The sequence below is a fragment of the Athene noctua genome, chromosome 2 (genome assembly GCF_965140245.1).
Source record: "Athene noctua chromosome 2, bAthNoc1.hap1.1, whole genome shotgun sequence".
Lineage (NCBI taxonomy): Eukaryota > Metazoa > Chordata > Aves > Strigiformes > Strigidae > Athene > Athene noctua.
Window position 1 is genome coordinate 25,566,531 of NC_134038.1, and position 265,940 is coordinate 25,832,470.

Consider the following 265,940-nt stretch of genomic DNA (forward strand, 5'->3'; position numbering starts at 1 on the left):
ATTAGTGACAGAAATGGAAACCAACTTTTATAAAAGTATTTGGAAAAAATATCTGAAGTCGAGTATTTTAAATACAGTTTTAGTCTCACCTTAAAGTACAAAGAAGAGCAGTTTTATACAATTAAATTCTGTTGTAATTTCCTTTAGCAAAGAGATGCAGTTAATACCCTGTATCAAATCTAGAGCTGGGGTTGGCAGGTGAAAAAGAGTAATTGATGTATTGGGGAGTTTGAAGACTGAGTTATCAGTAAACTGTCTTCTCAAGCCACTAGCATTAATTCAAATTTTAACTTTAATTTATATCCTTAGAAGTCTTCAGTGTCATTATTTGTATCCACTAAGAAAACTGAGAGGATAGTAGGTGAATTTGTAATAAAACTGAACACAGAGAGAAATCCTCTGACATTTCACTAACTTGTAAGTGCTTTATGAGGAATGACTCCTAATTATTTGTACTAAAGGCTCAGTAAGCACCAGGAATAGAAGAAGAATATGTGAGATTCATGTAGATTTCTTTTCAGGATAACAAAGAAGGGTGGGACCTATTTCTGGTTGCTGAATTTTCTCTGAGTTGACTCCAGTAGGGCTTATTTCCTGCAGCTATAAGAAAATGACTTTGGATTAAGAATAAATTAGACACTTTATTAAACTTACTCTGCAGTTTTATTATCTTAACTCTTATTCTTGAAAAAAAAACCCCAACACTTCAAATTTGGAATATATTCCCTGTTTCCAGGCTCATGGTATTACTATGCATGTTGGTTTCTGTATTAACCATTTTTACTTTTTCCCCTCAATGTTATTTTCTAGAAGTCTCTGTGCAGAAATTCAGAGGGAAACTTCTACAGTTTCACATGCAGAGGGTTCACTTTTTTAAACAACAGAAAATACTCCACAACTTCAAGATTTCATCTGTTTTGAAGTCAAAAACCCCATCGAATTCTGGTGTCTTTTCCGTTCCACACTGTGAATCAGCCACAGTGAAGACGGACCGCAATGGTATTCAGATTTCAGGCAATCTGGAGTATTATTCAGCTGCAAGGTTAATTCACATACAGAGCATAAATTAGAAGATGCCCAAACCTCAGCTGTTTTCAGGTTATGACCGAAGATAAAAGACACCTCATTAGAACAGTGTTCCACACCTCTGGTCACATCCAGGCTAAGAAACAGACTTTTTTTTTTTAATTTTTGACAAATTAAATCTGCACAGAAGGCATACCTTTAGGGTGTGCCAAGACCACCCAGCAAGACAGTTACCGAAGCAGAATTAGAACTTGGGAGTTCCTGGTTTATTGTCTTAAGTTAAAACCACTAGACTGAGCTTATTCTAAGGGGAAAAAAAAGGTGACCAAAAAGTAAACTTTTAGAGCATGGTAGTAAATTTAGAGCTTGTTAGAATGGTGGAAATCAATGGCAACTGAAGGATTTTTGTAAGAATCGGGATAACTTTGGGAAAAAGAAAGAGTCTAATGTAACTGCTTGCTCTGCTACAGTGCAGAACACCCAATGCCATCTGCTCACACTTGCAAATGTTTTTAAATAAATTCCTACTGGCTTGACCAATGCTTATCTGAAGCTGAGATCTTGGTTTCTTAATATTTTAAGCCAGCGTAAATCAAAGGAACTCCTGGAGCTCTTCCTACAGTTATTTTAAACTGGGCTGATGAGGTTTTTTCCATAGATGAATCTAAAAGTGATGTTAAAAAAACAGGTATTAATTTCACTTTGTTAGTTTACAACAATGAAGTAACAGAGATCTTTCAAAGTTTTAGCTGGTCAGCAAAATGTTTCTGCAAATAGTGCAAAACTTATACTTCTGTTTTAAAGGATCATCTACTATTGTGTGAATAAACACTGTGTAATAAACAACGTTGCTACATTTGTGACTTCTCTGAAGTTTACCCAGATCCTGATGTCTCACATAATCTTACACCTCAAACTGATTTAGAAGTACTGTAGCAGCAACTCTAAGACTAACTGCTGCAGAAACACAAAGCAGTAATGTTTTCCCCATCCATCACTTCACAGATGAGGGAGAGGGATAAAATTTTCATTGACACCTAATAGAGCACACACTGCAAATGTTTACTCAGTTCTTCTGCTTTGAAGATATTGTCAAGCTCTCTGCTGACAGCCATTACTGTTCCTGCCTGTTTAGACACAGCTCTGAAATGCAGAGATAGGGAACATGAAAAGTCTTAGACTTCGGTGATTTTGGAGTGTGATGACAATGTTATATATTACAAATCCATTGCAAATCCAAGTCTAAAAGACATACAATTGCTGCAGCTGAACTATAATTCAGGTTATTGGGGAGGAAAAAAGAGCCTGTGACCCTGAGTTCTTCCTGAACATCTAGCATTTGGAGTGCAAAAAAAAAGTATACACCTCCACTCAGTCACCAAGCATGAAAACTCTCCTCTCATTCTACTTCTACAGGACCATGGATGAATGTGTTGATTTAGGCCCTGCCGGGACTGGAGACCACATTGCCGTTGTCCCTCCCCCACAAGTAGGGCACAAACCCCGGGTTAAAATAAGAAGAAATTTAATACAACAGCGTAATAAGCAATCTGAACAACAACAGTAGCAATGATAACAACAATAAACAGTAATAACAGCAAACAAGACAAAAGATATACAGAGAAATACCGCAATGGTTACAGACAGCTCGCTCACAATGCTCCCGCCACCAAAGCCACAAAGGAAAAACTTCCCGCGCTGCTGCTGGACCTGACATCAGCATGGTATGAATAACCTGGCTGGAGATCCCTTCCCCCTCTCTGCTGGGGAAACTTAACCCTATCCTAGCTGAACCAGGACAATGAAAAAGACCTCTGCACCCAGATGAGCAGAAAGATCCTCCATGGCAATCCTACATTAATTGTATAGAAAGAGGTCAACCAAACACATGGACTCTCATCAGTGATCTTCAGTTCTCTTTTCTCTAGACGAAGCCTGGAGTGATCACTCTTTTTCACAGGACCACAGGGCAACCATCCAGGCTGAGGTGAACTGCTGACCTACCAAAGGCTGGTTTATTACTTGTTTCTCATACAAAGACGTGGTGTCAAGAATAGCTGTTCTTGCAGAACATTCCCAACAAATGCTTCTGGTCGTCACTCCATAAATTCAAACTTACATAGTTCTGGGAATATAGCATACTCAGTGTGTTATCAAGCATGTAGGGGATGGAGAACCCCCTACCTGGAGAGCCTCCTGTGGAGCAGTCTCTGCTGATACCATCAAGCACTGTTGGGATTTTGCTCAACAGAAAAGGATATGCACATTTTGTCTAAATTCTCATTTGAGTTCAAGCGAAAGCACGATGTGGAACACCTGAAACAAGATTTTGCTCGGTCGGAAGTAAAAGTCTACCCTTTCTTCTATCAAGTCTGCTGCCTTCTAACAACTTGGAAATTAATCCTCTCTTCATACTTAAAATTTTTTCCTGTTGACAAATGGATTCATACTTTGTAGTTTAGATAGGTTGTTGTTTAATGCATGTGGTACTTACACAGAGTTTACTGAATAATTTCATTTATTATCTTTTCATACGTCTGGAGACACTACTGTTCATGAGATGAATGAAAAGAGGTTTCAACAACTGCACATGCCAAAACCTAATTTCAGCTATTTAACAAGGTTAAGGTCTTTGTGCACTAAAAAAACCCAAAACAAACCACCTTAATTGTTTTATGAAGATCTAACAAGACCAAATTTTTAAGTAATTTCTTCTGCTGCTCATACTTATCTTTCCAATAAGCTTGCCATAGAGCCAGAAGGGACTCCTGCTTGGAGGGACAGCGATACTAAAGCTAGGCTGAATTCCCAGTAGTGCTGTATCCTGTTTACCATTGCAAAAAAGGCATATAGGGACTCACAACAACTAGCATGCATTTGCTTCCTGACGTTTCATGTTACAGGTTCAAGCTACCTTATAAAGGCTTAAAATACCTACTACACAGAGCTCAACATTGGGAATCACTGCGGAAGAGAAGCATGCATTTTCTTGTACGTATTTGTTCTGCTGATTAAGGATACCAATTAAACTCAGACACCAGAGTGAAAAGAGTAGGCGCATTTTACTAGTGATAACCAAATAATGTAACAGTGTAATACAGAAAACATGCAGTAAGAAAAAAACAGAATAGTGCACTTAAAGCAGCAAAGAGGAAAAAACAGGGTAATGCCTTAAATCATTACTACAGGAGAGAGAGAATAGTGATTAAGAAAAATACATCACCACTTGCATATATTATCATCACCCAGCCCCGCAGTGGCTGGGCAGCCCCGGTTACAGCGAGGGTTTGCAGAGCCTGTCCCGGCAAGGGGGAAATCCTACACGGTGCGTCCACCCATAGGTGAGGCTGCCAAAGTCGCTGTGAGCGGGTTCAGCCTTATATACCAGAGATAAACAAGCCAGAATAGCTGGCACCTTTGTTTTGAGCGGAAAATATCTGGTTTCATTCTCCTTTGGATTCCACGCAAAGCCTGGTCAGGGCTCAGGGGGGGAAACCAAGGGAGTTGCTAACAAGGCCAGATACTTGGGTTCTCAGCCCTGCACAAGGCCAAACACGGGAAGTTGGATACATTCTCTCCTCACTCCTGATTATATTTTGTCTAAGCTGCATCTTTCACTAGTGAGTTTACATACTTTGTTAATGATTACACACTAAGCAGCTTTGGCTTGGGGCCTGTTGTTCAGGCTTCAGTACTTCAATGCTTTAGCACTTTTTACATCAGCATAAGTGCGTTGTTATAACAGTACAATATCTACTAGCACAACGGTTTTCAGTTATAAAATGTACAGGATTCATCTATAGGTCAATTGTGGCTTGGGCCGGTTGTCCAAGCCTTAGCACTTCAATATTATAGCTTTCTCTGCTTCTGCAATGAGCAATTTGGAGGGGTAAAGTTGTCAACATTTTATTTTCATTCAGAAACTATGCAGTGATTTATGCCTGTTAAACTTTCCATGGTTAAATCTCTCATGACTCACTTTCTAGGAATTCCTTTCACTAAACTCATCTTACTGATGAGCTAAAGCTTGATAATAGCCACAGAAAGAACAGCACAGCAGTTTTATTTAAAAGTGTGGATATTTTTCTATCTGCTTTTGAACAATCGTTAGCCTCTACATTCTGTATAATATTATAATCTGTGATACCTTTCTGCCCTAGTGGTAGAAATTTAAAGTGAAATAAAAAATGATGACTTGAAGTGTGAAAGAACTGGGAAAGTTGCTTTTAAGTATTGGCAATGATATGAATTCTCTGCAGTTGTATAACTGACATAATATCCCTAGAAAAAGGAAAATATATAGACAGTTTAGGTTAAATAACGAATAATCACATTCACAAAGGTGAAGCCAAAGTATTCCAGAGATTATAACACAAGTCACAAAGAACCTCAGTGAAATCACAGTTTTGAAGACTTTCCCAAAGATTCAGTCCACGCACAGGATGTCAATTTTATCAAGATGCATGCAGCACCATTATCTCAATTCCCACTAAGACTAAAGAATATAGATGACACTCTGTAAATCCAGATATTTTTTTTGTCAAATTCTGCTTATAGGGTACATGCTTTGATAAAAAACAGCAATGAAGTAATCTTCAGGATAAGAAAGCTTTTCTGTATTATGCATAGAGAGGGAATGTGTTTAGGTATGTATTAATATGTTTTAAGATTCATATGAATGGTGTAAGCCTACTTGTTTTCCTTCCAGAAATCACTAACTTGGTTAAGTGAGGGAAAACACAACAATTATTTTCTTATTTCTCTGTCTTGAATTTGCAGTCCAGAGTGTTACATATATTCAGTGAAAGACTTTTGCACAAAATTTTACATTTCAGCTTTAAAATTACCTCAGTAGTATAAAAAGAAAGCAACTCATTTATGGGCAGAACAGCTTGGCTGATGTAAGAACTTCTGTATCCCAAACTTAATGTTAGGGCTGACCGGCTGCATGGCTTTTGGAAAACCGTTTGACCAATTCTCTTTTCCCATACTGCCTCACAGTACGGCCACTGATTTTGTGAAAAAGACTCACCATGTTTGTGACAGTCCAAAGCTGTGAAATGATATATATAGACGTTGTTGTGTGTGACCATTTAACATACATAATTGTCCCACATCATTCCTGGATGCAGAGTACCATTAGTTTAAAATGGACATGCCTAATGTCCAAATTCTATTTTGAAATAGCAGTATCTGGAGAAGGAATATTTATTTTTGTTTGTCAGGACAAATAGTAAATGCAAATAGTATGCAAATGCAAGCAATGCAAGTAATGCAAATGCACACAGTAATTACTAAAAGACACATTTTACAGATGAATTCTTACGCAGCTAAAAGGCTGCTTCTTACTGTTCTCCTCCAACTGAACCTCACCTTACTATGAACTGACATTTTACATGCATCATGTATTTTAATGCAGTGTTGTTAAATCAGGCTACACCAAACATGAGCACCAACCACCACTACCAACATTTAACAGTGAAACTGAAGTAGGTTTAGGTAGTGTTCCCCAAATCACCCAGCAAAACAGAGTAAAACATTGGTACTTGAAGTCACAGTCACTGCCTCAGTGTTACCTTGTTCTAATTTTTGTGGTCCCTCCCCCAAAGCTTCCCTCTTTGGTTTCCATAAACCTGATTTTCACATAGTTACACAAACTGGTGATGAAAACTCACTGTATTGATCGCAAAGCTCTGTCTGTCAGTAACATAGACCAGCGATAATGGCAAGTGGTGTCTCTGATGAAGCTCTCACCCTTGTGCTTATGTGTTGCTCCTCAGAGTCATCTCAATTGCATCTTGCAATTCCTGAGCCCCAAGGCACAAGATACACAGATTTTTTCAGTTGGTTAGTCATTCCTAATATCCATATCACAGCACACATGCTGAGAAAGACAGAGTGAAAGACTGAAAAAAACTCAGAAAATAGAAACTTAACATAAACTTCACTGTCCTGAAGTGAAATCAAACTGCAAGCTAAACACAGAACTGGATATAAAGTTGTCATCAAGGTCGTTCCTCCAACGGCAAAGAGAATTACTAAGAAGAGAGGCACTTTTAGGCCTTAATTAGGTGCTAGCACAATGTATTTATCAAACAGTTGTATCTACAAATCACAGCTCCGTAGCTGGCCAAACCTCTGTGCAAAAGGGCTGGAGTTTCCAGAAGTAATGACCATGAAAGAATAAGGTGTGCATATGTACAGTGCTTCCATGCATTTGCTGTAGACAGAAGATTACAAAAGGTGAAAATTAAAACATTTCTGTAAGTGTGGTGCAGAGATAAAAGAGACCAGTGCACAAAATACTATCCCATTCTATTATAAGTGATCAGGCTCTCCTATCATGTAGAAGAAAAGAATGAAAAAAAACATGCTTCTCTTCCAGAAAGTCTTAAATTTTCCCATTCAAGAGCTGCAATGCATGTATCATTAATTTCTATGCAGAAAACATTGTTCACTTCAACCAGCAATTAGTGGTAACATTTCTATCCTGTGCAGTGATGAGAATTTTATGCTAATCATTACATAGCAGTAAATTAATCATTTGGGCACATTTAGATGGTATGTATATTTCATGAGACAGATATAGATATCAAGATCAGTTTGATATTTACTCATGGTAAATGAAAGTGTCTCAAATCATTATGGGGGAAGCATGCTAACTAAATACACAGCCATCAGTGTTTGCAGTGCAGCAGCAGCAGAAGCACCACTTCATCTCTTGTTCCAGGGAATAGCTCTCTTTCTTTGTTTTCAATTATTTTAAGGGAGGTAAAAAACCTTGTGAGATCACATAGAACTGAATCATTCAAAGAGACAGTGAAACTCCAATAATGCCTTGACACATGAAGGACAAAAGCACCAACTCAGTTTCCTATCCTGCAATTCTTCTTCTATTACTGGCAAAATTACCTACATTACATTATGCAGTATTGAAAAGAGACTTTTCATCAGCATTTGTGCTATAGTCTAGTCGGGTAAATGAATAATGTATTCAACTCATCCCTCTGTAACTATGTCTGAAAGCTTTGAGTTGTAGCAGAAAGGAAGGCTACCCAGGGGCCTTCCTTCTCAGTAGATGCAAGAGATTTGTAATACCTTGAGGAAAATGTTTATTTGAAATTTAAATTTTTGACATATATTTAAATACTACCAGTGGGTTTTTTTAACTCTCAGCTCACAGATCTTTGCAGGTGAAAAGCAATCCAGTCCAAAGCTGACAGTGTTTTATTTTATTGGAGGGAAATGTACACATGGTCCCTCTATCTTAGAGTGTTGTCAAAATACTTAGGAAAAGCACAAATTTATGGCAGCTGACCCTGACAATAATAGTAATATAAATAATATCCTCATCTACAACTTTCTCAACTAAAGTTGAGAAAGATTCTCAAAGATCAAAGGTGGCATGCCAATGGGAAGCAAAGTTATGTTGGCTTACCTGGATCGCTTCAGAAGAGCCCTTGAAATATGTTTAATTGCCACCAACTGAAACATCATAATTGCTACATTGGCAGCAATAAAGACAAGCTATTGCATAGAAGGTACAATATCCCACTGGGAAAGGAAATACATTTATTAAAATCTCTTTGTTGATGGAAATTTCTGAGAGCAGTAATCTGAACAGACAGGTTATCAGGACAGCACTGTGAACAGCTGAACTTTTAGGTTTGAGAACTACTACAGATCAGACAAATAAGAATGGGTGAATCAAAAAGACAATGTCTTATTTGAATGAGGTATGTTTTTACATGTAAAAAAAATATTTGTTTTTCAACTTGAGAACTAAAATATTTTAATTTCACTATTTCTATAAAAATAAGATGGCAATTCTGATTTTTGAACATATTTTTCAAAATCCACTCTGCAATGCTTCTCTCTAGAGTTAAAGTTGACATTATAAAGGTTAACTTTTCATCAGGGGTCTTACGGTCTTAATTTTGACAGCCTATTTTATGTAGCCTAGGAGCCAACAAACACATCTTGTGATGCATTGTGGTGCCATGTGCATACTGCAGCATTCTTCTCTGCAGAAAGTATTCTTGTCTCCAGAGATTCTCCATTTGACTTAAGGCAATGGAGAAAAACACAAATAAACCCCATGTCCAAGTGAACACAGGTTAAGATTTGTAACAATAAATGTAACTTCATGAAAAACCTTTCCGAGTCTCTGATGTACAAAGTGGCATACCTTGCAGAGAAGATGATGTGGAATGCAGTTCAGGAAAGTCAGTAATATTCTGTGAAGGCTGGGTTTAGAGACAGCTGAGGATCTGTCAGTGGTGAGTACCACTAGCTATGCTCTTGTCAAGCAAATCAGAAAAAAGAAGCATAGGCATCATGCCTTGAAAGCAGAGTAAAGTTTTGCTAATTTTATTTCAATACGCTTCTTTAAAAAGAAAGAGCAGAGTATATCCAGGTGGCTTTTATGTTCCTAAAATGATTTGGAGGGAAAAATGAAATATTTAATAAATTTGATGTAAAACCTATTATCATGGTAAACATAACATGGTTATTAATTCTATAAAAATGAATGGCTCATCACTCAGCTATTGCTCCACTATGGACCTGATTAACAGCACCAGGGACTGCCTGCCATTTGGTTTAATACTCTGTGTTGTTCCTTATGTTAGTTGCTTGGTGTTGATTACATTGCAGCAGTTATTCAAATCAGTAAGATTGCTTGTTGTAAAACTTAAAATCACAAACAAGGATCATGTCACAAAGAAATGAGCAGAAATCATCTACCTTAAAATATTTCCCAACATCAGTTATCTACAGATACCTCTGAAACTCATCTGAATATTCATAACATTCAAGCAGGAAGAAAAAACAACACCAATGCTCAACAAAGTATACAAGAATCAAATTCCTAGATTAATCCCTCCATCAAAGTGCGTATGTACCAGCATCCTCTCACCCATCTTCTATCAGGGGAGAGAATTCCCACAAGAGAGGGGCAGCCGGGAATGGCTTCAGCAGCCTGAATCAAAATCTGCTCTTACACTTCATTTGGATATCAGCTGGCAGGTAGTGATGGTCACAAATCACAGCTGTGATGTTGTTTCTGAAACATCATGGCATTTCAGAGAAAAACTGCCATATGAAATTCTCTGTATGTCACTTAGGCGAGTCTTTAATCAGAAATAAAAGGACACGCACAGCTTTCCACAGAGAGGTGCCCAAAGAAACACAGGACATATGGGAGTCCTGTGGTTGACTTTTGGTCCTCTATGTCCTGGTTTATGTGAGTCTCACATGAAGCAACCCTTAATAAAATTTAACAGCAGGAGCTGAATGAACTGTTAAAAGCCCTATTACTTTAGCATTTTGACTATTATTTGACCATTTTACCACATATTACCATTAAAACAGCCAAGACTAATTTGTCCTATAACCTGAAAACTGTATAGAAACTACAGTATTACCTTAAGAGGGTAAAAAGAAAGGGCTGTTTTATTAATAGTACATCATTCTAACACGCAGAGTGAAAGACAGAAAACAAGCCCATAAAAGTGTACACTAACTCAATATATTAGTTATTCTGATGCAGCAAATTTATTTAGTATAGTTTTCCTGCTGCACAGGATCACTTTGCATACAAATGGTTATTATATCATAGTCAAAGAGGTATCATACCTTCATCAGAAATTTAAAAGGCACTTAAAGGAAGAAATTTTAAGTGAGAATCACAAATGGAAGGTATCAAAACAACAAAAAGGAACAGGAACATGTAGAAGAGCATGTGCTTTGAGGAAAACAGTCACAATAATGCACAAAATCAGGGTGAAAAACAGAATTTCCCACAGCTGTAGACCACATGCATTAGTGGACTCACAATCTTTACTGAAGAACAGAAATCTTCTTTCTTGCTGTTTTATTACCTTGGCAACATCTCCTCCATGTCAGCAATTACATAGGAGACAACAGTCCAAACAGCAGCACAGAGATTCATCTGGTTTGGATCCTGAACTGTCATCGTGTCCCCTTGAGAATGATGAAACCAGAAGTATTTACTGATGTCATCACGCAAGCTGGCACCTACAGAGAAAAATGGGCAATATTCCATTTTAAGAATACAAATATTTAGAGAGCCATATAAACTTGAATCCTTTCCTGGGCTGTTTATGATTAAATCCACATGCAACTGTATAAAGTTCCACATAATAACTGTACAGAGCTGTGGCATGTGCAGTTTGTAGGTTTTAAGTTAATTGATTTGAGTGAGCATGAGGCAGCAAAAATTCACACCGGGGAAAATCTGACCTTCCCCTGGGAGACTCATTTCCTCAGCAACAGTATATATCCATTTTCCTCTAAGACTACCAGAGACCAAGCGGGAAAACCCCTACAGTAACCCCACACACAGCCGTGCTTCTTCCATTCTTCATCCCATGGCTCCAATGATGAGTTACGACTGAGTTATGGAATCTCTCCTTGCTGTTATTTGTCTTGGGGAACGCTTTGGAATTTGCGTCTGTTTTTGAGCCTCTGTTCATCACAAGGATGTGCTGTTTCAGAGCTGTTTTCCAGATAACCTGGGGTAACCCAGCTAGCCCTGGACTACATTACCCTTGCAGTCAGGAGTCCTCATCAGCTGGGGCAGAAGCAAGTTAGGTGAAACCACAGTTCTTCCCATTCAGGATCAACTGACTCCCTCTGGGGGCACACGGGCAGGGAAAGGACAACTCTTCCCTCAGTCAGGTGGGCTCAGGGAGCACAAATAATGTCACTGAGACATCAGTCAAGGGCCCAAGGCAGACCAAAACCAAGAAGAGCAGGAGAAGCTGCCACCCCACTGGGCTCTGCAGCAGAGACACCAGCAGGGATTTTCACCCTGGCCATTCTCTGCCTGATCCAGTCCCACTGAACCACTCTGACTCCCTGTCCACTTGCAATATCTTCTCTCCTAACTCATTACCTCTGCCTCTTCTCTGGTTTTATCAGCCTCCATCTGCTTTGTTTTAATCTCAAACCCCCTTCCATCATTAGCAGAATTCCACTCCAAATTTTGAAAATAAGTAAATGGGATATTTTCCCCCACCACACTGACCCACTGCTTGCAGTTCCTTTGTGTTGATTCCCATGGCCTGCCCACTGGTCAAGTTTAGGAGGTGCACAGCCCCCAGGGTAGGATCCACCTAACACAACAGGACCCCTTCTTGCTTGGTCATCAGACCTAGAGAACAAGTACTGATGTGAATTCACAAGTAAGAGCTAAGGGCCCCAGGTGGAAACACAGACTAAGGCTACTCATACCATACCAACTAAGACAGAAAAAAACAGGATTGTTTGATTATAAAGATGATGTAAATAAATTATTCATATATTTATTTACACGCAGTGGAAATCAGTCTCAAGTCTCAGATGATGAGGGCTTTGATAAACTCCTGTGTGCTCATAAGACTTACTGTTATGATTTTTCTTGGTTTCCCTGAGATGCCTGAAGCCTTTGAAGAGAATGAAAGCAAAATTTCTCACAGCATAACTGTACATTTGTATAATACATATCTTTTGATCACTCATATAGTCATTCAGGACAGAGTCCAGCTCTCACTGTGGTTAAGAGGCATGTTTCTATTGCTGTAATGGGGACTGACTTGAACTGCTTGTTTCACTGCTATTTTAAAGCGAAGGAATAGAAAGGTAATGCATTTTATAATTACATCCAAGATCCCTTCATAAGAGAGATGATATGCAAAAAGACCAAATGCTGTAGCATATGGTTATATGGTATTGTGATTGATTTTATTTTAAGAGGCTCTTCTTGCTCTTAAGAGACCTGTTTGCTTCTGACTGGAAGAAATGCAATCCCACAGAAGTCACTGTGCTGTTACAGGTTGGTGAATTATGTTCCAATAATTTCAGCGTTGAATTTATGTCAACTCATATTCACTTTCAAAATTTGATTCTAAATTCTTTTAAATATATACAAGCACAAAAGGGTTGAACAATGATAAATTCTTCAACTGATGGACTTCTGCACTACAGACACATTAAAAGTTAATCCACTGAGGTAAAACCATTACAATTTTTGAGTACTTTTGTAAGACAAAAACCAATTTTGGTTGCCTGGAAATTGTCATAGACATTTAACTATTCATTGTAACTATGGATTTACAAAGTAGCATATTATCTCCATGAATGCAATTATAAAAACACCCTTTGCTTTGTAATGTTTAACTCCCTGAAATGCTGAAACAGAATTTTTTCTCTAAGTTGATTTTAAAAATCAGAAAATCACAGAATCATCTAGGTTGGAAAAGACCTTGAAGACCACCTAGTCCAACCATTAACCTAACACTGACAGTTCCCAACTACACCATATCCCTCAACACTATGTCGACCTGACTCTTAAACACCTCCAGGGGTGGGGACTCCACCACCTCCCTGGGCAGCCCATTCCAACGCCTAACAACCCCTTCTGGAAAGAAATGCTTCCTAATATCCAGTCTAAACCTTCCCTGGCACAACTTGAGGTCATTCCCTCTTGTCCTATCACTTGTTACTTGGTCAGAGAGACTCATCCCCAGCTCTCTGCACCCTCCTTTCAGGTAGCTGTAGAGGGTGATGAGGTCTCCCCTCAGCCTCCTCCAGACTAAACACCCCCCAGTTCCCTCAGCCGCTCCCCGTACGACCTGTGCTCCAGAGCCTTCAAATGATCTGACTTTGGCATCAAGCAAGAATGTCTGTGTGTAGAGAGAATATTGAGGGGTTCCTAAACTAGCTGTGCTGTCACTTTCATGTCTTGGCTTGTGACACTTGTCAGTGACCTGTAAGCATCTTGTGAGACTAACTAAAAGACCCTAAGAAAGAAGTTTTATCCTATGTAATTAGAAACAAAAGTGAAAATCCATTTTCTCGGCTTTGAGCACAAGAACAGTTTACAGCTGAGGGCCTCACGCAAGCCTCTAAACATGAAACATCCTGGGGCACAGATATGACTGCAAACAATTTTCATGTCTCCTGCTCCAAACCTGAGACTCCTCCATGTTGATGTTAGTTGCCTGGAGATATTTATGGCTTCCAGAGGTTGTCAGGCTGCAGCAAGACACTGAATAGTGTCCTTTCACCAGTAAATGCCCCCAGAACTGAGTTCAACCCCTGCAGATGACAGCAAAGAGGGAAGCTCTGTGGGGCTCTGAGGACTGTGGTCATGTTGGGTTACCTAAATAAGGTCCATGGGATACTACGGACCCTTTTCTAAAAAACTAACAGAAGCAGCAATGGTGTGAGCACAAGCAGACATCCTACAGAAGACAGGGGCAGGGAGAGAAGAATTCTGCATAATGCTTCAAACAGTGAGGTTTCAAAGCATATCATCTGGCTGACTGTACTGTATCCTCGACAGCCACTGAATTATTAACACTTATCAAACAAAATCGGCCTGAAAGCCCAACATGCCACTTCCAGAAGCTTGAAAGAAACTGGAAAAATTCACCTAGATTCAAGTTTTAAAACTCCAGTTGCTAACCATTTTGTTCTTTCACCTAAAATTGATCTAAGGGGTTTTTTGTTGTTATGATGTAACATTTCCCTCAGGAACAACAGCCAGTGACAAATGGAGGCTTATTTTTGCCAGCTACATAAGCTAGCAGTGAAATAAAACACGTGAGTAGCCATGTCTCATAGACCTATAAATTACTGACCCACCTCCATGTTAGCCACCTAGAAAGGGCATAGTACACAGCCTTACAAGAGTCTGAAAGGTCTAATTGATTACTTAAAAATCCACAGATGGTGTTAGGTAGACATGTATCACATTTATTTTTGATTTCCAGGTGGAACCAGTACTCAAACAGAAAAATGATGGGCTGGGTGCTTCACTGTCATGTTTTATGCACTTTGCTGCTTTCCTGTGTTTGCAGAGCAAGAACACCCATAAAGAAAAAAGGGATGTTTGCCAAACAACCCTCTTTAACTGTACTTTTTCAGTCTGTTCATGTTTACAGTGATGCAAATCACATGAGGAACACTGCTGGCCAATAAGGAAATCAGTGAGAAACTGCTTCTAGCTGGATGCAGTAGGTGTTGTGGCATGAAAGTGTGGAATGTTAAAAACCGCTGCCAAAAGTGCTGTAGTTATTATTTGAATGTATCAAAAATACTGGAAATTAAAAACTGAAAATAATTAATAATTTACAGCTGCAGTAAGATAATATACAGATTATTCATAGTTCCGTTACAAAGTGGCAGGAAACCCTCTTCAGTACAGTGGTGCAGTTCAAAACCTAACGGCAGCTATGTGATCCCGCAGGTGCCTGCTGGGACACATTGACATAGGTCTGAAGGAGGGACCAGAGAAGATATATCCCACGTTTGGAGCAGCTGCTGGGGCCAAGCAGTCCACTATTCAGTAGCACGATGTGTGTGTTTTGGGAACTTAAAGCAGGGTTCTCCTTGTCACAGTGAGGCACCACCTTACTTGCCCTTTGTGGGAAATAGTTGCATAAGTAGGGTCAGAGGCAAACACTCAGTAATGTCTCTAACTTCTAAGGCTGGGCTTTCTGGTTTCTTTGTTGTGGAGGTTGTGGGTTTTTATTTTGTTTTATTTTTCTGCTTTTGACTCCTTCTGAGCTTGTTTCCTTATACTTGACCTATTAGTGAGTCTGCACGCTGAGCCGGCTTCAGATGAAACCGATTTTGTCCTCAGGTTATAGAGAAGGGCAGCACTTGCCAAACAGATCAACTTACTCCATAAACGTAATAATTTTTAAAACATGCACAAACAGCATATGCTCTTGTGTGACCAAATGCCCATTAAAAACCCAAATTGCACTGGGGGCTTTGGGGTGATACTGGTGTCATTTGAGCTGACAAAATCATTAATCACAGGGGTGTCCTTAGCACAGCAGGCAGGTGTCCTGTGATCAAATCCAGCTCCTAGGAAACATATTGATCCTAGGTACTGCAGGTCTGCTACACACAGTTCAACCAGTCTCTCAGACATAAATATCCCTTCTCCCTTCCCCAGGTGCTGCATGTTCTTTTAAGACTTGCCATCATACAAGCTCTGCCACCAAGAGCAGCCATGAATCGATTCACTGTTGTGAAGTTGTGAGAAAAACAAGGCAACAGTACAAAACTGCACAAAAGCAGTCCATTGCTTTTTGTTTTACTAATGTGAATTACCAGAAGCAACAACCAAACATAACAACTGTTATCTGTCAACCTTTTGCTGCTACTGTTGCTGCCACTCTCTCCATTTGCCCTGTTTGTGATTTGCCCGAGGTACTGTCATGAACATGTCAACAGGACCTTGTTTCCTAGCCCCAAATGGTGGCTACCTCATGGAGCAGGAGTAAGATACGCCACCTCCTGTGCCACCACACCGGGGGCACCATCTCCAGAAATGGCATCCTTTGTCTACCCATCTGGAGCTCCTTACTGGAGTCCAGCACAGGGCCAGTTAGATAATTAAGGGACTGGACCATCCTTCATATGAAGAAAGGCTGAGAGAGTTGGGGCTGTTCAGCCTGGAGATGAGATCTTTATAAATACTAGATTGGAGGGAACGAAGAAGATGGAGTTGGGCTCTTATTTGTAGTGCCCACTGACAGGATGAGAAACGATCACCACAAATCAAAACATAGGAAATCACAACTGAACACCAAAACACACTGTTTTACTGAGAGGGTTGTCAACTGTGACAGGTTGCCCAGAGAGGCCGTGAAGTCTCCATTCTTGGACATAATTCAAAACCTGACTGGACATGGTCCTGGGCAACCTGCTGCAGCTGACCCTGCTTGAGCAGGGGGATTGGACTAGATGAGCTCAAGAGATGCCTGCCAACCTCAACTACTCTGTGGGACTCTCTAACCCATGGTGCCATTTCCTTGGCTCATTCAGACAACTATTATAACTGACACACTACAAACAAATGCAATTCAAGCTCATTCATGTATTGAACTAATTTCATGAGTCTCCAGCTATTTCATACACAGTATGATGCACTGCATAAGGCAGGTAAAAGCAGCTGCTTTGGTAATTGATACTGACAACGTCTTTTCAGTAATCAGCTGTGTCAGAGTTTCTTGATGAAAATACACTTACACGTTGAGGAATTCTGAGAAACACCCCATCCCTTCTAGCTTCTGATCTCAGCATGGAATGCACAATGTGAATATTAATTAGGTGATCACCAGAATATTTACCTGCCTTACAACATGTCCATATTAAACACCAATTCTTTGCACATTAATAAACTGTCTGCCACATTTTTTTCTTGCCAACTTAAGAAGATGCAATGCTGCTATTGAGGTAAAAGGATAAATGGACCACAAAATAAATGATGAGCGTGTCAATGATGACCACTGCTTCTTGTCAATCAGCATCAGGCACTACTGTCTTCATATGCACTGCTGTGATCAGTCATCATTAGAATTAAACTCTATTGCTAGATATTTAAGTCTTAAAATCATTGTCATTAGTGCAAACAATGACTGAAAAATAGTTATTGATTATCAGAATGCTTACAGAGGCAGTTTCCATAAAACACACATATGTTCATAGATATGGGGAAGACATATAGCAACCCCAGAACATTTTTTCAGTGTATAATAATTTGCATTACTTTCTTCCCTACATTTTCTTTCTTTTCTTTTTTATATCTCATATAGCATTTAATTACCAAAGGAAGCCAAATGTGAGTCTTGAAATCAGTACACGTTTGCTGTACAGCCCGATCAATGTCTTGGCAGCTGTTTTTCCCTTCAAGTAGACTTCACAACTATTGTATGAAACTTTCAAATATGATGGGAAATTCCTCACTGTTTGTATAACCTCTCTTGGGTGTGCTGGGTCTTCAGTATTACAGTTAGATCTTTGGGCTACTGACCTCTACATGTACATTGCCATATATAGTGAAGTTAATATGCTAATGAATTACAACAATGTGTAACGTTTTCAGGCTTTATTTTACAATAGTCCCTAGAGGAGCCAACAGAACTGCCACTCCACTATTTTACACAGTATATATACCTCTCCAGATAGAAAACACTCCAGCTCCAAAGAACACACACTCTAAACAGACAAGAAGGACTGCAGGATAACAGAGGCATGCAGAGATGAAATGGGACGTTTATTTTCTCGCAGCAGCTCAGAAAGGAATAGATGCCAGACAACTGAGCCTAGGCCTGTGTCCTGTTGAGCAAGCTGTACTACCTCTTAACAGTGAAGTTGGAAATGCCTTAACAAAGGATATATTGCTCAATGCTTCCAAAAGTTTACAAAGCTAGAAGAAAGGCTTTGCAAGCTAACGTGTTGCATCTTCCAAGTACCTATGTGTTCGAGCTTCATCTCCCTGTCAAGACAAATCTCCATACTATCAAAGGTACTGCGTGTAGTAAGATATCAAAACAAACATGATCTGATCTGAAACCTCATTTTTATTTCTGCAGTGATTTTCCTGGCTACAAAAGACAGATTCCTTTTCCCCCCCCCCCCCCCCCATGTATTATAGATTTCTTTTCTTTCCTGCTTTTTCCTTAAGAAACAAGAAAAACGCATTAACTTCATCATCAAGTTTATTCCAATCTCAGACCTTTTTAATGCCAATGACACTATTCAGGAATGTACTAAAAAACTACAATGCCTTGGAAATAAAGTATGTCCTGATGAAATATATATGACATTTTCCTTTACATCAAGGACTTAAAAATAGTAAAAAAAGAGTCAAAGGAACACATCATAATATTCTATGCAGTTAAAACATGCTAAGTACCAGGAAATCATAAATACTGAAGATAAGAGCATTCTCCTCCTCACACCAGAGTGCTAACTCAGCTTTGAGCTCCTACAAACCCTATGAAATGGGGATGTGGAGGTACACAAATGTCCACACAGTAACAGAATCAACAGCCTCTCACTTCTCATAGCTGGAGCATTTGCGGCCCAGACATTTTGAAAGGTCGAAAATGCAGGGAAGAGGTGGGGAGACACATGATTTTTCCTTCAAATTATATCTTAAGTGGTCAGGAAGTAAAACTCCTGCAACACTAGTTCTGTTTGGGATGGGTTGGCTGGAAGGCTCCCCTGTGCCACAGCATCCCTGTTGCTGCAAACACCGTGGAGTGCTTGGCTACTTCTGCTAGGTGTTGCATAGATGTTTTGTGAGCTGCCCTCACTTAATCACAATCTTCAGAACTATTACTGTAATGAAAACTCAATTATTGCAGACATGTATTGCACGTATTTTGGTGCACGTATTAACCTCTTCTTTCATGGGATAACCTGTAGTTGATAGCTGGCTTTAATGCCAATTATTTCATTATCCATTTTTCAAGTAAGCAGAGGCAATGGAGAATGCTAATGCTGTTTAGTGGGGCGCTGACAGCATTAGTTCTTCTGTCATTTAGTCTCAAATGATGAAATTACAGGCTAAATTGCTTGAATTTCATGGCTACAGACACTGGAATAGTTTCCAGTATACAGCTTATAAATAACATCAGAAGCCCTGCTGTTTCACCTCCTGAGTCATTCTCTCAAAAGTCTTTAAAATTCATGATTCAAACAAGAAGGCAGAGGGAAAGCTTTTAGCTGGTTGTTTCAGTGGCTAATTAAATGAGACTACAGTGTAAGGGAGACAATATGAAGTGTGCATTATTTCTTGTTTTACTTAATGCATCTCAGAATTAATCCTCTGGATACACTAAACAAACTAAATAACAGCTCGGGATTATCACAGTTACTTTTGCAACGCATTAACCTCTCACTCATTGTGGCAGAGGACCAGTGACAGCTGGGGAATCAGTCTAAACTCACTTGAAATCCTGTGAAATGAGGTCTCAGGGAAGGAAGCAGTTCTATTCCATAGAGCACAGGTTGACTAGACTCTAAAATAATATCCTAAACAGCCCTTGACTGAAAAAAAAACAAAACCAAAACAAACAGATGAAGCTTCAACAGTAAAAGGCTCTGGAAGCTTTGCCTCCACTCATCCACTTTATGTCTTATATCAGCAAGGCTCTTTTTCTAAACAAAGAAAATAAAAGGGTGAGTCTTCCTAGCTGGCGCTGCACAAACATGACCCCATGCTTGCAGGTTGGCTACCTGGGATGTAGGCCCACTAATCCCATTTTTGAACCTATTTACACCTCTGCTCTCCACAGCTTCCTGCGGCAATGCACCGTGTGCTTGAGCATTTTATGTGGGCACACTATGGTTCTCACTTTGTGAACTGTAGTAGAAGCACCCTGACTTCCTTTGTTTACCTTCTTCATACCATCAATGGCTTAATACACTTTTATCACATCCCAACTCAGCAGTTTTTTCCCAAGCTGAAGAGTCCTCCTTGTACAGAAACTATGAAATATCTCTGAGGATGCAGGCTGCTGGTGACTCTTCTCCCTTTTCTAATGGTGTTTCAGCATTCCTGAGATGAGAAGCCCAATACTGTCTGCAAACACCGGCATGTGAGTGGACTCGTGATGTGACTGTGGCATACTACAACACATTACCTATGAATGTTTTCTGTTACTTCTCTCTTCCTTCCTCAATTGCACAAAACACGGTATTTTTTATCATCCCTGGGCAATTTCAGTTGTCAAAAAAGTTGACAATTTCAGACAATTATCCAGACAATAATTTCAAGATCAGTCTTCTTGAAAATAACTCACATATATCCTGTTGCCATGTATACATAGCACATATAGTGCATTACTCTGCATTTATTGACACAAAAATGTTGGCGGCTGTTGTATTGCTTAGGTATTTTCTACCGTAAGATTACTGTGACATTTTCACAGTCAGCATCAGTTTTGATATGAAATATTTGAAGTAGTCATCAGCAAACTTTGCCATTTTGCTATTCTTGCTATTCGCTCCCTTTGCAGCTAACCTGGAGTTTTGTGAACATCCAAAGTGCCAACAAAAAGGTAGCTGGGCAGCCTAATAAAGCCTTTCTCCATTATGAAGGCTGACAATTTATTTCTACCTTCTTTTAATCAGGTATTACTCTGCAAGAGGAAAATACCTCTTATCTCACAGTAGCTTATTTCTCTAAAGGTCTTTGATCCAGGAGCTTTTGAAGACTCAACTGTACTTTGCTGACCAGATCCAGCTACAAAATGGTTATAAACTCCCCTGAAAAGCCCTGCTAGATTGGCGAGGCATGACTTCCTCCTTCAAAAGCTACACGTACTCTTCCATTACTTTTGTATTTTCTGCCTTTGCAGCCTTTCTTTTGGCTCCATGAGCACCCTGGTTCAGTGATTCACAGATCCCTATTCAGGGGATTTCCTACTTAGGGCATTTCAATTTAGAAGGGTTATATACCTGTATTAGATATCTGTATATGTATCTCTATATTCTGTATATTTTAATATAGTTTATTTCATTTGTGCTTTCTTTAAAATGAGGTATATCACTACATGTATTATGTAGAGACTGCTTAACAAAGTTGATAGTTTTAAAATTAGTTGTTGGATTTATAAATCCTTTACATTTTGCATTCTCTTTTAAACACTGTGTAAGAGGGATGAAAGTCATTGCAAAATCGGCAATTTCTCTAATTTAGAATTCTTTTTCATGTGTTTGTTTATGCCTCAGCTCAGCAAAGCAGTTAAAGTCTGAGTATGTGATTTATTTTAATGCCCTTAAGCTTTAAATGTCACACATCAAGTGAAGACTGGGACCCACGTAAACCATCTTTCCCAACCAAATGCATTTCTGTATTCTCTATACTCTCTGTATAACTGCAACATGTAGCTGATGTTATAAACTTGCTTAGAAACCAAAAATATTGAAGTCCTTTCTTCACTGTCCTCTGCTTGCCAAAGAGCTTTCTGATAATGCCCAGGGGTAGACCCTTGCTCCACTCTGTGCCAACAGCTTCCAAAACACCCCAGAAATTTGGTGGACACAGGCACCCTCTGGATCATTTGAAGGTCAGATGTGGAGAGCAGGAACCGTGAAAATGACCCATGTATCAGGGTTCTGAGTAGCATTTCTTTCTGCAGTAACCGTTTGCATTCATTTACATTTTCAATCTGTTCAAGAAGTTTCATTGTATTTTACAATTAACAGAGCTATTTCCTAAGTCAAACTTGCAATCCAATTTAATGCGAGCCTTTAGGACTGTTTTGCCAGAGGATGCTGGAGATTGAGAGGAAACATGGAAGCTTCCATTCAAGTTCCCTTCAGGCTCTAACCTCCCCACCTCGATACGATCACAACTGGATGTTCAATCACAAAGTTCCTGTAGGCCCTCCCCAACAAGTAGAAAACTCCTAGAAATGCCAATATTCATAGGACCCAACTAAGCAGAGCTCTCTTCTGCCCAGATGGTGAACAAAACCTGTTAATGACCATTCTGGTGCTTAATTTGTTATGAAAAAAACAAATGGTCACTCTAAGTAAAACACAGTCTAACAAACTACAAGTCTGTTTATTTTATATCACATAAACAGCAACTCCATTTATACAACCACACCAACAGGATGAACAATGGTTTTTACTGTCTCTTTACTGTCATACCCTATTGAGACTATAAAACTCTTCAAGGTCATGGTAGATTTTAGATGTAGGACCATTAGACAAGGCTGGAAGAATACTATGGCTACGACAATTAAATATCTTTCACAATATCTGTGATTACTTTGATTAATGCATACTTGAATTTTAAACCAATGTAAGTTATTTCCTAAAAAATGGTAGATGCTCCAGACACTGGTGATGAAATACTTCTTTCATTTGATCTACAAACCAGTGTATATTTAGCTAGTTCATTATTAATAGAAAAAGAGAGGTACTTGAAAAAAAGTTCAGATCTGATCTTATTGGAAGGTTCAGGGCTGTTCAGATCTAGGAGCTTTGAGTCATTTCTGAAACAAGGCTGAATTAATTCTCCCCATTCTGGTCTACAGATCATGTTGTCCCACAGGCTGTGAACACAAAGGAGCAGTAAGGAAAATAAGCAATCCTAATGATTCAATCTTCTTAAGCAATAAATTCATATTTTTGTCACAAAGCTGCAAAGAAACAACATAATCTTTTAACAAAAAATAATTAAGGTACAGTGAGGACAGCTGCTGCAACACTGTTGTCTGCAATCTCAGAATTTTACTCTGTTTTAATGTTTCATGAAATTACATGGGGCCCCATGTAGGAAAAAAAAAAAAAAGGGGGGGAGAAATGAAAAGATTTCTGCCCTTTATGGGAGGGGAAGAACAGAAATTCCTCATGCCTGTTATGACTCTGCAGTGTATCACTAACTGTATGTGAGGTCTGGCTAATCCACACAGCAGAACTAATCCTAGAAGAAGACAGAGTTAATAAAGTAATGTCCCTAACTAGCATGATTCTTCCAACCTGTAAATTTGAGTTGTTGTGATAGCCATTTTGCCACAGTGCAAACACAGTGACTTGTAAAAATGCAAATATATTAAAAGTGAAACAGAAGTCATGCAAGCTTAGAAAGAACACTAAGAGAAGCTGACAATTTTTTTGAAAGGTTAACCTGCTTGCTTTCAGTGACAGAGCCTCAGTCCTAACAGTAAGTGCAAATAGCATTTGTCTTAAAGATAGGCTTATGGCTTCTCTGTATTAACATGCACAGAACATGCTTATATCTTATAAATTTGAGGGGGGGTTGTTTTAATTCAAATTAAACCTATATGGGTGAAGGTCCCATTTAAAACATGGAAGGCAAAGACTGTTTGGGTGAAACTTTACAGAAGCAGAAGGCAGCAGTGTGTCCAGCTATCCTGAATGCCAAGGGGTGAGCATAGCTTTCAAAATCCTCCTTCAGATGCCACATGTCGATCTCCATTGCAATTGTATCTTTACACAAATCAAGCATCAAAACATACTTTTCACCATTTGGGAATAAAATGTCCAAGGCCCCATTTTAAATTACATGCTTATGTTGCTCAGCGCAGCTTTTACAGATAATTTCATGAGCAGCTCCAAATGGCATAAAGTTTTAAGTATGATTCAACAAATGCAGGTAACTTGATAACAGTGACCAGACTCTATGCAATACAAAGTAAACAAACCTCTATTAATTTAAAACACTCCCTATCATCCTTCTGATATATTGTGCCCATGCTAAAACTTAGAGCAGTGTTTACAGATGTATAAATTGAAGCCATTTTGATTTGGATTTAGTCAAAGAAATCAAGCACAAGCACCCTCTTGTAAAGCTGTTTATGATGCTACATTCAAACATCATCTAATGTAAAGGCGAAAAAGAGCCCGTGATGATGATTGTTAGAATTTAATACATTAGTTCAAAGAAATCTTAATCTCTGCATTGTTATGATTGCCTTTTATGGGACAAAGACATGCTCCCCAAATGCAAGTCTTCATAACCAGAATCCCATCTGACAGTCACTCAAAGCATTAAACCCAGATTAGATGGATTTAGATCTCTATCCTCATCAACCTGCCTTCCTTTTGATTACCGTACTAATATAGACTTCTCAAATCAATTAAAATGTTTCCTATACTGTGTTCCTCATCAAGAGAATTCTGAGAATACAGAGAAACCTTACAGTCTATCAAAAAGTTCAAAATACTCAGGTTTCATTGGAAAAGAGTAGATATGACCATTGGTTCCTTTCAAATGCATAAATTGAAGAGTTTTTTTTATACAACAAACACATACATACATATACATACACATACATATGCATATACATATACATACACATATACCAATCCACACACAATTAAAAATCTTTCAGGAGCCAAATGGCACTTGCTAAATAGAACAGCATTCTATAAACTCAAAGAACTGCAATGACTACTCAATCAACCTGGAATTAAAGGTCTTACCTAAAAATAACATCTGAAAGAAAAATTTTTACACTCTGGCCAATATTTATTTTACTTTTACAACCTCACATTATTTTTACAACCTCCCTTTAAAACTGACAGGCATTTGTTAGTAAAAAAAGAAAAAGAGGATGATTTTTCTCTCTTTAAGGTACAAAATCATCTTACATGATTATTGGTTGAATAGTTTCCATTTCCCACTCGTACAAGGGCTGACACAGAAGAAGAAAAACTGGTAGGTCTCATTAGTCCTGGGGAGCCCAATCTTAGCCTTAGCTAGTATCAGATTCCTCAGAAGAGGTGAAAAAAAAGCACCACCTTTTCAGAAATGCAGCCATTGAAATCAGAATGCACTGAGTGAAGGAGAGAAAACTTTCCCATCACATATTCTTTTCAGGGTCAAAAAACCGACAAGTGAGATTTTAAATAAGTAACTCATTCCAAGTAAGTACAGTCAAATTGTTCCCAGGCTGACAGACTGCCATCATGTCCTGCCACTGCCAGCAGGGTCCACAGCTGTGACTCCAAAGGTGGCTCTGGCTTTGGAAAAACACAGTGTAGCAGAGAAAGCAATAATAATTACTTCGGTAATTAGATTCTGTCTTGTGCTGTGTATCGAGAGCCCAAGGCTTATCTGGAATTAGACAAGGCACCTAGAGTGCCTTTACAGCTATCTATTTTAGTGAACGAAGCAGTCAAATATCCTCTTCTTGAAACAGTAGAAGAGCAATCACACTTTTTCCTGTCTCAATGAATTTAAAATGCACTGCAAATCAAAAAGAAAAAGAGAATGACTGGAGAAAAGCAACAAAAGGCATGGAATAACACTACCCATGACAAGGACATATATTCAATATTGCCTGATTTTTTGCTGCAGAAAGGATGCTCTACACCTAAAACAGGGAGGTAGATGTTTCTGCCCAGGTAAGCCACAAGGAGGGCTGAGAGAGGGGCCCAAGCCACGACTCCCACAGCTTGGAGAGGTGAAGCCGAGATATGGCTGGCTGGGGATGACTGACACAAAACATGGGCAAAGCAGCGATCCTGCCCATTTCCACCAAGGCAGGCGAATTGGCTCGGCAGGCAGGAACTCTCGTGCTTTTAAATTATTACAGGAATGTTGCTTAGCACTCTCTGAGCTCAGGCCCCAGGGACCACGTGCAGTCCCTTCCCTCTTGCTCTCTAATTAGAAACTTGAAGTCATTACTTGGGCCAAGGCATAGTGAAATGAAATTGTCACTAGGTTGAGTATCCTGAATGAAAAAGTTTTTAAAGATACAAAAACAATTTTCTCAGAAACACTGCACCATGTCTCAAAATTATTTTACTATTAATAGATTTCCTGGCAGCTACTTGTCTGACTGAAAGAGAGGAGCTGCATGGAAAAGAAGAAAGCAAATGACATTTTTAACTGAGTGATGATCCCTTCTTTTGCCCAAGCATCCTGAAATAAAAGACATAAATGCAGAGCACTTGGAGGCTTCAACAGCACCCAATGCATGTGCTTTTAATCATGACTGCACATGAACACCTGCCCTAAAATCTAGCCAGCAGGTTTTGGTGGACAAGAAAATACCCATAGTAATTAGGAACCAAAGAAAGAAAGAGTCAGGCAGACTAATTAACTTTCCTCAATGCTTCCCATTTAGCACATCTTAGGGATTTAAAATTAAAGACATATATAATTTGGGATATTTTCAAGATTAAGGTATCTAAAACTTGTTGATTAGTTTTAGCTGCACAATGAAATCTGTTTCTTAGCTAGAAGTTTTAGGGCTAAAATTATTCAGGCCAAGAAAACAAGCTGCTGCAGTGGAGTGTCGAAGCCCTGACATGTTCAGCCTGTGGTTCTCACACTCCAGCGTGGCAAGAGAGCAAAAGCTGCCCGGTCAGACCCAATCTCCTTTGTGCTGCTCGTGGTTATGAGCTCAAGAGTAATGGTGGTTGGAGAGCTAGTAACAATTTTCAAGTCTGGTAGTGGCACTTCTGTGCCAACAGCTTAGGAACCTCCCTAGTCCTTTTTCATGCGGAAAAAAAGCGCCCCAAGAATTAATCTAGACTTTGCCAAAACCAGAGATTTTAGCTATTAGTGGCCACCTATTTCTGCAGCTTTCTGCGTTACAGGCTGTGAACAGACACAACAAAACAAGAATGCACTATGGCTTGCGTGAACCTGGTATAGACTGTGTGAATGCATACTGCAGTCTACAAGACTACAGCTGCCTGTTTCTCCAGGGGCTGCTATTAATGCAAGGGCCTGGGTCAGTCTGTGAGATGCACCAGTTAAAGCCTGAGTGCAAGAAAAACGCCTTCAGCAGTATTTTTCTAAAGTCTTCTTTTGGTGACATCTGTAGCATGTACATGGGGCCTTAATTCTTCTCCGAAATATAAATGGAAGGACACTTAACAACTTTTTTTAAATTTCAAACCCATTCAGCTTATTTCAGTGTCTCTGTAATTTGCAAGTGAAGGGCTGCTGCTGCAACATCTCATCTGCTTGCAGATTCAGTTAGCATTTTTAAAGCACAGAACAGAATTAATACGAAAGGAGTTAGTAACCATCAATGGTATCATTAATATTTTCTGCTTATCTCTGGCCTAAGTCTGGAAACCAACTAAAAGATACTTTCATTTGAGAGTAGCTAGCCTGGAAAGCTGAAAGCCTAAGACTCCACACAGCTCTACCCCAGCCACTTTACCTACCCTCTCTTTCTCTTCCCATCTGTGTTACACTGCCTTTCAGCTTGGGCCAAATGCTGCAGTGGGAAGCTGCAGGCACCTGGCTGCAGGACGAGGTCCTTGGGTTTATATTATACAGAGACAAAGGCTCAAAGGAAAGATTGCATCATAATTTACATCTAACACTTTAAATAACACACAGAACATTCCTGCATCTAAAAGCCCACTGACTGTAAAGAGTACTATGAGTCTGATTACCCAGATTATTTTGCACTATTTAGACTATATGCAGATTAGTGCTACCTAGAACATAAGAACAGCTGAACTGGGAAAAAAACAAAGGTTCAGCAAGCCTGCTATCCCTTCTCTGGTAGCAGCCAATGTTGTGAGAAAGAATGGGAGAAACAGGGTCTGTTCCTTCAGTATACCTATCCAGCCATCAGCAGATTAAGGACTTTCTGAATAGGAACTTGCATTCATATCACAGTGTTGGCCCTTTGTCCCATGCAGTAGTCCCTCCTTTTTAAATTTTAAATTTATGTTTGATCCTGGTCTCCAAAACATCTTGAGGTGATGATTTCCTCCACACAATTATCCATCGTCCAGAGAAGCGTGTCTTTTTGTCTTAAGTCTGCTCTCTGGTCAGTGTAGATGCTCTGATCCTCTGGTTATATTATAAAAGGGGAATTGTTATTCTCCATAATATAATACAGCACTATCTATAATGTAATATTATAGAGAATAACTATTCATCCTTTCTGTGCAGTTCGTAAGTGCCTCACATACTTTTAATTTTTCTTTTCAGAGATGATGATAGCTTTGTTGGTGGCTTCTACCTTAAGTCATGACAGGACAATCTGATAAAACCTAGCCTGGTTTGTGTCTGCATCAAATTCCAGAGAGGTTGTACAGTATAAAGATTGGTTTGCTTTGATTAAACTAATAATTTGTAACCCATATTATCATGCTGCAGTAATACATAATGCGAAGAACTGAAATTTCATGGAATGCTTAAGACAGGCAGACAATGAAAGGCAGAGCTGGGAAAAGTTGGACTTTTCATCTTGTAGCAAATGACACAATTCTGCTTTTCTCTTTTCCCAATTCAAATGAAAATAAAAGGCAACCCAAACTTTTTTCACAAAGTGAAATAAAACAGCAAAACCAAATACTCCAATCAGGCACATTTTCTTGACAATACATATGTAAAACAAAACCAATAAAAAATTAGTTTCTATCATTGCTCTAAATTTTAACTAAATGCTTATTCTTAATGGAACCACTATTCTGTTATTTTCTATTGTAATTTTACCAAAATAGATATTTTTTATATAAATCAACATTTCTCATTATCTTGCTTTCCTTAAAGGCTTAAAGAGCTAATTTACCTAAAGAAACTACTTCTGCAATGCATTCTAACTATGAAGAAATCCCAGAAGGTACACCTATGATCAATGCTTTTAATGACAGGTACAAAAGCACTGTGATCTCCAGATGCTACCAGAATATAATATGGTCTAGCACCTCAGTCTTTGTCCTCAGTATACATAATGGCTCCCTTTGAAATAATTTTCTGATCCTGTAAAACAAGTTCAAAGTTATGTTAATCGCTATGGACACTGGAAGAGACAAATAAAATTATTTATATTATAAAGTTGATCCAAACTGGATGGACAGTGTACTCAGGGAGCGAAAACTGGAAGGATGAACAGCGTGGGGCACCACAGGCATCTGAGGCTGTTTGGTATTTTAATTATAGACCAAAACAATGAAGTAGAGTCTTCCTACGCTAAGACATGACACTAACCAGGGGCTGAAAGCAGGATGAGATTTTGTTATCTTCACTACATGATACTTGAAAAAAAACCCAGGATAATGATCAGTAGAGGCAAGTATAAACTACTACACCAAGAAAGGAAAAAATGAACTTCACATAAAAAACTGCTGCAGGCAGGCAGAAATAACCATGTCTCTATGTTCATAATGGGAAGAAAAGAGAGCACACTTAAATTGCAGCAGGAAAGACTTAGATACTAGAAAAATCTCCTTAAGCACTAAAAATAGTACTAGGACAGACTGGGCTGGTCTATGTTTCCATTATGGTAAATCTTCAAGAACAGCATAAGAAATGACACAAGAATTGGTGAGACCACGTTGGAATGGAGGATGTTTTTAGGCTCTCTAGAGACCTTCTTGCCAGCTCTGTGGTACTTTGAAATTTCATCTGTTTGTACACATTTCTTCAATAGCTCCTTAACAGACTACAGATATTCTTTCTCTGGTGCTTGACTCGATCCATGGCTGCAGCCAAGTTTGGCCTTCGAGGCAGAGAGAAATTCAGGATCATTATTGCAAGTGAACCTTGCAAGCAGCGTTAAACTAGACATTAAACTTCTGGAGTAGCCTTTCTGCATTTTATGAACAGTCTAGAAATAAGAGCTTTACATCAGAAAAATGTCCAGCTTCTAAATATTTCACATGAACTGCAATGTATGCATGTGTGTAAAATAGAGCTAAAAGTCATTCCTCTAGAAGTTTCCCATTTAGGGAGTACATGGCATAAAAATTTTTGAAAATCACTTCCGTGGCTTCACCTGTGCTAAGTTTGGTTTTAATTTCTTTGCATCCGTCTCCTCAGAGATGAGCAACCAAGTACTGACATTTCTCAGCCTGCTCCCAGCACCTTCCACTGTGCTTTGGTTGTTGCTGTGGTTTGGATCTGGGGAGGGGGGGAAGCAGGCAGGCAATCCAGATAACCCTTGTTTAGGTAAAACCACTTTACTTCAGGATTCTTCACAATAACCTCTGTCCTCATATGATTTTAGTTTTTCTGTCTTGTAGCTCTAATTTACTTTTGTAAGTTGCTTCCAGTAGCTTCCAGCTGGTGAGGTGTTTGTACATTACACATCCCCGAGGGAATTCGGGATAGCTGGCTGTAAAATGCCAGTACTCCAAACCCTCATGTCTCTGCTTGTAGGGATGAAGAATCTACCCTTTGAGAAACCAAGCTGCTCAACTTCTTTCCCCTCCACAATGCCATATTAATGGTTTTGAACTGCTTCCAATTTTAAAATCCATAAACATTTTCTAACACGTGGATGATCCCAACTGACAAGCCCACTGACAACAAACTTGCTCTCTTAGTAGCAGATGAAGTTGTACATTTTTAGGAGTAATCAGGAGTCTGAAGAAAAGAGTCTGAAAATCCCTTCTTTCAGATATTTCTTTACTTTGGCTTTCTTTAAAACCAGCAGCAACACCTACAAACATTCTGCTGTCCCAGAAGGTCATTGCTTGGGTTTAATATAGCTAATAGAACTAAAATGTTTTAAAATCCAGTTTAGCCAGCTAAGCAACAGGAAAAGTGCCCATTTTCTTTGGTGGATTTCCAAGCCCTATACAGTGATTGAGATAGTGCTCTGTCATGCTCACTGCAAACAGTCGAGAGCCATGGACAGACTGTCCCTGATGGATAATAATTCTCAATTAGGTTTTCTGGCTCTTTGGATGGAGAATTTGAATAAATTGCTGCTCATGTTGAGGTGTATGCTTTATTCTTGTAGATAGATTTGTTTACATGTCCCTAAAATACATTTGTAGGAAGCTCTTTCCACATACGATGCTATTTTCTTTATATGCATCCACAATACTTGATTAGGTAAAGCTCTTGTGCTAAATAAATGCAAGTTCTGATGATTCCAGCAAAATACAGACCAGCTTAATAAGGAAGGTATTGAAGAATCCTTCCTCTTTATTGCACCTTACAGACAAAAAGTAGCTCCTCAGCACCCCTCGGGTAACTGCTATCATTAGGGAAACTGGGGAAGCATAAATTGTTCAGTGATGATGGCAGCTTATGTCAGAGCTGGAACAGAAGAACCTTCTCTCTTGCATGCCCATGATCCTTTCTTGAGGATTTGTCACTACAAAATACAAATGTATATTCAGTTTCTTTCACATTTAGGTGTTCTTCTGTGGTCTATTTCATGGCTGAAGTGACTCGAATTATTGCTTGAAGACAAATACAATGCCACTAGAAAGAGAGATATCTGGGAAAAAAATTGGTGCTCAATAAATTCTGCTTTTCAGAAATTCAGTAACACTGTAGACCAAATCTGCAGAATCAGTTTTGAAGACGAACGGATGGGTTCCCATTCTGAAGTTTATAAATGTTAACAATGTCCTGGAGAAACTGCCACTGAAATAATTCTGAACTTGCTCCTTTGAGGAAGATGTCTCTATAAATTATTTCAGAGCTTTGTATTTGCTCAGATAGGTCTACTATCAAAAGCATTCTTCAGAAGCCTCAGACATTTACACCTAAAATGTCACCTGCAAATGAAAGCATGATGTGTTTGCTGCTTAAGGAAGGGACGAGTTTCCTGAGTAATACGTGTCACTAAAAAGCTTTCTGATCCTTGCTTCAAACCTCCAATGTGCCCTGCACAGTCAGTCAAGGTGTTTCTACAGCCTGCTTTCCATGTAAAACTTTTAGACTGCTTGGGAAAAAATGCCGTGCAAGTGCTGTATTATTTGCTATATTAGCTATAATGAGTAATGAAAGAATAGAAAGAAAGCAATCACTGTGGTTTAAAGAAATTTCTAGGTCTCTGCCTGGCCGCAGAGTTGGGGAGAAGAGGCAACAAGTACTACTCATGGTATAGGAAGATGAAATTAGGGATTGTTTAAGTAAATGAGGAGAAAACAAATTAACGGTTTAATGAATAGGCTGCTGCATGAGGTAGCTGGCCAATGCCACTGAGAGGTTGCTTTCTATCATCTCAGAAAAGTTGTGGCCATCAGGGGAAGAATCCAATGACTGAAAAAAGGCAAATGTTATGCCCGTTGTAAAATGAAAAGCAGAAGGGTCCAGATACTGTAAGACAGACAAACTAACCTCAGTCCCCAAGAAAATTATGGACTGGAGGGGGTGGAATAAAAATGGGTGGAAAAATGACTGGACCACTGGGCTCAAAAGGTAGCTGTCAACAGTTTGAGGTCTAACTGGCGGCTTGTTATGCATGGTGTAACCCTCAGGGTCATTGACAGGACAGTACCCTTTGCATCTTCAGCAATGACCCAGATGACAGGGATGGCTTGTGTCTTCATTAGATTTGTGGAAGAAGCAGTTGTGTATGCTGCAAGGCAGAGCTGCTGTTCAGAGAGCTCAAAAAGCAGATGTGGCTTGACAAGGACTTCAGAAAATTCAGCAAAGACAAAACGAAAGTGCTGTACTGGAACGGGACAATCCACTGCAACAGTATGGGCTGGAGGTTCACTAGCAGGGTATCAGCTCTGCAGAACAGGACCTGCATGCCCTGCTGGACAAGAGGCATCAGTGAGACCTTGTGGCAGCGAAGGTCATGTGTGGGCTACATTAGCAACAGGGTAGCCAGCAGGTCCAAGGAAGTGATTTTTTCTAAAGATTGCATCTTCTTTGGGGCCTTCAGTACGAGAAAGATGTGAACAAAGTGGACAGAGTGGACTCACACTTGTTAGCACCCTTGCTGGATTATCATCTTGTTCTCATCACTCTTTATCATTTCAATAGCAATTACATCAGCTGTGTTTTGTTGTAATTTTAAACTTGATTCCAAACCACCAATGGAAATTCTGACTAGCTGAGGATGTAACAAGCCCTGAAGAATCCTATTAGAAACACTCACCATATGACTTCATATAGGAAACTACTTGGAGAGCTGCAAGCCAGATCTTAATCCATTTAACCTGTGTCCCTCCCATCAAGAGCAGCTTATGCATGGTCTTCCTGGAATGCTACCGAACGGTTTATTTTTTATTCAGTTTTCAGTACTGATGCCATTACAGTTTGTTTTCCAGGAACAAAATCCACAAATCCACAGATATTTCTGCTGTTGCTCCTAACAGCCAAATATTCTGGATCGTTACACATTTTATAAGAAATCTCCCAACATTTCCACACTACAAATGTGTCTTATTCTTCATACAGTCAATTTCCAAAAAGGTTTTTTAAAAAAAGCAGAGAAAATCACATTTAGCTTTCACAATTTTCCCTTGGCAAACACTTTCCACCTCCAACTTCCTTACAGAACAGAAATTAAAACCTTTTTTTTTTTTCCATTTACTTCATTATTTGCATGAGCTTCGTGAAGTTGAGGACAGTTCTAGGTATAACGTTTAACTAACTTGTACTTCCAACTGCATATTTAAGATGTTAACACTGTGTGTTAATGTAGGACACTTGTTTTTTTAGGATCAACAAATGGCAAATGCTTCCATATGAAAAGAATATTCCCACCCACAGAAACAGAATTCAGCTTTCCTACGCAGCAAACAACAGAGAATTAATACGACTCAGAGGCACAGTCAGAATAAAAGCAACCACACCCCAAATTCAAATAAGATTCTGAGTTAGGTATTTTCAGTGCTTCTTTTCTGAGACAGAGCATTGTCTCCTACTAACAAGGTGAGTGGCAGGAGGAAATTTATTGATGATTTTTGAGACATTTAGGAATTTTGTGTGTGTACAGAAGGAACCTATTTAATAACAGAGTCTTTTACATCTATCCACCTCATGTAATGTTTTGAAGAGTAAGCATCTAAAAGTAAGGAAAAAATTCAACCTTACTGATATTCACAGAAGGAACAGTGATAGAATACCTTTAAGAGAAAGAAGTCCACTAGACAAAAAGTGCAAGAACCACCAGAAATTACATGATTTTATTTGAAATACCTTAATTTAAGTTTTAATTACTAGGTTAATGAGCGTATTTAGTATTTAGTGTTGAATGCACTGGAAGAATTTTACTTCTAGGATTCTAAAAGACTGTGTTTCAAACTAATTTATTGTAATATTCATATAAGATTAAAGCTGCTTTGCCTCAATTTTTTGGAGGATAAATTTAAGTACTATGTAATATCAGTTTCTTAACCCCTGTGCTGTAATTCTTAGCTTGTGATGACCAAGAAATTTTTGCCAAATAAACTGCATCACAGATACTGAAGAAAAGACAATAACTAGAAACAATGTTCAGTAATGTAAGATAGAGTTCTGCAAATATTTTTGGTTTCTCAGTGCAAATTTCCTCTGGGATTGTCGTTATTTTTTTAATTGTTTAGGATTATCTAAACATTGTACAAATCAAAAGACGAGAGTTTTTCATATTCTAAAAGCTATTCTGTTTGGAATAGGTGAGGGTTAAATGGGGAAGGAGGAATTTCATTATGGAAAATGTTTGTAAGATTTACTGGCAGATTCACAGATTTTTTAAGGCCAGCAAGACCCATTACCATCGAATCATATCTTCTGAATAACACATGGCAAGGAACCTCAGCTTCTATTTGTATCTACCGCATCAAGCTCATTCCTCCTGCCTGAATTACCCTTTACTTTTTGAAGGACACCCAAGTCTTGTTTTACACATTCAAAATGATGGTGAATTCACCAAATCTGCTAGGTGCTTCTATAGCTCACTAACCTTATTGGAAGGAGGTGTTTCGCCTAAGGGAGAAGGGTGCTGTAATTAGACAAATCACTTCCCAGCCTAATATGCGCACTGTAGTTGAGTCATCACTTAACATAGTTTTGCATAAATGGAGAAAGATTTTAATGTCTCCCATTTCTCGCTGTAAAGTATGATTTCTAGACTGTCAAGTCTTCCTGAAGGTCTTTTGTGATCTTGCTCTCACTAAAATGTCATTAATAGAGTGAAGTAAAACCACTTAGTACTGCCTGCTAGTAATCGCAGCATTTGCTGTTGATTGTGTCAACCTTTTTCCTGCTTAGTATTTCTATCAATGTCTAACAAATTACTATTAAAACACATTACTGAGCAGTAAGAGTTCATAGTTAAGGTAGACTTTAGCAAGTTCATTCAGAAGTAGTCCTCATTTTTGTCAAAATAAGTGTGAATGAGCAGTTTTCAAGTATTTGCTACAACCATGAATTGGTTTTCCCCAAAGATGACACATTATTTTTGACTTGACATGACTGCCTGTGCCCTCACATCAGAAATGTACGTGCTCTAATGAGAAATATATTACAGATGCCCTCTTAAAACTACCAGTAAAATTTGCATTCAGGCACTGTGCCTAATTACCCAACTCCATCCCTCTCTCCAACAGTACTATCCCAGCTAAATAGCTTCATGGTCTGCGTCTAGTCTATATGAAACAAAAAAACCTGCAATTCTGATGCTTCTTTGTTAATTATCAGAAGTAGCCCAACACTCTAATATGCCAAAACAAGACTCTAGCCCAAGCAGAACCAAGGTGGAAAGAATTGTATGTTCAAGCTTGTCTGGTAGTCAAATAGCATAACTAATAAGAAAACGTAACATAATTTCCAGACGAGTCCTTTCATTAAATGATTAGTCTCAAAGACTATTAAAAGCAGAAAAGGTCATATGAAAGGCTAAGATAACTGAGATATTAGGTTAAACTGTAAGCCTTTTAAGGTGTCCACCTTCATAAAAAGTTGCAGCATATTAAATTTATTTAATTACTCTAGAGTAATTTCTAATTTCAAAAGCCTATTTTTATGGAACAATGATAAATTAGAACATAGATGAATTATTTTACAGATTAATACACACAGTTCTTTCTGCAATCAAGATTTTAAATGGTTCTAATAGCTATAGCACTTGTAGGTTCTTTAAGTGCCAAGCAATTATAACTGTTCACTTAGCATACTGGTTTAATTTAATACCTCCCAAGTTGCAGAAATTTGACTTCTGCAGTGGAATGCACTCATTCATCATATTTCTTTTCAGAATGATATTTTAAAGGAAAGGAATGACCTGGGAAAAGCAATACAATATTGCTAACTATCACACAACCATGCCAGGATATGTCAGACTTATTGAGGTCAAGACTCAGGCAAGACATAGGTGTACACCATAAGCCCCTTACCCCTCATTTCCACCACAAAATAAATCAGGCCCATAGTGGCTCACGCTGGTGGTGTGCTTCAACACATGTCCAGATCAGTGGGAACTCAACAAGTATAAAAATGTGGCACCTGTGGAGTAACTAGAATTGTCTAAGTACTTATAATACTATACATGAAGCTAGTTCTGCAAGTAGCATTCAGGAGTTTTGTCCAACTTTTTGCCCCATGAGTGAGCAGGAGACATTTCACTTGTATTCATCATTTGGTCAAATAACTGGAGCTTTCCATGTGATACCTTACACTAAACATCTCAGATCATGATTCACACAAATGCTATGTATTAATGTGAGGAAGTTAAGTTTAATGTCTATTTTTAAGGAAACCTTTTTCTCTTTCTCTCATCTTGTAGGAAGGTCTTTGTCAAGTGCAACATTCCTTACCTGTGCACAATCTAACCAAAGGCTTTTCAGCATTGGTCCATGAAGTCCTAGATTATGTGAATCTTATTTTTCCTCTTTTTTCTTTACAGTTTTTATTCTTTTGGCAATAAAAAGAAACTGGATCCAAGAGTATGCCCAAGTCTGTGGACAGTATAAAACAGGTAGGCTGAAGGCAATGCATCATGCATCACAGTGGATTATCACTTCCAAACAGTGATATAGCCAAGAGTGAACAGAGGTTACCCATTTATACTTTGGGAAATAGGGAGTTTACCAAATTCTTCATGCCCAGCTGGCAACCTCAAGTCAGGGAGTTATCCCACAGCATCACTTTCTCAAACATGCCCCTGGCTGCCACTGGGCAGAGAAACAGGCTTGGCACAAGCATGCTAGCAGGCTCGCACTGGAGTTTGGTGCTACAAGGGATGATGGGCACAGGGGGATGAGGAGAGAGTATGCTCTGGAAAAGGGGTGGAACTGAAGGATTTGACCTCTTATGTAAAAAGAAAGGAAACTCTGTATGTCAAAGTCTGGTGTCTAAGGCCAAAATATATCTTATTGTAGATGAAGGTAATAAAGAAGCATTATGAAAATATAAAAATGAGAGAAATGATATATGATAGTATTTGTTTGCCACCTCCAAGAAAATGACTAATAGATTGGGTTAACAATGAATTTTTGATTTCTGAAGAAACATTAAAGTTAGATGAACTACTGGTTTATTAGTTTCTAGAAGAATAATTCCTCCTCTTGTGTAATGTAACAAAAAAGCAAGACATCATCACTGTTGAGACAGAAAGACACAGCCAATCATCAAGGTTCAGAGTGACATTGTAAAAAGGAGTTTTGCCTTTAGGTTACTGGTTGAATTTTAAATAGAAAAGTTGCCACATGCATTTGGGAAGTTGTTTGATGTCCTGGGTCAGCTCGACCACAAAACCAGCTCAGTTTCTAACAGACAAATATTCCCATCGTAAGCACTGCAGCAACAGATAACCTCTCCAAGGCAGAAAGGAGCAGCCTTGAACCAGCTCTCCTGGAAATACTGTGTCACAACAGCCTTTCCTCTGCAAAAATAAGAGAGCACCTGTTTTCCTCTCCCCTAACACCTAAACCTGAATTAATGTTCACTGGATATTGTAATATAAACATAATCACTTCATTCCCTCTTCTCGGTTTCTGAAGGTTTGTAGGGAAGGCTGACTCAGCTTCCTGGTGCTATTACCTTAGGAACTGGTATAAATCTTGTTCGAAGAATACTTGTGATCATCAGATACCTTGCTTTGTCAGGAAAAATACCTGAGCACTGGTTTAGCAGGGCTTGCTTAATGTTTTTTAACGCTTGCAGACACTGAAGAAGACTGTTGTGAAAAAGCATTCAAAGAAACCAAACAAATAAACCCAAACAACCATCTCCTCATCTATATTTTCAAATTCTGGCCAAACTTGAATAGGACTTATGTTGGAAAGGAACAGCTTTATGTGCCACAGTTTAGATGTATCTCTAACTAAAAACAAATATGTAATTGAACCCTTAAAAAGAAGGCTGACAAAGATAATTGCATAATTAATAAAGGAGCAGTCTTAGGACCAATGGTCACCTCAAACTGTAAAACCACAGCATAAAAAACGACACCACAAAAACACCATTTCATTTGATTTATGTTTCATGAAAAAGCAAAACAAATGTTATCCAAATACTTTCAGTAGCTGAAAACTATCACTAGAAAAACATAGCTACAGACATTCCTCATTGCTGGTCTGAACTGTTCTCAAAATAATCCAATGTAAAGGCCACTGATGGAAATATTTCTAATACTCTGCAGTCACAAAGCATTAAATTGCTGTGTTTGGTGCAGATCACCTTGCTTGTGCTTTAGAGGTATTAGTTAAGCTTCAGTCTATGGTTTGCAAAGCACTCTGAACTCTCCTGCCCTATCTCATCCTAAAATCTCAGAATAGTCACTGCTGATTTCTTGCAAATATGTTTACATAACATTACAAATAACTTTTCATTGCATGCCCATTAAAAATAAACCTGCTGGAAATAGAAGAGAGTAAGGAGCCAGAGTCACTTTGCCTGTCTCAGGAGCAGCTATGAACAGCTCTGAAAAATATACATACCGTTGCCCTCTGGATCTTTCAGACCAAAAGGAGCAGGAGGAGCAGAATTTTAATAGCATCTATAAAGGTGAATCCCAGAATATATTTAGCATTGAAAAATATAAAAATTCTAGAGAAATTATGTCAGAAACAATTCTTATTGTTCAAGAAGCACACCATATTTTCTCTCGCTGTTGCAGAAACAAAGTCACCAAGTGTATTTTCAAGAAAATATTTAAATAAAATTGATGAAGTGTCAACACTTGACTGCTTGTTTAAATTGGATGGAATTATAAAAGCTGTTACAGTGTGTTCAATTTGTTCCAATGTTATTATATACCATAAGGGCTCATTCGAGCAGTGAGAATACTGCAGACAAGGCGTGAAGATTACAAGATGTCTTAGACTTCTCCCTAGTACAGTATGAAATACAATCTAAAGCAGCCAAAATTCTTCTAGTGGAGCTAATTCTATCCCACTAGGGCTCAATGGAGAAAAAAAGAATCACTGTTCTGTTATGCTGCAAGAACACTTTGTTATTTGCTTAATGGGAAGTTAAATGAATCAAAGCTTCAGACAGCAAAAAAAATCCACCATCAATTAATGTGTCAAATTGTTAATAAGAAAGCAAATCAGATTTAAAAACTGAGGTCTCGGTTCTGATGTTTTTATATTTTCCAAAGGTTGAGCTTATCATTTATGATATAGTTTATGCTTTCTGAGGACTACGGATGACTATAGGAGAGGGCTCCTGTTTCTGCCCTGCTCCTGTTGAGTGTACTTTACACATGTATCCCAGGTGACTAATCAAGAGGATCATGACAAGCTGTAGCTGTTTATGCTCCAGGTGCACCTCAGCTGATGAAAAGTGGTGTACAAGAGCTCAGTACGTACTGCCATCACAAGCACCACATACATTATCAACGGAAAACAAGGCATTCGAATGTTAAATTTTAATCTCTTCATCCATTATCTGTCACACTCAGATGGGATGCACAATGGAAGTCCCCAAGGACCATATATAATGCTCCCAACATCTTACCTAGGAAATAATTCTGATACACTTGCATTTTCTAAACACAGCCTGAGTGGTGAGTTCTCATATTCCAGTCACAACACAAAGTTGGTCTGAAATTCTGAACCAGACATCTTTGCATGGGCACTTTCAGACTATGGAGGACGATGCATGGCTACAGCTTCTCAGCAGCACTTACGATCTTTCAACTCACCTCAGCACATGCTCCTAACACATCATGGAAGATGCACCCGCAAAGCCTGGGAACCCCTGTGCACACTAATGTCACAGCTGTATGACACTACACTCAACAGCTTGCACCTCACCAGGAAAGCAGCACACCAGCTGAAGATGAATCCCTACCTGTTCACAATATCCATTCATCCATACTTCTTGCCCAGCATAGATATTTTGCTTTGAGAATTAGACATCCATACATTTTTTGAGGCAGTTATCTTTATGGTATCTGTATGCCCCAGGTGAGTGAGAAGGGTTCTGACCATAAACAAGAAGCATATATTCAATGACACACTGTGTCTTCCACAAGACTGGGTAGAAACCAAGGCAGTTAGTCAATAAAATATTAATAGATTCTAAGCACATAGTAGCTACTAGTAAAACTAGCATGAGAAATGCACCAGCCTACTTCAGTCATAAAACACCAGAGAAAAAGAACCTTAAAATTTTAAAACTGATCATAATTTTTTAAATATCAGTGTTATGAAACTTTTCTTTCTACTATTATTCAAGGATGAAAACTACCATGTAAATTCACTAAGGCTTTACCCAGGCTGACCTCTAACTGGGAGTCTTGTGCTCTGCAAATGCCCTTGTTAGTGTGGAGTGTCCTGCATGGGGGGGCTGCCAGTGGTGGATCTCTCTCACAGTTTGCAAACCTCTTTGCCAACGAGTTGCTCCTCACTGGGAGCCAGATACAATACTCCAAACAAACTCCTAAACCACTTCAAACTTTGCAGAATTTTACCCCTTAGCACACCTTAATGCCCCATAACCTTTTAAATGTCACGTCTCAAAAACATTGTTTCTTCAGCATATAAAACAGAGAGAAAAAGCCCTATTACTTCAAAATCAAAATAATAATAATAAAAAATTTATTTGTTCTGCATTGGAAAATTCCCCTCTGCCTTAGTTTACTATTTATAAACCACCAGTGTGGGATTAATTATTATAAATCCTTAAAGCTGAAAAGAAGATTTTAGGCATGTTGTGCTATGTATAATCTAGACTATTATTAAACTGCAGCTCAAATGCACTTTATGTCCTATTTCTATTGGTCACCTTTTAAGATTTCTGCATTTTATCTATGCTAAGTTTTACTCCTTGAGAGAAAGTATTTCTTACTATTTTCAAAACAATAGACCACCCATCCAACATGTCACTGCACGGGAAGAGTGGTGTCACCTGTAAAGCACACTCACCAGGGACCCCGTCTCTCATCCAGTAATTGATGTCTGTTCCATCTGCGTCATTGTAAACAGCCGTAACGTTGATGGGCTGCAGCAGAGTCATGATCTCTTTCATGATGTCCCGAGCTTTAGCATTGCCAGTAAAACCCAGTCCAGATGGCTTGAAGGTGCCCTCATCAGACTCCATGACAATATCGAAGTTGTTGATATTTTCCTAAACATGTAAGGAATGAAGATATTGTTTTGATTGCTATTTTAACTGGCACCATATACTAGACTCTAGATGTCAGTGAGCATACCATAACAAATTTGTTTAAGAAGCTTTTTCTGACTGTATATATATAAGCATAAATGAAGGGACCTAGTCTTTCTGTATGAAAATGTTGAAAAGGTTTAAGTTCAGTTCTGAGGCATCAGTTTTCTGTAGGAGCCACAGCATGACTGGCGGCTGTCCCCAAATAATTACTGTAAGACTTCTGAAGGGCCACCTAGAAAGATAAGCCATTACCACCAGTTTTCACTTGCAGCTCTCACTTTCCTATCAGACCTGAAATTCAGAAATTCTCTTGCAGTCGGGAGGGTATACAGTCTGGTTAGCTTTAAAAGTAGATGTATTCAAAGCATCCCGCTTAGACTGTGAAGGACATCTCATTTAAAAAAAACAGCTGTTACCTCTTTAGAAATACATTATTTTCAATATACCATGTAGTCAACTCTGACTTTGGTCGGAGGACTGAAATGCCAATGTTCTTCCTGACCTGAAGGAATAATGTCTATTTTAAGGGAAGTTCGTGCTTCCATGGTAAGTCCTTACAGGAAACACGAAATTTTAAGATTTTGTGTACAAATGGCATAATAACATTTGCTTTTAGTGTGCACTTGCAAGATTCTTTTCAGCTAATTAAAAAAAAAAAAAATTAACATCCAGAGCCATTTATTCGCTTTCCATATACTCAGAATGCTCAGTCACAAAAGTTTAATTGGAATACTTCACTAACTTTTCATAAAGGAAGGTCTCACTCTTTTTGAGAGGCATGTAACATTTTTTTTTGCAAAATAAAACAGTTTATGGCCAGGTCAGGCAAGAAAAAAATATACTTCAGACTATCTTGAATGTGACTAAGAGAACTAACTGCAGGTTTTTCTCCTATGCCCAGATCTCATTCCAGAATTTTAGGGCTGTCATGGGTTATTACAAGAAAATCTTTACAAGAGATACGTGATAGTGGTAACAGATCCATGTCATTCACGGCTCACATAAGCCTACAATTCAGTAAAGACTTCTTTCACATATTTCTGGATATAAAACTACAGGTGGCTGTGAATGTGATATTCACATAAGTTTTCAGAAGTTCTTTATAGAATTTGCCAAGAACTGTGTTTTACACTCTACCAAAACTTTTCTTTTTTGAGTGAAACAAGTTCTAACGCAGCAGAGGTACGCACTTCTAACTTAGAAATATATCCAGCAGTATAAAAATTTAATACAAAAATCTCTGCATATGATGAAGTGACTGTAAATATTATAATGCTTTAAAATAACCAATCTACCTATCCACCCAATCCAACTACTGGAAATCAAGGTGGAAATAACCAATGTTGTCACCAATTGGCAGTTGCTATTTTTATACAATGAAAAAAACTACAGGTTATAAAAAATTAAATGTATAAACCATTAAATGTGGCAGCTAGGCCTGCTATGAAATGCAGTATTACAGGTCAGGAGCCTCAACATGAAACTGTGATTCGTGGACCCTCTAAATATAGTGGGAGAGAAGCAGGCCAGGAAAAGCACACTGCACAGTAAAAGGGACCAATGATCCTCCAAAGTCATTACAGGTACAACAGAAAGAAAGTCTGAAAACGTAAATCTTCTTTATATCACAAGCCCAAGGAGCAAGACTTAAGGAAGACAATACATATTTTGGTGTGCTAGTGAAATGCCAATGAAAGCTAACTTAATTATAGTCAGCCCTGAATAAATACAATGATAGAAATAATTCAGAAATGGCCTCTTTGGCTGAGTCTTTGAAGCAGGAATTCTGCTCATTTTTAGAGAAGCTGCAATGAGTAGAAGCAAGTGGAAGGGTATGAGTAAGGCAAGTGGAAAGGACTATTCAGAACAGCAAGGTGAGAAGAGCAAGTGCAGGAACAGCTCAGATGCTGAGACGAAATCTCACCTACCGCTCCAATAAACAGAATTACTAAGTTCCAAAACTTCATAAACTGCTAGTATCGCAGCATTATTGCAGTCTTCAGTTGTGTTTTCTCTTATAAATGTTTGCATGTGTTTTTAATATGAAACTGAGAAAACAAACCACCCACAATACATTACACCATATTCTTGCTCTGTAAGAAAGCTGTTCAGTCTTGAGAATGTGCTGGAGTGGCACGAAAACAAGATGCCCTGGGGAGACAAACTAGACTCATTGGGGGACAAAAAAAGAAACAGGTCACAACTACTTGAAGTACCATGTGTCCTTGAGAAAGCTTTTCCCCTATTTTGTCCACTAGAAGATAGGATTAATTATAGAATTATTCACTGTTGAGTTTGAAAGTTGCAATCTTAAGAAAAAAGGGGTTAGGTTGGTTTCACCATACCCATTTTTGTACACGTATACTGGCATTTCTACTTACATGCTGGAAAACATGCTATAGGGAAGATACTCCCTTGTCCTTTGCCCTTTATGGTGCAGCAGTAACTGCCACTTAGCAAAGTGGAGTGAGACTGTACATTTCTCCCTGGACTAATTCAAGGGAACAGAAGAACAAATCAGTAAGATTTTTTAAAATAACTGCTCAGCTGTTTCCTTCATTTTTCCTCACAGTGAATGTATCATTTAAATAAGCATTTTAAGCTTTGGGAAAGTAATTCCATTTGCTGAATCTTGATACTGTGCCACTTCTCTTAGCTCATACCAGAAAATTAAATCTTGGTGTAACCTGCTGCCTAATTCTCTGAGCATCAAAATAGAATTTTATCCTTGACCTTCCTATGTTTTGGTCATAGAAGAGGTCACCTCTCTTTATCTTACCATGTTTAGCTCTTTGACTGAATTTTTAAAGAAAACATTACAATAAATACTGCATGGGAAAATTGGCTTTCTATAGCTTACTGTTTTCACTGAATATGCAAATAGGCACAAACCTTGCCAATACTTCTCCTATTTTTAATTCCTTTAATTCCTTTTGTTTGCTTTATAAATGATCTATTTTAACACTGTTAAGCAAAACTAAAAATATAAGGTGATTCTCATCTCTAAGGTAAACACTTGAGAACATAAATTACAGTCAGATCTTTTCAATTAAGAAAACAAACTCTTGTCATATGCATGACTGATACTTCCATTGGTGGGAACCTCCCATCTAGCATAGACACTGGCAATCCCAAGCAGGTATACCCTACAAGTAGTTACTCATTCAGTCAAAATCCCAGTTGTTAATTCTTACCAAATGTTAAACTAGACTCCAACATCTCATGACTAATCTACTGAGTCAATGACTGCAACTGCACTGACTCCTCTTATCCAACTAAAGCAGTGAGATGCCTGAAAGGATAATGGAGGGAACAGTTGTCCTAAAAGCCTTCAATAATTTGGAGCTATTTAAAATAGAATGTTATTAGCTGTCCATTTACTGGTTTGCTTTTTCATTCAATTGAGAAAAATCACCACTTTACAGAGAAAATACTAAAGTCAGTAATGGCAAAGCACTGTCCTTGACTAATGGTTGCTTTGTTACAGTAATAAGGGACATCAGTTAACCAGACAGTGCATTTTCAGCTTTCTGTTATTGATTTACACTTAACTTTATGAAACAGCAACACTTGTATTCCTCTTTTCCCAATATTTGACTTAGAGTAGTTGGGCTTCCAGTATAGCATGGCAACAAATGTGTTGCAGAACTTACAGTGAAATGATGGTCATCTCACTTGCAGTACTAAAAGTGTGTTTAACTCAACATCCAGGTTTGTTAGGCTGGCCACTAAGATTACAACAAAGACAAAAGAAAACACTGGAAACACCTAAGTGTATGTGACAGCTGGAAAACAAATAAAGATTAAAATAAATAATATGCTATAAGTATTTAATAATACGCAAACATGGTGTAATATAATTTTGAGTTACTGTTTAGAATCAAGATTATTTAATGAAGCTAAACAGCATAAATGGAAACTAGAGAAAAAATAGCAGAACAGCTGTTAGGAAGCAGAGGTGTGCCAGCATCAAGGCATAATAGCCACCAGCCACAAGCGTGATCATACCACTCACACTCTTTTTGAAGGAAGACAGGGAAAATCAGGTACACTGTGAGTTAATTATTTTTTTTTAAATTACCCCATCATTATATGGGGGAAAGATGCTGTAAAGCTGAAAATTAGGAACAATTGACAAAGTATAAATAAGGTTCATACTTTTTTTAAAAGATGAAATATTTTTCTGCCACATTTTGTGTGTAAGCAGACTGTAAAAAAGTCCACAGATTTTATGGCTTGTTCTCTATCAGGGTTACAGAGTTCTGACCTCTGAGAAGTCAATGATAAAAGTCCCAGTAACTTCAACAGCCCTTGGAGCAGGATTTGGTCATGTAGTTAGTAGCATTTCACTCCGTAAAAACATACTACTAGCATGTCTTGCCTTGTATAATAACACTGCTGTTTTCTCTGCAACCACATGCCAGCACTCACAGACATGACCATTCAGTATTGTAAATTTTCTGGGATAACAGACAAGAAAAAACAGACAGCTCTGAAGACAGCAGCATGATAAGTATGCATCAGATTACCTGAAGCCTTGTCTTGGGAGGCTTCTTCTTTGACAAAGAACATATCTGAGAAACACTCTTCCTGGAAAATGTTCCATAACTTAAGCCCTTCTACTGCTCAAATACAAGGGTATCAAAATACTGTCTATGACTCTGAACAACTGCCCCACCACCGTCCTTTTTTGAAAGGCTTTAGGTTTTCATTTGAAAATGGGCAACACTGCCAAAATTAAAAACCATGGTTTACATCTTTCAACAAAAGATGATTTGTAGTCTTTCAGTAAGCAAATGAGTACCGTTGTAACCTGCAGTAAAAGATAGATGAAAATAAATTGGCAAAACCTTAAAAATTGTCACAGCCAGTATTGCCCAGTTTTATGCAGAGAACTTTTAAGTTCTCATCTGGGTAAGAGATGAAATGTTAAATGAAGTCAATGAGGAGAAAGTTCATATTGGTGAGTCAACAAGAGGCGACAGGTTTTTGTGTCCTGCACAGCTGTGGGGAGTTTGGATAAAATGAGCCCAGCTTTCTTACAGCAGAACATCCCATAGCACCAAGGATCAGGTACATCTGCTTGGGGTATGAAAGCAGAGCAGCTAACCTCAGAAGATGTCTCCACCTGTTCATATGTTTCAGATGGCAGCTCTGTAACTCGCATGAGGGAAAGGGAGGAAAGATGCAAAGACAAAGGCTCTCCTAACACTAGATGTGTATGAAATTTGCCTGCATGGAACAAAGCCTAGGCAGCCAGCAGACATGCTGTCATGACTGGTTCTGGGTCTTCCCTGCTTCAGGCAAAGTAAGAAATCAACCCATTTTCATGTTTTAGCAAAATCTGACTTTCTCTGCAGCTTTCATTAGAAATAGGACACTTTAATAATAAGAATTATTAATTCCTACTGACCTAGAGCCAGTGTAAAATAGAATTGTGTAATTATGCTAGCTTTACTGTGCTTAATACAATCCAGGGTGCTACTGGTTGTTAAATGATTCTGGAGAATAGAGTGCAATTACTTTCTTTTTGTAGTTTTGTAACTGAACATTTCATTCTTTATGCATTTGCTTCATTTATCAATGAAAGGGATCAACAAGACAGCAGCGGTCAAATCAAATCAACAGCAATAATTTCACAGAACATTTGATTACAGAGAATATTTTCTGACAACACTCAATATGTAAATGGCCCACATATTTTTATGGGATAAAAGAATCCACATTGAAGTCCTTGATGTGTTTGGTTCAAACCAGACATCAATCCATGTCTCATGTTTCATCGGAGTACTTGGTACCTTGGGAAATAAACAGGTTGTTGAAATACACGAGTTTTCTGAAAACTCTGGTTTTGAGAAGCCAGTATTTTCTGGGAAAGAATCATTTCATCTGAAAGCCAGAAAAAACTTTTTGGGTATTTGCTTCTTGGAGAAAGTAGCTCATTAGCAAATCACAGTAGAAACCTCATGTGAGCATCAACAGAATACTTAAATTAGCAACAATGGGATACCTGCATTTCATAAAGTCCTGTTTTCATGCAGACCCAGTTTGGGCAAAATACCAAATCTTCTTGGTAATAAACACAAAAAAGAAACTATAGTAAATACTGGTGATTTATATTTTTCATGAAGTTAAACTTTTACTAGAAAGTTAAAATAGTGTACAGCATTTGCACCAGAAATTTAGATAAGTACTGTAAATGTCATTAAGATAGGAATAAAATAATGAAAAAATATTTTAAGAATGCTTTCTCCAATGCGGTTTGAATTAAAATCATAACATATTAATGCCTCCAATGACCACAACAGAATTACTAAAGTAAATTTGAATGTGATCTAGGATCCCTTAGTCTTCTAATTACAGAATGTATTTGCTTTCCCAGAAGATCGTATGCAATGCTTCTATTCCAAAGTAAATATTATCAGCCATTCATAGTCCCTTAATTCAGCTCAGTAAATAACTGTAACCTTATCTTCATGGTACACAGATCTTTCACAGAAACTAGTCCAAAGCAACAAAAAGGAGGCCAGACACTTTACTACATATACTTCTTTCTCCCCTCATGAAGACAGCATAAGAGTAAACATATAAAAAAATGTAAAAAAAACCCTGCAGGAGAGCATTCAGGTACTGTTGTTAAAGGCTGTATGAGAATCTGTACTGAACAGCTGCAACACGAGTTCCTCTAGAATTACTAAACCATATCCCTTCTGCTTCTTCGTTCAATGTGGAAAATTAAGCAGTAGTTGCAACATTTCACATTTTTTAATTTATTAACTGTACTGTCTGTACATAAGAGCCTTACTCAGCAACGGGGTCACACAACACTAAGCACTGAGCAAAGACTTCAGACGTAGTGTCGAACCCCAAGATCTAGAGCCTGATCTACCCTTAGATTATTTAATTTCATTACCCTTCATCAAGATAAGGAGTCTTTACTGTAAAGGAAAATCAAGCCTTTTTCCAGTCTGGGATTAAATCTAATTATTGGCTAACAGTTGAAAGCAGTGAGCACCTCAGCAGGTAGCTCCCTTGGGAGCAAAGGGGCTGTTGACCCCCTTGGGGGGTTTCTACCCCATGGTCAAAACTAAGCTCTGCGATGTACTAGTGGGTAGCAGGTACCCCTGCACTAATGGAGGCACTGAAACTGCTGGACAATACTTGGCTTTCCACTCTTGGAAATGTCTTAGAAAAATTATACAAAAAGGAAACAACAGATGAGGACCATGAGATGCTCTCCAGAAAAATATTTGATAAAATGAAAGCACAGTTGCAGGAGTAATCTATGTGTCTGAGCTTATTCTGACTGCAGCTGGGCAAATACCCTTTTCCTAAGCATCTGTTTACTGAATGCTATCAGAAACAGAAGACAGTGCTAGACTGAGCTTTTGGTCAACCCAGTATAGCAGCTCTTACATTCTTATAAAGCTCTAAACAGCCAATACATCCTATTGCTAGAGTTAATAATCAGAAACAATAATACTGGGTTCTATAGAAATACTTGAGTGATAAAATAATGCTATTATGCAGGGATATGAGTTAATTATTGCCACCATAGTAAAACCACTATGCTGCTTCTATCTCAATTGTATCTGCAGTAACTTATCCACTTTCTAGCAGTGGCAACCTACAGTGACAGATGAGGAAGAAAGACCTGAAATTAAACTGAAAGAAATAATAAAAAAGCTACAAAAGTAAGAGTATTTGTACTTGTCCAGTACTATACTGTCCTCTTTTCTTCTCCCTTGCCACACTTCCGCTGACATGAGGAGGTAATTTACAATGTGAAGGAAATCCATGTCTGTCTGTGCTGAATTACTGCATTCATATTTCTACTTGTTTGTAGCGAACTAAAGTCATAATAAGCCCAACTATGTAGATGAGTCATACAGGCCATCTTTCATTTAACAAGGCGTCTTTAAATACCACTCTTAGTTAACTTGTACTCATTACCATCAGCAAGCAGTGTTTGTGCCATACTATCCTAATTGCAAGAAATTTGTGCAAGTAAATCATTAAAAGGTTAAGTTATTTTTCATGCTAAATATAATGTACAGTGTTCATCTGCTTTATTTTGTTATTGTGAGTAATGCAATGTCCTATAGCCATATCAATTTATAATTATGCCAGATCACATGGCAGGGGGGAAACAAGAACAACAAACAACAGACTGATGTAATTTCTGCTTAAATTCTCCATGTACATTACAAACTCTTGTTAAGTTTGACTGTGCTTTCTTCACAGAGCACAACACCCAGATGGAATCACATCAGCAGAGCAAAAACTGTGACACATCTTTGTATCAATCTTTTTAAAAGCAAAGTAACCAAATACCTTTCAAATAACACCCAGCCTGCTTTATATTTCCCTATTTGATCCTTAAGCCTGATTCATGATATTACTTCTGAATGTAAATCCTAGAGACAACAGTGAAATACACACATTTTGGCAAAAGATGAGAAAATGTCATATGTTGCTGACAACACCACCATAGGATGGAGTTTATTGTCCAGCTTTGAAATCTACAGAGGTGATGATACATTTCTCATAAGCGGTGTGCACCAAGCACAGAGCATCCCTCCAGCTCTTCTAAAATGCACTTCTGTACAATGAGAAGCCTCTCTTTCCTGTGCTACGTATTCCAGAACATTTCATTCTAGTTTAATCCTGCCAGACACCATAGTACCAGTGGTAAATCCAGAGACCTTAATACATACTAAACTGCAGCCTGCCACCTCCCTGAATCTGAGAAAGCAAGCTCTTAGGCACCTCTTCCAAATGAGAAAGCTCAGCTATCCCTATAATTTGGAGATATAAGGAGGAACCACATTATACATGGGTAGTTAAATACACTTCTTAAGTAATGTTAAACGAGTTAGTGGGAAATAACTGATGGTTCATCAATTAGCCAGAAATCCATAACCACTGTAATGTTATCTCTGGCAACTCTATTGCATATGCAAATTGATTTAATTTTGTTCATCACAATGCATTTGATTCAAAGTGAAATTTCTATTTATTTGTTCTGATAGGTTGCTTACCATTAAAAACATACTCTGAGGAATGGCTTGCAAATCTGCTTTCATACTATTGTACAGCAGGTTAATATATCCTGTCTCTGCCTTGGATATATTAACCATTGCTGAGAGTAATACTACTAAATTAGGGAAAAGAATAAAAGATAATTACATTAGCTTAGTTACACAGATACAGCATAACTTTCCACGAAAAAAAACCCCCACACATATTCCAAAGACTTATCTCCAAAATAGTTTTATGCAACTGCCCTTTATGTCATGATGTACTTTGAAAAGGCAGTTGTTGGCAGGAGAGACAGATGTGACAATACATAATATTTTTATCCTGATAACCAGTCATACAGTTTGTATGTTGCTTGCATCATCTTCAATAAACCATTTAAAATGTTCTAGATCCCATAAAAACAATTTTAGATTACACACTATTAAGATAAGACGGCAAAGAGTTTTCTTTGTATTATTTTCTCTTTTACATTCTAAGATATTGTGGGAAAATGCAACAAAGTAGAAACATATAAGGCAAACAAAATTTATTTATATTGCCAACATATGTAGACCATTTGTCATTCCTTCTCAGGAAGTTAGCTATATTTGAAAGTTATAGTAGATATCATCATGAAATATGTTTCAGAAGAGTTTTGTGACAGATCTTAGGTCAAGCACATATACGTGTGGTTGCATCACTTTCTCTTAAATGTAAAATGACATTTACATTTATGATCAAAATCAGAAAATATACTTTCAGGCAGAACTGGAATCACTATTTTCAGTTAAATATTAAGCTGAACATTTTGACAAAAAATAATATGCAAGTCACAAGACCAGGGAGAAATGTGCTGTCAAGCAAATAATCTGAAGACATTGTTCACCTTGTGCAACTGGTAGTATTGCTCAGCACCTATTCCTCCTTGCTCTTCTGCTGTCCATAGCACCAAGCGCAGAGTCCTTTTTGGGCGAAGTCCTAAAACATAATTTTAAAACATTATTTTTAGTACTAAATATCCATATATTTGATCATTTTTTGTATTGGTCTCCACCCTCCAATGGATGAAAAGCCCGAGTTTCCATTCAGTAATCTCCATCTTCACCAAACACAACCTATTTCAAGTGTGGATTTTGTTGCTGAGACTACTTTTTACTTGTCTGGGGGGAAGGATTGGCATTCAGGGAGAGAGCCAAAGTGAGGAAGGAGTGAACTGTTGTGGTGCTGCTACCAGTTGCAGTAGCACAGAGAAGCACATTTTGGGGGCATACTGCAGGTGTGTGAAAACCATAACATAACTACTTTGATAGATTTCTGAGACATATGCTGCTGTCATTGTGGTGGTCTGCAGTAACTAATGTGCATCCACTTTCAGCAGATCCAAATCAAATTTTCATGAGAATTACCACTGCTTTGTCATGGTTAATTTATTACAATTAATTGAAAATGAGCTGCTGGATTTTTATGAGAAATGTTTACCCATTTCAGGAACTGAGGGGCTCTGCAATATTATTTTGCTTCTTATCAGAGAAATGAAAAGCAACAATCTGTACTTTGGAATCTGAAATCGGCTGCTGAATGTATGCACAGCTTTTTAAAACAAGGCAAACACAAGGCCATTTTCTGTTTTGCTATGGTAGCTCAGTAAGAAAGATAAGTGCTCAGATAAATTTTGAAACAATTTCTTCCATGGCAGAACTGAACAGATAGAAGTTGTTGCCCTTTATTTAATTGATTGATTCTTTTCATAAATTAATACATCTGAGACATCAAATCTGAGAGCATGGAAGAGCAAACATCAAGAATATAGGGTGCAGTGTAATGCTAATTATGTTCAAGCAAAAGTGAAGTCCCCAAAACAAACAAAAACCCCTCCAAAAACAGTGAGGAGACTATTACAAGTGATAAAGCTTAAATTGCCACACATACTTCTGTGCTGAGGAGAAATAATATCAGTATCACTGTCAAATTTTATTTCATTTCCTAGCTGAAATGAAGTTTACAAACAGACCTGGCCATCATTATTTTTTTTCTTTTGACACAATAAAAATCAACTGAAGATTTCTTTCTTGAAACAATGTGCTAGCAGTCCTCATAGCTGAAGGCAGAGTATACAAGGAATACTCAAAATCTGAAGAAAACACCATGGATTATCCAATATTTCATAATGAAGGAAGTGCAAACAAGTAGTTTAAAGGTGTATTTTTTAAATGTTGATCTGCTGACTGTAAACAGACAGGTTATCAAACCCCATTATTTTAAAAACAGCCTACCCCATACACATCCCAGTAAATTCCCTGCTCTTCTCCAAAATCATAACAGTACAGGATTAGCCTCCTTTGTTTTTCAGATAAGCCAGATGGCCAATGAGTTAAAATTAAGATAATAAAACAGCTGAAGTTAGAAAGATTTTAGACCCTAAATAACCACAAATGTGTCAGTGGCTTGGTTAGAAGAGGTGGCTCTAAAGAAGAAAAGGCACTGGGTATAAAGCATAGAGCAGCTGGTCCTGTAGCAAGGTTCCAATTGGCACTACAAAAGTAGAAGAAAGAGGTGTGTTTGTCGTATCATAAAATACGAAGTCCTGAAGCCCAGTCTACAGCCCACTGCACCAAGGCTGTGAAAGCAGCTTTGGTACGAAATGCTTGAGACGAGGGAGCAACATCTTTAGCCTCCTCTCAGGCAAAAATCAAGATGCTTTAGTCTGCCACTGTTGCCCTAATGGGGACTCGGGTCCAGTGATCAGGGACATCATGTTCAGATCAGATGGGCTGTAACCCCAGTGGATCTCTCCTGCTATGCAGGACCTTGAGAAGGTCTCAGCTCACTTGTGGGAAAGAAGTTTGAGATTCTTATGGCCCCCTCCTAGGCCGTCATTGCATCTGTCCATTAAAGCTGAGGAAATAAAAAAGCCCTGTTGAGCTTCAGTCTTTCCAGTCCCGGAGGTGGCATATCAACTCTTCTAATCTCACAGATTCCTGTCAGCAGACTCATTTGCGTGTTGTACTGAAATTAAATGGGTTACTTAAAAAAAACTAAAAAAAAATATATATATAAACTATGGATACGTTTTAAATACAAAACAAAGTCTACCGAGGAAAATTTAATTTCCTCATTATCTTAATCTTAAAATGATAAGTATTTATCTACCTCTTATTAAAACCACAGCTATTCTGATCAAAGAACATAAATCTAATATTCACAAACAAAATCACTAAGAATATTCTCAATGCACATTTTTATTAAAAAGTATGAAGTACTGTATTTAAGTTACTTTTTTTTTTAATGAAGTTTAACTATTTTGGCTTGCTTCTTAAAAACTACTGGTTCCTAAGCATGGCATCATCTCAACAAAATCAGAAGGCTTGCAGATCACAGCACAAATATGTATTGAAAAGGCATGATAAAATAGTACTTGGACTAGAAAACTAAGTTCTGTGATGGATTTACTGTGTGGAGGGTAGGTAGCAAATTTTAAAATTAAGGTAAATTGTTTCACAAATAAAATTGTGCCCCTTCCCTTTTTATCTATATAAATGATGTATTACATAGTCAAAAAAAAAAAAAAAAAAAAAAAAGAGCATGTCAGAAGAAAAGCAAATTGTAAAGTTACCCAGACCATTTAAATAGATCATTTTGGCAAATTGCAGCAGGTTGTAATGGCATTCATTGATGCATCAGTGGAGGGATTCCCTACCATGGCCTCCCAGGGTCACTGGGATCTAAGATTATACAACTCAAAGTTGCAGAGCTCAGCACCTACCCAAACCACTGAAATCCCCGTTCCCATCCTACTGCTGCATCTCAACAAAGAGAATAGCAGGGGTTAACGGGAGGATGAAATTGAAAAGGTGATAGCTGGTACTCAAATAAATTGTTCTTTCTAAGCTCACATAACTAAAACCAAAATCAAAACAACTATAGGTCCTCTTCCAGTTACAGATTAATTTGCAAATCTCCAGTATTTTAGAAAAATGAAGTAGCTTTTTTTTCCCCCCTACTTTACCATTAACTGGGAAACATAGTCATAGTTTACCACAAAGGTGCGTTTTACTGACCAACCTCTACATTCTTATAATTTATCCCAAGCATAAAAAATACTACAGGGCACGTGGGGTCCTAAATTAAAGGATGAAATAAAAACATCGATATGATCAATCTGTGACTAAGGAAACACAGGCAGTAAGTACACCAGGACACTTGCTGTATTATACTCCCTCTGTGTTGGAGTGGCTGCTAGCCCTTTCATTGTCCTTGGGTATCACAAACACTTCAGTCATACTAAGATGCAGCTCTTACTGCCTCTATTTTCTGTTTCTTTTAAATAATCATAGAGTGCTCACGCTTGCGGATGTCAGCAGCAAACCTAGATTAGCCAAAACACCAAATGCTTGAGAAAAAAAGATTTGTAACTAAGCTTTATTAATCTACCAGTTTGACTTCAACCTCAACTACAATGATGTATTCAGCCAAAAGCTTTTGTTTCATAACAAATGTAAAAGATAACTGACAACAAATAACAAGGTGTTATACACATGCACATATATGTACATATACACATTTTGAATTTTACATTATTTTAAAATCTAAAATAGTATTTTCTACTCTTAAGTATCTTAGAGCTTTCCCAGCTTCACCCTCCCAAGAGTCTGCATAAATGGCCCAGCAAAGCCTTGAACCAAGCACCAAAGTAGAACAAATTGCACTACTAGATCACTTACTCTCTTAATACTGCCTAAGCCACTAATGTATTTGCTTCAGGAGCTACTAGGGAGAGGTATATACAGATGTATCATCCTCAAGTCTTGTCCACTGCTGCATTTAACATCATGAGCGATGCATTTTTCTGCATTATTACCTTGTGGCCTAGAATTTCTTTAAAAGGATATTCATACAAGAAGTAGTAAGATACACAATGATGCTGCTGACAAGCATTACATTTCTAATACATTCCCTACCTTTTTCAGGTTTGCAGTTGATTAGACATAGGGAATTTACTGTGTGACATTAGCTGGCATATTTCTATCATGCAAGCACTTCTCATAAAATGCCTGAAATTTCTAAAACCTCTGCCACAGCATAAAATAAAAATAAAACCAATACTCCACATTTTGTTAAAGAAGACAACTCATCATCAAACACAGTGGTACAATCTGCTTCCATTTCAAGTATCAGCATAGATTTCTGTAAAGAAGAATGAAATGGTATATTTAACAAGATCTCTGTTCAGCTCCTGATGTAATATCAGTAATGTGGAACACATCTCTTCCTTCAGCTACAAGAGTGGCATTCCACTTGTGGTTCATACCAGCTGAAATTACTCAAGCAAGACAATGACCTCACCAAGCTCAAACTCTGTGCTTTTAACAACAGTAGATTATTGTCCATGTACCATCCACTGCTTTTTGGAGGTGAACATTTTAGATGGACACCATTAATCTTCTCCCAGGCATACTACAAGCACTGATGCTCTTACTTGATACTCCATGCCACAAATTTGTCTTGGAAATTATTCCATGAATAATTTGTGGAGGGCTCTGATTCACACCTAATACATCAGTGGTTCGTTCTGTGATTCTGTTCATGTGATGGCATTCTGGTTTTAAAGGATTTCTTTGACGACAGGCTGAAGATATTCAGTTTCAAGTTGGAACACACACAGCATCAACAAACTTAAACATGACTACTATTCTTTTTAATGAGGCACTTACACTTTTCTTTATGACTAGCTTGTCCTCATCCTTTTTAATTTATTGCAGTATCAACTGGGTTTGCCTAAAAACAGTGTCTTCGGAAACTATCTCAGTCTTGTGAGTTTCCTCCATGCTATGCCTCCAGCTTTCCCCATCCTCTCCTGACAAGTCGTCTTTGTTGCACAGTTTTCATGGCAATTTTCCGTCTCTTGTGACATTACTAGCAGTCTTCCACAAAAAAACCCAGGCAATTTCTGGTGCATATTTTAGGGTCAAATTAGCTGTATCAGTAGTCATTCTTAATTGCTCTGTTTTGCATACAAAACACTAGCAGTCCCTTTATACATCATTAAAATCTCTCCAAACTAGCAATGCTCTGTTAATTTTTTTCAATCTGGCCAAATATTCAGAGGGGTTTTTTTCATTTTGTTTTAGATTCGATCTGCTAAAGTGGAAACTATTTCGTGTATTAACAGATCGAGAAACAGGAGATTTTCTGAAATTTCCATAATCTCAGCAAATGTTTTAGTTGCTGGTTTAATTAAAATGCTGGGCTTCACGGCAAGTTACATATTTTAGGTCTCATTGCATTCTCATTAAACTGCCCATTTCTTATATCACTGATATTTTTAGTTATAGTATTTCCTATTCCAGTCTAGACCTCAAATGAACTATCAACTAAGGTCACTTTCAACAAGCCACAATAACTTTTTAAGCCCTTTTTTCTTTTTGTGTAATAGACTGTATGCAGTTTTGGTGTTGTAGTCTTCTTTTCCATAGTATTTCCAGAGTCAATCCACACTTACTCTGCAGTTCTGGGCTCTGCTAAGAGTCCCAATAAGCTAAGGTCCCAGTAAAGTGAAGATGCATAAATTTATAGCATTTGCTACCCAATTATATTGCTTTTCTGACAGGATTTTGATAGCTTTTGAAATAGAAGACAAGAAGATCTCAATATTCTCAATATTTTAGAGACCGTTATGTAATTTATGTATTCTGTGGCATGAGCAAGCACTGGTTTAGAGAAAAAGCTCTTACCCTAGCAACCTGTTTCTCTGTCTCATTTCGAAGAATATACACATAGCAATAAATTGCAATTTATAGGAGGACAGTAATAATGCCGTTAATCAAGGATGTCTAGACTTTTTCCTCTAAAGACCAAGAAAAAGTCTCCATTCTAAACCAGCAGGATTTGGGCTTTCATTCTGTTATTAGAAATACAGTTCTCTATGATTCAGACAGCTAATCTCACTATTTGTGCAAAAAAGTATCCATGTAGTTAGATGTTTATTTAAGAAGAAATGTTTTTAATTTGAGTGAAAAATAATGATTTAGCAGAGAAAATCTAGGGCAATTAAAGGTATGAAACTTCAGATAGTAAGGCAAAACAAACCTCAGAAAAACCTTTTACTATTACTTAAACTCTGACTATGATATATTTCTAATTCTCTAGTGAAGTTCAAATTAGACATGGGAAACGGTTTTTTGCTTGGGAAACTATCCTTGTTTTCTTCTTAAAAGAGTCTAATGCAATGCAATCTGCTTGATTTTTCTGTTGACAGGGGGTCTGTTTGCAGCACTGAGGACGAAGTGCTTGCACAGGACAGCACTGAGAAGTGAGTAAACCTCTTGAGTCTTGATGGTCTGGAGTAAAAAGAAATGAGACCTCCTGGAGAATAGACATGGCATCACAGGGAGAAGACAGAAAACAGGCAAGTCAGGGGCTGGAGAGTGGGAAATGGAAAGCGGAGGCAGGAGCGAAGCTGGACACTGCAGCTTAATCTTGCCTGAGGCTGACAGCATGCTCAGAGCCATGTTTTGGGGTTAAGAGGTCAGCACTCCGCCACAACCACAAAGCAGGAACAGCTCTTTGAACAGGCCCCTGCAAAGAGGGCGCAGGGAAATGGCAAGGTCTGAGGTGAGTGGGGCTAGGGAGGGACAGAGCCTTGCAGAGTTCCAGCGACAGGTCAGCGGCATCAGTGGCAGTGCAGCAAGACAATGAGACTAATCCAAGCAATTTTTTTTCCTGTTTTTAGGGAGGCTGATGAGTTTACACCAGAATAGGAAGGGCAGATTTATAGAAGAGTGGAGGTGGGAAACGTAAGAGGTTTTAGGTAGATTTATTTTAAGAAAGTGATGGAATATCCAAGAGGAAATGTCAAGGGTATACAACACTGGAGGGGAAATCAGTGAATGATTTGCAAATCTAGTTACTAAAAATAACACAACTAAGCCTTTTGACTGGGGAAATGGGGGGAGACGAGGGAAGTCAAGCCCAGAGCCCAGTGTGATGGGTTGCAATCGAGCCAGGAAGCAATGCTGTCAGAGCAAGAGTTTCTCTGGGGGCCACCTCCTCGCCACCCATCAGCACAGCTCAGGGAGAGCTCTTGACAAGAAGTGCTGACAAACGTGCTCTTCTGCACCTAGGGTTTTAAACAACGAGCTGGTTACTGTAGTGTCATGAAGTCAATACAGTCATGTCTTCAGAAAAAAGAAAAGGAAACCCACTACTTGACTGTGTAAACCAGCAAAGCACAGAGTCAGCAGAAGACTCCTTCACCCCCTGCCCTGCTCTGGTCCTGTTGCCATGTTCTCCAAGTCCCGCAAAATGAAGAGGACACAGTCCACCATTAGAACGCACCTTATTCCTCTTTGTGAACACCTCCTTCCTTAAAGGTGTTCAGAGATCTCATCGATCTGTGGAGGAGAAAAGGTAATGCAGGGCCCTACATCAACCATGGTTTGATCTTACTGAGTGGTGACTCTGCCTTCTGTCTCTGCTGCTCTACTCTTTGGATCAGAAAAACCCCAGACCTGTTAGACTGTTCTCAGAGATGATGAGTCAGAAAAAGCACCAGCCACACTTGTCTCCCCATATTGAATATATATATCTATCTTAAAAAACCTCACAGTACAAAGATGCCCCTGACCTCATCTGGGAATGATTTCAGCATTTCACCATGTCAGTCGCATTACAGATTTGAAAAAAAAATCACAATGGCCTCTGTTGCCAGGTTTTTAAGACTTTTATAGATAAACAACATTTTATCTTTAATTTCCTGGGTAAATTAAAGCTTGCAGAGAAGTAACAGTCCACAGGACAAAGGGCAACTTTTTATGGAGGGCTGTATGCCTAAATTTACCGCCAGATTAACAACTTCGTATGTCTGCAGTCACCCTTCTGCTATTCCAACCCAGTAAGGAAATTGAAGATTTAAGTATTTGCCAAATATGCATTCAACCAAATGTTGAAATGAAGGAATAAATGCGTTTGTAGTGTAACAGCATACACAGATATTTCATATCAAGAAGAGTTACTAGATTTAAAAAAGTTGAAGGTCAGAATAAAATATGCAACTTTGGGGAAGTGGAAAGAATGTAAGAACAAGGAGTTAATATCAGGCATATTTAATTTTTTTTAAAAAGCCACCTATAGTAAAAGCAGTCATTTAGACATGTTTCACTACATATCTCCTAGACAGCAAACAACTGCACCACCACAGCTATAGGAAATTCAGAAAAATGTTTAACAAAATTTTTGGCAAGTAGGTTAAAATTGCAGCTATATGACTTCAATCTAGTAGAAAAGGAATGATTCACGTGACTTTTTTTTTTTTTTTTTTAATAAAACATATCTTTAGTCCTCATATATTAGCCAGTGAATTTGGACTTGAGAAATGTAACTTCATACAAAGACTACAGTGAACTGCATAAAAATCTGTCTTACAGTTTTCCAGTCACATTAGTCACGGGTATAATTCAGATGAGAGTTACAACTTCAATTTTAAATAAGTTTTAAGGGGGAAAAAATCTCTAATCAACTCCTTATGAGTTACACAAAATGTAATTCAGGTAGTACCTTAAAATTTTTATGCACATTGTTTTTAAAACATTTCTGTAGTTTTCTGGGCCTTTCTCCTATGAAACAGAACTTTGGTTGTGCCAGATCCATGTCTACATCTATAGGAAAGTTGACTAATGAAATTCCATTTCTCCATAACGCTGGCAAAGAGAGTCAGAGGGGAAACTACACACAGCACCTATCACCATACATTTCTCCCTTTCTTGTGTGCATATAGATCATCGTCTAGGAATGCAGGAAAGCCATGTAAAAGGTGTGATGGCTGAGATTAGACTTTGTCAAAAATCACCCTTCCTTCATCAGGCTGCTCTAGCAGTAATGGCATCAGGCATCCTGCCCTGGGTGTGAAAGAGGAAAATATGCCCTGTCCATCTATATTTGACTCCTGGTATTGGCTGGCTCTGGCAGCTCCCCATAGCAAATATTTTTTTACATGAAAGAACCAGGATTCCTAGAAGCACTTGGAGGCACAGTCTGAGCAGGAGACCTCCTAGTCTAATGTGGCACACAAACATGACTGAACATGAGTGCAGTTCACAAGACAACAGCAAATGCAGGAAAACATTTACTCTGTAGCATGATCCATCACTATAGTGGTCTTTGGAGTACAGCCTTTCCTGAAGTCTATATCGACTACATCAACACAGGCAGGAGTTCAGATAGCAATAACAGGCAATGCCTTCCACTGCTGCAGTTCAAGCAATTGAAGGGAAAGAGGATAGGTTTGTGATTTGGCAAATTCATAGCTCAGCCACTGGACTTCCTCCAAAGATGGGCCCTGTAAATACACAGGCTTGGCAGTAACTGGTGGACACATAGGCTTGGCAGGGCACCAAGAGTTGACTAGCAGTGGAGCAAGCGAGACCCAAAACAGCCAAGGAAAGGTAGAAAGCACATTTCTGAACAAGGAGAGAGAGCTTGTAGGTAAATGTTGCTGAAAGAAACCTGGGATGTGAACAAAGGACCTGTTGACGATTTGATTCCTCCTGTGCTAACAGAGATGAGACTCTGAAAATAAACTAGACTGTAGTGACAAGTAGCAGACTCCATCAGCTTCTCTCCTCAACAGGAAAAAAATTGGCTCCAGCTGTTTTAATTAACAAGAGACATAATCATTATCATGTCCGAATTTTTCAGAAGAAAGCAGTGACATTCATACATCAAAATTGACTGCATCTCTAAGTCCAGTGGGCTCTCTGCTGCAGTTAGGAGGCTTAGTATATTATGCTTGGAAAGTTGACACTGCCACATGACCACCTTCTAAAGACCTTTATTCTTGTTGTTACTCAGTTCCCTCAAGCTCCCTTTAAGGATAAACGCCCCACATTTCTCATGCTGGAATGTGATGTGGCTTTGGCAGGGTGGTCCCCAGGGGGGGAGCAGGGCAGAGTGCCTGTGGCCTCCCTTGGCTGGGAAATGACCCTCAGCCAAGTGATGCATGAACACAGCTGAATTAGGAGCAAAGAGACAGCACTGGCTAAAGCTCTGAAATCATCAGAAACATACTACCTGCTTCTTGCTCAAATACATCATACATAAGTATTAGTCCCGAGCAAGACCAGCATGGCAGCAGCCACAGGCTTGAAATGGTGGGAGATGAACACAAGTACCTCCTTCACAGAAACTGGCAACCAACATCCAGAGCAGGACTGTGTCTCACAAGCTGTCTGTAAAGACCACTAAAGGCAAAATATGGCACCAAAATAAATTTGGGATAACTTTATGGTGATTTTTTATGACTAGCTGCTTAACCAGTCTTTCGCCTCACCTGGAAAAGCAATTTCTTTTGTAAACCTCATGTGACACAGGGACAAGACAAACTGTGTTTCAAATGACACCAGAGGATTAACCAGACTAATGTGAAAATATTGAGGCAAAAGGCCTTGGCCATCTCCAGAGATGCCCTTTTTTGCACACAAAGAAGCATAAAATTTGAGAATTATAAATGCAACCTGGAAACAAGTTGGGTTTGAGGTTTCTAGACTGTAATTAGCAACACAGCTGTTGTTCTGCAAAACTAGAAAACCCCAATTTGCTCAAGTGCTGTCTCTCCTACAGCTTCCAAATGCCCTCACACCACATCACAGCTCATGCAATCCACCCTGAAGATTCCCTCAGCTTAAAGACGAGAACCCTTTAGCCCTTCCTCCCTAAAACACCCCCAGTGCATTCCCATCATCTCTAAATTACCCTGGACAACACTCTCACTACTACCGTAGCAATATTTGCTACTTATCACACAGAGTTTGCAGACAGATTAAAAAGAAAGAGTCTCTGGTGCTTACACCAGAACTACACATGTTGATTAACCAGGTGTTCGTCATCATAGGGAAAGGATAAAAGCAGAATTTCTTCCTGCCTCTCCCTCACCTGGCACAGAAATGCACTTGCCCATCAATCACACATTTGGAAAAAATATATAGGAACTTCATATTCTAAATATTTCTATGCCTCTATCAAATTTAGTTAAAATTGATCAAAAGGTTAAAAACTACAGAGAGCTGGGGAAGGCGGCAGCTGCCAGACACAGCTGCAGGCAAACTGCACAGGCTTACTGCCTCAGATACTCTGCCTGCAGTTATGAAGGGTAATTTCTTAAGCATCAGAAATCCTCAGCTAATCCAACAGCCCCAGCTCCACTGAAGGAAAGGGAGTTTACCAGTCCAGACACTCTCACAAACTGCCTCCTATCTTTATTCCTAGAAAAAGGAATAAAGAGCAATAACTAGCTGCAAGTTTTGTGGAAACACTTCTAGTTTTTTGGTTTTTAAACACGTAAGACATGAAGCAGCTCGCCACAGATCTTAACTATCAGTGGTGTATATAAGCTTCAAGAGTTCCACAAGCTTCCAAGAGTTCCAGAAAGAAAAATACTGTTTTTCTTTCCTTTGTGCTCCATTAAACTTCAGTATTAACTGGGAGAAAAGACCCTTTTGGAAAACATTAGTCAATATGACCACGAGAGTTGGTGAATTTTTCTGAGATTAGCTCCCAGCAAAGCAAGCAGCCATGAGAGTATAGTTGATATGAAGAACTTGATATGGGTGCACGAAGGAAAACACTTCTGCTTACTCTGGTCAGGAGATGTCTACAACCAGGGCTGGTACCAACAGATGCACAGCCAGTGCTGACATTTAACTGTATGTTGCTGAAAGGGACATTTCAAGAGTGAAGCTGCAGACACACAGAAGAGAAGAGATAGAGTTCAGTTTTCTGCACAGGGTGGCTGTGGAAAAGCCACCTGGAGTAAGATTCACCTTGCTGAAATGTAACCATCTAGAAACTGGCATTTGCTCTGAATTTGCTGCCTGTGCTTCCTCCCTGGAGAATAGGGAACAGCACCTCCAGCAGGTACCCCCGTCCTGTCACTCCGTCATGGAAGATGGAGAGAGAGACATTACAGCTGTTAGAAGAAAAGTATTCAGATAAACTTGAAACTTTCCACTTTTTAGCTCTTCTGCTTTCCAGGTCTAACTGAATAGTTATAGCTCTAAACAGTATACAAAAACTACAGTAGTTCACAATCTGGCCCTGTGTTTTTAAGGTACTACTCTTTTGAAATGTAGACATGGGATTTTACATGAATTATATCTTTTTATTCCACTCTCTGGTAATATATTACAAAATTATTTCAGTTACGACTGTTTTTCATGTAGTTTACTTTCTCTCAAAACAAACAACATTCTTGTGAAGTCAAAAAGTGAAATGGAAAAAAAAAAATCCTACCAAAAGTTTGAAGTTTTGAAGACTGTGTAAAACTACTTCAGATTGTGCTACTGTTACATGTGTCCTATTACAGTGTCTGAAGATCTACAAAAACACTAGAAAGAAAAAAATATGTCAATATGGTACAGAAACTGCAAGCTCAGTTAAAAAATAAAACCTAACACTGAAGATTTAGGAAATACAAAGTCTAACAGATTAAGTAACTGATTTAGTTAGAAATAAAAGCAAAAAATGTTAAAATATTTTTACTTGAGGCAAGAAAACAAAGTGCACTGCTTAAAATATAACCATCTTAAACTATAATTTTAATGATTTTTCAATGAATTTCATGTATTTGGTCCTAAGCCAACAGCTATTAAATGGTTTGGGGAGGTTATGTTAAAAGTACAGAATGGTATTTAAACTATAATCATGTCTTCAAGTACTATATGGAATTATCAAAATCCTAATCAACAGGCATAATTTGTGTCCACCAGCCACAGCTACAGTGATATCATGACGAAGTGCTATTAGATCATCACTGAAAAAACCTGCTTAAACAGAGTAGTAATATCTTGCTTTATGGAACCAATGGACCGTGGCAGTATTTCTCACTACACGATACAAGCTTTATATTCTAGAATTCATATTTCAGAATGCTTGCTTCAGCTTTAAGATCATATTACCATAGCTGTAAGATCAGTTACACTGTGATAAATGCAGACACAGTTGTTATGGCTTTAAGGCTTTTTATGCATCATGGCTTTAAGACTCCCAGTACACAGTAAGAAAATTCTACATGTGCATAGGGACAAGTTGGTTGAGTTGGCTTAACCCCATATGAAATGTATTTGGTGGACTAGTCTGAGACTAAATTTATCAAGGTCCAAAAGGACATTAAATCAAGTCTCCACAGTTCAAAATATAATGCTCACTCAAAACACAATCTATGGAACTGATTTTAGATAAAACTTATTAATTCATTTCCCCCACAATCTGCACATCTGCTATTTTGTTGTCCTTTTTTTGTCAAATTTTATGTGCATCATAAGATATAAAATCTGCATTAGCCAATCTGCTACTGAAGACAGTTAAAGAAAGGCCCTATGCCCCATAGTCATTTACAGGTTAGGTGTGATGACCCAGAAGTCCTCTCCTAGCTTTACACTCCTGCAGAACACTGATATAACCAAAAGAGCTGAACACAACAGCTGGCCAGAACAGAGGGCATCAGCAAAGGCTCTGGCATTTCCCAGCTGAGAAAACAGCATTTCACCACAGATCGTACAGCAAACACACAGGCTACTACCAGAGGAAATCAAATATTTGAACAAGCAGAGTGATGTATTTCAGTCATGCGTGAAGGGAAACCCAGTGAGTAAGAATTATACAATGCCACCATGAACCTGCCCTTAAGAGACACAAAACAGTTTATTCTGAATGGAATAGAGTCAGCAAACACAGAAGTACAAATTATGTTTTTTCCTGAAGGTGGAGGGAGCATAGACAATTTTCCAAGAATCATAAAAGAAAAGATTAAAAAACACTAAAAGAAGGAGTAGGCCTGGATTCTTCTGTGGAAGAACCCTCTTTAGTTTACTTTTAAAAGACCAAAAATTAAAACAGATGCACTCTGGTTTTGGTCATAGACTGATATTCCAATCATTCTGAGGCTGGCAAAACAAGACATAAGAGGTTCAAATAATGCAAAATAAAGGTAGGAATTCACAGGGATGTCTGATGTTCACCACTGCAGTATGAGAGTGGCTAATCACATAACAGAGCTTGTCTACAAAGAGGTCTTCCACTGAGGCTGTTCAAGTGCACAAATCTTTCTGATCAGAAGCAGGGAAAGTTGGTTTATTATTTAAATTCTGACAGAGCTAAGAGCAGGAGCAGCAGCTGATTTTAGTTTTCAATGAATATGTGGTGCATTTCTCTTGACCACAGGTTACAGTTCTGGATAAAGGGAATAATGAGAAAAAATAGATTCCATCTGATGAAGGGGGAAAAGCATCCCTGAATGTCAACTTGACAATCTCAGAAGTCTGTTTTGAACTAGTTTTGAGGGGTATAGTGATAAAAATCCATATGGAAGTAAAACCAGCAAAAAACCTACAGATCAAGCAGTAAGACTGGAATTTGAAGTTTGGAGGCCAGAAATCAAACTAGGCCATGGCAGACTAGGAACAGGATACCAGACAAAACTTTGAAAGGATGGGTTTCTGGAGAACACAGGCAGATGACTGTGCAACCACAGCTCCCTCTTGCACATACACCAGCCCTACCTCACCTTAACTTGTGGACCATCTCTCCCACAAAACATACCCTATGTAGGCATATGCAGACCATGACATTCTACAGTAACACACTGTCTGCAGCCCACTTCTACCCTTGAGTTGAAGAAATTGGCCTTTCAGGTCCCACACAGGAGGGCTATACAAACCAGGAGGCAGTAGGCTGAGCAAGTCCACACTGGTATTTTATCCACAGCACTACTGAAACAGATATATCCAGGCTAGAAGCTGCCTCTTCCTCTTTCTCTGCTTCTTTATCTATAGTTATCATTGATGGCATGGGGATTTAGTTCAATTCATAGTTCTGCTGGGCCGAAAGACTGGAAGAGGGAGACCAGCAAGTCCAGGGTTAACAGCATGTGTGCTAGAATATCAACTTCAGAAGAGTCCAGCTGATCTACAGACTGAATTCCAGAAGCCAGTCATCCTGCTGATTACTAAGAATGATTCAAAGAAGTGATCCCTGGAAACAGACATTGCCCTGCATCCCACAAACCTATTGTAGCAGGATACTACAGTGTGCAAAGCCTCAGTGTCAAATGTGGCTTGATGAGACATATGAGCCCACAACATTCAACAGGTCACCATGGTTAAGCCAAATTTCACAAAAGTGTATCCTTGTAGTGGTAAGACTCAGGTGTGTTCTTCCTCTGACCTGGATTATCTTTGCAAAGGAAATGAGCTGTCACAGTCCAAAGCAGAGCCCAAGCACACAGCAACATAAAAGCAGATTAATCTGGAAATCAGCCCCGGAGTGCAAAGCTGAAAACGCACCAGTTTGATGGTATAGATGTATTTATCAATATTTGGTGGAACAAGTCCAGGCAGGATGTAAATGTATTTAGGAAGAACATTCAAGGAAAAAACAAAACCACTGAAATATATAAATTTGAAATATGAACTTCTGTTAAGTTTTGCTGAATATCTTTACATGTAGATGAAGGGGAAAGACCAGAGGCAGGATCATTGACCGGATCTGGTCCTAGGTACATGTTCTTGAGAGAGACTTAGATGAAATTGTCTTGGGAAATTATAAAGAGCAAGGTAAGGGGTTGGGAATTAAATTAACTGAGTAGCCGCTGTAAAAGCAACATGTAGAACAATGAAAATTTTAGGAATGTGTTGAATGACAATAAGGCAGAGAACAGTATCAGATGGTTATCTGTGACTTCACAAAGCTTCATCTTCATTAATAGGGAGAAACGTATTAAGACAAAATGAAAAGGAGCGACTACCTTCTAAGGTACCTAGATCTTACACTGAACTTTCATTCTATGACAACAGTAACAATGCAGGCTCAAAGCACTTTCTAGATCAATGACTGTTGTGTTGCTCTTGGATAACCCCTGTGATGAAAGAGGGAGTTTAATAGACAAATTTTCAAAATATTTATACTAAGTATGAATAGTTGCCCTCAGAGGAATGGATAAAATAGAAAATCCAGTTTAGACAGCATAGACAACATGTCTTAGAAAGGTAATGCATTCAAAATATTTTAAAATTGAACATTTACCCAGATCCTTAATGAGTGATAATGCTTCCCATGATATAAATGCTCCACCACCATCATCCATAGCTCCTTGACCAACATCCCAGCTGTCCAGATGTCCACTGACCAATACAATCTGGAAAAGCAATTATGAGAAAACATATCTTCATGAAAACACTGAATCAGAAAAGTTAGTTTAGCTTTTAAGCATTTTAATGATTCTGTCATAAATTTGAAGTTTTAGTTTAGAAGGGGAGGAAGGAAACATTTCAAATAAAACTAAAACATTGTTCTTTAGTCACTGAATATAAATCTGAGATGACCAAATAATCCTAGTGCTTTAAACCACTGCCTAAATCAAACTAGATATGCTGTGAGAAATGTTTAAATGTAAAGTTCTGTCTTATACATTAACAAAGTGTATACCTTACAGAGATAGAGGACTACTATATTGCAGAATGGCGAAAATTCTTTCATATTCCAGCTCTCTAAGCCCTTAGGCATGAAATTCGACTAACCCTATTTTTGAGTGCATAAGGAAGAAATATGAATTTACACTGAGGTGTTCCCAGACAGATGTTGTTGATTTATTATGTATCTATGGTACCTTTCACAGAGGACTTCTAATTTATTACTGGATCCCCTATGTGCTACAACAATGACAAGGTATTTTATAGTTCCATTAGTCATAAAGATATTTTAAATTAAAAATGACATGGTAGCAAGTCCCAGATGGGTTGTCTGCAAAGAAAGTTTTGTGGCTGCAGTATAGTAGTATATGTATCTCCAGAAACACACACTTTCAGATCTGAACTCTTCAAATGTCAACAAGCAGCATCAGACCAATACCAGGAGTGAGACAGTTCCCTAACTGGACTTGAAGCTTGAAAGGCTGATGGATCTGTGATTGTAATGGAGAGGTCAAGGAGGGACATGAACTCTGGGACAAGCAGGCAGTGTGGCAAAATGATGCAACAGAACAAAAACAAGAGCAGTGAACCACTGCAGTGCCCCAAGAATCTCTGAAGAACTGGTACCAGTAAAGAGTGCCCTTGGGATAGGGTGTAAGTGGAAGAAGACAACATATGACAGCTCAGCACTGAGGAAAAAACAAAGAAACACTGCAAGCATGTGCCTGTGTCCTGCCCAGAACTGGCCATACATGAAGGGATGCTTCCCACTCTCTGGTCAGCTAATGTCAAACAAATCCCAGAGTTGGAGGATCTAGAAAAAGGTGAAAAATACTCAGCCCTCCAGATACCTGCTTCTCCCTAACGGTTAAGATTCTCCTGGCATATCATCTCAGCTTTCATTTATCACAGGATAACTACTCTAGCACTGAAAATGAGAACATAATGATCTTTTCCTATTATCACCCCTAGAGGATGAAAGCCTATGCTGTCAAGTGTGCAGCTAAGATTGGGAGAACTAACTTGGGGCCCAGGCACGAAGACCTCTATTTTCCCCTTCACATAAGAGAAATCTTAGTACATTTTCACTGGTTATTAAAAATAATGGACAAACAGATCACGGCAAGCTAAAAAATCATCAAGTGCTTATCAAACAACCATGCTTTTTCATTCAACCAAATACAAACTCAGGCAACACAACTAAAAGGTCCCTTTGTATTAAACAAGGCCCTGATAAATTATTAGTCATATCCATTGAATTGCCATGTGTCCAACCAGAATGCACCAAAACCCTTTAAAATTAAAAAATACGCTATGAGATGTTTATAAATATGTGTATTATAAAACACAGAAGTGGCATGCCTTAGAAGCTGGAAAAGCTTGGGGTTAAAATCTGAAGAGCAGCTTTCCTTCTCAGATGTTTCTATTCTCTTTTCTGCTTATCCAGTTTTAACATGCGCTAGCTTTCCAGCACAGACTGATTTTCTTGGTAGTAGACAGATATAGTGCAGCCTTAATTTCAAAATTAAATTTTTGAATTTAATCTCCTCTCCTTCAAAAGCATGTAAATTTGGATGGCAGGCCCTTCTGTAGAAGCCTCAGATTTACTCAGGAGGTATTCCTGCAATTTAATGTCATGATCCTCCCAGGCTTGGTGTGAAAGACTGCAAACAGCACATTTTCCAGGGACACTGCCCTGCAGTAGAGGTAACCTGTGGCAGCCCTCTGCTACAATAGCAACATAGCTTGAAACCAGATAATCTAAGAAAAGGCATGCCAGCTTTAAAGGTAGAAACCTTTCTTCAATGAAAGCACAGCGAAGTGCTCACTGTGGTAGTCCTTCCTCTTTTTGTTTTCTTATAAGGGAGGACTGAGCACATAGACATGCTTGCAGGTGGTGAAGGTAATGCATGAATGATTTCTGCTTTGAGAGCTTGGGATGTACGTGTAGCCCCACTGCAACCTGCCTATGGAGGACAGAGCTCGAACAACATTACACCTTGCAGCAGACTGATGCAGACTCATTATTGTTCACTCAATAAGGAATTTGAAATAATAATAATTTTTTTAAAAGACCAGAAAAGGCTCTCAGTGTACACACAACTATCTGTGATCTAAAGGATGTCTATTCCACAGTGTCAAAATTGCCATGTGGTTTGTTTGTTCTTGAAGCCAAAATTGGTTTCAGGAAGATAACTACTCACTCTCCTGGGAAACAGTTTCAAGCTGTTTGTAAAGTTTGTAAACCCACTGCAAGAGAACCAAGTTTACAACTGAAGTGATGCCTTGTCTTTAGCAGTGAAAGAATACCTCACTAATACTGTTCCCTAGCAGCAATCTCAACATAAGCTTCTGAGAGGAAATTACTCCTCATTTCTGTGAAACAACACATTGCAACAGCAGGAAATTCTGAATCAGAAGAAGGTGGTGTAATCCCATTTGGGGTTACAGACTCCAATCGTAAAGCCAACTCAGAACATTACACCAAAACAGATCAAGGTTCAAGGGGATTGAGAAAGTGAGATAATTTTATGGATGAACTTTTACTTAAATTTACTTAAGCTGATGCCAAGAGTAATTACATAAATACAACCAATGTACTTCTATGCGAAAGTTTTTTTCAGAACAGTTGTTTTTTTAAACTATCATGCTTTTGTAGCAGCTGCTAAAATGAGTTTCAGTGATCCTGCTGATAGCTAGGCATAAACATTCTTAAAATAAGACACAGTCATAAAATAACAAAACCACTATGTTTATCATTGTCCTTAAGTAGATATAATGTGTCCAGGCTACGAATGGAAATACTTCTGAAATTCACTCTAAACCACTATATTATTTAAAATAGTATAAAATTATAGTAACATAAATCTCTGTACAGGTGAGCTAATAACAAAGGCAGTTAAAGCTTTCAAGGATGTAAGATTATTGCATTTTCCACGTTGCTTTCAAATCTGTTGTGTGGTTCTCAGCTCCAAATCTACACATAGACTAATCACTTACATTTGCACAAAACATTCGTACAGAAATGTCAGCACATGCCAACAGAATGTAAGCACTGCAAAGCAATGTAAGCAAGTATATGTAAGTATAAGTGCTTGTTTTAAATATACAGAGAAACCACAAGCAACTGTATAGGACAGCACAAAGACAGCAATACACATTTGCCAAATTGACCAAAAATAAATTTAGAATAAGGCAGCTTGAATGCAACATGACAACTTAAGATTTGGCTTTCCTGCAGTGACACAGCTAAGAAACGCAACCCTGGGCACAGTGCCGAGATGATGCAACAGAAGTGAATCTGCAGGAAACATTTCAAATAGAAGATGAGTTATTCTATTTCCTTCTACACTAGCATTAGACCTCTATTGGATGCCTTTAAGTCATGCCCAGCATTTCAAACAAGCATATTGAAACATTTTTTCAATTATATTTTACATATTTATATAAACATATATTTATATATTTTACATTTTAAACCCAAGAAGATTAGGAAGAGGAACCACCCATTCACATACATTTGCATATGTCATGGAGTTATCCTTTTCTATCCAGGATGGCTTTTGCCATTAAAAAATAATCTCCTATTCCATAGTCACACATGCCTATTGTATTTGCCACACAATAACTTCATAAAATGTAAGTGAATTACTTTCTGCTTGGTTTGGGGGAACTTTAAAGAAAGTCTACTCCACTTTTATTAAAGTCTCTGCAATCTCACTTGCTCCTGTAGAGGTATAATGCAAAGACTTATTTCTATGCAAAATTTGAGATCATAAATAGTAAACATTAGAAAAGAACTGTAAGTAACATTTACAATAACAGAATTTAATCTAGAATACCATTTGTATTAAGTTGTGAAAACCACCATGCAAAGTTATTTCATGTCACTGATGTAGATGGTAATGGGAGAGTAATGAAGTAATCATTCATCTTTGCCCTGCATGGATGACTAAGACTTCATGGATGGAGGTTAGCGTCCACAAAGTAGGACCTCTGTTGATGGAATCTGGCTATCAACACATTCTCTTAGAAAAGCTTAGTAATAACTTTCATCATCCAAACCACTCAAAAGCGTTTTTCCTTACATCTTCCTGCAGCAGACAGGGAAGATAAGGATCACCTTAACTTTCATGGAGAGGGCAGAAAACTTAAACAAGGATCACATACACAGAGAATGGGATAACCAAGAACTAAACAGGATATTATAACCAGATCAAGCATCTTTAGCCAAGACACATTCAAACTCCGAGTGTCTGTATGCCAAAACTTCAAGATAAAACAGTGAAGTGCTCTAGACTGTAACTTATTTTCAACTGCTAATCCACATTTTCAGCCAGATGTTGCCAAGAGTGAGTCGTTTGCTCAGGCAGCACAGGTCTATGGTGTTCCAGCCCAGTTCCCAATTACCTGGAAACTCATGAAAAGCAATTCTATTCAAATTTTTGTAGTCTGTTTTCCTCCAGCTTGCTTCTAAATAGGTCCATCTTAAGCTCTAGGTACTACAATAAGGTCTTATATTATTTGACTGGGTATTTTTTCTGTGTGAATCCCTTCCCAGTGCATGAGATATTTATACAATACATAGATTACACATATGAATACCAGAGACAGCTGATTTATGTTTGGACCAAAATTAGAGGAAAACAGAAGAATTAGGATCCCCTGTTCAATCCAGCCCAAAATTTGCTTATAAATTCTCTCCTTCCCGAGATATTCATTACTCTTTTTACTCACACAAACATTCTCTCACTTCACAATTTCCTATCTTCACCAGTGCCAGACAAAATTTCTGATGCTAAATAAACCATGACTGAAAAGCTCTTAATCACAGCTTAAACCCAGCACCAAATTCAGGCCTGTGCTGCTAAGCATAGGGAGTACATTTTCTGTAATCTAACCATTTGGATAGCATGACAACTATGAACTGCCAGATGGCTTCAGTTTATAAGGATCTAAAGATTTTCTTCATTTCACTGTGTTAGCAGCATGAGAACAACGGAAAAGAGAAAGGCAGCATATCATGTACCTAACTAGTAGGCAAATAAAACAGCTGGCAGGACTATATTTAAGCCCATCATGTTTAACTTGCCTTCAAAACTATGATTAAATAAAGTCTTCATATATACAGATTTGCAAATTAAGAGTACTAAATCTGGCATGGCAGTTTTAGGATGTATTAGCATCATCCACAGTAGTGCTTGCAAATATCTTCTGGAAAATTACAACACCAAGAAATAGGCTCTTCTACTGCTTACCCATGTAGCAAAACTGGCACTGGTGTCCTATCAACCTTCTTCTTTTAAAGTAATTCTTAATCTACAGACTGTATTCTTTTTCCCTTTTTTTAGGAAAAAGTCCTGGTGTCTTAATGGAATAAAATGTTGGTGTGTAATTAGTTTTTTTGTCCTGAACGATTCTCTTTCCTATTCCACCTCAAACCTTTCTCTCTTCAACTTACACAGCAAAACAAATGACAAATGACAAATTAAGAGTTGTCAGACCTTCCTACTTGATACTTAGTGTCCAGGCAGAACCACATTCCTGTATACAAACCAACATTCCTCAAGTTTTAAAATATTTACAAGAGTTATTTATGTGCATCATGCAAATAAGATTCTGTAAATCAATCCCTTGGCTTTTCCATCAAAGGCCTTCTGAAATAAAAACAATCAGAACTTGTAATCCTGTGCTGTAGCAGCACACAGACTGGAGCAAATGCATCACACATCATCTTTCTTTCTGGAATCCAACCCAGTTCTTCCAACAGCAGGATAGAGATTTGAAAAAAACTTCTCAAGCATTGCATAATAAAGATAACCATTTAAATAGTTCTTGCCTGGACACTGCATTTTGTATCTATACTACCATTATTTCAAGCTCAGCATCTCAACATTTAGGAAAGACAAAACTGACAAAGTTGAGTGCCCATCAGCAACATAGCACTATATGGCATGGCATTAGAATTAGACTTACATGTGAGGTTAGATATATATAAAAATACAAATATATATAATTGAATATAAACTCTCCTGTATTTAAAAATGTGTGGTTCATTAATACCAGAAAAAAAAACCCTTTGTCCAGTTATATTTAAACACAGGTCTACTCTATTGTGTGTAATTTCATCAACTTCAGCAGCTAAGTTCAAGCACAGAGCTGTATCAGAGCTATTCAGTTGTAAAAAAACCTTATTTGGTAAAAACTCTTTGTGAAAGTCTACTCTGACCATTTCACAAATATTTGTTTTGGGTTACAAATATGTGAAAAAAGATTTGTGAGTTTCTGCAGTTGCCTTTAAGAAAACACTAACTGCCTCCAGTTAAAACTGCAATTGGATTAAATCATGTCCTAAATGTAAATCAGGAACATTACTACATTTAGTGGATTTTATTTTGTATATATAAGAATATTTCTTCAAATTAGTTTTTAGCTTATTAGTATCCAAATAATATGACTTCATTGTGCAGCTCCTTTTATTAGATTTCATGCACAGTAGGAATGGTTCTTAAATAATCAGTCTAGCTGTCTCAACTAATTTACAGTCCTAAAGATACAGTGAAGTTCAGAAAGAAAAAATGATTAAAACAAAAACTGTCTTTTCTACTTAATACGCAGTGTAGTAAGTCTTAAATTCCAGGCTTCTCATTAAATGATAGATCTGCACATGAAACAGAAGTGACTCACTTAGTCACACAAGAATCCAACCCTATTATTTCTAAAAAGCTGATTAACCTTCAAAGAGCCTCTGTGTCACAATATACAGTAAACTCTTTAAAGCTGAATCTCTACTTTGTAAAAGTGATTGAAAATAAAGTGTTCTCAGAAAGTATTGCAACCAAACCTTCCTGTTTGAAGTGAATCTCAAAACCACTGAGTAGTTAAATAGCATGGGTTGGTATCATTTATGGCATATAGACAGTGAAGGAGAAAATTATTCTGAAAATGAATTATTACTGATAAGAGAATTGTAGTAAAGGTAATGAGACATAGAAACTATATGACCATTCAAAAGATAACCAAGTGTTGAAATGACTACCATTTTCATACTAAATGTTGAATTTTAAGACTTACCATTTCCGTATTTAAGTTTCCTAGAATCATTTATTTCCTATTTCCTGAGTTGTAATATTTCAGAAATAATACCAATTTCACAACACTGTATTTTGAAAATAAGGATTTTAATTTATGTATTTCAGTCTGCCTCTACCTGTTTTAAGAGGAAAAATTATAACAATAACTACCTCTAAACAAAACCAGGTATCACTGAAATATCACTTACCCTTGATACAGATGATGTTGTAGCTGCTATTTTTCTAGTTCAAAGCACAGCAAAGAATCTCTGCAATACCCCTGGATGAAAGCTGAAACAGCATCTGACCTGATGTGCAGACAGAAACAATCCTTCTACACTTAGCAAAGCAAGACTTCCCTTACACACGTAGTAGATGATTTGTATATGAAGAAAGGGGTTATTTTATAATTTAGAATCTTTGTATTATATGTTTTTCACTTGAGGGATATAATTCCTAAAGTGATAGGGATATGATTCCACATTACTACAAATCTAGTAACATTCTCTAATGTTTTATCTTTGAAATTTCTTTTATCAGATATCAAAATTAATTTCAGCTAAAATAAACACTAATGCCTAGTGCTACTTCTTTCATTGAAGCATTTACAAAAATTGTCCTACTTGTACACTGTGATATTATGCACTACTGGCAAGCGCCCCTTTTCAAAACTGTAAAAATTGTAGATTTTTCTCAAAAAAATACAAACCTATTGTTTCCTTTTGAGAACACTAGAGAACCCCTCAAGTCAGACCCATGCCCTGCTAGTATTGCCTTAGAGCATTCTGATGACCTAAAATGTCCTGAAAGCTATCCTGGATAGCCATGCCTGAATTGTCCCTCAAGAAAATAGACTTAATTTTACAAATCCCCCAAGTAGATTGCAGATGGAAGCAAGTCAAAAAAACCTTAGATGGTTGTAATAACAGCAGAGGGCTACAAGAGAAGAGACTTCAAAACATAACATAATACTTATGACCCAGTGTCAGACACCAAGCATCAGAGAATACTTGAGGTTGGAAGGGAGCTCTGGGTGCTCATCGACTTCCACACCCTGCTCACAGCAGGGTCAACTTAGATCTGATCACTCACTTGTTCAGTCAAGTTCTGAAAATTTCTGAAGAAGGAGATGCCACAACCTCTGTGGGCAAACTGTTTCAATGTTTTCTCTTAGTAAAATATTCTTCTTAATATCTATTACAACACAAACTTTTTTAAAATGTGCCCTACTGGGCCCTCACTACAGCATTCAAAAGCCAAACTGGATTTTGAATCCTGTAAGCTCCCAAGCCTGCCTCGTAGTTTTACATCTCCAGAAGCTTTTACTTAATTCATCATCACCAGCTGAACACAATGGAAATGAAATTCTTGCCTTTTACCACACCATTGTCCCTCACCATTACACATACTAAAAGGAGTGCTGATCACATAATCAGTTCTCCTGAAACTGTCTCATCATCCCACTTCTATACGCACAATGATCTATCAGAACTGGTGATGTCTCTTCTCCTCATTGCTCTCTAGCGGGAGGTGGCTTCACGCCTTTCGGATTTGATGGCAAAAACTTCCTCCTCTCATGGTCACAGATTCACAGCTACAACCCCAGCCTATGACAAAGGCTCTTCTGATGTTGCCCTTTTAGTCCACAAATCCATGCATAGGCCAGGTTCTTGCCATTATTTCCTCTGCTACTTAAAGGATTTCATTGTATAGTATGCTAAGATGGGCAATTAATTTTTCATTTTATTACTGTAACCCTTTTTTATTTCTATGGCTTACCCTACATTCCTGGCACATGCTCAATTTTTCTCAGAATTTTGCTAGGATTATTCTTTTATGTCACAGGTTTTTTTAAGATTCTTAATATTCCTTAATAATTTTTTTAATGTGTACATAATTTTTTTTTTCTTTCCCATACACATGTTGCTTCTTTCTTAAACTGCACAATAAACTTCTCAAAGCAGTGCTAATTTCACGCATTTCCAGAAGTGCAGCAACCCAGTGTGGGAGTAGGAAGTTACAACAAAGTGGTGACTGAAACACCAACACGTGCAGCACAGGGAATGGGCAGGAGGAACGGAGCTGTGTGCAGCTGCAGGGCTGCCATCTCACTGGGGTCCCAGAGCCATGGTGGAATAGCTTGTGTGACTGGAGGACTGCAAATGATGGGTGCAGGCTCTTTAGGAAGGACAGGATGGAAGGATGAGGAGGAGGAGTTGCCCTTCGTGTGAGAGCAGTGGGATCTTCTGGAGCTCTGCCTGGGGCTGGATGACAAGTCAGCTGGGAGCTTGTGGGTCAGGATTAGTTGGCAGACCACTGTGTGACACTGCAGTTCGTCTGCTACAGATAGCATGAGGAGGAAGAAGTAGATGAGGCTTTCTTCGGAGAAATGCAAGAAGCTCCACATTTGCAGGCCCTGGTCCTCATGGTGCACTTTAACCACCCAATTATGTGCTGGAGGGACAACACAGCAGGGCACAAGCAATCCAGGAGGTCTCTGGAGTACATTGATGGCAACATCCTCACAGAGGTGATTGAGGAACCCTTGAGGGAGATGCTCTGATGGACCTCATACTTACAAACAAGGAAAAACTGATTTTGGGTGTGAAGGTCTGCAGTGAACGTAAGATGGTGGACTTAGGATTGTAGAGTTTAGCCTGTATAAGGACCTGCTTGTAAGAATCCTATGGGAACGAGCACTGGAGAGAAAAAGGGTTCAGGAGAACTGTCCAATTTTCAAGGATCATGCTGGCACTGACCAGCTGGAAAGCAGCTTGGTGGAGGATCTGGGGGTCCTGGTAGACAACTAGTTGACCATGAGCCAGCAATGTGCTCATGCCCAACAGCACCCAGGCTGCATAAAGCAGAGTATTGCCAGCAGGTCAAGGGAGGTGATCCTTCCCCTCCTCCACTCAGCACTGAAGAGACACATCTGGGTGCTGTGTCCAGTTCTGAGCTCTCCAGAAAAAGAAATTAATATACTGGAGTAAGTCTAATCAAGGGCCACAGAGATGATGAAGGGACTGAAGTATCTGACAGAGCTGAGATGGAGAAGAGAATGCTTGGGAAGTCCCATTGATGTGTATAAATACTTGATAAGGGGTGTAAAGAAGATGGAGCCAGACTCTTCTCAGTAGAGAACAAGAGGTAACAGGCATAAACTAAAATAGAAGAAATTCTATTTAAAAATAACAAAAAACCTTTTTTACTACAAGGGTTGTAGAACATTGGAACTGCTAACCAGAGATATTCAAGCCTTATGCAACCTGCTGTAGTTGACCTGGTTTTGAGCACAGGGTCAGACCACATGATCTCCAGAAGTCTCTTTTTGTAACTATGACACCGATTCCAGAATTAATAATTCGCATTTTCTTCTGGCTCTATAAATAATCCACTTTTTTTTTTTTTTTTCTCTGAAAACTTCATTAAAGAGACACAAAAAGCAGAACAACTTGCAAATCAATTCTACCAAACCCAAGTATGTCCTTCAAGATCTAGACAACTAAAGTCCAACTGTAATCTTCAATATAGTATTTTACTGGCAGAAGTTTTATGAACCATTAAATGCAAGAACCTATAGAAACATCAGGACGTTACTCTGCTTGCAACATGAAAAAAGTCTTTATCTTACACTGACCCTAAAAGAATTGCTTTACATATTGTATGAGATGTCTTCAAAGTCTCAACATCATTTTCAGTCTTCTTTCACCAATTGCAGGCCCTTCAGTTTCTTCTAGTTTCTGATAATTAAAACAGCACTTCCACTGAGGCTTAAATGTGGACTTAGAAAATCATTAATTTCTCATTTCTAAATTAAAATTAATTAATTATATTGTATTGATCTCTTTATCAGTAAAATGGGACTAAACAACTGTTTATTATGTAAGGATACATGAAGATTAACATTCCTGTATTTATGACAGCATTCATAGAAACTACTAAGAAGTGAAGACTCAAAGACCCTGTTTTACGTTGAAATTACTGGAGATATATCTCCTTACACAAACAAAACTTTAGTCCACAATTTCTAGTACCTGTTCACAGCCCCACAGAAACTGAAGAGTTGTATTCTCAGAGACACAGCTAAATACTTGCAAAAAACACTGACAGATTTCCCTACTCAGTTCCCATTAGTGTATCTCAAAAACCTGGAGTTTTGATACAAAGTGATATCTCATGCCTCATGTTTGTGTCCTTAATTTCTTTGTTTACATACTACTGTGAAATTTAAAGTGTGTGTGACACAAATTTTCACCAAGATGGAGAAGAGGCTGATTTTTCAAACTCAAGCAATTTCTGTAAAAGACCAGATGAGACAACTGTTGTCAGGATGATTCCCAGGGTGGAATTTCTGCTCAAAGTCAAAGAGATTTCATTTATTAGAACCAGTAATGAAGGAGCTCTGGAATGCATTTGGAGTGCAGGAGACTTTGGAAAACCTGCTGCAAAGTACAGCTGAGGCAAAGCAGGAAAAAACAGTGGCAACACACACTTCAAGGCATTTGGCATACCACAAGGATGGAAAACAGTTCAAGTGTATGAGTCATCTGGGCACTGTATGGCTACTGACTGTTGCCGTCTTTTAATACATGCAAATGCATATCCAAAGACAGGCAACAAAGCTGGTGAAAGGTCTAGAGCACAAGTCTTATGAAGAACAGCTGAGGGAACTGGGGTTGTTTAGCCTGGAGAAAAGGAGGCTGAGAGGAGACCTTAACACTCTCTATCACTACCTGAAAGGACGTTGTAGTAAGGTGGGTGTTGGTCTTTTCTCCCAAGCAACAAGCAATAGGACAAGAAGAAATAGCATCAAGTGTACCAGAGGAGGTTTAGATTGGGTAGCAGGAAAAATTTCTTCACCAAAAGGGTTGTCAAGCATCAGAAGAGGCTGGCCAGGGAAGTGGTGGAGTCACCATCCCTGGAAGTATTTAAAAGATGTGTAGATTTGGCACTTAGGGACACAGTTTAGTGGTGGACTTGGCAGTGTTAGGTTAATGGTTGGACTCGACCTTAATGGTCCTTTCCAATTTAAACTATTCTATGTTTCTATGGCAGGCACACACCAGTGCTTCCCTTGCACAGAACAGACAACAGCTGGATAACTGACAGCTCTTGGACAAACCTTGGAGAAAAATGAAAAATAAGTCAACTGCAGTAAAGAGAAGGGGAGAAGATCAACAGGTCCCTTGTCGTGCCTCTTTCCAAAATCATGGTGTGATTACCACAGGCAGGGTACCAGAAAAAGTAAGTTATCTTCATTTGAAATGGTCCAGCTTGTGTGAAACATTTTAGTATTCATTGGAAAGGACATGCAGAATGATTACAGCACTCATCCTGAAAGTGGGAGAGGTGTCCTCACAGCCACTCTCTGGAATCAAGCCTCCATCTCCCCTCTATCAAGCACATAAGGAACGGATGCAGGTTGGTATCATCTCTTGACATTTTCACAGGCACAAATTTCTCCATAGCATGGGAAACTTTTTGAGCTTGTGAAAATGTTCACAGCAGATTTTTTTTTCCCCATGTCCAACAACAGAGAGGGAATCAGAAAGAAAAACACCAGAAATGCCAGCTAGGTCCAGGTTATACAGATGGGTTTGTGTGATGTGGGCTTCTGTCTACTTGACTTAACATCACATTTATGTCCCTAGGCCACTCAAAATCTGTCAGTGCTAATACTCCCTATCACCTCACCTTAGATTTGAGTCCCTGGCTTTCATCTGAAAGGTTTTGTGTCTCATTTCCAATGCCATGTCCCTCTAGTTTCTCCTCCTACAGCTGCAAGTTGAAATAACTTATTTACATAACTACTCCTGCACTCTTGAATTCCACACATGACAGAGGAATGTACGTTCACAGAGATTCTGACATCTATATAGCAGTGGCTAACCAGCTGGCAAGCACTACTGACTGTTATTAGACATCAGTCTTCAGTCACCTCCAAAAAGACCCTATATTCATGTAGCCTCCACAACCCTGACACTGAATGCAATAAAGGTTGTTAGATTTTTTAATGAAACCTTGTGTCATAGTAAAATTATTACTCCTGTTCTATTTGTACTTCATTTCATATCTGTTTGTGTTGAAATTAATTTAATTTCTCCTTCAGGCACTGTTCTCAGAGGCTTCTATTCTAATTTTATTAGTTTTTGTGCCTCTAACTTTCAAAATGAAACACAACTGTTATCACAGTAGTACACAAAACCGATTGTATGTCCCGGATTAATAAGATTGAAAGGCATGTTTGGTTAAGATTGTATCAGGGCTGTACTTGCTTAAATATTTTAATGGCTGAATATTAAAGGAAACTTATTCTAGCCTTTAAATATACTTCTGACAGGATTGCAAACAGAGAATTAGGGGCATAAGAAACAAGATTCTCCTAATGCAGCCACTCCAGTCCTTGTTATCAGATGTAACTGTATGAAAAATCTGGTTCATATGTTTATCATTGGCATGCATTCAGCAATTTTTATTCTCACATTAGTGGATTTAATAACACAACAATTTCAGAATAACAGATAGGAATTTGTAGTTCTCTCTAAACCCTTCTCCTTCCACTGATGTTTTATAAAATTTACTAATGACTTTCCAAGGCATTGCTGGATGCTTCATTCCTGTTGAAAGAAGAAAAAGATGCTTAAATGTTGGCCAGAATTTCTTATGTCCACCATGTTTTTCTCAAGAGACTGAAGCTTTTATGAAGACCGTTCCCTTTTTGTCCACATATGGCAGAGACAGACCAAGGGAATGTCAGCCACTGGTTCATTCAAAGATGGTAACATTGGAGAAAATTTTAGTAAAGGCCTTGGAAAACGTTGATTGCAAAATAAGGTTAGGACAAGTAGGAAACTAGAGCATTTATTAGGCTTATCTTCCTGAACAACAGTAAGCAAAAATGTTCACCTGGACTTTGCATGTTACAAATGAAACTAAATGCAAACTAAGTCATTCAATTATCTAGAACAAAGCAAACTGCTCTGCTGGTGGACTGCTACTCCTGTCATACTGAAACCCCTCAGCTGGGCAGGATAACTTACTTGAGTAACAGGTGTCTGACACCCTCTTGGAAAAAGCTGCTCCAAAGAGTATGTCCTCTGCTGTGCATATATCCCCCAAACAAGTAAGCTGCATGCTCATTTTCTGAAACCACCTACATTCACATAACCCAGTGTGTAGTTGCAGATCTCACTCTAGTAACTAATGTTTACTCCTCCGAGCTGCAGGACATTCAATACTAGCACTGCTACCATAAATACACCATTATAATTGTAATTGAGCCACATATAAGGCAAAAAGACATAGAACTGAAATATTTCTAGGACTCTGCCTACAAAATTTGCAATCTATCAAGCAGCCTTAGAGTTAATTTCTATTCCACAACTGATTCAGAGTTATTCTACATTCTCCAGTAAACAAGTCTTTCCAAAAAAGTGCTACCTAATGTTTTATTTCTTTAACAAGACCCAAGGAAACAACTTACTAGAAACAGTAAGAAAGTCAAATGAAGTAAAGAAAAAGCTGCAGATAAAAATTTTCCACAATTCTGTAGAAAGGGTTTACTCCAATTCAAGCATGCCACCAAATTGCCCAGGACTTGTTGCCAGTATCATCAAATCAGCATAGGTTTGAGGGGAAGAAATTCATATAAACTGCTGCTGGGAACAGATATTAGCTGGTGGTGTTATAACATGTCCATTGCTCTGAGCATGTCACCAGTGAAAGAACAATTGAGTACCAAAAGTTCAGAAAACACACTCAAACACACACAAAAAGTATGCTAGATTGCCTCAACAATGACATCTGTCTATTGAGCTTCAGCAGATTCTTGTACTAAGGACACAATCTCTCCAAATTACCCCAAGGAAACACTGAGAAACAAAACCAAGACCAAAAACTAGGCTGTAAATGTACTGCAGAAAAGCTTTTAAGTGGTTATGAGAGACCTGAGTTTCCCCTGGGAAGAAGGACAAAACACAACAAAAGCTCAAGGTACATTGATCAGGAACTGCACTGGCAAAGGATGGGTGTTAAAAAGGTGTTTTAAGTAATAAAAAAAGTTGTGCTAGAGATGCTAATGATTTCCCATCACAGGGTTGTCTTGGTGTTGCCACACAACACCTTCACCATAGCTGCTGTAACAGTATGTGGAGACCTTCCTTTGCTTGCTCTCACCTGACAGGGTTTCTCTCACAGGTGTGAGGAGTCAGACATCTTCAGTGGGCCATTGTGGCTACCAGACAAATCAAAAGAGAGAGCATTTCTCTCCTAAAGATGTTCCTCTCCTCTCCTCCTGCCCAACACAGGCTGAATCAGAGTAACTTTACCTGAAAGACAGGAAAATGAATACTCACAGTAAGGATGGAGGGGAGAGGGCAACTGGAGACGGTGAAAATGAGACATGCAGGCATTTTATCACATCCCTGGAAAGCTAGTTTATCATTCAATTTCAGTCTTTTCTCCTGCCTTTCCAATATTCAGCTCCAATTTCCTCTCAGTTAATTCAGCCCTGAGAACCTATTTATTGACATCTTGACCACCATGGAGGACACAGAGAAGAAAACCAGAAAACACCTCATAAAGCACCATTCATCTTCAGAACTTCATAATGGGCCATATATCTTCAGATATGACATGGGTACACATTTTAATCAGAACATGTAACATTTCAAGTACCCTTAAACGTCCCACAAGTCCTTAAATCTAATCTCAGATCATCAAAGACTTAAATCAACAACAGTTTATATATAAAATGAGATGCACATGTTTTTCAATATAAGAAAGTGCATGCACATACAAAATACAATAGAGTGTTACAAGATTAAAGTTCATTTAGCATGACATTTGTAGCAAATTCCTCTTCTGAAGTAACATTGCGGAATCCAGAAATATACCAAAACCAGAGAAGTACATTTTCTTATACTTGAGGGGAAATACTGATGGTAAGATTATCTAGGCCAGTAATAACAATGTGTTAACGTAAAACAAAGAATCTACCCTCAGTGCTCCTACATTCAGTTTTTGCAAAGTGTTTGCTTACCCCCTAAATCCAGAACCTTATACACAATTTTTCATAAACCTACAATTTACTAGAGATTAAATAATATTTCTGACTTCAGACTAGTATTATATATATATTTTAAAAGTAATTTTCTTCATGCCAATCAGTCATAGAAAGAAAACTGCTTTTCCAAGGCTCTCAACAGAAGGAAAATTACTAATTGTACTACTATCATATTAGGAATATTTAACAGTGACCAGTGGTTGAAATTCCAGTGAATATATACCTGGGTTTGTTTAGATACAGGAGACAAACGACCTTTTGAACACAATTTATTTTAATCCAGACAACATACGATGTCAGAGATATCCAAAGAAATTAATATATGAGCTAAAAATATGTTAGTCCCACTTCTCTCATCCACAAGATCTGCAGGGTCTGGACTGTATTCTGAGTTTGTTTGGGGTGGGGGAGGGTTAATTTTTTTTTTCTCTAATCGAATCTACAACCAAGGACGATATTATTTCATGGAGTTTCGCAGAATCCATCACAACATCTGAATAATTTCCATGGTGTTTAGTGATGTGTCCAGCATTCCTGTATATTCCCTCTCTCTCCCTATCACAGTGGGAAATCACTTGTTGATTAAAAAGCACTGTTTGCATAGGTTACACTGATTTTAGGCAATGCAAAAGATGTGTACTTTACATCTGCAAGGGACAATGATTGGATTTGGTGTAGTACGCAGTCTGACTGATTCTCAAGAAAGCTGTTCCCTGTGTATACAGATGATATGCTCATTTCTCTCAAAACAAAGATGCCTACCACAACAGACTGCGAGTTTTGCCAAAGAAGCACGAGTCTCTACAGAGAATGACTCCAAGTAATATTCTGGGGGCAGCAGGTTAGTAAACAAGGAACACGGTCTGATTTCTTATTTCAGCAAGGGTCACATTTTACTAATTAGGTTGCAATTTTTTTTCATTGTTCATACATATTTACTGAAAAATATTACATTTTCAGTGTCAGGGGCTTTGGTTTATTAGTTGGAACATGTTAACCACAGGCACAAAGAAGCTATTGTGTATGCCTCATGGTTTGGTCTGAAGCTTCTCCCCCCCTAGTACTTGTTGGAAGGGTGCTTCTCATGCAGTATTTGGAGCAACTGAGCACCAGCTACATACCTAAATTGTGTAATAGATGGCACGCTAAATAACACCTCCTACACCAAAACAAGAAAATGTAAATTTTGACAGATTTAAAAAAATAAATAAAAGCACAAAGGAAGCAGGGGACAGTGCTAACAGATTACAAAATTAAAATTTGAGTAAAAGATGTACAATAACCTAAAACATTTTTATCTGGATTAGCATGGCTGAGGGTGGGAGCCCCTTAATTTTTATGAAAGGGGATGCATAAGACAACTAGTGAACAATGCATTCAGGACTTCAGAGCAAGTAATAACATTTATATCAGCAGACTGGGAAAGCAGAGGAAGACACAGCTTTTTTCTCATGGCTTTTATAGAAGGGAAGCATAAGAAGACCCTGACCCCATGTAAATACCTTTGAAGCTGGATATAAGCCTTCTCTACAGCAGCCAAGAAACAATTTTTTTGGATCTTGTCTAAACACAGTTTAAATATAGTTTTGATTAGTCTGAGTGCATCCATCTGAACCAAGCAATGTTTACAGTATTTATTACTTCTTTTTGTTTATATAACATGCTCCATGCATTAACTTTCCATGTAAATAGCTAGCAATTAGGACCAATATCCTCAAATTTCCAGTATCCTCATGATGTATAGACAGCAGATAGTCAATTCATCTGTCTTTTCCATGAGACACTTAGCTGTAAATACAGCTAGATCCCATTTTATCCCAAAGCTGGACAAACTGTCTTTAAAAGAATTTTGTTGTAGCTTTCACATAACTCAACAAAATACACCACCCTGAGAGAAGACACCCTTATCTATTCCTAAAAGATACACATTTAAATGAAAATGTAATTACAGACAAAGAAGATTCTTTCAAACCACTAAAACTGTATTTACAGCAATTTAAACAGTTTCAGTGCTGCTAGATTTAAACAGCTGAAATTACTGCAAGCTAGCTGATCACTCCTAAACTTCTTAGTGGCTTTCAAAAGTCATCTTAACCAAATGCATTAAGTGATTCTCAGTTAAGCAGGGAAAGGTTTGGTTGGAATTTTTTGTTCTTTTTCCTTTAAACATACACAGCTTTTCCCATTTAGGGAAAAGTTTCCTATTAGAAAACAAAAATGAAATTTCTTTGTGATTTTGACACAAACTTGGATTCCTTTATCCTTTAACAAAATTGAATTTAGCAGCAAGTGATTTAATTTGACAAACATGCAAATTATGTATGCATCCAGTTTGGACAAGTCACTGTTAACATCACCCTAAAATGCAGAATAACTTGCCTTGAGAGTTGGATTTTACTACACCATGAAGCAACTGAAGGAGCCCTAAAAACAGGTCATCAAAATGTACATTGGAGGAACATGGATTATTTCAGAAAGTGGAAAACATCACCTGCTGAAAAAAGCCCAGGCTAGTTTAAATTTCCATCAAAACAGAAGAGATCAAAGGATTGGATGAGCAAGAGGAAAACATACTAACTACACATTGTGAATACCAAAGCAGCATCAAAGATGTACAAGGCTGCAAGTGCAAGGCCAGTAGAAGTTTGGCCAGTTCCAGAAGTGTCTTGTAAAGACAACTGCAATGGAGTCTTCTCCCAACAGCTGTGTAGTTCCAGTCACTGCTACCTTCAGCTCATTCACTATCTGCTACATGCATGGGCGATTACCAAATGAAAATCACCGCTCTTCTGCAGGCTGCACATGTAGATATTTTAAAAACTTCTTTGTTTCTCCTTTGTGCTTCTCTTCAAAACTTTCCAGGTCATGGAAACATTCCCACATTAAATAAATGAAAACCACCCTCACTAGTTCTGATGTGCTTCTGTCATGTTCACTGACTGGAGATAAACCAAAACCATCGGGGGGTAAGGAAAAAAAAAAAAAAAAGAAAATTCAGCTTTGAGCACAAGAAACAATTCCCAACTGCAAGCCTGAAGACTTGGATATCAGAGCCCACAATCCTGTAGCCCTTTCTGCTCTTTGTATTGGGCACATCCCAAGGCCTCTCCAGTAGGAAGACAGCTGAACAAAGGTTATTTATTCATACATTGGAATTTGTTTTGCTTTTTTAAGTCAAAGTTTATTTAATAAGATAGTGGAACTAAGACAAACAGACTAAAAACTAGAGGTAGAAGAGATGCAGTATGACAGCAAACTTTTCTCCTTGTCAGTATTTTGCAGCATTTGAAACGTTTAAACCACAAACTGAGAAAACTCATGGAGCTAAGTGATCGGCCATTCTGTCGACAGCTAAACTTCTCTCTCAGGAAGCTTTTCACAATACTCCATCTAAATATTCCCCGCTTAGTTTATCTCTAGCAATTATTCATGCTATCTGCAGACATTTTGTCCTCCTCCCCCACCAACCCACTCACTTCAGAAATACATAATTATTCTACAATCATTATCCCCTGTCATTCCCCACTCTGTGCCTACATTTTGTGTTCTTTCCACTGAATTGCTTTAATCAACACTATTCCTTTTGCAGGACTGAAAATTGAAAGCTAAAGATGGACTTCCAGATGAAGTCCCATCTAAGACATCTAAATTGCAGCAAGTTCTTGCAACTGCATTATGTGGTGGTTTGGTAGCTCCAGGAAAACCTCTGCAATAACCTGGGAAAGAAGTAATTAAAAGGAATTACCTGTTCTTGAAAATATTAGTTATAGAAAGTGCTGAAAAAATACTTAGGGAATTTAAATCTAGATGCAACCATCAGGAACAAAATATCTGAAGAGGAGAGTTTGTGAGAGCACAAGAAGGCCAGCTGTCAGACATCTCTAGGACCTATACGGGCCTGCAAGAAATGCTGGCTATGAGAATTGACTTTGGTTTCAGAAGAGTTGAATAATTAAAGTGACTCTCAAAATTTTTATCTGTTATTTCTCACTTCTCTCTCTTATCAGGATTTAAAAAACTTGGGTCTCCTCTCTCTCACTATCCTCTGAAGTCGTTCGAGGTTTAACTCCCTGTGCACATACTATGATTCATACCTCTATCCATCCTTTTTCACTACCTCCACTTTGTAACCTCCTTTTCTCTGACATTCCCAATTCCTCAGTTAAATATGACAGAGTAAAAGGATTTCTCTTTCTGCTGCCCAACCACATCACTCCCCATGTCTTGAAATCCTCTTAGTGAGTTTAATCCCACAACTTCCCCCACTTCTGTCAAACAGCTTTCTGTACTTGCTCTGAACTTCTGGAACTTTTATTTCAAAATCTGTACTTCCAAACTCTTTACAATGCAGTATTTACTTGCTCCCTATGTGTCATCCACTTCACTCTTCTCTCATCCCTAGTTTTAACTGTAAAATCTTTGGGAGAGTAACCACCCTGCTACTTTGTTTAAGTGTCCTGAAAACCTGGGATACTAGGGACACCACTACAGCTATCTGAATATAGCAAAATTAAGACAGCAATCATCTAACTCGTTGTATTGATAGATGAGAACACCGATCAGTCTCCTTTTCTTGTTATCAGACTGTAAGTTTAGCAGGTATGAAATACTCCCACAGAAGGTAACTGCATGTGAATAACTGTATCTGGGTTGCAAGCTTTAGATACCTGACCCCAGAGTTCAGTGCCTGTGGAATTCCAGCCTTCTACCAGTGCAGATGGTACCCTTTCAGCAACACAGACTAAAGCCAAAGCAATAAACTCATTTCATTCATTCCTCTAGAACACCTACTCATCTTCAGATTATCAGTCCTTATTGAAGATGCGCAGTGACCTGAACCTCAGAACCGGCAAGGATGACACAAAGCTGGCGGGCACTGCTGTGACACAGCTGCAGCTGGTGTAGCATAGGAAACAACACAACAGACAAGGTCACAGGTGCTGTTACCACCAACATTCAGTGTGACAGAACATCCACACATTGCTGGTTAAAATACAGCTAACTTCTGTCCCCTTTAATAAGACGTGAAGCTGCCCAAGTTAACAGGACTACTTTCAGAAAAAATATTTTCACTCAAAAAAGAGTCTAAGTGCCTGATACAGCGAATGCAAAACATTTGATTTTAAAGTAGCAATGGGTACAAAGCTTTTTATTATTAACTACTGTAACTTAACACCCTATAAACATTTATCGTAACAAACAGGCAAATAATGCAGCTCTAAACATCATCTACCAGCATTGTTCAAAACTTTTTTTGTTCCAATAAAAATTAGCATAAGCTAAAAAATATTCATTGCCAACTGAATTTCCAAGAGACACAATTCTGAATGAATGAACATGGTAATTCCACACAGATACAGTTACATCTTTTGGTCTCGATTCAGATAAGCAGGTCGCCTCGTCATAGCAGGAGATCATGTTTGTCAGGCAGGGCCTGCCTTTCATAAACCCATGCTGACTAGGCCTGATCCCCTGGTTGTCCATTATATGACTTTTAATGGCACCCAAGATGACCTGCTCCATGACCTTCCCTGGCACCGAGGTCAGACTGACAGGTCTATAGTTTCCTGGATTGTCCTTTCTGCCTTTCTTGTAGATGAGTGTCACATTTCCCACCCTCCAGTCCAATGGGACCTCCCCAGTGAGCCATGATTTCAGCTGAATTGATTAGATATGTTTCCTTACAAGTTCACTGCATGTGCAACTGATCTGTTTTAACGATAAAATGATAAAGACACCTACTTGTTTTATCTCCTGAAATCTCTTTACCAAAGGTTATACAGAGTTTATGGTTCCTCATAAATTTCACTTGCCATTATACAGCCTATTCAACTAGTTTGATCAAACCTAAGTTCATCATCAAAGAATTAATTACATTTTAGCTCAGCAGTGAGAATTCTGAGCTAATAACTGACTATTTCAGCACAATTTTTAACACAACAATGTTGAAAGCAACAGTTCATTCCTATTCTCTTTCCTTACTTGCCCTATGTAGTTTTACAAGCACAGCTTGCTGGAATTCGTTTTGGGATAAGAAAAAGTTTCCTCAGTGGCTATTTGTAAGGATATTTGTTAATAATTCTGCAGCCTAAATTTATATTCCATCACAGTTCCTTTCAAATGTTTGTAAAACTGAAAAACAAAAGAAGGGCTTTTCCCCATAAAAGCATTCTGCTTTGCCCACTTCATACCATGGCATCTGCACTTCTGTCACTTTGTTTTTTATTCTTTATAAACAATTTATAGAAGCAGAGAAGTTCCCATGATCAGATTTTTAGATATAGGTACAATCTTTTGCCCCCTGCCTAAGTCCTGTATTATACAAACCACAATCCTCTCACCCAATTTTTAAAGCATGATTGTTGGCCATTGTAAGACATAATAGAAAGAAGCCAGTACAGTTCAGATGATAAAGTTCCTTCACAGAGGACATGGTGAAAGCTAAGCCAGATTCTTCTGCCTATTTTTTGCTTATAAAAATATCACACTTAATTAAGGGGCTTTTTAAAATGTTCTGACTGAGCATGATATTGCCAAAAACAAATCAGGCACCAGTCAAAACAAATAATCCCTTTGATTTACTCCTCTGATGGCTCTAACTGGTTGAGTGTAATTCATTCTTGAAAGAATTTTGCTTCCCAAATCCCACACTGTGAGCGGCTTTCAGCCTCGTGAACAAAGTGAAGTGGTCTCTGGTTTTCACGGGGAGGCTCAGTGATGTGGAGAACTTTGGCAGGGCTACAAAGGCTCGGCAGAATGGAGGCAGTCTAAACAGATACGGCTGTTTGGTTTCTCTGCCGGAACTGCTGAACATAGAAGTAAACTGTATGAACTCTGTTCACTCGAAGTATCACAAAAAGCACAGTTCATGATTATGCCCGCTTTCGACTGACAAAAACGTGCTCAAAAAACCCTTAAACAACAAGCATGTACAAATGTTAAGTATTCTGTACATACAAAAGAACTTAGCTGAGACTGCTAAAAGCTTAGAGGAAACACGATCAGCACAAAGGACACAAACAAAGCCAGGAAATTAAAACCCAGAATGCCTTTGGTTGCTCTGCCTGGAAAACACAGGCAGAAGGACCATTCTAGATAAGGCACTTTGTAGAAATCTTGAAACACTTGATCTATATCCTTGCTGGAGAAACTTCACACTTTATTTCAGGGAAGAAAAATAAACAAGGATCAAAAGACTTAAAAACCAGTCTGATGCTCCAGGTATAAAGCTGTCTGTGATGGAGTAACCTAACTGCTGCTTCCTGAGCATCTACTTGGTTCTCCCAACTTCATGGAGACACTGCCAGTGTCACTTCTACGAACTAAAACTGGAGCAGACTGCATATCAGTATACTGGTGCAACTGGGTCTTCATGCATCTCCACTTGGCCTCACTCCCCACACTGGTCAGCTTCGCAGAGTGCAGGTTCAACTTCACTGAACTGATACAGCAGACTTGCTCTTACAGCATGGCAGGGCAGGCAAGAGCATACTAAGGCAATTCCAGTACTTAAACCACATTGAAAAGAAAATAAGGGGATGCATTTCTCCAGCACAATCACTCGAGGCATCTAAATAAATCCAGTGCTCCACAATGTTCGAATTCTGTATGATATACCAAGTCTTCCCCTCCTAAGCCAGAGTAAAATGACTTATTCCATAAAAAAGGGCACATTAGCTTGTCAAGTACAGAAAGCACTGTTCAAAATATTTAATTTCACTGTAAAAGCGTTTTATTGTTGTTGCATGATTTTTGTAGTAATTCAGTTACGACAAACGTGATTCACTTCAAGTTACTAAACCAGTAATTTATTAATCATTTTGTCTAGCCTAGTAATGGCTGCACAAAATGCACTAAATAAAAGTCACAAACTCTTTCTCCCTTGAGAAGTTTTCCCTGGATATACAGCAACCCATAACATGCAAAATTTAGCTAGTGAAAGGATTATAACAATTTCTTTTATCTTTAAAAGAGTTATAGTTCCTGAGTGTAGCATCACTGGGAACCTCTTTCACACACACTTTCAAACAAGACAGCAAATCAAAAGTACCAAATCTACTTTCAGTTGCAGTATTTTTCATTGGTATAAGACACAGCAAAAAGATGAAAACAGTGTCACAGGTTTCAAAAGACATCTCTATACTGTTAAACATTGAGACTACGTTCCGTTAATATAGAATAATGCAGAAAATACACTGCGTGGGTCACCAGTGGTAGAGGTAAGGCAGAAAAAATATGCCCTGGGAAACAGCAAGTGAATCTGCTGGATTTAGTCACTGCACCTTGTCCTCCACACAGCTTCTTGAATAAATAGCTGTATAAGCCTTAATCGAAATGCAATTCACAGATACAATTTTGGTTATTGGATATAATTTAAATAAAAATCTCTACTAAGAAACTCAGCTGGATTAGAATTTCAAGGAAAATTAAGTTTCTCCTAACTTATTGTTTTATAAATACATGATTTGGTCCATTCCCACCTCTGACTACATTCACTGAATATCTTCCTGATAAGATTGCCAAGAACAACGTAACTCCATAACCAAGTATGTCAGAATATATATTATTTGTGCACTGTCACACCCAGAAACAAAGCATCTTACACAGCAAAAATTAATCCTAAAGTTTTCCAGCTCTTCTTGGAATGAGCAGATTTAAATGAAAAAAATTATTCCTATTTCAGTGCGGAACATGCATTTCCAGCCAAAGATTTTTCTCAAAAGTAGGCAAGCCATGCTGTGCAACACAAAACTTTCAGCAACCAAAAAGATGATTCAGCACATACCACATCAAGTTTTTTAATAAAAAATATAATACATTTTCCTTGGTACTTAAGATCCCACTCACCATTGTACCAACACATTCCCATGAATGTAAAAATAGAAATCTCTTCCTTCTAGCTCTTTTCCTTGGACTGTAAGTAAAGAAATAACCTGATTCACTCAGACACATGCTTGGCTGAGACAAGGAGGATGAGACATATGGGAAAGTTAAAATTCTAATAAATGGATATGAAGTCTGATTTTTTTCCTTAGGAGAATCCACTTCATCATCTATATTCATGTCCCCTGGCAGTTGTCTCCTACCTCTCCACTGGGAGACAAACTAACTGTAGAGATTTTGAAGAGTACATTTAAAAATGGACAGTGGAGTCATGTAGAGCATGAAAATCAAGGTACTAACATCAGATCTTGATTCTGCATTCAGCAGAAAACTACTGCAGTCAGCAGAACACTGGGATGAGAGCTTAGCACACAGGCTGCTGCTATTTGGTATTTGCTGAGTCTTTGAAAAGCTGCTTAATTTCCAGCAAAAGAAAGAAAGAAAGAAAGGAAAAAAAAAAACCAACCAGCTCATCATGAGTCATGGATCTGGCCTATTTTGCATCTTTTGGCAAACTAAGCTTAAGCCAGTGTTTACTAGATCACAAATATCTGGGCATCCACAAGGGCTATGAAATCCAAGAGAATCCCCAAGAAAAAGAATTACTTCATCTGACAGCAGAACTTGCATGCTTGGACTGGGGACTTGGGTTTCTTTTACTTGATGGGTTCAGAGTGTGAATCCTCACAGGGATGGCTGCTCGGGGCTGTATACCACCATGGACATACATTTCTCTACATGAGGAAATATAAATGCCAGACTACTCTCCAGTGATTTTTACTTCCAAGTGCTTGATCATCCAGATGCTACCAGCAGGAAGAAGACAATGTCTCCTCAAATGCCTCTGCAGCCCAGATACAAACTGAGAAAACTTCAGCCAGATGCCATTTTCCTGCTTCTTATCCTGAGTTCACCTACTGGCCTATTTACTGGGGGGAGGCCCTAAATTTTTGGTACAGATTTTCATGGGATTGGTGCTCCTGCATCAGGTAGAACTCCCTACTCCCAAAGCCTGATCTTTCCCTGCCATTTAAGACATAAAGTAAGGAACTAAAATCTAATACTAATCCACTATTAGCTGTTTTTTTCAAATCCAGATAGATAAAAAATTATTAATTCACAGCGGTAGTATGAGAGTAGCCCTGGCTATCTACTAATCTCTGTAACGAGTAATCTTAAACGAAGTGTATCGTTCTGCAGGATGAGCATCTGTCATATACTGTTTGTCCTTTAACCTATTCCAAGGGGAAAAAAACATGTATTGGAATGTCTTCTAAAAAGTTGTGTTTATTTTTGCTGAAGGAACAGTGTTTGCAGATGTCCATGGTGCTGTATTTCTATGACAGAGAAAATGAGGTAAAAGGAAGCTGCCTTTCTCTGGAACAGAAGGTCAGTGAAAGCTCTTATTTCCTGAGGAATTTAATTCTACAGCCTTGGATCAACCTTAAGAAGTAACATCTCCTACAACAGCTTTGTCAGAATGTAGCCCATCATACAGGAGAAGCACACCCACTGAGTTCACAGTTTTCATCCTGTTTTTAGACAGCACAGGCCCATAAAATTGAAGATCACTAGAGACTGATCAATACCTTGAATAAGACAAAATAAAATTTATCAGTCTAGGGTATGTATCTTCAGTAGAAGACGGAAGTATTAGGTTTGCGGATTCTTCAGAATGTCTGTTTGTCCCACCAGAACTCTCCCCTGTCAGTTTCATCTTCATCTAGTGTTCTTTATGAACTGATCTCATCTAAGCACAAGATCAATGCAATCTTGGTCCTATTACTGCAGAAATATATGGTGAGGAAGGAAGAGTATACAGACTTGTCTCAACCACATGTTATTGCTGCTTGAGTCCATGTTGCCTTAAGAGTACACCCCACAATTCTCTAAGGTTGTTGAAAAGCATGAAGAGAACTGAATGATAGGAGTTTCATCATCACTCATGGGGACCGCTTCAGGAGGGACTCAAAGCATTTTAGCAGAGAACTCGGGAAGCCATGAATGTTGTCTCTCTTTTAACCACTAACATTGCAACACAGGTGGCTCATCTTCTGGTCTGGACACCCTCCATGCCAGTTCTAGACGGTTAAATTCTGTCAGACAAGTTTATAGTAGCCTTTGAGTAGTCCCTCTGTGGTTTTGCTTGGGAATAAAAGGTTCAGGACAGAATAGGAGCTGGCACATTCAGTTTCTCTGGAGTTGCTTTAATGCATAAATACCTGAAGGAGAAACTACTCTCTGAATACTTCTCTACCCTATTTCTTTTCAATGCATAAATCAGAAACAAGGTAACAATACTGGGTAGGATGGGTCACCTTGAACACAAAAAACAGTTACTTCAAATTTGTAATCAAAATAAATGCGCCTCATATGGGTAGCATTGCATGGATTACATCCAAGTGGTCAACTGAAGAGGAAAAATCTCTTTAGAAACAATCAGTGGCAAACCCCAACCTCTGACTGTCTTCAGTTTTCCCCAGGACTTGCCCTTGCAGAGTCAGCACTCCCCAGACCAAACCAGCAACGCTAGGGAAGTCTTGTTCACCACGTGTGCCAGCACTCAGCAGGGCACACAGTTAAAGAATCACAAAAATAAATAAGGTTGACAGCAAGAAACAGAATGGGTATTTCAATTATGCTCTGCATTTAAAGACATGTTCCTGGCCCACAAAATGACAGCCTGTTCATGACTGAGACAAAGAGCTACAAAAGTCACAGTCTTGAGACCTGCGAAGCACTTCCTTCCTCTTCCCAAAACTCCAGCCTGCCCACCAGCTGATTCATTTTGCCGACCACCAAAAAGGTTTCTATCATTTGGTACTCTGCAGGCCACAGGGCGAGAATCTGGCTGTAGCACACAGCCAAACAATTCTTCCTGCACTTAATTTCAAACAAATGGGAGAAAGAGGAAAGACTATCCACATCACTGCAAAAAGCGACTGCAGTAAGCCAGATGGTGTGAGTTACGTCTGGGGGAAGGCTGCTGGTTTACGATGATAGGACATGAGGGGAAGGGAGCTAGAAATCTGGCATCCCCACCAATGCAAACTCAGCACTGCAGTGCATTCATTACCAGTTGTGTGGGCAGTGTTCCAGTGGTGAAGGTTGTACCTCCAGGTCCAAGACTGAAACAGAAGGTCATATCATGGTATCTTGAATTCACATTTGCTTTGTTTTTGTAATTTGTGATAGGTAGGTTTACCTACAGTGTTTTTATTCATCACAATTAAATATTTTTGTGCCATTTATTATGCATGTGTAAAAATGACATATAATTATTTAATTCCTTTGCTCACAGTTTGTCAATTTTGCTATCCATGCTACCATTTTTCCTTCATTTGTAGTCTTTTCAAAAAGCATTAAAACAAAGTGTAAAACACTCTGACAAAAAAGCTAGTTACTTTCAGCTCCCTTTTCCAAGGTTCAGAGAAGACTGAGATAAACATTTTAGATTTATCACTTTTTAAAATATTGATCTTATGTACTGATACATACATCCAACCAATTCCAATTTCACCTGCAGAACAAAATCATTAAAGATGCACGTTTGTTAATCCCGTACGAGAAAATAATTTTATTTTCTTCTAGAGGCAAAGGTTTGATTAAACCTGAGACACCACAGAGAAAATGAAAAAGCTCTGAAAAAATGGAAGTTCTTCACAGGACTGTCTAAAGAACCTTAGATAAACTAAGGTTTCTTAATTACTAAATCAGTAGGTCAGATTTAGAGCAATTGCACAACATTATGATAATTGTTTCAGATAAATCATTTCTGTGGATTATCATCTGATAGAGTTTATAACTGCAGCCGGTTCACCAAGGAAGAGAAAGACAAAGGTGTCTCTTATTCTACACCACAAGAGATGGATGCTTTGAGTTACATGATGGGAAAGACCACATTACCTACTGTCACTACATTCATATCCCAGGTTAGTGTTGCATCCATACAGCAACATGACGTACTTATTCAACACAGTGCAGATAATCCCTTGATCTCTGGTTCTGCTTTGTTCAACATCCCAGTTTTAAATTGGTATTAGCAATTATGATCCACATTGCAACTAAATACATGGTTTCAGATCAGGGAAAAGAAAAAAAATATATCAGTTCTCTGCTTCAAAGATTCAACAAGGTATTTTAAGGCACTCAAAGAAGCAGAATGAAGTTACTGAAAATACACTAGTACCTTTTTGCACCACCCTGAGGGAAGACACCCTTATCTATTCCTAAAAGATACACATTTAAATGAAAATGTAGTTACAGACAAAGAAGATTCTTTCAAACCACTAAAACTGTATTTACAGCAATTTAAACAGTTTCAGTGCTGCTAGATTTAAACATCTGAAATTACTGCAAGCTAGCTGATCACTCCTAAACTTCTTAGTGGCTTTCAAAGGTCATCTTAACCAAACGCATTGATTCTCAGCTAAGCAGGGAAAGGTTTGGTTGGAATTTTTTGTTCTTTTTCCTTTAAACATACACAGCCTTTCCCAATTAGGGAAAAGTTTCCTATTAGAAAACAAAAATGAAATTTCTTTGTCATTTTGACATAAACTTGGATTCCTTTATCCTTTAACAAAATTGAATTTAGCAGCAAGTGATTTAATTTGACAAACATGCAAATTATGTATTTTCCCATCTATATATTATTGGCTGAATAATTGCTATTGCAGAATCCTATGCTGAAAGGTCACTAAAAAGGCTTTATATGTGCTATATAGATAATTAGAAAAGCAAAGCCATCACTTCAGTGCAGAGGCTTTTGAAATAAACTGCAGCACTTACAGCATGCCAGACAATCAGATGCTCTCTCAGAAGCCTGTGCATTTTGCACTCATGAAAGATTGTCTCGATGCCTCTACTCATCTCTGTTCAAACACGTTCTTCAAGTGTGATCCTTCAACCCCCAAACTTGTGGATCTGTCTAAAACATACTTCCTCACAGGGCAGGACAGCTTTTCCAAGGAAAAGCTGGATGTCATCTCATTACTTTTATGCCACAATTTGTACCATGCCTGCTAAAGTCCTAAGTACCTTACAACTGTTCTCAGTGAATACAGCAATGAACCTGTATGGGCCACCCTGCCAGACGCACATTGTACATTCCATTTCTGCTTCCTAAAGAGAAGTAGATCACATTTCATCCTGATGAGTATTGATGATTCCTATGAATTTGCCAAGATTATTCTGAATTGTTGTTCTCTCCTCCAGAGTATTTACCACTTTATCTTTGTGACCCTGGCAGCACTTGCAATCACATTCTTCATTCTCTCACTCTGGTCCAGTCACCACCACATTCACAAGGTCACACTGAAGTGCGACTGTGAACATCCCCCAAGTTCTTCTTAATTCACAGAAAAACCTGTTATAGATAAATGAAAATGGAAGTAATTTGAGTGTTAGCCTTTGCTGACTTTGTGCAATGAATAATCTCAAGCACTCTGAACGGCTTGCTGGATATTTTGCAGGGGCAGGAAGGGCTGTTGTTACATTGATTTCTAGCAGGAAATTGTGTGTGTAACAAAGTCCACAGATAAAAGAATATAAATCTTATATATTTTCGTATAATCTATAATATTATCCTTACCAATTTTTTTAAAATTTAACCAACCTATCAAAGCCATCTTATTTATATTTCTTTATACTTAGCTGTATCTCTTTCCTAAAACTCAGCATTTAAATTTGTCTAGGCAATTTTAAATGAAACTACCAAATTAATCAATGAAAAAGTAAATGCACCGTACTTAGTGGGTAAGGGTGCAATCCAATTATTTTGTCAAACTTATTTGAAAGTTAGAAACTCATATGAATGAGAAAAAAATTGTCAGACTTGGGCTTGCTATAAATAGGCTTATTAAATATAGTCTATTTATATGCACAGCTGCAGTCTTCCAGAAAGACTTGCAGAACAACTTGCAGAATGTGTTAAGAGACGGTTAAATAAAGTATCATCTTAACATTAATTCCAGCTAAGTGAACAGATCCCTGGAGCACTTTAGCATATACACTGAGGTCAGTGGACTTCAGGAAGAAGTGGAGAATATAAATACAAGACTTAGGTTTACAATGTCAAAAAACAAAATCATAAAATCAGAACAGATCACAGTAGTATCTGTGTGTAAGATAAGACAGAGAGGAACATACTTGTCAACAGTTCAAGATACTGTTTTTCCTTTCCTTCCCTTCACAAAGAATAATGTGACCTCAGGTCCTCTTCCTGATTATTTGAAAGGGGAAAGAAGATGACAGAGGACATCATGGTTTAGAGCTCAGTAATAGCTCTCCTGGCAAGAAGCTGTATGACAGACATTTCCCATTTGGAAAGGTAGAATATGCTCTACTCTGTTGAGCAGCATGCCACAGAAGGTGGTGTCCTAAAACTATCATATATATATATACATAGTTTACAACAACAAATTCCATTAGGGTGAAGGAATATTATTTAATGAGATATGTTCGCAGCACGTTAAACTTGGCACACAGAGAGGATGAGAAAAATCTTTGTCCAGTTGACATAATTGAAAGCAGAAACTAAGCACAATGACGATTAGACAAGACACACAATTAAAAAATAAAGCCTAGAATTTTAAGTGATACGGAAATACTGAGACAGCATTAATATTCTTCCCTGCTGAGTTGAAATATTTAAAATACAAGGAAAATCCTACTTTTATTGGCTTATATTCACTCTAGGAAAAAACACTGATTTGGTGCAATTTCTAAAGCAGCATGGTTTACTGACTCTTTCATCCAACATCATGATATTATTCCATTCTCCACCCTCTATATGATAATGCATGTATGATTAGATGAAATGGGACAGAGGGGCTTTTTTCTGAGTAATTTATACTGGGACATTGTACACTGTTCTTCAGACTAATATTTCACAACGATGGTTGTAAATTCAAACACTGTGATAGAAATCAGATGTCAAGGGACTATGTAACTACCAGAAGAATATGCTTTTTAGTTCAGTTTTGTTCAAATTTGTAAATCAGTCTATGGAATAAATGACAAAATAGAAACTAGTGAGAAAAGCAAATGCAGACTGTGAAGAACAGACTTTTCAGCATATATAAAGAAGCAAACCTACAGAACCTGTAGTACAAAACACATTTTCTGTTAATGACAGAATGTGTCTAATGTGTCCTTTTTTTTTTTCTTTGCAACTTCAATAAAGAAGAAATGGGATCTCAGTCCTAAACACATAAACCAGTTTACTTTTCTGAAAAGTACTACTGAAAAGTCAACCATGTAAACCAGGAATTTGTCCAAAATTTCCATTTACCTATTACAATGAATTAGAATTATATTTGTGCACAGTGGAATTCTAGATAACTTGCATATTGCATCATGATATATTGTTGGTGCAAGTACTGATAATACTTGAGAAACTCTATGAACAAAGCTCATTCTTTGAATTAATTAAGATTCATGCCTGCCAGCCTCACAAGATCATTAACATTTTATTAACAATCACTTTGGACAAATTTTACTGGTATAATGTGCTTTACACTGTATTTTGCTTTGACAAACCATAATAAATATTTTTGCATCATTGTAACTACATTTACAATAAAGCTACAGTGGCAAAGTGCAAGACCTTTAAGGTCTCAAAAGCCTAGGGGACTCCTTCCTAGGCTGACGAAACTGAACAAAAAACTATATAACAATGGTATTAAAATAAGAATGATATCAATATTTTGAAGTACGTACTAATGAAGTAAACCAAGGCCTTGACTCTAGTTCTCTTAAACACCATGCCAACTGTGGTCAGCTTATCATTCTCACCATCTCTCCCCATTCCATATTCTCACAAAGCAGCAATACAATGTGTGAAACCCTAACAAGTCTACCCACAATTCTGCAGCTGGTTTAGTGTTTCTCAACAGTACTGTATCTTCCCACCAAATCTACAAACTCTGCCTGATACTCTGCCACATTCTGGAGGAACCATCTCTCTCAGCTGCTGCAACCACATGTTTCTTTCAATCACACCTCTACTGTCAGCATCTCAGCCTGACTGAGCAGACCAAGTTCTTTCCCCCTTTCACCTCAGCCTCAACCTGACCGGTTTAGATTTCACTGCGTTTAGCATTCCCCCTCCATGCCATTAACAATGTTAGCTCCATCCACCATCTAAAATCTGTCAGATCTTCCTCCACATTGGTCCTATGTGTGGGAACCTCTGAATCTGTGTTGAACAGCCCTCTACATGCAACCCACACAGTCTTAGACGTGTAGGTTTCCATTAGACTTGCATGGAAAAGATGTATTTTTTTAGCATTATACTAATCTCCTGGACTGCAGACTCACTAGGACAAGAACTATCTTGGTAGTTCTCCTTCTGTTGTACAAGGTCAAGCACCTAACAAATACAAACATACTGCTATAGCTATTGGACTACTTCTGTAGTGAATAGTTGTTCTTAAACTAATCTTTGACAATTGGCACTACTGTTTCTGGCATCTACTTACTCATAACTAGAAGTATGATAGAGTTTCTTTCCTCCTTAATATTGTGGTTTCTTACTTTATGCCTCAGGCAACTTCACATCCACCAAACCCTTTAGATACTCCCGTGTATCAGAATGCAAGAAGGATGCAGTGTAATTTTAGAAGATAACTTTTTCAATACGGAGGGAAAAAAAGCTTTCACAACCATTCTGTAAACCCTATGTGTATTTGTAAATTATTACTGAAATAAAATCACACAGTAATTCTTTAAACTGCTGTGTGGGAGTAGAGACAAAAGAATGGGTGGGAAGAAAAAATATTACAGTGTATCTGCTTATGCTCACATCATCAAAAGGACTACAAAACTACATGCTCAGATAAATTTGCTGGCCAGCAGAACAAGCACCCTAAATGTTACTTTTTAATTTCTAGTCTCACAATTTAGTTGGTTGCAGTTTAGGAAATTGAGGATTTAAAACCTAACCAAACACTCTGAAGAGCAGCACACAGAGCAAAGATCTAGCAAGTACCTTTGGGCAGATACCAGCCTGGATTCATATAATGAAAGGGGCTGGGGTAGGCAGCCTACTGTCATATATATGGTGATATCTATGCCCAAGCTCAGGCGGAAGACAGAAAGAACACTGTCTGAGATTACATCAAGAATCCAAATGGAATATGTATAGCAGGGTGACAGCAGCTCTCAATTCCTCAAAACTCCATTTGACCTTAGTGAGGAAGGCCTTCTAGATGTCCTCATCACTTGTCACTGTCACTCTGGTGCTGCAGTAACCTAGGATGTCACTAGTCGTGTGACAGTGAGTTGAGTTAGCACACTCCAAGAAGGTTCTGCTCCCTCTGGAGATCAGGCATCCATGGCAACTAAAGCCAATACATTTTTCCTTCATGTTGCAATAGCTTGTATGCAGTGATGGCTACTGTGGCTCACCTGGTAAGAGAAGGACCCTTTCAAAGAGCTGCTGGCTTGTCCACACCCAGTGGAGCATATCCCTTGGTTCTGCTCTGGCATCACCAAGCTGAGACACACAGCAGCTTCAAGTGTCTCCACGATCAGGAGAGATTGCAAACCACCCCAGCCCCCTCCTCCACTCTCAGCTGCTCATTTATAGATAGGGTCTAGTCATTCTGAAAATATCTGAACGTTACAAAGGTCACATTACACTGGTGAACCTGACCTGATGCCTTCCAGCAAAATTATATCCGGAAAATAATTTTTAAAAAGATCTAAGTTGTTTTCAATCTTTCTTCCACGTGTACACATTCACTTGTTCCACCAGTATTTCAGACACATGCTCTAAATATTACAATGCTTTTTAATTGTTGCCCCTTAACAACATCAACAACATATGTACAAATGACTTTTAAGATGTATTTGTTGCATATCCAGATACTGAGGTTTCCAAAAAACATGCCTACTTTAGGGCACATTGGTCATTCAGAGTCAGAAGGCAAATTATTGCCAAGTTCTCCATAGCAGAATTAAATGCTTTCAGTCAGCTCTTGGGTTTTAAATGGGCAATTCAAGTTTTAGAAGATTTGCCAAGCTCTACACCACAAAATTCAGCATGCACTTTAGTCTTAAAACTTGGTAGGCCTTCTGGCAGCAAAAAAACCCCAACATTTTAAAAATAATCAAGTTACAAAGAAAAATTTTCCTCCATATCAGTTTCATATTAATTTGACTGTTCTGATCATGACAAGATTCCTGTTCTAGAAGAAACAACAGCAATACTGCCACTCCCACAAGGCACACTATAAAAAGCAAACCCTTCCCCCAATTAATAGTACAAGTCCTGTTACTAATAAAACAAACATACACACAGAGGGTACTATTTCTTTCAGCAAATACTGATAGAAAAACTTCAAAGAAAATACATTTCCTAACAATGCCAATACCCCTTCTCTACACTTTCTCTTGTTTCTTTTTCACCATTTCTTTTTCATCATCTTCTTTCCCATCAGTTCACTATCATGAAGTAATGGGCTGGTAATCTCAAAATCTGATCTCCATAATCATCTCTTAAATTCTTTTAAATTCTCTTACATTCTAGCAGTGACAAGTATCAGCTTACAGTCACAGAAGAGGGGCTCGCAGAAGTGTGCTTACAAACCCTTCAACATTTTTGGAATGAATAGCAAGACAATCCACATGGAGAAAATGTGATAATGGAGCCATAATGCGATGGCACCAGGCTCTTAAAACATTTATTCTCAAAGCTCTATTGTATGCATGATTTAGTTTGAGCATAGGGATATCTGCAAGCCACATCAAAGGGCTAATGGATAGACATTTTGTTAACATATGTGAACTGATGCCAGGCCATAAAACAACATTGTACTGAGTATTACACATCTTCAGAGAAGTCTTTTTTTTTCTTCCTGAGGTTGGGTTTTTTTTTGGTCTACAGATTATTTCTTCCCTTATGTGCATGAATGCCTAACAGGCTCAGAAGCCTGGACAGTTTTCATGTTCTTTTGTTCCCTGGAGCTTTGCCCAGTATCACAAATTCCAGGAGAGGGCTGATTTTTCAAATAGGGAAAGGAAGAAGAATGAGCAAGTAAATAAGCCATTTCCTTTGTAGAACAGGTTCTGTTACATCAATCACAGATTGGTAAAGAACTTCACAATGTGCTACCTTAGCATCTCTGTTTCTCAGGTCATTCCTAGAACTACTACTTTCAGAGTGCTGTCCAAACTTGGCTCAGAGCTACAGTACATTCTTCAATGGTCTTTTATGCCTGTGGTGTTCAAAACAGTAATTTTTCAAATGGTACATTTTGTAGATATGGCACTCCATAAAAACAGGAGGAAAAAAAACTTTGTAGAGTGAATTCGTAGAACAGTTCTTCAGGATTCCAAAAAAGCCACTTATGAGCTCCTCTGTTTCTGCTCTACAGTATTTATGCTAGATCACAGAATAATGAGCAACCATTAAATTTATGCACTTTGTAGGGCACTTAGGAAACAGTTTTCCCATCACTTAGTAACTGTCAGATAAGTAAAACATCACTGCACACCAAGAAATACACAGTACGAAAAGACGCTGAAAGTCAGGATTATAGAAGAGTTATATCTTTATCCACTTTGATACCTTTTCAGTTAATCAAGTATTTTGTGTTCTGTGTTTGGCACATTAGATACATTGAAGCCAGACTAACAAGAAACAGCTGCTATTTATAGCACTTCCCCAGAGATGGGAAGGTTGCTTCTGCACTTTAAGACCATATTACATCTGTATTAAAATGAGAAGACTGCCAGCTCTGCCTGAATTTCAAATGAAAACCACATTAGTTAACTTGTGAATTTCTCAGTCAGTCAGTCTCCAGTGTCAATTTACATAGTTTAAATAAAACATCTCACCAGTACACAATACAGTACAAAAGGATACTAACATCATGGTCCCAGGTTCAACAGTGCGCTTCAAAAACTCCTTCTCTAAAACAGAGATCTGGAATGGACTGTAAATGTCTCTAACCTGCAATAGCCTGGACTTCAGCAGGTTCTGCTACCATGCCTTTCCCATTTCACCAACTCTTTGGCTCAACAGTCAGCAATCATACAGGCTTAAATATGTTAAGCCCCACAACCCACAGGTTTTCCACTCTTGCTGCTGTCCAAAGCACCATCAGAATAGGATCCCAAGCTCAGAAAGGCTGCCAGGGCGTCAAGTCATAGCATGTTTGGTCCCACTGCTTCCAATCCGTTTATATGAAGAAAAGCTTCATCCTGAACTCATCATCTTATAGGCACAAGCTCACCTTCTTTGGGCACCTATGGGTACTCAGACCTCAGCAGGTGCTAAACAACGACCTCGGGACTGACAGCGAGGATGGCGGATGTCTCCGCTCAGAACATGCACAGTCATGCCCTCTCTGACATTAGCAAGGGTCCTGTCTGAGGAGAGCAGCCCTTCCCTAACTTAGAAGGGATAATACAAAGAAAAACAGAACAGAGACATTAGTGAGACACTGAACTTAACTGACAGCATGACAAAATCCATTTCCTTTTTCTGTTTAGATACTCTCTGCACCACCTGAAAACTTGGTAGTGCAAAGTTGCAACTTATAGTAAGTTTCAAAGTACATTTTTCTTAGTTCAAGCAATTCATGATAAAGCATTTGCTTACTGTTGCTGTCTGGTCAGACAGAACGGATAAATGAGAACAGAAACCAGAAATATCAGTGGGTTAACTTTTCAAAAGTACCGGTGCACCTTGGGTGCAGAGCTGCCTCAAAAAAGCAACGAAACATCTGCACCCATGTCACAACATTGCATCTGAAGATGAATGCATACCTGAGAGCTTGATGCTTCACAAAGCGGTAATTACATTTATTTAACTGCTTTAAGTTATTCAGAAACATAAACGTGTCGAAGTTAAGCACAGGTGCTTGATAGTTTGCGTATCAATTTTGATGATATCAAACATTTCTTGCAACAGCAAAATAAAACAAAACCCAAGAGTTTAAGAACACTAAGTCTAAAATACAGCTAACTTCTAGGAAAATACATCAGAAGTATTATTTCAACTACTTTTTTTTCTGTTTTCCTTAACATTTTTCTAGTTTTATTTTTTTCCCCCTCCATTGTTACATCCACACAAAACACTGGGAAAAATGACTTTAAAAGGAGGAACTTAACTGAACATGCTACAAGAGTGGTCAAAGAAAGAAAAAAAAAGGTAAGAAAAAACAATAAATTGTCTTTTCTTCTAAAGGATTTTAACAATAATATTCAACATTGCTTGTAACATAAAATTTTCAGACAAGTATTATTTCAGTTCTTGGTGGTTATTTTTAATAAACATGCTAAAATCTCACCAGAAGAATTAATGAATCATTTATAAACCAAGCAGTATATTAAAACTCTGGTCAAGATATAGATGAACACAAAGATCCTGATGTGCAGTTACATCTAGAACTCTATCACTTCTCAACAGATTTCTTCAGTATCCTACAGCAAACTCATTTTCAATTGTTCCAGTTTTTTAAATTATAATTTTCTGCAATACCTGTGAGCAGTTATGTTTCACAGGCTTCAGCCTAATTTCAAACTGTTTTCCTTTAGACCTTTGTAAGAGTGATACCACCCGCTGCTGATTTCTCACCCAGAGTTCAGAGATCCAGATTTGCTTTTGTTTCAATTCAAAACTTAAGCTGAAATTTTGGCCTGTAGAAATGGCACCTTTCTATTCCACTCGATTTGTACTGCATTTTGAAACACTTTGGCATAAAAGGCATTGTAAGAGTCTGGGTCTGCAATGTATTTTATTGCCTAAATAGCTAGATGGTTCCCATTTTTACCGGAGTAACGCAGTGGAATGAGCGTGGTGAAGCATCCATTAAGGCTCTATGAGGAACTGAGTACTAAAAAACCTAAACATTCACTTGTTTTATTTTTCTGTTTCTTGGTTACATTTTCAAAGTGTGTCCACTACCACTCCCATTAACATCAGCAGGGGGCTTGTAAATAAGTCTTTACCCAGTGTTTCAAAAACCTGAGCTTCTCAGTGGAAGAAGTGAAGAGATCCCAACCCATTTCATTGCTTAAAGAAACAGAGTAGAACAGCAAGGAGAAAATCAAGTACAGGCAAGCACCTTAACACATCTTTGAAGGTTACATTTGGACACTTCATAACCTGAATTGAAATGTCGAATTCTGAAATACAGCAAACATAATTCAACAAAGATAGCCTATTAGCTTGTTAGAAGCATGGTAAAAAATTCAGATGACATAAAACTAAATTAACTGTACCCTAACTTAGAAGTTGGGGCATTGTCTTTAACTTGGTAAATACATGTTTCATGAAGCTAGACTCACAGGTGATGGTATGTAAACCAAGCAGGTAGTTACTTTTTCCCTGTCCAGCAATCAAGCCTCTGAAACTGTACATTCATGCTAACACTGAGGATCTCTAGACATCACAAGCCAGAGCTACAGAACTACCATCTCAGAAAAGAGAAAATCTTTAAGAGCTATACCTGGTTTAACGGACAGAGATAGTAATTCTTATTTTCCACTGAAGTTTTAAAATGACAACGTTTAAAAAATAATCATGGCTCAGTAGATGTACTTTAGCAGTAATTTCTAGTGCTGCTGTAATTGAGGTTGCATCAGCATTTTCACAATAAACCATAATGCCAGAAAAATCATTCCATGTTGTAAGCTGACATAGAAGATTTCATACCAGGCACAAATCCTTCAGCACCATGAATTTGATTTGTATGATTTTTGGCAACAAGTTGGAAGAAAAGAGAAAGCAAAAAGAAAAGTCTTAAAATGAAAACCAACAATTTAAGATTAACTAGTGTTTAATAAGAATTTGCAGATACTTTTTTGTGCAGCTGGTTTATTCCTCCACACTAACCACATACAACTCCTGCTAAACACAGCAATGATTTGCGCATGAAAAAACTTCTCCAAGAAAGTTAAACTGACGTCCTGCATTCACTTTTACATTTGACAAAAAACTCAGGCAAACAATTTTATTCCTGGACAGCAGAACCTGGTTTATTTGCCTGATCAAGAAATCACTTGAAGATTATTAACAGAACAATAAGTAAACTCCAAGCACAAATCATTATGGCAACTTTAATTTACCACTTGTAAAACATTAACTGTATTAGTTACAGTGTTAGGATTTCACTTCTGCTTACATACACAATTCTATGTAAGCCAATGCAGATGGTATTATATAAAGTGAGCTTTAAACCAGGGAAACAAAAAGGAGGAGGTTAAACTGTGTATAGTTTAGTTGAATTTCCTCTTCTTATAACACCGTAATTCTTACAGTTATTTAAAATAGATAGTATGTTAAAACCAAGCCTGGTGGATTCAAACCTGCTACATGAAAAAGACTGAAAAGCTGAGATGTCTGAAATGTAGAAGAGAAGATGAACTAGAGTTATTCGTTAGAGGGATTTCTTACCTGTTCTTTGGATTTGTTTTTTTCCATTTTTCAAGAACAAAATAAGTTTCTTTTTGTATATTCTCACTCACCTGCTCTGGGTACTTGCTTCCAACTATCTCTGCCACAGTGTTAAAGGAAGGAGAGTCTGGATAGGTCTTAGCCCCCATCTTCAGGTGCACAACGATCTTAGTGCCCCGGAAAGACATTCGTGACATCATTTCAGCATCTTCCACAGAGATGCAAGCAGTGGGAATCCAGGGTACATCAGACTGGTAATTCTGCCACCCAGTATGTGGGCTATGAAAAGAAAAAAAGTGTTAACAACTTAGCTCTGTAAGTTGTCATCATTATTACAGACTTATTAAAAAGAATACTTCCACTACCATCCCCAACAGACTCTCAAAAAGGATATATTTACTATTTTTCACAGAATCACAGAATCGTCTAGGTTAGAAAAGACCTTGTAGATCATCCAGTCCAAACATTAAACTAACACTGACAGTTCCCAACTACACCATATCCCTCAGCACTATGTCAACTCTACCCTTAAACACCTCCAGGGATGGGGACTCCACCACCTCCCTGGGCAGCCCATTCCAACGCCTAACAACCCATTCTGGAAAGAAATGCTTCCTAATATCCAGTCTAAACCTTCCCTGGTGCAACTTGAGGCCATTCCCTCTTGTCCTGTCGCTTGTTACTTGGTTAAAGAGACTCATCCCCAGCTCTCTGCAACCTCCTTTCAGGCAGCTGTAGAGGGCGATGAGGTCTCCCCTCAGCCTCCTCTTCTCCAGACTAAACACCCCCAGTTCCCTCAGCCGCTCCCCGTACGACCTGTGCTCCAGACCCTGCACCAGCTACGTTGCCCTTCTCTGGACACGCTCGAGTCATTCAATGTCCTTTGTGTAGTGAGGGGCCCAAAACTGAACACAGGAATCGAGGGGCGGCCTCACCAGTGCCGAGTACAGGGGTCAGATCCCTTCCCTGTCCCTGCTGGCCACGCTATTGCTGACACAAGCCAGGATGTCATTGGCCTTCTTGGCCCCCTGGGCACACTGCTGGCTCCTGTTCAGCCAGCTGTCAATCAGCACCCCCAGGTCCCTCTCTGACTGGCAGCTCTCCAGCCACTCCTCCCCAAGCCTGTAGCGCTGCTGGGGGTTGTTGTGGCCCAAGGGCAGCCCCCGGCATTTGGCCTTAGTGAAACTCCTCCAGGTGGCCTCAGCCCATGGCTCCAGCCTGTCCAGGTCTCTCTGCAGAGCCTCCCTACCCTCGAGCAGATCAACACCCACCAACTTGGTGTCATCTGCAAACTCACTGAGGGTCCACTCGATCCCCTCGTCTAGATCATCAATAAAGATGTTAAACAGGAGTGGCCCCAAAACCGAGCCCTGGGGGACACCACTCGTGACCGGCCGCCAACCGGATTTAACTCCGTTCACCACAACTCTTTGGGCTCGGCCATCCAGCCAGTTTTTTACCCAGCGAAGTCTGTGCCCATCCAAGCCTCGAGCAGCCAGTTTTATTAGGAGGATGCTGTGGGAAACAGTGTCAAAGGTCTTACTAAAGTCAAGGTAAACAACATCCACAGCCTTTTGCTCATCCAATAAGCAGGTCGCCTTGTCATAGCAGGAGATCACGTTTGTCAGGCAGGACCTGCCTTTCATAAACCCATGCTGACTAGGCCTGATCCCCTGGTTGTCCATTATATGACTTTTAATGGCACCCAAGATGACCTGCTCCATGACCTTCCCTGGCACCAAGGTCAGACTGACAGGTCTATAGTTTCCTGGATTGTCCTTTCTGCCCTTCTTGTAGCTGGGTGTCACATTTGCCACCCTCCAGTCCAATGGGACCTCCCCAGTGAGCCATGATTTCAGGTAAATCATGGACAGTGGCTTGGCGAGCACATCTGACAACTCCCTCAGCACCCTTGGGTGTAACCCATCTGGTCCCTTTTGATAAAAGACATCAAGTGTTTTCATACTAATCAGAATATCTGACTTACCATTCTGTATGTCTGGAAAGCTATTCTATGTAAGCTTTATTTAGGTCATTGCCATGTTTTGACATTACAGCAGTAAATGCTCTGATACCACACTTCCTTCATTGCTTTATCAGGAAGAAAAGCAATGAAATGCCAGTAAGTGAACAGTTCATAAGAAGTGCGTTTTTTGTCCTATGACAAGTAATGAAACTGAAATTCACTACTTCAACTCCTTCAACATCAGACTGGAGATTTATTTCAAAGAGCACTAATATGAGAAATTTCAGGAAAAAATAAGACAAGACTATTTAAAAAATATACATTTATTTGTTCTCAGTACACTTGAGATTTCAAGTAGACAAAACTAAAAAGAAAAAAATACAATTAACTTTACCCAAATTATGCAAAGAAGAAAAATATGCACCACTAGATGTAAGGGTTCACTGTCTTCCACTTAGGAATAGCTATGTCTTGTGGAAATGAAAAAAAAAAAGGAAAAAAAATTAAAATAATCACAAAATTCATCTGACATTCACCTGCGATATAGAGTGACTTCTTTCCTCTCAGAAAGCTGCAAACAGTTTCTATTTAATTACTATTTTGTTTGACTATTTAATGCTATTATTTTCCTTCCAGAGACTCCATCCACTATCATTGCTTGCAGAACTAACTGGAAAGAGTGATTCCACACCTGACATCACAAGATCGCTAAAAAGGAATGGACAAGTTCCTCAGCAAGTTCCTTCAATGTTTTTTCACATTTGGCCATTATTTACATATTTCTAATTTTCTGATGCTTCTGTTGAGATCTTTGGACTTTGAGAAGTACCGAGCATTACAGCTGCAGCTGAAGTCAACACTTTTAAAGTGAAGTTGTATATAAAGCCAGATATTTCAGAAAAAAACACGTGTGGGAAAAAAAAGGAGAAATCAGAATCTACATGTGTGCCCAAATTTGCAAATATTCCCAATATTAAATCATTCATTGCCTTCATTTCCCACTTGTAAAATGGGAATAAAAATACTTGCTGTTTCACAGACAGGAAAAAATGGAATAAAAATACTCTTTGTTTCAAGAGGACAGACACGATGAACACTTTGAGAACCATTCTGATACCGCAGTAATGACCATAAACTGACTGGTATACATGTCCTAAATCCTAAAATAAGCTTAGTACTGCGCATGGAAATATTAGGGTAAAACTCTGAATAAGCAGCTCTCTAGTACTGGCCATCCTCTGCAGAAAATCTGTAAAATGAAATAATATACATCTGCAACCCTTTATTCCAGGTCTACTTTGTAATTCTCACATTTCAGTCACTGCTCCAGAGATGTTTTCAAAATACATAAAATATTCAGCCATCTAGAGGCTTCTTCAATATTATTATGAATATACTATTTGTGTATTTGTCTCAGATACTAAATTCTGACTTTAACAGCAAAATGCCAGTGAATTAAGTTTCTGAAGGAAATATCTAAAGCTAAATCACCTTTATCTACAATGTTACCCTATGAAGAAAAGCTAGAGTTGAAGCTTTCAAACCAGATTAGACATTCTTCACATCAGCTGTTACAGATTTTAGTACTATTTATCTATACATTAATAACAATCTCAGAACAGTTGATGTTGGCAGGGACCTCTGGAGGTCATCTGATCCAACCCTCCTGCTCAAGCAGGGCCACCCAGAGCCAGCTACCCAGAACCATGTCCAATATGTGAAAATCTTCATCTGTGAGCCTACTTACAGTAGCAGGCACATATTTTTATACATTTAAAAAATATATATATAAAAAAAAAAAATTGGGGGGATTTTTAATTCCTGGAGGAGATGTGGTGAGGAAGAAGGAATAAATACACTTTGTAAGGATACAGATTAGGTAAAATGGGAGAGATTATTCAGTTCTATTTCTTTAGAAGAATAAATCCTTCTCAACAAGTCATAATCAATAACGTAACCCACTGAGCAGATATGTATAAACATTTATTTTAAAAGAAAATACTAAAAATCAGCTACAGAGGTCTTATGGGAGCTGCTTCAGAGTGCAGACAGATCTGTTTATTAGGTGGCAACAGTTTAGAAAATTATTGCTCCCAGTTGTTTACGGCTGAACCTCTTGCAAAGGCTGGTGCCCCTTCTCCTCATCAGCTTTGCAGGTTGGGTGACACATAACCCACCTTTGAAATAACAGTTACCCTGGTGCTCAGAATCTCTTGTGCCACATAATCCCCCCCAAATGGATAAACTCATGTAGACTTATAAATTCAGATCTTATATATTTTTTTCTTTCCCTCTGTCCCTGTAAAAAAAAAAGATGGCCCCCTCACCCCCACTTTTAAAGTGCGACAATTTGCTGCATGTTTAATAATTCTTTGAATGTTTGGGGATATACCCAGCATGTTAACCAGAAGACTTTCCAAAAACCATAAAATAACACACTGACAAAAATGAGATATTACAATTGCATGTATTAATGTTCAAAAAACCCCCTACATACAACAACTGAGCAGAAGCAGTTTCTGCTCATTTTAAATTAATCTATTCACCTGTGTCTTCTGGCAAGATTACCTCTTAGTACTAACATGCCGTAACACTGAACTGCAGTAATTCAAGTTTTATTACTACCTGTATTGATTTTACTTTCCTTGTTATTTCCCAGATGCCCTACAAAAGAAACCCCTAAAACTGTATTTGTTTCCCCAATGTAAGTACCAATTACATTTCTTTTGGATGCTCAATCCCGACACTCCACCACAACTGTGAATAAAGCTTCTGACAACACACGGAGATGCATGCATGCTTACACACCCCAAATGAATGAACACTTGCAGGTACAAAATTTACCCCAGCTACCCCAAAAAATAAACCCTTAAGTCACCTGGTAGTCTGGCCATTTTAATGCTCAAACTACTATTTTGCCAAAATTATTAAGGTAAACCCAGCTACTCAAATTAAGACATTTGGGCACAGGCAGGCAGAGCCAGCAACTGTTCAGACGATCCGGGACCTGAAGGGAATGGATGACTGTCCAAATTATTGCTACAAAAAGGGAAATGGACCCTAAGCATTACCAGTATGAAGGCACAAGGCAATATCACAGTACTGAAAATTCCTAACGCTACAAGATGAACTCGCATAGAAAACATTTGTGGCAGACACTAAGCACCCTGGGATATACCTGATTAAAGTTTACATGTGTGCAAAACACACCATGTGTTAAGTATAGCTATGTAATAAATTGCTTAACAAAGTGTCAAAGACTACAACAAAAAATTTCTATGTAAATTAAGCCTCCTTTATGCAGAGATAACCAAAAACTGGAAAGCCTCCTGACCATATGGCAGGACCTAGGCAAGAATCAACTAAACAAAATAAAAAACAAATTACAAGGAGACTGCACAACAGATGAAGATGGAGTAAAGCAGTCCTGAGTCTGGCTGAAAACATAGAGAAGAGGATGTAGTTCTGGAGAAAGAATTTTGGTACTTGTGGGCAAGGAAGACTTTTTTTTTTTCACTGAGTCTGAACAAACACAACTTTGCAACTTTGTGGCTATTCTTGCTAAAGAAAAAGGATTATACAAAAAAAAAAAAAAAAAAACCCACCCAAAACCCCCCAAAAAAACAACCCACAAACGACTTGCATTTACCATTCCCTGCTCTTTGAAAAGAAAAGAAAGAAAAGCATCACATAGGACCAGCTTGAGAGATCACAAAGCAACTCAGAATCAGCATTCATCTTTGCAACATTGGCACCTACAGGCAAGTGAGGTGCACCCTTGGTGTTTCCCACTAACACCTGGCACTGATGTCAGCTTCTGCTGCTTCAAATCCATACTCTCTCTGAAAATGTTGTCATCCAGCAAAGCCTGAATTAATTTTGCAAAACTTTAAGGGTAATTAGGCTATTTAATATCTAATATACCCATACTCCAATACCATAGTTTGGTGTTTAGTAAAGGAGAGGGGGTAGGAGGTTCTTTTTTTTTAAATTTATTTAACAAAAGTACCTGTTCTTCTGATTTTAGATCTACTGGATCACCTCTTCTCCATATTTAAACTACTTTAAAAATTGAACATGTCTCACTAGATTAATCCTTTATAAACCTACTAATATTAATAAAAACTCATTATCATTTGGTCTTGACATTACTGTTCAACAGCTGACAAGATTCAGATAAATAAAGTGGTTGTGCTTTGCTTTGGATAAACCCCTAGATTTCCCATCTTGGAAAGTATTTAAGAGAAGTATCACAGTACAAATAACAAAGCAGAGGAAAGGCTCCAAAAAATAGAGCATTTTCTCTGTTAGAAGTGCATGTCAAATGACTCGTAAGAAACAGATGTGGTTCACACCTTACAGAAAAGGGTGAAAGATAAAAAAGTCGAGAGGGAGCTAGTTAGCTTCTCTTATGAATAAAATGACCAAATGTGGATAAATTAAAAGGCATGAATGAAAAGATGTACTTCTGGTGTCAGGTCAGTTCTAACTCTTCTTACAGTGGTAGCTGATTTTGCATGCTTCATTACTTCATGCCTGGACTACCAACTCTTACCTCTAAGATAAGCTAAAATGCCCAAGGACAAATAAACTGTGTAATAACTAGTGCTTCAAGCTAAACAGGATGCTCTGATGGAAAACACATCTCCAGCTGAAGCCTCAGGGAAAGATAGCAATCTCCTAAAAGGAGAAGTAGCATGACATTACAAGAACTCTAACATGACTAAAATTAAAATAAAACAAAACTTGATTATATGAAAGCTTACAAAGATTTACTTCAGCCATAATGCGTATACACCACCCCCCCACCCCCCCCCCAATTTCACACCAACCTCATAAAGCAATCTAGGGTTGGGAAATACAAAATGAATGTTCAAGTATCTTTAGTTTACTCACACAAACACATTGTGAGACACTAATTACATACATGACCTCAAATTTTCTACAGGACGCATGCCATAGTCACTGTATCAACCACATGTAAACTAAACATTCATATCAGGTCAGCTAGTTTGTTATTGACCGAAATAATAAAATAGATTCCTGAATGGAACCATGACTATGTTCATCACTAGCTACACCCATAGCAAGATCACAGCCTTAACTCTTGGTTACAGGCTCACATCCTCCTCAAAGCTTGGTTCTGTTTTTTCACTTGTATATTCTACATATCACAGAAACCCCTCTCACATACAAAGTTTCGCACTTTAAAGGGGTGATGGAACATCCTGTAGCAAAACAGAAGGGAAACTACATCTCACGCTTAGCTCTGGAGAGTATCTACTCGTGAGTGCCTCACTCCTGTATCTTTCTCTTCATCACGAGCAGCATGGCAAGGGCTGAACTCCACTCAAGAAAATCCCCTTTTTCAGCACCATAAAGCCCTTACAAAACAAAACTTCTCCTTGTGTGCACTCAGACTGTGTACATGCTTTCAAAATTCTCACCATTATCTGGATAGAGAGGCCAAATTGTAACAAAATTAGTCAAAATGCCAAACGTATTATTAATCTTCTCAGAAGAATAAGGTCTTTAAAAATAAAATCAAGACTGTTCCCCATTTACAGCCACTTGGCAAAATATAAAGGAAATAAATTCAGCCTAATTCTGTGTTTCTCACATCATTTGTCCCAAGATTCTCTTGCTTTGTTTGTTTCTTATATTGACTGTAGAATTTGATTTGTTGGTTTATAGTAAATCGAAATAATAGCAAGACTGCTAAATTTGAAACAAAATATGAATATGCACAGAAAATTTTAAGAAACTAAGGAGCAAAAATACGATGTGATACAAATATAGAATTAAATAATATAGTAGTCTGCTACCAAGGATATAATATTTGGAGTCTAGTTATACAGTGTCTTTCAGATTACTTTGTACCAACCTGTAATTGATGTGGAATCTGCACAAATGTAAAGAAGTGTAAGAGAGACTCCTGAAACTACTGGCCTTATCAAGCAAAACTCCTTTTGGAAAACATTACACCATTACTCTGCTACCACATGGACTCCATTTAAATTGCCATTTAGAAAACTACATCTAATCAGTGCTAGGCGGTCATTAAACTTAGGTTTTACCAAACAAGCATAGTAGCTTTGGTGCAATTACATACATGCTAGGCTACAGAATGCAACTAACACATATATGTTTGTATTTCATTATAATATTCAGTACCACATGCACCAAGGGAATTCTATGATCACCACAGAAGTTTTTAAAAAACAGAGCAGATTAGACATGGTTTGTCAAACAAGAAGCAGAAGAGAACTGTGAATGGTAAAATGATCAAATGAAGCAAGTCCAATGAATTCCACCTGGGGACTATCCAACTGTTGGGAAAGTAGAAAAGCCTGCACAATTCTTTCCAAATGTCTGTAGGAAACAGAGACTTGCATCAGCTGCTCTTCAACTGAAAAAGAAACTTTCTGCATCTTATAGACATAAGGATGACTCTCCAGCAGCTGACAATAGCTTGAGGGAACCATTTAAGTCATACACCTGTTTGGCCTCCTTTTGCTCACTATGAACAACCAAGCTCCCTCCTCCTGTGTTTACATCCCAGCCTTGTGAGAACGCAGCTGCCTGCTGCACACTACCATAGGTATGTTAGCAGAGGGCTCCTGGAGGGAACGCCACTGACAGTCCTAATTGCCAGCAGCTGCAAGGCTTCTGGCTTTATGGGGTTTCTTTTTATTTTTTGTTGAACTCCTGGCTTCTCAGCCTTAAGCAGAAGCCATGTTTGTATCTTCAGTGACCCCTCTATCACCAGAGACTAGTGAACACACAGGACAAATTAAAAAAAAAACTCACTGGAAGCAGATGTTATATTTTATACCTACAGAAATGATATAAATAAATCCAAACAAAAAGCCCAAAACCAAATAACAATAACCCCACATTTTCTTTATTTAGAAGGCAGAGAATTAGACAAAGAGGCATCACAAGGCTACCAACACATAAGGAAACTATTAAACAGCTAGCTGTCTAGAATATTGATCTGGTCTTTGTACCACGTCCATTCAATGATGTTTGTTATTATTGATAATGAATTCTTACACTAAAATTATCAGGCACAAACAGGTGTGAGGAGGCAGCAGAACTTTTAGGGTAGGATCAATCACTCTATCAGTGCTTACAAGACTGCTTCACTGTAGGCAGTAAGTAGCAGGGAAGGTCAAGCTCTCCCATACACAGGCCTATGCATTAAGTCACTCCAGAAACTTTAGCCTCCTCTGGCATTGAATACAGTATATTATGGGACAGTACAAAGAGGTTCCTCCTCCTTTTGAAGGATGGCCATGGTAGAGGGTAACACAGAGCCAACACTTTCAGTGAGCTAAAGAAAAGGTTAGGGATGGAGGATACTGGTCTTACCCACCACAAAACTTCTTTTTATCAGCTGACCATAGAATTAAATAGAGGGGAGCTAAGTCTTAAAGAAGGCAGGGGAAAGTTTCAAACTTACAGAAGAGGGTGTAGATGGAGCTTTTCTTCTTCCCTTCCTTCTCCATGCCACACACCATTCAGAGCAGTACATTCTTTGGACACTGTCCTCCATAAAAAAACTGAAATACAAACCTATCTTAAACTCATACATATTTAGGAATATATTTTCCCTACAATAGGTTGGGGCAATGCAAACAAAGCCTCATGGAGATACATTTTTTAAAGTGCATAGAGTAAGATAAGGAAAATCCACAAGGTAGGAATGGGAATGATAGAGGGGAAACAAGTCTCTGAAGACAGCATGAGAAAGAACAGTATCTTTGCACCAAAGATGGATAAAAACGGCAAGCTTCTAAAAGAAAAAAGATAGACAGTAGAATAACTTAGGCATTACCACCATAGACAGCATGGAAATAAATCTCAGCAGTGAAATAGAAGTGAGGAAATGGAGAAATCCAGTCATCTTTTCTGATGTTTATGAGTATAACCCTGTTTCCACTAAAAATCAGTGGCAAATCTTCCATTAATTTCAACAGAAGGGGGAAGAAAAAATGTCTTTAAAAACTGACTGGATATGACAAGAGCAAAAGGCCTGACCAGATTCAGTCTCAAGCAGTGAGCAAAACAAAAGACACTGCAAGACACCTGTCTGGGTGAGCCCCTATATTTGCTGAAGAACACTGAAACTCTGAATCATCTTCACTACATGAATGCTTCTTTTGCTCCCAAAGATCTGATTTCTGTAGAATATTAAACTCCTTTTTGATGTTCTATTAAACAGCATATTTACTGTTTAAGTAAAAGAAAAAAAATTTCAGGTCAAGAGAATAAAAAGTATGTTAGTAAAATTAATACAGAGGGGGTGCCAGTTATTTTCCCCCTCAAGTGAGAGATTTTAGTAGTGCAACACAAAAGGAATTATTTTAACATCACCTGATCATTATATTTGCTTATCTAGTTCACATATTGTCACGTCCCGCTCAGACAAGGGGAACAAGTGACTCAGGTTCACAAATCCCCAATTGGAGCGGACAACAAGTCTCCAAGTTCAAGCATTTATTAACCACCTACAATGTACTAATTGAACACACGATAATTGGCTAAGTATATAGCAAATTGTGGTGAGCAACATAATATGCTTTGCATTTCTTAATAGAAAAAGGAAAATAGGGAGATAGAGGGAATGGGGAAATACGGATCACTGGTCTGGGTTCCTGCGCTGATCCCGCCGGCGAGGGTTCCAGGAGGCGGCCGTCTTTTTCACTGGCATCCGTCTTCTTCACTTCATTGCTTTCTCCAGATGGATGGGGGGCAGGGAGAGAGGCAGAGAGAGAGAGAGAGAGCCCTTTCTTCCCCCCTTTGATTTATACCTACTTTCCTTGGGTCCGTCCCCTAGGTCGACCCACAGACCTACGTATCCCATGTACAGGGATGGGTAAGGTGTTTCATGGGATGATGTCATTAGCATGATCATGACAGCCCTTGTTAGCGTACTGAGGGGTGTCAACTTTAATATGCATTTCGTGGATAATGAAGCAAAGTTCATTCACCAGACACATGGCCCTTGAAATTTGCCCAGGTACCCCAGAGGAGAGCCATCCTGTCTCCACAGGGCTCTCTCCCCCAGCTACATGGGAGAGCATTATCAGCTTCGGCCTCCACAGAATGCACCCTGTGACTCATAGTTTTGTCTTGCGAGTGTTTGAGGCATTTCTTCAATCAGTCTCAACTTTTGCTTTCCCAGGTTGTTTGTCTTAGTTTGTCTTTCTCACAGGCCTGGTTTCTCGTCTCTCACACATTATACAATGACACTCACACAATGTCAAATACAACGTAAGCAATAAGGATACTTTATCTAATAGTGTATTACAGTGATTTGGTAAAATTCTCCAATAAAGTGGTATGTTTTTATTTTCAAAACTCAGTCAAGTCTTGCCTGTTGCTCCAAAGTTACATATACAACCTGATTTTTTCAATCTCAAATATGAGATCCACTGTAAACAGAAAAATTCCTTTTAGCAACAGAATATATTTTTAAAGCTTATTATAACATTATAATAACTCCTGTGGACTAGGACTAAATATTGAGCAGCACAGCAACATGTCATGCCAAGCGTGAGCATTCTTTCCCCAGCTGTATTTGTTGACTGTGGCAGATTCTCCCAAAAGCTTCATAATCTACATCAGATGAAATACAAAATGTCCCAATAGGTACATATTTCCTCTGAACAGCTCCTTTCTTGGCAATTAGTGTTGTGTCTGGGAAATGAAGAGTGTCAGGCTGAAAAAAAAAATCTTTCCAGTCCAAACCACAGTTGGGAGAATGATTGAAATCAGTTCTGGGGATCTTCCTGTGCTCCTGGTTTCTTTGGGAGCGTCCGGGAAGAACACCCAGTACACAGCAGCTGCCGTGAGGAAATGAATGTAGGGGTTTCCCAAGAAAATAGTTAAGACTTGAGAATTGAAGTAATTTTCCTTCCTCAAAAGGAAAAAAGAAATAACTGTCAAATGGCAACAGTTTGTCACTGTTTCGTTTTAGATACTAAGTTTGCTGTGCTCTTCAATACATACTTATGCTGGGTTTGTATGGCAGGGGTTTTGGTGGTGTGGGAGGGGGCTACAGAGGTGGTTCCTGTGAGAAGCTTCTTGAAGCTCACCCAAGCTCCAAATCAGACCCACTTCTGGCCAAGGCTGAGACAGTTAGCAACAGTGGCTGCACCTCTGGGATCATAACTCAACTCTCATAAGGTAAGAAAGGGAACCTGAGGGGAAGGGTTGCAAGGGAGATAGATACCTATGCAAACACTGAGGTCAGTTGAAGAAAGGAGGAGAGGGCGGGGAGGTGTGCCAGGACAGAAACTCCCCTGCAGCCCATGGTGAGAGGACAGGCTGCCCCCCTGCAGCCCATGGAGGTCACCAGTGGAGCAGATGCCCCCCTGCAGGCCATGGAGAACCCCACAAAGAAGGCCAGGACTCTGAGGGAAGCCCACACTGGAGCAGTCAGTTGCTGGGAGGACTGCAGCTCACGGAAGGGACCCATGCTGGGGCAGTCTGTGAAGAGCTGCAGATAGTGAGGGACTCATGTCGGAGGAAGTTTGTGGAGGACTATCTCCCGTGAAAGAGACCCCACGCTGGAGTAGGGGAAGAGTGTGAGGAGTCCTACCCCTAAGGAAGAAGGAGCAGCAGAAACAATGGGTGATGACCTGACCACAACCCCCATCCCCTGCCCCTGTGCCACTGCAGGGGAGAAGGGAGAAAATCAGGAGCAAAGCTGAGCCCAGGAAAAAGGGAGGAGGGGGGGGAAGGTGTTTTTAAGATGTGGTTGTATTTCTCACTGTCCTACTCTGATTGGTAAATTAAGTAGTAGTGGAAGTGGTGTTCAAATTATATTGATGATCTTTCTATCTTTTGCCCATAACTGGTGAGTAATCCTCCCTGTCTCCATGCCCGAGCCTTATATTTTCTCCTCCCCACCCCTGAGGGGGAAGGAGTGAGCAAGTGGTGCCTGGTGCTCAGGTGCACTCTGGGCTTAAACCATGACAATACTATATACTCATAATATTTTGGTGATTGTTTGAAGGTTTGTGCTCTTCCTATTTAATTCTGGAGATAACGCTGATTCCTTCATCATCTGCTGAAGGGGAGAGAAAAGATTACTCTCAATCCCACTCTTACGTTTTATGGATTTCTTTAATATCTAATAAAGAGTGCCTAGGAGAGTCTCTGCTCGAAGAGAGACTGTGAAACAACACAATTTTCTTTCCTTTTCATTAGTTGATCCATGTTGCTGAAGAAAATGTTGTTGGAAAAAAGGTAGCAGGCTGGAGGCTTCTGTTGGAATGTACAATAGTGATCATGACTTTTATAGTCTGTACATAAATTTAAATACATAAATGCTTTTGGACCTTAACCAAGAGATACGGGCACACAGCCAGTCAGATCAGATGAAGTGTGGTGGTGGAGCAGGTGAACTGCATTTAGGTACATGATGAGATTCCAGACCACCTGAAAAGTGACAGCCATGGGAATGGCACAGCTCTCTTGAGTTCACCTCTGGTAGCTCCAGAAGAGGGCTGTTGTGGGGGGGACCACAGGCTTCCCCACTTCTTTCTAACCCATCTGTCCTGGGTGTCACCCTTCTGCTCAGACAGCCTTCACAAGGAAGGGCATACAGCGAGTCACCTGCACTTACAGACTTGTGCACACACCACAGCCATAGAGTTCAAGGTACGAAAACACTCAAGCCACCTAGTGCAACACTGCAAGACAATAACAGAATAAAACGTGGGAATTTTGTTCCCAGTGTTCAAATGCTAACTAGGAATGATTTTTCCCCACTGAAGAACACTGTGCAGGAAAGTTATCTTACTGATGGTTAATAAATAATGTTAACACTGAGACCATATCTATAACTTAATGAAAAATATACATAGAAAATCTGTTTAAAAACTGTATCTACTTAGAAAGAAATGTATCATACAATTTTAGAAGCAGAACTGTGTTTTACAAGCTAATATGCACAGGCTGAATTAACTTGCAGCTGTCGAGAAAATCTGTTTCTGTAAAATACTATACTTCTGCGTGAGCGTAGTAGTTATTCACTGGAAATGGTACTTGTTTCAAATCTAAATTGTCTACAAACAGATACTGAATTCTACAGAACAACTCTGAATGTGTTCAGTTCATAACTATTTATCACATAGTTTAAAGCAGTTGTTCTGTAAGTGCCCAAAGATCATCTGCAGCTTGCAAAGCCTTTGTATACCCAGCCCCCAAAGAGGGCTTTTAATAGTTTCATCTACATGAAGATAAAGGTTCACTGACCTGCAGGTGACTCTTGTGATGTAGCCCATAAACTGATTAATACTAGTATTAACAAAACTCCTGATTTAACAGGACAGTGCTTGATCCACGACTCAACCACTGAACTGTTCACCTGCAATGAACAGTTGATGGTTGACATGACCCATGGTACACTGCAAATCACTAAGTATCACTTCTTGCTGCCAGAGCTATGAAAGTACTGAGTGGCCTGGCTGCAAAAATACTGATAAAATATCTTCCTTGGAAATCTGTGATTTGTCAAACATATGGTGAAGACGGACCCCTCTAGGAGCTTACTTCTGAAACCCTGACAGCCAGGCTGTCCAGCTCACAGGTCTGCTCCCTGCTACCCTATAACATCCTTCTGAAAAACTTGAGTGGAGGTGGAAAAAACAGTGTATTTGTGTTTAGAATCTCCCAGCCACAAACATACATGGACTAAAAATCCCTTCAAGCCTCACAGATACTTTCTCTAATACCCAACAGTTATCCAAGCATACCAAACTGACCTGAGTGCTTTGAAATCCCATCACATTTTCCTTAATCAGCTAGACTGACTTAAGAGTAACAACACCCTCTTTCTATATATCTTCTGTTTATACAGATATATAGCCAAGCACATCACATCATGAGCTGACACTGATCTAAGTATTTTAAATTGTTCATTTTAAACATTTTGTATTAAAAGCATGACCAATTACATTAGTTGTTTCAATTTAGACACGTTATGGGGGAGATCCTCATAGGAATGAGGGGCATTCTCCTTTCCTGTGCTGGGTTTGTGTGGCAGGGCTTTTGGTAGCAGGGGAGGGGGCTACAGCAGTGGCCTCCTGTGAGAAGCTTCTCAAAGCTCTCCCAGCTCCAAGTTGGACCTACCTCTGCACCAAGGCTGAACCAATTAGTGATGGTGGCTGTGCCTCTGGGGTAACGTGTTTAAGAAGGGGAACCTGAAAGGAGGAGCTGTGGGAGCTGGGAGGAGGAGTTGCAAGGAGGACACCTATGAGAACACTGAGGTCAGTGGAAGAAAGGAGGAGGAAGGAGGGGAGGTGCAGAGACCCCCCACAGCCCATGGTGGGATGGCAGGGCCACCCCCCTTGCCACCCCTGGAGGTCACCAGTGGAGCAGATGTCAATATGCAGCCCATGGAGGACCCCACACCGGAGCAGGCAGCTGCGCCCAAAGAAGACTCTTGGCGCAGAAACCCTCAGTGTTGTAGCTGGGTGCTGGGAGGATTGCAGGGGTGACTCACAATGGAGCAACATGGGAACGGCTGCAGCCCACAGGAAGTACTCACATCAGAGAAAGTTCATGGAGGACTGTCTCCTGTGAGAGGGACACCATGCTGGAGCAGGAGGAAATGTGAAGAGCCTTCCTGCTGAAGAGGAAGGAGCAGCAGACTGACTCATTCCCTGCTCCCTGTGCCGCTGGGGGAAGGAGGAAGCAGAGACATCAGGAGCAAAACTGGGTGGGGGAAGAAGGGAGGGGTGCAGGAAGGTGTTTTTAAGATGTGGTGATGTTTCTCACTGTCCCACTCTGTCTGTTAAGTAGTGTTGCCGTTAGTGTTTGAATTAAAGTGATATGGGTTTTTTTTCTTCCCCTAATGAGTCTGTCTTTTGCCTGTGACCATAATGGGTGAATCACCTATCCTTATCTCCATTCCTGAGTCTTTTCCTTCATTTTCTTCTGAGAGGGAAGGGGTGTGTCAATGGCTGTGTGGTGCTCAGTTGCCCCCTGGGGTCAAACCACATTTCCTTTCTCAGGAAACTTCTACGGACATGCATTATCTGGAAGTCTGATGCTTTACAATGGTGTTGTCCAATTCCTTGTGATCTTTTTGCATTCATCTAGATTCTGCCATCTTTTCACTAATTCTGAAGTCATTTCACTAAGTAACATTGAAATATCTGAGGAATAAAAGGTACTGCTCTATATGGGAATGGGTTAAAGGAATCCATCACTGATTGTCACTGAGAAGTACCATACAAAGATTTACATGACTGAAACCTATTTTAGGCACCAAAACCCAGTTGTGCTTCTAAAATCATAAATTGCAGTTGCACTTATTATTCCAAGTAGCTCTGCTAAAGTTTTCTCATGGGTATGCCTATTCCTATCACATTTATGGCAAGAATGAAATGTTAGAATTCTCTCAGACACTGCAGAACACCATTTCTGTTTTCCTAGATTGTCAGCATTATAAACTAAGTAAAGGAAGAAGGAAAAGAACACAGAGTTTTGTGGAGTTACTGCTTTGGATGGTCTCTCAGATTAATCCTGCAGCCCAGGATTCTGGACTCCAGCTTCTGGCTGCATCTGGACAATGTTGAACCCCTGCTCAAGCTCTTTAGGCCTGAGCACAAATGTAGATCCCTCTAATTCTGGAGATAGAGTGTGAACTCAAGATGGCTGGTCCCTTCACAATCTCTTTGATTCTTACATGGCTACAGCAGCAACTGCATCCTTCTCAGAGCTTGAAACTGGGAGCCCTGAAAGTTGTTTCCGTCTTTGGAGACTGTGGGGAAAGATACTTGGAGACACAGACCCTCCTCAAAGAAGGATCACAGCCTACTCCCTGAAAAGGTGCAAGCAATATACAGATTATAAACCAGCTAAAATCTCCCTTACATCCCACCTGTGAGCTCACTCTTCCAAACCTCAGACTTTGGGCAAAATCACATTTGAATTCCAGGACCTGATTTCTAAATTTCATGTTGTCCTTGATGACAGAAAGCTGTTACTAAGAAAAAGCCTTGTACTTTTATGAAATTCCAGCTCCCTCATGCTCTCTCCAGCAGCTTCAGCTCTCTCATAGTGAGTTGTTACTGATTGAACTCAAAATCCAATTCCTTTGAGCTACAGTCAACCAGTTTTAACTAATTACATTTGAAAATATGATATTCCAAGGTAATGACCTGTATTCTTTGTCATTCACCCATGAGCCTTCCCACAGATCACTGTTAGGTCAATGGGAAATCTCAATCTAGAAGTTAACAATCAAAACCACTACATTTTATTTCATAATAGCAATCCATGGTTATCATGATGTATTATTATATAACCCACTGTTATGGGTTTGGCACAGGCAAATTACTGCAGAATCTACTATTGACTACCTATTCAGTTTAGAAGAGTAAACTTGTAATGTTGTCTTCTTTACAATAAACAATGTACAAATGTTACAGTAAATTAACATTCACAAAAATATTACCACTGCTTGCAAACAGGGAAAGAGAAATTACCGTGAGCTACTCAAGATCCCACGGGGACAAAAGACAGAGTGATGAATGGAACTTCAGAATCCACGGCTTTAGTTAATTCACATGATTATTCTCCCCTGTCTGACAAACATATCTTTTGTTGTCCTGTGAAGAAATGTCTAGAATCAATCTGGATTTTACAGAGCTAAATGGTACAATAGTTTCAATATCTCTTCTTGAGGTATACTTTGTGTGCTTCACAACTATCAGCAAACAAAGTGATGAAATCCAAATAGAAATAAGTAAATCAGAAACTATGTGGTTCCCTCCTTCTTTTGTGATCACAGTAGATTAAAATTCTAGGAATTGCAGTCAAAGCTCAACCCTGCTTTATAACAATGAACAGAAACATATCTCTGTTTCACAAAGTATTTGCAATATTCGTATCAGACAGCCAATGCAGAAGTACTGCAGAAAGTGACCAAGAAAGCAAGGTAATGGTGAAAGTTTAGCAGAAGTCACAGCCCCTAGTCACCTACCCAGCTAATGACATGTGGGAATGATCTATAAATACTGAACCAAAGGTCAGATTTAAAAAGGAAAGTTGGAAGAGAACGAAGTTATGGCTTTAGGTTTGCACCATCCTCCTAAATATAGAAACAAAATGAGAGGAAGTATAAGGTGCCTGAAGGAGAGGACAACAGGCAAGTAATCAAAGCTGGCGTCACTGGCAGAGCAGAGACAGGAGTTGGCATCTCTCATTTAACAAACCAGATGGAGAAGGATTTTCACCATTTAGCCCTCCCCTGCAGGCAAGACCAAAGGATTAATATTTGATGCAACAAGATGGACATGATATGAAAGAGGCTCAAGTGAGTGATTGGATTTGAAGGGGAAAACAATGCTGGAGAAAAGGATTAAAGTAATTGAAATGGTTACACTTACAAGGCACAAGACATTATTTCTACCATTGGACATCAACATCAGGCTACATTTAGGAAACAATTCTAAACAACAGCTGTGGAATAACTGGCTCTGACTTCCTAAAAACACAAGTCAAATTTTTTGTGCCATAAGTAAGGGGTTTCATCACACAAACAGGTCTAGCTCATCATACTTAAATGCCTGACATACATCACAGTAGAGCTAACACAGCAGGGTGAGGCTATCCTATGTGAAGACATGTAATGAAATAACACAGAAATACCCTACCATATGGACAAGCCACAAGCAAGACTGTGGGAAGTGGAAGAACTAGCAAAAATGAGAGGCCCCCTACCCCCTGAAAAACAATGCAAGCATTCTTGTAAAGAGAAAACATAATATGTTGGAGAAAACCATACACATTTGCTCAGATGTTTAAGAAAACAATTAGCCTTTCCAAATCCTATGCATGCCTGGGGCATAAACCAGAGATATTAACAGTTGGCTAGCATATTAAGTATATTTTTTAAATGGCACCTAGATTTGTCTGCCTCTTTGTTTTACACGACATAAAAGGTTACATATCAAAATAAAACATTTTGTGGTATGCATGAGATTCTGAAGCACATAAAGCCATCCAGAGTCCCTACATAAACCTGCGTTCACTTTTGGAAATCACCAGTAAACCTTGAAAAAAATACTTCACATGTTTTAAAGCAGATAAAACATATTTCATAAATAAAACTTTAATATATACATGATAAAACTGTTCTGTAATATGTTGATAATTTTTAGTAACAATATCAGATTAAGAACAATACCAAATAGATTCTGAAAATGCATCTTGAGTAATACAGGAAGTAGAAACAATACTTCGTGGGAAGTACAAACTGGAAAACCAATTATAAGACATGAAAATAATAAAATTAGATATGCAAGATGAAGTTATACAGTAGACTTCTGTATAAGCTGTTTCAGCATTGCTTGGACCAAAATTTAAAAGTGAGTTGCTGTGTAACTTGAAATTAATGGAGTTAATCCTAGAATACATCAAGAAACAGAACTTTTACTCTCTCTTTTTTTTTTTTTTTTTTTTTTAAATGAAAAAAGGAGAGTATTAGGCTAGGATACCCCAAACACCAATTCTGTACCATTCTGGCACAACCATTCTGGTACTATTTAATCTCTTCTGGTTGTCCAGAGCCATGTGCTCACATGCTCCTGAGATGAACACTCCAGATAAAGTCCTCAGTGCTGCACTTACACAGAAAAAACACAGAGAATTACAGAGAAATGAAATGACAGTCCACATATTTCTCAGATCTTATCAGCAGCTGAAAATAAATACATCACTTTTGAAAATAATCCATTGGCATTGTATTACTCAGATACCTCTCTGTAATCTTTATCTGCATTTTCGTTGTTAGGTTTTCCTTCAATCCTCTACATTTATGGTTGCCACATACTAATGAGACATGTTATCAGTGTAATGAAGAAAACTGAATATTGTGAGAACATTAAAACAGAACCTGCAATTGATGGATCAAGACATTACAATCAAGTCAAATAGTTCTGAACTTGCTAACACAGCTTTCATAGGCACAGCACCTCATACAGACTCAGAAGGGGTTGGTAGCACCGAAGAAAGCCGGAGCTGATTACGGTGAAACAGGAAATAATGAAAAAATTCTGAAGTTCCCAGTGCTCAACCCACAGCAAGCACAGCTGTAACTCCTTAAAGATCAGAACAAGAAACCCAAGACTTGGCAGTTTTATATGTCCAGCATCTTTATACACATGAACCAGTAATGCAAAGCAGAAAAAAACTGTTCCTTTAAACCTTACCAATGCCAGACAGAATATTACCAAATCTAATCATGGCACCCGAATAAGACCACAGTTAAAATATGTTATTCATTATATGGGTAGCCATCTAGCCACAAACAAAACGTGTGAGTAGTGTTAGGAGAGCGGGTGGGCTTGAAGAGAAGGAAAAAAATATTGAATACTACACATTGATAAAAGTTTTCCTTGGGAAGCTATTGGTGAGGAAGAGAGGATTTCAGAAGGACTATTACCCTCACAGCATCCTTCTGGACAAGAGTCTGTTGACAAAAGATATTATACTACTAACCCTTCACCTGCTTCTACCAAAATTACAGGATACTGCTTATATTACTAGACACTAAATGGATGAAACTCTTACCAATTACATTAATGTATTCCTGAACAGGAATAGCCAAAACTAGGAGGAGGCAGAGAAAGCCCTTGTTAGTCTCATCAGCATTTTACTGACTTTGTAAGAAAACAAATATACTAGATGTATGAAATTACCCAGAGGTTTCAGATGTCACAGGAAGCCCTGTCTACTGGAAAAAGAAACAGAACGATGCAGTTCAAAGCAAAAAGAGGCAAAAAGTTTGGCAAAAGCCAAAGAGAGATTGGAACTTAAGAAACATCATCTACAGATTTCTCACTGTTATGAAGTTACCTGAAATTTGACTCTTTAATCACTGTTCAAATAGCAAGAACCCACTGTACAATATGATCATCTCCAAAAGCACAGGCTCCATTTCTTCCAGTGACATCTAAGTTCTCTTGCTGATAGCTAGGATTTGCCCATAGGTGAGTGCTGCAGAATGCAGTCTGGCATGTTGGCCTTCCGGGAACACAGGAAGCAAAGTAAAAATGAATTGTCAGTCAATAACATATATAGACATCCTGGAGAGAAAGCCCCTAAGTGCAGGGCAGGAAAATAAATCCCACACCACCAGTTCATATCTCTAAGGGCAGCAAGACAACATGCATAGCACTATGAAACATAACTAGAATCTTCCACGAGCTCACCAGAGACTTATAAAACATCGTCTGCTCTTATTTCCTCTTGTTACACCTCAAACATGGGTTTTATCCTTGGTTCCTGGTCCCTTAGTAGAAAAGAAGACAATATTGCTGTATCCTATTGCCACAGGATATTGCCTTACGACAGTTTCTCATTGAGATGTTTCCTATAAACAATTCTTGCTGCTATACTAATCCCATAAGTGAAAAGTGTTCACAAATAATCAGTGGTGCTTCCTGATTTCTTCAGTCATGCTACAGCACTACTGTAACATCTCTAGAGTTATCATCCAGCTTCCTGAAGCCTTTATGTCTCACATGTTCCCCAAGCCTGCACAAAGCAGACAGAAGATCCTGCCTACTCAGAACGAGACTATTTTTATAACAATTCTACAGTGTCAAAACAAGCACACACGATATCAGAGGGGAGAATCAGGTTCATCAGTTTTCCAGTTCCCTCAGAGATCAGTTCTAAAATTGACCACAATTGCAATCTCTTCTCCACTGAAAGAAAATTACTCTTCAATACACACATTCACCACTTCACCCTGCATACATAAAACTACCATGCTAGGGACACAACAAGGAAATAATAAGAACAGGTGCTCTGTCACTGGAAGATGGTAATGAGCAAACAAAGTCTCTTGAGTAAATAAATGAAGGCATCAGACCCACATATAATATAGACAAACTCTTTATTTTCAGTTCTTCCAACAAGAGTTAGCTCTCTGGAAGTAGGAGTGGTGACACTGCTCATAATATTATGCACCAGGACCAAAGAATATAGTATTACAAGCAGTTAAGGAAAATTCCAGATACCATCTTAGCACTGTCACATGAAATGGGAAAAAAAGAAGGTAAATGAAGTAGATTTTTTTATTCAGTAAATATAGAAATATTTTACTTTTACACTTAGAGAAATGTCTTGTGCCCCAGACATCCTTTGAAAAACGTTATTTCTGGAAACTTAACCCAGTAACTTTTTCCCTTCAAAACAGATCTTCCCTAGTGATTTTTCTTGACAAAAAGACAATCTGGTTTAGCCATTTCTATCAAGAAGTTTTCAATAATACTATTTGATTTTACGTACACATCAGCATTAAGGAGACCTACTTCGCTGACATGCAGTAAGTATCCTTAAGTTTGTCTTCCTCGAATTACAGAAAGCCTTGTGTCTGTCCCTGTGCTCCCCCTTGGAATTGATAATCAAGAGCCACAGCCTGCTCTGCTGAACTGAATCTTCATATCACAGATGGCACATATCTGGCCACTAACAACAGAAATTACATCATAAACAGTTTAAATTATTATACATATGATGTGACTTTCTTAAAGGTCTCACATGGTATGTCCATATCAGCCTTTTAGTTTGAATAAAGAATGAGCTTTTGAAGTGAACCTCCCCAAATCCTTGCTGCTCAATCACCAAGCAGTCTCTGAGCACCAGTGACCTAAACTAGAAGACGTGCTCAATAAGGGCACCTAGCATCAACTGCTAATAAATGCCCAGTCTCAGCTGTTGCACCTCTAATCTATAGTTGCAGCTTTATTTATTTTTTTTTTTAAAGTGATTTTTACTTTACTTATATCATCAGATGGGAAAACTCCATTGCAGCACAAGTATTTTTGTTTTGAAAGATGCAAAAATTATTTGCAATTAGACAAGGAAAAAGTTTGGAAAACTAGTAAAATATTTTCCCTAATCCCAAGAGAACAAGACACAAGATTATCTCATTAACTAAAAAACAAGGAAGCAGGTTTACAGATGGACTAAAATACATCCCACCGCTGCAGACCTGAGAGCCCAAAGCTAACTTAATTAGAAGCAAACAACAAATTGAGAGGACTCAACAGAACTGCAGGAAATTAACTCACATATCACATGCGCTAACAGGCCAAAAGCCAAACTGCAAATTCCTGAACTGACAGAGCACTTGTAGAGGAGGACCAAAATTCAAATGCACCCACAGCACTGGCAGCTCATGGACACTAAGCTTGTACATGTGGCCAAAGTTGTTATGTGTTGGCTTCTCTCCAGCTATGCATCCTGTGAGCATCAGCCAGGATAGCCCCTGAACATGGACAGATATGCCACTGAGGCTGCACAGCTTCAGGAGCCTAGAAAATCACACAGTCACCAGCGTGGTATAGGCAGGTCAGAAAAAGGTGCATATGAGTGCTGGGAGAAAAGAGGGAAGTGAAGCAAAAACTTGCAAAACCTAATTATACAAAAACTCCTACTCCATTTTGTACATATAAACCAATTTCATTCATTGCCTTTCAATGGGTGCCAGAGGCAGTGAACAATCTTAGTTAGATGCCTGAGGAATGCTAATTTTTTTTTAGTTGAGCAGCAATCTGGATGACCGGTCCCATGCTACAACAGATGGTGTTACTGAAGAAAAAACGATGACAAACCCAACTCCTCCTTTGTCCTAACATAGGCTCACTTGTTCACAGCAATTGTTTTGTTTATTAAATAACCAAAATAAAAGAAGACAGTAAAAATAAAGCAGTTAGATGAAGAGCTCCTGAAATTATTTTAGGATGTAGGTTAAGTTTTAGAAATTTAGACACAGGTCAAGATTTTTTTACTGCAAATAATAGTCGGTGATCCAGGACATTTAATGCGCAAGAAGGGCAGCTTTCTAGGGCAAAGTGACCTGTCTTAGCCACTTGACTCCCAGCTTATGATACATGGAAGGGAATATAGGTCTGCTTAGCTAGACAACAAGCACACAGAGCAATAGAGACTATCAGGGATCTGACCTACAGCTCATGAGCAGGCTGGGTTCAGGTCATGTCAAGTCCTGTATTAACAGACAACTGCCCTCACACTCACAAAGTTTTAGGCAGCGCTTACCAGCTGAAATACAATCCCACATGGACACAACACTGCTCCCCCACTATGGACAGCAGAACGGGTCATAAGAAAAAAAGACTTGTACGATGGTAGCAAAATATTAGGTATACTGGCATTCATTGTGGAAGGAGGGGCAGAACAGGAGGGAAAGGAGCCTTTAGGGATCATGACACAACCAGAGGATACAGTATTTCAAGGATAAAACATCAGTTTTAAAGGCCAGATGCACTACTTTACTAGAAAAAAAAAAAAAATAAAAGCAAAACAAATCCTACCAAAACTACTGTACCATCCCAGATTTCAGAAAACTTGGCAGAATGAGCAGAAGATGAGTATCTCTGCCACTACCAATGTGAATAAGCCCTTACTTTACTTAGACATGGAGTTTTAGGGAAAGGAGGAAGCTCTCCTTAGCAGGCAAGTCTCACATCTAGAACTGAAGGCAGCAGACCAAGCATTAGAAAGAAGTAATGTAAGAAAGCAGGTGTGCTAGCACCTGAGAACTGAAAAATGACACTAACTCACATACATTGTCAGTGAGATTGAGAAGGGAATGAATTGTTTACAAAGCAGTGAAGAATAAAAGAGAAAACAGGAGAGGAAAAGAAAATGTATTTGAGAGTACAATGTATATACAAAAAGGTATACATGACTACAAATAGTAGAAGAAAATAAATCAAGTGAGGACACAAAAAGGGGAAATTAAGATAAAGGAAAAGCACAGTTTTCAAACTCACATATATTACATGAAATTATATTCAAGCCCTGGCATGCCTGCGCTTAATTGTGTCGTACGCATCTGCTCAGGCTATCCACGCAACCTCTGCCATAAATCTTGAGCTGCACCCTGACACTTATGAATTCAGCTCTCATCCAGACACAGCTTTTGCTTAGAGTTACTAGAGCTTCACAAGTAGACATTGTGTCTTGGCCACCTGTAGCCTGAAGAAAGGGAGAGAAACTGAAGGAAATTATTTACTTCAGATAAGATGATGAATTCAGTCCAAAAAGAGAATAATTTGACCAAGTATGTGTCCTTGTTAACAGCCTCCAGACCGGGTCAAAGTACTCCTTATTCTGGCCTTGCAATATGTTCCCTGTTACATTTCTTATATACTGTTCTGCAGCATTTAGAAAAATAATAATTGGGTTCTTGGCATTTATCTCTGAGAATTCTGGGGAACATTTTGAGTTCTTGAAAAACACTTGATTTTGCTCCTTTCTAGAGCCCTTAAAGGGGTTATTATTACAAGACAAAGTGTTACGACTTTATCTTATCTGTGGTTCTTGAACAAGACTTACAGTTTTAGACTGATAAGGGTACCTTCACCACAGGATAAATACTGGACCATTTCAACAGCTAAAGGATACCTTTTATCTATATAAAATGTTCATAAAATTACAGCTAGGAAGCAAAAAAACCCAGACTTATGGCTAGCTTATTACAACCACATTTTTAACCATGCCTTGTAAATTGAGTATTTTTCCTGTAAAAACATCCACTACACACTGGGAAATACTCATCAGTTTATTGTACTCAACAATAAGTGTATGTATTACTTTAAATTGTACAAGACCATTAATCACAGCACAGTCAAGCTATTAAAGCTAAAAAAAGTCAACATCTGGATTTCTCCAAAAAGCAAAATACTATGGGTACTGTTGACTGACTACAGTAATATGTGTTATTTGAGAAGGTTCATTAAAAATAGTTCTGTTATTCTTAACTCCTAATATCTATGTTTAAATGTTTTCACCATCAAATCGCCAGTGCTTCAGGAAATTGTTACTGGGAAGAAGGCTGTCATAAACACACCATTTGTGGGGGGAGGGCAGGGAAAATTACCTACCTGTTATAGTGACTTTCTTCTAAGTAACAAAACCCACTGTTACATGATATCTGTAAAGTAGCAAGAGAATTATTTGACTCTAACACAATAAGGGGACAAGGCCACAACTGCCACCAACATGGTAATACCCACCATATAACTACTGTCATCTCTTCACAGGCCAAGGGAGATACTCTTGCTAATTTTATTTCCTTTTCACTTACCATTTCTGTCCTAAATAAATTAATCCTTCACTGTCACTGATGAATTGGCATGAGCCCTAACATAAACACAGCAATGAGTTTTCCTGAGTATATCCAAGTCCATCCTTTCTTGCCCTCATTCAGAGTTGGGATGCCTGGGTCCCAAAGCAGTTTCATTCACTCCACAGCTATGCTACCAAATCTTCAAGAAAAATAAACTGCCCACATAATCCCTACTCAAAGGTTCCCTTCACTCTTTTTGCCCTTGACAATGTGGCAGCCACTTGCCATCCCTGGAACAAGAAATGGCCATCACGCTGTCAGCAAGAGAATACTGATTTAATTAATGCTGTGACTTTACCAATTCTGTCTTGTCAGTAAGATCTAATAATCAGCCCTAATAATCCTAAAATGTTAATCTACTAGAAAGTACCTTGTTTTAACCTATTAATATTATTCACATTGCAAGATCACCTAGAAATCACACCACAAAGTGGCTTCCATTGTTCCAGCCAGCTTAATTCATTGCAAATAGTGTAAGCAAACAATAGTAAGCGACGTCCTGTCCAAAAAAGGGTTGAATTCTTAAAAAAAAAACAAAACAAAACCAAACAACCAACACCAAAGCTGATACAATTTAGGGAAAATTGTGATGTTCTACCCTTCATTCACCGAGGAAAGAGGGATAGTGCAGTTATCAGAAGGAGGATACCTTCTGTGACGTTTCCAGAATGTTTTGGAGAACTGCCACAATACCATTAGCAGTTATTCATATTATAGGTGCACATGTAAATACACAGGCCCAAGAAGTAAAGGTTCTGGTCAACAAAGCAGCGGTATGCAAATTACAAGAACGCAAGACTTTCACAACACTTAGAAGTCTTTTATCAACTTTTTACCTTTCATCTCTCACCCTTCTAACATGCTACTCCCTGCAACAATGCAGTATTTCCCATCAGTCAATCAAAAAGGCAAACAACTTGAACAAACAGTGCCCCAGACACTGATTGAAAAGAAGCACCATGGAGTCCATCCAGCACAGGACATGTGTAGAACAGACAAGGAGACACACACAGCTGGTGATTAAGAGAAAACTAGAAGGCATGGAGATAAGAAAATCCCCCCTGCCTACAGCAATACCTATTTTCTGATAGGTCATTTCTAATACAAGACAAACAGATCTAGGCATCACGGAGTGGCAAAAGGGACAGACTGGACCTGAATACCTGTATTCCTGAAAAAATTGATTAACCAGCCCCTCCCACACCCAAAAAAACCCTAAGTGAAGGTAAACAAAGACAGGACAGAAAGTACATTTAATGAAAAAATGCTTCCTGGTAGCATCTAAATTTGAAATTGCTTTTGGGAATGACACCTCAGCTTTCAACCTCAATTAAGGATTCAGTACTTCTAAACAAACATGCTTTTGGCATCTGTTTCTCCACTCTTTTCATTCAATTCTGAAACAGCTGTAATGCCAGTACCCAGACCTAACAAAAAGGCTTTACTACCTTCAGTCTCCACCTCTATTCCTCATCTCTAAATTTTCCATTACATGTTGAAATGCACTTCCATAAATAGTCTGGCAAACAGAAGACACAGAGTTACTTTCAAATGAACACCTCTGCAGGGCACCAGAACTAAGGACGGAATAGATCGTCTTCTGGTTTTCAGATAATCACCAGATTACAAATTGCAATATTCTTTGATGATGCCAAGACTATTTTGAAACCATATAAATTTTTATAAATCTGTTTTTGAAACATATTCTACTATTGCTCCATTATTATGAACTTCATTAGAAAATTATATGTATTGGAAAATATATCATAAACATCACATTTGTTGGGCATCAAGAAATATACTAGTACAGTTTGGATATTATCTGAATTCAGAGTACTTTATTTTTGAGAAAGCATTTTAAACAGGTAATGTTGGCTTCCTAAGGGGAATACTAGCATATAAAAATGCAATCAAGCAACTACACTGGCAGCAGAGCTGTCTTCTGCAATGATCCAATACAGTTACTTGGCATTACTGCATGTCTCAGACTTTTTGAAGCATCGCAAATGGTGATGCTTGCGCACTTCCCATACTGCTGAGATGTGACCACTTATGTTCTGTCAGAAATGGTGGAATCAAGCATGCTTCCAAGTGCCTGTCCCACCCAATTCCAGTTTCAAGTAAGACCCAAAGCCATATTGTCCCTTCCCACCTACCAGCCTATATTTATGTAGAAAGAAAACCTAGGAACAGAGATCAAAAAGAAACCATGGTGTTATCTAAACAGGGCACAATTCCAGCTTATGATGTGGCACACATTCAAGGTCCAGTTAGCTACTGCCGATAACTCTGTGGCTAAAGAGTTACTGGGCAACTAGGGGGAGGAATAAATGACCTGTACATTTATTTTCAAAAAAAAAACCCCAACCCCACAATGGTACAACATACAGAACCTCTCGTATAAACTGCATGTTTTATTAACACAGCTGTACAGTTTAAGCAGTCAAGCTTCGTGTCTGGCATCACTTAAAATCCCTGCCATTCCTGCTCAGGCTGCAGCCCAGGTTCAGGAGGGTGGGCAGGGAGATGGATCTGTTCTGTCTGCAGTCTTCAGTCCAGCTCTGCTGTCTAGGCCTGAATGCCCACAACTCTCACTGCAGCCAGCAGGCTACTATCCAAAGTTCACTGCAGGCATTAAGCTCACCAATAACTGTGTCACCCTTTTACCTTATGGCTGGACTCGACTTCATTTCCTCTCTATGCCTCAACTAGTCTTTTTCACAATAGATGAGGATTTCAAGTGTAAGCTTTCAGAATTGAAAAACTGACCAGATAAAATAACTAATTCTATTACCAATCAGAAAACTAAAAAAAGCTCATTTTAGCAATGTAACACTATATATGATAAATAACATATTAAGACATCTAAAAATACTGACATTTAATAAAAAAATAGTATTTCAACTGACCTTACTTTAAAAGCAGCATGAGAATTACAAACCTTACTGCTAAAGTGTTCTAAATGATTATGCATTGATGATTAAGCAGGCTATTCCTTTATCTAGGACAAGTCAGCTTCATGCTAGGAAAATAACCAATACAATAAAAACTGTAAATTATATTCTAGACAAATATATAGAATAACCAGTTCATATCATCGCTGACAGTCTGGTACATGTTGTCAAAGACATTTGATTTTGTTGATCTCAGAATATTTATGGCAGCCTTGAGAATGCAGGAAGTTCTTCAAAACAAATATCATACAGAATTTGGATCAGTAACAAAATATGAAAACATTTTGAAAAAATGACAAAGCACAAGGGAAAAAAGCTATTATGCAGCCAATACTTTCAAAACCGAACACCCACTTGTAACTGGCAATGTTTAAGTCATAGAGATAAAAATGTCTGCCCAGAAATGACATGTGAACTGAAGGCTAAAATGTAAGAAAAAGAAAAATGCTTACCTATGAATAGAAAAAGAAGCAATGGATCTAATGAGGGATGCCACTGCTCCAACTTTAGCAGCTTCCACTGCTCCCTGTGATCTGTATTGCACAGTTTCACCATAACTGATGAAAGGTTCATTGTAGACAACAATCTTCCCCTTGGCCTCCTGAGCTCTTTTGTGCAGTTCATCAAAAGAGGCTACCACTATAACTTCCGCTGTAATTCCTGAAAAGAAAGTATTACAAGTGTCTTTAACATCACTTTCCTATAACTCTCCTACAGCCAGTTTTAACAGACAGACAAGCATGGACTGTGAATACAGGAAATCAGATTTAACTTCCTAATGGCAAAAGAAAACTATGTGAAATGCTTCATTAGGAACTGGTACTAAATAGCTACAATAGCACCCTGAACCAAGCACACACAGTTCTGCAAACCATGCTATCAGGCTGGTATTCAAACATAACTTGAAGGGCAAGAAGGATACACAGGGGGAATTCTGTTCTCTGAATGTGCTTTAATGCCTCACTGCAATCATTTATAGTACAAAAACATTTGCAAAAGCTGCCTATGGGATTAGTAAAAAAGATAGTAGTCCTTTCATGGAACTGTTCTGATGTGTTGCTAAACAACATAAGACAAGTGGAAGCACGTATTCTTAGACTGAAACACAAAATTATTTAATCCATAAATGAAATTAAATTAAAGCTTTGCAGTTTTGAACAAATTTTGCAGTACGCTTACAAATTTTTTAAAAATCTTCATGTTTAATTCAGGAGAATACCACAGTTCTACTATATTTCATAGCATTTTAAAAGTAATTAATTAAAATGACCACTATCCTTAAAATGCAATTTTGTTGATTGGTTACAGAGATAAATAGAAACTGCTTAACAACATGGGCTGGTACTTTTCTTCTAAATATTGAAAAAGTAATGGATGCCTAAAATTTTAGTGTTGTACGTTTCACCTAAAAGCCACAAAATATGTCAGTGAAAACTAAAACTAGTAACAAACGTCTAGCAAGAATTTGTCAAACTATCATGTTTTTAAGAAGAAACTGTTACTCCTTTGAAGTCATCTTTCTTTTTTTTTTTTTTGTGATGTAAGAATTATTTGGAGAAGATTTCAAAGGCTTATATCTGAGACTGTAATACATGAGAAGAACTGATAGAAAAATAGGAAGATCACCTCTTCCAGCACCTGTGTATCCAGGCTCATGGCTCCTTTAAGATCAAACTATAATACACTTCAAAACCTTAAAGAAACTATTTCACACAAAAAAAAGTTTCATTCCTTAACAGTGCACCACTAAGAGGGCAAGAGACATCTACTGCTACAGCAAAAGCCTGTAAGTTTTAGATACAGAACTAACCTAGCATGAGAGGTGTAAAAATTTTAACTGAATAAATGTTCAGACTCTTAGCTTTACAGAAAGAGGCACAAAGAGACAAACCAGAGAATCACCTTCAAATTTTACTAGTTGCTGTTGGCAGGTAGGAGAGAGAGTGTGCTAACAGACTCCAGATGAACTGCAGGTTCAGCTGCCTACCTAAGGAGCATCCCCGCAACAGGATCATTCTGGGTATGGAGCTGTGCCACTGGAAATAAAGCCAGGTATCTGAAAAATTTTGTTTTCCGCAAGAAAAGTCATAGTCTCAGTAGGTTGATACTGCAATCCGTATTTCATATTAGCTCTCCCCAATGCTGCACTTGGATCATGCAGCAGGCACTGGAAGGGCACACGTTGTATTAGTGACTGTTTGTCAAGGGAAGCAAGGAGTGTAACTCTTCTTGACTTTATTGCATTAATGAATAAACACCAACTCTGGATGTTTTTTAAAGAATGCTACAGACAGCTAGTAACTATCTATAATCCCTAAGAAATATCACAGAGAAGTACTTTTATGGCCCTCTGTAGACAACAGGCATCAGGAATTTGTACAGTGAGCTTTGTGGAAATTAAAGCTAAGGGAAAGAACACAGAGCTGCAAACTCCAGCTCAGTATCTCTACTTCTGAATGCTCCCAAAGCTAAATAAAGCCATCCTTTGACAAAACAAAACAAAGGTTCTCCCTGCAAGTTTAATGAAATGACAGCACAGTATACATGAAGCATTGATTACAGTGCTTTCCATAACAAAGTAAAGCTTCCCTCTTGAGTAACTTCTGACTAATTCAATGACTCATTTGAATTTTAGTCCCATTTTACACCATTTCAGTTTCACCTATTTAAGAGACAAGAGCAATATTTATCTTAAACAAATATGTGGACATGCATACACAAACTACCCTAAGATCTCCTGTGCAAAAGGGAGAAATGAAACAAAAACCCCAAGTTTATCAGTTTAAGGGGAATGAGTTATTCCTTTTAAAAATGGGAAACGCCTCACCTTACTGAGCCTTTAACAAATTAACAAAACTGCACCCCTAGCATCTCCTACCAATTCAGTGCCTCCTGGCTCTGCTTCCCATGTCGAAAGCAATTCTGTATCTTTCTTATTTCTATCGTTATCTGATCCAGAGCTTGTCTGTGTGTGTTATTGAACAGAGTCTTCAGAAAACCCATGTAAGGAGGGAGCTGGACTGCCTGCTTACTTAAGCAAGATGTAAAGATTACAACCCACACAGTCCAAAAGATGAATACAGAGCATTCGGGGAATTAGCTAAGTAAAGGGCTTGAAGCGTAGAAGATAGAATTATGAACATGATAAACTGGGCTGAAGCTGAAGACTATCTGTTCTCGCCATGTGAAATATTATAGATATTGTTGGATTGAGCCAGTGAGCAAAAGAATCTATGTAGCACTATGGGTTTCCTCTCATTTCTCAAATTAAACAGTAAATTGTACCCTGTCATTTCTGAGAATTAAGGTACACGAAGGGTGTTAATGGCGGGAACAAGCAGGCAACTTTCAATTACCAAAAAAAATTATGTATTACAAAGTCCTCTGTACCTAGAAATGTACATTTCTATCTAAACACTTGGATATGCCACGGCTGTGATGATCACACTGCCAGCTGAAATAAATCATGTGGTAGACATTAGCAAAGTCTACAATCCATCACAGGCGGAAGGCAAGACTGATTAGTGACTTTTTATTAGCTATAGAAAGTCCTGGGTTTTATATATATACATATATATATATATAAGCACCCGTAAATCAGCTGTCTGCAACATTGCCATACATCAGAAGTCTGATTTTTGGCATGAACAATTCTGTCTGGAAAGTTACCTCATAGCACCTGCTTACCTGCCAACAATCATGCCAGAAGATTAGTTCAAAGGGAATTCCTCACAAGATAACTTATTCTCCCCAAGTTTAAAAGCAGTGAATATTTAAGCCATTTTAGTATCTGGACCTATGCATCTGTTTGTATTGGGAACAGGTTTCAGAGAAGAGTAAGAAAAAAAATGAAAATCTACCTTATTATCAGATTTTAAAAAATGATGAATCTCTATTAAAACATCAAGAAAACTTCATACAGAATACTGTTGCTGTTCTTGGCCACAACAGGGCAAGACATGGCAAGGCTATACCACATCAAGTAACAGGAATTCCTGAGATTTGGGAACCCAGTCTCTATTGTTTTTATTTATTACTATACTAGAAACACTCAACTCACAAACACACAGAAATTCAACCTTGTTAGTTGCTTCATTAAAAGAAGAATTTAGCAAAGCCAGAAGAAAATATAATTTGCATACTGTTTCATCTTACTGGACACTAATATCCTTATCATCCAATTATGGTCTTACTCTTTTCTTTTTTTCCCCCCAGTGTCATTTTTGTCATCCAGTTAACAGCATCAGTCCCTTGGAGATCTAGTTACAAAGCCAAATGCTGCCATCATTAATTTGACAATTTTTTTCAATAACAGGAAGTGAACAACTTACTTCTATGTACCTTCCAAACTTCATTTAACATAAGAATTATGATTTCTCTTACAAATCACACTACAGAACAGTGATGTTGCTGATCCACGTGCACTGAAGCTGCCACTGTCAAATAAATAATCCGACAGGCAAGGCAATTTTTGCTTAAAACCATTGAAATGCGGTATTTTTAGGCCTAGACAAAGCAAAGCTGGAAACTACATCAACTAAGTCTCCGCTAGACTTCCTTGTGTGTTATATGTTTAAAATTTCTGCATCCTAAGCATAAAATAGTGCCTGAACTATCAACACAAAAATTCAACAACGCATCTAATTGTTCTGATACTGGTGAAGATTTTGAAACTGAGGAAGAACATATCTGAAACACGTCCTGGCCTCTACAGTCATGAGACCCAGAGGGAGACAGAGTGCTACCTCCCCATTCATCAGAACCAGGCATCAGGACACCAGGACCAGGAAATCAATACACTTTTTCATGGTAGGAATAAGACAGAGTATGAGCAGCAACACACTACAAGAGCAGCACATGAAGCCTTGAAGCCTACTTGATGATTCCAGCTCTGCCTCACAGAGCAGTGACATAAGACCACCCTCATTTCTTGTCTACCGGATGGCTGCCACTTCTCAGATTTCTCCATTTCCATCTCAGCTCTCCCACCAAGCTATTTTAGCCTGTAAGCTGCTGCAACAAGGTATACTGTATTCCATGCTGACCATAAGCACATGCAGGTGTTAGCCCCACACTTTTCTGACCTTAGCCTGGCTAATCCAGTTGTCCTCCAGACTTGACCATCTCCCCAGGATTGAAGTACCATGCCCATGCTTCTTTCAGAAAAGGCCCACACGCACACTGTCTTGTGCCTATCTGCAATGTAGCTTCTTTCACAGAGTTACAGAGAACCTATCAATTCTTTTGCATGCATCACAGGAAAGAGCTGCACATACAAAGTTACAGTGTAGCAGCTAGGATGTGCAGTTCTGTAAAAATGGCAATCTTGGATCCCGGATGCCACATCACCCTGCACAGAACTGAAGCTTGCGCCAGGATCAATACTCCTGGATGAGGATGTAAGAAAATAACGCACACAACAGTGAAAAAAATAGATAAATATGGCTGGAGATAGGAAAGAATGGTAGTTGTTGGGGCAGGTCAAAGAAAAGAAGGTTTTGGGGAGTAGAGGGAAAAGGCAAATATATTCTTAAATGCTAAGTAAGATTAGGGACCTGGCATTATATCCTATTTAGATTCAGCATCCTCTAAAATCAGCCCAGAAAATATTTTTCCCCTCAACTTCTTACTTCTTTTAAAAACATGTCATTTTTAGCTCTCTCCAGAAATTAATTCAGCTTTCCCCCAATGCCCAATCTAATTCAACAAGATTTTCAGAGAAACAAACCCAAATTCTGGGTCCATAATGAAGTCATCAAATTAAGACAGTGTCAGGCTGAAGCAAATGAAAGAATCATATCATCACTTTTTTTTTTCCTCCCTCAAAAATTATTATCACGTACAGAAAATTTAAAATCCTTTAACACCTAGAAACACATTTGCTTTATAAACACATATCAATATGTATTTATATAAGAATTATAGTATGAAGAAAAGGTTAAATATTTTAGAAGAAGAGGACTTTTATCAGGAAGAAAGATTCTGTAAACTCTGAATATACTTCTGGAAAATGTGACCTCACCTACTCTGTGGAACAGCAAAGAGAATTACTTCATGAAACTAAAATTACATAGGAGAGTTATCCAAAAGGATATGAAGCTATTCAGCTTTGATGCACAGCACAGAGACTAAACATATTACTCTGTTCTTTAAGAACACAAAGAAAAATAAACACTATATGTTTCATTTTTGACAAATATGACTTAAAATTTCCAGCAAGTACTGGATCTCATTAGAACAGTTTGGTTTCAAAAACATGTACCTTACTGTGCAGCAGTAAATCTTCGCAGCAATGGGGCTGGACCCAACACCCTTCATGAAGTCTTGGATGCCAAAAGAGCAGGGCAACAGGTCTGGTTCTCCCAGAAGCAGACTTGCACAGGGCACAGTCTTGCAATGCAATGTCTGGGAAGAATCAGACACCCAAGAACAGGATCCAGAAAAAACAGTTTTAGAGCACACAGGTGCCCAAGGTAGGAAGTACCAAGGGCAACCATTCCCTCCTTATCAAGATGCCAGTCACTGCAGGCTGTCCCCCAGGAGGGAAGGTGACAGTGCCACCCTGCTGTGCATGCATTCCCCATACGTGCAGAAAATTATGTTCAAATCCTGCCTCTGTTAGTGTGAGGCAGGAGCATCTGCTGGGTTTACCATCCTTGAGGTAACCACCCTCAACTCAGCAACACTGAAAAGGGTCAGGACTTGAAAATTCAATGTTTACCCATTGCCAATATGTACAGTTCACTCAAATGTTCATTAAAGCAGCAACTAGAACCCATGTCCTTCCCAGACTGCATGTCCACCTCAAAGCCACACAGCTACTCCTAATCTCTAAATCTTTGAAATGCCACTGCATTAACTTTTGGCCCAGATGCTGGGCCACCGAACACCACAGCATTTGAAGTCCTTCATGGACGTCATCTTTTACATTCCAAGAAAAACAGTAGCATAATTATCTTACTGCAAGCAGTGTTGCTCTAAGTAATAATAAACAATCCAAGCATCCAATCCTGAGGCTCATGGTCTCAAGATGTGGACCAATAGCTCCTCACACATAGAAAAAGAGGGATCCAGTGAAGACAGAAGGAGGGCTTTGCTGTGCACTCTGATCTCATGCCTATGACTCTCTCCATCCCCTGTTCTCAGCAGTGAACCTCTCATCAAAAGGGGTACCCAAGTCCCTCCAGAAGGATCTCCTTCTCTCCCAGTAGGTCAGCATCCAAGATGCTGGCAACTCAAGGGTAAATCCTCTGGCACACATTAACTTTTTTGTTGGCCTTTTGTTAATTTAGCTGAATTCCCTAACCCACTTCACCACAGAGAAATAAAAAAGAAGGGTCAATAATGGAGAGAAATACGTTAGGATTGGGGCCAGATCACTTCTCTCAGCAGCATCCCTGGCTTAAACAGCCTGTGAGCCTATAGCAACAGTACACACCTTCAACAGCCTCAAGACGCACATTATGCCCATTTTATAAATAACAGGCTGGAACTATTTTCATATTTTCTAAGTGACAAAACTCCCACCACCTTCTATAAGAGCAGGACTGGACCAAATGTTGTTGGTAGTTAAACAAAAAAATCCACAACTTCAACACAAAAACTGGTAATAAGTCTGCCAATAGATATTCTTCATATTTATATTATTTCAGTTTTGCTGCAACAAAAAGTACACAGAAACCAGAGACTGTTGCTTTTTTGAGGAGGCATTTCAGACAGGCTGCATTCTGGGTTGGTTCTACTTGTCAGTATTTTTATAAAATGAAAGGGCAGGGTCACCCATCAGGAAAAAAAAAAAAGCGCATTTAAAAACACATGCAAAAAATACAAATTCTTTGATACTTTATGGTCAAACATCTGCTAAACTACTACTTTCCTTCAATTATGGGATTCTCAAAGTAACAATTATATCTATTTTCCTCAGAATTTGGGGGATATAATCAGTACTACCAGAAATCAACATAGCCTCTCTACATATATATCTGTATGTTTTGCCAGTGTTGAAACACTGGAAAAGAGACAAGGACATTGACTAAATACGATTAACCTCCAGTTAGTCAGCTCCCTAAACCAAGCACTTTCTAACATTCAATCCTGTTTGTTACCCAGCAATACATTTCTTCGAGGTGGTGACCATTTTCAATCTCTGCTGACTTCTGGAAATCCAGGCCACTTTGTGTTTCAAGTTTCTTCTCTCCCTGTCACTAAGACAGGCATGAAAGTAACTCCCTCCTGGTAAGGAGATCAGAGGAAGTGAAAACTTTCTCTTTGACACAACACCTTCAAATCTTGGGATACACTGAAAGGGAAAACTTTTTTTTCCTCTTCAATAAAAAAATCTAATCTTTTCTGTGCTGCCCCTTTTTGCTGTGTAGATCAGACTGAATCTGGAAACTTGACATCCTGGCATGCTGCCCCGTCCTAAAGAAGAATAGGGAAATATGGATTTATCCATGAGATCACAAGGTACTGAAAAGCCTCCTGCACATAATCAGAACTGTTTCAACCCCAAGTGAGCCAACCAGCTCTATGCCAAATTCCCATCTGAGTCAACATGGGTAAGTTACAGCAAATCCAATAAACGGTTAAAGCTCGGTCCACGTCCCCTAATGTTTTCAACCCCATATGCATGGATTAGGTAGAAGACCTGCAGGAAGAGACTTTGTATCCTGGAGTAAATGCTGGCTTGGGCTCCATGGCTAAAATATTGCTACTATTTAAGGCTTCCTGTTCTTGCCCCAAAGAATCACAAATATTTTTCCATACTCACATGGTGTATGCCAAAATGGAAAGCATTTGGAAATGAGCAGCCTCAGCATGTGCTCTGGCCATTGGGTCACTCTTAGGAAACACTGGTGTGAATTTCCGTGGACAGAAAGGAAAATAAACCCTGAATTTCCAACATCCAAAGCCAGGTTTCTAACCATTGTTAGGCTACTGCTGTGTAATAAAGAGCCCTTCAGAGCACTAGCTCAGGGAGTTGAGCTCCAGGTGGAGCTCTGAGGGCACCAAAGCCACCAAGTCAAACATGAAACATTAAGCACATCCAGAAAGAACCAACATTTTAAGTTTCTGCCAATGCTTCCTATTTTCTTAGCTCATCAGGTCTCAAGCCTGGGGGCACATAGTGGGAGAGAGAATACAGGAGATAACCGAGAGGATGAGAAAGGAAGAAAAGTTCTCCTGTACCTCCTGCTGGGATGGGGGAGTCAACTGCCTCTTGTATTAACCCTATCCTCAGACTTAAAAGACAGAAAGTCTAGCCAGTGCTGTCCTCTGGTTCTAAGCAGGCATCAGTAGTGTCAAAGAAGCTATCTGTCAGGGCTCTACAGAGAGAGTGGTTTGTAAACTGAGAGGTCTGAAACATATCCTTAATGGGAAAACTGATTTAAAATGCACAGTATCTGTCAAGCTAATACCAAACACCTTCAGGGATCTCCTGTACAGTTCACTTTAGAGGCAGCTCTGAAGGATGTCTTTGCCCCTGGGCAGAATCCAGGCACCAATGGCCAGCTCATGAAGCCAACATCTGAAAACCAGTCCCCAGCCTTTAACACGTCCTTCTGGCAAAGCTCAGCATAGCAGCGGTAGATCTCCTTAGTTTAATCCCATTCAGCAACAGCAGCACAATGCCAGGAGAATCAACATCAAGAATCTCATACTGAATTGTGTTTCTTTGATTGCAGGATGACTCACACTCCCACGAGTTCTCTGCAAAAACGAGACAAATCAGAACTGCTGATATTCCCTCACTGTGGGAAATTGTTCAAATATTTCTGATGTGATTTAGGGCAGCCGCCTATCCCTTTTTCCCATGAATAGGGCACAGTGACAATTGCTGGTTAGAGCAGAGAGCAGATCTGGGAATGAATTCCTCAGAAGTGATGAGATGGTGGTTTTAATAGTCTAACCACATATTTTTTTATTCTGTGTTTGGGATGAGCGTGAGTTTTAGGACAGGCGCTTTTCTGAGCAGCACACCTTGCAATTCTCTTCCCCAGAGATGCTGGTGACAAGCAGCTCTCACCAGGCATTTCCGCCAGTCAGGCGGCCGGTCCAGCGATCGGAAGAACAGGAGCCAAGAGCTCACCAGGGATCAGCTACCCCACATAACCTCTTCAAGCACAAAAACCTGTCACACCTTGCACAGAGCAAGATGAGACCAGCAGAAATTATAACAGCCATGAACAGTACGATAGATTTTAAGTCAGAAGGTAATTTAATCAAAATTATTCCACCAAGTGTGAGAAACTGCTTACTTTTCTGTGAGAGATCTCATTAACATGCAGTCTTCTAGCACCAACACATACACCTCTTCAGAAACACAGCAGATCTCAGATGAAAGTAAAAAGGTGAGGAAGAATAATGTGGGGGTTTTTTGAATGTTACTCAGTATAAACCAGCGCTGGATAATACAATCTTATCTTCCAAGACATCACCAGCCACAGGTACTAGCCCAATCATTCAGTCATCAGTATAATAAGATCTTTACAGATGAAAAAGAAGGACATGATTAGCCTCTGTGAGCATTTTTAAACACGAAAATTCAGTATGTCTCTAAACGAAAAAAAGTCAAACCTAGGGGTAAGACCAAGTAAGTACAAATAACTACACAGGTAAGAAAGGGAAGCAAAAACCAGACTTCTCAGAATGTGAAGATGTTCACCAAGATTACATTGCTCTTTGCAGGTTCAGTAACACTTGCTCAACACCAAAAAAGCCATTTTAATTTTAGCTTTCTAAAAAGGAAGCTTGGGATAGGGCCGGAAAGGATACAAAATAACTTGTAGGTTTAACCTTTGCTGTAAATATTCTCCTACCAAAGCACTAAGCCTTAGACATACCATGGGATAAACAGATATTATTAATGGGTTTAGTTGTTTTGCATTTTAGGCATGCAGTTACCTCAATATGACAAATACCTCAGACAAAATTTACAGTAGCAGTTTCCCAAACCAAGAAAGAGTTATTCCAAACATATCTTAAATTACCCAGTTTTACTTCGTTGTCTTTTGAAGGGCTATATTTTTTTTTTCTAAACAAAACCAGCTTTTATTCATTATTTATTTCATTTCAAACAAAGTTCACTATCACAAAAATTTACATAATTCATAAAAACAATTATGAGTATCATGTTACCTATTATTTCCTAAACTAAATTTATTTTCTCATAAAGGAATAAGAATGCTTTTGAAGCACTCGAGAAATAAGTCTATGGTTATTTATTAAGTAGGTTGTCATCTGGCCATTAAATAGCAATCCTGAGAAAGACCCACATCAGTATGTTCAAAAAGGGAATCTTGTAAACCATTTCATTTGCAAATGAGCTAATAATTTGGGGCTCAAAACACCTGAATTTTGCTGAGTCCAGCTAACAACCATTCTTGTTTCCAAAGTATAATAACATATCACATACGATCCACCGAAAGGTTGCCTAACACACAGTTCGGTTACAGGTAAGTGCCAAAGACTTGTCTGGGTGAGCATGAAACAGGGGGAAGGTAAGGACACACATATACCAACTGCCATACTTAGCAAGGGGCTGGCACTTTCCAAGCTCAGCATGAAATTCTCTTCCTCTTTCTGCTGTCTTGTTTTATGCCAGAGTGAAGTGCTGAGCTTGGCAGGATAGGGCATGGCAAGAAGAGCAGAAATTACATGTCAATTCAAGACTCCATGGATAACTTCTCTGGACAAAATGAAAAACAAAGGGCTGGAAAACCCCAGATTACAAGAACAAGTTTCCCACCAATCTCAAAGGAGGAGCAGAATCTTTTCAAACAAGGTTCTGCAGTGTTACGCAAAAGGGTATAGATTCAATGGACAGTTCAGGAATCAACTCTAACTTTAGAAGCCAGTTCAACTAAACTGAATTAAACCAAACAGCATCATTCACAACCATGTCATACAGAAAAGTCCCAGAAAAACATCATCTTGTGTTGCAGAACTATTATAGCAGGAAATAAACTTCAGTTTGACCATTAAGAAAAGGGGTATAATACAGTTTGGCATTAAAAAGCAAGAGATACTTAATTCCAAATGGAAGAGTTACCTTCTGGAGGAGTTGCAACACTGCTCCCAAGTCCCAAAATAGCAATGCTGTGATTCCTTGGTTCCAGCATCATTGCAAACTCTTCTCCTCTTTCCCAGTGTGGTACCTTCACAGGCTCCAGATGCACATTTTCCAGCCCATCTTCCTGCAGGGCACTGAACATATACTTGATGGCTGCATCTAGATTTTTTGAACCACTGAGTCTGGGTCCTATTGTATCAGCAAAAACCGCTAATCTTTCATAGGATCGGTTCTGAGCTTTTCCATGAACAGCAAGATCAATAATTGCTTTAGCAATGTCAGTATAGCCAGCTATCTCATTTTTAATGTCTTCAAATGTTTTCAGGTAACTGTCATCTCTTCTCAAAGATTTCCCAGCATACTGTGGTAATAAATTCATGAAATATATTAAGAATATGTACTTCATTTTTTCCCTTTTTCTTTTCCACAGATGCTCTGTTAGAGAGACAAAAAGAAAAAAAAATATTTTTAGAAAAATCATACAGCTATCAGCAATACTTTTTGTTATTTGGATTGGCAGACAAGACCAAAATGAAATCAGTTTATTATGAAAATGCTTTGATCAGAACTGGCAGGAAAGTAAACTCAACTTGGAGACACAATTATTGAAAGCAAATGAAAAAGACACTTAGCCCACAGGACACAATCTTTGTTGTGGTGTTCAGAAGCATCCTTGGAATGCTGCATCTCTTTAAATAATCACATCCTTCACTGAATCAAAACTCAGGGCTGTTCCCATTCAGGAAGAACTCTGCATCTCCTTCCTGTTAGGAGCAGGATTTGCCAGAAGTACCAAATCAAATGTCTTCACACAAAACATCTGGACAAAAACATTTCTTAAAACCATTAATGAATAAAAGTGCTTCTTAATCTCTGTCTTCATAATCAGGAAAGCACTTTCTACTGCACTAGAAAGATGTCAGAACAGTTCAGAATCACTGCCCCCAGGAAGAAAATATGAAATTCTTCATTGCATAAATCCATGACTACCAGAGAAACACAATTTCTTATTAACTGGTATATCTCCTAAGGACTGACTTCTCAGCACTGCATGTCCACATGGCTTTTGAATGTCTCCAAGAAGGGAGACTCCAAAACCTCTCTGGCCAACCTGTTCCACCTCTCACCATCACTGTAAAAAACGTTTCCCGATGTTCAGACAGAACCTCCTGCATTTCAGTTTGTGCCCATTGCCTCTGGTCCTGTCACTGTGCATCACAGAAAAGAACCTGGGTCCATTCTCTTTGCACCCTCCCATCAGGTATTTATACCCACTGATGAGATGCCCCTGAGCCTTCTCTTCTCCAGGCTCAACAGTCCAATATCACTCAGCCACTCCTCAAATGGAAGATGCTCAAAACCTTAATGTACTGGACACAATACTCCATGTGTGGCCTCACTAGAGCTGAACAGAAGGGAAGATTCATCTACCTCAAACTGCTGGCAACATTCCTCCTAATGCAGCCCACCAGGCTGTTGGCCTTTGCCACAAAGGTACATTGCTGGCTTATTTAACTTTGCATCCACTAGGACACCCAGATACTCTTCTGCAAAACTGCTTTCAAGGTGGGCAGCCCTCAGTATGTCTTGGTGCATGCAGCCTGTTGAGGTCTCTGTGAATGTCAGCATAACCATCTGCTGTACCAGACACTCCTCCTAACTTTGTATCATCTGCAAACTTGCTGAGGGTGCCCTCTGTCCAAGCATTCAGATCACTAAAAGAAGACATTAGAGAGTCCTGGAGCAAATACTGACTTCTGGGGTTCATCTCTAGTTATTGGCCACCAACTGGACTTTGTGTCAATGACCACAACCATCTCAGCAAAGCTGTTGAACAGGTTTGCAATCCACCTCACTGTCTGCTCATCCAGTCCATACTTCATCAGCCTCCCCAAGATCTTATGGGAGACTGTGTCAAAAGCCTTTCTAATATCAAGGTAGACAATATCCATTGCTCTCGTTTATTAAGCCAGGCATTTCATCATAGAAGGTTATCAGGTTGGTCAAGCATGACCTCCCACTTGGTAAATCCATGCTGGCTACTCCCAGTTGCCGCGTTGTCCTTCATGTGCCTGGAAATTATTTCCAGGATGAGTTGTTCTGTATCTTCATGATTGAGGTGAGGCTGACCAGCCTGTAGTTCCCTGGGTCCTCCTTCCTGTGCTTTTTGAAAATAGGCATGACATTTGCTCTTTTCCAGTCCTCATGTACCTCTGTTGATTGCCATGATCTTTCAAAGATGATCAAAAATGGCCTTGCAATGACATCAGCCAGCTCCCTCAGCACTCGTGGGTTTATTCCACCAGGGCCCATGGACCTATGGATGACCAGTTTTTTTAAGTATTCTCTGACCTGACCCTCTTCACCAAAGGTAACACTTCCCTGTTCCAAACTTCCCCTCTGGTCTCCAGGACCTGGGTTTTCTGAATGCTGGCCATACTAATAAAAACTTGAGGTAAGAAGGTATTGGGTTCCCCAAACTTCTCCATGCCTTGTGTCATCAGGTCCCCTTCCCCATTCAGCACCAGGCACACCTTTTCCCTAGTCTTTCATTTGCTGTTTACATCCTTATAGAAGGTCTTCTTGTTGGTCTTCACATTCCTTGTCAGGTTCGGCTTTAGGTGGGCTTTGGCTTTCCTAAACCCATCCCTGCATGCTCACACAGGATTTCTATATTCCTCCTAGGTCACCTGTCCCCGCTTCCACCCTCTGCATGCTTCCTTTTTATGTCTGAGTTTTGCCAGCAGTTCCTTGTTCACCCATGAAGGCCTCCAGGCATCTTTGATTGCCCTCCTGCTTGTTGAGATGGTCTGTTCCTGAGCTTGGAGTAGGTGAGATCTGAATATTAACAAGCTCTCTTGGGATCATTTTCCCTCTTTCAGAACGTTTATCAAGCAGATCTCTGAAAGGGTCAAAGTCTTCTCTGCTTAAGTCCAGCACTGTGATCTTGCTTTTTGCCCTGCTCTTAAGATCCTGAACTACATTATCTCACAGTCAGTGCAGCCAAGCCTACCTTTGACCTTCATATCTGTGAGACAACCAGCGCTCCTTTGTTTGTATGAGGTCCAACAGAGCACCTCTCCCTGCTGGTTTATCTATTACTTGTGTCAGGAACCTCCTGGACTGCTTACAACCTGCTCTGCCAACCCTCCAGCAGATACTGGGACAGTTAAAGACCACGATGAGCAGTAGAGCCTGTGAATGAGAAGCTACTTCTCACTGTCAAGGTCTCATCTACTTGTTTTTCCTGATCAGGTGGCCTGTAGCAGACAGCTAAAACACAACAATGTCACCCATGTTAGTCTGCTCTTTAATCCTTATCCATAAACTCTCAGATGCCTCATCATCCATCCTCAGGCAGAGCTCCAGGCACTCCAGCTGTCTTCTCACATAAAAGGAAACTCCTCCTCCTTTTCTTCCCAGACAGTCCTTCCTAAAGAGCCACCCATTCCACCATTCCAGTCATGTGAGCTATCCTTCCACATCTCCATGATACTAGCAAGATCATAGCCCTGCAGCTACACACAGATCTATAACTAACCCATGTTGTGTGTATTAGTGTACAGGCACTTAGAAGCATGGATTCATCAATGGAAACAGAGGAGGCAACCCACAAGATTTTTGTGAGAGCTCTCTGATCAGCTCCCAAGAAGGGGGGATGACCCGCCAGGCATCTATTCATAAGAAGCCATCTGAAACACTGGCTGTGCAATGCAGAATTAAAACACAGAAAGAGTGAAAGGATTAAACCACATTTCTAGGATCCATAAACCACCAGAAATAAACAAAACCAAAAAACAGCACACACACACAAGCTTTATGAAGTCACCAAACTTAGCTCATATGATAACCAGAATGAATTGTCAGCCTTTCATAGGTCTTCATGGGTCTTCTCATAAACAGCAAGTTAAACAATAGCTTTAGCAATATAAGAATATTAAGCTATTCTCCTTAACGATTCAAATGTCCCTTAAACTTGAGATCAAGGCAGTAACAAATTCTTCACAGTGAACTGTCATTTTCCCAAAAGAACAACAAAAATCATCTGTGATTTCATCTATGAATGATAAATCTATCACTCAGATTTCCTCTCTCTCTGCAAGACAGACAGGGCAAAGGTCTTACACAACCAGGAGCAGAAGACTCGGGTTATCTCAGGACACTGACAGAGAACTCTAAAATGCCTTTTATAGTCTGAGTTACTGTTTATTTGTGGTTATACTATACAGAGGGTATTGGTGTATTTTTATTGCTATGCTCTGTACTTTCCCCATGTTCCTTCCCTTTGGACCAGTTAATTACATGCTTGTAGACATTTTCTGCTAGAGACATCAGTAATTTTCTCAGGATGACCATACTCATTCCCTGTTTTTTTGCCAAGCTCATCATCCAGAAAGAAGCAAAGAAGATAATCTGATTTCTGATATAAGACAAATTCTTGCTGAGTGGAATAAGACAACAACTTTGTAGTTTCAAAAACTTAAGATTTGGGGTTTTGTTTAAGGGTTTGCAAAATCTAGCAGACAAAGCTGATACATTTAGCTATGAAGCAGAAAACACAGGGGGATCGTATACTTAGCATTGGCCACCTCAAAGAGCTCCCAGCTACAAACTTCATGCATTTTTTCAATGGAGAAATTAAACCACAGTTATCACATTTCCCTTAACTAAGAAATGCTTCCTTTGCTCTTCCCGGCCTCAATCAAAACCAGCAGCATCCTCACTCCAAAGGCTTCCCCAGAGGAGCTGCATTTAAGAGCCGCACTTTATCCAAGAATTCCCCACTGCACACTGAGAAGAGACATATTTCCACAGCTATTGTGGATTAACATACTCCTGCTACGCACAGAGTTTCACTACCTGCCACTGCATTGTATGAGAAGCATAACTGAATTCAAACCCTGGGCAAGCACACAAGAATGGGAATGTAATTCATTGTGTATTCCTTGAATAGTCCAGCATAATATGTGCAGAAGCTAGCAGTGTTCAGAAGTAATTCACTGCTAGGTAAAATAACTTAATACTTACTTGGACTGCAAAATAGGAATCACTCCAGTGCTAATTCATGGGAGGAACAGCACAACTGTAGTCCCACTCTTTGCAACATTAAATTTATCACTCAAGACTCATCTGTGAAAAGAGACTACCGATTTTTGCACATCGGACTAGTTAAGACTCAGCAAATGAACATCACAGTGCCAATCAAATTAAAAAAAAATTGGACAGTCACAACTGTTCGATGCATTTAATTATTCATTGAATTTCTTCAGTAGAAGTTTAGAGCAAAATGAGATAGGAAGAAAATAAGTTTTCAAGAAGTACAGTCCTTTCTCCCAGCCCATGGAATGAGTTAATGCACCTCATTCCATGATTCTTTAGTTTAAAATAACCATTTTCTAAACTAGGGGTAAGAATCTGGAATTTGCCTCGCCCTTTCAAGAAGTAAGGATGCTCATTAAGAGTGTTACAGTCCCTCTACTTTTTTTCTTTGACCCTGTAAATCACGCATTCATGGAAACGAAACAGAATGGTCCCATTCCAGCCTTGCCTGCAGCCTCATGTTTAGGGTATTCTTCTAAAAAGTGAAGCTCTCAAAACCAAATAAAACCTACAACTCCCACCTTTCATGTCTTCAAAGGGACTTCTGATCACTGACATAAGAAGCAAAAAGTGGGAGCCACCATTGCTCCTGTCCCCATTTTGAGCAGCACTGAAAGCCATGAACGTATTAGACACTGCATGCCTATGTCAGATGAATCTGATCTTTTCAGAAACTTCAGCAGGGCTCAGGGCTTAATCTTCTCCAGCCTAAAGGGTTACATAGGCTCTCAGCTTTCCAGGAAGAAAGATTACACTTAGGAAACATGGAAACTCTGTGGTCCAAAATGAGGACAAAGCTAAGAGGCAGTAACATAAAACGGTTCCAGTTTTGCTGCATGGGGATAGAGGGCATCCAGCCATGGCAGTACCTGGATCCATATACAAAAGGAAGAATGTGGACTGAATATAGTTCACAGTAGTGAGAGACTTCTTCCTGCAAAATCCTAGCAGAACATTTCAAATGGAAAGTCTGGAGCAAAGAAGACATACCCTTGCTGGAGGAAGACCAGGTTAGGGAGTACTTAAACAAACTGGACATATGTAAATCCACAAGGCCTGATGGGTTGCACTCACAAATGCTGAGAGAGATGGCTAATCTCATTGTGAGACCACTCTCAATTATATTTGAAAGGTCATGTCACTCCTATCTCCAAGAAGTGCAGAAAGTAAGATGTAGGGAACTACAGACCAGTCAGCCTCACCTTGATCTCTGGCAATGTGACAGGAGAAAATCCTCCTGGAAATTATTTCCAAACATATGAAGGACAAGAAGAAGACTCAGAATAGTTAGTACGGATTTACCAAGAGGAAATCATGCTTAATTGACCTGATAGCCTTCTAGGACAAAATTCGTAGATGAGGGGAGAGCAATGGACGTTGCTTGCCTTGACATTAGTAAGGCTTCAGACAGTGTCTCATAATGTCTTAGGGAAGCTGATGAAGTATGGGCTGGATGTGCAGTCAGATGAATTGAAAACAGGCTGGACAGCCAACCTCAGGAGGGCTTTGATTATTCATATGAGATCCAGTCGGCAGCCAGTAACTAGTAGCATCCCCTAAAGTCAATACTTGGTCTAGTACTCTTTAACATACCCACTGATGATCTGGATGCTTGGACAGAGGTGCATCCAGAGGAGTGGCCGTATACATGACAGCTGTGCTGCTACTCAGAGTGAATGTAAAAATAGGCAGGCAGGAACCTTATGAAGTTCGACAAGAGGAAACAAAAAGTCCTGCATCTGAGGTGGACTAACCCCCGTGCACCAAAACAGGCCAGAGCCACGCAGCTGGGTAGTAGCTTGGCAAAGACTGTGGAGTCCTGGTGGACAAGCAAGCATGAGTGAGCAATGCAATCTCATGGCAAAGGCCAACAGCCTGGTGGACTGCACATTAGGACGAACATTGCCAGCAGGTGGAAGGAGATGATAATTCCCCTCTACTCAGCACGAGTGAGGCTGCACCTGGAATATTTGTCCATTTATGGGTCCCCAGTACAAGATGGACTGGACATATACTTGAGAGAGTTCAATAAAGGGCCATGAAGACAATTAAGTGACAGGAGTCTCTATCCTGTGAGGAGAGGCTGAGAGAGCTGGGACTGTTCAGCCTGCAGAAGAAAGAACTCAGGAGGGGTTTCATCAATGGGTATAAATACCTGATGTGAAGGAATGAAGAAGACAGAGACAAGTTCTTTTCAGTGTGCCTACCAGCAACAGAAAAAGAGGCAATGAGCATAAATTGAAACATGAAATTCCATCTAAACACAAGAATGCACTTTTTTACTGTGAGGGTGGTCAAACACTGGAACAGGTTGCCTGGAAAGGTTGTGAAGTGTCCATATGGAGAGATATTCCAAAGCTGACCAGGCACGGGCCTGTGCAACCTGCTGCAGCTGACCCTGCTTAAACAGGGTCTTTGGACTAGATGAGCTCAAAAGGTATCTTTCAGCCTAAATCTATGATTCAGAATATGAAAGGAAGCCATAAACATGAGCTGAAAGGATTTTAAAAATCAAGGGAGAAAGGTTCTTGGTATGCAGAAGAAAGAGAAACTAAAGGCAGGAAACAGATCTTTTCCAGCTTCAAAAGTATGAAGAAGAATGTAATGTACAGCACAATGCTATCTTGGTAGTACAGAGGTGTCATAAAGTATGTTTAATAGTAGCTAAACAGCTACTTTAAGGATGCTTCCACCAACTGTCTGATCCATTTGCCTGTAGCTAACTACAGTCTTAGATGCTAAAGGGCAAGACCATTGGGACCTTCATCTTTTATGGTGCCCTTATACAAAAGAGCTTTAGTACACCCAATCTGTAACCAGGCTAACTGGTGTTACCACCATTAAAATCATTACAATATAAATTACTTAAATGTAACAGATGAAAAAGAATGAAAGAAAGAGGATTAAAAAAACCTCTCTGATGAGAACACTGTCTACAGCAATCAGATAACTGAAAGAGGAGCAGAGGGAACAGAAACAGGATAAACAAAGCTAGAGCAATACTGCTTCTCCAGTGTGGCAAAGTTTTCCCAAAATCCCAGTTGAAAATACAGACAAAAGGATACAGAGAGTTCACAAGAGTCACAGTTATGGGAAATGAGAAAAGAAAACAATAAATTGAGGATATTAACCACTTAATTGCCAAGATCTGCTAAATCTGCAGAGTATCTATCAGTTTCCTAGCCATGTACCGTTTGATTTTCCTCCAAGGAATGTAGGAAACCTTGAAATCACACAGTGGTTTTGATAACACGAGAAAAGACTGAAGAGCCCCAGGGTAACAAACTCACATGCTGCAGAGTGATGTCTGATACATTTAATAGCATCTGAAAGAAACTTTGTTGTGACAGCTGTGGAGTAGGATGGCTGGAAGGCTAGGTGGACTTGCAAAACGAGGAGGAGATTTCTGGCTAAAAATAGTGTCACAGAGTTCTTCCATCACTAAGAAAGATAAGGGGGACATGGGGGAAAGCTTTATGATCTTGAAGAGTGAAGCAGAAAAGCAGACATCCCTCAGACTGCTTTTCCAGAATTGTCAAGATTCCTCATCTGGGAGAATGTTTAATCAGTTGGAAAATCTTGGCTTTGGGAACACTCACAGTCAAAGTTATCATTTACATTACAAAGTCCTTAAAATGAGCCTTTTTTACATCTAAAACTAAGGAAAGGAAGAGTACAACACAATATGGATACGAAACTTTGAATACAATACGAAGTATTACTTGCACCAAAAAGTCTAAAACTCCAAAGGAAACACATGAGCTGTTTTACCTTTACCAACTTCATGAGAACTAACTTGATTTGCTACAACTGAAGATATGTCCTGAAATCCTTGAAAAGGTGTGACCTAATAGTGTATGACCATACATGCCCTGGTAGTGATATTGACTTACATGGACAGAATAGGAAGTGAAATGTTTAAAGAAAGCTAAGGATTAAAATAAATAAAGTCCAAATGTGCCCAGACACGCTGCAGCCATAGCTCCTCATTTGGCAAAAGAAAAAGTTCATACCCTATTTAAACTCTGTATGGTGGAAGTAGTATAGCTTAGCATAGTAAGGAAGCAGTAAAGGGAACCATGCTTAACTCATTCTTTACCTGCAAGCCTCAGAACAGTAACAGGCTACCTTGATAAAATTTTATTCAGAAGCTGCTGCTAAAATGGATGGCAGTAATCTGGAAGAATCACATTGTAATCCATTTGCAGAGTACAGTATCAGCTACAGAAACAGTCAGTCTTCTACTTCCCTAAGAAGCAGTGACAGCCAAGTTAAAAATTAAGTTTAAAAAAAAAAAACCAAACTTTACCACCAAACAATGCCTAGGCCACATATCAACTGTTATTATTGTTAATGAGCATTCAAAAGACAAACAGTTCTCAAAAGAGAGTATCTTTTCAGAGGCAAAAGACAGGAATTCAGTGGGATTTTTAGATGAGAATAACTGAATAGAACAGAAATATTTAATGAAAGGAAAGCAGTTAGGAAACAATGACAGCAAAATACACACTGATGTTCATATCACAAAGAATGCCAAAGTACATTGCTAAATGCCAGCTGATGGAGTTGAGACAGCTGGGGGGAGGGTAGGAAAGATTATTTTGGACAACTAAATCAAAACAGAATAGGGATGCAACTGTATTATCTGGTATTTTGACGCTCAACTTCGGTGACCCTTCAAGTCCGCAACTATTGCTCTAGTGTAAAAAACAAAGACAGGTTGCCATCAGATATAGAAAGACTGACTTATGAAAAAAAGAATATATTCACACACACCCACGCCGAGACAAAACATTACTGGCCTCTTACTAATTTAAGGAACCTTTCTTGATTATAAAGGTCCTTGGAATAGACACAGGTCTTGTATCTTTTTATGAAATTCATATATAATTGAGTCACAAACTCTTCAGAAATGCATTTTTTTCTTTCAGCCCTTCCTACAGGAGACTACCTTTTTATTAAGGCAATATAACCACAGAAATTTCTTACCTCTTCTGTATTTTCTTATCAGAGGAGATGAATTAGGCTACCAAAAAGAATGAAGTACCCAAGAGACAGAAACTAGAGGAGACCACAAATTAAGGGGCACCAAAGAAAAGAACTGCCAGCAAGGCCCCATATTTAAACACCTATCACCCAAAATTCTAAATTAAGTTTCTTTTTGGAAACATGTTCAACAAGACATCTTATAATCTGTATTTAGGTAAATTATTCCCGCAATTCTGATGCTAAATACTTTCATTCTGCGTTATTATTGAAAGACTAACAGACTGCATCCGGCCAAAGGACGAAACATCTTCCTATCAGGAAAAGCCTAAAACAGAAGGTATGAGCTGTCAGCAGATGATCAATCCATATCTCTGGATAGCAAAAGCTGCTAAAGTTGATGGATGGACATCGTAACAAGAGCAAACCAAGTTTCACTAACAACGGTTAGTGCAAGGCTGTTACTTTCACAAGCTGGTCTGTCACCCCTATGAAAGCCGAAAGGGATCAAATTGTTTCTGGCACTCACAGGCACTTCTTGGTGCTCCTCCAAGGAGTGTTCCAGCAGAAGGCTGTTCAGTCTTACAGAACACATGTATGCTTTATGTTGCCCCAGATTTTGGCCAGAAAATACAAATACTTTGTGTGTCTCCTTCCAACAATTAAATCTCAGTTTTAAAGGTGACTATACACTACTAAGGGTCTCAATATTCACCAAAATGAACCATCAAAATAAGTAACATTAGTTACTAACTATGTAATGGAGTGCAACAAGTTTTCTGATGGAGTGACCTGTCTGGCCTTAACAAAAATTACACCAGAGGATAAGATCACCTACATATATTATATATACCACTCTAGAATTATAAACTCTTAAATTAAATTTTTAGCATTGCCCCACAAAACAAGGATAATACTCCTCTATGACCACACATATACAAAGCATGTTTTGCTTTGTATACAGAACATAATTTTTCATTTTATGTAAACAAGTTCAGAAAAGTTATGCACATTATTAAAAACTTTTAAAAAAGACCAAAAAAGACCAACATTTTCAAAAGTATCCAACCATTTTAGCTATTTTACTCCATACACCTAAAACCTCATTTTACAGACTACAGGTAGCACCAAAATTCCAAATTGTCAGTAATTATGCAGCATTGCTGAATTTGATGAGATATTTGAGAATATTAATAAATAAAATTTCCAGATTCAAATCACTGTAACTTTTCTAAACATCTTTATTTGTTAGCTTTTTTCATGCAGTCTTTCTCTACAGTCACAAGAAAAGGTATGTTCTTCACACTGCTATAGTAACAACATTCAGCTGGTTTTATGAAGTTGAGAACTCTGGTGAACATACTGCTAGACTTGTTAAGAAAACTGATATTCTAGTCTTTTGTCTCCTTACTGTAAGATATGCCCACTGAGACTTCCCTTTCCAGAGCAACAAAGGATGAGTTTGTAAATACAAGTATGTGAAAAAGGCACAGCATCAAGAATTTCTCATTACAATTGACAGAAGAATAATCTTTATGATGCACACATTTCTTTACTTATATTAAGGGTGGGAAAGGATATTAATTTCAATGAGATATGTTATGAAGTATGTAGTTTATGATTGCATCATGTTCACTAGGGCATAATACTGGTACTCAAATATCATACTGTATTCCAACACATCAACATCAGAAACAAATTGCTACAGTGCAGTGGCAATGTACAATTGGGGCCACCACCCCATTGCAGACTGCACTGCACCATATAAACAAAAGCAAGCTGAAAAAGTTTAAATGTAAAGAACCAAGGCAAAGAACAGACTGTAAACAAGATACAAACACTTTACTTAAAGAGCTTGATAGAAAACTGGTTTTCAGCCAATTTTGAGAAATAAATTAGCATAACCAGACCTCTTTCTGATGTTGAGGAAAGCTTCAACACTATTCCATCAAAGCCACTCCCCAATGCTGTACACATTTCATCATGGAGCACTACAGCTATCACATATAAGGCGGTTTCAATTCCGTATTTAACTTCTAAGTACTGTTTACTGCCATTTAAGAGAAAAAAAATATCAAACGATTTTGCTATTGCAGAACAAAAAAAGTCAGTTATGACAGCAGACATCTATCAGTATTAATTTTTTTTTTATTTCAAGTGGCATTCAACAATCCCAGTTAAGATCAGGGTCCAATGCACAGACACACTGTGACAAACATGCCTTTAGGGCCTTACAACTACAGACAGACAAAATGGACAAACAACTGGAAAAGGAGGGACCCAGAAGTGACATCTCCAAGTGTTTCAGTTGCCACATGAAAGACATTCCAATTAACATGACCGCTCAGCTCCTTTCTCCTGACACTACCAAGAGGAGCCGTTCAAAAGCTTGCTGCAGTGAAGCAAACGGTCATATTACAAAAGCTCATATGGAAATCAAAGTGGAAAAAAACCAAAAATAACAACCAAAAAAAATCTCCAAATAATATACCAAAGAGTAAACACATCAATTATATAGAGAGGGCAGTGACAAATGCTGACACCAGTGAGTCTGGGTAAGACAATTCCTATATTTCTGAGCCATGCGATTCTACTACCAAAAGTGATTTTTAAAAGATGTATTTATGTTGTGTGAGTATTTTTTAAAATACAGGACAGCAAAATAGTTATAAATGTTAAACAATTACTGTATCTGATATGCTAGTAATAAATATATGAAAATGTCTGTTCTCAATTTGTTTTTGTTCACACGCTAACACGGCTGGTATGTTCCTCCCCAGAATTCTCATGCAGTGACTCAGAAAATCCATCATGCAGGTAACCTGTAAAATAGGTTAGCAAATCTTAGATAAGTATTGACAATTTTTGTGTAAACAAAATTTGAGCATGGGAAAATATGTACAGGGAAATCCAGATGTATAAAATTTTCCTGTGAAAGCACCTCAATGCAAAATTTAGTGTTAATTTTGAATATTTAGTTCACATACACCTTGCTACTACCAGATACACATCCTTTGTTTCTTAATGTGAAAGAGAGGAACACACTGCTCAGAACCAAAGAATAACTGACACCTGAATGAACACCAACTTCTTAATACCTTTCAATGAATTACCATTCTAAGCAGACAGCTGAAACAGGGGAAAATTATCTGAAGCAGCCAAAAACTGCCAGCATAAACATGAGCGGATGTTCAAAGTAGAATCAAGAGTCTAAAACACCTTTTAGAGGACTGTGTTGTTTTCTCAGTACATGAAATTATCACCAGGAAAATTAGCAATTTATATGTTCAAATCCCATTCATGTGCTCAAATTAAAATATCTGAGTGCAGTAGCATTGGACTAATGCCATTATAAGCTACATTTTCTATTTAGTAAGATGCTTACATAGTTAACATAGCTAAACGTAGAATATGCCTACAGTATAGTTTTCAGGTTTAAAAGTATTAGCCTTTGGTCTTGATCAGCATTTTTCAAGAGAACTGAAGCCAACAGTTTCCATAAAGTTGGGAGTTTTTAAGATTTTCATCAAGGAAAGTATTTAGAAAAAGATCAAAAGAGAACAGAATAGAACAGTTTAGATTTTAGATGATGTTGTTAATACAGATAACTGTCCAAACAAAAATAAATGCCTTACTCCTGCACAGCTGTACCTGCAGAGATACCACAGAACAAACATGCACAAACACCAATAGCAGCTTCAGAATAAATGAAAAAAATACCACTGCCAAAATATATTCAGGATCTACATTGGATATAGCTTTCCAAAATGGCAAAAAAATATCTGTGAGAAGGGAGTTTAATGAACTATGAAACTCCCTTTTATCAACACAATTATTGCTTGAATCTCACGGTATTAGAAAAACAAATAGAGATCTATCCTTAAAATCCTCACAGGTTCTTTGTTATATCTGCCAAATTATCCATGGTACCACTTCATTGATCCAGATGCTTAGTAGGGTCTTGAATGTGACACTACAAAAGCTGATACTGTACTTGAGTGTGATGTTAAGGTAAGAAAATTACTTTGGCAAACGTAAACTGTAAAATACATATAAATACATAACATAAAATACATATATATTATTTTCTGGCATGCGTTTTACTGCATCTGGCACACATTTTATAGCATCTGCAATACTACTGAAGACAGAATGTGATCAACCCTCTCTCTGCAGATGGTAAGACATCTCCCTGAGTTTGCACCAACATGATTCTGACACTGCACCTGACCAAGAATACTCAGAGTTTAAATTATGCCAATAAAGTACAAAAGGAAACAAAACGGACAGAAGTTTCCTCCTATGTCTTAAATACTTCTGCACAGTTCAGACTGCATAAGTCAAAGGTGTCAGCTCCCAAACTCCAGAGAAGCTTTTACACTGGTCACCTTTAAGAAAACCAGCTCACCACCACTGCCAAGAACACACCAGGCCCAGGTGAGTGCCTGCACCTGAGCTCAGGAAGCACACAGGGACTTCAGCTAAGCAGACCCCAGAAAGCCCACAGCTCCATTTCCAGACCTCAGTTGCTCATCCTATCCTTCTTGCAGGCGAGAGCCATAAGCTCCTTCTGGATCTGGTGGAGGAGTTATGCCTAGAACACAATAAAATGTGAAGCTATTTAAGACACTCTTTAAATTGTTATTTATATACAGTGTTATCAAACTGGGTAGGGACCCTGGGTATTAGGACACCTCTGGTTTTTATCCTACCCTCTACAAGCACAGCTTTGGGAACACCACTTTTAAGTGTCTCTACTCACAAGATCAATAATTAAGGAGACAAAAGCTTGCAGAAAAAACTCAATTAGAACACTTTACTTTGATTTAGCTATATATGGTGATTTTCAAAACCACACATTTGCACTATCATAATTGCAGAAAATTCAGAGGGCTTTATCCACAGGATGAGTAGAAACTATTTAACATTTGGGGCTCTGGTGCTATTTGTATGAGGAAAAAATATAGCCTCTGCATACTTCAGTGAATCCAGATGTTGCAAATGTCAGTCTCTTCATGAGTTAAATGAGTTCCAACTTAAAATGAAACTGGTATTGAAGGATTGCTTACACTTGTTTTTGATTTTATCACATATATCAGCTTGCAAGCAGGGGCAATTGATTAGGTAGAGTTCACATAAAGTTGGAACTATTCCTTCATTCAGAAGCAGCCAAAAAGTCATCTTTGACATCTTTATGAAGCACTGATCCTTTCAGGATGATAGTCTCACCACTTTCCATGATTCCCATATTAGAGTTACTCCTCAAAAAGCTCTTCTTTGAAACCATTTGGAAGCTGGGCCAGGATATAAACAGTGCTTTGGACCACGAAATATGTATCAGTCCTGCTCCCCCATGACAACAATTTATCCACTGGAACAGTAGGATGGCAACACTAATCCTACACCCCTACTCCATGTTTACCAACAAGCCCTACTTGTTGAGCACAAAATACTTAGATATAAACTTGCCTGGAGAGCAGGCTAGATTAGCAAGAAGCCTACATTTCTTAAATTTACTATCCCATTATTTCCTAGATTACAGCTTTTTGTACAGCAAAGTTACCTTCTGCTTTCAGAAGAGAAGCTAAGTTTGCACAGACCACCACCCGCAGTTGCAGCAATGCTTGCAGCTAACAGCCCAGCTGTTATCTCACCACAGCTGAAAATGTTTTCCAGGAATAAAAGCTAGTATTAGCTGACTTTCATCCTTATGCCGCTTGTCTGTAGGGACACGAGATGTTAGCATGTTTCATTCTGATAATTATGGAAGGTTGCATTTGATGGATGCCTACTCTAATTATTATTTATCCAGTGTGCATCTATTTTTTTATATACAGTTCACATACTGATAAGCTCCCAATAGTTATTTTTATATAATATTCTTCAAAGGAATTTTCCCATGCTCCCACTCCTGTCTGCATGCTGCTCAACTGGGCTGCATAATCTGGATTTTCAGAAAACAGTCATCATAGAATCATAGAACAGCTTGGATTGGAAGGTCATCTAGTCCAATCCTCCTGCAATGAGCAGGGAGATGTTCAACTGGATCAGGTTGCTCAGAGCCCTGTCCAAACTGACCTTGAATGTTTCCAAGGACAGGGCATCTATCACCTCTGGGCAACCTGTTCCACTGTTTCACCACCCCTGATTGTGAAAAAATTTCCTCCAGAGGAGGCCATATAAACCATCAGAGTGGATGGAGCACATGTCCTATGAGGAAAGGCTGAGAGAGTTGAGGTTGTTCAGCCTGGAGAAGAGAAGGCTCCAGGGAGACCTTATAGCAGACTTCTGGTAATTAAAGGGGCTTGTAATAAAGATGGAGAGGGAGTTTTTACAAGGGCATGTAGAGATAGGACTAGTTGTAATGGCTTTAAACTGGAAGAGGGTAGATTTAGATCAGATATAAAGAAGAAATTCTTCACTGAGGGTGGTGAGACACTGGCACAGGTTGCCCTGAGCAGCTGTGGCTGCCCCCTCCCTGGCAGTGTTCCAGGCCAGGCTGGACGGGGCTTTGAGCAACCTGGGCTAGTGGAAGGTGTCCCTGCCCATGGCAGGGGGGTTGGAACTAGATGGTCTTTAAGGTCCCTTCCAACCCAAACCCTTCTATGGTTCTATTATATGATTCTATATCTAGTCTAAATCTACCCTCTTTTAGTTTAAAACCATTACCCTTTGTTCTATCACAACAGGCCCTGCTAAAAAGTCTCTCTCCATCTTTCCTGTAGCCCCCTTTAAGTACTGGAAGGCCGCTATAAGGTCTCCCTGGAGCCTTTTCTTCTCCTGGCTGAACAACCCCAACTCTCATCTGATTATGTTTAATTCTAATACCAACACACTGAGAACAGAAGTAATGGAGAACTACCGTATCTTCCAGCATTACAATGAGGAAAAATCAAAGGAGATAAAGTAACATGTGAAAAGGGAGAAAAAAATAGAAAATTTGACTACTACTCCCCCAAAACATAACTGCTCTGACTTTGGTAAACTCTTGAGATCTGTAAATGCATGATAGTAGGACTGACAAGTGTGTGGTGCATAACGCAATCATGAGATAGCTGAGAGGGCTGCACCATAGAACAAACCAAAACAAACAACCAGAAACCATAAACGTAAGGTATGCTTTATAGGCACATATATCATGCATTTTTTAACTGCTGGGTTCATCTCCTGACTTAAAGTCAGGGTCAGCAAAACAGGATTCACTCTGTATGTTTCTTTGTTTATTCTTCTACTTTAAATAAAACTTGCCATATGATCTGGATGGAAGAAACATAGAATATATCACCATTGATAACTCCTCAAATAAAGCTTAAAACATGCATTGATTCTTTCAGCCTAAAAGCTTAAATGATTAAGCAGTTTTCAAATCTGTTTCACAAATACCATCAGATGGGAGAGTATGATGGGGGGGGGGGGGGGGGGAAATCATTTCTAGCCATGTCAAAATTCCAATATTAGAGAAAGCATAGTCTTGCTCGCTTACGAACACAAAATAACTCACACTGTTGTGTCAAGAGGATCTTTACTCAAAATCAATATTCTGGGCCAAAAATTCAGACCTATTGAGCAGCAAGAGGACTGCTAACAGAAACAACACTTAGCACTGGGAAATACCCTTTCCTCTTGGGAAACAGACTTGCAAATGAGTTTTCAGCTCACATACTGCCAGCTGTAAACACAGAAAGTTAATAACACTATTCTGACCACCTCTTCTTCCAATTAAACAAAAAATTGTCCCAGTCAAAACTCAGATGTGAGGCTGAAGACACCATTGTCACCTGCTACAAGTACAGCAAACTTTTCAGAGATATTCTGACATTCAGCATCAGCCGTTCTCTCCAACTTTCTTCCAGTTTGACCACTCTCTCCTCTCTCTCATCACCAGATTTGCCAGAACAGGCCAAAACCAGACAACTACCAAAAAGCCCTCTATGATCCACTGGTATCGAATGTGCTAGGTTTGGCTGTGGCAGGTCTTTTGAATAATCATGACTGTAGTGTACACCAGATAGAACTGCAAAGCAAAATGTATCTGCTGGCTTGAGCAGCATCACTTGCTGGAAACAAGCACATCTGTCCTCATTTCATTACTCTGTGAAGGGCAGTCACAGAGATATTTCTGCTCACTACCACCCTTTCTTGTAAGTTTTCTCTTCAGCTGTAAGAGGTAAGTCCAAAATGAAGCATGAATCACAGACCTTAGCTGGAGTAGTAATGTATATCAAAATCACGGTAGGTGTATTTTACCAGCCTATGGACCGGGCAACAGAAAATTTGGTTCAGTTGTGGCTTAAGTCCATCTAGGTCCCAGCTACAATGGCTCTGCCCTCCAAATTGTCATTTACTTGCACCAGAACCTCCTTCATATGGTCAGGCAGCAAGGTGGCTCTGGGAACCAATGCAGTGAAAAATAATTATTCTTTCTTTGCAGAAATTAATCATGAGCGTTAGTACCAGTAGGCTACTAACAAAGAGAAAATGTGGATGTACTACTCAAAGGAAGACTGGACTGTGGCAGGCCCTGCAGCCTCAAGAGCAGACAGCTCTGGTCTTTCCACCACCTCTGCTACCTAGATAAGAATCACTGACAAGGGACAGGTCAGTGGCTGGGGTGGAAATCTCTGCAGCAGCTGCAGTTAAATTTGACAAGAGCAGTAACTCAGAGCCTGCACAGAATTTTCCAAGCCTATTCCAGAAGCTTTTTTGCTTCTGAAAACCCTCTAAAGATTCCTTGCCCAACAACTATTTCAAGATAACCAAAGTGAACAAGTAATTAAAATTGACTTTGTTTTCCTTTTAGGGTATCTCACAGTGCATCACTGAGGTAGAAATTGTCTGCTCTGTGTATTTTTTGGCAGAACTGAATATATTACCTGAGATTAGCAATGTACTTTTCTGCTGTATCTAGTCATAAGAGAAAATATTAATAGCCCACTGCAATATATGATTAATCTTAAAGAAATTAGTAACTTATAATTCTTTTTGCTTCCAAAGCAATAAAGAATTTTATTAAACTAAAACTCTGAGAAATGTTTTCACATTCTGCCATGGAAGAGGGCTTGTGTTTTGTAAGGGAGAACATGACCATAAAGAGCGCTAGAAGGTGAGCCCTGTGATTCAGAACAGTAAAAGTCAACAAGATCAGAAACTAATCTCAAAATCCGTGGGGAATAGAAGGGGAAACCACTACAGATAAGTCAAATTTATGCTTTGGTCTTCGAAAGTTACAGATAAAAAAGTGGATGCTTTCCCAACACTCTATTGGCTCAGATCTCATTTAAGGCCTCAAAAAGCACATTTCTTTCTCAAATGTCTATTGGCACATGCATAATATCACATAAGACCCTTTTGTGGGGATACTTGAGACACAAAATTACTTTTGAGTCACTTGTCTTACGTAAATTTACAGTCAAGTGCCTCCTCTGAAAAAAACTAACAAAAATTAAGCGCACAGGATAGCAGTATACATGATGAAAGCTAGAAAAACTGGAGGAAGGCAGAAGAGTCATCTCATTCCCTTTCATACAGTGTTCTAGCAAGAAATACACTACCACTACATTTAAGTAAAAGATCAGAAACCATAACCAGCAACTGGAGAAAAACAAACAAACAAACAAACAACACACATATATTTAAAACCAGAACTGTTTTCTCACATCAGTACTAAAACAGGCTTCACAAGGGTGACAACAATTCTGTGTTGCACAAGATGCTACATCTGTGGGGTCACAAAACAGCTCTGGGCAAATCCTGAGCTGGTGGAAACTGTCACTGTTGCCTGAATGCAGAATGGTCACTCAGGCAAGTTTAAAATAAATCTTAGTTGTATATATTTCCTATAAAGTAAGAAATGTCTGTGATGGGTGACCAGAGATTAACCTCCTCTCACTATAAAATAAAGATCATTGATTTAAAATTTATCTTAGAGAACTGAGATAAATTTGACTGGAATTATTCTTTTCTAAAATAGCGTTAGTGTGTTTTAAAGTCAGGTTTTAAGATTACAGGTCTTTTACCACACTTCTGATTGCAATGGGTAGTACAGAGAACCATTTTGCCAAAACAGATAAGTAACTTCTTAGAGATGCATTTTAATCCGTATGTCTGTTCATTAGATACTTCTATCAAATCCCTCTTGGCAGCAAGAGCACCAAAGGGATTTTCACATTTTTCTCTCACCCACTGTGGAGAAAACTCATCAAACAGATCTATGTTAATGAGATTCAAAAGACTCTGAGAAAATATTACTATTATTAATACCAGGATGGAAAAACAGAATCCAAATGAGCTGGGTGCCTGAATGCTCTTCATTAAAAAAAAAAAACCAACCAAACCAACAATCAAACTCCACACCACAGGTCCATTTTGTCTGTCTCAAAACCAGAAATCAAGTCTCCTGTAAGATCAAGGCACCCAAATTATCATTTTAAAAATTACAGGCTAACAAGGTTAACATATTTCTCAGACTGACATACAATTTTTTTCTTCTACTGAAAAACTGAAACAAAAAAGAGTAGGGCATTCTCCACAGATTCTGTCAGAAAATCTGACTTAATTGAGTAATTGGCATTTAGATTACAAATCAGAGCTAAAAATTCACTATTGCCATCACAGTGAAAATGTAAGTGACTGGGGGTCAAGTGAAGAAAGAATTTAGATTTATTTCACTACTTTAAGATTACTGCAGACATTTGGTAACAAAAACGTGAAAGATTACTGCAATGCAGTTTTTGACAGATAATATTTCCTGTTGAGACAGAACAGAAAGAACCGTAGAGCTTCAAGATTGTAATCATTTCGTACATTTCTACGCACAAAGTACTTTTTTAAGCAAAATATTTCACCCCTGCAGCTGCTATCTCTTAGATGTACTGCCATCCTTCATCTTCATCCTCCCACAACTGGAAAGGAAGGAAGAAATGACAGACAAAGTTTTCAATCTTAAAACAAGAAAGTTTTATACACTATAGCAGCAATAGATAAAAGAATCCCATGTGTATTACGAGTTCTTGCAATTATATCAACAATAAGAGACTCTGTAAGTTGCTTTCTTTCCTGATTTGGCATTAAAGACATGCAGGCATTTGCAAAACTGTGTTATAAAACAAATAAGAATTTATATGAGCTTTTACTGACAGATGTCTCCCAACAGGGGTCAATGCCAGGTTGTTCTTCCCCAGCCCAGATTTGCAATCTGTTCTTATCTGATTTAGTATCTTATTGTTCTGCTGTTCAAAAGAATTATATGTATTTTAAACACTAAGAAACAAGACTGGGTAAGACAAAGGCTTTGTATGAATCTCTAAAGCTGCGGTGGCTCTGATCCAAGTTTATCTGCACAGACTTCACCTGAAAGACTGAAGTTTTGGTAAAGCAAAACAGACTGCAAGGCACAATTGATAGATGCTACCCAAGATAAAGTGGGTATGTCTAAAGAAAGGAGTCAAAATTTACAAGGAAAAAAAGGACATCGTAGCTCTCATGGAAATGGCAGGCTTTGTAGGGTTTCTTTGGGGAAAGAAGCATTTTGAGGTTTTATTCAAAATAATAATCTAACAGACGGAGCACCAGACAAAACCGGAAGGTGATTTTAAGAAGCGGTAGTAGGTAAGCATGAGAAAGACTTTTCATAAAAGCTTTCATCCTCACAGAAGAATAACCAGAGCAAAATCAAGGCCAACTTTTGTCACCCTAGCTTAAATCTTATTAATTTCTCAAGCTAAAATAGAGATTCTAGATAGACATAGATGTAGGCAGTTCTTCCATTCCCACACAGGGAACTCATTCTACAGTCATACCAAGTATTGCTTTATAAGAAACACCCACACGCTTCCTTTTCATCGATAGATTACAAGACTCTTACAGTCTTTTGATACAAAAGGACAAGCAGACGTGGAACTATCTCCAGAAACAGTAAAAATTAATCTGATTTTGAACAGAGTGAAAACCAGACAGGCAAAGTTTTGAAAATTAAGGCTTACAAAACAAGAAATCAGGATTTCAGGTGTTGCATGTGTATGGCCCTGTCTGAGCAGTTGCTCTGGGTGATCGTGCACCACTTAGGAAAGTCAAGTCCCAAAAATTCTGCAGTCTGAAGGAAGAAACAAGTAATCAACAAGCAAACAGAAATCCAGTGCTTGTATTTTGAATTTTCTCTTCAATAGTTACCAGCAGGCTTGTAATTTGTTAGATGCAACCACTAGATTCAAAAAGCTCCTCTGTATCTAAAGCTTCCTTAGTAAAATCAGATTCAGCTCGCAGAACTTAGTTTTTCATGGGTTTTTATATCTCACTTTTCTCTCCCTCATGTATATTTCAGTACTTCTATAAAATATGTATATGCATATACACATATATAAAAATTGTGTGTATATATATATATATAAATGCCTCTCATATACTTTTTCCTTTTGCATCAATTTGAATAAAGGCAGTCTTTGAAGAATAAAGTCCTGTCAACACAAATCTAATGGGTATTAGTTACTAGAATTTCCTCCTCAAGAAGCACTAAACCACCTTACATGCTGGGACCTCTTCATTATGAAGTATGCTGTAACACATAATTAAATACCTAATGCACCCATCTGGTATTTACAGGTTTATCCGTTTGCAGTGGCAGAGCTTTAAGTCAGTGACTGCTGTCAACTCCGCTGGTTTCAGGATCACGGCAGAGCACCATGCTTTGCCTAATGCCGGCCGTGCGTCCCACAGCACGTGCCTGACAGCCATCTACAACTTAGGGCCGATATTTGGTTTTAAATTAAGAGGCACGAGAGGGTAAGCAGGCATTTCTTGTCACGCGATGGAGTGTCCACGTCCTTGAAGGGCGACCAAGCTTCTGTCTGTGCCCCTCCGGAGAAGGGTGGAGGCCGGGCACACGGTGGGCCCGACGTCCCCGCCGCCAGGCCGGGGGGGCTCCAGCCCACCGACCCAGGGCAGGGCTGGCCCGGCCGCACCCGCGGCTGCGGCCTGGCGGCCCCACTTCGGGGCGGGGAGGCCCAGCACATGCTGGCAGGGCCTTAAAGCAAGGCCTCGGCAAGTGGAGGAGACGGGGCCGAGCCCTGCCGAGGCGCCGGGGATGGCGGCCTGCGTGTCGCTCTTCGCCCCCTGCCAGGCGCCGGGGCCGGGTCCCCCGCGAGAGGCGCGGCCCCGGGAGAGCGCTGCAGCCCGGCGGAGGGGCGCCGGCAGCCCCGCTCCCGCGGCGGCTGGCAGCCCGGGCGAGCGCTGCCCGCGCGGGGACCCCGGCCAGCTGTGAGGAGGAAGAGGAGGAGGATGAAGAGGGGAGCAGAGCAAACACGCACCTTCCCCGCGCGGATCGGGCGGCTGCGGCGGCGCCAGCACTGCCCCCGCCTCCGCCCGCCCGGTTGTGGGGGGGCGAGGAGGAGCCGCCGCGGGGCTCGAAGGGGGCGGGCCGCCGCCCGGGCCCGGCGGGTGCCGGTTGCGCTGAGGCCGCCTGAAGCTGCGTGGAAGCGGCCTCAGGGCCCGGGCCCGGCGCTGCGTTGCGGGCGAGGCCGGGCGTCCCCCTCCTTGTCGGCGGGTCAGGCCGTGGCGGCTCGTAGGCCCCTCTGAGGCGAGGCGGGCCCGGCCCGGGGTGCTCCCGCCCGACCCCGGCCTCAGGGAGGAGGCCTAAAGCCTCCCGTCCAAGCACCAGCCCTTCCCGGGGAGAAACCCCTCCGGTGCGAGGGGCTGCCTGCTACACGGGATTGCGTTTTTGTAGGGCGGGCGCCTTAGTGGTGCGAGGGCACACCGCAAACAGAGGAGGCACGAGGAGGCTTTTCTGCTGCCTGGGCGGTGGTAGCGGCCTTCTCCCTGGTTCTCCCTGGGTGCTGCACAGCACGGAGATACCGTGTGGTGCGGGGACGGCTTCCAGCTGGCTGAGAGCCATTGCTGCCTTCACACTGTGGGGAACCAGGATAGGGACACTGCTCCTTGCATGGCGGCCTCCTGCACAAGTAACATTGTGCTCATTTAAATAAAGGTGTGTTTATAAAAACACTTAGGTAAATGAGTGCAATTTCTTCTGTAGATAAGAGCTTAAAATACAAACATGGGTCTAAATCTGCAAACACTTGAATTGAAGCTCTCAATTGCTTCTATTTAAGTCAACGGGACTACCCAGGTGCTTACAGGTAAGTGTTTTTAGGGTAAAAGCCCTTGGTGCATTTCCAAAAACCTGCTGTAGCAGGAAGACAGTGAAGAATTTCCCTCTAATACTCAACACGGTATTTCAATATTCATGAACTTTCTCCCTAAGTGAGAAGACTGTAATACTAATGAGCTTCATGGGCGTGCACCTTGAGGTGGGAGCTGAAACACGCGTTATTATAAGATAATGGCTGTCCCTGCCAACCTAACTCCTCCAACCTTTATTTGAGGTGATTAATTTGTATTTTTTCACTTGTATTTTTTAGTACACAGTCTGGATGGTACGTTTTCACAGCTTGGGCTGTGTCCCCTGCTATACAGATCATGGAGCATGCCAGTAGGATGCAACAATAACGTTCCTCTCAGACTGCTGTAGTTCTTGAGAGTCCTGTTCCACTGAGGGTAATCAAGTAACTGTTTAAATAAAAATGTTACACAAGTAAATGGCTCTTAGAGCTCTACCTATCTACCCATCTCTTTCCTGTGCATTCTGTATATTCTTTACATATCGTGCCCTGTAGGCTGTAAGTGTCCATCTCCCAAAGAGATTATATGCAGTGATTAAATAGTTATTAATATATCCTTGTAAGGCATGCAAGAAAATATTCCATCCTCAAGGTTATGCTGTTTTACCCACAACATCTTGAATTTAACCACTAATGTATGGCTTTCCTTTCTGCTTCCAACAAGAGACAGAACATAGTGTAGGTCTGCATAAACAAGCCCATGTAAAACTGTACTTGCAGTATTTGAATTTAGGATTTTGGTTGATTCCTGAGAGTGATTCCTTCTCTCTTCATTTGCTCCCTTTGCAATTAAATCACTTCCCAAAACTGGTTTCCTATTATTTTTTCCTGAATTAGTTTCCTTTGTTAATCCTTCCACAGCCAAGGGGTCAATCAAGATGAGTCATCCTTTTTTCCCACCATCAAATAGAAGGATGGAGAAATCTTGGCATGGCTGTCATTAATCCCAAGTCAGAGGGAAAAGAACACACTGCTCATGACTTCTGGTTTCCTTGCCTGAGAAGCAATAAGTAAGAGCAAGTAAAGAGACATAACAACAAAACCTAGAGCTCCACCCCCCAAACCTCTTCAGCCAGCAACATGCACAAATCTGTTTATGGGTTTGAAACACATCAATAGCCACTTAGCCTCGGGAAAGGTATTTCCATCACACCCATCTCTTACATTATTTTCTCATATTTTGCATTATTCACTAAATGCATACTTTTGTTATCCCGTAGTTTGCAGCTTCAGGACTTCTGGATTGCTGTTCTTCCCTCCTCAGGATTGTAATTATAAATCAGAGAGAGGCTGGAGCTGAGGAGACCTGTGCTCAGTTTCCCAGACTAAGCTGCTATGTTGGGCAAAATCCTAGCCCCACCATCCAGAAATCACCTGTGTGATATATCTTGCATATTTTTCAATTCATTAAGACTCTTCAGGTGCTTGAAGGTCTCCATATGGGTGTATCTTTACAAGATTGTTGCGATTACACTGGTAGTAACAGTGTCAGAGTCAAGAACTTAATATTCAAGAGAGGGATTGCATATACACAGATGTCAAAAATAATCAGAATTATCAGATTGTAACTTGGTGCTTTGGGGAATAAGCTGGTATCTAACTCCTGGGAGGGGAATGAAATCTAATGTGAGGACAGATGACACTTCTTACTGCTCGATTTTTTTTCACTTTCTATTATACAGTATATGAAGCAACTGGTGGAGTGTGCTTTTAGGCACAGGATACTGCCTGAATGGATCCTGAATCTCTTCTGATATGACGGTGGTTTGGTACCTGCACGAAACAGGGATGATGGATGATGGTATTTTGCTGTGCTTTGTTTTTCTAGTCCATTTAGGCTGCATGGTTTTGGAGCAAGGACTGCTTCGGTGGAGCTCCAAACTAGACTGAAGTCTCTAAAATGTGACTGTATTAAAATAATAAGAAGAAATCACAAGCATACTCACATACTAATTATTATGCAAAGTGGGGAGGGGGAGGAAAGAAAGTACAAGATTCCTTTGAAAAGCTGCCAGCACAGGTCCAAACACAAAAGGTGTTTGAAGTGGGAGCACACTGTATCAGCCTGAGGGAGTTACCAATATACCAGCTACCCTTGTTTAGAAGCATGATCTCAATTTTCATTTTATGACATTTATTTACTTTACCAAAGCATTTTCTATTTTTTGACACAGTCTCCCAAAAGTCTTCTCTAGCTCCACATTGTATTTCAGTACCACTAGAAGGTGGTTTCTTCATTTAAGTTTTTTCTTTGTTGCTTTGCACAGTAGGCAGGTAAATATGGACTGCTAATTAATGCACACTTAAGCTTTTATTTCCTCTGCTTTTTCAATTAAAGCAGCTGAAAAGAAACATTCCTAAGTTTCCAAGATGCACTGTTTTTCAGTTCTCCCTAGGAAGAAGTGTCCAAGCTTGACCCTGACTTGTGTGTCTTTCCACTTACGCAGCCTGGCAGCAAATAAATATATCCTAATAGAATCAGGAAAAAGGAAGGGATATTGTGAAAGAAAAACAGCAAGCACCTCATGGCATACATTCTTCTACACAGTTCTGCTAGCTTTTCTGCTGCTGTGTCAGAGACTAAATAAGTAATATTAAAATAATATTTTTCAGGTATCAAGAGCAGCATCAGCCAAGAGCAGAACATCCGCCAACAGTGGGTTGTAGGCTGTGCTTTCTTGGGACACATCTTAGCTGGGGCCTGTCCAGGTTTTCTGTCAGAAGTCAGCATTAGTTGCCCCAAGTTTCTATGCATTCTCATACTAAGTTGACGTAAGCCAACAAAATTCAGCCTCTCCTGCTGAAGTGAAATCTCTCTGAACAATACAAGCCAACATATAGCTACTAGCAAAATGCCACTGTATGCATGCTCCAAGAACACAGTGATGTTGGCAGCTGCAAGCCCTGGGTCCTTACCCAGTGTGCAGCAGCCCTTCTGCTGTTACAGCAAGGGCATGCAGCACCTCAGAAAAGTAGTGATGAACACACATGCTTCAAGGACATAAAAGTGTCAGCAATCCATGACCCCAGAAAAGTTCTGGCAGCAAAACTTACTAGTAAGACATAGTCTGGCAGTGTAATTCCTCCTGCAGATCACTACAAGTTTACTTACAGGGGCAATGGCTTTACCATGACACAGAAAGGTTTTTGTTAAGCATTGGTGGAAAGTGTTCCCACTTGAATCTACCTTACAAACCAACTTGAGCTGCCATGGGTAGAGAGCAGAGCATGGGCACCTGATGTAAAACAAGAGGTACAAGGAGCCCTCTCTGTGCATTCCTATGGATCGCCAGGACTCAGGCAGCAATTGGTCCAGCGCTGTACATGACTCTTCCTCCACTCCTGTGTTTACAAAGCAAAGGCATTTGGATGCCTAACATCAATTATATATTTGCATTAAAAATACATTAAATACTGCTCTAAATAACTTTACTTATGATATAGGATTTAAATTATAAACAGTTTTTCTCAGCAGCTCTCTCCACCACAGCTATGTACCTTTATTCATCTCAATATTTTTGTGAAAATAAAATCCAGGTTCAACTTACTTAAAATCCAGGTTCGATTTATTCAACACATATTTCTCCAAAACAAATTTAAAACCATAGATACTTTTAAAAATGTAGGTAAAACACATCTTTTATTTCTGGATATATGAACTTAAGAGTAAAGGGAACCCTGCCGTGTATCAAAGCAGTCCTTTTTTCATAACACTTCTACTGTAATGGTGAGATCCAAACTCAAAGGACATCCAGTGCAACTCCACTGCCTGCATGAAAACACAGTTACTCCCTGGGCACAGCTTGGGCCTGGGTTGAACTGTGTTGAACATGTTACAGACTGTCTTCATACAGGATGAGACAGCAAAATATCTATCTAACAAAGACAGATGGGAGGCTGAGCAGGAGTGTGACTTCTCTGAGTAATGATGGTTCAGCTAGACATTGTACTGGGAAGGAGAGCGTTCTTGGAGAGGCAGAAACTGAGTGCCAAAATAGCTTGTTACCATCTGAACAGGCCCAACAGTGAGAGGTCTTTTATTTTGTGGTGGGATTTGAATGCAAACAGAAGCAACTCCTCACTCAATGTGTGGATGCATGCTTTGAGACTCAGCTTCACCAGTATTTCATTCTAGGTTTAACTCCAAGACTCTGAACAGGCTGCTGAAGTCAAGAAGCAATAATATAGCACTAATAATTTAAACTTCAAAAACTGTCATTCTGCGAGACAGTCAATGTGTTACTATCAAAACTAACTGAAGTTTTGGAGTCCTCTTCTGATCCTCTATGGTGTATTTAGAAGATGGCATGATTCTTACTCAAATGTGCAATCTGTCTGATCACAGAAAGCTTTGATACACGTGCTGAAAAGTGAAAAAATTATATACTAAGAGCTTGTGTAAAAGAATATATTGCTTTTTTAAGGACAGGTACAATATTTCTTAGAATCTAAGAGGGCCAGAGCTGAACAAGTCTATGGAGTTTCAGAATCTGCATTAAAAGACCCATCAGGAAAAGCTGAAGTAAAATTCCACTTAGCTTTTAGTGGTTGAATGTGTGTTATAAAAAGCACAGAACAGCAGAGAAAAACTGATGATTTCTACTGCCAGAGCTGTTACAAAAATCAAACCATGAATTGGGAGAAGTCACATGGCTGAGCACCTGTAACCAGTTTTTGAGATGATAAAAGAAAACTTTAGACTCTTTGACAGCTCTTCTGTAGATATAAAATTATCCTTTTTTTATTTTCAGGCCTTTTTTTATGAAACCACTTAGAAGCTGAAAAAGCAGGAAAGCTTCTACTGTTCCAACCTATTGGAAAAAAGAAGAAAGATTGAGACCTACTGGTTTTCAAATCTTAACAGACATTGTGATTGGAATTATTCAATTCAATAATGAGCAAAAATGCTTTTGCCTAATAAATGTTACTTCCTATAATTACACATGCTTTAAGGTAAATATGTTTTCACTAATCTTTGTTCTGAGGTACCTAATATATTTTGCTTCATAAGAAGTGCTAATTTTATACATTCTTAATGAAATTTCAATTCCCATTGAAAAGCAAGTTGAAACAAATAAAAGCTATAAACTGAATCAGCTGGTAAATAAATATTTATTTACCATTTTTAACATAACAGAATGGAAAAACTAGAATATAAAAATAGAACTTAAGCTTTGTAACAGCACAAATATGTAAATAGTGTGTGCTCCTGCAGAGCAAAAAGTACAAAATTTACCATAAAGATTAAACTAAATTACAAGTTAACAAGTTGTCTTGTTTACCAGCCAGTGAAAACCAATCTTCTTTAGGAAAATACCTGAGCACATGCAAAACAAGGTGAAAGCTGATGATTTAAAGAAAGGGTTCTTACTGCTGCTTTGATTGTAGTCAGTAATTTAAGATGACTCTGATTCTCAGGAAAGATTTTCCTATCGGATGAAGCTCAGATGATGAAGATTTGCTGTAACTGTTCCTGAAGCTTTGTCTCAACAGCATGAAGGTGGCAGAGCCGCTAGCCTGGCAGTGAGGCACCGGGTCAAGGCAGGTTCCTTCACTGAAGCTTTTCAGTCTAAGCATGAGTTAAGCTGTGCCCTCAGCCATCTGAGTCTTGGCCCCAGAAGCTATTCCTTCCCAATAAGAGGTTTTTCCTGAAGTCAGCATTAACTCAGCTGGCACTGTGAGCTGGTCCAGAGGGAAGCACATGCTATGCTTCTCTTCCTTTCACAAGACACTCTTCTGTTAGCTCTGCGGTAACAGAAAATTATAGGGATGCATGATGAAGACTGAACTTTGGACAGTTTTACACTCTTTCAGTACTGTTTAGTGTGACATTTGTTGACTTCTCCCCTGCTGCTATATTTAGAAAGGGGAGTAGGAAGGAGATGAGTGCTAGTATTACGGGTTATGACATGAAAACATCAAAAAGTAAGTCTGTTCCCATTTCTCTTTGGTATCCTCTAGGGAGCCACAGCATTTAGAGAAAGTTGCTGTTCCACCACAGGAGCTCAGGAAAATGGGCACCAAACTTTGTTTGGATTCTCGGACTACATACGGCCATACAAGGTGCGTGGGTAACTAGGACACAGAACTCTTTCCTCCACTGAGCTTGGTTTCCCACCAATAGATAAGCTTCAAGTAGCTTGTCTGGTGGAATTATTGTTCATTATACGTCAGCACTTGGATTAAAAATAGAAGAAAATAAGAAGCTTCCTCTGCACTCAACAAATCAACAAAAGATCCATGGGAAAAAAGATTGCATAATGCCCCAGAAGAAATCTAAATGAATTAAAGTCACCCCCTACAGAGAACTTGGGCTCTGTTTATTTTCAACAAACTATTATGGGTTTTGCAATATTTTTCTGGAAGTTTTTCACAAGCATTCCTACTTCCTCTCACTTTGGGCTGGAGCTGAACTGCCAGGCTTGAGGAATGCTTTGGACCTGACCTTCAGCCATGAGAGACAGTGGCCCTCAGCCCCAGCCCAACTACAGGACAGTTTTTAAGGTGCAACATGAATTTAAAACTTCAAGAGCTCTCCAGGCTACACCATGAACACATTTGGTATCGAAGGAGTTAGGGGTAGTGAAAGCTTGGCATCTCCCAAGCATGGCAAAGAAATGGAAAATTGCTTAAATACACAACACATCTAAACTGCAAAGCTACAGTTGCATGCCTCATCCGTTTCTTCCCACCTTCAATGACAGAAGACAACCCAGACCCTTCCAAGTGCAATGCAGCACCCTAACAGTTGCCTCTTGCCACTCTCCGAGCGCCTCCTGTGGGCAGCAGGAGCGTGTGGGGTCAATCCTGCAGGCCCTCCACCCGTTTTGCTGTAGCAATTCCTCTGCAAAACCAGGTGCTGAGCAGCCAGCAGAAGCTGTGACTGGCAACGTCTGCAACAGGTAGTGCAGATCTCCAATGTGCTGGGAAGCAGTGTGCAACCAAGAGCATCTCTCAGGGTATGACACCAACACCTGCCCACTCTCCTGCCTACTAATGCTCTTTAGAGCAAATTCAGTGTGACAGCAGTAACTCAAGAAAACAAAATGCCTTGCAACTTCCAGTGGAAAGCATGGGCTGTCAGGACAATTTCTCTTCCTGCCTTCTTTCTACTCACCCCAAATTAATATCTGCAGTTTTACATGGTCCCTGTCCCCTCCCCCACCCACCCCTGCTAGAAACTAAGCTCAGATACTGCAAGGGTTTTTCAGATTTCCACCCACGCGAGCAGCTCCTCCGCACATCTGATGCACACGTGAAATTGGTTCACAGGGCTGAGGGCAGGAGCCCACATTTCCATTTCTAGCTGTACTGAGCTTAAGTTTTATCATTTGTTTGTTTTCAGAGCAAAAAATATAGAACTTACTTTCCTTCACAGGGGAAGAAATCTCAGCAAAGCATCTTTTCCACTGACAGGGTTGGGTTATAGCTCCCTCACTCCCACCCACACAGCTGAACCCAGCGTCTGGTCAGCCCAGGAGTCAGGAGGAAATGAAACTCACATGTCAGCGTCCCCATCTCCTGCTCCAGTTCCTTAGCAAAACTGCCTTTCTGCTCCAGCCACGAACCATCCCAGGACCAGAAGACGTGCTGGGAGGCAGATAACTTGCTATATCTTTTCTCAGACAAACTGTACAGCAGTCATGCTTTCTCAAGATGAAGAAAGTTTTGGAAAGGCAATGCTCTAATGAAAGTTCACAGCACAGAGTTTTCTCACCAAGGTTCAGAACTCTGTGATATACAGGCAAGACCTTAAATGTAACAAATTTAATATTAATGTTAATTAAAAATGGACAATACTGCAAATTCCTGAATGGAAATTATGCCAGTCTGATTAAGCAAGCACTAAGTAACAAATATAACTGATTGCGAGTTTAAAAAAAATTGCTATATTATTTCCATCTGTAAGAATAATAGTTTCCTTAGAGATCTTTTTCCCCTCAGCTTCCTTTTACCTTCTCCTTGTTTGCTTACTTGAGCAAAGAATATAATACTCAGCACACTATCATCATCTCCTTCACACCAATAGTTTTTGTTTATCTGGATACCCTTTTCCTCACAACAGTTTCCTGTATTCCCTTTGTTGCTTAAAAATAGTATCTGTCATTTAAGGCCGCACTCCACCATCATTTCAATACACAGCTCCAAGGGAAAAAAAGAGCAACAGCTAGCCAAAGTTACAAATATGCTGTTCTCTTGTTAGGAGATACAAGAAGACAATTCTGGTTTTAATTTATCCTATTTTAATGAAGTGCAGTGCTCAAAGTGAAGGAAAAGCTAGCTGTGCAGCCTGTAAACATGAGCTACAATTCACTTGTAAAGATGGCAAGCAGAGGAACTAGAAACTGAACTTCTGAAGTTATTTTTACTTGAATAAAGCAAAGGCGAGTAACATAACTTTTATGAAACTTACATTGGGTTTCATTTGCAGAGAATCTATGAGGAAGTAACCATTTATGACCTAGGGTAAATCAAAGCAAAATGGCATTTTGATAAGCACTAGAGCCTATCAATCACAAGACTTCATATCAGGTTGCTGAGGAGTTTGAGAGCTGTTACAGCGGCTGCAGCAGAGAAGAGCCGAAGGTCTCTAGGAAAAGCCATCCTAGAGGTACAGATGCCACTGCTAGCTGCGGGCAGGCGGCGCAGCATCCACAGCCTGGCACTGGGACTCCCAGCTGCCCAGCAACATCCACAAGTAGCCAGAGCATTGCTAGAAACACATCCAGGAAGAGGAGAACAAAAGGGAAACAAACCCGAAGACCAACTCGTGCTAGGAAGCCTCAGTGTAAGAGACGCGCATTCAGCTGCCCATTTCTTCTAAACAGAGTTGCTGGAAGCTGGGTGTCTGCATCAGCCTGGTTTTCAGACTGCTGAAAACTGAACCAATATTTATAATCGAGATGATAGCTCCATTAGAATTTTTCCCTAACAGTATGGTTTGGCACTGAAAACAGAAAGGCAAAGAGACTGCGAGATGATAAATGTCATTATCATGCCTACTACATGTTAAAGAAGTTTCAGGTTTTTGTTAGGGAAGGTGGGAGGACTGCAATATTTAAGTCTGTGTACATAGCTGAAGCATTAAACCTCTTCTGCATATAACAGAGCAGATAATGGATGTGTACAGTTGAAAAAGGTGAGTGGTGAGATAGAGCTGAAACTTTACCATTACTTTTGCTTGTAAGCAGATGCAGGAGGAACCAGACAAGCATAACATTTGGTAGCCTGCATAATTACAACAGATGTCTATGTTGGATAAAGTGTCCTGTACATTAGATACAGAGGTAGAGTCTAACATAAATAAAAGGAAAAGAGCTTCTTAATATCAATTTGCTTATGAAGAAGGAGGAGACAACTTATCTGGTGTTTAATATTTATAGCTATACTTACAGTGATATTCACTGTACCCTTAAAGAAAATTCAGATCTACTACCTTGGGCAAAGTGGGCTTCAAAAAACTGGATGTCAGACTATACAAATAAAGTATTAGTTTAGGCATGGTAGACTTTATTTTGGCACTTGAACAAATGCTTTATTTTACAGCAGTGGCACAGCATTTGCCAGAAAATTTCATTTCTTGGCACAGTTATTTCAAGCAGTTATTTTACTAATTGAATTTCACTAAATATTGCACAATAAGATATACCTGTTAAATTCTTACCCTGTTTTTACTTGTTGAACTTGTATGGCTTTGAAAAACTTGCCAGTAAGTATAAGTAATTTAAAAAGCAATATATTAAATATTTTAGCACAGGATAGCATTTGTTTGTTCCTAAATGACCACTGAACTTGGGAGAGCAACAAATCCAAGTTACGCAACTCTTTTCTGAAGAGCTACCAGAATTTATTTACAATACACTGCCATTTCTGAGAAGCAGTTTCAGCTTGATGTCCTGAACACCTATATTTTGGAAATCTCAAAAATAAAAAATCAGGAGGTTAACAGAGCAGAAGACGAAGCCATTTGTCTGTTACAAAGCATAATATAAGGAGGCAGACTATCGTCTTCTCCACATGTCCCTCTAGCCAACACCCATCTGAGGTCTAAGAAATAGAGCATTTTCTCTTCTACTTGGAATATTTCTTTCTTCTCTTATGAAGATATTCCACTTGTCTCAACTCTTCTGCTGGAGTCCGAGCAGAATAAACCAAAATTCTCCAAAAGGCCAGGGAAAAAAGAAACCCGAACAACAAATCAAAAACCGATATACACAATAAATGAACCTGGGTACTCCTTTGAATTTTACAGTATGGAAAACAACATTTTCAGGAAGAACAGGTCTAGGTCAATACTGCCATTAAATATAACGCAAGGGTTGAATGACTCATAACTCATACACCAGATGCAAGACTTAAACATTCCCACTTTTCTCTGCCACTTCAGCAATAAATCTGGTCCAAGGATCAGCCTGATCAACGGCCTTTTTTTTTTGGCCTGGATTTTTAAGATGTACTATATGTATTCAGTGACATGAAAACATAAGCAAGTAGACATAAAATGAAAAGCGTACAAAAGTATATCACAATGGAATTCTCAGTATTAGGCCACATGATTTATTCAGTAGTGTTTATGTTCCCAAATTACAATTATGTCTATCCATGTAAGACTACAAAAGTTACCATTAGAATTGTCTGTGCTTATAAAATACCAACATTTTCTTTTACTGTTATATACTCATTAACACCAGTCTGCGACAAGTTACATATAATCATAGGCACTTCAAAGGCTTTAAAAGACATTTACGACTTAAATGCATTTTTAAAGAACAAAAATTTAAACCCCTACTTGTACCTGCAAATTGCAAATAATTAACAAATACAGTGGCCATAGAAATCTGCAGCAACTTCTCAAAATACTGTTAGAGTCTTTGGGTTTGCTTAGGTTTGTCAGTAGCTTACTCCAAATCTTCCTTACAGGAGATTTGTTTAGTAAGAATACGACTATACAGTTTGTAGTAATAATCCAATTTTACACATTAATTTGCTGTTACGAATCTCACTGAAGCTACAGGTATGCTGAGAAACAATGCAAAGTGTAAAATTGATATTCTGACACTTAAATTTATACAAAGTGGAGGTTAAAGTTTACATAGCTGAAAAATTACATTTACACTAAAAGTTACTGTTATCTGAATTATCTGAAGACAAATTGCACCATGACAACTACAAAAAGGCATTTTTTGGAAACAGATAAATTAATGAAATAAAAACTAATTTGTAAGATCAATCTGAGACATGCCGACAAAAATTAAACAACTTTCATTGAACCATAGGATAAAACAATAATTTTCATTATTTTATATTTATGCATAAAGTTTTAAAAATGATTCAGTGAACATCAATGGTTTTATAAAATAATGCTTTGCCACTGTTATTCACAGAACACTGCAAATGTTAAGTTTTAATTTTACATTTTTAAAGGAATACATGAAAAGTTTTAAATACAATGGGATTTTATCATAAAGGTGCCGTAATGGCTCTTTAATGAAAAAAAAAAAATCTTCATTATTCTATGCAAAAGCTTTATTTAAAAAAGTTCAGTGATCTCATAAATAGAGACACTAAATAGGAATTTTATGCATAAAACTCCTTAGTAGGTGCCTTTTGATAGGCAGCACAGGATGGTTTACGTTCACCAAGGTCGTAACTGCCTTCATCCTTCTTTCTCATGCGATATACCAGCAGCAGGATAAGGAAGATTGCGAAAAGAAAACCAATAACTCCGCCAGCAATAACAGCTGTAATCAAAGAAACAGAGATTCAAAATATGCCGGAAAAATAAGTTTAGCACCATGCTTCTTTTTCATCTCACACAGTGAGTTTGCCATTGCTTTCAAATTACAGAAAAAGGCTCCCATTATGCAACTATACTAATAATCCTGAAATATATTCTCAGAAAGCCTGCTTGTGTTTATAAAGGCAAACATTTAAAAGGACATTCCACCTACAAGTCAGTGATCCAACAATACACAGTTCTAAAAAATTATTAAAAGTTTTCCCAAACCTCAGTTAATAGTCACCAGTATTGCCAGAGCATAAAGTTCTCTTAATTTATAATAATAACAACACTTAAGTCTCTTTCAAACTCATTTTTCAACAGTTAATGTTTTCAGCCTTAAAAGAACTATTCTGTTACACTAGCTAAGAAACCGGCTTTCCCTTTCCTCCACCAGTTTTCACTGACTCTAGATGGAAATGAATTTCCTGTTGATGAGTAACAGGAGAGCACATTTCATGGAGCTGTAAGAACAGAAGCATTACATTCATTATGCACTTGCGAGTGTGTAGCAAGTATCAACTCCAACTAGACTTCAAGAACCAACCTCCATGCTTCCACTGATGCGGATATTAAGGCTATTTCATGTTTTGATACTCATAGGAAGATGCGGTCAAAACTGTGTGACTGCCATGGCTCCCAATGCCCCCTCTGAGGATGTGGGGGAAAAGTATACCTGTATACACTGGTCTTATGCCAAAAAAGCCTCACATGTAGAGAAAACACTGGTGGCCATTGGGTTATTGCATGGAAACAGACCTCTCTATCCTAAGGATGGTGCTTATCCATCCCTCTCCATCCACCCACTCCTACCATGAGCTCCTCCCAGGCAATGTCCATCTGCACCAGATGGACCAGACACCAATGTGCTCTTGGGAGCGAGGGTAGGAAATACATTTCTATACCACAAGCTTCAATCCAAATTACAACTCCCTTTCTGAGCTGTGGAAGCTTCAGATATTCAGCAGGCAGTATTCAACTTGTGGGTGCAAATCAATTAGCTACAGACTTCACTATTAAGTAACTCCAGCAGATGCCCATCTCATTCCCATCAAATCAACCACTAGCTACCCACTATGAACATGTTTCAGAATCTACCAAGAAAACACAAGCGCTGAGTTTGCATTATTTGATATGGATCCCCTCCATTTTCTGTGGTATTTCTGGTGAGGTAGACCTTAGCAAACGCCGCCTCACCTGCCAGAACTTCTGTTCTCTGGAAGAGGTTTTCTGAATGCTTCTCAGTGAACACATCGGTGTCATCCCCTGGCTCATCACTCTTTTTTTTGGCATCTGTCTCAGGCCTTTCCTCTTTATCGATTTCTTCAGGTGACTGTGGCACAAAAAGGAAAACAGAGCTTCACTTACAGACAGGGTGCACCACAAGTCAGTACAGTCACTGCCTGTCATGGGCAGCCACAAAGCTGTGGCTCCATGCATGTAGTCCACAACACCCTCAAACACATGGGAAGCTTTTTGAGCACAGAAAGCTGTTCTAGACATTGTAACTGGATTATCTGACGTCACAGTGTTGGAATGAAAAACACTATCCAGAAGTTTAAACCCCCTGAAAATATATTTAGCAAACAGCTGTTAAATATTGCCGAGTTTATCAGAATAAGGCCTCTGAATGAAATAATTCTGAAATTAACACATCAGGTATGTTATATTTCAGAATGCCTTTGAGGGTAACTCAGACAATATTACTTACGGTGGTAGAAGAAAATACTGAAATACTAAATGGAACCTGACAAGTGTTCAAACTACAGCCAAACCACACAACATTCTCCTTGGAGAAGTGAAGTTTCATGTAGAATTTTTTAATAACTCTTTGAGAGATATAAAAAAAGTACAGCTTGCACTCAAAGGTATCATGAGAAGGGTTTTTTTGCATGTCTCTTTTCTTTCATGTGAAATTCAGACTTCCTAGTAGGAATGAAACTGAGCAGCTCTGTATTCATATAAAAGGCTGCAGTAACATTAAGTCTGTGGGGACTATTTAATCGATATAAATCAAACAAAGTTAACATCAAGGTACCAGTGGGGTACAGCAGACCCATTGCAAACAGTATTGCCTTCCAGCCACGCACCTTTGTTTGTGCAGACACCTTGGTCTGCATTTTCACCGTGGTGGTCTCAGCCCGAGATGCATCACTGGTTGTTGGTAACTTTGGAAGTGTTCTGGATGTTGTTACCACTGCACTGTCCTCATCTTCTTCAGCACCTGGAGACAAAAAAGGTGACATTTCATTGATCTGTGAAATTCTTCCGGACCACTTGTATTTTTTATTATGACACTGAGGTAGGAGTGCTTGCACAGCCCACTCTTGGCAAATAGCCTAGATGATAATGTCTGCTAAAATAAAGATGGGAGTGCAAACAGTGTGACCCAGACTGTCAGAGGGATATTTGCCCCAAGTGATCCCATGACAGAGGAAGGGGGACCATTAGCAGTAACCAGGAAATTACCGTGGTATTTTTGAAACAGAAGGAACCAGCCTGAAAAGAACGATTAAAAAACCGATGTAACGTTGTAACGGCAGGGGGGTAAAACTGTGGAGTGGAAGCAGCAGCTGCCAGGGCTGGTGTAAACCTGTCTGATGTAGTCCTGCAGCACTGGGGGCTCTGTCAGGGCCTAGCAGTGCTACCCCCACCGCCCACAGGTGCTCCCAGCAGCCACCTCCAGCTCTCCCACAGCCACGACGGGGGGCACCCCTGGAACCTCCAACCCAGGAGTGCAGGGTCACCTCCTGGGGGTGGCAGGAGGCGGTGGGGCCCTGGGATCATAGGGGGCTGGGGGCACCCATGTCTCCCACAGTGGGGGTGTGCAGGCAGGAGACCCTGCATACCCATCGGAGGGGGAGTTGCACACCCCACGCCTGCGAGAGGGATGTGTGCGTGTGCACACAAGTCTTTGTATGCCTGTGGCACATGTTGGGATCAGTTACAGAAGTGAAGTTGGAAACCTGTAGTTGCATGTTACCATTTTGTAAGTGGCTGGTATTGCATTTATCTGTTGTATTGATGATATTAAGCTCAAAATATACTTCAATGATTGTCAGCTAATTGCATATCATATATAAATCAATCAATAAACTTCTTTATCCTGACTTGATTTAAACCACATGAACTGAGCAGTTTCCCTGTAACACACTGCTTCAACAACAAAATCTCTCCTCTACAGCAAATTTGTTAAACCCTCAAACATAAAAAACTAAGTAGTTGCTATCTACAGGAAGACTGCTATTACTTTATGTTTCAGTCACTAGGAATTGACATGTTTTTAAACTCCCCATAATTCAGAAGCCTTTTTCTTCTGAAATAAAGAGGACAGAAAACTCCCTAAAGATGACCTTAAATTTAATTTCCTCATCATTCAAAGCCCTGCTGGAGTATGAAGGCTCTTTTAGAATAAGATAATGGCCATGTCTAATAAATATACTTTAGTGATGCTGGAAGGAAGAAGACACAGACAAGAGACTAAATTATTGCAAGACCGGAAAGAGGAAAAGAATCAACCTCTTTTTGGACCACTCCTTAGAAATCTCAGTGTGTTCTGCTCATTACAGACACTGGTTACCCGAGTAACTATTGGGTAATAAATCCAGCAAATATGCAGAAGAGTAATTCCTATCAAATAAAAATATATCGTCTTACAACAGAATAGTATGACTCATTCATTCCAAACTGACTTTTAATCTTATTTTTGTACAGAAAGAAAACAGGCTGAAAATATAAGTGCAACAACAAAGTTTTGAACTCATGACCAGGAACGATATACATTTGGCATTGAAAGGAAGTGCGTTAACAAGACAACTAAAACAACTTCTGTACTGTAGAAAAGAAAAATTGGAATCATTAAAAAAAGTACTCCGTTAAAGCTACCAGCACAGACTAATACTGGAAAAACCTTCAGAGATACCAAAATTACAGTGCAACCTCCAGAATAAAGACCTCACAACAAGAACGAGGTATTTTCCTGAAATGCTACTCAAAGATCAAAAAAACAACATCCTGCTTCAAAACAGAGGTAAGGAAAGGCATCCAACAGGAAAATTTTTCTGTCTTTGCCTCAAGAGTTTTCTTTGAGAAATAAGGGCCCAATGGATAGCTCAGCCTGCTTTACCTTCCAAAGTTCCTCATCTTACACAAGACTTTCACAGTCAAGGAAATTAAAACTGATGATAAGATTAGATCTCATAAAACGTATTTTGAGAGTATAGAATTTTCTTGTTTTTATGAAATGATAAGTCCCATTTAATCACAACTCCTTCTCCAAATTTTTAAATGCCACCTTTACTTCAGTGCCTGAAGACAGACGCTGTGTCTGCCAGATAAAATGGTGAGTATTATAGGTCTTAACCTCTCTGGCTACAGAGGATGCAGATGATCTCTGGTCTCTCAACAAATGGGTAACTAATCTAACTCCTGGACTAGTTGCTAGATTTTCACCAAAGGTACCTAATTCCTCTTCCATATGGCCTCATGGGAATCTTGACAATCCCTAAAACAGGAGGGCACCTGTCGTTTAGGCCTGACTCAGGTATCAGCTCAGACACGTCCCCATGGTTCCCGCTTTTTAATTAGCTTTATCTAGATGGGTCTCTGCTTGGCATGGAGTAGGTCTAAACAAGGGGAAGGCACTTCCCTTGCTAAACTGACAGTAGTATTCTCAGAATGACCTGTAAATAAGACTGAGGGATCAAAAAAACCCCTCTCTAATGCTCTCCAGAACATAGTAATAGCATTTTACATAGTATCATATTCCCTAAAAGAAAAAAAAAAAAAAAGAGAACCATCTCCCTCCCTGAATCCAAATAGGATTGGAAAGAAAAAAAACTACTAGTATCATAAGCATAACTTCCAACTGGGTTGTTAAGAGGAATACTGTGAAATGGTTGGAGCTTCCTTCTTCTTCTTGAATATATCATTGTCTCTTTAGAAGGTTTCTGGATGTGGCCAACTTGGGTGACAGTGATGGGTATTAACTGCCTTGAGTCCCTCTATAAATAGATATGGCCCTCTTACTGAGGGCACTGCAAAAAACTCTGCAGTAATCAAACTCATAGCCATCTCTGTGGTAAAGAGTTGAGAGCTCTTGATCATCACACACTGTCTTCCATCCACTACAACTTCTTCAGGATGCCCAACTGCTGTCTTCACAGTGGTCAAAATAGCTCTAAATTGTGCTGTAGTACTGGCAATATCTAACATAGCCCTCAGTGATGTGTCTATCAGCTGCCCCTTGGATGATGGGAACTCAAATGCTCTTTAACACACTTGATGCTTGCAGAAATTTGTCAGGAAATGAAGACTGTACCAGCTTAAATTATTGTATACTACAAAAAGCCTACAGTAGTTAGCACTCTTACTTGCAAAGCAGCCAGTGATTAACTCTTCCTACCAAATAAATCCAATCATTTCACCCTATCGTTTGGCATCATGTTTGTTTACTGTTGCACATCGCATTCTGGGAGTACTACCACCACAAGCAAATGTCATAAGGTGGGCATACCCATACCCACCATCTCTTTCACACCTTCAATCTCTATCATCAATGTGACCCATACCAGAGTAACACATATTTAGCTGGCTTATCTCACACCCATTGGGGAAAAGTCCCCAGTGTAACCCTTAATCAACACAGTGTCAGGCAACCAGAGGTGACACTGTGAACATAATACTAGTACCCTATCAGGGAACTGCACCTGAAATAAATGGAGACAGTGCAAGGATGTCATGTCTCTGATAATTCTCACCTGAAGAAGGAAAAAAACCCAACAAAACTTGAAGAAAGAATAAAAGGAAGAGTCCTAAATATACTGAACTACAACAGCCTGTCCAGCACAACTAAAACACACTTTCATACAGTATCACAGCAGGTTTTTATATTAAAGGATCTGGACAACCAGGCAGTTGATGGCTGGTGTAGCAGATGGACAGAAGCAGCTCTTTCTCCAAGCCAATCTGAAAGGCACTTATGAGTGGGACTTTAAGAAATGGAAAATGGATACTTGCTGTGTTGCCTGCACCACAGGAGGGGAAGCACACCAAGAGTGGTGTGTCACCCCACCTGGAGTGCCTGTCCAGCACACTGCCACCATGGCCGGGAGCATCCAGCATCAGCCATGGCACCCGTGCTGCCTCCCCAGCAGCACCTGGGAGAGCATTCGTGCCTCACCCTGGCCACGCCACCACTTGTCACCCAGCCCCACACCACACTGCCCCTGGACTCCTAAACTGCCTTCCAGCCTTGGAGCGTAACTTCAGCTTCCCGTTAGGTCAAGAGCTAAAGCAGATCTGCTCTTGTGTTTCTTGGAGGAGCTCCAACCCCACCACCATAACTTTCCTCCGAGAACAGTCTCCAGTCACAATATCAGTCTAGACCTAGTTCATCCTGAGCTAACCTTCTCAACTTGAGCTGCTATTGACCGAGAAATATTAGGTTGGGGGAGAAAAGAAGGGGAAGGAAAAATCTGCACAAGATTCTGATAAATATATTGTAGAGACTTGTCTATAAGGACTAGCTTAAGAGAAGACACAAGAACCAGACAGATAGTTTTCTAAAGAACTTGTAGATAAATCTAACAGAGATGATACATTTCCTTAACATAAGGGAAGTCATGCTGTTTAGCAGCTACTTCCAGGTACCTGCAAGACCAAGGCTCAGTTAAGATCTTTTATGCCAGAGGAAAAAAACCACAGTAGTTATAAACACCTTTCAAGTTGTATATAAGCAGGAAAACTATTTTTACTCTTTTATTATTATGCTATATACAAACACCTACGCTAAAAAGAGCGATGACAGACTGAGGCATCTCCTCAGAGATGGAGACTGCAAGAAGGAAACAACGAACTAATGAATTCACTATGGACTTTCTGTTGCTGATAAAGGACAATCAGGAAGCAGGAGTGGCTCCTTTGAAAACTGTTGACCAATGGATTCAGACTGAACACCTGGGCAAATGCACAACAGTAGCTGAATATACATGAAGACTAAAGAGACTATGAAAGGAAAGAAAAGAAAAAAAAGCAGAACACCATCACCTTTTTTTCTCCTCACAAAAAGCCCTCAGCCAACTTCTAGTTTGAAATGTGTCATGCCTACAGTGACATTTGTCCATGTTAATGTGCTTGCAGACCTGCAAGGGCATTAATGGTGGTGCTGACAATTCCTGTTTATCTTCATAAGCCTGGTGGCAGCTAACTATTTTCATACCAAAGGAAGAAGTCAGCATGTTGTCATCTTGGATCTATTTGCTTGGAGTGGAATTACATAGCAAGAAAACCACTCTTGAGTGGGAAGGCTCTTCCTGCTAGGAACACTACATCACTGAGTATCAAGAAAGACATATTCAATTTAGTATGAGGAAAACTGATCATTGGTACATCTGCAGGACACTTTCTACTTCACAAAATTGAGATAGCAGTAAGTATAGAATAAGAAGGGCAGAGGGGATGCTAATATGCTTCCCTCTTGAGATTTTTTCTAGTGAATACAACTAGGCTCACAGATTATTTAAGAGTTCCTCCTTTGTTCAAAAGAATTCGATTTTGGTACAGTCACATGAGCTCTCTGGAGAGGCATTCAGCTAGTCTCAGTCTACAGTGAGACTTTTCCTGCTTGCTTGTAGGAAAGAGACTGCCAGAGGTAGCATGTGTTATGCACTCCATCTTCCACACACGGTTCAAGGCTGAGCACAGAGCAAGAGAGAAGAGAAAGCCAAGGTGTTAATTTTGGTGAAGGCTAGCCATAGTTTCTGTTCTTCTGGATCTACTTTTACCACTGAAATGGGTTAATAAAATCTGAAGACAGTTCTTGTATAGTCCTTTCCACTTCAAAAGCAGGGCTGCATTTTAAATCATCCATATTAGAAACAGCCAAGCTTCACGGAGGGATGAAGTAAAACCAAATCATACCATTCTCCATACTGATATTTATTGTCAACCTATCTCCTTTCCTGAAGCTTACAAAGTCACTGAAGACATGACAGAACGGGATATTGACTGATAGGGCAATTTTCTCAGAGGTTAGATATTTCCTTGGACAGTCCCAGGAACTGGATGAAATCACTGACTAGTTAGGTTGAGTGGTTGGGGTTTTTTTTCAAATGAAGTTAAACTTCCCCTCAAAGAAGCCTACAGCAAGGAGGTCTGATTAAACCTCTTATCAATGAATTATTCCAATGAATGTCACATTGCCCCTATGGAGGACTCCCAAAATGAAGGATGTTACCAAGATGCCAATGACTGATGGGCCTGAATTTGCCTGGCAGCACAATCAGATCTCCACAGACTTCATTTTAACATATCTTTGAAACTCCAAGAGAGAGGAAAAACAGAAATCCATCAAAAAAATCTCAACTGTGGCTCACAAGAGTAACTAAGACAAGGTGCTATAAGAAGGGCTCACCCTTTAAAAATTCACAACATCAAAAGACAGATTACAAAAAGTACAGTAACCAACAAGTAAGTAACATACTTGGAAAATAAATGGGATTTCCTCAACAGCTCAGCAAATGCTCACAATAAAGCAATTTCTCTTCCACAACTACCATAAAATCCTGCACTTCTAATGGCTGGAGCCTCCCAACTAGTCTAGAAGACACTCCACAAAGGGGCTTGCTAAGAGAAATGATTAATGAGGAGGTTTCACTGACATTTTTTTGAAAAATGATGAGCTAGCTACATGCCCCTAATAAGTGTTTAAGTCTGAGAATTCAGTATGTTATATTTATGAATTTCTTTATTCACTGCATGAATGTAATTACCTCAGAGAAAAGTGTCATGTTTTTGGCAGCATCTAGACTTCCAAATTTAAAGTGACAACAAGAAAAAATAAGTGGACACCATGTTTACGTCAACCTGGATGCATGTAAGAGAAAACAAGTTTGCTGCTGCTATGTTTTCTTACAGACTACTAAATTAGCATTATGCAATGGGAGAACTAAGCCTTCTCTAATCCTTATTTATAAACTCCAGAGAGATCTACACAAAAACCAGGGGGACAGCAGAGAAAAAGTAACACAGTGAAATGATGCAACTAAGGAGTAAGAGAAAAAAGCAGAAAGTTAATATTTGAAACCCAGCCCACAGAAATGCTCAGTGCTCTGTAAGCAGAGAGCCAAGCACCCATGTAGTACTCACTGAAAGTATCATCTCCATCTTATAAAGGAAAACTGCACAGCTTTTCCTCAAATAATTGCATTATTTCTTACACTTTTTAAAATTAAATTGTGACATGTTGTCTCACCTGAACCTGACCCAGAAGAATAATCATCATCATCAATTGGATAGACGCCTGATGCTTCTTCAACAGAGCTGTTGTCAAGGTATAAATCTTTATCAGAGGTCAAATCTGCTCTCTGGAAAACAGATAAGAGGGAATGGTTAAAAAGATAACAGTTCTCCAGCATAGCAGTCTCTTAATCTTAGCTCCTATTTTCAAAGTTGATGATGGCATACTGAACAGTTTACACTTTCAGTTTATGCAATGCCTTTGTCTAAGATGTTAAAGAAGTCTGTAAAATTATAGCATAAAAAAAAATCCAAGCCTGAACAGTGAAAACTAAGAAACCACCCAATCTTTAGGAAGAAAGCCCCCTTCAAATCACACTTCATCTCATGAAATGCATGAATGAATAAATAGGATTTGCAATATGCTCTGCAGAGTTTATATAACAAGAAAGAAGCAAATCCCAGAACTGAAGCCCTCTGTCAAGATCTCAAATATACAAATCTATAGGCTGTCACGCGAAGTCTGTCATCTGATGTCAAATGGGAAGCAAATACAACATGTATCAAAAACCACCTCAGGTGTACATTGAGCCAGACCTCACCAAATTCTTTACAAGTTAGAACAAACAGCTGGGACTACAGAATACAAATGTTTCCAAGATAGTGCTGTTGATTAAGAATTATGACATTTCCAGCCCAATCAGAGAGTGTATCTCCAAAATTCTGGTCAGGCAAGTCACTCCAATTCTTAACTGAATGCATCTCCTAAAATTTATCTGTAGCTTCAACAGGCTAAAAAGTTGGCTTCTGGTGACTTTCACCACCATTTTTATGTCTGCAAGTATTTCCCCATTGAAGAGACGTTCTTCTAAAATGAGCTGATAATAGAACAAAGTATCAGTCATCCTTCTAGACTGACAATTCAGGCTTTGAAAGACTAGAAATTCTCTTCGGAGAATGGAGCACAAACTTCATTATGGGAGCCATATATCTCTGATGGCTGAATAGGTACCTGCCGCTATTACTACTATTGCTTTTACCAGCATTTCTGTGAATGCCTATTTGCCACAACTTGTTGAAAAAAATATGAGAGTTTCAAATGGAGTTTTAAGTCAACAAGCCAAATACCAAAATGCATCTGTTCTGCATCTCATAAGCACCCGAATCTGCTGTTCTGAGTCCCAAGGGTTTCCGTCTTACTTTTCACTGCATGGCATTGATTGCCCATTTTATTCAACCCAGCATTCACTGTAGCTTTCCCAAAGGGGTAACAAACTGTGAAAGGGGTAACTCCTGTATGCAAAGACCCACGTTTGACTTTCCAAAGTAATTTTTGCCCAGAGGTCTAAAAAATATTGTTGAAGACATTTGTGACTTTTTTAGGAGGTTTTTGGCAACAGATTCCTGTTCTAAGCTTTTTCACAGCAGAAAACCATTCTTCAGTTTGATCTAAAATAAAAAATGATTCTTTATGGAAAGCAGAAAAGCCATCCTGATTATTAGAGTATTTGAGTGTAAAAGCGCTTTGCACTGAAGGTTAGCCCTCAACTAAAACAGCGTTACCCTGTTTTTTTTCCACAAAGGAAAAGAAAAACAACACAGTATCTCGTCAATGTCTACTCGTGCTATGGCAGCTTTTACCTGTGGGATATGCGGGGGAAAAAAGGTTTTTAAGATAGGTTTACAAAAGGCCTGCTCTCATCTGCAGCTGCTAGTTCACACGGTCTGCCTGGAACTGGCTGCAGTCCAAAGCAGAAATTCAAGACGATGTCTGGTCACCATCAAATGACTTAATTCATTTAAAAGATGTCTCCAAAGGAAGGCCTGAAGTACCTTAGTAGGTGTATAGGTGGTATTGTAATTAAGACGCAGCTGAGACTGTTTCCGTATAGGAAAACAACTCCCTGTCACAGCACAAATATCCTGCTGTTGATCAGGCTGCCACAATGGACCAAGCCACTTCACCCCATTTTACTTCAGACACAATCATGGCACAAAACAGCCCACTCCTCAGTATCAGGCAGGAAAAAACAAAACATATTTAAAAGGAAATGCAGGTGGCTGACCAGAAGTATAGAAAAGGCATACAACATTCAAAAGGTATCAGAGGTAGTAAATGTTACCCAATGCCAAACAGGGGACAAAAAAAATTCGAAGACGTACATGGAGAAATTTCCTAACAATGGAAATTGCCAATAGAATTTGGCAACAGCTGAGAAACTGCCTAAGTCTGCAAATGTTAGTGAATGAAAAGTACTCTTCGTAAGAACAGAAGTGCCACACATCTGTGCCCAGAATTTTTAGTGCTGAATAAAAATATGAACTTAGCAACAAATTTATTTCCTAGGCCGTTTCCCACTTCTGTCTATGCCAGAAGCAAACTTAGTAGAATTCAAAAAACAAAGAAAAACTTGAAGCACACCCACCCCTCCCCCTCCAAAACAACCCTGTCTTCTTGCTCTTCCCAGCCTCACAGGCCTCAGAGAAGACAGAAATGATCCCTGACAGTTCTTCTGAAGATTCAGTTTTTGTAAGACAGCTGAGCAGCTAACCCAACCCAACCCAAACTGCAAGCACCTGGTCAGCCAGGCTCTCCACCATAGTATTCACTCCCTTCTTTTCAATGAATTACGGCTTTTCAGCTGCTTCAAGCTTTCATTTCTAGCTATGTTGAGATGTTCTCATGTTTTAAACCACCTAAAACCAGAGGAACAGGAAAGGACAAAAAGCCTGGGTAGTTTTCAGCAGCAATTTGAGCAACCATTGTATTTTTTTTCTGGGATGCAAAGGATACAATGTGAAACATTATTTAGTATCTAGTATTGTTCATGGCACAGCTCCATCAGAACAAGAAAACTATTCCCCACAGTCTTACAGATCCAGTACATTATTTACTATAGGAAGAAATATATGATACAGTGAGCCCCAAATGCATTCAGGTCAGACATAAAGCTCCATCTGAGGAAGATGCTCTGCAGCTTCTCTGGCCGCAGCCCCTTGCTTCAGCCTGTTTCCAGTATAAATGATTCTCGTCTAGTGAAACTTGGGCAGGACATGAGCACTCTCCCAAACAGAAGGCACAAAGAAGTATACTCTAGCTAAAAAATCTCCAGGCATTTGCATAGATAAATACATTGCACGGTCCCCAAACAGACTCTCTTTGCAAGCTGGCTAGTAGACTTGAGGTGGGGACACCCCTTCTACACCCACAGCTTCCACCTCTTTTCCCAGTTGCTCAGAAGCATGAAGCTGCCTTAGGCCACTTGGAAAAGAAAAGCCCAACAGTTAAAAAAACGCACAGCCGTTAAAAACAATTCTGTGAAGATTAAGCTTAGAAAAATGAGAGACGGTTAATGAAAATGAAAGAATACTTCATGGTGCTTAAGTCAGTATCAAGCACTGAAGACATTTGCAATGTTATGCTACATAAAAATAAATTTGATTTAATATTTGCTCTGGAAATGTTTTGTCACTTGTCAGCTGGGAATCCATAGGGGTCCATGGACTATTTCCAGGGTGTTCACAAAAAACAAGTTGGGAAAACAAGTCTGTTGTCAGTAGACTTGGACACAGAAAAGTCTGTATCTGTACTAGCACATCAATATGCTTAGGAGGAAAAATAAAAAAGTTTGCAAATTCTATCTCCATAAATTCGTTTTTAGTTATTATGAATGCCAAATATTTAAGGGACTGTTTCCTATGGCTAACAACTGAAATGAGGGCCCTCATGTCACTTTTACGTAACAGTCTTATTTTCAGATCTATTAAAACTGCAGGAACACCAGGCAAGTATGTCTATGTTATCAGTCCCTTAATCTGGCCCTGAAGCCACAAAAACTGCTTGTTACCTCTTGACAGAGATTTCATTCTCATCCATCGTTGTTATCCCATGTTTTTATTCCAAGAATATAATGCTGTAAAATCCTGTGACCTAAATACTTCACATGCTACATGCCAATGATCACTGATTCCTGTCTGGTTATTGACTACACTGGCATAAATCTAAATCTCATGTATGTAGTGTAGATTAGCACCCATTAAGTACTCAATAAAAGATACTCTCACACCAGTTTTTTGTGAATTTGAAATCTCAAAGTCTTTATTTTACTGAAGGTTGCATTTATATTACTTTTAATTTAATAAATGTAGATCATCCAAGACATATTATTAAAAAAAAATCCTCATTCTGACACTAAATGAAAGAGGAAACAAAGCAAAAGAGCTTTTTCTGACTCATCATCTCATGAAAGGCATAAATCATTCATCAGAATTACAATGCCAAAAAATAGAAAACCATTTTCAGACAATAGGAGGGCTGGGAAAGGATGGCACACTTCATTTAAAAAAAAAAAAAAAGTACAAAGTGCCCTGTCATAGCCATTCCCTTTTCCAGTGCTGCTGTTAGTCAGTTCTCCCATTACATGGGGATGATTTAAAAGTAAGACATTAAAGACTTTCATGCTATGTGGTTGAAGCCAAGCAAGCTGGTGTGAGGAGTAGTGAAGAAGTAACGTCTACCACGGCTGTCGTGGCTGTTTGAAACTCAGACGGAAGAGCAATGGGTAACTGACATATGGAAGGAAAGGTTTTATTACTTACAGATGCACTCAAATTTTTGTTCTCTGCCTTTTTGGGTATATGTATAGGACAGAGAATTTGAGGTTTGCAGCTGGGTTATTAATGGTACATCATCTCCCTTTTTCCCCAGATGGAAGTCTTTTAGATGCAACCCGTTTAGTATGCACACAACCAGAAATTAATATTTTTAAAATGATATCACAAATATCTAAGCCAGAAGGCTCTGAAAATTTGCAAGCATTATAGCTGTTGATTAGGTAGAGATTTTATACGTAAGAAGGAGAAAGAAAACAGATTTTCCTCTTGTATTAACAGATAGTGCTGTTCCGTACGTGCTTGTATAAAAGCATGCTCAGCTGGTGAGTCCCAGTTTACCAAACTGATGTACTGTTCATATACGCTATGTTTTTTTGTAAAGCTAACTACCTGAACACACTCTTCTAAACCCCAGGGGCCATTGCTGAGACTCCTACTGAAGGCTGGAGAAAAGGCAGTTGTGTGAAGAAGCTGTATTTCCCTCTAGGCTTCCTGCAAAAAGAACTATGAGCTGCCACCCAACAGGAGTTAGTCCTAACAAAACTCTGCACTGCCGACCTCAAAGCTGGCAGGTAGCTTCCTATCATTGTTTGCCATTTCTTTGCTTTCCCTCATCACACCAGGAAAGCTATCTCACGGGTGAGGCTGCCCCATTAAGAGTTCGTTAACGTTGTCCAGGAATGAGTCATGATTTTAAACAAAAAAACTCTACAGCGCAAAAACTTGAAAAACAGATTTACACCTCAAAGGACTAAGCTTTCCCAGAGAACCATGCTAATCAGAAAAGCAACCACCTTCTATATCTCATCATGTTACTGGTTCTCAGAGATGAGCCTTTGCCAGCTCTGACAGTGCTCATCGACCTCCTTCAGGTTGCACATCCCTATGCCACCCACATGTACCCTGCTACAAACACACTATTTTGAAGGGGGATTTTATGTTACAAGGCATGTTTACCACTGATTCTCTTAGTGCAGATGCCTTTCTTTCCTTTCACTGACATGCCCTACAGCTGGGAACAGAAGAAAGGGACAGTAGTCCCCATTACTTCCTTTCAAGGTGATGGTGGCCACCTTTAAGGCCTCACAGGCCAAACCCTCCCCAGTGAACCTCACCTCAGTGCACTGTCCCAACCATGGTGAGGCCTTCAGCAGAAGTGGCAGTGGGAGGCATAATGGTGGGCAGTTGTGGGATTTGAGAAAAAAGATGCTAATAATTAGTGGTATAATTTAAGCACAACACTATAAGGATTCCCCGTTTTCTTTCTTGGAGAAACTGTATTGTCTGCACAATAGTGATCTTAGTGGAGTGGGTACTGGCCACAGGAAAGTTGGCCTACACCATGATCAGGGTAACTATGATCACAGCAAAAATATTCTTTCCGTAACAACAGGCCCCAGATTGTATTTTCCAACTTTGAGAGCAAGATTTTCATACAGAAGCCAACATCTGCATTGCTCATTTCCCCTGGATCATTTTGACACAGTTACCATCTCACAGTTTTACCTCAGAATGTCTTAAAACCCTTCAAGCACTCCCCAAGGCTGCTGCCTTTCCGTGCCAGCCCTCTGGCTCATCTGCATGCCCAATGTGAAAACCAGTCTCGTGATGGGAACTGCCTGGACCAAATTTGCAAAAGCAACTGCCTCCCCCACCACTGGCTTTGCCCAATTAAATAACAAACTTTGATTGCCATGACGCATTCTGGAGAGCTTGTTTCCAAAGGCATTTTTAAAATCTTAGAGGACGTTTGCTGCCCTTCTTCAGGTGAGGGTGGAAAAGTAAATTGGTTTTGTATGGGTGTCCCTACTAGTGTTCTAAGTTGGGTGTTTGCCCATGGAGATGGCGTCAGTGTCGGCAGCGGCATGGCAGGCTGAGACCCTGTCTGGTGAAGCACAAAGCCACTACCGCGGCTGGAGCACATGCCAGAAAGATTATTCACGCTCCTTGTACCTCATGCAGAACTTCCTGATGCTGCACAAAACTATAGCTTTAGGCCTCCAATCTCTCATGACAGATAAAGAAAGGGTTTGACTGCTCGTGCCTGCTGAGGAAAGGCGAAGAGCCCAAAATAAACACAAGTACTGCAAACCACTAATACTACTGCTAGCGTTTAACAATAGAGGAGTCTACCAAAGGAGCTGATTTACAGAGATTGCCTCATGTCAGAGCCAAGAGTCAAAATATGCTGGCTTTTAAGATGTGCAGAGTCTGTTACGCCAGGCTAATTACCAAAACAGAGGCATATTTGACAGGGACAGCACTAATAAAACAACTCTTGCTGGTATCAGGCATTTCAGCAGTTTATGTCATAGCTCACATTAAAGAAAATACACCACATCCATAGTTCTCACAGAAAACGCTCCAAGGCAAAGAGTTCCCCCGGGGTAAGGAGACACCAACAAGGCACCACCATGTCAGCTACTGTTCACTTACGGCTACACACACCAAAGAAATTACAGTTGATAGATTTAAGTTCACATTCTTCATGAAGTCATAGAAACTCACGTACCTGTTTTCTAACAGTCATCTGTGCCTTTAGAAGTATTCCCCAATGTTTAATTACATGCTGTATGGTACATTATGTGATAACAGAACTTAAAACGATAACAGGAGAACTTGTTCAAGCTTAATTGAAGATGTTTTTCTTCCCATTATAAAGGCTCACATATCTGTGTAGTGGCTCTTTGACCTGCTTTGGAGTTGAGGCTTGTCGTGCCTTGTGGAGAAAGTTAAATGACCTCTAAAGTTCTGACCTGGTTTGCGGCAAATTCCAACGGAAAAAGCTTCTATCTTTCCACTTCTTTTCACAGTCTAATTTCCAGTTGTGCATCATTTATCTACTAGATGCATACAGAGACCAAACTTAAGTCTATTAATGTGATCCCTTGTCTAGAAACTGTGTTGCCCAAGGTGAGATAAAGATTGCTGTATGAAGATGCAGGAGGGAGGCAAGCAAGCATGGCAGCAAGATCAGGCAGAGCTTTCTATCCTTACACACAAGTACCGACTCAAGATTTGTGATGAAGGACAGATCAAACAACTCCATGCTCCCCAGCTACAACAGGTATTTAGTAAATGAACAAAAAAGAGATCCTCATCAGTTACCCAACAGCCCTCCTAAGCTAGCCAACTAAGCTCAAACCCAGGTGAAGTAGTATTAAAGGACAGCTAGCTAAGTGAGACCATAGTTGGGTCTGCCCCTACAAAAGATGTTTTCATCATCTGCCCTGAAGAAGATACCTACATCTTCATTCAGCTACGCAGAATTTTCCGGAACAACAAACCTTCACCTCTGTGGATCTCTGCCACCACTGTACCCCAGTGAAGAGCAGTTCTTTACCTGGGCAATTTCCTTAGAAGAAGTCTCACAGCCACATCTCACAACTCTGCAAGTAAAAGCTACCTCGATGACAGGATATGAAACTACAGCATTTTATTTTCTTTCTCCAACAATGAAAGTTTTCTGCAGTTCTATAGCAGTTTATGCTGAAAGCCCATGCTCGACAGTACCAGACTTGTTGGTCCTTCCCCAGACCTAGCTGTGAAGCTGCATGGTCAAATCACCTCCACAGAGTCCTAATTCAATGACCCCGTAAACTTACTCCAATTTGGTTACTTAGGAATGATAGAGGGGCAGGGCAAATCTAACACACCAATCCAAGCAAACAGTACTGCTGTGCTGCTTATGTGAATCCTCTGATTTGACATTATATCACATTTTCTGACTTGACACCAACAGGTCTTTCTCTCCTTATACATGAAACCCAGAATTGAACACTGCAGTTTAGTTGTTTCCTTTACCTTGAAAAACTCAAGACTGCTTAACAGTCAAGGTACAGTACACAGCAATTCTCATTTCCCACATAAAAGCCAAAGTTTCTCCGGAAATCCCAAAATTAAAAGATTCAAAGCCCTTTCAGCTTTCACAACAAGCCATCAATCAGTGCAAAGAATAGTTTATTCTTCAACTCTGCCTTTGACGTTGGCTTGATACAACAGGGAAACTACTTTAGAAGGGCTACAGCTGAATCAGCTTCCGAAGCGCTACTCCAGACAGAAATATTAAAGGGCAATGTGCAAGCAGAACAGCAGCAGAGGCCATCATCCAGCAATGTGCATCACAGATTGATTTATCTCAATTAGCACAGCAATTTTCTTCACGTTTTTAAAAAAGCACCCATTGGCTTCACCAAAAACAGGATCAAAACCACCATGCAAATCGTTGTCACAGCTCAAAATGCTGATCAGTTTTTAAAGGACACATCAGCCCATGTACAGACAGGTTAAATTTAAGGCACGGCTGTGACCAAAAAGTTAAATGTGCTCCTTTGAAAATGCTGAATGAAGAGGTTAGCTTGTCTTTGAATCACCAGTCATAAGTCTGACAGTAACAGGAAAAGCAAGTAGCTTTTGGTATAGAGGTCATAACTACATGTACCAACCCCAGCCAGTGCTTTTAAATGCAACACGTGCTGGCTCTTCCACGCACACCTCCCCTCTCCTTTCATGCTTTACTGATCCTTTTTCCTAATCAATCAGAAGAACTAACACTTATATTTTCTTCCCTCCTCTTGAGAATGTGGATGAATGATTAAAGCTGCCAGGGTAACCTCTTTGGCATGCATGCCAATAACTCCCACCTAATAGCCTTTCCTCTGCCTAGCTGCCCTGGCCCACTGGTGATTACTGCAATCCCTTGAAGTGGTCAAATTGCAGGGCAACCCCCATGGAAACCTATTTGGAACTGTTCGAGCTCATACCAAAGAATGATGTTTTTAATACAGATTGTTCTTTTTAAAGCCCTACAAAAGCAGCTGTAATCAATCGTAGTGGGAGCACTGCAAACCTCTACCAGTTTCAAAAGCCCTATATTGATTCCTTTCCAGTCTGTGGATTTCAACAAAATAACCCCATGTGAGGAACCCAGAATCAACTAAAATGTAATAATTTAAAATATTTTTGCTATTAGTAGCAAGAATTGGCAATAAACTGTCTCAATCAATTACATTCCTTTCATTAAACAGGGAAATTACATATTAAAAATATTATTAAAGTTACATTAAGCACCAATTAAATATTACTAGCAAAGGTTATTTATGGCAACTGAAGTTTGACAAAGGTGAGGAGGAATCAGAACTCACAGCTTAAGAAGCATTGCCAATTCTTGAATGCATAATCTGTTACGCAAAAGGGAGCTACTTGTTGAATAAGGTCCACAAATCTCAAAGTGGACACTTCTGTTTGCCACCTGCAGCCAACAGACTCTCGGTGACGTCCCACCAAAGCTCACGACAGGTGGAAAAATGGCCACTGGTAGATCTAAAATTTGTTTGACCTTTCTAAAATTGCGTGCTATCGTAGCAATTAGCTGAAGCAATTTCCCTCCCTCCCACAAACACATGCATTCAGAAGATGGTCATAAACTGCTCTAAATGAAGAGGAATCCTGGATCCTCTAGAACTGAAATGAATGTTGGTGGTACCACATTCATATCCCAGGTTCGCTAGATTCTTATTTAAGTAAGAGCTCAAATAAGCTTTAAGGATGCTTAACTAAAACATCTTTGTACTAGGACTCTCAGCTTCATTACAACAGAATATGCAGGAAAAGAATCACTCTTTAAACAAATATCTTAAACACCAACAAACACACAAAGACCCCCAAATCATCATCATCTTTATACTACTTCAGGTGCTGACAGAGAAGATTTTCTGCTCAAAACTGGTACTGTCTAATGATGCAAAATGCAAACTGAACTGCAGATCAATGGGAACTTTGAGTTAGCCAGCAGAATATGCTGCACATGCTGACTTCTTTCTCCAGTCCATGAAAACTATCACAACTTCATTTATTCAGGTAACTACTTATAACTTGTTGGGAGGTGGCTGGAAGCACAGAGCTAGAGGATCAGTTTGTCCTCTGGCAGGAAGAAAACTGGTAAATCCAAAACTCGGTTATAAGAGGCCACTAGCCATAATCTCTGCAGCCAAAAGGATAAATGGCATCACTGCTACTCTTTCTGCTAGTACAGTCTTCTCAGACAGAGACAGCAGACACAGAAAGCACTGAAAGACCAGGTACATCCCTCTGGTGAGAAACCTTTTCATATTCCAGATCCCCAAACAGTAAGACAACAAAGATGACTTTATTGCTGTTTTCAGGTGCCAACTCCCACTTATCTCCCTGGTCTACAAGATTAAATTGTTGGATTCAGCACTCTGATCCCATCTGAATTTTTGCTACAAAGACTTGGTGTTCATATCCTCTGTGATGCATACAAAGATAAGACATGAGTTTACTTCAGATGGGATAAAACATCACTCTAATAGCTTCTACTATAAAAGCAGCTGAGTGAAATCAGAGATATGACGGCTTGTAAAGGCCATGTGGCTTCAGGAGCAGTCTTCTGTCTGGTATGTTGCCCTTCAGGCGCAACGCCCTTCCTTTCAGCAGGAGAAGGAACTGGTGCATCACCAACTCAAGCCCTCCTGACTCCCCAGCCAAAGACGACTGACAGGTTGGGCGGGGGGGGACACAGCACCCTGTCTGCAGCACCAGCCCACTTCCTAGCCAGGCGAGGTGAGACAAGAACCCAGGGTTTTCCCTCCTGCCCTCCCTTCGCCTTTGACTCTCCTGGTAGCTCCCCGGGGCTTGCAGTGCAGCATCAGACTGGGCAAGAGAGCCAAGGGGACAATTTCTTCTTAAGACAAAGTGAGCCCAGGGTTGCATCCAGAAATGATGAATACACTGAGTAGAACCACTAAAAGAGAACTTGAACTATATTGTTAGGAATTTCTCCCCACGTGGTTTTGCAGCTGGCTGACCCCATATCAGTTGCACAGCAAGAGAAAATTAGGCATTGCCTCAGTGAGGCAGTCTGCTGTGAGCCCCCATCTACTGTAAGACACTTCCGCACACCATAACAATTAACATGCATTTGTATTCCTGAGAAGAACCATCTAACATATGTCTGCTCTTAAAAAAACCCCATAAATGTACACAGAAAGCATTCAGCAGAAACAGCATAATATAAGGTACATGAAAAGAAAAGAGTTATTCCATGAGCAGTGGAAAGGCTGACACCTGATTTTCTATAGAGGTTCCCCTACCCATCACAACCCCAGCTCCTGCCCCTTTCCCCTGTGATGCTCCCTCCCTATGAGCTGTGCACATGAATGTGGCAGAACATGGATCAAACAACTCTGAAGATAAACATATAGGAATTTCTCAAAATTGGAATTACATAAGAGACCACCTTCAAAAAGCACATTACAATTTTTTGGTTTGAAGCAGGGTCAAGAAAGCTGCTGCTTTAATTGAAGGATTAGTGAAATGCTATAATCTCTGTCAGTTATCATGAGTGGCTACATTTAATGAAAACTGGATGAAATAAGCTTCATATTGATTACTTTCATCTGCTGTTTTAAAAATAGTGCTACATAAAACTGAAAGCATTACATTCATAATGAAAGTAGGAATAAATTACACTGTATTTAATAAGTTAGCTTCCCTTGATTTAAAGGAAAGCAAGCCAAGTAAATTGTTTGACAGCATTTTTAACAGTCATAGATCTGACTGAAGAGTAAAAGACTCTTAATGGTATTAAATACCTGTTAACAAAGAACAACTCTTTCTTTCTAGCATTCATACTTGAAATCAGCATTCTGCTGAAGGCAACAAAGATTTCAATATTTCTGCAGCCAAACTCCAGATCTTCATACAACTGTCCCAGCACCATCAATACAAGGTTAGCAGCACTCTACAATCTTTACTGCCTTATCAACGGTCTAAAGCTTTTAAAAATCCATATGCCTACAAAACCTCCCAGAGCTGTTACACATTGAGGATTTCACAGCATTATTGACCTGGGCAGCCTCTTTATCCTCAGTAAGTTATTTTAAGCAACCTTCTGCCAGCAAGCAAGTCTCTTGTTAGGCTTTGTCTGTATTATTGCTAAAGCACTGCTTACAATACAGCACAAAACAGGGACGTACTAAGCAGAAACCAGAAAAGGCTCTGTCAAGTTCCCTTTTTATTCCTTTTTTTTTCCCCTTTACTGATATGCTTCTAATATTCTACAGACCGCTGCTCTACTGCCAGGAATCTGGCTATGCACATAAGCTACCTCCTGAGAGGGGGCAATGTGAATGCGCAGCAGACAAAACAGACCATATCCACATATTTTTGGGACCATGCCATTTAACTTGCACACTTTCTTTTTCCTTGTTGGCACTTATGTGTATATATATATATTTTTTAAAAAATAGAGTAACAGAAGCTAGCAAGTGTATCTACCTACTGAGTAAGAAAACACATCACCTGACTTGGGAAGAAGAAAAAGAAAGATAAATTTCTCATACTTCAAACTCCGAAACCAAATACTCTGCTTTATTCTAAAACTTCTTATCAGATAAAAATCCCCATCTTGAGGACTGCATTTCTGTAGGAAAAGCAAACCTCAACACAACACCTATCAGCACACATCAAAAAGCAATCTCACGGTCTCTCTCATGATTGGAGGTATCAACCAAGAAGGTCAGTGCTAGCACAGCAGTCTTCCTTGGATTACTTATGAATAGCTAGAGTCGAGCAGCCATACTCACGCTGCTTTGACTTTCCTACTTATAGTTATGGGGTGATCCTGTTCAGGGAAACAACTCTTGTTCATCCTTTTATGTTGAAGTTTCATATCTTGAAAGTTTGTGTGGCCAGTGACCCATACTACTCCTTGATGCCATCAGAAAGACTAAGACCTACCCCATTTTAATCCAAGGCCATACTATAAAATGTACTCGACTGACAGCGCACACAGGCACAGAGAGATTTAGATTTGATACCAACTTCTGTATCACACGTAACTCGACTCTCAGCTGAGGGCCAAGATATATAGAGGAAGCTGCCCAGGGAGAAGGATAAAAGGAAGAGATTTAAACTGTTATAAATGGAGTCCACAAAATCTCTGCTAGTGATACTTTATTTCTGGATGTTAGATCAACTTTCTTATTTCCTTGTTAAAGCTGTGCCTTGCAGAGTGAATGGAAAGAACAGATGTTTTCTAAGTTAGCAATTCAGCAAAGTTTGCAAGTATCACAAAAAGACCTTTTAAGCAATGTCTTACTAATTCAACACTGACATCTTTATGCTACTTAACATAGTTAAGTGTTGCCAAAAAGAGTGGACAAAAGGGGTAAGTAACCTGTCAACCCTAAATTACTCCAGATAAAGCACGAAATGTATTCCAGTTATCTGCACCTTATTTACAACAGTTCTGCTTCAAAAATAAGGTACATAACCTGCTCTATACAGCTGTCAATCAAATGAACAAATTCCCTTAAGGTTTCATTGCAGCTATGTCCAAAGCAATTGCCCTTTAAAAGCCTATCCCAAGATTAATAACAGAAGTTTAATTCAAACCACAGTTTATTCTCTGCAAGCAATAAAAAAGGTTGCTACACTGATGACATTAGAAAGGTTCTTAGTTTGCTTCAGTAAACGGATCACTCAGCACTCGGAAATGGAACAAGCAAAAAGGGGTTTCATCAGCCTAAGTGTTACGGATGTTGGCTGCTTAATAGACCTGACCTCACACAAACCCGCTCACCTCCATGGGTTTGGGGAGCTTAAAAAAAAATCCGAGGACAAAGAGGGGAGGTGTAAAGACTCTGCTTAGAGACACCATACAGCAAGACATGTAGATCTGTCAGAGCAAGACAACACAGAACAGTTTTGCAACATTACTAGTACACTTGCACATTTATATCTAAGAAAAGAGTGGTCAAGGACTGTGTTTCAAATGAGAATAGCACAATGCAAAGCGACATTTTAACATATGCATCTATCCAGCTAGATAGAAGAATGTGCCTGTAATGTGGTTTTAGTAGAAGTGTAAAGGAGTTTTCTATCACACAATAATATTGTATTTAAGTTCTTCTCAAATTAGACATTTTGATCAAGAATACACCTCTCCTCACAGAGCAGGGCATGTAAATCACATTTTCTTATAAACATACATGAGCAAATTAGATGAACTTGTTGATAAATATAATTCTGTAGATAATACAAACGGAGGCAGCTTTTTATGGCATGTTGGGGAAGACAACTGTAAGGAAGCAATTGCAACATGGTACCTCATGGCAAGCAGCATTTGTTTACTCCCTTTGATCAGACAGAAGAGATCAAAAAAGACACCTTCATGTGCCATTTTCACGGACAATAATTGAATGAAGGCAGACAATGACCAGGAAGCATTTGAGAACTGAGAGGGTGACAACCACTTCTGCTGAAAACTCAATTCATGTCAGTAGCTGTCGTCTCTTCTTAAACGTCACTCAGAAGTTCATCTGACTTCACAATGACATGATAAACAAAGACCATTAGACAGAAGAGCACAACAGCTACTGACTTTTTGATAAAGCAGAGACATCAACTCATTTCATTTCTTTAAGAAACTGAGTCCATACTGGACACATCCCACGGAAACTAACGATACTCATCCAGTGAAATACATAGCTGTATTTCACTTGCAAAAAAATTGGCTTATCGAGATAAACCGGCATCCCAAGATTTTGTTGTGCTGAAACAGCTTGCTTAATATAGCCTGACAGACCATGTGCCCTTCTGGAGACCGAAGGCCCCAGCCCAGCTCCTGGCAGGGGCTGTCTTTCCTCCATTAATTACATGTGCACACACGTAGGCCCAGGCTGCAGTCCCCTGGGAAAGCCTCTGATGGGCTGGGAGAGCAGATTACTACTGGCTTACGGCTCAGATACAGCACATTATGCAACCAAAAGGCTTAACAAGCCTCCATTTCATTCTTTTAAAATTAGTTTCAAGGGGGAAAAAATGAATGGTTATGAAGAAGAACACCAACAAAATTACAGTAAACCCCCAAAACGCAGCACAAAGCTGTGGGATAACGCCTGTTTTCAGCTACCGAGGTGAGGGCAGAGTCAGGAGGCTCTGCTGAGAGCCCCATCTGCCATGAAGCCTGACGGAAAGCCAGGACTCACTCTTCATTTTTTGCTCAAATACCATGTCTTCCATGAACCTGTTTACAATTTTTAAAAGAAAGACCAGGCCACACTCCGCAAGTCTAATATTATTGAAATCTGCTTTGGAGGTCACTCCATCTTCTACAGCAGGCCATGGAGCAGGAGGAAGGGTCTGTCCCACCTGCCCCGCCACCCACGGCCCCAGCAGGGCCCCAGGAACACTGCTGCTCCTCACACACACTGGCTTTGGGCAGGCAACGAAGGCACCGGGAGCCACAGGCGACCTTCCAGGCAAGCCGCAGCCTGCCTTTACAGACAACGTGGCATTTTCTTCATCACTTTCCCAGTAAGAACGGTTTGAAGTGGCACGCCATTTTCATTCAGACTGAATAAACTCACTTTGTCCACAGCAACTAAACAGAAGTTTCCAGCGAGCTGTCCCTGGGCACGTGTCCTCTTCACGTTGACTTCTCTCAGCCCACTTTGTGCCAACACTGTGGCAAGTCTGGGCAGCACGGACCAGCCAATGGGGCCAGGTTTTTCAAAACCCCATTTTGTGAGGATCTGTTCCCCTCTCTGTGCTCATTACAGCCGCAATTCAGAGGTAGCACAAAATGGAAAGCACTTGGGTTTATAACAGCCAATTGCAGTCCTTCAGCGTTTGCTGAAGCAAAGTATAAAAGTGGCACTAAAAGATTTGATCACAAAACCTCAGTACATATAGTCCGTATGCTGAGGGACAGGCTGCAATAGTACTGCTTTTTTTGTCTTTTCTTTTTTAAACCAATACACAAGGCTCAAATAGAGGGATAGTTTAAGATACCTCACATGACTTCGCCACATTATACTACCTTAGGAAATCAACTTAATATCCTATTATCAATTTATAGCCAGCATATATAGTAACCTATATATCCTAGGATGCACCATGCCCTACTAACAATTTATTATCAGCCCTACCATTTGAAAGGCAAAGCTCACGTTCACCAAAGGAGTCACTAAAAGGAGGAAGCTTCTCCCTTGCTTCCAAGCCTACTCCACTGGATCATGCAGCTGAAGGTTTCCATTTTGCTGGAGAATGTTGTCATTCATGACATTATGCAGTGCTGAAGGAGCCAAACAGATTAAATTGACATCTGCCTTTCCAGTCTGCTATAAAAGTGGTTTAATACCAAGCAGCGTTTAAACAGTAAAACTGTCTGCAATTGCTGCTCTATAATCTGTGAGTAATCAATCAATCTCAATGCTGAGCTTCCATTACCGCTTCTCTGCAAGCAGCTGGAAAAATTTCCAGGGCACATACTCCTTGTTTATACCCCAGTGCTAAAGAGGAATTAAACACAGATTCAGTCTGCATTCACAGTGATCCTGGCACATGTCAAGTCTCAGGCTTGTACTTTCAAAGCAAAGCACAGGAGATACTGTGAAACCTCCGGTTACGACAGCTATTTGCCATGTTACTTCCCCTCTGAATGCATTATTGCAATAAATAACCCGAGGGCTTGCCAAAGCAAAGAGAAGTATCCCATCAGAGTCCTCATCCTTTCACTCTTTGCAACCTCAGCACCTCAGGAGAGAGCACAGGCTGCAGCTGTGGTCCCATGCCACCCATAGAGCTTGGCTACTCCCACTTGAAGCCATCTGAGCAACAGCATCAAACTCAACATCTTTTTCAGACTTGTTGCTTGATGTTGTAATGACTGTGGGATTATGACTGTCGTGTTGGGGATTCAAAGGCTTACTTATTTTAACAACATAATCTGTGTTGACACATTTTAGTTAAGATATAAGCATCCCTCACTCTCAGAGCTACATGGACCCTGCCAGCAAAAGCTATGCACACCAGCAGCTGACGTCTCTCCTCAAGAAAACTAAAGGTCTTCCCATTTAAGTAGGGGAAGGCCATGAAGGAGATGTGGTCACTCTGGCCCAGGCATGGGATTCAGAATGGAGTAAGACCAGAGCTAAAGACAGGTAGCTCCCAGAGGCTCGGTGCACCTTGTGACAGGGTCACACTCAGATTACCCAGATTTCCCAGCTGGACATCATCTGGCCCAGGTCATCCCTCTTACACAAGAGGTGGCTTCCAGAGTGGATTAATGCTGCACCTTTTTATGTTCTTTTATTCTGTTGCAAATAGGTTGTTGCACAGTGCTCTCTGACATGGTATATAAAACATATGACTAACATCCATCACCTGTTTGCCCCTTCATCCCCTCCCCAAAGCCAGGATTTCACATGGCAGAGCCTCTTGCTTTGTCTGTAAATGGTTAAAAGATTGTCCCACAAATGCACGTTACATCATTCAATTTAGACACAGCAAAAGTGAAATCAGTTCTCCATGATGGGGATATCAGTCCCTGATTTCACACCTCTCTGCAGACAACTATTTTAAAAGCAGCTCCTGCTCCACATATTTATTCATCCATAAATTCTGAGTTTCCAGCAAGTGCCCATCAGGGTGGCTGCTCAGAACAAGTTGCCCAGCAGAAGGGCACTGCTACTTGCAATGCTGGTGCTCAGCTCTAATGTTGATTTGACAGTGTCTCCCATATGGGCTCGGGGTTGCATGTGGCCTGTTGAAAGTGCCACAGCCCAAAACACAACATCAGCCTTGGATGAAACCTAAAGTATTTTTCCAACATTATCTGCATCTACTCCTTACTCTCTGTGTCCCTCTCTGCTTGGCACTTGAAGGCAAAGGATCAAAGTGAGTCCCCCAAAGAGTCATATGCACATTCCTTTCCCTCTCAGTATCTCTGTACAATTAGCATAATCACTACAAATAGACTTCACTTGTAATTTTGAATCCACTGGCCTTATGCCTTCCAAATTCAGGGCTTTAATACAGGAGCACTCTCAGATAAGACTAAGGAGATGGAGGGCCAGAAAGTAAGTCACTGTGTATTTCAGGCACCTAACTTTACTTCAATTCAGAGTAGCTAAATTTAAGACCAAAAGGTCTTTCTACAGATCAATGAAGAGAAGTTTACTTCTCCAGAGGGCTGTTCAGAGTCCTGATTTTATGTCTGAATTTAGACTCATCAGTTAACAGTTAACAGCTGAACAGTCCTTCCAACACATGTTAAGCAAGGGAGTCAATCTGACTGAAATGGCACGTATAACGTCAGGTTCCAGTAGATCTGAATGAGTTTTGGAATAACCCAGTAGAGAAGCACATTGCAAAGCCAGCAGATCTGCATTTTCCAAGGGAACAATTACTGTGACAACAGCACATTTATGAGACTTGGCAAGAAACCTCAGTATCTCAGTGCTGCCACAAGATGCACTGAAAAAAAACCCAAACCCCACAACTTTGGGCTGTAGACCCATACTTTTGCAGTTCCAGTAAGAGACCTCTGTTTATTTGTAATGACACAGTATAACCCAACCAAGTAGGTGACTCGTTCCTGGACTGGGACAGCGGGTACTCATTCCTCTGGATGCTTTATAAGGAAAGAAAAAGAGCAACCACAGCATAATTCCTGACTGCAGAATTCCTTCAGCAAGAAGCAGCTGTATTTCTCTGGCCATGTACAACAGCAGCTATTTCAGTTCTGAAGTATACAAGCATCTAGACATCACTGTCATGCAACCACATGTGTGGACCTGGCTGTACAGAAAACCAATTCTGCTGGCTAATTAGCACAGTACTACGTGCCAAAAAAATTCTTCCAGGTAAACTTTTTACTTCTTATGCTGCTTATAGTCACTTGATAACTGCTATTAAAATTATATTGCTCCACACTTGGAGCACTGCAACTCTCCTCCAGTTGTTAATTCTACCCTGTACAGTCATTAAATGAATGGTAACATATACCAGATCCTTTCTCAATGACATCCAGTGTGTACAGGAGAATGCACACTGAACATAATGCTTTAGAAATAAGATTTTTCCATGTGCCACTTTGAGGAATGGAAACCAAAGGAGTTGCTGCTTTGCAATACAGTAATCAAAATCCACAAAATAGCACAAGTCTGAATAGTTGTGTTTCTCAGAAGGATGTAATGGTTTGTAAAACCTGCAGACTGTATATTTTACTTTATTTTCTCATGTACAATGAGAATGAAGTGTAATCTATTAAGACTTAAAATTAAACATCCCATATCTATGCAATGAGACAGAAACCAGTCAAACCTGTTCAAAATTCACAGTTCTTTCCTATTTAAAAGAGCACTGTATACCTATCAATTACAAAATAGCAGAAAAATTGACCTAAGGCCAACTTTAAATGTGAGATCTGCTTGTGTTAAAAAGTGCTTGAAATTTCTGGTAATTATACACCTACCCCACCTACAGACAATAAGGACCTATTCCCTCAGCATAAAACAGCACTCCAGTTCCTATTCCTGTGTCACCTACTTCTCTTTCGAGCCAGGCTGCTGATAAATGCCCACACAGTATGAAAACCCTCTAAGGATACCTGCGTATAATGCACTTAGAGACAATGGCATCCTGGTCAGCAAGATGAAATTACCTTACAGTGGCTTAGAAAACCTTCCAAGAGGGACATGTTGTCCTAATGTAATAGGAGGCTGTGGGAACAAACAAGCCAAGAACAAAACAAGACAATTATACAAAAGCAACTTCCCAGCTAATGTCTGAGAGGCAATTATAGGATATCAGCGTGCTTCCTGGCCCCAAACTGAAGTACCATTGCTGTTCATCAGCGGTAGGGGAAAAGAAAAAGAGAAAAAGCACAAACAAGCATGGAGAATTTAAAACCCATTCCTGGAGAGCCCCAGGTGCCCAGAGGGTCAGGCTTAAAGTGAAGGATTCAGCTCCAAAGACACCTACTTTTAGGCAGGCATTTGCCTTGAGCTCTATGTCCAAATTCCTATCAGTGAAAAGCTAGTGACTGCAGCCAGGAGAGCCCTGTAGAGCTTCCTAAACACAGGCATTGCTTGGGATGCCTCAGGCACCCTGCATTGCCCCAGCTCCTGCTCCAGATGGACGTGTGCCTCCTGCAGGTCCCGTCACACTTCCAGGACTGTGCGGACCTCCCAGTGCCAGAAGGTATCTCAAATGGCACAAAAGGTTAAGATAATTTGTCTTCTCTGTCCCACGCTGGGAGGGAAATGTCTGAAACACTTCTGGAATGCTCAGCTTTGTAACTTCAGCACACACTCCCTATACACAGATATTGAATATAACATGAGTGAAGCTTGGCTTATCCCCCTTCAGCAACAGCAACTCCTGCACAGCAGGGTAAGCTTTGGAGAGAGCTCCAGGGTGTCACCCAAGAGGTCTTCTAGGGTCCACTTACACCACCTAGAAACTCCCTGGATGACGAGGTCTGGGCCAAACCCTCAGATGCTCCTCACAACAGCAGATGTCAATGCAGACTTCCGAATTCCATGTGTGCAAGATGATTACACAGGATACAGGAACTACAATCAATAATTTTTTCTCTCAGGTTGACTTTTTTAACTAAAAATGCCAAGCACAGAAAAAGAAAGTTTCCAAACCTTCAAAGCTAATTTAAATAAATTGTTGTGTATAAAAGTGAGAACACCACATCTTTGTAACACAAATCTATTAGACAATTTTTCTAATAAATAGAAAACCAAGAACCCCAATCTTTGCCTTCCCCACCATGACTTAGAGTTGCTAAAACTGGTTCCTCTTGCTGCTGTGGTGAAGACCTTGAGAACCAGCAATAGCTCCTGCACCAGGGAAGGGGCACATCCAAGCTGTCCAGTGCCCTGTTGAGCTCTCCTGCAGATCACTAAGTTTCCCTCATCCCCTGCCACCTCCAACACGTCCACGTCAGAGGCTGTGGGAGCGCAGGCTGCTACAGTAGCCACAGCTTCCTCTGGAAGACACAATCCCCCTCCCCTTTGCCACAGTGAAAAGCTGAAGGCATGGTGGGAAAGAGGAGGGCACCAGGCTTGCGCTGTCCTGGCTCCGCAGTGAAAGATCAGCATTTTTACCAGCCCTGGGCTTCACAACTACATAGAAAATAATTTTCAGTCTTATGCTGTAGACACAGGCATGGGATTACAAGACGTCACAGTAGTTGTACCTATGCCATAAGAGCTGAAGAAAATACCCTGATTCGGAGCAACCTCTACTATCATTTCAGTGCACATAGCTGCAAGGTGATTTGCACAGATTTACATGTAGCTTTTCAGCAGATTTCAGCCACATGGTCCCTTTGCAAAACCAAGGTGAGTCTTCAAGGGACATTAAAAAGAATGTCCAGGCTGCAATCCTAAAGTGGATCTTATATTAGATGGGCAGTTGAAGACAGCAAAGGGGACCATTACCAGCTGCCTGTATAGATCTTCTATTCCAGAGTTTCTCATTGTACAGATCACCAGTCATATTTATACAGAGATTAGCAGAAAAACTGGGTGAACATCTCATTCTTTCTTCAAGGCCAAGGTCCAGGCGGGATTTGCAAAGGCTGATGCATTATTACTGATGTTTCCCTCTTGGCTGGATTAAGACAGAAATTGGCCAGGCAGGCAAGCTGATAGTAGCTGTCCCCTCCTCATCAAGGTGTTGATGAAAACTCCAAATAAAGCTTCCAAAATAAATGCTACTATGACATTTTTAAGGTATAGGCACACCCCAAAACCTCATAAAACAACAAGAGGCCTTTTGTTCTCTTGACTGAAGGCCAAGAATTTCAGAGCACTCCACTGAAAACTAACCAGAAAGGCTACCTATTTCCTTCCTTCCCAGGCTCTCAAAAACACTAGCAATGGTATTTTTCTTCAACCATAAATCAGACTGCCTACTAACACACTCCAGCATGGTATGTAGAATGTAATTTGTATGGGCAATCAAAAAAAAAAAAAATCCATGGCTGTACTCGATACTGCACTCACTTCTATTAAAAATAGTCACTTTGCTTTATTGCAATAATTCTAAAAGGAATAAAAGGACAAATTTAGAAAAAATATAAAGCTCTATACATAAGACACACATACACACAAAAAAACTCTCATCAAATCCAGACACTACCTAGGAAAGATAAATCCCAGATTTTAATTCCTCTATATGCTTGAGGTCTGTGATTAAGTTAAACACAGGGGTGATTAACTTCTGTGCAAGTAACATGTAAGCTTTACTGCATATACAAAAAGAAAGCCTTGACAGCTTCCTACAAAACAGGCATTCCCACAGGGGCTTTTAATTTCTTTTAAATACAAGTACCTCTTGTGAGGAACAGAAAACAATACAAAAACTCCTCATAACAACTTGAGGATCACAACATGGGCTGCGGGGGACAGAAGGGTTTTTTTAAATCTTTATCTGGTTTAGAAAACTTACATATACGTCTAAATTTCCTTGATTTCCACATGAAGCATAGTTGCTGCAATAACAAGAGTCCCATGTAACTAGAAGTCATTAGCAAACTGCATACTCCATATATGTTCTGTTCTTTTAAGGCAGAAAACACGTTCCCAGTTTAAATTTGCTCAATTAACTCTATTATCTGGGCCTAAAATTTTTCCAGTGTGAAACGAGACATCATCTAAATGTTTCTGCTGCTTTCAAATACATGGGCAAGATTTGTCTGTGTCTCGATGATACTGCCTTAAACCAGTAGCATTAAATCAAACATCTCTTACTTTAGGAAGGAATGAGCATTATTTTCAAAATTGATACAGCATAAGTACTATGCATTACTTTAGACTTACTTATTTGAGGGTAACTTTCCCCAACAGCAAAATCCTATGGCTGCTTCTGACAACAGGAGAAAAAGACCTTTATTTTGTTGAAGCTACTGCCTGAGAGGTATTCCCTCTTCAGCATCTGTAATGAAACCCACCTTGTGTGGGTTGAACCCACAGCACAAGTGATATTACTGCCCTTGGAAGAAGCAGTCTTAAATTATAGAAACCTGTTCCTGATCATTACTGATGAGAGGGGAAAAATAAAAGTTTAGCTGAATGCAGGCATTAGCATATTCCTCTAAGGTTACAGGTTGCTGAAGCACTGAGGCCAAGCCAGAGAAGTATTTTTCTCCCTCAGAAATAATTAAATCACATTAGAAAAAACAAAAAAAATTAGAGCAGATGTAGCCTACAAACCTATCTTTATATTGGACACTAATTGAAAAAGATACAGAACTAAATAAGTTTAGGAAAACATTAACCTTAATTATATTGTAAAAATCCATGGCCGTTAAACAATCACCCACATCTGACAGTTACCTTATTATGTGCCTTAAGTAAAACTGAGTACATAGCTCAAGGGAATCCCTGCTTAAAAATTAAACATAAGTAAACTGAAGCACAGTAAGCCTCCATGATTTAAATGCAATACTCCTAAGTACAGTCATGAAACAAAAATCATACTACAGCATGTCATTTGAGATTGTGTTTAGAAAGATACACCATTAGCAGACCAAACCTATTAGCAGAGAATGCAGCAACTCCTGCCAAGCTGTTTGATAGAAAGCAGGCACTGATAGAACCTAATCTGTACAACTTCCCATTAGCAATACCACTTCCTAAAGGGAAGGCATTAAGGTTGAAGGGCTCTCACAGCAGCTATTGCAATTCACTATATAGAGCAAAGCAAATCTAGCAGAATTACTTTTCTGAAAGGTAAATGGTCATCCCGAGATGTCATTCCAAATCAGAATTATTTAACGCTCCTTACCAGAGATGGACTTGTAGCATACTATAGAATTTGCAAGTAATTTAGTTATTTACTTTTTACAGGCGCTCAAATGGGACTTGTTATCCAGTCCCCCTCCTTCTACCTCAGCTGTTGGCCATGCTGAAGGCAACACTGCTGTCACTTCTGGTTTAGATAAAAAGATGTCAGTGCTCACTCAATGCTGTGTTGAGAAATACTCTGACACAGCACAGATCTGTATTTTTATCTCTCCGCAATCTCATTGAGGACTGCAGCTTTCTTTTACATAGCTGAAGTACCAAGTTTTACCAAGGAGGCTGTAACACTGAGCTCTTAGTACCACCTCTCTTGAAACTCAGATAACCAGGAAAAAAATGCCCCCCTTAGTAGTCTTTTATTATGAAATAGCTATTCATAGATTCCTGAAATACCTGCAATTCTTTTCATTCACCACGAAGAAACTCTTATAAAGCTTAATGAATTGCAGAAACATTATACACTAACAAAGGCAAGATGCTTCAAGAAACAGGAGGAATGCTCACTCAAGTATCACACAACACTGAAGAAAATGGCATAGGAAGTTAACAACATTAAAAAAAGAGTGCATTTTATAAAAACTTCCCACAGAATATACGTAAAGGTATAAAACCAGAAAAAATGAATTTATAATACATAAACTTTCTAAAATTGAGTAGTTTAAAGTGAGTTATGCGAAGAGAGTTAAAGATATGGGTCTATGGTAAAATACTGTTGTTTACACATAAACACGTCATAAACTATAGCTTATACTCTGCTTGTCAAGTTCTTCAAAAGGCCAGTGAAGCAGGGTGAGGTGACATGCTAGCAGAAACCCCACACTGCAGATTATACTGTGCTTTCAAACTCACACAACACCTTTTTTGAGGTGTACTCCCTCAGCATATCTGAGAGGAGAGAAGTCCAAAGCTGAAGTTTCACTTGGAAAAGGGGAGGGGGAAAAACTTCCTCTGCATATTTTCCTTTTATCAACATTACACAAGCAGGTGTCACACACCTTGAGGGACAAATACAGGTCATATTAACTGCTGATACCAGCCAAGTCACTACACCAATACGATTTGGCAACCTGCTTCCCCAAGAGTCACACACAAAGCATGGCTGCTGGAATTTTACTCAAATAAAACAGCTGGCAAAGTGGTTTTTTTCTTTTTGGCATGTAGCCCACACCAGTTTCTTGTACTTCCCAAGGCACCGCCTGCCCTTTGCTGCTGGTGAGGCAGCCTCGGGAGGTGACCGGCCCTCCATCACCAAGGTCAGACCTGCCCATGGGAGAAGCAGGTACCACAATGAGCACCTCACACAGCCAGGCCAGGGTTTGCCATATCATATGTGAGCATCCAGGTGCAGATCACTGCCTGCCCGTCACTCCTCAAATGGGAGGAAGGGCTCACTAACAGAGAGCAAAGGAAGTTTCGTCACCTGAGCTCTGAGACTGAAGTGGTAAGAGAAGAATGAAGGGAAAGAAAGGAAGAAAAGGATATACTAGGGCAGGTGTAATAAAGGTGTAATTTCCCAGCTTCTCTTCAGTAGAGTACCTCAAATTTTACAGTGTCAAATGCCACCTAGTAGCAAAGATGGGTGACATAAAGGCTGAGCAACTGCAGAAACAAAACATGCTGAATAAAACTGTGATTGCAGAAAGGCGGCTTTTCACCGCTAATACACCCCAAGCAGATAAATTATGGTGAAAGTCCTATTACATGGAAATTCAGCCTCCTGGGAATTCAAACAGTTAGCAGCCAGTTCTAATTTTAATCACACTCATCTGCCAGACTAACAGCAGAACGGGAAGGATTTGACAAAGCCAAATCCTCTGGAGTGGAGCAGAATTGACTATGGGCTTTGGAGGTACAACCTTACTGCACTCACCACAGGGCATGTACCTACAAATCCTGCCAACTCCCCAGTCCAGGGGCAGAGCAAACAGCTTCAGAGGAACGGAGGAGTGAGCAGTTTCAAGCAAAATATTCCACCCCAATAAACTAGACCTCATCTGTGCCTGATCTATACAGGACACGACACCAAAGCTTCTCTGGCAGGAAACAAAGAACAGAATCAGAAATATAAATGATTCCAGGGATGGTATGTAAGCATGTAAGAGCAGAATTAAGGCCTCAGTGCATTTGTCACATGTGGCATCAACTTTGGAGGACCCAACTCTGCAACGTCACTGAGGTCCACATGCACAACCTCTGCACTCCTAGACCAGTACCTAAACCTGGTACAAAGATGGCCAACTCAGCTCTAGACCAAAGTCTACAGCTGCAGATTCCCAGATGCTACAGTGCGATTCCAGCCCTTACAAACACCCACTACTTGTGCTGTGTGGAGTATCCTCAAGCAGGAGCAAGGCAGTGGCCATCCAACAGCCTGGGCTTCAGCCAGGCCTAGGCTGCAGCTCCACAGACAGGCAAGATGCCATGGTTTTATCCCTACACTGCTTAGCAGTTCGACTTTGGGGTGGGGGTGAGGATTTGGGAGGAGAGAAGAGCAGGCAACTGCTAGTAATCAAATCAGAAAAACAAGAGTGCTTCACAAATAAGTCCGCAAGAAGAACTTGGAATGGAAAGTATTACTTAACCGAAATGGGGACATCGTACATGTGTTGTGTTTCAGTCACACTTAGGAATGACGGTAACAGAATTACACAGGCAATGACAACCACTGATTTCCTTCATGTGAGGCACAGAAGAAACATCCCTTCCTCCAGTTAGAACAGTAGAAACTTGTGAAGACTCAACAGACTTCTGTCATTTCAATTCCTTCTCTGAAGGGCTGACCAAAGTAAGTGAGCCACTTGTACAGGACTCTTTTCTGGAGTTACTCATCTTTTCCGCTGAGACAATTCCATGCTTGTCTGCAGTGATCTACATCCCCTCTCAGCTGCATTCCTAACTTTAATTGCCAAACAGAGCACATACATACACAGCCAAATACACTGGTATATATAATTTGATTAATTTTTTATTTTTTGAAAGAAGCAACGGTTCCTAGGACAAACTTGTAAGGCAGCCAGCTGCCTCTTCTCTGTGTTTGTCAACTCCTCCTGCTCAGCCTGGGATATGCAAGCTGCTCCACCCAGCACAACACTTGGGTTTTGCTTCCTTCACAGTTTTTTCATGAAGATACAGTACTGAATAAAGCAACCTGTGCAGTGTTAGTCTAAGTGTTCACGCCATTCAGTGCTTATACTGAATTCTAACACCATTCTTCTACCATTCTTTCCTTCCTCTAGAGCACTAAAATTGATAGCATTATTTTGTAAGTTCATAAATAAATAAACAGACTTCCAGAAGACAAAGGCATGCTCTGGCCTGTCTTGGATCAATCCAAAACCATGAAACCACTTTGGAGCATTTTAACAGAGCCAGCAAGCCCTCCAATTGACCACTGGGTGCTCTGCTACCACTTTTGGATTAGGATTTGCCCACAACCTGTGACTCTGAGCTTGGACCTCCACCAGATGCCCCTGCACATGCCTCACTTTATGCAAAGGAGTCTCACCAGGGACCCCATTTGGGGTTGCTCAGTGTACTTAACTTGGAGCATATGCTTAAGTCATGGATTGCATCTGATTGGCCTTTTTCCTTTTTTAAAAAAAATTAATGCTGTAATGGACTGCTCTGAAAATACAAGTTCTCTTCATCTTTTGTTTTATTTACTTATTTACAACTCTAAAATACTTTAGGGCACCATACAAGTATGTGCTGTACTTTATACCCCTACAGACTTTTTATTTGGCACTATTAACAATTGAGAGGTCCTAGAAAATTAGATAGATGCAAGAGTAACAAAGAATAATGTGTGGGAATCTAACCTGAACATCAACACCAGCCTCCTCAGACAGCATCTACAGCACATATCTAACACATGAAGCCCACCTGGAGCCCAGTTCATACTTGTCACAACGCAAACTATCACAGTTGCAGAAAGTTTTATTTAAAGGTTAACAATCACCAGAAGCTGAAGAGATCCAAGTGAGGTGATGGATCAACCACTATTTAGTGTTTATGCAATGAAAGCACCTTCTTCAGCAGCATCTAGTCACAAGTAGAGACTGTGGTTGTCCTAAATCCCAGCAAAATAAAGACCATCATCCAGCAGAGCAAAGCACATGCACTAACAGATGTGGACTCCTGCAACAAGTAATCGCTGCCTCTCTCCCTTGATGACTGAAATCCTCAAGCCTCCTGATTTAGCTTGGCTTCAGCTACTGAGGCCACGTGGTGAAGCCATGGCCCCTGGCACAGAGGCAGACCCCAGGCAGCACTTGTCCCAACTTTGCCATCATACACCAACAGCAGGGCTGCCAAGACTCTCCACCATGGGAGGAAGAAAGGATCAGTGAGGTAACCAAGCAGTGTCTGCTGGGCAGCATGGGGCTCCCAGCCATGTGCCCAGCCCACCTGCTCCCCAGCAAGGACACAGCTGAGAGCGGAGCCAAGGAACCTCCAAGCCACCTCAACCCTCCTCCACCTCTGCAGAGGTGCCATGGGGGGCCTGGGGCACCAGTCCCAGGGGGGGCTGGCAGCAGGGCTCAGGCAGGAGGGCTGCCCACCCCACTGCTGGCACTACAGACATACTTGGGAAATTAAGACAGCCAAACTTCTCTGAATGTCCTTCTCATGCTGGTTCAAACATCCACTTAATTTGGAAATACATTTCCTTGAGCCATAAGCATGAAACATTCAACACTTCTCTGCATCCATCAGTCACTGATGGATACCTAGCATGACCTTTCCTTTCCTAAGTAAATTAAGTTCTGCTAAATCTAAATCATATGCGTACACAGAGATAGAGCAACAAAAACATCTTGGAAGAGAGGTGAAGAGAGAGCTGTGAGCAAGTAAGGAACTACTTTTTTTTTTTTTAAGAATCACTTTAGTGAAGCCTATTAAAAAAGATCTCTTTTGAAAGGCATCATAATGAAAAGTTTTGCGTGCTTGTCAGTCTGCACCTGTACAGGACAGACTTCAAAGCACTTCCTCTGTTGCTGAGAAGCCACCTAAACTTCTACCTTTCTCTGACATACCATATTTATTTTTATTGCTCAATGCTTATTCCTCTAAAAAAATTGTAGAGAAATAGATTTATATCTATCTGTATCTATTACCAAAACAAGTAACAGGTCAGCTATCTTTGGCATGCTTTCACTCTTGTAAGAAAAACAACACCTAAAGCTGTATTCCTTTTCTACCTGAGATTATTCCATCCTTCAGTATCTCCAAAGCTGCACTTTTTTGGTTTGGGTTTTTTTTTGGTATGCTGGAATAAGATGTCCAATTACTACAGCACAAACTTTACTCAAGTCGCTGGCATTTGCTCAGGTACAACCAAGACTGAAAGCAAGAGTATCCCAAATTTCTTAATGTAAATTAAGGAATGTTCTAGAATATTTTTCCCAGAAGCACATGAGGAAAGGGATGATATTAACATGAGCTACTTTATGCTGCATTTCTTGTATATTCAATGGTGAATACCACCTTGATCCCAACTCTGGTTTTGGTAGCAATAACGTGATGGAGGGGAAGAAACAAATACTCGTTTGTGAGAAAGAAGGAAGGAAGAAAAAGACATCACACAGCAGTTGTAGAGCTTACAAAACTGCTTACTACAAAACATAATCATGTTCTGTAAATCTTGAAGCAATGTACTTTCATCCAAAGGATACCTGCAAAGTTGAGGTCTGTTCATTCCTACAACTCTGCTTTGCATCCAACCAAGACAACATCTGGTTGTTTCCCCAAACTTAAGTGGCTGCAAGGTCAGCGTTTACTTCACCAAAAGCAGAGAGGTCCTGCACACGCCTGCGAAGCTGCCCAGCTGCTCGTGTCGTCCTTAGGGCACCCTTCCCACCAGGCGCTGGACAGAAGCGGCTGCGCTGGGCGCAGGCACGCGAGCGCAGACACCACAGCCCTGGTGCTGCTGTTCACCCGCGGCATGCTCAAAGAAGCCATCACCATTTACTGTATCGCATGAATGCCTGCTAGCTATGGGATGAATTATGCATTTGGGATAGCACCAGTTTCTATTTTCACAGAGCTGAGGCAGCCATGTGCAGCTGGAGGACCGAACTCTATTTTCTTCAGAGCAGGAGACTTAAAATAAGTTTGCTGCCTGAGGGTGGGAAAGCAGCTCATGCTATAAAACAAGACCCTTTTCACTTTGTTACTGGAGTTTCTAATTTAATGTAACTGGGGTAATGGGTTGACAATTTTAAGCGGGTGGTTTCGTTTAAATATTAACTCTAGTGGTACATAGGGCTTCATTCAAAGGGTAAGTTCAGCTGCATAGTGACCGTCTACAAAACAAGTGCAATGCAGCTGAGAACTGTGTTGTAATTACACCCTCAAAAATTACTTTTAATCCTTGAAATTTCATATGCTGTGGTCTCTTTAGAAAAAAAATAAAAAAACAACCTCACACAGAACACACTGACTGAAAAAGCAAATAATACAGCATCTAGTGTTCCTTATACAAAATTGCTAAGAAGCACTGACTTTTTAAAATGGTAAAAGCATGTAACTAAATCTGGCTCCATAATCCATGCAGATCATGCTGATGCATGTAAATCCCTGAACTGCTAGGCAATAGAAACCTTACATTTGAAAAAGTGAAGTCCCTAACTTGTTTTGATTCCCCAAGGCAATTCTGCTGCAAACCACCACTTAACGCATCAGCAAAATACCATTTACCAATCATTTAGTTTTAAAGGACACAGAAGCATATCTCAAGCTGTTGTTTGAGGCTAGCCTGCTAGCCATCACTGGTCATGGTAATATCAGTTAGAAGTTGGGGTGGATCTTTTCTTTTGGTGCGTTTTTACCTAGTCTGTTGTTTCTTAACAAACAAACCAATACAATTCTGGCCCATTCTTCTTAGCTCCCACTTGTCCTACCTTTATTACCCCCTGTAACATATGATGCTTTCATATATAAATGGTGTTTTACCCTGACCATCAAGCAGCTATAATGCATACAGATGAATTATTGTTTTCCTACTCTGTAGAAGATCCTGCCCCCTCCACCCTGAACTCTACATGCATTCGCATGGCCCATGGTGTCCTGGAAAATGGCATCTGTAGTACATCCAGATCTCTCATTTTCCAATATTAAAGCTGAACCAGCAATCCCAAATAGTCTAATGCTTTTAGTACTGACTTCCCACTTGCCTCTCCAAAAAGACTGTCTAGTCTTAAAAAAACACCTGTCAATTCTGGATGCTTAAGCTTCAAAGATGAGTATATTGACATTTAAAAGCATATTTTAAAGAGAAAAACGTGTTCAGAAGCTCAGCTGTGTGACATGCATAATATCCACCTAAATTCCCAAGGAGAAATCACAGTACTGCTTGAGTAGATGATCCACTTCAATCCTTCCTGTGAAGCAAATGAATTCACATCTCTTAAGAGGATTTGCCCTGGAGAACTGGCCCCTTTCTCAGTGCTAGGAAGTGCAAGATATCCACATCTCCATCCAGACTCAGTGACAAGCACTGAAAAGGGACATTCCAACCATGGGCAAAAAGCAGCAGGTGGGAAAGATGTCGCTTAATGTAGAACTGTGTAGAGAGGGAAGGAGAGAGATGCCTTCCCAGCTGAAGCTGCCTCCTGGAGAATCTCTTTTATCAGGCATGAATGACTGATATTTAGCAGCTAATAAATATTTATTAGGTAAAAGCTAAATAAGTTTTAATAGCTTACCTAAAATATTAGCTAAGTTTCATTATATAAATAAGAATGTTATAGCCATGTTCACTGCAATGAATAACCTTTAACTTGGTTAATTCATATGCTGAAAGCCTTGAATCACATAAATTTCCAAAGATAAAACTGATAAAATACAAGTATTTTACTTCCTACATGAGCGTAAAAAGCAGTAACTGATTTACTGGTGTTGCAGTAGGAGATAGCAATTTCTTATATTATGCTGAATTACTGACATAACAACCACATTGGTTTGTGTATTTTCATGTCAGTTCAGATGTGAAATACCACAAGGGATATCTGGGTTTTTTCTACCTAAATAGTCAGCTCCAACCTGCCACTTCGTCCCACTACTCCTAGTGAAAGCAGTCCTCTGCTTTCACAAGAGCTACACAAGAGCATCTTCTCTTCCCTGGCTCATCTTTCAGGAGTTCCACAAGTAAAACAACCATTATCTACACCCTCCTTTCTAACAACGTTCCTTGCAACACTATCATGCCTCCCTGACAAAGCACCAGTTTGGGGAAGGTGAGTGACTCGGAGAGTGGCAAGACAAGGAAACTCCTTCACCTCCCAGCACCTCTGCTGGGAGTGACAGTGCCAGGAACCTGCTCACTCTCCATCAGCGCTTCACTTGGCTCTTGGGCAGAGTACAGCAAGGAACTGACTGTAGTCACATTCTCCATGTAATGAAAGAAAACCAAAAACCAAGAAAAACAAAAGTAGAAGGAATCAAAAGTTACACAAGTGTTTTTCTTGAGGGTTCTTCCTCCTTTTCAGGGAAAGCTGCCTCCCTCCCATCTGGTGCTTGCAGCCACTTCCAAAGCATGCATAATTTTCTGGAATAGTGTTAGTTGGCTGTGAGCAGTCACAGGATGACTTCAGCATGTGAAGTCACACTGTGGCTCTTTTCCTTCCCTGTGTCTATCCGTCTGTCTTTCTCGATGCCCTCTGTACCCACAAGAGATCACCAGCAGCGCAGAATTACTCCATCCCCTTTACCAGATTTTCGGCAGAGGAAAGTTTGACATTTTTCATTAGTTGAGGGCAGATCTCTCCACATCAGAAATATAAACACCCAAATATCTCCATTAGCAACAATTTCAGCTGAGAGGTAGAAAGTGAACAAAAGTTAGTACTCAGCGACCTTTTACTTCACAGAAAGTGCTGAGACATCACTACTGGAGTTCCAGGCTATTTCAGCCCTAACTTGTGCTAATTATACTAGAAATCCAGTGTATTTACTGTTCAGCATCCAGACCATTACCATAGAATTAAAAAGTAATTTTAAATTCATAAAATATGAAAAAAAAACCAAAAAAAAAACAAAAAAAAAGCCCTTGGATTTGACATCTGTGGTGTTTCCAAGACTGCCTAGAATTACAAATGCAGTAAGGAGAGTATGAGGAGACAGATCCATAGATGTTCTCAGGCTCCTTACCAAAATACATATTTACTCGTGTGACCATGATGCTGCCTAAAGAGACACATTGTCCTTTCAGAAAACGTCATCCATTTCACAGCTTTCCTGAAAATACATTTTCTTATGCTTTTGTGAACACCTTAGCATACAAACTCAGGCATCAAAAATACAAGAAAATAATCTAAGAGTCACAAACTGTCAGAGTTTCTTAATCATGAGCTTCTTCTCCCAGCATTAGAAAAAATAAATCCTGCTCTGCCTGGTATGCCAGCATATTATTTTAAATAAGTAGGAGGGCTGAAAGAAAGTCCCCCTTCATCTCCCAAACCCCCAGAGAAAATTAGGGAGTTATTTCCAGAGCATGTAGTCAATGACCATCTAGTGAAGCCTATTCATTTTGGTCAGGCTTCACGAGTCCTGCACCACACCTAATGAACACACTGCCTTCTTCTGATACATCTTACACTGCCAGCAGCAGAGGATTAAAAATAATTATGGAAAAAGAAAACAAAACAGCCCTAAATATTCTCCTTGGAACAACTCTCCCTTTAATTTCCTTGGTGTTTGTTCTTTCTCCCTTGGAAGAAGCTGTCACTTCATACAAGAGGTCAGAGCCTTACAGTTTCAGACTCTACTTGCATTGTAATGAAAAAAAAAAAGTCAGGAATCTTGAAAACAGAGGCATGCAGGATCTGTGCTGCACAAGCAGGGACTTGACACACCTCAGCCATCCTCCTGCAAGGTTAAGTAGTGTCCCTGGGAAAGCCAGGATGCAACCATGGCTGTCATGGCTTAGTCTTCTGCTCATGGGAAATTTGTTAGTGGGGCACCTAGTGCTCCAGACTTTCTAAGAGTAAAAATCATGGGGTACAAAAGCTGTTTGACAGATATTCATGCCTTCTTATAATCCAGCAGTTTCTCTGCTTCAAAATGCACATCTTCCAACATAGTCTCTGCACAGCATGGGCTTTGCCCCAATTAGGTGCAACTGAGAAAAGACAAAAGGATAAACTAGGTGCTTTGAAACAACCGAGTAGCTGCAAGCCAGGAAATACAGAGTTTGTGCTCTACCAGTATCTTAACTCTCACCCCTTTTCTTTGCTCTGACAGGAGTATCAGCTCTGCTCAGAGCATACTCTCAAATCTGGAAACATTTCACGTCATTGACCACAAATGAAGTGATACAGACGTGCTTTTCCATAAGTTCAAGGAGGCTTTGTGGCCAGGGAAAGAGGAGGTTTCCAGTTGCGCTGGCAGCCCAATGCAACAGGAGGGCTGTGTGGAGGGAGCTGGTGGCGGGGAAGGAGCCTCCTGCAAATCCTGCAGCTGGAGGCTGCCCACCTCCCCTCCTCCTGCAGCTCCACCTGCCTCAGGCTTTTACAGCCATCTCTCAAAACACACCCTGGTGCATCAGACCTGTGTGAGTCAAGATTAATCCAGATTATTTTCTCAGAGCCCTTTCACTCCTTGTTCTTGCCTTTCCTAACCAGAAAGGGGATGTGTCATTTGGCAGAGCAGCTAAAGCTACACTTTTCATGCAATGAGGCTCAGCAATTAGGAGATTACTCTTGCCTTTACACCCCCACTGAACACCCCCCCATCAATTTTTAAGTCTCGCGTCCCTGCTGTCTTTACAGATTCAGGCTTCCCAGTCCAACCGCCCTTTTTCTGATGTCATCTGTTGCAGCAGACCATTCTGCAGAGATCTGGGAAAAGGTCCCTCTGCCTTCAGAGAAACCAGGGCTTACTGCTCTGGGAGCAAGCCTCTGGCAATCCAAAAACTAAGCCCAAAACTAGTTTTCTCTGCAGAGGAACCTATTAAGAAAAGGCTTTGTACCAGAGGATGATTCCTAAAACTTCAGTCACAGTCCCACAGTAAAGCCCAGGACTAGTAATTTCTCATGGTCTTCATTTATCTTATTCCTTCATGTAAACCTCTTCCCCACACGACTGACCTCCATGACTGGAAACAAACTTCACCCAAATCCCAACAAGGTATTTTTGCATTGTTTTCTGTGGCCAAGACACCCACAGGAGTTTTTGTTAAAATAAAATAGTATTATTAGAAGGGAGGTATGAATAGAGCTCAGAGAGGACTCTCATAACCTGCTCCTCAAACATGCTTCTCCCAAGCAGCACATCAAGGACTTTTCAAGTAGCACCTCCATTTTTCACCCCTGAGTATCTCAAAGTGTGTCAGCTTAAGTAGCCAAAGAAAGAAATGGTTACTTAAGGGCATGTGTAAATACCTTGGAAGGGGTGGGAGGGAGACAGGGTTGTGTTAACAGGTTGCTCACCATGCAGGGTATGGAGAAGCGAGCATCCAGACAGCAGCTGCTGCACCACAGATAATCCTCCCAGGCATGCCGGAGCCCACCCTTCCTCCTCCCCGTGCCACAATCAGCACCTACAGCGGTGCACAAGCACCCCAGAGAGAAACTGCCTCCCTCCCTGCACCACCTGCCTTGAAAATGTTCACCAGCGCACACATACGCTTGCACTCTTGGGGTAGCAAAACTCCGTATTTTCCCCTCTGGTATCCATGGAAAACGATTAGCACTCCAGTATTTCATTAGCCAACAATGCTAAGTATTCCACCAACTTGTGGAAAGAGTAAAAGCACTGAGGTTAATATATTTGATGAGGCTCTGTCCAACAGTTTGAGATATTTTGTTTCAGTATAGCATAAGGAAAGCAGCTGTCACCTTGATTATAGTGCCCTCAGTAACCGGATACTTCTCCAACTAGTCCTAACTTCAGACTGCTCCCCATCCATCTGAGCCAGCACAGTTACTGATCACTTAAACAGTCAAATGGTGATTTGCACAAAAACAAGTTTTGAAATGATGCTGTAGGTCAGAGGAGGAGCACCAGCTTCATCAGCATCTTGCACCCATCATTCCTGTCCTCGCCCAGTCTGAGAGGAGAATACAGAGGCTTCCAAGAAAACCTGAAGAGCAGAGAGAAATGCCAAGCTGCGAAGTTTGGCTCTGCACACTCACTTTCCAAAAGCAAAGGAGGTGAGGGATGCAGTGCTCAAATCATCCATGTCTGCTTAAACACTTGGTTCACGTGTTCCAGTGTTGTCAAACAGACACAGCTGACGAGTCAAATATGGCGCTGATATCCCTGATACAGCAACTCTTTTCCACCCCAGACCAGTCACCTCCAGGTTTTTCCTTGAATTATGATCTGGCCAAGACATGTCAGCAGTCCAGCATCCCCTCCCTGTCGATAGCTTTGCCAGTACTTCAGTAACTCCCAACTGTCTCCTCCCCGCTCCCTCTTTTTCACTGCTGCAAGCTGAGCAAGCAGAGGATTCCTGAGGATGGGCAAAGGACCAGAGTAGAACCAGTTTTTCATCTCCCTTTTCTTCTGTTCCTGGATCTTGTACTTGCAATATGAGACTGAAGAGCAGTGCCAATGCTAACCGTTTACCTGGCTTGCCTCACAAGACAAAAGCAGCAGGGAGGGGGGTGGGGGAAAAAAACAGTCTAATGAGGTTGGGAGCACAAGAGATTGTAGAGAAAAAGAGCATATAAAGAACGTGAGACACAAATTACAATTAAGTGCATTATAGTTACCATGTACTGTGCAGTATTGCTCAGAAATAAAGTTAGCACAAGTCAAAAAACCCACACTGAACAAAAAGCAACATTTCTGGTAGGAAACTGCTAGTCTTACACCACCACTACGGTGATAATGGCATGAGAAAACATACAGTGACAGGTTAGACAGAATTTAAAGCCCTCAGTTCAGGCTTCTTTGTTTGTTTTTATCAGAAGATAAAAACAGCCCACACCTACACAGACAATAAATAACATGGAGTACTACCCATCCTTGCAGTACGCTGTACTGTACCACCATTGAAAAATAGACTTCTTTCTTCCCCATTTTCTTTTGAAGACAAAAGCCCATTAAGACATAACGTAGTTACATCTGCTTTGATTTATCCGAAGGAAAGTCAAAGCACTTATGCTATATGCTTTAACTGATAAATTTACATAGCCCCATGGGCAGTGTGTTATAATTTAATGATTTATTTCCCTGGAAAATAAAGCAAACTTCCGTTTATAAGCTGCTTCATATTTCAGAGATGTCACTGAAATAGGAGTTCAGCATAACATGAAGTCTACTCATACACACAGAGCCAGCACTGCACTTCAGGCTTTGCAATTAGTCACAAAAAAAACCCCAGCAAATAAAAAAAATGGTTAAGGAAAGCTAATTGACAACTGCAAAGTGCAGAAGAAGGGCCCGCCTCTGCTTAATTAAAGGTCTTTTCTGTGTACTATATTTACCACCTGGCTTGTAATGGCTGCTTTTATCCCAATGCTTTGCAGTAAGATATATGCACGTGTAGGGGATGAAGACTTTATCACTGAAACCTCCTGCAAGAAATTAGGGGAATGAGGAAGGCTCACACACTTCCGCAGAAAAATTAGGTCAGGGCGCCTTTGAACAGCTCCATCTGAAGGCTGTGCCAGACTTCAGATCAAATACTTTTTAGTGCATCAGACCCAACAGCTTAAGAGATGAACTTCTATACTACTGATAATTATTACTGGTACTGTGCATTGCTGCCTCCCTCTCCACCTGTGGGTAATTATAAATAGCCTACATTTTCCAGTCCCTGACATATGCCACTCAGCTAACAGCACTTCCAAAACCCATCCTTTATAACCATGGGTCACACATTGCAAATATGATGACCACGTAACTCCACACAGATTGGGAAATTATGACTTGCCCCACACACACTTAGCTAAACGCTCCCTAAATACACATGTATGGCTAAATGATATTAGCATCATGGTAATCAGCAATGTGAAGCTGTAAAATGCCAAGGTGGCGATTCAAATGCAAACCTGTCTCTGCCCTCTGGTGCCCACATACAGTCCTGAACTGTGCAGCCAGGGAGCATCACTGCCACCGGTTCTGTCACCTCCTGCCCTGCCAGAGCACCGTCAGCCCTGGGGCTGATGCTCTCCTCCCCGCCAGCTCCTACTCTTAATAGGCTCCAGGGCTGTCCCCAAATAAAGCATACTCCAGTAGCCAAGCTGGGAGGCCAAAGAACTGTCCTCAGATATATAAAGCAGTTAATGACACACCTCTTCCCTGCTCAGCTTTACTGCTGAGGAATGGGCAGTAGAGCCCACCAGCCTCCACATCCAGTCCTGTTTGTGTAAAATTTCATTAAGAAATTAATCTGTAAATAACAACAATGTCCAAACCCCAAAACTACTTCAAGGAGTAAGAGGGGATTATATAGGCAAAACAGTAACTCTGGGGCAAATACACCTTTTGTGGAGCTTAATGGCATAACAATACTGGTAGTAAGAAAATCGAGGCATTAAGCCTTTAAAAACTCAGACTTTTCCTCTTTTTTTTTTATGTTCTTAAAATTGTCAGCCGAGTTCACTCTAGCAAGCTTGTCTGTTGGAAGGGTTTTAAGATACACAGAAACATCCACCTCCAGTTTCCTACCCCTCCTTGCTTTGCTCTCCCATTAGGTGACACTACTAATTGTACAGCTGCTACAGCTAGCTGCCAGAGACTGCTCTAAGGAGGCTTTCCAATTAGGTTAGCTGAATTAAATAAGAAGGGAGATTAGCTTTTTCTGCACATCTCTTGGAAGCCACAGAGAAATCCCCAAAAATACTCTTGCTAATCCTCCCTGAGGACCCCTTCTCATCTCTGATCACAAATAGAAATGCCATGTGAGCTACTCTACGGGAATTGTGCCATCTCTGCCTGTCTGTACAGCCACAATCTTCACAACAAAGGATCCTACCTATTTTTTTTTGAGACTGAACATTTGCCAGAAGTTTTCTTCTCAGTGTTCCTCAGGTTCCTCAAGTTTACCTTTACCCATTTAAACCAGTGGAGATAAGATCCTCAGATGTTAATGTGAAACAGCAATTAACATGGTGAAGAAGTATCACAGAGACTCTTATCTGTACAGTATAGAAGTACCACATTTTTTTCCCAAACTAAGATTTTTTTCGTCATAACCCAAAGCTCCCTAATTCTTCCAGTGCAGATAGAGAAGGTCAGAAAAACAAAAATAAAATGATAGGCATATGACCTCGGTAGCATTACTAAATATTCACAAGCTCAGAATACTTCTTTAACACACGGACTAGATTCATGGTTCTCAAAAAAAAGTATCAGAAAAGCTTCATCACTATTAAGTTTATCCAATTTTTAGTATATGACAATTTATGCCACCAGGCAGAAGACCAATCACGGGTGTCCACCAGATGAGACCTACATCAAGAGGCCAAGTCACCAGCTCTTAGTTAAGTGGAAGACATACAATCAAGAAAGCGGCATTAGTGAAAGCACAAAACCCTAAACCAGCCAAGGGTAGAATAAAATCTTCAGGTTGTGAATCACAGTAAGAACAGGAACAAAAAGAAATAAAGGTCATTTCCTCTTTCTAATGCCCTACAGTTACAGAACAGACAAGTGGCATTTTCAGAACATCAATACTATTAACAGTACTGTCTCAAATAGTTTTAGACGCAATGTCTCATGTTATCAGGAGCTCAATAGTTCCCTCCATCCAGTGAGCCACAGCACGGTGGCATGGGCAAACCTCTGCCTCCCCACCCCAGCTGAAAGGCTGAGCCTGGGCCTCACCAAAGGCAAAGAGATTCCCCCTTGCAGAACATGCTCTTCAACGGGGCATGACTGGTTGGGCTAAACACCACCAGAGAGAAAAGCATTTCCAATAGGCAGCACAACTGGAGACGATCAGTCATACTCAACTTCAATGCCTTGTCTCCTTCAGCACCTGTGTGCTTTAAGGAGGTAAGCCTGTGTGGCCATGGTACCTATTTTCCTCACCCTTGATCAAACCCTGCACAGTCAGGCCACTAAGCGGCAATGAGATATCCAAACATTATTCAATAGGTTGGATATAAGGCTGATGAATGGTATCGGTGTACCTTTTCATAGCCAGTTTTTAGAGTTGCCACTTCTTCAACGCCCTCACGTCATCCCTCCCCTCTGCACGCCCACAGATGCTCTGTGCTGCTCTGCAAGGACCACAGCTCTTACCAGAAGATCAGAAAGCATCTCATGGTCTGCCACAAGGTTTCCTCACCCACCTCCTGCTCACTGATAAACTCTCTGGAAATTTCTGGAGACCTCTGCCATGTTTTCACACAGCAGACAGACATGTCCACCAAAGTGTTTTGGTCAAAAGGGAGGAAAAGACAAATTCAGTTGGACCAAGCTGCAACATGGACAGACAATTTCAGCTGAGATTAGTCCATTCAGGCCAACAGCTCTGGTGTGACTTCCCTGCCAAGCAAGGTCAGGTACAGACCTACGCTAACCACTATTCCCAGTTTTTCTCTTTAGAACAAAATTTTTCCAACTCATTTGCATTTTACAGCAATGACCATGCCTGTTCCCTCACCAAGGCTTTGAGGGCAGAGGGAAGGCTGTGCCAGACAATCAAACCAAAAGCACCTGTGGGAGCTACAGAGGATCAAATCATACTTATGGAAGAAAACTGTTATGAAATCATTGTATTAAATGACAAGTGAAGAAACAAAAAGAAAACCATTTGTAAAGACCACCTTCTGTTTAAGGCTTTTCTTCCTGGTAAGTAAGTCAGAGAAACTGCTCCTCGTACCCTAATTCAGGCTAAGAGAATTAAGACAATTTTGAGACCAATTTTGTTCTGTTTATTTAACCAGGAGTCCTTCTCATGTTCTGCAGGGCATTTCGTCTCCTGATACTTGAAAGACATACTGCCTTTTGTAAAAGATAGACACACAAAAGTATATAAAATAAAAATGTATGTAGAATAGAGATCTATGTAGAGTAACAATCTACATAAAATACACACACACACAAAAGTTTCAAAGACCTTCCAAGCTAGAACTGCAACAGCTGCAGATGTTCTGTGGAAGACAGTCTGTATGGGCACTTAGTTTCAAATGTACTCCAAGAAGTTTCATTTCATACCATTATATATGTTATATTCAAAAAAATCAGCCTTCACAGACAAGAAATAATCAAAGAGCATGTGACTGAAAAATTGTAAGCAACTCCACCAAAGACAAGAATTTAGAAGATATACATGGCACTTCAGTAACTTTTTCTATCTACCTCTGGGACTAATCATCTTTCTTGTTCTAACACGGAGAAAGAGATTGTGAGTTCCACACACTACAGATGCTTAAGTCACTAATGATCCTAAAGCATTAATCTTCTAACATTGTATGCTGCCACAGCAGTTCTTGAGAACTTCTCACCTTCTTACAAAGAGACTTACGCAAGCCAGTTACTAACATAACCAGATTTCACACACCCTGTTCATGGATGCTCCTTCTCACTGCACACTTCCACGCACTGTGCTTGCACTGCCACCAGTGGCAAGTACTGGGTGCCCCTGAGCTCCTGATGGGAAGGAGGCGCAGTGCCATAGCCAGGAAAGAACGTGGATGTTCTGCAACTTCCCTTCCACATAAAACTCAGAATCTTGGTTCTCAGCAACATTATTTTATGCACATCCTTGCTGTAGGACTTATATACTATTATTATTTATAGGGCTAAGCCATACCTACTTCTATTTATGCAGCGTCATAAATTTATATTCAACAGCAGCTCAATTTTCAGATGTCCCAATGATGGTGTGTTTCCATTACTCTGAAGTAGCTTTACCTTTCTACCTTGCTTCTCCGGCAGATTTTCATTTTAAATAAGAACACCATCCATGTCACACCTCCACACCTGCATATTTGAATGAGGAACTGCACAACACTTGAAAGGGATTTGAAAGGAAAGACTTTGTGAAGGCTTTCACCTGCTAATCAGTTTGACACACTGATTCTGGGATCTCCACATCCAGAGCAAGCACAGATAACCCAGCAAAGAAAAAAATCTCCTAGACAGACATCTCTCCTCTCCACAGCCTACAAGATGCACCATGTATTCAAACCCATTATTAGCCTTCCCCTACAGACCCTAGTCCAAAAAGCAAACGAGACTCAGCTCTTAAAGCTGAAAGAGGTCAAGCACGTGAGGCTTGGCTGGTCACAGCTGTGCCCTGCAGCTGTTGTGTCCAGTCAGCTGTTCCTGCAGGTACTGCAGAGTCACCACAGTTGGAATTAATGCAGCTCAGCCCAGAGAAAGAGGAAAGGTTGCTTCTACTTGTATAACTAATGGAGGGACAGGGGCAGACGTACCAGAAAGGATCCTGGTGAAAGTAGAAGAGATGGAAGACCCAGTTGGGTTATTCATTCATGTAGCAGCAAGTACATTACAGTTTTTATCCTTTCTCAAAACATCCTTAGTCTTGAGGCCACATTGGTCATGCACCCAACTGCTCTCCAAGAAGTACTTCACCTCCCAGGCTATATTACTTTAGCAGCACTGTTTCCTACATCTCTTCAAGACCATTACAGTCACACTTCTGAAATCCACTTCAAAAAACAAGGATGGGCCACTTCACACTGATCTGAAAGGTGACAAGTGACCTCCATTAGTGTGGAAGCACCTCTAGAGAAAATTATGCTTTATTATGGGTAATCAAGCAGGAACAAAACATGTCTGACAACATAATATTTAAATACAGGCAATACATTCTGGTTGTTAATCACAATGCTGGTTTCTGAACATTTTGATTCAGTTCCTGCATATACCACATACTGTTTTGACCTTCTGCAAGTCCCTTTGTCTCCTTACCATTAATAAGAGTACAAAGTATGTATTTATCTTCATGCTTACAACTCAAATGCAGCCAAACAGGTTTTTATTTGAACTTTCCCAAATCAATTCACCTTTGCAACAAAACAATTTAGCCTAGAAGGGAGATTTCTGAAGAAGTTGTTTATAGATAAACTAAAAATAGTGATTTCAGATGGAGTGTCCAGCTCAGGCTTTAGTTAAGCACAGTTTATGTGGTACACTAATAACCTAGCTGCAGACAAGACCATGTTCTGAAGGTTCATCACTGCCTTATTAGTCACTATTTCACTTTAAATGAACGCCCTACTTCAGACATCAACAAAGATAATTTGTTCAGCCCAAAAGTACTTGTTGCAAATGGTTGTTAAATGCTATGTTTTCTCCTACTGCAATCAGTTTTCCAATACTTTTGAGGATTACATGTATTTTGTATTTCTGCCTAAATATCTAGTACGCTTTTGAAAGCATCCCTCAGGGCTGAGCTAATCAAGAAAACAGCATACATACAGAGAACTGTCATTATTACATGGTCAAACACTAATGCAGTCTTTACTCAAGAGACTGCAAATTATACTTCGATGTGAGCAAGAGAAATCTTCCCAAATCACTGAATACTGGCATGTAACCTATGAATAAATTACTAGTCCTGGAAAGATTGCAGATAGCAGTTTATTATCATCTTGTAAGCATGAACTGAAGATAACCAAACAACAAACTGTTCGCAGAACAGCCTACAGTAATTCTCTTATGCTTTACTACAACACGGAGAGCAAAGTAACTTGAATGTGGACCAAATTGCTTGCTCATGTCTTGGACATCGTCTCTCAAATGTGGCAGCACAGAGGGCATCGTTATGACTTACATTCAAGTAGAGCCTTACATGGGGCCTCAAATAAGCTTGCTGGTCTCAAACACAACATTTCTGTTAAAAATTATAGTCAGTCAAATCTGACCAGAAGACAAAAGAGTATTTTTCCTTAACTAGACAAGAGCCCTTTGTTCAGCTGCGCAGCCTAACTAAGGCCTGTGATTCTTTGCCATAAGGAAAATGTTTCAACTGGTCAATGGCAAAAGTCAATTTGGTGAGATAATGTAATTAATAAATGCTATCCATATGCCTCCGATTGACGTTTTATGAAGACAATTGGCCATGAAGAGCAGGGCAAACAGAGAGCTCTGCAAATGACTGGCTGCTCCACAGGGACCTCAGCTGCTGCAGGGAGGAACAAGCTCTTCTCCAAGCTTAGGACTCTGCCAAGATGCCACGTTCCCTGCCGAGGATGGCAGGTAGCTCTCCACCATTCTCCCTGGAAGCATTAGATCATGGCTGTGTGTTTGACACGGGGCTCTTCATAACTTGCACCTCTGCTAGACAAGAAATTAGGCCTTGATCTGGTCATCCTGAGATTACATTTAAGATTAGGACCACAGAGACTTAGATCCATCAAAACTTCAAACAAACCTAAGGCTTATGGCTTATTCTCCAAAGTCCAGCATCTTTACCCCATTAGCTGCAGCAACTGCCTCAAACCTACCACAGAGGTAACATCTGTCCAAGAACCACAATCCCTGTACTCGACTTCAAACCCTGAGATATTTGTCCTGACTTGTTCCTGAAGACCAGGCTCTCATCTACCTCCTCGATAAGGATCTAGAAAAAAATGCAGAGAAAACATCTCTGCACTTTAGGCCTGAATATTAAGTCAATTCCAATGCAGACCTTGGGGCTAAGATATTAAAAAAAGAAACCACGTCCGTGTTTGATCTCACGTCAAGAATCATCCATTCTTTAATTTTTAAAAGATAAGCTAACCTGAGAGGGAAACATATTCCCAGAAGGTGGCTCCTGAGAATATCCAGATAAGGGGTGGTTTAACTGCAGCACCAGAACTGAAGTATATCCAAGACTGGTGGCAAAACCCAGAGCTCCCCCGATTTTCCAGTGCATGGCCATGCAGGCAGGTGTTGGATGGGAGCACGCAGATATTCAGCCAGAGCAAGGGAAGCAGCCATGGCAGATGCTGTTAGCTGATTCCAGGTGCTGCCAAGCCACAAAAAGCAATGGATGGATATTTATTAATTCTACAGTGAGAAGAAAAAGCTCACGTGAGCCGAGGAAGGTTGGAAATGAATCAAGACTAAAAAAGCTTCCTACCTTTCTTTGGAACTTACTTGGCAATGCAGATTTAACACACTTAGGAGAGACACACACAGCATATAAATCTGAAACGCCACCTATCTCTCGAGCACTTACTCTCTCTTCTCTAATTGCTGTCTCCAAAGGCTAGCTGCCTTTTTCAAAAAAACAACATTCCTCCTCTCCAACGTATTATCAATTTTCCAAATTCCAAAAGCAAAATAACCATTAGAAACAAATGCAGGAAAATTACAACATCATGCTTCTAAAATACTAAATACTTCTGAAAAATACACCACATATTACCCTTGGATCATCCTTCAATAACTACATGTGTGCCAACAGATCAATGCTCAGACACTTACAGAAGAAACAGAAAGACCACCCAGTTGATGTTGATGCCCCAGTGCTCTATTTTGCTGAAAGTCTAAAAACCAACCCCACACACAAGCATTGCTGATGTGAAGCAAAGTGTCCAGACTCCAGAAACCTCACGAGGAGAGCTGCAATTAACCTTCTGCTAGGAAAGCAGCACTGTAATGCTGCGGTACACAGCACAACCTGTTAGCCAGCAAAGTTTCCCAACATGTTCTAATCCTCTCTGCAAGCCCAAGCGCATCACACAAGCTCTGGAAAACCATTCATCCCACTGCTGCGAAACTGGATGAAACGGAAAGGTTTATCAGCCTCTTCCGAATGGGAGCTGACAAGTACAGCTGGATACCTGGCGATTCTCTCTGGTGCTACTAAAATCAGCAAGAGCTGACTCCTGCTGTCATCAGGACCGGACCCAACCTTTTACAAGGCACATCAGGCCTCTCACAGATCGTGTCTTTTCTTTCCAGTGCTTTCATGCCGCTCTTTCCCTCTCCTTAAAAGCAAACCAGGAAACTTTCGAGGTAACTAAAAAGCATGGGTTTTTGCCATTCAGCCAAACCTAGGTGAATCCCCCACACCCGCCAGCGTTGCCAGACCCCACTCTAACCATGCGCTGCGCTGATAGGAGCGAACTACCCCGCAAGCCCTGGCTGCAATCCACCAGCTTTGATGTGGGCAACGCCTGCCACTACGCACAGGTTGGCTTAAACAGGTTGGGCTCCCCCTCACCCTCTGCGACCCGACCATGTCCCCCAGTGGCTGCTCCCCCAGGGGAGCTGGCACAGCACAGCGCAGCGCATCTGCAGTGCAACAGCCCGTGGCCAGGCACACAAAGTGTGCACCCAGCACGGGCAAACCGCTCCCAGGTTCAGTGGCAGGTCTCATTTCCAGTACATTTTTAACATGGCTCTAACATCTACTTTGCCCTCCCAAATACAGAGGTTTGTGGGTTACATGAAGTAAACATAGGGAACTCACTACTTTAGGAAACAAAATCTCCTGCTGCCTTCTTCTCCTCTGCTTAGAAAACTCCTGGATAATTTACTTCATCAGAAATAAGAGATTTTTACCTGACAGCTTTGCCTAGATAATAATAAAAAAATAGCAGAATCAAACAAACACTTGACATTGCTCTGGAGAGCTAACAGGTTTTTTAAGCATCCATATAAAATTCCTCTTACAACCAGGACAGCCTTCTGCAGAGATGACAGATTTGGCATCTATCTTCTCCCAGAGACCAGTCTACAAAATCCTACCTTAAGGGACCACGTAGCTGCTGCCAAACACAGTGAAACAAAACAAAACAAAAAAACACAAAAAGGTGGGGGGAGGGGGGGACAAAAGCAAAAAACCCACCCTCCCTTTACTTTTCCAATCTCTCCACAACTTTCTGGCAACAGCAAGGGCGTTGCACCACGGCCAGGCAGGCTCCCCCCCACCTCACTCTCCTCCCAGCCCCGCGAACCGCGCTGCCCCAGTACGCCCCAACAACCCGCCTCACGCTGCCGCAGCATGTTCATCCTAAGGCAAAAAACCATAAAACTTAATACTTCACTAATTACTGTGGCAGTTTAATAGTTACTACACCATCAGAGAACTTCGTAATAACAGCATTTCTATAAAATTAAACTATATTGTACCTCATTAGCCATGGGTGTTTCTGCAGTGCAGTTATACTTAGCGGAAACAGGAGTCAGTGTCCTATACAACCCTTTTTTAATTAGTCCTTAAGAAAAGTGTTTTGCAATTGTATCCTTAGAAATCCCTAATGATGAGCCAGATTTCACGAAGGGGCTGTGACTGGGCTAATTTATACAACAGCTAGACAACTTCAAAAGTTAACCCAAGCTAGTGACATTATTTAGTTCAGTGGAGCGGCTCATTTTAATTGGATTAAATTGTCATGGTTTTTTAATTTCATACCAAAACCTCAAGTTATTATTTCCTAGTATTTGCCCAAACACTGCAACAGTGTCACTTGCATGTTCCCTTCCCTCAAGACAACCTCTGATCCACCGACGGAAAAGACTAAAAGCCTCTGCCTGGCCTTCACCGGCTCCGTGCCGCGAAAGGGTGGGAGCGCTTCGCCGGGGAGCGGCTTCTCCAGAGGTACAAATCCCGGCAACGGAGTTAATTGCATTAAGCAGGGGTCCCCGGCTGGCAACTACACTTGGGGCTCGGAAAAAAAGTGTGAACAGCGGCATTATCCAGAGCATCCCGCAGCAAGCCCGCAGGGGAAGGGCCGGCGGGGCCAGCGACAGGCTCGTCCTCCGCGGGGTCGGCGCTGGGCAGCGGCGGCTCCGCGGCCGGGACCGACGGCTGGCGGGCAGGCGCGCAGCGCTGCGCACCCGCGCAAGCAGAGGCGCAGCAGCGCGGCGTACCCGAAGGTTTGGGGTGGGGGGTCCTGAGCCGCGCAGCCAAGGGCGGTTACTGCTTTTTCTCACTCTTTTTAGCAACCGGCCGGGCAAGGTTCGTTTCACAAGGGGACGCTCCCGCCCCAGCGCCCGCGGAGCCGGGGGGAGGCGGCGTTTCCCTCGGGCGGCCGCTCGGACACGGCGAAGCCCGGCGGGTCCCAAGCCCGGCGGCTCCCAGCGCTGGGCTGGGCCGGGCCGGGCCGGGTACGAAGCCCCGCGGGACGCAGCGCCCCGAGGGCGCCCGGACCCAACCCCGCGCCGCCGCCCCCCGGGCGCCCCAGGGCCGCCGGGCAGCCCCCCCTTCTCCGGGCGGCAGGGAAAGAGGCGCCGGGGGGGCTCCGGGGCCGGCAGGCGGCTGGGTCGTCGCGGCAAACTTGGGATGAGGCTCGCTGGAGGGCGGCAGGGTGCTCCGCTCGGCTTCCTGGGGTTTTTTGGGGGGCGGTCTCCTTTCCTTTTTTTTTTTTTTTTTCTCGGGGCGGAGGGGTGTGTGTGTGTCTGCTGTTTGCAGAGCGCTCAGCTATCAACAGATGCCCCCGAGAACCAGTCCGCTGCCCCGGCGGGCGGCGATGCCGCGGGCAGGGCCGGGGCTGCGCGCCCCGCGCTTGGCAGACGGAGCCGAGGCGGCCGCCCCCGTCCCGTCCCGTCCCGTCCCGTCCCGTCGCTCCGCGCCCCGCGGGGCCGCCGCTTCCCCCCTCCCGTCCGCCCGCCCCGGCACTCACCGGCTGCCCGGAGGCGCAGGCCACGAAGCTGACGGTGAGCGCTAGCCACACGCCCCGCATTATTCCCGCGGAGCCGGCGCGGCGGCCGCCTGGGGCCGGGCACAAAGGAGAAACCGGGGGGCGGCGGCGCTGGGCAGCGCCCGGGGAAGGGGGGCGGGGGGCGCGGGGCAGGGCCGCGGGCGCCCTCCGTCCCGCCGCGCTCCTTCCGCTCCGCGCTCCGCTCCCCACTGCCCGGCGGGCCCGATGCTGCGCGGCGCTGGGGCGCCCCGGCTGCAGGCTGCGCGCTGCCGGCTCCGCCGCCCGCCCTCCGCCCCGAGTGCGCGGCGGCGGCGGCGCGGCTCCCAGTTAAACCCCGCAGAAATTCCTGCAGGATTACAACACAGATTGGCAGCTCCCCCAGCCAGTGGAAGGAGGCGGCGCGCCGCCGCCGCCGGCTCTCGCCCCTCGCAAATTCAAGCAACTTTCCCCCCCCCCCTCCTCCTCCTCCTCCTCCTCCTCCTCCGCCCCGGTCTCCCCATTCTCGTCCTCCCCCCCCAGCGGAAAACATGAGCAGCGCCGCGGGCAGAGCGAGCGAGGGCTGGCTCGGTATAAAAGCGGGGACGTGGACAGGCTCCCTCTTTCCGAGGCAAATCTGGCCGCCGCCGCGTGTCCTCAGCGCCCTGCCGCCGGATCGCGCGCCGCTGCTCCGCGCCACCCTCCCGAGTTAGCCTGGGTGGCAGCATCAAGGGTCGGAAAAAACAGAACGGAGGAGTTAAAAATCACGGCGAGGGGGGATATCCCAAAATGCCAGCCTATTTTGCATCCACACTTGGCTTTCTGCCCCAAGATTTATTTTTTTTTTCCACTTTTCTCCCTCAACAAGAAGACTAGAAACTTTTAGGGGTGAGGGGCTGGCGAATAACAGACAGCTGTGGTTTGCACCTAGTTACATGGATCCAGGAGCTATGTCTTCAAAATAAATATTGAAGGAATTGTCAGCACCAGGAATGTGTGCTCCAGAAGCCAAAACAAGAAGTCTTGCTATGACTAGTCCATGGTATTTCTCAAGTGGGGAAAATGGTGGTATTGCAGATCTTAGGAGCCTCAGCCCGATCCCCTCGCCTATGCCAGCATGTTTCCACCGCTGAACGTGTCCATATATTACATCAGTCTTTGGACATGGGGAAGGAGCAATAACCAGGAAAGAAAAATACATCAGTCTTGCTTGCAAAGTACCACTTGTTATTTAATTCAGAAGGCTGCAGACAGCGTTTTACAGCCTGAGTCAAATGGTCAGTAGGACCATAATAGTCTCTTTTGTCTTAGCAAAACCTATTCCTCTTAGAGGACCCCCGCCCAGCCCAGTGTTTTTCCCAGGCAGATGTTTTTCCATGCCCTTCATCTTGATTGTCCTGTGCTCTGTGGTGTTGAGATCCCAACTGCCTTCGTCTCCCACTCTGGTTGCCTTCCTATCAAACCAGGAATGCCATGTAAAAAAATACAATAAAGCTGACTTGGCACAAGCAATCTCTCACTCAGCTCATCACTTTCCCAGCCTCTCCCAGGCAAACACACATCCCTGGAGATCCCTGTGCAGTGTGGGTGCAGCGGCTGGCTCTGTGCTGGGAAGCGGCAGGGCCCTTGTCCCCATAGGAGTAGGTGGCCACGCCTGGAGTGCTCTTGCTGTGCGCACCCCAGTCCCAGCAACGTGATACCTCTCAACGGTTACCACGCTTGCTATTTCTAGATCCACCTTCCGGACATGCTGTGTCATTGATTTTTAGGCTGCATTCCCCGCTGAAATCTTACCAGATTTTCAATGGTCTGCTCCTCGTGGGTGTCACACGCAGATTATTTAACATATTACTTATATTAAACAGATTGTTTTGTATAATCATTCTCCTCCAAAGTATGTTACAAATACTGAGGACCAAATTCTGTGTATCCTCTTCCTTGGTAGGATGCAGGATTGCAATCCAGTTAAGCAACATTTTCAGCACAGTTTGATGTGGATGAGCAAAATGCAATGAAGCAAAGAGAGGAAAACTCCAGTTGGGCCAAATCTGTAGGACCTCACATAGGCATGGGGTCTTACAGGCACCTCTGTCTGTAGAGATGGGGGAGATAAAGACATTGCAACCTGCCTCAAGTCAAAGCGGAAACCAGAAATAGCCTTTCTTACGCTAGCAGCATTCTTAACAGCAGGAAAACAGAACACCACGTTAGAAACAAATAATATAAAAGACCAAATGTGAAGCCAGAGAAGCTGAGTACAGGAAACATCCTAAGGGCTGTCAGACACCAAGGGGCAGGTGATTTACTACAGTAGGGTGGTTTTTTAGCATTCAGACCTTTCAGGCACATCTTTAACAAATACACCAAGCTCACCTTTTCTTTCATGCTACAACCCATGATTATCAGGGATTTATGTGCTCAGTAGAATCTATCAAAAATCAAAATATCATCTGCAACCAGCAAAGGGAAGACCTTCCTCAGGCAAAGGCAACAGCGACTAATGGGCTCCTCATGGACCATAAGTGTCCATATGGGCAGTGCCCATGAAGGACTCAGGACTAAGACCTGCAAAACCTCGAAATGCCTACACACATCCTTAAACCTGTGCGGGGGAAATCTGCGATGCCAAGCATGAAGCTAAGCACATGCACTAATACTAGAGGGAGCAGAACTGAAGACCAGAAGCCAGACGGATGGTTTGGAAAAATAGAAATGAGCATGAGAAAGAAAGAAGAGAAAAGAAACAACCCTTGTAGGTCACAAAAATAACAAAAGATTGTCTTGGGACCCACTTGCTGCCTCCTCACACTCCTGAGCCCTCCAGCTGGGAGCATCATACTGTGGCAGGAGCACTTCCACACGTAGTCCCACAGAGAACAGCTGTGATACCTTATCACAGCCAAGTGCTCTGTCACCTGCTCCTTTTGTGGCCCTGATTTTGCAGGGGCAGAGGCAAGTGGAAAGCCCAGCATGAATCTGAAACCAAGTGGTTTTAACCCAAAGGAATTATGTAATGAGAACTGCAGTGAGGGTAGTTGGAGCCAGGCGATGAGACAGATCTGCCAAGAGAAAGCTGCAGGCCTGGGCATTTCTGATTAAGACAGTCAGGCAGCAATCACTGCGCTGCCTTTGTGCCACCCTGGGCCCCCCAGCCCTCCAACAGGCACCAGCCACCCAATCACAACCTCAACGTTGAGTCAAACCAGTCTGGAGTGGGATTAAGGTGGGATTAAGGGACAAACTTCACCAAAGGCCATTTTTTAACAGAATGTGTTATAAACTGGAAGGATGTGAGAGGACCTCATGTGGAGCACGTGCAATGGGGTTATCAACTGAAAAATAGCCCTAACTGTAATCCAAATGTCCACCAGATTTGAAAATTCAGCTGTAGGTCTCTCCTAGGGGGAAATAAACCTTCTGGATTTGTAGCCTGTGTTCCCAGCTCTGGCTCATTTGCACTGTGCAAAGCACTGAGTGACTTCACACAAATGCAAATATTTCTATAGCTAGGAGTACCACAGAGCACAGACAGGGCTTTGAGGACACTTTTACTGAGATGCGCCATGGAGTTACTGGAATTTTAGGGAAGAATCGTGGTTAGAAACAGATGGGAGCTGAAAAAAGCAAGTTTGGAAATCTAGGGACAAAGATTTCAAGCCTGTGGCTGCTAAGTCACTGTTAAGAATGAGTGTGCTTAACAAGTTCCTGAGTACTTCCCAAGCATTCATTTCTCCGTGGCCAAGTCATCCAGGTGACTTGCACAACCAGAAGGGCTAAGGAAAGTGAGCTACATGGGAAGGAGAGCTCCTAATAATGCAGTTTCTCCATTAAAATTTGGCCAATAATACAAGGTGTGATTGAGAACACTTGGCCCAAAGCACCAGCAAACACAGCAAAACCCTGAGCCTCACACTGCAGTCAAGCGGGTGATGAGGTGGCATTGGCTAGAGCTGATGTTTGTTGTATAAATGATTGATGGCTGTATTTGTGCCCAGGATGGGATAGTCTTGGCATCACATTCAAAGGTTGTAAGAGGTGGCAAATTTTCCCAAAGAATTTATTCAAAGAGGAGCAGAACCTGCGAAAAGTAAGAAAGCAGCTGACATTAAATTTGTCTGAACCCATGCCGGCAATGATTTGAAATAAACTTGCTAAAATATGTCAGTAGGACAGTTCAGAGTGAGATTTATTACTACATCCCTAAACTCACAAATTTTACGTTTCTAATTTAAGAACAATAGAACTACCCAGCTCTTCTATAAAAATGTCTCACCAAATATTTGCAAGTGCGGTCATGTTCATTTCTGTATTATATTATATGAATTCAGGGATGTGGTAGGATGGAACTGGTGCTCATGGGACCATTGAACCACAGGAAAGGTGACAGCAATTTCTGGTAACACATCACTGAATGGTTCTATTCTGCATCAGTTTTTAACAGTGTAATTATGTGAACACGCATCCTTCTTCAACAGGCTCTTGTTCCAAGGGTACCTCTTCTAAGCATCACCAAAATACCCTGGGACATCTTTGTTCCTCTTTGATTCAAAGGCCTATGCAGCTTCTGAATCATTGACTTATGTGAGCTATTTATTTTTTATTCCCTCTATCTGTTTATTTTCGTTAGGTATGAAATACAAAATAGGTGTTCACAGAACCAGTGCTCCCTAATAGCTGAAATAACAGCATAGCAGGAGCTAAGGGCACCATTAAGCAACCAGTGCTTGTTGTGGCTGTTGTGGCACTGCTGGGGCCATATAGTTGGACTCCGTGGTTTTATAAGGTGGTTTATAGTTCTGGGCTTTATATGAATGCAACAGAATGTCTGAGCTTGGCCTGCAGCTTAGCTGGGCAACAACTAACAACAGAAAACTTGCAGCAAACAAAACTTTTTTGTTCATTTTCCACGGAAAAAATAGTGGTAGGGAGGCCTAATAAAGAAGAAAAAAAAAGGTTGGTATTACAGGCAGAGCACAGGCAGCAACCTCCTAAGAGGTGGTGGGTGCAGTGAAGCAGTCCAGAAGCAGCCTGGAAATGGAGCTGGTTTGTGTTTCTCATTATGTGACAAAAAGAGTATCGATGCAAAGAGATAGAGAAATAAACCTAGGCTGGGGGCTTCACTCCAGCGATGGCTGCAGAGGGGGATGCTGCAGGGGAGTGGGCAAGGGGGAATCTGGAGTATTCTCCTGCTTGGTGAGAATGGCTAGCCAGCTTTCCAGAAGAGTTATAGTCAGAAAGTCATGACCCCCGCTTAGAGGGGGACATCTGAACCAGTCACTCATCCAGATTCAAAGATGGCCTTTACACCTGGCATTAAAGCCAGGCTTTGGCAGTGCTCCTAGAGCAGGTCTCATTCCCTGCTATTCAGCAAGTTGATGAAGCTTTTAAATGTAAAATACGTGCCTCAAGTGCCTTGGGTCTCTTTTCCAGGGGAGATGCCTACCAAGCACCATAAGCAAAGTGAATGTGTCAATACTGACAGCTAGGACCACCAAAAAAATGATTAAACTTGGCCAAAGAAACATTATATTCCCAGCTTTGGCTCTGGATGTTAACTGCCATAAGAAATTCAGTGTCACTTCATGCTGGCCTACTGAAGAGGGTAAAATTTCCACTCTGTTGTTCTAGCCAAGGCTATTACACTTTTTTTTTTTTTTTTTTTATTAGGACAAAATGTACCTTTAAAATACAAAAGATAATTCTTTATCTCAGAAAGTTTCATTTAGAGCCATGGCTCAATATTTATCCAAGACATTTGCATACCTCAAAGTGTCTCATATGTGATGATCCCTGCAAATGAAATGCATTGTTGATTTAGTTTATTATCCCAAAAGATGATATCGTGGTTAAGGTTTGTATGCGGTACATCAGGAGAAAAATACAGAAGGGTTGAATTGAAATAGATTTTAATTCTGCCAGGTATACTGCTGAAGTTAATGAAAGTCAGTTAGACATACATTTGGCTGCTGTTGCTAACTGAATAATACAAGTAATAACAGAGGCATCTTTTCAATTCCTGATGAACATGAGTAATTTCCATTATCTTAAAACGTGTAGGAGTTATGAATTATAGGTGGAGAGATTGCCCAACACTTTTTCATTATTATATCCTGTTGTCAGTTGCTTATACATTTGCCAAAGTTTAATGCATCAAGCAGAAATTTCCTATGCTGGGTATCAGCCTCTGGCTCACTTTATTTGTTTTGTTTTATTTTTGTTTTGCAAGTTTTATCAAGAATGGTAAATCTATATCCAAGAGCAAGGTTAGGATGAAGTATGTTATTTTGTCTATGGTAAGCCAAGTTCCTTCAAACATTTCTCAGAGAATATGTTTTACCTCCATGCATGGAAGCAAAGAACAAAAAATTGGTAAAAGGAGTCAACCAAACACCAGAAATTTGCTTCTCAACACATTTGGAAAATTATACCCAAATCTGGACCATGTCTAAGCATTACTGTCTTTGCAGTTTGTACATGCTCAGTAGAGATTTGTTAAGTTCTGACATCTAAAAATCCCATCTAGGTGGGGCATATTCCATCTCAGAGCCACAGAAATCTCTCTGTGGTTGATCTCCAAATAAAAGGGCTGGCTGTACGTTTCCTCTTGGCACTTGCAAGACAAGGTCTGCTGTGTTTGCCTGCACAGCGAGGGGGAAGAGAAGGGAATTACTTGATTTACTTGTGGAGAAATAAAGAGAGGGGCAGTGATTGTAGGAGGTGGAGAGAGAGAAGGGAGAGATATGAGGAGGGAGCAGCACGGCAGGAGAAGGACAAAAGTGAGGGTGGAGGGAGGTGTTGGCACAGAAGGACGAGTGCCAGGGCATCAGACCAACAGTAGGTGATACCTGCAGAGGCAGCGAGGGAGGAAAGCAGGGCAACGCGGTGTCTGGGGTGGCCTGGGAAAAGAAGGGGAGGGAGATGGTCCTGCTGAAGACAAGATGGTAACTGCCCATCATTGGGCAACTGTGTTCTCCTCCAGACCTAGAAATTACCACTGCCAGACGTAGGGCTCCACGTTCCTCTGCTATCAGCAAATAGCGAAGGGAAGATGTCTGTCTGCCCCAACACTCTGCATTAGCCGATCAGCATAAACAATAGGCTGTGTAGTGAGAGATAATGTTGTCAGTATGATCCACGCAGCATTTTGTTGCAGAAGTTGAAAGCTATGAAGACAGTGAGTGACAAAGATGACTGTAATTAAAGATGGTATCATAAGGCATTAGGTGAAAGGAGAACCTTAATTCTGATGTTTCTCAACTCTGAGCACTTTGCTTTGTAGCTTCAATGTTTTTATAGCAAAGGTTTTCTTAACGTTACTCTTAAAACATAATGCACAACATGTCACACTTGGGTTAACTAATTTCTGTTGTCTGGCCCTGGAAATCTGTACCCATATGAGTAATGTTTGCACACATAAAAAAATCACTGGAATTAATTGACATTACTTATCACCTCCTAACTTATGGGAGTAAACAGATACACCAGGACTTGCACATATAATATGCCGAGCATGATACAGTTAGTCCAGATTTGTGTATAATGGATGAAAGTATTTTAAAACAGTATCTGCTACCTCTGACCTGATCATACTTTATTGTTCAGATATAAATATATAAATATATTTCAAATAAACATATATTCCAACATCAAGTGAGCATCTGTCTATGTCAAGCCTTATCACAGCTATTTGGGCTTTTCGTGTTTCTGTTTCTCTCTCTGCTGGTGTTGTTTTTACCTTCTCAGGATGGAACTGGATCCAGAGCCAAAAGAATAAAATAAAGATTTGTCCAGGTCATACATGTTTCAGCATATTTATTCCAGTCTCAGGATATACATCCTGTGAGCATCAAAACAAATTAGTCTGCAGTACAAGGAGAGGCTGTGGTCTGACTGTTTCTAAGAGAAAATGCAGCTGGACTTTTCATGCTAGAGAAAAAGCTTCATTTTCATGTTACAAGCTTTTATGGTTTTTGAGTGTAATTGCAAACTCATCAGATATATAGAACAGGCTGCTGATTAGAGGTGAAATGAAATAATGACTAGTGTCCCTCAGGGCTTGTAGAACAGTCCCCAAGGGAAGTCCAACACCCAGGTGAGACGAAGAGCCACCACCTACCGCCACGAGCTGGCACGGTGTGGGGCTTCCCCTGGCTGGAGCATCCCTCATTTGGGGTTTCTGAAATCAAAGGGTAGTACACACATTCTCGATAATGACGAGCTTCCTAATGATAGTAAAATGGGAATTATGCAGGGCTGCAAGCAAAGGACAAATTCTGAATGAGGGAAAATGAGTTCAAAGCATGTGATTAAATAGTGGTAGGCTTAAGGTCTTAATTCTCGTCTCCCACTATGCAAAGCAGGAGTAACTCATTTGTAGTCAGTGAAATTACAGAGATGTAAAATGGCATTGAAGGAGAATCAGGCCATTGTTCTCTGCAAAACTCACTGATAAGACATTAATTACTAAAGAGAAAATGCCATCAAAAGGATTTTAAATGCTTTGCAGAACTCAGGAGACAAACTCATTAAATGCTATGTTGTACAGGGAATTAGTTCCAAATTTGTGAATACAGAGAAGGCAAATGCTGCACTACAGATAAATGGATGATCATTTTGAAAGCCTTCTTCGGAAGTCCTACTGTCTTTCGGCGGGGGAGCCAACCCCACACATTACATCCAGAGATGTGAAACAAATCCAGATAAAATAAATCACCCTGAACCTTGGTCCATCTCACACTGAATTCCAGCCAACTGCAGTTGTTTAAGGTTTGTAAAAGTTCACTGGACTCTGTTTCCTGCCCAGCCTCTCTCCCCTTCCTCCCCTCCACTCCCAGCTCTTGTCTTAGGTCAAGTCAGGCTTGGAAGCAGAAAAGCTAAACATCAGTCAGACAGCATCATGTGCGGTCTTTCTGACCGAACACCCAGTTCAAGTGCTAGAAATCTCACTGGGGAAAATCCCAGCTCCAGGGATATGGTAAAATCGATGGTAAAATTCTCATTTGACCTCTCTATGGACAAGATTTTACCCTCATCCTCAGCATAATCCTCAGGTAGTTTTGCAGACCCCGGTTGCTGAATTAAGGTGACAAAGTATTTGAAGTTTCTGATGACTTCTTGAACAAAAGCCCCAAGCAGTTAACCCTTCATTAAATCCACCATGGAGGAGATTAAGCTTATTAATATACAAGAAAGAACAGCAGAGGAGTTATCAGTGAGAAGTGAAAACATGACCACATCACAGGGGAGAGTGCTACATGCCCCAGCCACTGCACATGCCGAGGCCCCCAGGTCAGCATCATGGATACCCTGAATGCACATTTTTGCCCCAGGCTTTAGCAGTGATGAACAGGATGAATAATTGCTCCATCTGCATTTTGCTTTGGGCATGGGCAAGAACCGTGCAGCAAGATGCCAGGAGTCAGGCTTCTCTGGGCTGAGGTCTGCCTCTGACTGTGTGATGGGACGAGGGAAGCAGGTCAAGAAAATGCACTAGTCACATGAGCCAGGGGCAAGATGGGGATGCCAGGACAGTATGTCCTTAACACATGACCTGTGTGCAACACTGTCCTGTGATCTGATGGGGTGACTGCATTCCTGCCACAGGATCCGTGTGAAGGAGAGAGACCTTTCGAATGTCCCCTACACTCCAGCTCTTTCTTGTCACTGTTGTTCAAACTCAGTCACTCGAAGCAGGAGAAGTTCAGACTATGTCACTGGCGTCATTGCGTACTGATCACACTTTGGGACTGGTGGCAGGAGCTCAAAAGGATTATTCACAGTCCCTCAAGCTGCCAAAGAGGCCATCCACTGCAGAGAGGCAGGAGTGGTTCCCGGGCTCACAGAAAGATGCATCTGCCAGGGCAGCAATGTCCTCAGCTGCAGGACTTGCCTTGTCATCCCCATCCAGCCCTGGGCACCTGCAGTTCAGATTTCTGAGTGACAAGAATAAGAGGTACCTAGCCCTGGTCAAAGTGGTCATGATAACACAGTCTCACTCCTCAGAACAGGGACAGTTTGTGCATTGGCCATAAACTGTCCCGGTTATGTCTTTCAGTGGACAGTGCTGCAGCCTCACAGATGTTATTTCCAGCTTGAGTGGTACAGTGAGGCTGTAGCCTTTCCCTTGCACATTGGGCTGGATGCTCTTCTGCTACCAGGTAATTCAGGCTTCTCCTGCCCCATGTAGTCTTTGTGCTTCCATGGTTTGACAGCACTTGGTTGGAGTGTAGTTGCTGTCAGTCCTGTGGCATAATTCTGGGTAATAGTGCAGATGATACAACCGCAGATTTTTTTGATCTTTCCTCCTCCAGTCAAGGACATCAACTCTAATCAAGTAAGTGTGACCACAGAAGCATGTGGGCTGTCACCAGAGGTGCAGTGTCTTAGACACAAAATGGGGAATGACCTGGAGGGTGTTCAGCTGCACAGTGTGAGGAGGGTAGGGGTTTTGGCTGTCCCGTTACAATGGCAGTGGTAGCTGTGAGCACCCCTGTGCCAGACTGTGTTGCTTACTGGGGTGGCATGTGCCCAGGCTGGCTGAATGAAGGTGATTGAAACTGTGGGTGGCAGGGAAGGATGTGCCATTGGCTAGAGAAATGTACAGCGTGAGGTCTTTCAATACAGGTAGCCACTGCCTACCTGGGGCATGTCTCACCTGCCCTGTGCTGTGTGTGATCCTCCAGAGGCATCAAGAATATGTGGGCATGGATCAAGGTAGAACCCAGAGAAGGTGTGAGCCAGAGGAACCACCCATTGGTTCTGGGCAGGACCAGAAGTCAAGCTGTATTATCAAAGGTCAGGAAAAGTCTTAGAAGCAGCCACAGTGGGTCTAATTTAAGGGATTAATTGCAAGCATTGTCTGCAGCAGCCGATCGTTATTGTCGTGCTAACCCTCACCTCCAAGGCTAGCCAGGAGAGTGTCCTTATCCAGCCACAGGTCACAGATGGGGGAAGCACTAGCAGAAAGAGCATCTTTTTTTGTGAGCGATATATTTTGATTCCAAATCTACATGGAACCTCTTTTAGTAATAAATTTAGACCAAATGGGGGAAAATCTTAGAGATCTCCTTTTACTGTGTTTGCAAAGACATCTTTTCAAAGCAGGCCAAAAAGTGGATTAATAGTATGAAATAAAAAAGAATTAAAGCAGCCAACATCAAAGTCATGGCTGTGCTGCTGCAGTGTCCCATCACTGGGCATCAGCTTGCTGGAACTGTGTCCGTTCCAGTGTTTTGTTAAAATACTGCATTGGGAACAGTAATTAAACAGATTCTGATGATGGTTTTTAACACATGCCAGCTGGCTCCCAGCCAGTGTTGAAGCAGAAACATTGTGCAAACTCATGGTCAATGATGACTTTGATCTTTGAAGGGCTTTGTAGTGGCGGAAGGAAATGGGAGAATAGGAGAGAGGGAGAAGGTTGCAAGTAGTGCAGAGAAAAAAGAGTAACATGCACTAGAGTAGGAATTATCTCCTGCACCTTGACAAAGGCAGTGGGTACTTTCTTCCTTCCCCTCTTTCTTTATGTGGTGCAGTAGGCACAGTCATAAACATTATCATAAAGGTCCAGTTTTCTTAATGGCAACCCATATGAGTAACAGAAGTCTCTTGAATATTCCCATGTGTGTGCCATTGGAATTGCTCTGTGAATGACTTCCTCTGCATCCTGGCTTGCAGTAGCTGGCCCTGCCAGCACATTAATTTGCAATGGACACTGGACACTGTTGAAGTCCTTCAGGACAGAACTTGGGACAAAGCTGAAGAAGAGGTCTTCTGTGGCCAAGAAAATCATAAACACATGTCCTATTCAAATTATCTGCTCAGACATTACCCGAAATGCTACAACAGCTCTTTAGGCACAAGGAGAATTGTTGCTTCTGTCTCATGAAGTTCTCTGTTTAGACGTTGCACGAACAAGGATCAGAGATAACGGACAACCGCAACTGGCGAGAACAAGCAGAGGATGTTTCTACAGTTCTGAACAGTTAGTTTAAAGTTGATATGACTTTCCAGTGTTAACACTTAGCAGTGGGCATGAAGAAGGACAATCACAATGTACTTTTAAAGCCTTAGAGATATGCAGATGGTTTAGGTAGATGATGTTGCTGATTTCCAGGCGTAATGCTAGCTCTGCCTTGGTCAGTAATGAGCCCATGTTCTCAAGTTGTGATGGAGGGCTCTGAATGTTGGTGTGCTCTCTCTCCAGTGAACCTCACTTCAGAGATTGCACCTGCTTTTATTCTAATATTCTTATGAAATTTTTTCATAGAAGTAAGTTTGGCTTGACAGTACAAACTGCAATGCTTCTGTAGCAGCACAGGAAAGATGGAAAACTGTGCAAATGTCTTCACATTGAAAAAAAAAAAAAGTCTTTATTTCCCTTCCAAATTCTTCACTAGTGTTAGATGATGACACATGATTTTTCCCTCTTTCTTCTTTTCTGTAATGAATGATATTATAAATTCATTAACTTCCAACTCTGGAAGGACACATTTAGCAGCCATGGGGTTTTGGTGTGACTCCTAAGAATTTCAAAGAATAAAGTCCTTAATGAGTTCTCCCGTGCTTTTGCATGCACAAAAGATGCTGTCAGTGAGAATAACCTTTGTTTTAGTTCAAGGGCTTCGGCAGACAACTGAGTTAAGTAACTAACCTTGCATCAGTTGAGCTTCCAGAAATGTCAATAATCATCTATGTGCACTCTTCACCTGCTCTAATTGCAAGGTGAGGCATCTCAGCATGAATTCTGGTGGGTGAGTTTTAAGCTAAAGCATTCCCTCCACAACTGAATGGCAGTAATTCAGGTTTGTATCTATGTGAGCCACAAGAATACAATGAGCTGGAAAAGATAAGCACGTTCTTTAAGGATAGCATCTGGCCCCACTGTGAGGAGACCTTGAACTGAAATGTAAATACAAGCAATCTGTGAACCAGTCTTGCATTTTATGCCAGTCAGGTCTTTTCTGTGGACATATTTAATTGATTTACAACTGACTAATAGCAAATAAATTTATGTAAATTAGTTCTAAAGCAATTTAAGTGTGCACGATGTACCTTGTCCTCTTAATTAAAATTCTATTAATTAATGCAGGTTTTGTATTTATACACACCATATTGCAAAGTTCTTCAGATGGTACACCTTGAGCTCTAACAGCAAAAATGGCCATGGCATTGAATTCCCCAGCAATATGCAGAAGTACAAATGGCATGTCCATAAAAAAGATCTTGGCAATTATGTCCACTATGGACTTAAGGTGAGATAATTTCCCATGTGTTTCTCCAGTGTGCCTCACATAATTTGAGCATACTTGCCTTCTGAGTTTGTTTGGATGCTGAGGCATGCTTGCAGAGATGTGCTAAAGGAGGGCAGCAGGAACTTGGAGGCTCTCCCTCAACATAATGGAAACCCTCCTGCATGTACCCACTTGGCCTCCCTGTTGGCTTGCAGGAAAGAGACCTGAAATCACAACAGGCCTAACTAAAGCACACAGTCCCTTGGTCATTATATTAGTACTATGACAAAGTCCTTGTTCAAAAAACTGGGAACGAATAACAGCTCTTGCTGCTGCAGCAGGAAGGACTGAAGCAGGTTGGTAGCCACTGCTTGAGGATCAGCCTCTTCCCAAAGGGCTCCCAGTTCCCCTGCTCCCAGGTCAGCAGCCACAGGTGCTGCTGGGCCCCCAACATAGGACAGCACCCCTGAATTGTCCCCATGAGGAGCCAGAAGCCAGGCCTGCAGCCCAACCAAAGGAATGACTGCTTCAGAGGATGCATCTGTGCCTCTGTTCCAGCACTGCCTGCACACAGGATGCTGCTCCCAGCACTGCGGGGAACTGCCGGTAGTTCAAGGTGAAAGCTGCAGCTGAAATATTTGTCACTTGCATTTTTAACTGGATTTTTCCCAGATGGGTAGACATATGTACACACACACAGATTATAATGCTAAATAATCACCTTACAGGTCATCGATTAATCTCACCTTTCACAGATACACGTAGAACTTAGAGCTTTTCCAGTAACAATAGGAGCTGATAATAAATGCTACATCCTGTAATGGGCACCTGCTCTAACTGCAATAACACGACTGCCATCATTGGCACTTATTGCACATGTTCTTTTGGGAATGACATTCCACCTAAATATAAAAGTATCACGTTCAACCGCTGGAGACACCAACGGCACCTTCATTGGCTTGGGACTGGAAATGGGTCAGTTGCAGTATGGAAAGGCATTTGTAGGCATTTATCCCTTCAGAGCTCTTTTTCTACAACAAGGTGTATTTTTGCTAAGTGAAAATAGTAAGGTAGGAGATCTTGGTTTGAATCAAGGACTAGTTTACTGTAAGTCCAGTGAAGTCACTCTCATGCGAGACAGTCCTGGGGGACGGATGGAGAGAGAACCTCAGACCCAAGCAGAAATACAGTCACAGTTGTGCTGCTCACAGGCAGCCAAGGCAAAATATCACCTTGGGAGAGTGTGAATGTCACAGGCAGGGGAATGACAGGTACACAGGGTTTAAAATAGTCTTGTCACAAGACCTCAGCAGCAGACTGGGAGCTCTGACCTCACGCCTCTGCTCTGCTGGATGCACCTAGTATGAGGCTGAGCCTTCAGGTAGGTCAGCTGCAGGTGAAGAGAGCAGGGGTGGGAGTACTTCTCCACCACATGGGAAGAAATTGGGACAGTTCACTAAAGACTGGGAGGCTGTCATGTAGCAGGAGCAATTCAGACACACTAAATGTAGCCATGTTTTGCTTGTCCAATATGTAGGGCCCTTGAAAATGTTGCCCTGTATAGCTAGGGACTCACCTCTGCATCCCAGTGGAGAGCTAGACAAAGCCTGATAAGAGTAGCAATTCATGATGAGCTTTCCTTACTTAGTTAAGTATTCTTTTCCAAAATATTTGATGAAACTAGAGTCACCATTTTCCCTGGAAAACCAGATTACTGCTACCCTTATTCTTCTGGAGTTCTTCTCTGTCTGTGTGAAAGGTGAAAGGGAGTTCCTAGGAGATATTTAGTCACAGCTTAAACAGACCTTGCTTTTTCAGTTGAGTTTGATGGCTCACAGAGTTACTCCTCCCTTAATGAGCCCCTGGGGATCCAGTTGTGTATTTTTTCAAGATCTGTGATGCACATATGTATCTATCTGGCATCTACCCAAATCTTTTCAAAGATAAAATGTGAGATGAACATCTGGTTCACACTATTACAATCTTTATTAAACACTAATTTCTTCTCCAGAAAAGCACCATCTGCCACAGCTCCAGCCCTTGTTTTCTAACATGGATTTTTCTTCAGAAGTACACAATGAAATAAATCTTCACCAGTTATAGTCCCCAGAATTTCCTGAGATGAAAAAGCATAGTGACAGTAGTAGACTCCAAGAGTTGATTTACTTCAAAAATACTATATTATTATTTAACTTGGTAAGAAAACTCATTATCAAGGATACTAGCTCCACTTCACATTACAAAGTGTTCACTTGAGCATTTTGATAAATCCATTGCTGAAGGATTTGATGCTTTTCCAGCAGCTTAGAGCTCTGTGTCTTCAAGTCTTGATGGTCAAGGTGCAGATTTTGCAAAATCTCCCTTGCTCCTCACAAAATTTTTTGGAAAAGAGAGACAGCTTGTTATAGATATGTCAAAAGTTCATTTTCATGCCAGTTCAGTCCCTTCTCTTAAGCCCAGCAGTAATCATAAGCCAGGAGAGAAAACACTTCTGAGACATCACCTGCTTGCCTCCTTCAGAGGGAGCAGCATTCCCCATGTTTCCCATGATCAGGGCACAGTCTTAAGTCACTCATGTCTTTTATATGACATTTGGAGATTCACCTCACTCTGCTCAGGAGCTTGAGGTCTAAAAAGATTATAGTCTTCTGGGCTCTTATGCACTTATTCTTGTCTGTTACTAAAGCAAATCTAAATAAATGCTATTAAGAGGCTAAATTCAATTTGCTCTTTCTTGGTGTACCAGTATCACATCAGTAAGAAACTGTGTGCGCATCACTCTGTGCCTGAGGAGCACCGTATAACCGATACCTACAAAGGGCTTCATAAAGTGACAAGTCCTTAATGTTATGGTGTTGGGCAGCAACGGTGCATGACTCCAACCCCTGCAGTCCATCCTGCCTGGAGAACACAAGGCTAAATGAGCACATTTAGCCTGATTTCAACCCCCTTCAGGTACTGGCAACTGAAAAGCTTTGCACAGAATGAGCTGCTGCCAGAATCAATGTTGGGTTTAGTCTACAGGATAAGAAGGAGACCAAGATGGACTTGGTTTCTCCACCTCTAGCTGGCTGAGGATCTGACTTGATGTGCAACAGTCAGACAAGTCCCTGCAGGGACTCCTTCTCCACTACAGGCTGCTACAGGCTCTTTCTGTCTAAAGAGACTCTCAAACCCTGAATTTATACCTGCCGAGAGGTTGGTGTCTGGGAGGAGAGAGGATGGCTGAACTCTATAAATGCCACATGATGATGTTTTCCCTCGCATCACTATCTGAGAACACCCCCCTACACTCCCATCTCTGTGATGACAACATGTAGCTACACTTGTCTTTGTAAATTCTTGCTGTATTTTGCTGCATCTGTAAATGAGGTTTTGATGCCCAGGCATTTCATGGTCCACAGTAGAGCACAATATGAAAACAGCCATGGAGACTGGCCTTCCTGCCCTTCTCTGCCAGTCTGCTCTTCTGGGGTGCCCTCCCTCTCCCAAGGGGTTTGCTGGGGTTTATGTTCACAGCAGCAGCAAAAAGGAATAAAGAATAGTAAACCCACCGTGATATAACTCTGTAATGAAACTGTTAAAGGGTATTCTACACAGTACAAAAATCGTTTATTTCTAGGCTGGACCTGCTCTTTGAAGAGTATTAGAAAGATGTACTGAGTAGTGACAATGTAATAGATAAGGAGTATGCCTTTTTAATGAAAATCTGAAATTGATCCCAAATGTGCTGCTGACAAGAGTGCTTAAAGAAAAACTCTTGGGATGTATAAATGGTGTAGGGATTTTCATCAGAGCTATGGCCTAGTGGGTGGAGGTTCACATCTGTATCAGCAAAAGTGAAACACTGGGAAGCTGAGGTAGAAATCGAGATTAGAGAGGGTGGGTGAGCATCTTTTGGAGACAGAAATGCCTGTTCACACCACGGTGGACATGGAGAGGTATGAGTGATGGCATGCTGACTTAAGGGAACCTGGACATTTTCCTGTAGAGGTTCCTGAAATCTGTACACCTTGTAGGGGAGGGAAAGGTTCAGCCTCCTGTGGAAACGGACACCAGCAAGAAGGATTTAAAGGAGACACAGGCAGCCTGTGGCCACAGCTATGTCAGGGAAGAATGACCTTTTCTTAGTTGTTTCTGGATTTCAGTGATGTTTCAGCTTAGATAGTCCTTGCTTGCCCTGTAGTACCTGTAGACCCTAAGTGTCCTCAAGAGAGCAGCTGAAACCACCACACCTCTCTTGTTGGGTATTCCTCTGCCCTTGATGCTGCCCCTCCAGACACCACAGAGGTGCATAGCAATCCCAGAAGCTCTATTAACTATCCCAGCTGGAAATGGGGCTGAAATCACAGGAAGCACAGTGCAGGACTATGTTCTCCAGCTGTGTCTATTGCATAAAATTCTTCCTGTTGCTCCTCTGGCGATACGTCCTTGTCAAATACCAGGGGGTCTCAATATACTTGCTACTAAAACTGAAACATGGGCAAGTGGGAAAATTTGCTTCAGAATCACAGGAAATCCTGTGCTTGAGGCTGGCACTTGCATAGCAGCCCTGGGCTGGCAGGCTACTGCTCTGACTATCACCGAGCTGGGTCCTTTGAAGGAAGGGAGGTCAGAGGTGGTCACCTCTGTGTCGCCCTTCAGCTCAGAGATCAATCCCATAGCATTCCTTTAAAAACGGAGAGTGCATGTGCAATACCAGCAATGTGGTCAAAATTCCTTCTAACACTTAAACAAGCTGAAATAAGCATCCAGAACCACCAGTGTTGCTGTGCCAAGAATTACCTATGCAACATGGCTGTTTGGTTGCTACCAGCTGATGAATTTCCATTGCAGTTTTACATACCCCAAGTGTGAAAAATGCAATACAAAGCAAAACTTCTCGGGACTTATTTCACAGCAATTTTAATTTTAAATGGCTCCTGCACGTAGGGAGGGCAGGTACACAAGGCATGCAATCATATAAACAAGACTTTGAATAAGAAGCGTTTGTCCAGAACTGATATCCATTGCCAAGCACATGCACAGGCTGATGAAACCCAAAGTGACAAACTCTAAACGTGTGCACTGAGTCGGCTGTGTGAGCCGCTTCTATGCACTGAGCCAGGAGATTACGGGAACTTGCTGCACTGGATAATTCCAGCGGGGTACGAGGAGTTTCATCCCATTGCCTGAGGGTGGTTTGATTATTCCATACAGTGTGTTGCAATCCTCAGTCAAAACGTTTCACTATGTTCAGTATGCCACATGGGAACACCTGGCAGTTTACAGCAGAACGTCTTGCAGCACTTAGTGCCTGAGTATCTCTTTCCTACAGCCTATTTTCATTTTACTGAATAGAGCCCCAATTTCCTGAATTTTTAAACAGTCTTGCTAACATAATCAAATTATCATGATTACTCGACAATGATTTTAAAGAGTCCTAAAAGCACTGTTCTGACTTTGCAGTGAATTCCTATTATATGTAGAAGATTTTGTAAACACTTTAAATAAAATGCTTTTAATTCAATAAAAAGAGTAAACAGTGTTTGTTTTTAGCTATTCAATGTATTTGAGCCACAAGCATTTTTCCAAGTGAGTGGCTATGGGGGTTTGTAATGCAACGCAAAGCAAACACTGAGAATATAAAATCACACTTGTTCAAACAGGATTAGAGAGTTTATTCTAGCAGAGTTTCCAAGGATTTAAAAGAGAAAATAGCAAATTTTTTTTTTTTTTTTTTTTTTTGTTACGGAGGTGGAAAATATGTAATGCCTGGTCAGTGATTGTACTTGGTAGGATCCCAGTGTACTGTGCAGCCTGTACTCCTGCTGGGTAGCAGGGCAGGGATGCCATTCATTTTTCACAGTCTCTCAGTCCTCTGCAGCTCACTCTGGTTCTGCCTTTGCTCAGCAATCGCTTTCACTGTATTTTGTTAACATGAACTGGAAGCCAGCAAAGAACTAAAGCCTATTTCTGGCATGCATACAGCAGCTGATGAAAAACATAACTGCTCCATGCTTTTTCATGTATGCTTTTTGCAGGCCGTGTATAAGACATGATGGTAAGAAAGGGAGTGGTTTCCTTGCCCTGGGGTGTGGGTTAGAGCCACGTGGAAGGCACAGTGCCTCAGCCCTTGCTTGGGAGATAGCTCTCGCTCGCATAGCCGCATCACTGAACCTCTCCCTGCATCTCTACTCCCTCCCGTCCCTTCCGCAAAGGTCTCTGGTACCTTTTGCTAGCATTTCCCAGCAAAATTTCCTGCCCAGTGCTGGAAACATCCAAAAGCACAGGGCGAGTATCATCCCTCCTCTGCTTTCAGTTGCTGAAGCACATGGTGGCTGGCCATCCTCTCTCTCACAGCCCTGCTCCACAAGGCAGGGGCACATGAAGTAGGCATCAGAGCTACACAAAAGATGCCTGCAAAAACCTTGCCCAATTCAAAATATCAGGCAACCAGACTGGTCACTGCAGACTCCCCTAGAAGTATTTCCGAGGTACCACATTCTGATTTTTCCATAATAATGAAGTATTTCTTGCTGGGGGCTGTCACCCTGGATGGTGGTTAGCAGGTCAGTTGGTAAACCCCCACCCAATTTCTTCAAATGTGTTTGTTACTCCTAAACTCGTCAGTGAATTGCTTGGACAGATGATTTGCAGATTATGGGTTGTGCACAAACTTTTTTTGTTTCAGCCGCTCCCTATTCAGGACTTGTTTTGTGTGATTGGCAATTTAAGTGACACCGTGTCATTTCTGATCCCGGATTAGATGGCTGAAGTAATTTAAAGAGAAGAGGCGAGAATGGCAGACAGAAAACAATGCTGTTCTGCTGTGAAGACACATTTCTTCTACAGTTCATCAAACTTCCACAGGATTTTTGTAGGCATTGACAGTGGTCCAAACACTGTCAAAATGTAAGTAAGATAATTCCACCATTTGTAGTGAACTGAACCCAGGCTATTAAAAATATATTAAAAATGTAGATTTCTTCTACCAGCTAGCCTTGTGTGTGTGCATACACATGTGCACATTTGTGTAGGGGCATGTGCAGACACACAAACAGAAAAAGAAAATATTAACCTTCCACAAGTACTGTCTGCAATGAATGGTTTCTAGGCATTTGCTGTGAAAATATATAATTTTGCAGCCCCTCTGCAAAGTTAGAAGAAATGTTTAGTGTCACCCATTAGAGAATCTCTGAATAGTGACTTGGTTTAGCGCTCTGTTAGCAGCCCAAAATCCTTAGCAGAAAAAATCAGAGCGCTGAATTTTCATTTGTCATTGTTTTCCTTAAAGTCAGTGTTCAAAATCAAGTAGTATTTATACACTGCAATGGTACCTAATTATTTCTGCTTTAATTCAGTTTGGGATGCTGTAGAGAGCCTGGATAGTAAGAGTGAAAATTTATGTTGTCATTTAAAGTTATTGACATCAACAGAAGCCCAGATACAACATAAACCCAGTTATCCACATGGATAGCTCAAAAAAAAGGTGACCCCAGGCATTTTGGGGCAGGACAACAATGCACTCTGACCCCTTGCTGCTCCACAACTCTTCCCACCAAGGTCTGGGAAGCTCCGGTGCCCAGCAGGATTTCAAGGCTGTGGAAAAGCAAAGCTTGGCAGCAAGTCCTCCCCACAAGCCCTCCCCACACCAGCGTGTTTCAGGGCTAACAAAAAGTGAGAGTTTGGGTGTGTCTTCTTTTGAGGGTTCCTTTTCACCTCGTTGATGATCTAATGATCACATTCATTTGACCAAACTAGGAAGGATGTGTTTAAAATAGGGAAAGTGGATGCCTCCAGTGGAAAATTTAGATTCTGAAGAGTTATCAGATATTTTTGTCACATGGGTGGGAGGATTTCCCCATACAGCTTGCAAGATGATATTGCAGAAAGACTACATATAAGGGTAATATTAAGCAATAGTCATATTTTTATCAACCTTTTAAGCAATTGAACAGCTGGAAATAAAGAGAGAGAGAATCACTCCCACGTGATTCACACTGTAATATCTGCTTAGTAGGCCAGAGTTTGGGATGCTCTCTGCTACCCATAGCTATTTCTGCAACAGGCTCCAGTGTGACACCATGAGTCATTCGGCACAAGCATGTAGTGCTTTCTCATCAGTGCGTATCGTTGTCACAACTTCCTTAGGAACTCAACTGCAATGGCAAAACTTTCACAATAGGATCTTCAGACATGACACTGTGTCTCAACCTAAAAAATATCCTTGTCCATAAATCTAGTGGTGAGGAGTGCCTTAACAACTGCTATTTCTCAGCTGGCTGTATGACATTCCTATGACAGTGGGGGGACACGAGAAAGCCTATGGCCCTAAACAAAGATGGTGAAGTGAATTGAACAGTGCCATTTCTCCCACTGGAAGTCCTCTTGCAGTTTTTCAATCCCTCTTGCTTGGCTATTTTTATTTAAGCAAGTGCAATCTCTATTAACTAACAAATTACTGATTGTTGTGGAAACAGATTTCAAAACTTTATAACCAGCTGATATAGTCAGCTATTTACAAAATACTGAAGCAATGAAATTCTCTCTGCACTTGTTGAGGAAAGAACGACTAGGATCTTTATGGAATTTATTTTTGCCTTACCAAAATCATGAATACTCAATGCCAGTTGCTCACAGCACCAGCCCACAGATTCTGTCCTTGCCATGCTGGGCTACAAGCAACAGCTGCAGATGGGGCTGTGAGCCAAATTCAGCTCTTCTCCCATTTAGATCCAACCCCTGACTGCATCCACACCCTGTCCTCTCACGGGGTCTTGGCACGACTCTGGGTGCCATGGTGGAGAGCACTAGGTGGTGAGCAGGAGGAAACCCTCTTTGGTGGCCACGTGCTTTGCCTCTGCAGCAGGATGAAGCCTGCGCATGTCTCCCTGGCATGGCAGAGCAGCTACCATAAAATAAATTGATGTACTGACAGGTAAGGAGGACAGGAGGAGAAGTATCTGCTGGGCTCCAGCAGGTGCTTTGTCTGCCCATGCACAAGGTCCAGCCTGCTACCATGACATGATGAGTTACCACCTCAGGTCCTTTTTTTT

At 40.3% G+C, this 265,940-nt stretch overlaps 2 protein-coding genes across 3 annotated transcripts; both read right to left on the reverse strand.

Moving 5' to 3' along the window:
* Window positions 1-2,600: 2,600 nt before the first annotated feature.
* On the reverse strand, window positions 2,601-173,140 carry CPQ (carboxypeptidase Q). 2 transcript variants are annotated; one of them, XM_074898671.1, is made up of 9 exons: window positions 173,061-173,140; window positions 149,653-150,108; window positions 138,053-138,260; window positions 108,562-108,769; window positions 67,679-67,790; window positions 51,495-51,586; window positions 41,344-41,545; window positions 10,908-11,064; window positions 2,601-7,246 (listed from the first exon to the last, which is right to left on the reverse strand). In XM_074898671.1, the coding sequence occupies exons 2-9, from the start codon at window positions 150,077-150,079 to the stop codon at window positions 7,132-7,134; spliced, it is 1,521 nt and encodes a 506-aa protein (XP_074754772.1). In that variant the 5' UTR covers window positions 150,080-150,108; window positions 173,061-173,140; the 3' UTR covers window positions 2,601-7,131. The 2 variants fall into 2 exon arrangements, with proteins under 2 accessions (XP_074754772.1, XP_074754773.1); XM_074898672.1 differs by lacking the exon at window positions 2,601-7,246 and having other exon boundaries at window positions 8,828-11,064.
* An 11,324-nt stretch (window positions 173,141-184,464) lies between these two features.
* SDC2 (syndecan 2) lies at window positions 184,465-244,012 on the reverse strand. The gene is made up of 5 exons (XM_074898673.1): window positions 243,677-244,012; window positions 194,963-195,074; window positions 187,800-187,933; window positions 186,907-187,042; window positions 184,465-185,671 (listed from the first exon to the last, which is right to left on the reverse strand). The coding sequence occupies exons 1-5, from the start codon at window positions 243,734-243,736 to the stop codon at window positions 185,508-185,510; spliced, it is 606 nt and encodes a 201-aa protein (XP_074754774.1). The 5' UTR covers window positions 243,737-244,012; the 3' UTR covers window positions 184,465-185,507.
* Between the last annotated feature and the right edge of the window lie 21,928 nt (window positions 244,013-265,940).

Bases quoted from the DNA above. Each gene is read 5' to 3' on its own strand.
- SDC2 (XM_074898673.1), bottom strand. From the start codon at position 243,736: ATGCGGGGCGTGTGGCTAGCGCTCACCGTCAGCTTCGTGGCCTGCGCC. The intron at 195,075-243,676 runs GTGAGTGCCGGG...TCTGTTTTCCAG, and splicing joins CCTGCGCCTCCGGGCAGCCG to AGAGCAGATTTGACCTCTGA. The intron at 187,043-187,799 runs GTGCGTGGCTGG...TTTGTGCCACAG, and splicing joins AGGTGTCTGCACAAACAAAG to TCACCTGAAGAAATCGATAA.
- CPQ (XM_074898671.1), bottom strand. From the start codon at position 150,079: ATGAAGTACATATTCTTAATATATTTCATGAATTTATTACCACAGTAT. The intron at 138,261-149,652 runs GTAACTCTTCCA...CTTTCTTTTCAG, and splicing joins TGTTGCAACTCCTCCAGAAG to GAATTACAGCGGAAGTTATA. The intron at 7,247-10,907 runs GTAATAAAACAG...TTCTGTCTACAG, and splicing joins ATGGAGGAGATGTTGCCAAG to CAAATGCATGGAAGCACTGT.